The following is a 288,358-nucleotide window of genomic DNA, read 5'->3' on the forward strand; positions in this document are numbered from 1 at the left end:
TCAGTATCATTTTAACATGTGACTATTTTTAATGGTTGTGATCTTACTTTATTTCTAAAATATTTTATTATTTGTTATTCTCTGTGTATAGGCACTTTGCTTACATGTATGTCTGTGTACCACGTGCATTAGGTATTGAGGGAGGGCCAGAAGATGGTATCATATCCTCAGAACTGGAGTTATAAGCAGTTATGAGCTGCTTTTCTGGTGCTAGGATCAGACACCGGACCTCTTGAAAAGTAATAAATGCTCTTAAACATTGATCCATTTCTCCAACCCCTGAAAATGTATCTTGTAAATGTAGTGTTTTATTTTAAAAATTAATCAATTTCCAGTGAATAGCTTACACAAAATATCAAATCCTATAGTTCTCCTGAGTATCAGATTGGTTAACTGTATAAAGGCATGGTTCTCTGAGTGCTCAACAGAAAGGCCTTTCTGATTAACTAGATAGTGAAGAAATTTTCCCCATTCTTCTATGGAAAAATTTTAATTCCTCTTTGTGTTGTTTGTGACTCTGGATCATAGCCAACCCCTGGTTTCTACAGTTTTTCTTCCCACCTGATTGAGCTTCTCCAGGTTTACTTTGCATTGAAATGATTCCAAGGAATATGTTCTTATTGTTTGTTTATTTTTGGATTCTACAACTTTGATATATTAGTGGTTAAAGCAAAAATTATTAAATAACTTCCTATGGTATGCTTGTTTTGGAAACATGAAAGACAACATTTGTGTTTGCTTTTCTGGGTTATTTTAGCTGTGGTTATATGCTACACAGCCATTCCTATGAGTAGAAATTACAATCATTAGTTCTTTCTTAGGCAGGAAATTATTTACTCAATGAAATTCCCAGTCAGTTTTGAATGACTTAAAACCAGGATTGACTGATAGTTATGACAATAACCAATAATTCTGTTTTTGTGCATAAGAAACTATACACCCAGAAATATTTTAACTATACTAATTAAAAAGGATTGGAGAAATTGCCAAGAAATTAAAATTGTAAAGGTTAAAAGGAAATTGTAATAGTTGTTTCAGAAAGGAGATTGTAAATGGGAAATATTTATTATATTCTGGTTGAATGATATCAGATATTCATATTCAATGATATTTGACATTTTATACTTACCTTTATCAAGGAAAAGTTTTCTATTCTATGATACAGAATTTTTTGATGAGTCAATAGTACAACAGTATCGACCAACAGTGCCTGGCAATTGACTAATAGTCTTAAGATTATTAAGACTTGTTAAACATCAATCCAAAGATTTAGAAATAGATTAGATTTTTAACTTTATATTTTTTAAATTCCTTTACAAATCCAATTTTCACTTAAGTAAAGGCAAGATAAATTGGTAGTTCTTTAACTTCCTCCCTGAGGTTCCAGGAGCCTGACATTTCAGTTGCTACAATTTCATATCGCTGGATAAATGATGGACTTGCCCATTGGAAGCACATTAGTCCCCCAGGCTGTTTACTGTGGAATACGTTTCTGAACTGCTGTCTCCTCCTTGACCCTTCATTTCTGACATCAAAGATTCTGCTATGTCCCCTCTCCACCTTCGTGTCTCAAAACAGGCTAGTTGCAGGGAAGGTTCTGGCAAGCATCAGGCTGCAAAGGAAGTAGTAATAGATGAGGAAATCATCAATGGCAGGGCGTAAACTCAGAGCCCACCTATGCATAAAGAGACGGCAGAAGGCTTGCAACTACACACGAGCCTTTCGTCAACTTTCACAAGTTGAATTTCAGTGTTAATCATAATATATTAATATTCCCCTGATAAGTTTTGGCACCTCAGATATCTTCTTTATCACTTATAAGGATATAAGCTAAACCAATATGCCTGTCTGTTTCCTTCCATTGTTTCATTATCATTTTGGGCCTCAGTAGAAGTACACTTTGTATTGAATGGCCGTATAAATTGATTGTAAGACAATAGTTGGTTTGAAAGCAAATGTTTCGAGAAACAGAACTGTTGCTCCAATTGAGTCCTAATAGATTCTTCTGTCCACAGCAGGTTCAATCCTGGCTGAACTTTCTATTAAATGCAGTTACAGAAGAAAAAAAAAATGGTTCCTGTGTAGACATCTATGAAAACCCACAGAAAGGATGACATTCTGAAGAATCAGAGGGAATCTTACTCTGTGTGTGTGTGTGTGTGTATGTGTGTGTGTATACATATACATGAATACATATACCCATATACACATATGCACATATGAATATATTATAATAAAAATAATAGAAACAGGAGAAATCAAGGATGACTGGTTTTTTAATTGAAAGTAAGACTATATGAAGTGGCTGAGATCTAAAGTAAGAAAACTGTATTGGGTGAACATATTGCCAGATTAAAAACCAGGACAAAGAAAATAAAGTAAATATAAGGATAAAAATAAGGTCTCATTAATAATAATATAACTCAAACAATTTAAAACACAGTATGTTTTTATGTATATAAATCATTACCCATATGCAAACTCAAGGGAATGTTTAATACTAGGGATGGAGAAAGGAACAAAAAACTTCTATATTTGTAATAAATCCCACATGTTAGAAATGATCAGAGAGCTATCTAAACAATAAATACAAGTTCTTCAGATTTGTGTTATATAGATGGATTATTTGTTTTACCTTGCTGACAATGTTCCATGAAGCCTCTTTGTGGGTGTCAGTTTTAAAAACCAGAGTCATCTCTAGCTGTGTTGAGGAGAATGAAGCACAAAGTCTTATGTCAGCATTGATCTTAAACCACCTTCATCAACATTTTCAGAAGTGTGAATTTAGAGAGTTAGCACACTGCTCCGGAACAGTACAGCACGCATTCTATTTTACATCTTCATTTTCAGGCTTAGTGTTGCACTCACTGATCCCATCCTCCCCAAAGGAAAGCGTTGAATGGTGGTTGCACTAACCAATTGACACAGCCTGTTTAGAGGGGAATCAGAAAGATACTGCCATTATTGTGTGAGATCCTTCTCTGCTTTACTACACCGCTGATGAGATGAAACTTTTGTTTTGTTTTTTACTAATACCACATTTCAAGTTACGCATTTACACATTGTAGCTTTCTCTGCCATCGTGATACCAAGTATCTTTCTTTTTGTAGTGACTCTCTTAAAATGCAAGTACCAAACAGAGAGTTTGGTCACAGTAGATGAAGAAAAGGAGTCGAGAAACTTCTCCAAGTGTTTGGTATTCAGAGCAACACTCTTCTGGGCGACAGAGTTTCTGATTTCAATCTTTCTTTATTGTGTAAAGAGATTTCTCATTGTTTTCAAGAGCTAAATAAATTTCGGGAGGAACACTAATTTCAGAATCCTGGGAGAAGCAATTACAGCAAGGTTTCAGTAGAATTTAGGAGAATTGCTTTCTGGCGAAAAGGAGAAAAGGTGGTTGAGACAATAGAAGATAAATTAGTGTTAGAAAAATAATGGAAAACCTTATTTGTGTAGATACATGTATGTGTATATATTAGATACTTTAATACACAAATATGTGTGATTTATTACTATATTCTGGTTCCACAGAATGTCACACAAATATTTTACTGGGATTCTTTTTCCAAAGGTAAAAGGTATGATTTATATTGTGGCCTTTTTTTTTAGAAAAATTTGAATGTCTTAATATATATCTCACCTGTCAATCTACATTTAACTTAGGTCTTATTAAGAAAGCATATATTTATTATATATAACATGATATTTGAATATGCATTTAGATTGGGAAACAGATAAATTGAACTAATGAACAATATTTAATGAACCAGTTTAGTGAACAAATATTTTACCCACATAATCTTCATTTTTTTACATGTTTGGGCATGGTGCTGAATGCCTTTAACTCCAGCACTTGGGGAACAGAGGTGGGTAGATCTCTGTGAGTTCAAGGCAGGCCTGGTCTATGTAATGAGTTCCAGGCTGCCAGGGTTGTATAATCACACTCTTTCTTAAACAAACAATCAAACAAAAAAAAACTTGAAATCTGCTCTCTTAGCAATCGTGAAGTATAAAATGTTGTATAATAGAAAATCTTGAACTAATTCATTCTGTCTTATTTTAAAAAACAAGTGTGTCATTCGAATTCACAATTCCCTCAAAGTGCTCCTGGTCACCATTGCTCTAATTTCTCTTCCTCTGTTCACTCCATAATGTGAGGTTATGCTGTTTACTATATACCTGTACCCAAGGAGAGTATATTCTCAGACCCTACGGGCTGTTTGAAACAAGATCATATTAAAATATAAATGGCTTTTTCTGGTAATTATACATATCTACCATAACAGTTCACCTAAAAATGACATACAGTAAGAGGATAACTATCACAATTAATTACTAATATAGTTAATAGTAAAATAGAGCAATTGCAATATTCTACTGATCTAAGTTTTATGTCACCATGGTTTCCTCTTACATGTTTCAAATTTTTGATATTTTTCTCTTTTGCCTTTACCTCTTCAAAGAATTTCAGGATTTTCCTTTGGCATATTTAGAGTGCTGGGCATCACTATTCTTATTCTTTATTGATGTTGGTGAGTAAAATAAGGGCACGTAAAATGCAATAGGATGCAAATATGCATTGTGGTGACGGTCCGTTTGATAACCAACATAGTACTTAAGTAAATAATTATCAGGTATCATATACAGCACACCTTCCAAGGAAGACAGCATGGAGTACTATGAGACAGAGTCACGTGATGCAGAATGGCTCAGACTTAAAAATAGTATTTCTAGAACTATTCACAAATAGTTGGGATAATAGGTAAGTGATACAACAGAAAATGAAACTCTTGGAAAAGAAAAAACTCTGTGATTTCTTTTTGCATGTTTGGCCTTTTCAATTAACATTGAGTTTTCCAGATCTTGTGTATCATAAATGACTTGATTGGCTTTCAAAACTGAATAGTATTACATAGTAGGTACATATATTAATCATATTTTATTACCCATTCATTCATTGTTCTATCCAAGTGAATTCCAAATATCGGCTCCCGTGAATGTTGCTTCAATAAACATGGGGGTATAGACATTATCTTTATGCTCAATAATGTGATCAAAGAGTCATATAGCCTTTTCATGTTCAATCTTTAGAGTGACTTCTATACTCTTCAGCATAAATATTAGTTTTACTTGAGTCTGACAAAGAAATAGCAGAACAGAATACAATTAACAAAGAGAGTAAATTATAACTACATTTGCTTCATGTATTTAATGCTGTTAACTTTAAAGGGGCCATGCGAATCTTTGTAGGTTTTCTGATAAATTAGGTTATTGCTTTCCAATTACGTTTGCTCACATCTGCTAAATTTAATTGAATTGCACAATACAGAGCTTCTTGGAAAATGATGTTGACACCCTTCAACCTTGTAGTGCAGGGGCAGGAGGATTTAACAAAAGCTTAGCATGGTGTTCTTAGGGAATTAACCCATTCTTTCCTCCATATACATAAACTATAACCCTCCCTTAAGGTCCATACCAAGTTTTTCTTCCCTTAGGAAGCCATTTCTTACTTTCCCATCCCATAGACACTTCCACATTCTCTTTTGCAGATGTTAGGATGATATAATTTAGCAATCTACTTAGCTTCCATTATCCCTTTATCCTCAATTTCAACTCAATCTCGAAGACTTTTCAGTTGTCTAATTGGGCAAGCAACTTTATCTGCATAATGTCTCATTTCCTTTTCTGGCTGTTCTTATCTATCCATACCCCCTGAAATATATACATTTGCATCAATCCCAGTACTTGCTTCAAAAAGTGTTGAATTTCTACTCCTTTCTCTGCCTTTTCTTTTTCTTTCCATGACCTTGAACAAACAAAGACATTAATTCATATATTTCAGTGCTGCGTGAACTGGGTTCTTAACAGATGCCTAAAATATAATCCCAGATTGAAAGCTGACTGAGTATAAAAGAGGAATGACATTTTCTTTAGAACTCTTGATTTTTAAAAAGAAATAGGAAAGGGCACTTATACTATTTTCATAATACTTTTATTAAGACAGAAAAGGGGAAATAAGTGCCTATATTTAATTAATATCTTTTCTGTTGTATCTATGATACCTATTGCTTACTATGCCAAGCCAGTATAACATATTAAAATCATTAATGCAACTTAATTTAGACCAATTGTCCTATGAAATTGGCATGACCAGCAGTATATGTTTAAATGTAAAGAATTAAAGTACCTTTATGACTTTTATTATTACCTTTTTATTTAGTCAATTTTTCAGACACGTATAAAAACCTAAAATAAAAGCTTCTCTTGGTACTAGAATCTTTGTCCTCCATCGAACATCTTGTTTTTAGGAAACAAATAATTTGCTTAACCGCCGTTAGTAAGAAGAAATGCCCTAAGGAGATTTGCTGAAATAATGATGGATGGTCAACAAATCCCCTTTTATAGAGAGTGACAAACTAGAGGGTCAGAGCTCTGATGAATACTGGTTACATCAGGGAACAGAGAAAGCTTGCCTGAAGCAATAAAGGAGGTTTATTTGCTATGTGGAAATGAACCAGTAAGGAGAGTGAAAATATGGCTAAGGACAAGAAGAAAAATATAAAGTGAACCAAAACATTAGATCTGTGTGCTTCTAAAGTAGTCACAATCATAACCAAATCTGTCTTTTAGGCAGCCAACATGTTAACAAGACTGGGGTTTATCTGTGCCATGAAGATTTGAGGCTTATACCCAACTACTAAGGAACATCATGGCTTTTATAAGTCTTCAGGCCATTTGTGGTTTGGATATATAACAAAATAGTAATACAACTTCAAAGTAATTGAGGCAAAAGTAGGAGATGAATGGTCAGTGCTCACAATGGATTTCGCAAAACAAAAGGAAAGCCATAAAAGAAAATACTATTAGAGGACCTTTTACTAATACCCTCCATCTGTATCCATGCCTGATTACTTCCCTTTGTGGGAAGTGTGCTTTTCTTCCACATTCTCCTACAGTGATTATTATAAAATCATGGCTGTTATCAATCTATATTTCATGAGAATTATGTTTGGAACTCCTACAGATATTAAAATTTGAAAATACAAGTCCATACAAAAAATTGTATGTGACCTATACATAGATTCCTATATATAATAAACCGTCTATTGACTTCTTTTAATACTTAATACACATTCACTTAAGACTCTTAATACACATTCACTCTAGACTACATTGTTATAAGAATATGAGACAAAGATATATATATATATATATATATATATATATATATATACTGTATTTGGAGCTAACATATCTGGGTTGGAATGTTTTTGGTCTGTGAGTTTCCATATCAATAGATAACTAATTCATAGTTATTAATATCAGATGGTACTACTCTGCTTTATTTTATTTCTCAAATATTGCTTGAGAATAGTACCTATCAATACTATAGTGGTATCTGCACTATAACTGTGATTTTCAATGTACTTCATATATATCAATTATTCACTCTGTGCTATTTTCTATATGGTGTTGAGAATTTGCTTTTGTTTCATTTTATACTAGTCATATACTGAACATGTGTTTACCACATCAACAAGAACCCCGTGGAACACAAAGTGCCTCACTTCTTAAGGACAGGTATGACAGGTATTTATTCTCAAACAATTCTTAGTAATGTCTATTAAAAATTTCTCAGTCAGCTTTCATACCTCAGGCTCTGTAGGTAGATGAACTGCTAAAGCAATTAACAACTTCCCAGTAGTATTAATCAGAAAATTAATTGCCTGGAAGTTAGTGTTTCAGATGAAATATTAGATTAAAAAATATAGAATGAGACTTTTATTTTGAGTTTCAGTAGCTATAACAATTACAATTCTACATAGAACTAAATCCTAAAACTATTTTTTACAACACCACATATTCAAGACTTTTTAAAATGTGTCCAAATAGTTCCCATCTTCAAGGACTTTCAACTACTTGTTTATCAAAGATTTTCTAAAATCTTATAATACATACCCCCAAAACAACAAATTGAAAACATTTTTTGGCAAGTGATAGTTAATGGGTCCTGACTCTAATTCAATCTACTTAGTTAATTATTGGGTACTGAACAATGTGCAAAAAAAAATTAGTGTCTTCAGATAAACTTTAACCATTTCAGCATGATACAATGAATACAAGATATGTTTGAACTACATGCAAAATACCTAAATGATCTTAGCTGCTTATAGTTCCTATATGGTACAAACAGTGCGTGTAAAAGACTGCAATTTACAGTATTTTTCTATTTATTTTATACCAAATAAAATATGCTAGAATTAGCTTAAATTCCAGACAGAAACTAAGCCCTCAGCTATAGCAATGGAAAATACTGGACATTTTTTTTTCTTGCTGCATTCAGAATAACATTTCTAATTCAGTTCATATGGTTAGGCTTGCCTGGAACCAAAGTGAGTCCTATTTTCCTTTTAAATCTGTTACTGGTGATCTCACATGGCAACACGAACCTTGAAATTCCACTAAAAACAGGCAGATGAAGGTTAAGCTTAGAATCTCAGAGTTATGCGAAAGAAAATTGCTCCTGGATCTAGGAGAAATTTGTTGTTGTCTCTTGTTCTTCAAACACTTTCTATCTTTTAAAGTACTTGACTTTAGACCTCAAATATTGTTTAGTCCTCAAATATTGATAAATAGTACTATGTATCAATAATTCTAGCTGCACTGAATGTGGTTTAGAAGGTTAAAATGTTTCCACTTGGCTAGTTGTATGTTTAGTGAAATCTATGGTATATTTTGCTAAAACGTAACAAAATTTACACAACTCATATAATCCTTTTACTGATGAGTTGGTCAGCTGAGTACAATAAAGCTTGGGAGAAATATAAAGATAGAACGATATGAAAAAATTTCACCCTTTACTGACAGAAACACACAGAGAAAGAGAAAGAGAGGGAAACAGAAAGACAGAGGAGACAGAGACAGAGAATCCTCACATTGATGTGAAATTTCCCCCTTAATATTTTTTATGAAGATTATCATTGGCAGCACAATTTGAAAGTTTGAGAGATACAATGTTGCCATCTACTTTTTTACCCTTGACTAGGAGTTACACTGGAGTAGATTGTTTCTCCGGGAGCTAAAGTTTCTCTTTTATCTCTTCCTGTTTCCTATCCTATTATCTCAAACAGCCCTGCTCCTTGGGGGTAGTTTGCCCTGTGCAGAGAGTGAGAGATGAAGGAAATGGGAGATGGAGAGTGAAGGAGAAGATGGTAAGGAACTGGGGAACTGAAAAGTGAATAAGTATTTATTCCCCCATCTGCTGTGGCTTCTCCGTGGCCTGGCTATATCTCTGAAAGGTAGGGTTATCACTCCTCACGGCCATATCCAAATGACTTTCTTTAAGAATTTCTACAAATGATATACCCACTCACCGTTTCCTGGTTGTAAACAGTACCAAAACACACCCTCCCACATCTTTGTAAATAGTTCTTTTATTAAACTCCCTAGAATTATCCTCATTTGAATGTGCCATAATTTTTTCCCCGATGTCGTCCTGACTAACACACCCATGATCATATTTCAAAAATTAGTAGCACCACATAGCTTCTAAGGATTTGAATGCTGTGAGAAATGAATTGCAAGGTCTTCCTTGTATTTCACCAATTATAGCTAGTCCATCAAAAAATATACGAGGCTTCTTAGTGTTGTCTAACTCCGTCTTTATAGCTTTCTGGTTTGATAGACTGTCTAAAAACAGTGAGGTGGGCTCCACTGGGAATTTTCATTGTCCCTCAGAACAAATGGCTTCTTATAGGTATTCAAGAATTTGATAAAAGGATCTGAAGATGAAAAGGAGGAGATAGGACAAACGAGTCATTAAAGAACAAAATGATTTATGAGCAGCTTTAATCCATAATAAACCCTTAAACTACTGATAAAAACTAATTAAATATCAGAAAGTAGTTCTTTCAGCAGAGAAACTCACTTTGGATTTAAAATAAGATAGCAGTCATGTTCATGCCTTTTATATCTCTGCAGACCTCACCCTTCACTATTTTACGCCATCTTCCTTTTTCAGAATTGAGTTTCTACCCTACTAAAGTAATGTCCTGTTTCAGAGTGTTAGTCCACAACCATTGTAGCAGGACATAGACAGGCTGGAGCTACTTAAGAGTAGCTTACAGCTTTTCATCCTGATCAGCAGGCAGTGGGCAGAGACAGACAATTGGCCTCATTGGGACTTTTGAAATCAACTGCCAATAGCACACCTTCTCCAGCAGGGGTGTAAGCCATAAGCCCTCCTAAACAGCTCACCTACTGAGAACAAAGCGTGTAAGATATGAGCCTAGGTGGGAAATCTCATTCAAACCACTGTCCCCCAGTCTACTTTTGGTATATGCCAGGAGTGGTACAGTCAAGTCACAGAGTTTCTATTTCTGTTTTATTTAGAAGCTTTCATGCTGATGATATCCAGAGTGATATTTGGCGACATTACTGCCAACAGTTTGTAAGAGTTACATTTATTTGTATTCCCAGTGATGATCATTGTGACCTGGGTGGAATGAAATGTTAAAACAGTTTTGATTTGCATCATCCTGGTGGCTCTGGATGCATAGTACCTTTAAAACTGTTTCTTAATCATTTATATTTCTTTTGATGGTTTTTTTATTCAAGCTCATAACATGTTTAATAACTCTATTGCTTAATTTTAGATTGTTTAGCATTTTATTTGTTTGTTTCTATCTCTGCATATTCTAGAAACTAATTCTCTGAGAGCCATGCAGCTGGAAGTGATTTTCTTCCGCTCTGCAGTCTGCTTATTGAGTCACTTGAAAGGTACCTTGGCTGTCCAGAAGCTTTTAAGTTTCATGAGAGCCCACTTGTTGACTTCGGTTTTGTTTCCTGCACTACTGTAGTCTCACTCACAAGGTCCTTACCTAAGTCAATAAGATGAAGTGAGAGCCTGGCTTTTTTTCATATAACAAGATATCATATCTCATGTTATGGCCCTTGATTCATTTGAAGTCAAGTTTTGTGTACATAAATGGCAGTCTAATTTCACTCTTCTGCAGGTTGAAACCCACTTGTTCCAGCATCATTTGTAGAAGATGCCCATTTTATATTATTGTCTACACTTTTCTCAAGTGTATAATTTCAACAAATCCAAGCATAACCTGGGATAGCTGATCTCCTAGCCCTACCCCTTACTGACAGCAGATCGTTGCCTGCAGAGAAGGAATCATTCTTTGGTGTGTTGGTGGGTGTGGCTACTCGAAGGTTATGCATCTCATGCTCCAGGGGATGAGCCCATACTTGTAAATATTCAGACAACACTAACTAGACTTAGTGAATTATGAAATGGGAAGGGAGAGTTTGGGTGTCAGCTTGGGAGAGGTGAGGGAGTTAGAGGGGGAAATAGTGGTAGATATGTTCACATTCTACTACATAAATGCATCCAATCCCAAAATTTGCAGTAAAATAGATAGACTTGAAATGTTTGATATTTAGTAGGCTGTACAACTTCAGAATGAAAGGACATTCTTCCTCATATGTGAAATCTAGTTGATAATAAAAATACATATATGCACAGTGTAACATGCATGAATGAGGAAAAATGTCAACTATTAGAGGAAGAGGAAGGACTGAATGCAGACATGAGTTATGACTAAAAGATGTAAGGCTAACTGGTTTTCTAGTTCTAACTCTGACATGGATTTCTTTTAATTTGGGAGACATATTTTATCTGTATAGATATCCATTGAGCTACGTAGATTTGAGTCTGTTTAAAGTAGCTGTGAAATGTTTTATTTGGGTGTTTTTATAATAAAACTTATTTTTAAAATTTATTATTAAAAATAAAATAACCATTAAAATATTTTAATGAAGGTTTACTGCACGGTTCAATATGTTCCCGTCAGAAACCATGGGTTACAAAATGAACATCGCAGTTCTAGATGTGCCAAATGTGGCATACATGCAAGAAAGTTCCAGAAGCTTCCAAAACAATGCGAGCTATTTTCATTGCTATTGGTTCCTCACTAGACTATAAAGTAATATAATATAGGTGAAGATTTCATATACCTTGGGCATAGGACATAGAAAAATCAATCTGGAGTTCAGCTGAAAGCTTCTTTCCCATCGGTTACTACTGTTAAGAGAATTTGAAGATGTTATTCAGACTGTTCTGCGAGTGAACCTATCAATTGGTTTCTTTCAGCTGTGACTCTGCATATAACATAATATAAATCTAACTGCCAAGATATGCTTACTGGTGAGCAAAGGCTTTATGTTAGGATTTGAGGTCCACATCTTAGAAGGAAATCCATGCCTGGTATTGCTAACATCGTCAATCAGAATTTTGCTGAAAGGTATATAGTCAAGTTGCCTTCAAGGCATTTGTTTTCATGGACTAGTGGTACTGTCCCTCTTGATTGGAGATATTTACTTTTACAGGGAAGGAATTGAGGTTAAGGATTGACTTAAAATTGGTCAGTGGACTATAAGTCTAAGGGATTGTCTGTGTGTGTGTGTGTGTGTGTGTGTGTGTGTGTGTTCAGTCCTTTATTGGACATCTATACCAGCACTTACACAACCCCAAGAACATTAGTGAGTTGGTTATGTTTTCTTTGTTTTGTAAAATGTGACGACAGGAGCAACTTTAAAGAGAAAGAGCTACTTTGGCTCACAGTTCCAAGATGTCATCCACCATGGAGTGGAAGGCATGGCAGGAGGCGATGGCTTTTCCACAGGAAGTTGAAGAGGTAGATGCTCACATTGTATCTGCAGGTCCAGTGGGACAGGGAGGGTTCCTTCTTCAATTAAGCTAATCTTGACAAAGCCTTACAGACATGCCAACAGTTTGCTTCTTTAGTGATTCTAGAGCTTGTCAAATTGTCAGTATAAGTACAGTCCCAACCATTATCACTAAATAGAGTAATTTGAATAGAAACGATGCTCTAGGCTTATACACTTAGTTGTTTGGTCATCAGGGAGTGGCACTAATTTTATAAGCATCAGCAGTTGTAGCCTTTTTGAAGGATGTGTGTCGATGGGTCTGGACTTTGGGGTTTCAGATGTTCAAGACAAGCACAGTGTCTCTTTCTTCCAGTTGCCTGCTGATCAAGTTGTAGAACACTCAGCTATCTTTAAAGCACCATTATTTGACTGCACAGTGCCATGCTTCTTGCTGTTATGATCATGGGCAAAACCTCTGATATCATAAGCTAACACCCATTAATGTCTACCTGTATAAAAGTTGCTGTAGTCACAGGGACTCTTCACAGCAATAGTACATAGACAATAACCCAACTCATCAATTAAAATCATAACTTTTTATCCTTTTTTACACAGAATTTTAGTCACTTCAAATTGTAAAATTCACTAAGTTTAGCTTCAAAAGAGCCAGTAGTCTTAAACAGCCGCAATGTTTTTTAAGAGTTGATGTCCCATCGAAGACTTATGATAGTCACTTAATTGTAAAACCCTCTAGAATGAAAAGTGCATATTTGCAATATACGACTTTATAGAAAAATTAATCCCAACAGAGAACAGCAAGAATTGATCAGATCAAAGCAAAACTGAAGCCCTGCAGACTAAGAACCAAACCCCACAGGTCCAGTGGGGTAGCAGAAGCACGATGGCACACGTTTATGAAGAAACCATGAAGAAAACCATTACTTCTTATATATTTGGTTGTGAGCCTAGCCTATTAATGGCTGAGCCATCTCTCCAGCCCAACCATTACTTCTTAATCTAAACTTCAAAAAGGGAAAGAAAATTTGGCAAGTTCTACTCCTAGTATAAAAGTGGAACTAAACTACCTCATTTACAGAAATAGAAGTAGTGAAAATATTAATCTCCCCTTTTGTCTAATTCATTGATTAACCTTTCTCACACTTGTTGAAGTGAACTGGTTACCAAAATCTCTAATTCTAAAAAAAAAAAAAACACAAACAGATTTGAGTGTCCATCCATCTGGCAATAGTTTTGCACCCATGTATCTGGACTGCATAGTCGACCCATGAAAGTCCAGTGTTTTCTCACCCATAGCGTTTCTGATTCTTTGCATGTTCAGGAAGAAGCCTCAGTTGTAGTAGACATTGCTGATTGCATGCTACGCAATGAGAGTTGCTAATTCCTGCTAGGTAGGAAACGCCCTCATTTCCACAGTGATGACAAATGAACTCGCTGCTTTTAATGCTTAGTTAACTCTTGGATTTTTTGATGCAACTTGGGTTATTGCTAAGCAACAGGATGCTCTTTGCCAGCATTTTAGAAGGAGACCCGGTAAGCCATTTATTTAAAAGATGTCAATGGAAACACTTGTAAAAACAGATACTTGTCAATGTTTCAAGATTTATCTTTTCACTTGTATTCAAACACTCAAATTTATCTGGTATTTGAATCTGAACACTGGCTTGTTCAACAGAAAACCACTCTTTGATCTTTAATATATGCGTCAGTTATAGCAAATCACTCTTTCTCAGGCTCAGAAATGTCAAGATTAAACAAATAAACAGAACAATAATGTCACTAGCTAGATTCTAGCTGTCACAGGCATGTGCAGAACTCTGCACAAATGAGGGAATCTGACTAGGTCCTACCAAGATTCATTTGTCACTTGCTTATGAATGAAATGTTAATTCACTTTTAGAATTTATTGAAGTTGGCTTCATGGTTCTTAATTATATACTCTTGGGAAAAAGACGACCACACTGAATCATTCAAATTTCTAGAAAATACATTAAAGCAAAAGGAAATATCTGATGATTTCTGAGAGTGCAATTTGCATGAGCCAAAAATCTTATATTAAAAACTCTCAGGAAGCAACATTATTTCACACATTTATTCTATATTTTACTGGCTTTATATTCTGAGTCTTTTGCATTAAAACATACCTCCAATGGCATATGTTCATATCTGCAGAAAGAAAGGAAAAGAAGATCCTTCAGTAAATTCAATTTGATATTCCACAATTTAATAAGTCGGTTTTACATTTACAGAAAATTCGTAAAGCTGGTAAAAGGCAACATATAGCTCTTGTATAGTGTGGCCTTAGTTTCTCCTGTCAAGACCTTATATCGGAATAGTGTATTTGCTATAAGTAGGGAAACAAGACTTATGTGGGCTGTGTGTCTGCCATGTTGCCTGGGTATCTGAGGGCTGTTGGCAAGCTACTCAGAGGAGGTAGAACACAGTCCATAATAGGGGTCCCAGCCCATGTTTCCCAAGGTGAGAAATAGCAGCACCTGGGATGGATGCTTTGCTCTCCTGTCTCTTACGTACCCACCCAGATATCACAGAGGCACTACTGGGTTATAGGAATGGAGGTTTGAGAATCCATGCTTCCCTTTGGGGCATTTACCCAGTAGGCAGGAAGGGAAAGGCTGAACCCAGGATAGAGGCGGAGGAATCTGTTTTGATTCCAAGTGAGTTCAAAGAGTATAGAGGGGCTGAAAGAGAAGACCTTCTCCTGGGGATTTAGGAGTGGCTCTTTAAGACAAAGGCCTCTCCTTTTTGCAACCCTTGCTTGTCCAAACTATTTTACTTGATGGTGGATGTAAATGCATATACATTACTCAGGGTGAACCAGGGATTAAATGCCTTTTGCAGGATGGAATGGCCAAAAAAAACAAGCTCATTGGCTAAAGACTCAGGGCCTATCTAGATACCTATTTAGTATGAAGAATCCCAGATGTTTTTGCTTCTTGATCGATTGTCATGGTCCTATCAGTGGGGCCCTGTCATGTTACATGTTACATGGTTACATGTTCCAGCTCAGATATTTTGTCAGGGAGCAGGCCCCAAGCCTGCCTTTCTTAATTCTGAGATTCCTGGGGATTTGGACCTGCTCACCCTACCAGTTCTGTTTTCTGGCATGGTCCACTTGCCCCACAGACTTATGTAGCAGTACATAATTAATTGAAATAATTAATTTTACCTAATATACATATTCAGAGTTCTTCTCCAGAGGACATACTGTCAAGGTTAGAAACATTTCTTTAGACACTTCCCATGTGTAACAGATTCTCAGAATCTTCTTATTTTTATGACCCTTATAATTCTGAAGGGAGCTGGTCAACTATCTAGAAAACTATCTAGTCTTTCTTTTTCTTCCTTCCTTCCTTCCTTCCTTACTTCCTTACTTCCTTTCTTCTTTTCTTTCTTTCTTTTTAAAATTTATTTATTTATTTTATGTATGTGAGACATACAACAGTGTATGTCGCCGTCTTCAGACACACTGGAAGATGGCATCGGATCCCCATTACAAATGGTTGTGAGTCATCATAAGGTGGCTGGGAATTGAACTCAGGACCTCTGGAAGAGTAGTCTGTGCTCTTAACCACTGAGTCATCTCTCCAGCCCCTTTTATTTTAATTTTATTTAATCTTGGTTTTAACACTCAGAATTTTATCCCCATCCTGGTTCACACTCTGAATGTCCCATGTCCCATACCTCCTTACTCCTTGTCTTCACAAGGATGTTCCCCCACAAGCCCCCACCCAACTAGACTTATCCATTCCCTGACAAATCGGCAACCTACAGATTGGGGAAAAACTTCACTAACCCCACATCTGATAGAGGGTTAATGTCCAAAATCTATAAAGAACTCGAGAAGCTAACCACCAAGACACCAAACAACCCAATCAAAAACTGGGGTATAGAACTAAACAGAATTCATAACAGAGGAATCTCAGAGGGCTGAGAAGAACTTACAGACATGTTCAAAGTCCTAAGGAACCAGGGAAATCTAAAGCAAAACGACCCTGATAGTCCTCCGCACACCAATCAGAATGGCTGAGATCAAACCCTCAGGTGATAGCACATGTTGATGAGGACATGGACAATTTCTTTATTAGTTGATGATTTTTTTTCTCACAACAGTGCTTGGATTCTGAGTTTTATCACACAACTCACATTGTGAATGCCACTTTTGTTAACATGTCACCAGCATTTCTGTGACTACTGATGTTGGCTTCAGTCATCATCTTGCTGGTTCTGTATGGTGAAAGAAACGTGGAACAAACCTTATTTTTATATCTGCTTATGGAGAAGATTTGATAGTCTCCAGGTTTGGGCAATTAAAGAAAAAACAAATTTCCTCACTGTTCTTATGTGATATATGATATAAATTTTAAAGAGATTGGGTAACTATTTGTAAGAGTAACTGTTACATTTTCATATTTACAGAAATACTGTATTCATGCTAATTTTTAAATTTTTCTACATATGCTATGATATGTTGTATAAACAAAGACTATCTTATTTTTATTATCAACAAGTATATAATTTCTTTCGTCCATATTTTTCCTTAACTAGGATGTCCTCTACAATTTTGAGTTGAAGTTGCAAGAGTGGAGATCCTTGTTTATTGGTTGTTATTGAATGGTTTTGTTCTTATTGATTTTAATGAGAAAGCACATACAGGTTTAGTATTACTCAGCTTAAATTTGTGGAACCAGGAATGATTTGATTCAGGTTTGTGTAATATAGGTATATGAATAATGATATATCTTTAAGATGATACCTAAATTTGAATAAAATAAAAGTTTCTAGTTTATGTTACATGTGTGCACATATTCTGAAGATTACTGTAAGCATGCAGTTCTCAGACTATGGATCATGACCTTTTGAGGAGTTGTGCAACTCTCACAAGAGGCAGATAATACCATCAGAAAGCATAGATATTTACATTATGATTGCTGTATTTGGACTGCCATGTCAAACATGATATTAGAAATAGTATTTTAGTTGTAGTTTTGTGTAATCTCTCAGGTTTTTGAGCTATTTTCTCTTAAAATTTTCATCACAATCATTCAACTTGTAGTTTTTCTATTATTAAGTATATCCTTATATATTTTAATAGAAATTCTTTATTTTAATATATACCTTAGGATATTTCTAGCTTAACATTTACATTGTTTTCTGACAAAAAAAATTCAGTATGTGTTAACATAATCATAGAGTTGTATGACTTTAGCTTGTTAATTCCATAAATGCTAGTTAATATTTCATTATCAAATTATTTTTAGAATTTATTTTTTAATATTTTATTTATGTGTATAAATAAACCAAGTTTATAGAGACAATATTATGCCAGAGCTGATAGTAAATCCCCTAATGTAAGAGCTGGGAATCAAACTCAATAACTTGAGAAGGGCAAGTAGTACATTCTTATAATCACTACACAATCCCTTTAGCCCCAACAGTAGATTTTACAGCAGAGCTAACATATCTGAGATAAATCTTCCTCATTGTAGTGCATATTTCTCCTTGTCAGTGTTTTTTCTCAGAGAGTGAGTATGGCATTTCGTCATTTATTTTAGGGGGTTTCACAGATGTTATGTCCCTCCCAGCCAAACCTCTGTAATTAAGTTATCACTGTCTTGAAAAGGCAGTTAAGTGAATCCATTATTGCTCAAGCGAGCCGCTCTAGGGACATTCTACACTCCACAGATTCCTAAAAAGATCTCCCAAAAGTAAGTTGTTTCATGAGAAACATAAGGCAGGGCGTTCTAATGTTATAAAAATAGTCTCAGATTTTACATACATATGGCAGTACATTAAAGGATGATATGATACAACAGAACTTTGGTGGCTTTCAATGCCTTAAACTGCCAAGGGACATTTTTCTCTATGAAAATTTTCTTGGACCACAAGCTTAAATTAGTCTGATTAGCAAAGTAAAGAAAGAAGTCATTGTTTCTTTTAATTAATTAATTAATTTATTTATTTATTTTTACACTACAGATTTTATTCCCCTTCCACTCTCCCCCTTCCCCGAGGGTTCCATATCCCATACCTCTTCCTGAAGCTAAACAGTGACATATTTTTTGTGATATCCATTTATTCTGCCTCTTTCTTTTCTATATTGTAGAAATATAATGTTTGCTTTATTTCCAATGCCCCTGATCTTTTTTTATTCTTCTCTCATGTATTACATCCTGAGTAGAAATTTTGCCTCTATCCGCTCCCCCCAGTCCCTCCTATAACTTTACTTATTTTCAACCCTTAGTTTTTTAATTGGGTAGCTTGTGCATTTACATTTCAAATGTTATCCCCTTTCCTGACTCCCCCCTCTCCCATTCTCTCTCACCCAACTTCTATGAGGATGCCCCCTGTCCCACCCAACCACTCCCACTTCAACACCCTGGCATTTCCCTACACTGGGGAAACAAGTCTTCACTCAACCCTTATTTTTAATGATGGTTCTTAAATGCTTGAACCTCCCTTTTAGCCCACTGCCCACTAGAAGTAGTGGAAAAAAAAGAATGTGGGGGAAGTGGATATGTTCAGAAAGGTTCTTTGGAGCAACTGCCATCTGCGTTGTCTAGACAATGGCAGTTTAGTTCACAGGAATCAGCAGCAGCTTAATCCATTCACAAATACTTTATGGATATACCAGCAGTCTAATTTGGTAGAGTCGGGATAGCCAGGCCTCAGCCTCACCACAAGTCACCAGGAGGTACCTGGAGGGACAATGGGAGAAGTTCTTGACTGTGCCTTTCTCAGGGAAGCAAAAATCAGTGAAGAGTGAGACCCAGGAACATTACATAACTAGTTCTACCAGCAAGCCAAGCTTAGCCTCTCACTGTCCATCATGCTCTATTTACACTCCCTCCAAACAACACTTGTCCTCCGTGGGTCTTGTGTTACCACATGTCTTGCCTCAGCATGTGTCTTGCTAAGCTGACATCACTCTGCCAATCAGCACAAGTCTGCTGAAGTGGCAAGAAACTGCAGCACACCACCAGAAAAAATTTTTTGTTTGTTTTTTGGTTTTTATTTTTGTCTTTTTGTTTGTTTGTTTGTTTGTTTGTTTGGTATATTTCTCTCTATGAAGTCCTAATAAATGGAACTCAACTATGCAATGAACTGTGGACCAAAACAAGCATATCATTAGCAAAGAATCCCTCATCCTGTGTCCTTTCATGGGCTTCCTTTAGCAGAACACCCTTTCTCCTGTATCTGTTTCAGTGAAACTTTCCTCAGAAATCTGCCTTAGCTATTCACCTGTGTCTACTTTCAGGCAAACACTCCTTCAAGTGTTTCCCACAGCATAAAACCATCCAACACAACTGTCTTTCCAAAGAACCCTTCCCTTCACTCTCCCCTACATCTCCTTCGTTGGCTCTTCATCTCCTGTCTCCCTTCCAAAAATAACAATAAAAGAGTAGGCTCCCAAGGGACATCAACTGAATATGTTGATCCATAACATAACAAACTACTATAAGTCTAGGCACAAGCCCTCATATCAAGGTTGGACCAGGCAAACTATTAAGAAGAAAGGAGTCGCAAGATCAGTCAGAAGACTCAGATACAGGGGCTGTTAGGAGTCCCAAAAAACCATCAGACTACACAAGCATAAAGTATATGCAAAGGACATAGCTCAGACCCATACAAGGTCAATGACTGTTGCTTCAATGTCTCTTTTTGAGTCTCCATAAACACTTCTTCTTCTTAATTGGTTATATGGGCCTTGTTCTCCATATCCATGACCCTCTGACTCATGAAGTTCTTCCTCCCTGTCTTCTGTGGGTGTGTCCTGGTTCCACATACTGTTTAGTTATGGATATGTGCATATCCTCCCAACAGTTGTGGGATGAAGCCTCTCTAATCATCATCTACAACAAATGATGCTCATCAAACTTGATGTCAGAATGGAGAAGAATACAAATAGATGAATATTTATCATCTTTCAGAAAACATATCTCAGTGTGAAACAAAGACCTCCACATAAAATTAAGTACACTGAACCTAATAGAAGAGAAAGGTGGATAGCTTTGAACACACTGACACAGGAGACACTTGTGAACAGAACATTGATAGTGCAGGCATTAAGAACAGCAATCAATAAATAGGACTTCACAAAACTGAAAAGCTTCTGTAAGACAAAGGACACTGTAGGTCAAAATGGCAATCTACAAAAATGGGAAAATATTTTTACCAATTCCACATCAAATAGGGCTAATATCCAACATATATAAAGAATTCAAGAAACTAGACTTCAACGATCCCAATAGGCCAATTTTAGTAATTTAAATAAACAGATCTCAACAGAAAATTCTCAACAGAAGAATCTAAAATAGCTGAGAAACACTTGAAATGTTCAACATCCTTAGACATTGAGAAAATGCAAGTCAAATCTTCTTTCATATTTCATTCTATAATTAGCAAAATCAGAATGGTCAACAATACAAGTGACATACCACGCTGACAAGGATGCTAGTGTTCCATTGCTGGTGGGAGTGGAAAATTTCCTTTTGAGTTTCCATAAACACTTCTTCTTCTTGTTGTGGACCACAACCAACTTGAGGTCCACACCACAAATGGGAGCCCATGCCTGGCACTGTCTAGCTGGCCAAGATCAAAAGGTTAGACAGCCCAGTTACCCAAGGGGATAGAATCAAATATGATGGAAGAAAAAAATTCAATGAAATGATTATTAACAGTAGTAGATTAGTGCCTAGTCCAATAGTCATCCAAGTTCTTCTGTTTAAAAAAAATTGCACTGTTCAAAGCAAGATGCAAATATTCTTTTTTAAAGTAAGTTTTAATATAAAATATGTTTTAAGTATTTTTAAAGACCTCGATGCCAACATTACTGAAATCTATGACCAGAATGTTTTTCTCACAGAAATGGAAAGCAAACCTAGAACAGGGAAAAGCAGCCATATTTTTACCAAGTATTTTATGTGAATTAATGCCATATAAAAATAAAAGTCCTTGGGCCCAATATCCTGCCACACACTTCAGCCTGTCTATCTCCCGGGAAGTCTGCAGTTACCTCAGACACAGGAGAGAATATTACACAAATACCAATGCCAGCTGGGATATCCACAGGGCCCAGCTGACTCAGAACATCCCCCTACCCATCCCAAGCTCTACCTTTCTTTCAGTCTACTTCCCCACTCAGACCATATCAGCAGTAGTCACTCTGCAGCCTGTCTGACTACCAGAAGGTCTGCAGAAACAAGAGACAAGGCCTGCCTGACTTCCTGGAGACCAGCTCTAACCCATGTCACAGAAGGAGGCCAGCTCTAGATAGAAACACCTAGGCCAGTTAACACCAGAAATAACCAGACAGCAAGAGAAAAACACAAAATCATAATCGACAAAACCCAATGTATAGTCATGCACCATCAGAACGCAGTTCTCTCACACAATCAGACCTGGATACCCTAATACATCTGAAAAGGAGGATAATGACCTAAAATCCCATCTCATGAGGATGATAGAGGCATTTAAAGAGGATCTAAATAACTCCCTTAAAGAAGTACAGTAAAACACAGGCAAGCAGGGTGGAAGCTCTTAAAGAGGAAACAAATTGACTGTGTCCTTTGACTTACTGAAGTTTTTCAGTTTCATGACGTCCCATTTATCAAATCTTGATCTTAGAGTGTGAACCACTGGACTTCTGTTTAGACATTTTTTTCTTCATTCCAATGATTTCTAAGTTTTTTCCCACTTTCTCTTCTATTAGATTCAGTGTATCTGGTCTTAGGTTGAGGTCCTTGATCCACTTGGACTTGAGCTTTATGCAAGGTGAAAAATGTGGATCTATTTTCCTTTTTCTACATACCAACTGCCAGGTAGACCAGCACCATTTATTGAAGAGGCTTTTATTTTTCCAGGAATGCAGGGATGGTTCAGTATGTAGTATGCAGTATGTAACTAACCCTACACCCTACATCTGATAGAAGGCTAATCTCCATAAAATAAACCCACATACCTATGGACACTTGATCTTTGACAAATTCCACTTATGGAGACTATTAGAATCACTTTGTGATAATATGCCAAAACAAGTTTGCAAAAGGGAAATAGATGTAATATAATAAAAACAAAGGATTTTTAAGAAGTGAAAGTCTGTCTGTTCAGAACTACAGGGTACAAAATGTGTATTCACGCTAAATTTACATGCCAAACATAATACTCATAGTAGATATATGTGCAAGTAAGTCTTTGAGAAATTAGTGAGTTGAGGTGTCTACTTCATGTACAAATCTTTCTCTCTGCTAAATCTGAAGATGGAGCTTATTAGAAATTGGATCTATTATGTAGAATCTCAGTTCTTAGAGTTGTAAGGGAAAAATGTTTTTATTGTTGCTTTTAAAACCAACAAATACATGAACTAAATCCATGGGTGAGAGACTTAGAGAAGAATGTTAATCCAGTAACAAGGGTGTTCTGACAAGGAGTCATATTCAAAGACCTTCTAGGTCTGTATGATCTGGATGGAATATAGACACACAGTGAGTATACAGCTCTAATCCCAAATGTGAAAGTAAGTTTACAGAAGGCAGCAGTGATGTTTGAAAATGATATCTAATTGAGGGAGAGTTCATTTGAGTTCAGGCAAGTAGTGGAGTTCAGTTGAGTTCATTCACTGCAGCTTAGTTTGTGGAATTCAGAGGCAGCTTGTCCAAGCAGAGCAATTCAGTGAGAGGTTGAGAGAAGACAATTTGAACCAGACAGCTTAGAGAGGGGATTTCAGCCACAACAGCTGAATTGAACCAACCTTCCAGCATTTAGAAAGACCTAGAAATATGAGCTTATTCATCAGTAAGCCTCTGAGAAGACAGCTACATCTGGTGAAAAAATAAACAACGAAACCAAAAAAATTTACTTTTATACAAAGTATTTCTGAAAGAAGAAATAAAGATAAGCTTGAGGAATAGTTGTTCCTGCCTTTACTTATACATATACAAGATAAATTAATGCATCCACATGTTACTATTATCACTTCACTTCATATAATGGAGTTTGGTCAGTGACTGACAACCTATAAAAACATGGCACCATAGGCCTACAATGGAGACAAGATAATTAATGAACAATGGACATAAGATAATTAATTAATGCTGTCTTGTAATGACAGCATATCCATAACAGTGCAATCTGTTACTCTCATGCTTACATGCAGTTTGATGATTTAAAAAAAAAAAAGCGACCTGCTCATTAGTCGGCCATGATCAAAAGTATGGCATATAATTAACAATAATATTAGTGTCATAATGTTAAAAATTTTATTTGCTGCTATTGATGTTGAATGTAATCATATAGCTTGCTTTTACTTACAGCATGAAGGTTTGTTATAAAATAATATTCTATATTATAATGGCAGCATTCTGATAAGATGTGTCTTATCTTGATTGAATCCAGAGTTTCTGTGGAGCTAATGACCAACAATCTGGCCTTTTGTGAATCCGCTATATGATTCTGATGTAATACAAAATGTGCCTACATACTAGTGAAATTCCCAAGATATATTTAAGCCATTAAGCAAAACATGTTTCTATATAACATATACGGTTTCATATATGGTTGTATATGAACATGATTTACTTTTAAATTATGCTCATGAATTAAGTGACAACTCATATTTCAAATTAAAAACAAACATTTTCCTAGTTAAGAAAAAAAGAAATAAATTTTTAAAGAAATACAGAAAAATACACTCATGCACGTGAAGTAATTGAGCAAAATAGCCCAAGATTTAAAAATGGAAATAAAAGCAACAAAATCAGAAATGGTGGCAACCCTGGAGTTGGGCAGCTTAGGAAAGAGATCAGATACAAGCATAATGAACAAAGACACAAGAGAGAATTTTGGCATAGAAGATATCATAGAATATGATGACACTGTAGTCAAAAAAAATCACTTAAGCCAAAATATCCAGGAAATTCAGGCCACAATAAAAAGATCGAACCTAAGAAAAATAGCAATAGAAAAGAATGAAGAATCCCATGTCAAAGGTCCAGAAAACGTCTTAAGCAAAGTCATAGAAACTGAACAATTAACTGCTTAGTGATAACTTGGTCAGGAGAGAGAGAGAGAGAGAGAGAGAGAGAGAGAGAGAGAGAGAGAGAGAGAGAGAGAGAGAGAGAGAGGAGGGAGAGAGGGAGGGAGGGAAGAAGGAAAGAAAGAATCCAAAGACTTCTTAGAATCCAATGAAAATGAAAAATAACATACCCAAACTTATGAGGCACTTCTTAATGAAGTCTTAAGAAGAAAATTCATAGCACTAAATGCCTTCATTAAGAAATTGAAAAGATCCCAATACAAACAACTTAACAGTACACCTGAAAGCTCTAGAACAAAAAGAAGCAAACACACCATAGAGGAGTAGATTGAAGGAAACAGTCAAACTCAGGACTGAAGTCAACCAGTAAGAAACAAAGAGAACATATAAAGAATCAACAAAACCAAGAGCTAGTTCTTTGAGAAAATGGACAAGGTAGATAAACCCTTAGCCACAGTAACTAAAGGGCATAGAGACAGTATCCAAACTAACAAAATGAGAAAGGAAAGGGAACACATAACAGCAAAAACTGAGGAAATTAAAAAATTATCAGCACCTACTACAAAAGCCTATGATCAACAAAACTGGACAATCCATATGTAATGGATGATTTTATAGACAGATACCACATATCAAATTCAAATCAAGATCAGGTAAACTATATAAACAGTCCCGGAACCCATAAGCAAATAGAAATATTCATTAAAAATTTCCTAACCAAAGAAACCAAAATTTTAGTACATTATTAAACCAGGCCTTCAAAGAAAAGATAAGACCAATACTCCTCAAAATATTCCACAAAATAGAAACAGAAGGAACACTACTTAATTCATTTTATGAAGCTATACTTCCTCTGATACCTAAACCACACAAAGACACAACCAAGAAATAGGCCAATTTTATTTATGAATATAGATACAAAAAGGCTCAATGAAATTCTGGCAAATTGAATACAAGAACACACCAAACCCCTCATTCACCCTAATCAAGGTGGCTACATACCAAGAATGCAGAAATGGTTCAATATTCAAGTATCCATCAAAGTAATATACTATGTAACCAAACTCAAAAGAAAAATGTCACCTGATCCTCACATTAGATGCTGAAAAAGCCTTCCACAAAATAAAACATCCCTTCATGTATTGGACACCTTCAATATATCGCAAACCAACAGCCAACATAAAATTAAATGGAAACTAGTCCCATTAAAGCAATCCCACTAAAATCAGGAATAAGATAAGGTTGACCACTCTCTCCCTATCTATTCAATGTAGTCCTTGAAGTTCCAGCTAGACCAATTAGACAACAAAAAGTGATCAAGGAGGTACTAATTGGAAAGGAAGAAGCCAAAGTATCACTATTTACAGATGATATGATGGTATACATAAGAAACCCAAAATTCCATGAGAGGACTCCCACAGATGATAACTTCAGCCAAGTGGCAGGATATCAAATTAACTAAAAAAAAAATCTATATGCTTCCTTTACACAAATGATAAACAGGCTGAGAAAAATATTAAGGAAATAATACCCTTTACAATAACCATAAATAGAATAAAATATCTTAGTGTAACTCTTACCAAACAAGTGAAAGATCTGTATGACAGGAACTTCAAATCCTTGAAGAAAGAAATCAAAGAAGACCTCTACAGATGGAAATATCTCTCATGCTCATGGATTGGGAGGATTAACATAGTAAAAATGGCCATCTTAACCAAAGGAATCTACAGACTCAATGCAATCCCTTTCAAAATTCCAAAATGATTCTTCACAGACATGGACAGAGCAATTCACAACTTCATATGGATAAAACAAAACAAACAAAAAATGAAAACAAGCAAAAAAAGCAATAGGAAAAATAATTCTCAACCACAAAAGACCTTCCTTGGGAAAGCACCATCTCTGAACTCAAGCTGTACTGCAAAGCAATGGTGGTAAAGACAGCATGGCTTTGGTACAGAGACAAACAGGTTGATCAGTAGAATATAACTGAAGATCTAGAAATAAACCCAAACACCTATGGACACTTGATCTTTGATAAAGAAGCCAAACACATACAGTGAAAAAGAAAGAATTTTCTATACATGGTGCTGGTCGAACTGGTAGTCTATATGTAGAAGAATGAAAATAGATTGATATTGATCACCTTGCACAAGACTCAAATTCAAATGAATCAAGGACCTCAACATAAAAACAGATGCACTGAATCTAATAGAAGAGAAAGTGGGAAAAAGCTTTGAACTCATTAGCGAAGGGGAAACTTCCTGAACAGACAATCAATGGCCCAGGCTCTAAGATTAACAATGATAAATGAAACCTCATGCAACTAAAAAGCTTCTGAAGGCAAAAGACACAGTTACTAAGAGAAATCAGCACCTACGGATAGGGAAAAATTCTTCACTAACCCTACATCTGATAGAGGGCTAATCTCCAATATATATATATATAAGCAGTTAACCTCCAAAAGCCCAAATAACTCAATTAGAAATGTGTTACAGAGCTAAACAAATAATTCACAATAGAAAAATCTCGAATGGCCAAGAAGCACTAAAAGAAATGTTCAAAGTCCTTAGCCATTAAAGAATGTAAATCAAAATAATCCTAAGATTCCACCTCATACCAGTCAGAACGACTAAGATCAAAATCTTAAGTGACAGCACATGCTAGTGAGGATATGGAGAAAGGGGAACACTCCTCCATTGCTGGTGAGATTGCCAACTGGTACAACCACTCTGGAAATCAATCTTGTGATTCCTCAGAAAATCGGAAATAGTTCTACTGAAGACACAACTATACTAGTCTCAGGCATATACATAAAGCTCTTCAACCATACCACAAGGACATATTCTCCACTATGTTCATAGCAATCTTATTTATAATAGGCAGAAGCTTGAAACCACCCAGATGTCCCTCAACAGAGGAATGGATACAGAAAGTGTGGTACATCTACACAATGGAGTACTACTCGCCTATTAAAAACAATGATTTCGTGAAATTCTCAGGCAAATGGATGTAACTAGAAAATATCATCTTGAGTGAGGTAACCCGGACTCAAAAGTACATACATGCTATGTACTCATTGATCAGTGGATATTAGCCAAAAATTACAGAATACCTAGAATACAACCCACAGATCATAAGAAGGGTAACAGGCTCTTGCTCTCCTGTTCTCTCTTGCTCTCTTGCCTCCCTGCCCCACTGCCTCCCTATTCCCTTCCCCCTCGCTCTCCATGTGCTCATGCTGGCCTCTTCTCCTCTACTTCTCTACTCTTCTATTTCTCTCCCCACTCTCTGCTTTTCTTTGCCCGTACTACCCTCTGAACTTTCCTCCCCGTGCCCTGAATAAACTCTATTCTATACTAAAAACAAACAAACAAAAAAAACCAATCAAACAAACAAACAAAAAACTCAGAAAGATCCAATCAAGAGTGCTTTGATCTCAATTAGAAGGGGGAAGAAAATAATCGTGAGAGGCAGAGAGAGGAAGTGACCTTGGTGGAAGAGGGGAAGGGGAGGAGAGAAGGGGAAGAGGCTCACTTAGGAGGCCAGGTTAGAAGCTCAGGTGGTCAGGAGAATAAATGGAAATATGTAACTTAAGGGGGAGGGAATTGAGTGGACCATCTGTAAAGTACCAGAGACTAGGGAGGTAAGAGACTCTAATGACTCAATGTCTGTGACTTTAGCCAAAATGCCGAACAATAAGGAGAGGAAAATTGAAGAGTTCACCTCAAGTAGTTTGACAGGACCTCAAGTGGATGGGCAGGGTTAGTAAAACACGATCAAAATTTTTGATGCAGTACTGCTCCTGTCTAAAAGAACAGGAGGGACAAAAATGGAGAAGAGACTGGAGGAAAGGCAATCTAATGACCGGCCCAACCTGAGATACATCTCATGGCTGGTGGCAAGGGGGTGGGAGGACACTGAAAGCCTGACACTATTACAGATGCTTTGATGTACTTACAGTAGGGAGCCTATTGGCTGTCCTCTGAGAGGCCCTACCAGTGCTGACAGAAACAGATGAAGATATCAATACCTAATTACTATTGGACTAATGCCAAGGACCCTATGGTTGAATTGGGGGAAGAATTGAAGAAACTGAATGTAAGGGTGATCGCATAGGAAGATAAGCAGTCTCAACTTACCACAACCCCTAGGAACTCCCAGAGACTGAGCCCTCAAGCAGGCAGCATACAAGGGCTTGTCCAAACTTCCCAGACACATATATAACAGAGGACTACCTGGTCTGACCTCAAGATGTGCACAATCCTAGAGAGACTTGAGGTCCCAGAGGTCTGGTAGTTGGGGAGGCACCCTCTTAGAGGCAAGGAAGTAAGCAAGAATGGGATGAGAAACTGTGAGAGTAGAACACACAAGGAGGAGTGGGGACAATGGCTGGAATGTAAATGAACAAAATAAAATAAATAAAAATTTATGTATGTTTCATGCAAACATTGAGATAACACAAAATAGAAAAAGCACTAAAGGTTCACTTAGAAAACCATGGTTTTACAGAGTGATAGAGAATATATTCAAATTAAAATAAAATGATAAGTCATAATTCAATACAGGTAAAACCAGAAGTTCGCAGTGCTAGCTTTTGGCTTTTAATTCCATGGAGTAATCCTAGTCTTCAGAAAATGCATGATTTCTTCTGGGTTAATACAGGAGGAAAACAGGGACCTTGAAAGAAATTCAATGTCAGATATAGGTCTGGACATAGCCTGAAGCTAGTTGTGTAATGTCTTTATGAACTTGAAATCAACATAATGCTGACAAACTGTTGAATTATATTCATGACTGGCCTTTGTCTACTTTCTTATGACTAGTCTTGTTAGAACACTCTGTGAGATGATTATACTCTGGCATTGACCTCTTTGACAGGGAAAGGAACCATGCTTTCTGAGAGTTAATGTCTCTTTTCTTTGAGAGTAATTGGCAAATTCAGACAAAGAGACTGTACTGGCTAGTTTTATGTCAACTTGACACAAACTAGAATTATCAGAGGGGGAGGTTTCAATTGAAAAATGCCTCTATATTATTAGACTTAAAAGGCATTTTTTTATTGGCAAGCAATGGGGGAGGGCACAGTTCATCATAGGGTACTATCCCTAGACTGGTGGTTCTGGGTTATGTAAAAAAGCCAACTGAGAAAACCACAAGGGGCAAGTCAGTAAACAGCGCCTCTTGTTAGCTTCTACATCAGCTCCTGACTCCAGGTTCCTGCCCTGCATGAGTTCATTCTTGCAGTGGTTTTAATAATGAACTGTTATATTGAACAGTGAGTAAATAAATGCTTTTTCCCAAGGTCTTTTGGTCATGGTGCTTTATCACTACAATAGTAATCCTAACTATGACAGATGCCTTCATCCACATTTACCTAACTCAGGACCTTAATATCTTGGGGCAAAGAACTGACCATTTTGTTCAACATTCTGAATATGACAGACTGTTATTCTGACACATGATGTCTTTTCTTATGTTTTTCTTCTGAATAGGTTTTATCTGTGAATGTTCATTATGTTTTGAGAGGATCAAAACCAATGTCTCATTTTATCCTAGGACCTCAAAATGAAATAATGCATGTTTATGTTATGTCCTACCCCTAAGTCCACAGTTCATGTCTACCTTGCCTGTTTTTACCTTTTATATAGACTGTAAGGGGCACAGAACTTTCTATTTTCCCACTCTTGACTCTATAAGTCTGGTATAACATCAATATAGTTCCTTTGATTCACCAAGCTTAACAGGCATCACTCACAAAATTTTGTAAAACAGGAAGCTATGCCATGTACTTAAAACAAGGGAAGGAAGGAAGACTACAAGAAATATCCAGGTGATTTTTTCATCCAATAGGGATATACATTTCTGCTATCACATGTCTGGAATTTTCTATAAAATGACCATAGTGAGCCAGTCTTTCTACCTTTCTGATAAGGGTTGTTGAGATATATCTGGAAGTTTTGTCCTATTTTCTCACCTGGAATATAAACACAATGAATTCACTGTTTTAGCCATCAGTGTTGTATTTCTTTCTCTAGGTTACTCCCTAAGCTATCCCAGAAGTTATCCCACACAACCTGTCCAATGCTACCAAGTCCCAGAATCTTGTTTTAGATATTTGCACTATTGACCTTTGAATGCATGGAACATTGGTACTTCCTAAATTGCTTACCTAATAGTTATGCTTATGTTGAATTTTACCTAAAGTCCTAGACTTTTAGCTGTCTTCTCTTGTTTATTATATAATAGCAAGTCTTTCATTGTATATCCAAACACAACAGAAAAGCAAGATTTAGATTTAAAATCATGTTTTATGATGATGATGGAGGACTTTAAGAAGGACATAAATAACTCCCTTAAAGAAATACAGACCAACACAAGTAAACAAGTAGAAGCCCTTAAAGAGAAAACACAAAAATCTCTTAAAGAATTACAGGAAAACACAACCAAACAAGTGAAGGAATTGAGCAAAACTGTCCAGGATTTAAAAATGGAAATAGAAACAATAAAGAAAGCACAAAGGGAGACAACCTTGGAGATAGAAAACCCAGGGAAGAGATCAGGAGTCATGGAAGCAAGCATCACCAACAAAATACAAGAGATAGAAGATACCATAGAAAACATTGACATAACCATAAAAGACAATGTCAAATGCAAAAGCTCCTAGCCCAAAACATACAGGAAATTTAGGACACAATGAGAACATCAAAGGATAATAGGTATAGAAGAGAATGAAGACTCCCAACTTTATGGTCCAGTAAATATCTTCAACAAAATTATAGAAGAAAACTTCTCTAACCTAAAGAAAGACATGCCCACAAACAATCAAGAAACCTACAGAATTCCAAACAGATTGTATCAGAAAAGAAATTCCTCCCATCACAAAATAGTCAGAACAACAAATACACAAAACAAAGAAAATATTAAAAGCAGTAGGGGAAATTTTTCAAATAACATGTAAAGGCAGACCTATCAGAATTACACCAGAATTCTCAACAGAGACCATAAAAGCTAGAAGATCCTGGAAGCTATGATACAGACCCTAAGAGAACACAAATGCCAGCCCAGGCTACTATATCCAACAAAACTCTCAATGAACTTAGAAACCAAATTTACACAATATCTTTCTACAAATCCAGCCATACAAAGGATAATAGATGGTAAACTCCAACACAAGGAGGAAAACCACAACCTAGAGAAAGCAAGAAAGTAATCTCCTTGCAACAAACTGAAAAGAAGAAAGCCACACAACATAATTCCACCTCTAACAACAAAAATAACAGGAAACAACAATCACAATTCCTTAATATCTCAACATCAATGGCCTCAATTCCCCAATAAAAAGACATAGACTAACAGACTGGATATGCATTTTTCTGCATGCAGGAAACACACTTACATGACAAAGACCAACACTACCTAAGAATAAAAGTTGGGACAAAATTTTCCAAGCAAATGTCCTAATAAACAAGCTGGAGTAGCCATTCTAATATTGAGGAAAATCATCTTTTAACCAAAAGTTATTAAAAATATAAGGAAGAACACTTCATACTCAAGAAGGAAAAACTCTACCAAGATGAACTCTCAATTCTGAGCATCTATGATCCAAATGCAAGGGGACACACATTCATAAAAGAAACATTACTAAAGTTAAAAGCATACTTGTACGACACACAATAATAGTAGGAAACTTCAACACACCACTCTCATCAATAGACCAATCATGGAAACAGAAACTAAACAGAGAGACAGTAGAGCTTACAGAACAAATGGATTCAACAGACATCTATAAAATACTTCATCTTAAAACAAAAGCATATTCCTTCTTCTCAGCACCTCATGGTCCCTTCTCCAAAATTGACCACATAGTTGGTCACAAAACATGTCTCAACTGATACAAGGAGATTGAAATAATTCTATGCATCCTATCAGATTACCATGGACTAAGACTGGTCTTCAATAACAACAGAAACAACAGAAAGCCCACATATACATGGAAATTGAACAATGCTCTACTCAATGATAACTTGGTCAAGGAAGAATAAAGAAAAAATTAAAAACTTTTTATAATTTAATGAAAATGAAGATACAACATACCCAAACTTATGAGAAACAATGAAAGTTGTGGTAAAAAGAAAACTCATAGCTCTGAGAGCCTCCAAAAAGAAACTGGAGAGAGATTAAATCAGTAGTTTGAGAGCTCACCTAAAAGCTCTGGAACAAAAAGAAGCAAATATACCCAAGAGGAGTAGACTGCAGGAAATACATGGAAGCTGAATAAGGTTCTACTCAATGATAACTTGATGCTTACAGCTAAAGAATTGGGCTGAACAGGGGATCCCAGCAGAGGAGTTAGAGAAAAGATAGAAAGAGTTGAAGGGGTTTACAAACACATAGGGAGAACAACAATATCAACCAACCAGACCTCACCAGAGCTCCCAGGGACTAAACCACCAACCAGTGAGTCCACATGGAAGGACCCATGGCTCCAGTCACATATGTAGAACAGTATGTTATTTTCAAGAATCAATAGGAGCAAAATCTCTTGGTCCTCTGAAGGTTTGTTCCTACAATGTAGGGGAATGCCAAGGTGTTGAGGTAGGAGTGGGTGGGTGGAAGTTGTAGCATCCTCATAGAAGCAGGGGGAGAGAGAAAGGGGATAACATTTGAAATGTAAATCCATAAAATATCCAAGAAAAGTAAATTTTAAAACGTCAAAAAAAAGGAAACAAAAAATAAAGAAAATGAAAAAGAAAAAGAACAACCTGGGTTGGCCCCTGCACTCTAGGAACACTCTGTTGTCTCTGGCACTATAATTTATGTCTTGATGGTATTGCATCATTGTAAGGCAAAAGCATATACCTTCTTCTCAGCACCTCATGGATAAAGGCATTCCTCACAATTTGTACAAAGATTGTGCCCCAAAAGGGCTATCAAATTGATATAAGGAGCTTTAAAAATAGCACATTTTTCAGATGGGTCTGTGGCTCCATCACATAACCAGGGGTTGTGCCTAACCTCTAGATATGGTCTCTACAGAATTTCTCCCCTTTGTTGGATATTTCAGGTAATGGTATCCCTGTTGGAGTCTGGGAGCCTCTTGCTTTCCTGCCATTAGGGACCTTCTGGTGGCTTCCTCCAGATCCCCATCCTCCATTGTTATACACCTCTTTTCAATTTCCTGACCTTTTGTACATCCTCCCCAGTCTTGTCCCCACCCGACTCTTCTGCCTTTTCCTCTCCTTTTCGTCTCTTCCTCCCAAGTCCCTCCCACACTCTACATTCTAAAATTATTTTGTCCCCAATTCCAAGAAGTACTGAAGCATCCACACTTTGGTCTTGATTCTTCTTGAGATTCATATGGTCTATTAGTTGTATCATGAGTAATCTGAGCTTTATTCCTAATATCCACTTTTCAGTGAGTACATATCATGCATGTTCTTTTGTGACTGGGTTACCTCACTCAGAATGATAGTTCCTAGGTTTTTCCATTTGCATGCAAATTTCATGAAGTTGTTGTTTTTAATAGCTGAATAGTATCTCCTGAGTAATAAGAAATATAGGGACAAAGAGTGGAACAGAGTCTAAAGGGAAGACCATGTAGAGATTGTCCCACCTGGGCATGCATCCCATATAGAACCACCAAACCGAGGCACTATTGCTGATGCCTTGCTGATAGGAACTGTCTCCTGAGAGGCTTTGCCAGAGCATTACAAATACAGATGTAGATGCTTGCAGCCAACCATCAGACTGAACACAGGGACCCTAATAGAGCAGTTAGGGGAAGGACTGAAAGAACTGAAGGTGTTTGGAGCTCCATAGCAAGAACAATATCAACAACAATATTTCTTCTTTTTTTCTGTTGTAATTAATTTTTATTGGATTACTTGGGGGGTCCAGCCTTGGCAGCACCAAGGACTTCTTCCGTTGGTGCCCAGCAAGGCCATCCTTTGCTACATATGTAGTTGGAGCCATGGGTCTTTCCATGTGCATTCTTTGGATGGTGGTTTAGTCCCTGAAAGCTCTGATTGGTTGGTTTTGTTGCTCTTACAGGGTTGCAAGCCTTTTTCAGTTTCTTCAAATCTTTCTCTAACTGCTCCAATGGGGACCCCATTCTTAGTTCAATGGTTTGCTGCCAGCATTCGCCTCTGTTTTTGTCATACTCTGGTTGAACCTCTCAGGAGACAGGTATATCAGGCACCTGTCAGCATGCACTTCTTGGCTTCATCAATATTGTCTACTTTTGGTGGCTGTTTATGTGTGTGTGTGTGTGTGTGTGTGTGTGTATGTATATATATATATATATATATATATATATACACAAACATACATGGGCTGGATCTCCACATGGGGCAGGCTCTAAAGAGGAAGAACAAAATACACAAGGGAGGAAATACATAGACCAAGAGTGGATCAGGGACTGAAGAAGAGTTCATCCAGAGAGTGCCCCACCTCATAATCCATCCCATATGCATCCACCAAACTGAATCACTATTGCTGATGCCAAGAAGTGCTTGATGACAAGAGTGAGATATGGGCATTTCCTGAGAAGCTCTACTAGAGCCCTACTGACATAGATGAGGATGCTTGCAACTAACCATTGGACTGAACAAGGGAATAACAATGGAGAAATTAGAGAAAAGACATAAGGAGCTGAAGGGGTTTCCAACCCCATAGGAAGAACAACAGTATCAACCAAACAGATCCAACAAGAGCTCCCAGGGACTAAACCACCAACCAAAGGATACACATGGAGAGACTCACGGCTCCAGCTGCATATGTAGCAGAGAATGGCCTTATCTGACATCAATGGGAGGGGAGGCCCTTGGTTGTGTGAAGGCTTGGTGCCCAGTGTGGAGGAATGCTATTATGGTAAGGCAGGACTAGGGACAAGGGCAGCATCCTCATAGAAGCAAGGGGTAAAGGGAATTGGTTAGGAAGTTTTAGGAGGGGACACTAGGAAGGGGGATAACATTTGAAATGTAAGTAAATAAAATAAGCAATAAAAGTATAAAAGAATAAAAATTAAATCTAAAAATAAATAAAAATAACACATCAATGTTATTCTTCAGAAATGTCAAACGTACAAAAGACAAGAAAGGCTACAGTAGGTGCTCAAACTCTAAGACCAATGAAACATTCTAACTAAGTATGTGCCAGTGCTCTAATCAGTACTAGAAGAAATAGAATGGCATGATCTGTTTTCTGAATGATATAAAATTCATGTTATGCTATAGTTCTGAATAGTCAATAAAAGTAGCTTGATAATTATAGCATGAAGTCATATTTTATGATATCCTCTTAACTAATGAAAGAAATAAAAGTCATACCATATTCATTTTATCCAAGTATATAAAGAATTATATACATATTATAGTCAGAGCTCTGTTCCCAGCTTCCATGACTGCCAGCTCACAACCACCTGTAACTCCAACCGAAAAACCTACTCCTACTTCTATCTTCTACAAGTACCTTCTCATGTGTACCTGGACGTGGGGATTGTCATACACATAGAGACAAATAAATCAATCTAGAACAAATCAAAGACAAAAACCAACCAACTAAACAAACAAACAAATCGAAAGAACAAATAACCCAAATAATGCACCTACACATAGAAAGTGTACAGATCATTATGCATTTCTATTTTAAATGCCATATCATTAACCCTTTGCATAGATTTTCACTGACTTTTCATTTATAACTGCCCCCATAAATCAATACTTAGTATTTTTCTTGGTTCTGATGTTTTTTCCACTTGAATGCAATGATGACATTCTTGTTTTACATTTACATAAGTGATTATGGAGTCCTGATATATTTCTAATGGTATTTTCAAAGACTTACTCTAATGATAGTGAGTAATTTATTTCTATGCCAGTTAAAGAAAATGATGCCTGTTTTTTTCAATTCTCATTAAGAGAGTAATGTATCAAATCTTTGTGTTTTATCAAATAGGTAAAATTATTAACTATGGGTTTAATTTTGTATTTTCTATATTTTGAATTAGTTTTAATCTATTTTTAAAGTTTGGTGACTTCATAATGTTTTCACTTTTGTGAAACATTTTCTATTAGCTTACTGTTTTCTTGTTGCCTTAACATAACCATAGACAAATTAAGAAATTAGGTCACTCCTCTGTAATTTTAAATGGAAATTATTTTCTCTTGGTTTGTCTCCTGGCTTTGTTTATTGAATTTTATTGGTGTTCATATTTATACCTCATTTTATTTGAATTTATTGATCATATTGCTTAAAACATAATGAAAATTTTCTGAGGTCATATTTCTTTTACTTATTAAGTTATATTAATGCCAAATCATGCAGCTTAGATTAAGTTCAAAGATCATATAAGGTTATAAAGATAAAAGGTGATAAAAAAATGCCAAATGAAAATCAATGAACACTGGTTTTTAGGTTGAATCTTATACTTATCCTTTAGTAATTTGCATTACCTCCGAAATTAAAAATATGCTTGAATTTTATCAACAATATCAATTTTCCGAATTAACTTTACATTCAAAGAGAAAAAGATTATTTAGAGATTTTACTCCATGTCATCTATAATTAATTCATATTACGAAAATTATATAGAGACAAAATTAATATACTAGTCAAAAAAGAAAATACTTATTTTTCTTCTTTACCACTAGAGGCATGAAATACACAGTCAGGTTTATAAGTATTATCCCGATGCCACTCACTTTTAATCATTAGCAGAACCCTGTTAATACACAGAGAGATAAAAACCTATGATGAATGGCACTTTCCAAGGCTAAAGGAGGATCATTTAAGGATACCTGTATTTCTATTGTTTGGATTTCTGTCATCCAAAGGCTCAAGTTTTAAATGCTTGGTCTTTCAATGTGGTGTTTATAAACGCTGATGAACATTAAAAAGCTGAGTCAACAGAACAGAGTTAGGTCTTTTGAACCCTCAGTCAGACTTATACACTCTGTGGCTCTGTCTATCCTTTAATAGCAGTCCGGTTTGTGTGTGTGTGTGTGTGTGTGTGTGTGTGTGTGTGCGTGTATGTGTGTATGTGTGTGTGTATGTGTGTGTGTATGTGTGTGTATGTGTGTGTATGTGTGTGTATGTGTGTGTATGTGTGTGTGTATGTGTGTATGTGTGTGTGTGTGTGTGTGTGTGTGTGTGTGTATTCAGAACCAGAAGACATTAAAACTTAGTTATTGTTTGAGGCAGAAATAATAAATCAACCTCTGGACACCTGGTATATAATATTAGCTGGATATGATCTGAAAGCTTCCTTTTTGTGTGCTACCTTCTATGGTTCTAGAAAGTTCTACACAAGCTGCCAAGGAGAGGAACAAAGCATGTTACCCAGATGCAACAACTATGCATCGTGGCAGTTAGCATCTTGGCAAGATATGCATAAAGATGTAGTAAGTGGCACTCACCTGTGGGTGCAACTAATGATTGTCTAACTAGACTTAAGATCCACTCAACAGTAGGAAAATTACTTCTGGTACTGGAAACACTCACAAGTAATCAGCACACTTGGGTAGCTGAGGCAGGGCAATTGACATGATTTTCTTGGCGAAGTGATGTCGTAGACATTAGAAAAAAAATACTAGTAACTCTTTCTTATACCAACATAGGAGAGAGAGAGAGAGAGAGAGAGAGAGAGAGAGAGAGAGAGAGAGAGAGAGCAGAGATGCAAGGGCAGATGGGTTGGGAGCCCCAACATATATGTCTACATCACAGCCACTGCATATATGGCTGGAGGAAGATTGTAGAAGAGGGAACAGAAGATGTGAAAGAGCCACAACCAGGAACCAAGTCTGTTCTAGAAATGGCTATATAAACATAACTGAGACAGTGTTCATATTTGTGTGCCTTTCAGAGAAAACGAATAACCAGTGTCCCATTTATCTTGGGGGATGCTTTTTTAAATTTTCATATAGTGACATATGACTTGTGCTTTTTCTTAAAATTCAAAATTGATCATACTAGAAGAAATACCCATCATTCTTTTGTTGACTTCTGAAGAAGATTATTTTGTTCATTTTTGTTATTTTTGTTGTTGTTATTTCTGGGGTGTTTTCTTGAGACATAATCTTACCCAGATTGGCCTCAAAATCAGGTCAATTGACCTGTCTCTGCCACCCAATGTGTTGATTACTTGTGAGTGTCATCACACTTGACCTAGTGTATGGTATTTTTAAGTCACTTTGAATTCCCACTCCACAACCTGACTACTCTGTGTGATCAATAAACCTCTCAACATCTTCTGACTCATTGACAGCGACACCAACCATCTATTCTTCCCTGCTCAGAGCTGTGAGCTCTCCCGCTGTCAGTGCTCTGCTGTTTAGTTTGCTATGCTGGTTGATTACTTAAGGATTATGGCTCCAGATACCTATGTAGCACGGGCTTATATAATATCAATGGGAGAGGAGGCCATTGGTCCTGTGGAGGCTTGATGTCCCAGTGTAGGAGGATGCTAGAGTAGTGAGACTGGAATTCATGAGTGGGTGGAGGAGCCCCCTCAGAGAGGCAAAGGGAAGGGGAATAGAGAAAGATGGTGGATGGGATGGGAGATTTTATGAAGGGGTAACCTGGATGCCATTTGAAATGGAAACAAATAAATGATTAATTATAAAAAGGATAACTTCTATAAAACTTCTCAACTCTTTACTTTTAGAACAGGGAAAAAAGGTTTTTTTTTTTTTGCATGACAAACTTTATATTTATTTTTAAGAAAATGCTCAAGAGTCATCTAGTATATCCTAAGAAAATCTGGGTGACTTGGACATCTATCTGCTCATTCCTTTTGTATGGAGACTGCTTTGGGAAGCCCTTGCTCTTTGGAGCTTTAATTTTGAAGAGGCCTCTGGCCATGTTTCAGATTTCACAAGAACGTCCTCTCTAACCAACAACACAGTACTGCATTATTATGCTGCCCACATTATGCTTGAGATGCAAGGCCTCTAGGAAGAGCAAGAAACTGGAGGTTTTATTTTTTTAACTTAAAGCGTATTTAATAGCTTTAAAAGCCACTGAGGCACATTGAAATAAAGATATACAAAATATTAAGGACGACCCACAGTACAAACAAAATAACTACTCTTCTTTAAACAAAGACATGTGAGAACATTCAGGTAAGCTGTTGGAGTGCAAAGTATGGGGGCATTTAGAAAGTGTTATTCTGTAGTTTTGAAACCTTTCATATTATTTGGCCATCAGGCTCTATTTTCTTGTTAGTTGGTGAGGCCCAAATACCATGGTTAGGGTTTAGTTTTAGCTTCCATGTATTTTCTGAAAAATGACATGGCTGTGGTTACATGAGGCTTCCCACAAATGTGACCTCGTTAACTTCTTTGTATGCATTATATATTAAATTGTGTGACATTTAGATGTATCTATGTTCTACATTTCCAAGTGCTCAGGAGCTCTTTCTGACATGTTTCTAAACCACTTATTATCATTCTTATTATCTTTCAAATCCCTTTCTACAATATTTATAATTGACACAGAAATGTATATATCAAATATTTACAGTGGAACATTATGATACATTTCTTAATTGTAAGATGAATTTCATAATCAAACTGTTCACCCACAAATTAACTTTTAATTTTCATTGTGCGTGCGTGTGTGTGTGTGTGTGTGTGTGTGTGTGTGTGTGTATGTGCTTGAGATGATAAAATCTTGGTAAATTTCTAATATACAATAAATTATCAATTATAGTTGTAACTTTGTACAATAAATTCATGGTATTTATTGTTCTTTAATAAATAAAATCATGTCCCTTTGCATATACCTTATCATTTCTCCATCTTCAGCCTCAAACAACCATTCTGTGACTTTGACCTTCTTACTTAAACACAGGAGGAAGACATAAGTTATATGTTTTACTTTATGTGCAATATGTCTTCCAGATTTGTTTATATTTATTCAAGAGATGGTATTCGTTTTTAAAATTAATATTCCTTCTTTAAGGTAAACATTGCTCTCTCTCTATATATATACATATGTATATATTGCATACTATATGTGAACCACATTTATTATAAATAATTCTATAATGAACATTGAGTGCAAAGGTCTCTTAGATATGCTGATTTCATTGTTTTTGATTACATATCTGTGAGGACTAGCATTTCATTTGGCAGTTCTGGTAATCTTTTAATAACCTTCAGATTGTTTAGCATAGCAGCTATATCAATTTATATTTCTATCAACAGTGCAAAAATATTTTCTTCCTCCACATCTTCAACAGTAGTCATTGTTTTACTTTATTTATAACCATGCTAAGAGGCACGAGGGCATGTCTTATTATGGTTTTCAGTTGTCATCTCAGGGCCCTGGTCTTGACAACTAATGTGTTTCCTAGCCTGTGTGAATGTCCACACTGATGGGTATTTGTGCCACTAGAGTGTCACCCTACATGTCATTTCTTGTTGATGCAGCAGCAAATTTAAGACCTAATTACAAAATAATAGGAAAAGCTCGCAATTGTTTTTCTGTCTGGCTCCCTTGCCAGCCTCACTCCTGTTTTAAGGTTTAGAAAGAGCAGTGTGTGTGTCACAACAGAGTGAAAGGGTTATACTCCTTCTGTGTTTTAGCCTTAAAAATGTGCACAGGAAAGTTCCCAGTAGGATTTTGTTTTGGAGGGGATGACAAACATGATTTCAAATGGCAGATTCAATAACACTCTGCTCTGGTGTGCTTCTAGAAACATTATGAGCATATATTTCCTAATTAAAACTATGAATTTTAGCAGTCCTAAAGAAATCAAGTTAATAAGGCTGGTGTTAAATAAAAACAAAACAGCAGCAACAGTAGACATTTGAACCTTGCCACAAACCACAGCACTGAAGAGAACAGAGAAACCATGGGTTGAAGCAAGCCGGGCTACACATCAATTCCTGTTTAATAAACAAACAGACAGGTAGCTTTGATTTATCAGGATGGTTCCCTACCAGACCATGGTTAAAATCAAAGGTGATTTTGTGAGATTAAGTAGTCACCCTCTGAAGGCGAATCCCTTCTCTCCAATGCCAGTAAGCATATATTATTCAAAAGTGACTAAGACCTGAAGAGATAAAGGTCGGAAGATGTGTGGATGGGAAAGCAGAGCAGAAGTATTTCTGGCTAGCTCTTTGCAGCTTTAGGCATTGGTTTCAACACTGTATTCTAAGGAATATATTCTTTTCTTTTTCTTTTTCTTTTCTTTTCTTTCTTTTTTTTTTTTGGAGTTGGATACTTTGTCTTTAAATTTCAAATGTTATCCCTTTTCCCATTTCCCATCACCCCTCCCTACTTCTATGAAGAAGCTCCCACTCCCACCCATCCACACACACCTCAACCCCCTGCCATTCCCCTACCCTGGGGAAATGAGCCTTCACAGGACCAAGGGCTTCACCTCCCATTGATGGCAGACAATGCCATCCTCTGCTACATATACAGCTAGAGCCACAGATCCCTCACTGTGTACTCATTGGTTGGTGGTTTAGTCCCTAAGAGTTCTAGAGGGTCTGGTTGGTTGATATTGTTGTTCTTCCTATGGTGTTGCAAACCCCTTCAGCTCCTTCAGTCCTTTCTCCTAACTTCTTCATTGGGGTGCCCATGCTCATTCCAATAGTTAGCTGCAAACAACCTCATCTGTATCAGTAAGGCTCTGGCAGAGACTCTCAGGATGCATCCATATCAGGCTCCTGTCAGCAAGCACTTCTTGGCATCAGCAATAGTGTCTGGGTTTGGTGGCTGCACATGGGATGGATCCCCAGGTGGGACAGTCTCTTGAAGATTCCTTCAGTCCCTGCTGCACTCTTTGTTCCTGTATTTCCATGGCTGCCTTCTCTAACTGATCCCTCTAATTTTGTCTCATGACAGCCTATTGTTTCTTGCATAACAATGCTTAGCTTGTGTTATTTACAGATGTTCCTATATCCAAAATGACTTTTCTGTTAAACTTCTGTTTTGAAAATATAAGTCAAACCTCCATGTAATAAGTGTATTTACTTAACATAGATGCACTTTTAACAACCAATAAGTATTTATTGAATTGTAGGTATCAGTGACAAAACAAAAGATTCAGGCTGAGGACACCCTATTTAGTAGTAGAATATTTTCCCAGCAAAAATTGCTCTGTTTTGACATTTTTAGCCAAATCTTCATGTAATAAGTGTATATGCTTGATGTACATGCATTTTTCAGAATCAAAAAACATTTATTGAGAACGTACTGAATACTAGTCACAAAAAACCAACCAACCAACCGAACAAACAAACAAACAAACAAAAAACATTGTATTAGAGCTCCCTGCACTGAAATCCCATTGGGAAGAGAGCTGACCACCCAGGAGTACAGACATGCTGAGACCCCAGGACAGTCTGCCACCTCTGCACACCTCTTCCCACATCCCTGGTCCAAGGGGAAGCTTCACAGTGCCTCTGGACACAGGGATATAGGGACAAACAGCTGCCAGTACTTGCTGCTCTGGTCTGTGCCCAGGACCGAACTGAACTGGCCAAACAGCTCCCTGCAACCAAATCCCATGAGGGAGAGAGCTGAATACTTAGAAGTGTGGATACTCCTGAGAAGTCAGAGGAGACTACCCTTAGTCCACAGTCCAGACTCAAGAGGGAATTCCCTAGTTCCAACAGTACCCCCTGGGTGCAAGGACTTCGAAGCAATCAGGGACAGGACCCTTTGATTCCTGCTCACACCAAGAGATGGAAGACAGTCTCCAGGAGTGCTGACACACCTGAAAGCAGAGCACCTGTTCTCAGAAAAGGCTGAAAGAAAACAGGAAACCTGTACTACAGGAGTGCTGACACAGAGACCTACAGCAGGGTCAAGTCACTCTCAGAAACACCAAGACAAGTGAACACCAGAGACAACCCAATGGCTAGAGGCAAGCACAGGAACCTAAGCAACAGACACCAAGACTACTTGGCATCATCAGACCCTGTTCTCCAGCCAAAGAAAATACTGGATATCCAAACACAGCAGAAAAGCAAGGTTTAGATTTAAAATCACATTTTTGTATAATGATGGAGGACTTTAAGAAACACATACAGAACTCCCTTAAAGAAATGCAGGAAAACACAAGTAAACAAATAGAAGCCCTTAGAGAGGAAACACAAAGATCCCTGAAAGAATTACAGGAAAACACAACCAAACAGGTAAACAAATTGAAAATGGAAATAGAAACAATAAAGAAAGCACAAAGGGAGACAACCCAAAATTTAGAAAACCTAAGGAAGAGACAAGGAACCATAGATACAAGCATCACCAACAGAATACAAGAGATAGAAGATAGAATATCAGGGGCAGAAGATACCATAGAAAACATTGACGCAACTGTCAAAGATAATGTAAAAGGCAAAATCTCCCAGACCAAAACACACAGGAAAATGTAGGACACAATGAGAAGACCAAACCTAAGGATAATAGGCACAGAAGAAAGTGAAGACTCCCAACTTAAAGGGCCACTAAATATATTCAACAAAATTACAGAAGAAAACTTCCCTAACCTAAAGAAAGAGATGCTAATAAACACACAAGAAGCCTAAAGAACTCCAAATAGATTGGACCAGAAGAGAAATTCCTCCCGTCACATAATAGTTAAAACACCAAACACACAAAACAAAGAAAGAATATTAAAAGCATTAAGGGGAAAAGGTCAAGTGACATATAAAGGCAGACCTATAAGAATTACACCAGACTTCTCGCCAGAGACTATGAAAGCCAGAAGATCCTGGACAGATGTTATACAGACATTATCAGAACAAAAATGCCAGCCCAAGTCACTGTATCCAGCAAAACTCTCAATTAACATAGATGGAGAAACCAAGATATTCCATGACAAAACCAAGTTTACACAGTATCTTTCTACAAATCCAGCCCTACAAAGAATAATAGATGGAAAACTCCAACACAAGGAGAGAAACTACACTGTACAGAAAGCCAGACTATAATTTTCTTGCAATGAAACCAAAAGAGAGACAAGATAATTCCACCTCTAACAACGAAAATAACAGGAAGTGACAATCATTATTCCTTAATATCTCTCAACATCAACAGACTCAATTCCCCAATAAAAAGACATAGACTAACAGACTGAATACGTAAAGAGAACCCAGTATTGGGGTTGGGGATTTAGCTCAGCGGAAGAGTGCTTGCCTAGCGAGCGCAAGGCCCTGGGTTCGGTCCCAGCTCCGGAAAAAAAAAAAAAAAAAAAAAAAAGAAAGAAAGAAGAGAACCCAGTATTTTTGGTGCATGCAGGAAACACACCTCAGAGACAAAAACAGACACTGTCTGGGAGTAAATGACTGGAAAACAACTTTCCAAGAAAATGGCCCAAATAAACAAGTTGGAGTTGCCATTCTAATACCAAATAAAATTGACTTTCAACCAAAAATCATTAAAAACGATAAGGAAAGACACTTCATAATGATCAAAGGAAAAATCCACAAATACGAATTCTCAATCCTAAATATCTACGCTCCAAATGCAAGGACACCTACATTCATAAAAGAAACCTTACTAAAGCCCAAAGCACACATTGCACCTCACATGATAATAATAGGAGATTTCAACACCCCACTGTCATCAATGAACAGATCATGGAAACAGATATTAGGCAGAGACATAGAGAAACTAACAGGTTATTAACCAAATGGATTTGCAGATATTTATAGAACATTCAATCCTAAAACAAATGGATATACCTTCTTCTCAGCACCTCATGGTACCTTCTCCAAAACTGACCACACAATCTGTCACAAAACAGGCCTCAACAGACAGAGGAAGATAGAAGTAATCCCATGTATCCTATCAGATCACCACGCACTAACACTGGTCTTCAATAACAACAATAATGACAGAAAGCTGACATATACATGAAAACTGAACACTGCTCTACTCAATAACAACTTGGTCAAGGAAGAAATAAAGAAACAAATGAGAGACTTCTTAGAATTTAATGAAAATGAAGATACAACATTCCCAAATGTATAGGACACAATGAAAGCGGTGCTAATAAGAAAAGTCATAGCTCTGAATGCCTGCAAAAAGAAACAGGAGAGAGCATATGTTAGCAGCTTGACAGCACACCTAAAAGCTCTACAACAAAAATAAATAAATAATTCCAAGAGAAGTAGAAGGCAGGAAATAATCAAACTCAGAGCTAACATCAACCAATTAGGAAAAAAAGGAATATGAAAAAAATCAACAAAACCAGGAGCTGGCTCTTTGAGAAAATCAACAAGATAGATAAACCCTTAGCCAGACTACCCAGAGGTCACAGAGAGTGTATCCAAATTAATAAAATCAGAAATGAAAAGGGAGACATAACATCAGAATCTGAAGAAAAAAAATCATCAGATTCTACTACAAAAGCCTATATTCAAGAAAACTGGAAAGTCTGAAGGAAGGGGACAATTTTCTAGACAGATACCAGGTACCAAAGTTAAATCAGTAAAAATTAATCATCTAAACAACCCCATAACTTCTAAAGAAATAGAAGCAGTTATTAAAAGTCTCCCAACCAAAAAGAGCTCAGATCCAGATGGGTTCAGTGCAGAATTCTACCAGACCTTCATAGAAGCCCTCATACCAATACTATCCAAACTATTCCACAATATTGAAACCGATGGAGCACTACCGAATTCCTTTTGTAAAGCCAAAATTACTCTTATACCAAAACCACACAAAAACCCAACAAAGAAAGAGAACTTCAGACCAATTTCCCTTATGAATATTGACGCAAAAATACTCAATAAAATTCTTGCAAAGCAAAACCAAGAACACATCAAAATGATCATCCATCACGATCAAGTATGCTTCATGCCAGGGATGCAGGGATGGCTTAATATATGAAAATCCATAAATGTAATCCACTATATAAACAAACTCAAAGATAAGAACCACATTATCATTTCATTAGATGCTGAAGAAGCATTTGACAAAAGTCAACACCCTTCATGATAAAAGTCCTGGAAAGATCAGGAATTCAAGGCCTAAATCTAAACATAGTAAAAGCAATATACAGGAAACAAGTAGGTAACATCAAACTACATGGAGAAAAACTTGAAGCAATCCCACTAAAATCAGGGACTAGATAAGGCTGCCCACTCTCTCCCTATTTATTCAATATAGTACTCGAAGTCTTAGACAGAGCAATCAGACAGCAAAAGGAAGTCAAAAGAGATACAAATTGGAAGGGAAGAAATCAAATAAATATCACTATTTGCAGATGATATGCTAGTGTATTTAAGTGACTCCAAAAGTTCCTCTAGAGAACTACTTAACCTGATAAACAACTTCAGCAAAGTGTCAGGGTATAAAATTAACTTAAACAAATCAGTAACCTTCCTCTATTCAAAGAATAAACAGGCTGAGAAAGAAATTAGGGAAATTACACCCTTCACAATAGTCCCAAATAATATAAAATATCTTGGTGTGACTTTAACCAAGCAAGTGAAAGATCTGTATGACAAGAACTTTATGTCTCTGAAGAAAGAAATTGAGGAAGGTCTCAGAAGATGGAAAGAGCTTCCATGCTCCTTGATTGACAGGATTAATATAATAAAGATGGCCATTTTGCCAAAAGCAATCTACAGATTCAGTGCAATCCCCATCAAAATTACTACTCAATTCTTTATAGAGATAGAAAAAGCAATTTGCAAATTCATTTGGAATAACAAAAACCCAGGATAGCAAAAACTATATTTAACAATAAAAGAACTTCTGGGGGAATCACCATCCATGACTTCAAGCAGTATTACAGAGCAATAGACATAAAAAAAAAATCTGTATGGTATTGGTACAGAGACAGGCAGGTAGATCAGTGGAACAGAATTGAAGATCCAGAAATGAACCCACACACCTATGGTCACTTGATCTTTGACAAAGGTGCTAAAACCATCTAATGGAAGAAAGATAGCCTTTTCAACAAATGGTGCTGGTTCAACTGGAGGTCAACATGTAGAAGAATGCAGATCGATCCATGCTTATCATCCTGTACAAAGCTTAAGTCCAAGTGGATCAAGAACCTCCACATCAAAGCAGATACACTCAAACTAATAGAAGAAAAAGTGGGAGTGGGGAAGAGTCTCAAACACACGGGCACTGGGGAAATTTTCCCAAACAAAACACCAATGGCTTATGCTCCAAGATCAAGAATCGACTAATGGCACCTCATAAAACTGCAAAGCTTCAGTAAGGTAAAAGACACTGTCATCAGGACAAAATGGCAACCAACAGATTGAAAAAAGATCTTTTCCAATCCTACATCTGATAGAAGGCTAATATCCAAAATATACAAAGAACTCAAGAAGTTAGACTCCAGAGAGCCAAATAACCCTATTTACAAATGAGGTACAGAGCTAAACAAAACGTTCTTAACTGGCCAAAAAGCACCTAAAGAAATGTTCAACATCCTTAGTCATCAGGGAATGCAAATCAAAACAAACCTGAGATTCCACCTCACACCAGTCAGAATGGCTAAGATCAAAAACTCAGGTGAGAGCAGATGGTGGCGAGGATGTGGAGAAAGAGGAACACTCCTCCATTGTTGGTGGGATTGCAAACTGGCACAACCATTCTGGAAATCAGTCTGGAGGTTCCTCAGTAAACTGGACACTGCACTATCTGAGGACCCAGCTATTCCTCTCCTGGGCATATACCCAAAAGATGTTCCAACATACAACAAAGACACACGCTCCACTATGTTCATAGCAGCCTTATTTATAATGTCCTTAATATCTTAAACCATCACTTTCAACACTGCAGTGATTTTTGATCCATAAACCTTAACCAATATGAAGGTGTTTGACTGTGACATCAGAAAGGACTGGAAGAGGGATGCTACTGACTTCCATTGCGAAGAGTACAAGAGTCTCGTAAATCAACACATAGCACAAAATATCAGTTCTAAGACTAGCAAAGCTTGACCTACATTGTCGCATCATTACTCTGACATCATTTCCCCTTCCTTTCCTGATACCCTTCATTATTTCCCACAAAACTGTCTCAGATATGTTTTAATTAAATTACTGAAAAGTACTCAGGTCATACCTAATGTTCTTAGAATAATAAATGCACTCACACAAAAACAAAGTTTGAGAGGCAGTTTACTTTAACCCAGATATAATTAATGTTTCATGTCTTTTTCTAACAAACTGTCAGAAAAATATGTAAAGAGAGGAAATAGTTATGAAGCCAAACCTTTACTCATGGCTACAAACTATTTATTTAAAGCCAAAATAGAAATTTTTAGAAGGCCAGGAAGATATATACAAATGGAGGCTTGAAAATCTGCAAATGATGGAGTAATACATACAATTGTAAGATTGATCCTAAATCCCTCCAAGAGAAATGGATGATCCTACCATCCCAGTGAATTTGGTTAAGGAATGTCTTATCACTTTTCCTCTTACTCCCACAGAAAATGGGTTTGGAACATAGGGTACACAGGTTAACTTCACCAACATCAGACATTTTCATCACCATGGCTCCATTCTTCAAGTATTTCACACACACACACACACACACACACACACACACACACACACACACACACACACACACACACAAAACACACAACATATTCCAACCACAAATCAAAAAAATAGTAGTACTCACCTCTCAATGTTCTAGTATCAAGGAAACACATTTTAAAACACTGATCCATTGTTTGCCCACCATATCATTCCAGTGATTAACTTCATAGAAAGTTGAATCATACCTCAAGAAGACATTCTTTCACTGTTTATCACATCCAAGGGTTGCTATACTAACTCTATGAAAGCTAGTCACTAGATGTAGGATTTACAGTAGCAATGTCAGGGGTTGCTATAGATTAAGTGGAACGTACTAATACCAATAAGCAAGGGAAACTCTGACTTGAAAAAATAATGGCGGACATCAGCAACAGAAGCCATTATAGAACTTCTAACTGTAACTTGTCTATGAGTCCTAATGTATGTTAGGGTCATGGATAGTAGTAGCAGCATCAACCAGAATAAAGGTTGGCACACAGGGTGTCTTTTGGGATGGATTCTTACAAGTTGAAGAGCATGTTTGAGCAGGGTTTAAAGCTGTGACACAGCCAGTTCATAAACTCTCCTAGAGCTGAAGTGGCTCTTTGGAATTATCCCAGGTTAGAGCAAAAGAGTCCCATGTGGATGATCCATTGGTAATGGTTGCCCTTGGAAGGAACATAACTTTTTTGGAGACCACCCGCCTGAGCTATGGTAATCTTTCAGTGTAAGTCATTTAGTCACAAAGATAGAAAAAGGAACGTTTTACATTTTGTGTTTTAAGGAGATCAGTTGATGCTTCCCTAATTTGATAGCCACTGAGAGAATTCTTGCACTAACTTTTAAAAAGTGCTAGTCATTATATTCTGTGCTCCTTTCTCTGCCTTTGAGATGTCTTTTCAATGCTTTTGTCTGTGGTATAGAATCACTGGCTTCACAGAAAATACAGGATGAAATGAAAGTTTTAAGGTTCAATTTTTTTCACGGTGCTGTGACTCACCGAACTTGAAAAGTCATCCTAATTTCTTCTTGTTGTTACTGACATTGAGAGTCAGCTGTGTGTCCTCAAGAATCTGGTCTTGGGAGGTACCTGCTGTGTGATGTGATCATATGTGCTTTGAATCCTAGTCCTCCATTCTGACTCTTCTTGCCTTCTCTCCCCCTCTTTCTTTCTCTCTTCTATTTTAAAACATGTTTCACATGTATAATTATATGAATCCAGTAGCAATACAAAACCTCTGTGTGCCCCCATTCATGTCAACAATGGAGAGATCAATTCGAAATTTTCTCCTCTAGAATTTCTTTATGAAGATCAAATGAAATCGTAAGTGCGAGGTTATTTATAACCTACGGCATGCAGTGCAATCACAAGACAGGGTAGCAATAGCATCACTCTAGCCTAGACTGCTTTAGCAGCCAGGAAGTACAACGTGTTCTTGATTAATTCACATGTCATTTTGATTAAGCAACCTTGTTAAATAATAGTTTTACTGCGATAGTTCTCACATACCAGCAGAGGAGACAATGAGGAAATGGCATGTTCAAAGAATATGAAAAAGACCACCACACAAAACAAACTAATGAAAATTTTTGGGATTTTTTTTCCCTAACATATTTATTTATCTCCTTGGCTATGAGAGCAAGAACTGAAACCTTTCCAAGGATTTAATGTACAATATAGCTTCTGGTGCATGTTGTTTCTCTCAGGGACATTCAAGAGAGTACTTGTAGAATGTAGTGATGAACCGAGGGCTTGAAGATAGCCTCATCATATTTATAAATTTCTTGAATGTTACTAAAACCATCCATAAAATGAAAACTGGTCTCGATGGGCCCATAATATATATCTGAACTCAACATGGTCTTCACGGAGGCACCCATGAGTATACTTCAGTGCTGCCAGCTGAGTCTTGGACCGTGCGATAAGATCGGGTGAATGACTTACAGATAGCTGGCAGTTTTGTCCAATTAGGAGAAGTCAAAGTGCCCATTTGCTGGTTCTTTTATAGTCTTCATTGGAGCTTCAATAGACAGTGTAGAGACTGCTTTACCTCTAATAAGTAGGACAAAATGGAATTAATGGATGTGAGTCTCAGACGTTCCATCAATGAACTGTGACTGTCTTTTTCTCCCTTTATCCTCCTAACTCCTCCTCCCTGGCCTATTCTTTCTCCTCCCACATAACTCCTCTCTCTCCCTTACTCTGAGTTAAATACATTTCAAGGATATAATCAAACTTTTAAGAGGCACCTGGGAAAGAATTCAAATTTCCACAGTGTAATGAGAACAAGACTATATGCAGGAGAGGAACACGACTATGTTCCAGTGTAGAGATCAGCCAGAGACAAAAACCATTCCCATAAGCTACCTCTCCACTTCTAATGCTCAGAAGCCTGTACGATCTTTAAGCTTGCTGCATTTAATGACTGTTTCAGGGAAACGTTGTAGGTAGAAATAGAGATAATTTGAAAAGATCTTATGACAGGTAAATGACTGTAAGGAAATAAAGTATGGAAACAGAAATCATTGCATTGTATTCATATATCAACGTATTCATCAGAGTGCAGCCCAATTACAAAGGTGGACTTTTGCAATCCACCAGGGCCAGACGACTAACTCAGTACACAAAATGTCTTTGATAAAAGCAGAAATCAATGCTCTTTGTCCATGTGGAATAACTTATTTCAAACAGAAGCAAATGGCTTACTACCCTTGGTTTTCAAGAGACATGAAAAGAAGCCACTAAAGATTCCTATGTCACGGGAACAAGAATACCCTTGGCATGGAATAGGGAGGCAAAGTTTGGAACAGAGGCAGAAGGAATACCCATTCAGAGCCTGTCCCACATGTGGCCCATACATATACAGCCACCAAACTAGATAAGATGGATGAAGCAAAGAAGTGCAGGCCGACAGGAGCCGGATGTAGATCGCTCCTGAGAGACACAGCCAGAATACAGCAAATACAAAGGCGAATGCCAGCAGCAAACCACTGAACTGAGAATAGGTCCCCCGTCGAAGGAATCAGAGAAAGAACTGGAAGAGCTTGAAGGGGCTCGAGACCCCATATGAACAACAATGTCAAGCAACCAGAGCTTCCAGGGACTAAGCCACTACCTAAAGACTATACATGGACTGACCCTGGACTCTGACCTCATAGGTAGCAATGAATATCCTAGTAAGAGCACCAGTGGAAGGGGAAGTCCTGGGTCCTGCTAAGACTGACCGTGATTGTTGGGGGGAGGGTGGTAATGGGGGGAGGGTGGGGAGGGGAACACCCATAAGGAAGGGGAGGGGGAGGGATTAGGGGGATGTTGGCCCGGAAACCTGGAAAGGGAATAACATTCAAAATGTAAATAAGAAATAAAGTTAATAAAAAAAACTTAAAAAAAGATTCCTATGTCACTTTACCTTCTATGAAAAGGACGATGTCGTCTTTGAGAGGATGCAGCCCATTTCTGGGAAATGCACTTGTAGAGACAGCATCCAGACTCAAGACCAAAATGGAATTGTGAGCTCGGGTTTTACTAGCAGTATTGCACAGTACTGCGTTATCTTCCTAGGAGTATGCTAAGGAAAACGGTGTGTGTTCTAAGAAGTTACGGTGCAGAGGCATGTTTCATTTCAACACTGCTGTCTACAGATGACATACAGAGGAAGAACTTGGACGTTTCCAATGTTTACTTGACTAAAAGCTATTTCAGAGACCATTTCTGCACTGCTTGCTTAGTCACGCATCCGTGTCCAGACACAATGTCTGTCAGAAATTGTCACTTTTATTTAAGAAAGGCTTTGACACATAAAAATTCTGTTCTAATAAAGCTTATGTCTTACTTGACAGTTCTAGGATACCGCATGCATGTGTCCGCTGTGCATGCTCACATCACTTCTCAGCAGGCTTTTCTCTTTTGTCAACTTGGATAGATTCTCACCTTCTTTTAGCCCAATTTCTAGAGACCTAAAAAGTGTATATTAAAAATATCACAGCTTCTGAATTCTCGGAGGATTGTGTGAGAAAACATATTATAGAAACAAATGTAATTTATGCCTGGTAAGGAAAAAATGTCAATGCAAAGTAGCACAAAGAGACACATAATTACAGAGAACTGAATCCTGAATGACATGTTTTCACTTTGGGTACTATATTGACTAAGAAATAAAAAAAATATTTACTCAATTTGCCTACATTAGACATTATACTACAATGCAAATGAAATGTTATGAGACTCGTGAGGTCCAAATTGCATCTCTTTATCTTATCTGACATAATCCTCTTCTATAATGAATTGCTATCACTTGGGCTTCAAGAAAAGGGTGCTTTATGAATCCTGTCAATATTTCTAACTCATTATAATGTGTATGTGGGTTAAAGATTTGACTTACATGCACTAGTACATGTAACACATTTACATTTACAAAATATTAATTTCATTTTGCAGAAATGGCAATAATTTTCAGAGCAGACAAATATATCATTCAAGTTTACCTTAAATAAAGTTGCTCAGGGAAGATAAGTCATTTATAAGACAAGTAGGTAGTTATGAATACATGCCTATGAAATCAAACCAATGTGCTTCATTATGGTGAAGAATAATGACCAGAAAGTTAATTTAAAGTGCTAATGAACTGCATTCTTAGTAGATAAAGAGAGATGAAATGACTGATACTGAGAGTTATATCCACACCTACACCTAGTTTACACAGGTTCTTAAAATCTGAATACTTGGACACCCTGAAGAAAATAATTTTATTAATTTTATTATAATGTTCAAAAAATGTATAAGCAGACATCATTTTTCCTTGACACACAATTACAGTCTTGCCTCATTTTCCATTCTTATAATAGAAGACATATGTACATTAAGACCAAGCCAAGACAATTATAGCCAAAAGTATCAGTGACCAAACTGCTGTTTGTCCTAATACACTGAAAATACTATGACAATGTACCTTCTCTGTAATGCTGAGTTTACAAGCCCAAGTTAAAAAATAAAGGAGAGGGGTTGGGGATTTAACTCAGTGGTAGAGCGCTTGCCTAGCAAGCGCAAGGCCCTGGGTTCGGTCCCCAGCTCCGAAAAAAAAAAAAAAGAAAAAAGAAAAAAAATAAAGGAGACTGAATATAATTTTTTCAGCCTTCTTCTTTTACATTATCATAATAATTTTAATATCAATTGATAATATTATACAAAAGTTCAAAATTAATTGTAACAACATTCCAAATACAAAGCTATGTTGATTTGCTGCTGCCACTAAAAACAATGATAAATAAATATATGAGGTTATTTGTTGCTGCTTAGCCTAAAGCAAAATTAAAAATGTGAAATAAAGCCCGCAGCAGCTCTCTGCTCCCAGACCCGGTGAGAGAGAGACCCAACCGCCTGGTCAGGTGGGCACTCCTGAGGCTGCAGAGCGGAAGAGACCACCAACACTGCTCACCCCTGCCCACATCCCTGGCCCAAGAGGAAACTGTATAAGGCCTCTGGGCTCCCGTGGGGGAGGGCCCAGGAGCGGCAGGACCCCTGCCGGAGACACCGCCGGACCCTGAAGGAAACAGACCAGATAAACAGTTCTCTGCACCCAAATCCCGTGGGAGGGAGAGCTAAACCTTCAGAGAGGCAGACAGGCCTGGGAAACCAGAAGAGACTGCTCCCTGCACACACATCTCGGACGCCAGAGGAAAAAGCCAAAGACCATCTGGAACCCTGGTGCACTGAAGCTCCCGGAAGGGGCGGCACAGGTCTTCCTGGTTGCTGCCGCTGCAGAGAGCCCCTGGACAGCACCCCACGAGCAAACCTGAGCCTCGGGACCACAGGTAAGACCAAATTTTCTGCTGCAAGAAAGCTGCCTGGTGAATTCAAGACACAGGCCCACAGGAACAGCTGAAGACCTGTAGAGAGGAAAAACTACACGCCCGAAAGCAGAACACTCTGTCCCCATAACTGACTGAAAGAGAGGAAAACAGGTCTACAGCACTCCTGACACACAGGCTTATAGGACAGTCTAGCCACTGTCAGAAATAGCAGAACAAAGTAACACTAGAGATAATCTGATGGCGAGAGGCAAGCGCAGGAACCCAAGCAACAGAAACCAAGACTACATGCCATCATCGGAGCCCAATTCTCCCACCAAAACAAACATGGAATATCCAAACACACCAGAAAAGCAAGATCTAGTTTCAAAATAATATTTGATCATGATGCTGGAGGACTTCAAGAAAGACATGAACACACTTAGGGAAGCACAGGAAAACATTAATAAACAAGTAAAAGCCTACAGAGAGGAATCGCAAAAATCCCTGAAAGAATTCCAGGAAAACACAATCAAACAGTTGAAGGAATTAAAAATGGAAATAGAAGCAATCAAGAAAGAACACATGGAAACAACCCTGGATATAGAAAACCAAAAGAAGAGACAAGGAGCTGTAGATACAAGCTTCACCAACAGAATACAAGAGATGGAAGAGAGAATCTCAGGAGCAGAAGATTCCATAGAAATCATTGACTCAACTGTCAAAGATAATGTAAAGCGGAAAAAGCTACTGGTCCAAAACATACAGGAAATCCAGGACTCAATGAGAAGATCAAACCTAAGGATAATAGGTATAGAAGAGAGTGAAGACTCCCAGCTCAAAGGACCAGTAAATATCTTCAACAAAATCATAGAAGAAAACTTCCCTAACCTAAAAAAAGAGATACCCATAGACATACAGGAAGCCTACAGAACTCCTAATAGATTGGACCAGAAAAGAAACACCTCCCGTCACATAATTGTCAAAACACCAAACGCACAAAATAAAGAAAGAATATTAAAAGCAGTAAGGGAAAAAGGTCAAGTAACATATAAAGGGAGACCTATCAGAATCACACCAGACTTCTCGCCAGAAACTATGAAGGCCAGAAGATCCTGGACTGATGTTATACAGACCCTAAGAGAACACAAATGCCAGCCCAGATTACTGTATCCAGCAAAACTCTCAATTAACATTGATGGAGAAACCAAGATATTCCATGACAAAACCAAATTTACACAATATCTTTCTACAAATCCAGCACTACAAAGGATAATAAATGGTAAAGCCCAACATAAGGAGCCAAGCTATACCCTAGAAGAAGCAAGAAACTAATCGTCTTGGCAACAAAACAAAGAGAATGAAAGAACACAAACATAACCTCACATCAAATATGAATATAACGGGAAGCAATAATCACTATTCCTTAATATCTCTCAATATCAATGGCCTCAACTCCCCAATAAAAAGACATAGATTAACAAACTGGATACGCAACGAGGACCCTGCATTCTGCTGCCTACAGGAAACACACCTCAGAGACAAAGACAGACACTACCTCAGAGTGAAAGGCTGGAAAACAACTTTCCAAGCAAATGGTCAGAAGAAGCAAGCTGGAGTAGCCATTCTAATATCAAATAAAATCAATTTCCAACTAAAAGTCATCAAAAAAGATAAGGAAGGACACTTCATATTCATCAAAGGAAAAATCAACCAAGATGAACTCTCAATCCTAAATATCTATGCCCCAAATACAAGGGCACCTACATATGTAAAAGAAACCTTACTAAAACTCAAAACACACATTGCACCTCACACAATAATAGTGGGAGATTTCAACACCCCACTCTCATCAATGGACAGATCATGGAAACAGAAATTAAACAGTGATGTAGACAGACTAAGAGAAGTCATGAGCCAAATGGACTTAACGGATATATATAGAACATTCTATCCTAAAGCAAAAGGATATACCTTCTTCTCAGCTCCTCATGGTACTTTCTCCAAAATTGACCATATAATTGGTCAAAAAACGGGCCTCAACAGGTACAGAAAGATAGAAATAATCCCATGCGTGCTATCGGACCACCACGGCCTAAAACTGGTCTTCAATAACAATAAGGGAAGAATACCCACATATACGTGGAAATTGAACAATGCTCTACTCAATGATAACCTGGTCAAGGAAGAAATAAAGAAAGAAATTAAAAACTTTTTAGAATTTAATGAAAATGAAGATACAACATACTCAAACTTATGGGACACAATGAAAGCTGTGCTAAGAGGAAAACTCATAGCGCTGAGTGCCTGCAGAAAGAAACAGGAAAGAGCATATGTCAGCAGCTTGACAGCACACCTAAAAGCTCTAGAACAAAAAGAAGCAAATACACCCAGGAGGAGTAGAAGGCAGGAAATAATCAAACTCAGAGCTGAAATCAACCAAGTAGAAACAAAAAGGACCATAGAAAGAATCAACAGAACCAAAAGTTGGTTCTTTGAGAAAATCAACAAGATAGATAAACCCTTAGCCAGACTAACGAGAGGACACAGAGAGTGTGTCCAAATTAACAAAATCAGAAATGAAAAGGGAGACATAACTACAGATTCGGAGGAAATTCAAAAAATCATCAGAACTTACTATAAAAACCTATATTCAACAAAATTTGAAAATCTTCAGGAAATGGACAATTTCCTAGACAGATACCAGGTATCGAAGTTAAATCAGGAACAGATAAACCAGTTAAACAACCCCATAACTCCTAAGGAAATAGAAGCAGTCATTAAAGGTCTCCCAACCAAAAAGAGCCCAGGTCCAGACGGGTTTAGTGCAGAATTCTATCAAACCTTCATAGAAGACCTCATACCAATATTATCCAAACTATTCCACAAAATTGAAACAGATGGAGCCCTACCGAATTCCTTCTATGAAGCCACAATTACTCTTATACCTAAACCACACAAAGACACAACAAAGAAAGAGAACTTCAGACCAATTTCCCTTATGAATATCGACGCAAAAATACTCAATAAAATTCTGGCAAACCGAATTCAAGAGCACATCAAAACAATCATCCACCATGATCAAGTAGGCTTCATCCCAGGCATGCAGGGATGGTTTAATATACGGAAAACCATCAACGTGATCCATTATATAAACAAACTGAAAGAACAGAACCACATGATCATTTCATTAGATGCTGAGAAACATTTGACAAAATTCAACACCCCTTCAGGATAAAAGTCCTGGAAAGAATTGGAATTCGCAGCCCATACCTAAACATAGTAAAAGCCATATACAGCAAACCAGTTGCTAACATTAAACTAAATGGAGAGAAACTTGAAGCAATCCCACTTAAATCAGGGACTAGACAAGGCTGCCCACTCTCTCCCTACTTATTCAATATAGTTCTTGAAGTTCTAGCCAGAGCAATCAGACAACAAAAGGAGATCAAAGGGATACAGATCGGAAAAGAAGACGTCAAAATATCACTATTTGCAGATGACATGATAGTATATTTAAGTGATCCCAAAAGTTCCACCAGAGAACTACTAAAGCTGATAAACAACTTCAGCAAAGTGGCTGGGTATAAAATTAACTCAAATAAATCAGTTGCCTTCCTCTATACAAAAGAGAAACAAGCCGAGAAAGAAATTAGGGAAACGACACCCTTCATAATAGACCCAAATAATATAAAGTACCTCGGTGTGACTTTAACCAAGCAAGTAAAAGATCTGTACAATAAGAACTTCAAGACACTGAGGAAAGAAATTGAAGAAGACCTCAGAAGATGGAAAGATCTCCCATGCTCATGGATTGGCAGGATTAATATGGTAAAAATGGCCATTTTACCAAAAGCAATCTACAGATTCAATGCAATCCCCATCAAAATACCAATCCAATTCTTCAAAGAGTTAGACAGAACAATTTGCAAATTCATCTGGAATAACAAAAAACCCAGGATAGCTAAAGCTATCCTCAACAATAAAAGGACTTCAGGGGGAATCACTATCCCTGAACTCAAGCAGTATTACAGAGCAATAGTGATAAAAACTGCATGGTATTGGTACAGAGACAGACAGATAGACCAATGGAATAGAATTGAAGACCCAGAAATGAACCCACACACCTATGGTCACTTGATTTTTGACAAAGGAGCCAAAACCATCCAATGGAAAAAAGATAGTATTTTCAGCAAATGGTGCTGGTTCAACTGGAGGGCAACATGTAGAAGAATGCAGATCGATCCATCCTTATCACCCTGTACAAAGCTTAAGTCCAAGTGGATCAAGGACCTCCACATCAAACCAGACACACTCAAACTAATAGAAGAAAAACTAGGGAAGCATCTGGAACACATGGGCACTGGAAAAAATTTCCTGAACAAAACACCAATGGCTTATGCTCTAAGATCAAGAATCGACAAATGGGATCTCATAAAACTGCAAAGCTTCTGTAAGGCAAAGGACACTGTGGTTAGGACAAAACGGCAACCAACAGATTGGGAAAAGATCTTTACCAATCCTACAACAGATAGAGGCCTTATTTCCAAAATATACAAAGAACTCAAGAAGTTAGACCGCAGGGAAACAAATAACCCTATTAAAAAATGGGGTTCAGAGCTAAACAAAGAATTCACAGCTGAGGAATGCCGAATGGCTGAGAAACACCTAAAGAAATGTTCAACATCTTTAGTCATAAGGGAAATGCAAATCAAAACAACCCTGAGATTTCACCTCACACCAGTGCGATTGGCTAAGATCAAAAACTCAGGTGACAGCAGATGCTGGCGAGGATGTGGAGAAAGAGGAACACTCCTCCATTGTTGGTGGGATTGCAGACTGGTAAAACCATTCTGGAAATCAGTCTGGAGGTTCCTCAGAAAATTGGACATTGAACTGCCTGATGATCCAGCTATACCCCTCTTGGGCATATACCCAAAAGATGCCTCAACATATAAAAGAGACACGTGCTCCACTATGTTCATCGCAGGCTTATTTATAATAGCCAGAAGCTGGAAAGAACCCAGATGCCCTTCAACAGAGGAATGGATACAGAAAATGTGGTACATCTACACAATGGAATATTACTCAGCTATCAAAAACAACGAGTTTATGAAATTCGTAGGCAAATGGTTGGAACTGGAAAATATCATCCTGAGTGAGCTAACCCAATCACAGAAAGACATACATGGTATGCACTCATTGATAAGTGGCTATTAGCCCAAATGTTTGAATTACCCTAGATCCCTAGAACAAACGAAACTCAAGACGGATGATCAAAATGTGAATGCTTCACTCCTTCTTTAAATGAGGAAAAAGAATACCCTTGGCAGGGAAGGGAGAGGCAAAGATTAAAACAGAGACTGAAGGAACACCCATTCAGAGCCTGCCCCACATGTGGCCCATACATATACAGCCACCCAATTAGACAAGATGGATGAAGTAAAGAAGTGCAGACCGACAGGAGCCGGATGTAGATCGCTCCTGAGAGACACAGCCAGAATACAGCAAATATAGAGGCGAATGCCAGCAGCAAACCACTGAACTGAGAATAGGTCCCCTATTGAAGGAATCAGAGAAAGAACTGGAAGAGCTTGAAGGGGCTCGAGACCCCAAAAGTACAACAATGCCAAGCAACCAGAGCTTCCAGGGACTAAGCCACTACCTAAAGACTATACATGGACTGACCCTGGACTCTGACCCCATAGGTAGCAATGAATATCCTAGTAAGAGCACCAGTGGAAGGGGTAGCCCTGGGTCCTGCTAAGACTGAACCCACAGTGAACTAGTCTATGGGGGGAGGGCGGCAATGGGGGGAGGGTTGGGAGGGGAACACCCATAAGGAAGGGGAGGGGGGAGGGGGATGTTTGCCCGGAAACCGGGAAAGGGAATAACACTCGAAATGTATATAAGAAATACTCAAGTTAATAAAAAAAAATGTGAAATAAAAAGTATTCTTTAAAAATTTGTGTGCTGGGTTTCACTTAATGATTAAAATATCCTAAAGAGTTCTACTATGAAATCTAAAGCATGGGAGGGAGATAACTCAGTCAGCATAGTGTTTGCTGCAAAAGCCTCAGGACATGCGTTCCAAGTTCAAATCTTACTATTCACACAATCAGTCAGGCATGGTAATACCCATTTGTTTTTTTGTTGTTGCTGGTTTTACTTTTTAATTTACATTTCAAATGTTATTCCTTCTCCTAGTTTCCTGGACATAATCCCCCTATCTCACTCCTTCCACTTTTTCTATAAGGGTGTTCCCCTCCCCATCCAACCCTGCTTCCTGCCTGCCAGACATTCCCCTACACTGGGGGTCCACACTTGGCAGGACCAAGGGCTTTTCCATCCATTGATGCCCAACAAGGCCATCATCTGCTACCTATGTAGTTGGACCCATGGGTCAGTCTATGTGTAGTCTTTGGGTAGTGCTTTAGTCCTTGGAAACTCTGGTTGGGTGGCATTGTTGTCCTTATGGTGTTGCAAATCCCTTCAGCTCTTTCAGTCCTTTCTCTAATTCCTCCAACAGAGGTCCCATCCTCAGTTCAATGGTTTGCTGCTAGCTTTCACCTCTGTATTCATGCTGTGGCTTTGTCTCTCAACACACATCTATATCCGGTTCCTATCATCATGAAATTCTTAGCATCATCAATCTTATCTAGTTTTTGTGACTCCGTGTGTGTGTGTGTGTGTGTGTGTGTGTGTGTGTGTGTGCATACATATATATATATATGTATGTATATATATATATATATATATATATATATATATATATATATATATATATATATCTCACATGTGGGGAAGGCTCTGAATGGCCATTCCTTCAGTCTCTGCTCCAAACTTTGCCTCCATATCCCCTCCTATAAATATTTTTGTTTGCTCTTTTAAGAAGGAGTGAAGCATCTGTACTCTGGTCATACTTCTTCTTGAGCTTCATGTGGTCTGTAGATTGTATTTTGGGTAATTCGAGCTTTTGGGCTAATATCCATTTATCAGTGAGTGCATACCATGTGTCTTTTTCAGTGATTGGGGTTACCTCACTCAGGATGATATTTTCCAGTTCCATCCATTTACTATAAATTTCATGAAGCCATTGTTTTTGATAGCTGAGTAGTATTCATTGTGTAGATGTACAACATTTTCTGTATCCATTTCTCTGTTGAAGGGCATCTGGGTTATTTCCAGCTTCTGGCTATTATAAATAAGGTTTCTCTGAACATAGTGGGGCATGTGTCTTTGTTGTATGTTGGAACATCTTTTGGGTATATGCCCAGAAGAGGTATAGTTGTATCCTCAGGTAGCGGAATGTCCAATTTTCTGAGGAAACTCCAGATTGATTTCCAGAATGGTTGTACCAGTTTGCAATCCCACCAACAATGGAGGAGTGTTCTTCTTTCTCCACATCCTCACCAGCATCTGTCATCACCTGAGATTTTTATCTAAGCCACTCATTCTGACTGGTGTGAGGTGGAATTTCAGGGTTGTTTTGATTTACATTTATTTCCCCAATGACTAAAGATGTTGAGCGTTTCTTTAGGTGCTTCTCAGCTATTCGGCATTCCTCAATGAAGAATTCCTTGTTTAGCTATGTACCCCATTTTTAATAGGGTTATTTGATTCTCTGGAGTCTAATTTCTTGAATTATTCATATATTTTGGATATTATCCCTCTATCAGATGCAGGATAGGTAAATATCTTTTCCCAATCTGTCAGTTGCTGTTTTGTTCTAACAATAGTTTCCTTTGCCTTACAAAAGCTGTGCAATTTTATGAGGTCCTATTTATCAATTCTTGATCTTAGAGTATAAGCCATTGGTGTTTTGTTCAGGAAACTTTCCCCAGTGCCCATGTGATCCAGACTCTTCCCCACCTTTTCTTCTATTAGTTTGAGTGTATCTGCTTTGATGTGGAGCTCCTTGGTCCACTTGGACTTAAGCTTTGTAATGGATCGATCTGCATTCTTCTACATGCTGACTTCTAGTTGAACCAGCAACGTTTGTTGAAAATGCTATCTTTTTTCCATTGGACAGTATTAGCTCCTTCATCAAAGATCAAGTGACCATAGGTGTGTGGGTTCATTTCTGGGTCTTCGGTTCTGTTCCACTGATCCACCAATACTGTACAGTTTTTATGACTATTGCTCTGTTATACTGCTTGAGGTCAGGAATGGTGTATCCCCCAGAAGTTCTTTTATTGTTGAGTATAGTTTTCACTATCCTGCCTTTGTTTTCATTCCAAATTAATTTGCAAATTGCTCTTTCTAATTCTATGAAGAATTGAGATGGAATTTTGATGGAAATTGCATTGAATCTGTAGATTGCTGTTGGCAAAATGGCCATTTCTACTATATTACTCCTATATTAATCCTTGAGTATGACCGGTCTTTCCATCTTCTGAGATCTTCAATTTCTTTCTTCAGATACTTAAAAACAGATCTTTTACACTTGCTTGGTTAGAATCGTGCCGAGGTATTTTATATGATTTGGGACTATTGTGAAGGGTGTCATTTCCCTAACTTGTTTCTCTGCCTGTTTATCCTTTGAGTAGAGGAAGGCTACTGATTTGTTTGAGTTAATTTTATACCCAGCCACTTTGCTGAAGTTGTTTATCCATGCTTATCCAGTTGTTCTCCGGTGGAACTTTTGGAGTCACTTAAGTATACTATCATATCATCTGCAAATAGTGATATTTTGATATTTTCCTTTCCAATTTGTATCCCTTTGACCTCCTTTTGTGGTCTGATTGCTCTTACTAGGACTTCAAATACTATATTGAATAAGTAGGGATAGAGTGGGCAACCTTGTCTAGTCCCTGATTTTAGTTTGATTGCTTCAAGTTTCTCTCCATTTAGTTTAACATTAGCTACTAGTTTGCTGTATATTGCTTTTATTCTTCAGATCGTATAAGTCTTTCGCCTCTTTCAGCTTTCTTATATGTTTGAAATTCGCTTAAAATAAAATGTTCAGAAGCACACAGCGTGTTTACTCTCTTCTTCCACTTTCAGATTGGTAGGACCCAAGATATGGAAAATGCCACCCTGCCCATAGAAGACTCCAGGAGAAGGAGACGAAAATACTTTCATGGTGTTAAGATACAGAATTTAGGGTTTAAGATCAATTAATTACTCTAGTATAGATAGAAGATAGAATACCACTTCCTTATTTCAGCAACCATCAGCTTGTCCACCCGATGGTTATGTAACATATGAGTGCGCGTCCCCATGTATTTCATGTCTGTGAGATCCATTCCTTACCATAAAGCAATTAAAAAGTGATTCTTGCTGAACAACTAGAAATATAGGTAATTCTCTTGTTCTCTTCAAAAGCCAGGGGTTCTCAACTACTGAATTACACAATCCTCCCCAATCACACTCCCTTTGTCAAATCTCGAGTCGTTTCTGTTTTCACAACCAGGGAGATAACCAAAGGGGATTGCTACTGCCAAGTACACTTCAGTGCAGCGATAACCATTCCAGAAAATTATTCAGATAAAGTATTGGTAGTGTAAAGGTTAAAAAACTTTGATCTTTTTAAAAATGTTGGTATGTCAGATAAAAAAAATAATGGCCTGTATACTATGTCAAAGACACAGAAATGTCAGATTATGAGTGCAGAAAGGTGACACATAAAAATGGGTTCTTTTACATAAAAATATTTTCTTCATTCTTGAGAATTATATATATATATGAAATATGTCTCTTATTCAGCCTCACTGCACCAACTCCTTCCATGTTCCTTTCAGCACATTATCTGCTCAACTTTTAAGCTTGGGGTTTTGTGTTGTGGAAAAAAAGATTCTTGAGACATCTCATGATGTCTTTCAGACGTCATTTTATAGCTAGTACAGTCTGTGACAGTATTAAGCTAGCAGGTAGAAAAAGTTCTATATTGTTTCAAATGGGAGCATACGATATTAACAGTATTATAGTATTAGTAGTGATCATAAGTGAATTATAAGTGGATCCTCCTAACATTCTAAAGGTGCTGCCACCAGTTGTAATGCCGTCTGAATTTCTTTACACAGGGCTGGTGTTCTGTTCCCCTGACTTCTGGAATCTGATGGACTGCTTCACATGCAGTTTCTTTCTATTTCATTTGCTAAATGAGTGAGTTAGTTAAAATTTAAACTTTCCTTCATAACTAAGTTTTATAAAATTAATATACTTACCCAAAAATAAGATCATAGTATGTGTGACTGTGTGGGTGTGCCTGTGTATCTGTAGGGAAAGTGGGCATGTGGGAATCTATTTATGATTGCATGATTTATAAAGTTACAACTACTGTGTAGACTATGTCCAGGACAATTATTACACAATTTTTTATTGATTCAATGCTGACAGTGTTTGTAAAATCTCATATTTATTAATATATACTTCAATGAATTTGTTTTTAGCATCATCTGAGTCATGCTGAAGTAAAATCTTATAATGATGTCTTGATCAGAATTAATATCAATATTGGCATCTTGATATAAAATATGTCTCACTGCATCATATTTGCATTCAGCTTAAGTGTGTCCAATGTGAACTTTTAAAGTCTGGAAGATAGGACATAGCAAGAGATGGCAAAGGGACACTGAGTGCCCCTGTCCTTAGATTACATACGTGAGAATGCAGCCTTCTATGGTAATTTTATTCTGATTTATTTGGCATAAAGAATCCACCCCAAGACATTTAAAATAGAAACAATAATATAACTAGGGAAGTTTGCTAAGATATAAATTAATAATTCAAAAACACTTGGTGCATTAGTTAGATATCATATTTTTCACTGAGAAAGCACATGGCATATTTCAGTTTCCCTGGATTCCAGGTGATGTCGTTGTACAAATAAATTGTTAAGAAACTAACAAAATGTGCTAAGGCTTTAGAAAATCTGATGAACAAGTGATAGGACCCAACAGTTGTACATTTTTGGTTTTCCTTTAAAGTGACAGGCAGTGATACATCTGATATATAATATTGACCTTCTGTATCTCATGGCAAAGAGCCCAGAAATGGTACTAACATTAATACTGGCAGAGAGATGTGAAGCTACAATAGCAGGAAGTTTTTACCTTCTGCACACATATTCAGCATTGAAGGAGCTTTTGGCACAGAACTACATTTTTAAACCCACGTTTTCATTTTCATATATGGGATTAGATGAATTCTATGTATTGGTTTTAATTTTCTTGTTCATTGAGACTCTAAATGAAAGCACAATTTAGAAAAAAAAGATATATCCTTATCTTTCCTTCTTAACACTATTCAGAAAATTATTATGTACATAGAGATCATATAATGTTATGTATGGTCTGACTTTGTAACCTTAATTAGCCTAAGATTATGTATATAGGCAAGGCTAAATTGAACTTACAGGGATCTACCTGAATCTGCTTCTTAGGTATTGAAATTAAAAGCATGTACTATCCTGACCTGCTTATAGAATCTTTGTTTTTTTAATTTCTTAAGTCAGCATATATTTGAAGCATTTTCCCACTTCAGTTCCCTCCCTTTAATTATTATTCCCTATACTCATTCTCAAATTTACAGTCGTCATCACTATCATCATCATCATCATCATCATCATCATCATCAATTTGCTAACTGTTCAGCTCTGAGATGTCCACATAAAAGAAGTGTATATACTGACAAGTTTGTGTGTGTATATATATATATATATATATATATATATATATATATATATATCTTAAACAGATATCTCTTTGGAAGCATTTAATAAGGGCACAAGTCAGAAAGTCCTTGAAGAAGTGAAGACTCTCTTATTAATACATTGAAAATTGAACAACGCGTGTATAATGATTTTTATAAAGCACATATTGGGAATTTTGTGGCTGCTGAATTACTGTAATTGCATGAGTTATAATTCCAGATAACAAAGTTCATTCAATGTATTGTGAAAAAGATGAACAACCAGACTAGTAAGCAGAAATACCCTTATGGTTATTTTTCTACTGTTGTTAATATATCCAGGTTTATTAGTAAAAAGTCAAGCTGCATATCTGTGGTTAGAGTAAAAAAACAATAGCATTAACTGTGATGAAAACAGTTGAAATGCGATTTCACTCCTGAACTCTTCTCTGTAGTGGATTTACTCAGTGGAATTACATTTAATCAAGAGTTTGATGGCCTGGACCATCTGATATTGCATTATTTGTACTAAAACAAATTCAGTCGTATTCCAGCACTTAGCCTTTGGTGCAACACTGTCAATAAAAAGAATAGTCCTCTTAAGTAGGTGGTTCACGCAGACTCTATAAACACATACAGAAACAAAATCAGATGCTCATGTCATGACTTCACAAGAATTTCAATTCCATTTAGGCATCTTAAAAGATAAATAATTGAAGCCAAGCACAGTAGAACTCATTCATCTCAGTGACTAAAATTAACAGAAGCGAGAACAGAAAGTGTTTTGTGGATTTGTACAAATGGAGGGGTTAATTATATATTCTTGTTGGGGCTCTGAACTTGTACAATGTAATAGGCTAAGTTCTAGTGGTTTAGGCCAATATTCAATATGCCTCTATTATGTGATCTAAAATTCCATCACTAGCTATTTCCCAAGATACTTGAAATCATATGTGTTCAAATAACTCAAAAATCAATATCTACTGCAGATTTGCTAGAAATCACCTTAGAATAGAAAAAAATTTTTTAGATAATCTTCATGGTAGATGGATAAACATAGCATTTAATTTATACAATACCATTTTATAAAGAATAAAAAGGAGAAGCCTGCATAACAGTATGGTTGATTATCAGATGCATTATCCCTTATTTTAAAAATGCAACAAAGAATTCATGTTTCCATTTGGGAGGAAACATCTATACATAAAAATTCAGAACAAGATACTTTTGCAGAACTAATTATAAGTTCCTGTGATGAATCAGGAGGAAAGTCTTTGGGGATAATAAAATAATATTGGTAAATTAGTTCACATTTGAGAAACAAGAATTTCACTGCTTGAATTTGCCTCTACTTCTTGGTAACTTTTATATAGATTCCTGCTGCTCATTTGTAATTCATCACCTTACACACAGTCCTGTTCTCAACCCTGAGTACTATATAGAATACCAGTTCTATTAATACTGTGGTAGTTCACTCATCAAGCAGCGTTCCTTGAGCCTTTTAATATTGCAATTCTTTTTGTTAGCTATAATTTTAGTTTTGACTCTTTGAGAATGTAATAAAATGTATTTTGTATATGTATTTTGGTCATATTCACACCCACATCTTTTACGACCAGCTTCCTGATCCACCCACTGCCTCACCATCCCCTCCCAAATTCCTATCATCTTTTAAATTTTTTATATAGCCCATCAAGCCTAATTTGTGCTGACATCTACTCCTACATATAGTGTCATCCACTGGAACATGGTTGATCAACCAGTAGCCATATCCTTAAAGACATCTGATTCTTTCCCCCCCCCAAAAAGCCACCAATTTCAACAGCTCATTAAAGAGTGAAGACTTGAGAATGTTGTTGCAGGCAACCAGAGCTGTTTTGAGTTCCTGACCGCCACAGGAGAGCCTTGAAGAGATGGCTTCGATTCAGTCTTCCTGGATCTCTGATACTTTTTATATTATTGCTCTTCCTATCCAATGTGTCTTGAGTATCTATGAGAAGAAGGATGACACTGATGTCTGATTTGTAACTGTATATTTCAGTCACCTTTTCTCTGCACTGCTTCTGAGGCCCCAATATTACCCATCATATACTGCACAAAGATACTTTTTTGTTTCCAATCTGGTCTTTGTTTTTTTGGTTTTTTTTTCCGGAGCTGGGGACCGAACCCAGGGCCTTGCGCTTCCTAGGCAAGCGCTCTACCACTGAGCTAAATCCCCAACCCTCCAATCTGGTCTTTGAACTTATCTATAGGAATAAAGGCATGAATTTAGACAGCTATATGCTACTATATCCATTTAGCAAAACAATCATATTAGGCTCACCTCTATGGCCTCTGTGTCTGCACCCCTAGGTTGTTGATTTGATTTATAGGTATAGTCCACTGTTGTTGTTGTTGTTGTTTGTTCTTTGTTCTTTGGGTTTTTTTGAGTACTGGGTATATTATGAGTGAGGCTTTTTGTGATTTATTTCTAGGTATGTTTGTTTTTGGTATATAGGTTACTAACTTGGGTATCTATGTTAATCTTGTAATCTGTCACTGACTGGAAGTCTGTTCAGCTCTGGGTGTTGCCTGGTGGAGTCTTTGAGTGTGTTTCGTTTGTAAAATCAAGCCATCAGTAAATAGGGATGATTTGGATTACCTCTTTCTGGCTTGCATCACTTTCATTTTATTGTCTTATTGCTTTAGCTGAGACATCAAGCACTACATCGAATAGGAGTGGTAAGAGTGCACATTGTCTTGCTATTTAGTGAGAATGCTTTAAGTTTAGTTTTCTTTTTCCACATATGACATCACTATAGGTATTAGTTTGTCATAGGTAGCCTTTATTATATTGAGGTAATCCCTATATAGAAAAATTATATACTTCTATCTTAGACTGAGAATTTATGTATTATTTCTTCTTTGAAGAGCTGATAAAATTTTTGCTGCATCCAACTGGCACTGTGCTTTAGCGTTGCGGGATTTTTGATCACTGCTTCTATCTTGTTCTTTGTTATAGGTCTTTAAAAATGTTCTCTTCATCCTAGCTCAAATTTGGTAGATCATATATATCCACAGATTATTTTTTTAATTTTCCAATTTAGTTGAATATTAAATTTTAAAGTACAGCCTCATGATTAAAAAGTTCCTCAATGTCTGTTGTAATGTCTCCCTTTTCACCTCTGATTCTATCGGTTTGGGTTTCCCCTGCCTTTTATTAATTTAGTAAAGATTTTTTTGTCAATTTTGCTTCTTTTCACACATATACAGAATTAAAAACATAGTATTTACAAATGGTAAATAAACTGAGTTTTTGAGATTTTTTTAATAAATTATTCAATGTATTAGAACCCAATTGGCTAAAGTCCCAGTTTCACGTAACCAACGACATACCATACAGCTTCAACTAATAAATAAACGGAGGCTTCATGGCAAAAGGTGAAATAAAAAGAGTCCCCAATTAAAATTCTCCTTCTGCTTTGCTACTTGATAATCTTCCACTTCAGGAACAATATACTCCTCACTAAAATCTTGGGCATTTTCTTTTATAACCTTTCTGCAATAAATCACAAATCTTGTAGTTTCTAAGATTATTAAATTTAATTATTAATTATTAGTTGTTGTTGTTGAAAATAGATTCGTCTATCACCACAGTTTCCTCTTCCTCCATTCTTCCCAGCTCCCTGCACCTGCCTTCACCCCTAAATCCATTCCCCCCTCTATTCCCTCTTCGGAAAAAAGCAGGCCTGCAAGAAAAAAGCAAGGCAGGACAATAGCAAATAGGACAAAATACCACAAGAGTATGGTACTTTCTCTCCACTGCTAATGTTTACCACAGAATCTCTCCTCTGACTGCCTGTAGAATTTTCTTAACTGATGTCCCTGCTTTAGGTCATGGCTTCTCCAATCCATTTTCACAATTCTATCTCTGTGAATTTCAGGAGTCAAATGTGATTGTGTCATTTTTTTTGTTGTTGTTGTTTATTTAAAACCTGTCAATATCATTCCTCTGCCCTCAGGATAAAATCCTATAACTTAGCAGAGCATGCAAGGTCACCCACGAGAAAGCATATGCTTAAATTCCTGGCTGCTTCTATCATAAGGATTCTACTTCATTCCAAGCTCCAAAGAAAAAATACTCGAGGTCCTCAATGATGCTGCATTTTTTAAAGTTTTTTTTAAGGAGGTGATTTTCTTCTGCCTAAGAACTTTATTCTCTTCCCATACTTAAGATTATCTTTCACAATTTGTCTCAGAGGTAATATCCTTCTGTTGTCCTCTTTCCCCAATGAGGTTCTGCTTCTGTTCAAGAGAAGTGGGCATTTTCACGCTCATAGAATTCACTGGAAGCTTTCGTGGTTGATTTTATGCCCACAGTTTATACTCTTTCAAAGGTGGATAACTTGACTTAATTTTTTCTTAGTTTTCTCAGAATGAAAATCCAAGGGAAGGATTTAATGCATGCCGATTTTGAACATAACTACAGGAAGGAATAGTGAGAGTGTAGAAACAGATGAGAGACACCGTTATTAAAGAACTGTTTGGGTGGATTGTCACCACAGGTATGTGAAGCTTAGTTAGTTAGTAACTGGGACATGCTGGGAGTACCTGTAAAATCTATGTCTCTGACTCACCCTAGCTTAGAAAGTGTAACATTTACAGAAGAATCAGTTTGAACAGCTCCCTGCACCTAACAAACACCAGTTCCCTTTGGTTCAGTAAGCTTACCCGCGGAGCTGAATAACTATTAAGTCCTGAACACTTTTAGCTTAGGGTACCTAAGAGCAAATGGATATGGACTCCTGTTTATTAGCAACAGGTTTCACTGTGCTAGTCTTTGCCTTTTAGGTATTCAAAACCGTTTACCAAATAGGTGACAATATAAAGAAAAGAAAGAAAAACAAAATTTTAGGATTTCTTTTTCATTATTTTTCTCACCATCAAGCATTCTCTCTGGCACCTGATGCTTTAGATGTTTCAAATGACTAATTTAGTAAAGGCATCACTGAATAAGCTAGACTACCTTAAAGGTTTATAGATGCTGTGAAATTTTGATATATATTTATATCATACACACCGAGAGAGACAGGAGGAGGTATTCACACATACAGAATGGATAGAGATGGACTCTTCTTGTATTAGCAATAGGTTTCTTTACTGTGCTAATCTTTGCCATTATAGGGATCCAAAACCATTTCCCAAGTAAGTGGATAGTTATTCACCCTCACAGTTAACCTGTTTTCAACCAGTAACCAAGGGAAGCTGGTATTAGGCGGAGTGTACACATAGACACTCTCTTCTCTCTTGCACTCTTCCTGTCTCTCTTCTGCTTCTTTGTCACTCTCATTTCCGAGTGCCCTCTCAGACATATGGCTTTATTGTCTCCAATTCTTCCTGGTGATTTCATTGTTCTTCACGGACCAACATTCACGAAGAGGACTTTGGAGGTCTGCTTTCTTCAGCGTTTCAGCCTAGCGGCCGTGAGTGATGAATGGCAAGAGGGTCATGATGGTAGGACCTGTCACTTCAGAACATCTAAAGTCACACGGTGGAGTAGTGGAGCACAGAGTGACTGTTGCCACTTGGACTCCATCAATGACGTAAACGAAAAGACATCCCCAGTCTTAGAGCCACTACCTTTCACATTTCCAAGAATTATTTCTGCATTTCCTTCAAGCAGAAAGGGAACTAAGCACAGAAACTCGGGTGTGGGAAATGTTGAGTCTTCAAATAATTTCTTGAAATGTCTTATAAAAAATAAGAAGGTCTCCTGAGAAACATCAGCAGAAAGTGAATGCATACAACTTTGAAAATTTTGAAACAATCATCAAAACCGAAGCAGATAATTTAAATTTTCTGCTTTGGTAAATATATATAAGGTCTATTATTTAGTTTTTATTTTGTGGTAGAATTTTCATTTCTTTAAAATAGATTTCTATAATGATTATTTACAGAAAATCTGTTTTTAATCAAGAATTTCTACCCTAAGTTCAAACCACTTGTTTAAAGGTAAAATTAACTTATAGTTATAATTAAATTATACTAATCACAATAACACACAGCTATAAACCTAAGTGCCTGATACAATCTTTATAGTATGCCTCATGCCTTTTGTATGACAAAGTAAATACATATACTTACATATTTAATAAATTTGTATTTTTAAGATAGGTATGGGAAATGTGTTCATGAATGTGCCTCCATAGGTACCCACACACATGTGGCATACATTTATATAAATACATACACAAAAATAAATAGGGGTTTTAAGAGGTGCCATTCCTCTTTAATCCAAGAACTTGGGAGCAGGGCAGGTCAGCTTGGTCTATAGAGTGAGATCTAGGACAGAATGGGCTACACAAAGGAACCCTGTCTCAAAAACCAACCAAAATAAATAAATAAATAAATAAATAAATAAATAAATAAATAAATAAATAAAGCAAAATGAAACAAGCAAAAAGCAGAAACAATCAAATAATTTCAAAATATATGATATAACCTTTTTTGTTGAGCCTTGACATTTTGCTCTACATTAGCAATGTCGTTTCCAGCCACGCCCTTACTTAATAGGACCATTGTGGATTCTGTATTTTAGAATATGTTACTGTTAACAGCATGCCACATTCTTTTTGAGATAAAGTCTAGCTGCATCATTTTGTGGTGAATAATTTTACATCAGCTTGACATCAGTTAAAGTCACCTGAAAGGAGGAAAACTCAATTAAGAAAATATCTCCATAAGTTCTGCTGTAAGGCATTTTCTCAACTAATGATTGGTAGGAAAGGGCCTGGCCTATAGTGAGAGGTTCAATGCCTGTGTTTGCGATTCTGGGTTCCATAAGAAAGCAGGCTAAGCAAGCCATGAGACAAGCTAGTAAGCCACACTCCCCCCTGCCTCTGCATCACTTTCTGCATGTCCTAACCTTCTTTGATGATTAATTTTGATGTGCAAGTATAAACCTTTCCTTCTCACTTTTTCATCATGGTGTTCATCACAACAATGGAAACCCTAACTAACACACGAGCAGAATCTTAGTATTGATATTCCTCCACAGAATTTAAAATGCTTAAACTTTCTGAAATTAAAAAAATTGTTTCAGTGGTTATACAATTAGCTAGCAATAACTAAATGATTAGATATCTTCATTTGAAAATAGTGACATAGTTGTATCTTAAAGTGAATCTATTCTCAGTTGCCTGAGGAACAGCCACACTATTTCCACCGTAGCTGTGTAAGTTTACACTCTCACCAGCAATCGAAGAGATAGATAGATAGATAGATAGATAGATAGATAGATAGATAGATAGATAGATAGAGATAGAGAGAGAGATAGAGAGATGTGTGCATACATACATACATATATAAATACATATATACATACAGACAGACATAGATACATACATACATATGTGTATACATAGTTAGATGATATAATGATAAATACATAGATATTAGCCCTCTTTGAATGTAATTGGTAAAGATATTTTCCAATTCTGTAACCTCCTCCTTTTTGTCCAAATGACAGTGTCCTTTGCTATACAGAACTTTTGCAGTTTCATAAGTCCCATTTGTTAAGGTTCTTGATCCATTTAGAGTTGAGTTTTGTACAGGGGAATAAATACAGTTCTAATTGTTTTCTTCAACATGTGGCCATCTCTTTGACTAGCACTGTTCATTGAAAATGCTGAATTTTTTTCCTTTTTTTGAAGGGTATGTGTAATGAGTGATTATGTGCAGTGTGTGGGGTGGGGGATGTTTTTTAATTCAGATTCTGTATAGGAAGGAACACATGAAACATTTGCCTTTGTGAGAAGCTGATTTAATCAAAGATGATATTCAGTTGTTTTAATACAACTGATGCGATTCAGTTCTCATTTGTGGCTGAATAAAAGCAGTATTGTGTATACATTCCACATTTCTTTACCATCCCTCTACTGACAGGACACTAGGCTGCCCTGGATCTTGGCCTTCTTGAATCGTTCAGTAGCAGAGCTGGATACAGGTCTATATGGCATTTTTTCTTAGTGACAGCTGTTCTAACTCTGATGATATCATCACTGTATTTTTCATTTGTTCTTTCATGATGGCTAGGAATACTGAAAATTTTTCAAATGTTTATTGGTCACTTATATATCTTTTATATTGAATATTTTATTTATTTACATTTCAAATATTATCTACTCTACTGGTTTCCCATCCAGAAAAGTCCTATCCCATCCTCCCTCCCCCTGCTTCTATGAGGGTGATGGCTCACCCTCCCACTTACTCCCTCCCTTGGCATTCCCCTATAATGAGACATAAAGTCTTCATAGGACCAAGGGCATCTCCTCCCACTGATGTCCGACAAGGCCCACCCTCTGCTATATATGCAGCTGGAGCCATGGGTCCCACATATGTGCTTTTTAGTAGGTGGTTAAGTTCTGGTTTGTTGATATTATTGTTCTTCCTATGGAGTTGCAAACCCCTTCAGCTCTTTCAGTTCTTTCTCTTACTCCTCTATTGGTGTCCCCATGCTCAATCCAATGGTTGGCTGCAAACACCCACATCTGTATTTGTCCTACTCTGGCAGAGCCTCTCAGGAGATATCTATATCAGTCTCCTGTCAGCAAGCACTTCTTGGCATCCACAATAGTGTTTGGGTTTGGTCTCTGTATAAGGGATGGATCCCTATGTGGAGCGGTCTCTGGATGGCCTTTCCCTCAGTCTGTGCTTCATACTTTGTCCCTGTTTTCCATCCTGGGGGTATATTGTTTCCCTCCTCTAAGAAGGACTGAAATTATCTACATTTTGCTCTTCCTTCTTGAGCTTCATATGGTCTGTGAACTGTATAGTGGATATTATTAGTTTTTAGGCTAATACCTACCACTTATCAGTGAGGGCATATCATGTGTGTTCTTTTGTGACTGAGTTACCTCACTCAGCATTATATTTTCTAGTTCCATCTATTTGCCTAGGAATTTCATGAAGCCGTTGTTTTTGATAGCTGAGTAATATTCCATTGTGTAGATGTACCACATTTTCTGCATCCATTCCTCTGTTGAAGGGCATCTGGGTTCTTTCCAGCTTCTGGTTATTATAAATAAGGCTCCTATGAAGATAGTGAAACATATATCTTTGTTATACATCGGAGCATCATTGGGGTATATGCCCAGGAGTGGAATAGCTGAGTCTTCAGGTAGTAGTATTTCCAATGTTGTGAGGAAACTCAAGACTGATTTCCAGACTGATTGTTCCAGCTTGCAACCCCACCAACAATGTGCTCCTCTTTCTCCACATCCTTGCCAGCATTATTATCACCTGAGTTTTGAACTTAGCCATTCTGAATGGTACAAGGTGGAATCTCAGGGTTGTTTTGATTGGTATTTCCATGAAGACTAAGGATGTTGAACATTTCTTTATGTGAGCCTCATCCATTCAATATTCCTCAGTTCAGGATTCTTTGTTCAGCCCTGTACCCCATTTTTTAACAGAATTATTTGATTCTTTGGAGTCTACCTTCTTGAGTTCTTGGTATACATTGGACAATAGCCCTCTATCAGATGTAGGATTGGTAAAGATTTTTTCCCAATCTGTTTTTGCCATTTTGTCCTATTGATAGTGTCCTAGAGCATAAGCCATTGGTGTTCTGTTCAGAAAAGTTTGCTCTGGTCCCATGCATTCCAGGCTCTTTCCCACTTTCTCTTCCATTAGTTTCATTGTATCTGGGTTTATGTGGAGATACTTGACCACTTGGACTTGAACTTTGTACAAGGACATAAGAATGGATCAATTTGCATTCTTCTACATGCTGACCTCCAATTGAACTAACACCATTTGTTGAATATGATACCCCCCCACCCGCTTCTGGATGGTTTCAGACCCTTTGTAAAAGATCAAGTGACCATAATATGTGGGGTCTTTTCTGGGTCTTCCCTTCTATTCCATTGATCTATCTGCCTGTCTCTGTACCAATATAATGTGAATTTGAGTCAATTTTATATCCATCTACTTTGCTAAAGTTGTTTATCAGGTTTAGGAGTTCTCTGGTGGAATTTTTGGGGTCACTGAAGTATACTATCATATCATTTACAAATAGGGATACTTTGACTTCTTTCTTTCCAATTCATATCCCTTTGACCTCATTTTGTTGTCTAATTGCTCTGGCTAGAACATCTAGTACTATACTGAATAGATAGGGAGAGAGTAGGCAGCCTTGTCTAGACCCTGATTTGAGTGGATTGCTTCAAGATTCTCTCCATTTAATTTCATGTTGGCTACTTGTTTGCTGTATACTGCTTTTACTATGTTTAGGAATGGGCCTTGAATTCCTGATCTTTCCAAGACTTCTAACACAAAGGTATGTTGAATTTTGGCAAATGCCTTTTAAGCATCTAATGAGGTTATCATGTCATTTTTTTCTTTAAGTTTGTTTATATGGTGAAGTACATTGATAGATTTTCATATATTGAACCATCCCTGCATCCCTGGAGTGAAGCCTATTGAATCATGGTGAATGATAGTTTTGATGTGTTCTTGGATTCGGTTTGCAAGAATTTTATTGAGTATTTTTGCATCGATATTCATGAGAGAAATTGGCCTGAAGTTATCTCTGCTGGGTCTTTATATAGTTTAGGTATAAGCATAATTGTGGCTTCATAGAATGAATTTGGTAGTGATCCTTCTGTTTATATTTTGTTGAATAGTTTGGACAGTATTGGTATGAGATCTTCTATGAATGTCTGATAGAATTCTGAACTAAACCCATCTGGTCCTGGGCTTTCTTTGGTTGGGAGACTTTTAATGACTGCTTCTATTTCTTTAGGGGTTATGGAACTTTTTAGATTTTTTTTATCCTGTTTTAATTTTGATATCTGTTATCTTTCTAGAAAATTTTCCATTTCCTTCAGATTTTTCCAGTTTTTTTTGTGTGTTTTTTTTTTTTTTTTTGAGTATAGGCATTTGTAGTAGGATCTGATGATTTATTTTGGATTTCCTCAGTTTCTATTGTTATGTCTTTCTTTTCATTTCTGATTTTGTTAATTTGGATACACTCTCTGTGACCTCTAGTTAGTCTGACTAAGGATTGATCTATCTTGTTAGTTTTCTCAAAGAACCAGTTCCTTGTTTTTGTATAGTTCTTTTTCTTTCTACTTGGATGATTTCAGCCCTGAGTTTGATTATTTCCTGCCTTCTATTCCTCTTGGGTGTATTTGCTTATTTTTATTCTAGAGCTTTCAGATGTACTATCAAGCTGCTAGTGTATGTTCTCTCCAGTTTACTTCTGGAGATGCTCAGGTCAGAACAACAGACACTTAATGCATGCAGCTATGAGATATTATACATGGCAGAACATTTGAAAGATTCTGGAAAGTATTTTCTATTCAATGGACAAGGATAAAAAGAAATATTCTGGTTGGTTAGAAGTTGCAGTATGAAGGTGGATGTGAAAATTCAAATATGAAGAAATACAGTTGGCATCTCGGGTAATTACTTCTCATATCTATGTTGCATATTCATTACTTGCTCTCTGCTTCCTCTTCGCTGTGGCTTTTCATTTGCTTTCACTCATTCTAAAGACATAAAATGGCTTCTTTCATACATTTCCCATGAAATATATAAAAGAGTCAAAATTATACTCTGAAGTGTACATACAGCAAACTAACATCAGGAATATTATCATCCTTTTATTTTTTTTTCTGGTTGGTATGAGGACACACACACACATTAAACAAAAACTTCTCAAAATTGGTTTTCACAAAGTGTAAAAGAAATCAAATAACACAGTAATAAATAATGTCTTTCTTTTAAAAATAATAGTTTTGTTTTGACTGTTCTTGGACCGCTTCTGTTTTGAAACATCTCATTGAAAAAAATGGGTTTTGTATGGTTTTTGCTCTCCTGGGTTTTTTGTTATTCAAAATGAATTTGCAAATTGCTCTTTCTGACACTATAAAGAATTTATTTGGAATTTTGATAGGGATTACATTGAATTTCTAGATTACTTTTGGCAATTTGATAATTTTTACAATATTTATTTTGCCAATACATGAACATGGGAGGTCTTTCCATCTTCTGAGATCTTCTTCAATTTCATTCTGAAGAGACTTGAAGTTGTTCATTCGAAAGAACCTCAAGCTGTATTACAGAGCAATAGTGATTAAAACTGTATGGTATTGGTACAGAGACAGGCAGGTAGATCAATGGAATACAATTGAAGACCCAGAAATCAATCTACACACTTATGGTCCCTTGATCTTTGCCAAAAGAGCTAAAACCATTTAGTGGAAAAAAGATAGTACTTTCAACAAATGGTGCTGGTTCAATTGGTCAGCATGTAGAAAAATTCAAATTGATCCATTCGTATCACCCTGTACAAAGCTTAATTAAGTCCAAGTGGATGAAGGACCTCCACATAAAACCAGATGCACTCAAACTAGTAAAAGAAAAAGTGGGGAAGAGCCTTGAACACATGGGCACAAGGGAAATTTTCCTGAATAGAACACAAATTGCTTATGTTCTAAGAACAGTAGACAAATGGGACATCATAAAACTGCAAAGCTTCTATAAGGCAAAGGACACTGTCATTAGGACAAAATGGCAGCCAACATATTGGGAAGAGATCTTTACCAATCCTACATCTGATAGAGAGCTATTATCCAACATATAAAAAGAACTCAAGAAGTTAGACTCCAGAGAATCAAATAACCCTATTACAATGGGGTACAGAGCTAAACAAAGAATTGTCAGCTGAGCAATATTGAATGGCTGAGAAGTACCTGAGGAATGTTCACTATCCTTAGTCATCAGGGAAATGCAAATCAGAACAACCCTGAGATTCCAACTCATACAAGTCAGAATGACTAATATAAAAAACTAAGACAACAACAGATGCTGGCAAGTATGTGGTGAAAGAGGAACACTCCTCCATTGTTGCTGTGATTGCAAGCTGGTATAAGGACTCTGGAAATCAGTCTGGAGTTTCCTCAGAAAATTGGACATAGTACTACCTGAGGAATCAGTTATATCACTCCTGGGCATATACCTAAAATATACTCCAACATCTAGCAAGAAAACACGCTCCACTATGTTCATAGCAGCCTTATTTATAATAGCCAGAAGCTGGCAAGAACCCAGATGTTTCTCAACAGTGTAATGGTTCCAGAGAATGTGGTACATTTACACAATGGAGTACTACTCAGCTATTAAAAACAATGACTTAATGAAATTCATAGACAAATGGATGGAACTAGCAAATATCCTGAGTGAGGAACCCAATCACAAAAAGACAAATAATATGCACTCAGTGATAAGTAGATATTAGCCTCAAAGCTCAGAATACTCAGTGATACAATCCATAGATCACATGAATCTCAAGGACAGCCAAAGTACAGATGCTTCAGTCATTCTTAGAAGGGGGAACAAAAACATTAATAGGAGGAAATACGGAGACAAAGTTTTGAGCAAGGACTGAAGAAAGGCCATACAGAGAATGCCCCACCTGGGGAACCAACCCATACCACCAAATCCAGACAATATTGCTTATGCCAAGAAGTGAATGCTGACAGGAGTCTGATGTAACTGTCTCCTGTGAGCCTCTACCAGATCATAACAAATACAGAGGCAGATGCTAGCAGCCAAACATTGAACCAAGAATGGGTTTCCCATTGGAGGAGTTAGAGAATGAATTGAAGAAGCTGATGGGGTTTGCAACCCTATAAGAAAAATACCAACCAACCAGAGCTCCCAGGCATTAAACCACCATCCAAAGAGTATACGTGGACTGACCCATGGCTCCATCTGCATATGTAGCATAGGATGGCATTGTTGGGCACCAATGGGAGGAGAAGCCCTTGCTCCTGCCAAGACTCAACCCCACCAGAATAAGTGAATGTCAGGGCAGGAAGGCAGGAATGGTGGGTGGATGGGTGGGGGAACACCCTCATAGAAAAAGGGGGTATGATGGGGGTTTACAGACGGGAAACTGGAAAGGGGATAACATTTCAAATGTTAATTTAAAAAGTTCAATTAAAAAAGAAAATGGGTCTTGTCTGTGTCTTTATCCATAAAACGAATTGAATCTGTTGATCCCCTCAGATAGATAATAGATGAATAAAAATTTAAGGTGTTTTCTGAAAATTTGTTATTCTTTTTTGTTCTTTTGGTTTAGTTGTTGTTTTCCATTAATTAATTAATCGATTCACTTTATATCCAGATTATAGCACCTACTCCTCCCAGTATGCCCATGGGTCCCTACTCCCCTCCCCTTCACTTCTGAGAAGGCAGAGTTCCCTCCCAGGGGACCAAACCACCCTGGAACCTCATATCACCTCAGGAATCTTCTCCCACTGAGGCCAGACAAGACAGCCCAGTTTGGGGAGTGGGAACCACAGGCAGAAATGAGTCATGGTAATACCAGCTTATGATTGTTTGGGGACCCGCATGAAGTCCACGTTGGACATCTGCTAAATATGTGTGGGGTTCCTAAGTATGACCCTTGTATGCTATTCGATTGGTGGTTCAATCTCTGGGAACCCCAAATGCTAGGTTAGTTGGGTCTCTTGGTCTTCTCATGGAGTCCCTATCCCATCCAGGGTCTCAATCCTTCCCCCAACTCTTTCACAAACCCTCGAATTCAGTCTGTTTTTTTTTTCTGCCTGTGGATCTCTTCATCTGTTTGGTAATCTGTTGGATGTAGTCTCTAAGAGGTGAGTTATGCTAGGCTGCTGTCTATGGATCCAGGCTGACATATACAAACATAGCTTGAGACTCCAAGGTATTTGAAGGAGTACTGCAGGCAGGCAAGCAAAGTGTAAGTTTAGATATTCTGAGGAGAGCTCTGCACTCCCACAACCCCCCACCAAAATGGCAGGGGTTGTTACTGCATTCAATTATGTCTGTCTCACACCAAGGCACCTGTGTATTTGAGTCAGCAGTGGCAAATATAGCTGCCGAGAGTGTCTTCACGTGTAATATCCTTGTGACAAGGTTTTCACTAACAAAGAGGCAACAAAGATTCATACATTCATTCATCTGAGTGGTGCCTGCTGCCTGTGCTTGGGTGTCTTTCTTTGGGCCATCCTAGCAGACAAGGTTGGGACAGATCCTTAAATGTTTTTCTTCTTGGTTTTGATTCTTTAAAAAAATATTATTTTTGCATTCTTTTGTGGATTGATGTCTATATGTAGGTGAAGGTAGGCACCAGAGAAGGCAAGGTCTGTGATTGGGCAGTGAAAAAGAAAGGCAGGGACAGAGGTTTTGGGAGAGAAAAAGGAGAGAAGAAAGAGGAGAAGGATGACCCACCCCAGTGTGGCTTTAATCCATATAAGGGATGGATTATTGTAAGACAATTTGTCTTGTCTAGGTGTTCAGTTTATATCAATATCAACTGTCTCTGTGTTTATTGTGTGGACGTTTTGAGGAGTGAGAATTTACCGATATAAATATGATTGATAAATTACAAGGTCTAGAGTTTTGATTTTACCAGGATACTGGGAACTGTGACACTAACCACATGGGTGGATGCTGGGAATGTGAGCAGAGTTTGCAGCGGAGAGCCCCAAGAAAGTGGCTGCTGATGGAGCTAGTCTTGGAGGCAGAGAGACTGCCGCAGGGCCCAGAGAGTAGCCAGCGGTAGCAAGGGACAGAAATTGAGAACTTAGGCAGTTGGGTGAAGACGTTTTGAGAACTCTGGGCCAGAGATTCTGCCGAGATGGAAACACCTCACTAGTACCATGGGGCCTGCCAGTGCTGGAGCTAGCATGGCATGGTTTCCTGCCATGTTTTTACAATTATTTACCGATACATTCTTTTCAGGAAGTTTTGTGAGCATTAGCCTTAGGAGATTTTAATTACATATATATACATATACATATATATACACATATATACATATATATGATATTAATTATATATATCATATATATGTGATATTAAGTACTGGTTGTAGGGAATAACGATTGACTCGTACACTCTGTATCCTTACCTGTAAGACACTTGTAGCTCCGTAAGAAAGATTCATTCCTTATACATTCTGTACCCATTCTACATGGTTACATTTATTCAGCCAGCCTCACTCTGGAAATATCAAGGAAAGACACAGAACAAACTGTTCACTTCAAATGGTTCAGCTGGTGTCACTTTGGCTTAACTTGTGCCAATTAAAATGTAATTGTCTTTGTAGTCATTGCATTTGTAAAAATAGGACTCTGCTTTTGTTATTTTTAGCTTTGAACCCATATAGAATTGTGCTCTTGGGCCTCCAATGACTCAGAGCTCTGTCTTTTTTAAGCCTTGTGATAACAGAGGAGAAGTGTTGGCTCAAAAGGTCCACTCTTGGCTTAAACAGCTCAGGGCTGTCTTGGCCTGCAAATGTCTGACTGACTTGGCAGCCTTGCTGTGGGGACTAGGCAGAGTGCTGCTGCTATTAACCTACATTAACTAGTGGAAAACAGTTGTATAAAGACATTTACTTGACCTTAATAAAACCATTTGGAAACTTTTTCAAAAATAAATCATGTGGGCCTCTAATACTCTAACACAATGTTTTTTTTAAAGAAGTCTTTATTTTTGTCATATATAGATATAAAGATATATAGAAGATACATAAATATGATACATACATATGTATATGTGGCGTTATGCCTGAATGTGTGTCTGTGCATTATGTACTTTGTGCCCAGTGAGGCCAGAAGAGGGTGTCACATACTCTGGAAATGGAGTTACAGATAGTTTTGAGCTGCTATTAGGGTGCTTGGAATCCAAACCAGGGAGGTTCTGGAAAAGCATCTAGTACTCTTTTTTTAAATTTAATACATATTACTTATTCACTTTACATTCCACTCTAGTTCACCCCTTTCACATTCCTTCCCCTCTGTGAGACTAGACAGTTCCTCTCCCACTGAGGCCAGACAAGGCAGCCCAGCTAGTAGAAGATATCTTACCATATAGCCAACAGCTTTTGTGATTCCCCCTAACTCCAATTCTGGTTGTTCAGGACCCACATGAAGGTCAAGCTGCACGTCTGCTACATATAATGGGGGAAGCCTCAGTCCAGTTGAATATATTCTTTGGTTGGTGGTTCAGACACTGAGAGCCCCAAGAGTCCAGGTTAGTTGATCTTCTTATGGAGTTCCTATCCCTTTTGGGACCTACAATCCTTCACCCTATTCAATTCTGTAAGAATCCTGAGTTCCATCCACTGTTTGGCTGTGGGTGTCTGTTTCTCTCTGAATCTGCTGAGTGGAGCTTCTCAGAGGACAACATGCTCCTGTCTGCAAGCATAAGAGGCAGATAGAGGAAGGGAACTGGAAGGGAGGGTGTATGAGGAGGGGAATGAAAGATTTAGGATCAGGTGTGGAGGAGGACAGGAAAGATGGCTAGGTGGAAATCTGCAACTGACTGGTATGAGGAGGAGTGGGGCATGGCCTGGAATAAGAATCGATGGGTCTGACCTTAGCTGTGACTCACTACTCTGGAGATATGGAACCTGGAAACAAACAAGAACACCACTGGTGTCCTAGAGATACCAACATACTCACAAAAACTTTCAATCCTAGATTTACCCTGTCTGCAAGTAATGTAGGCATGGGGGAGAGATCAGAGACTGAGGGAATGGCCAACCAAGAATTGACCCAATCTGAGACGCATCCCATGGCCACACACCAACCCTAACACTATTTATGATACTCTGTTTTGCATCCAGTACTCTTCAATAAAGAGCATCAGCATTTTTTAAGAGATGGATTATACTGGATGTAGGGCCTCCCGTTGCCTACCTTTCTGTTCCAAACTTTAAGTTGGTATTACTCTGAGATTTTTGACAATTCCTTTACTTATTTCCTTCTAGAATTGTGAGGACAGTATAGCCATACAATCCTTTTAAAAGAACATTTTTTTGGACACAGTAACAGTGCAATTGGGTCCCCAGTGGAGAAATTCGAGAAAGGACTGAGGTAGCTGAGAGGGTTTGCAACTCCTTAGGAAGAACAACAATATCAACCAACCAGACCCCACCAGAGCTCACAGGGACTAAACCACCAACCAGAGAGTACATATGGAATGACCATGGCTCTAGCTGCATATGGAGGAGAGTATGGGCCTTGTCAGGCATCAATGGGAGGAGAGGCCCTTGGTACTATGAAGGCTCAATAACCCAGTGTAGGGAAGTGCCAGGGTGGGGAGGCAGTGAGGTGGGGAGATGGGGCTGGGGTTTCTGGAGGGGAAACCAGAAAAGGGGGGTAACATTTGAAAAGTACATAAAGAAAATATCCAATAAAAGAAAAAGAAAGGGGTTGGGGATTTAGCTCACTGGTAGAGCGCTTGCCTAGGAAGCACAAGGCCCTGGGTTCGGTCCCCAGCTCTGGGGGGGAAAAAAAAGAAAAAGAAAAAGAAAAAAGTCCAAATATATCATTTTCTTTAAACCTGTATAATAACTGGAGACCACAAATGAAAATTCTAGCATTTTATATCACAGATGGTAAGCTTTGGAGAGGTTTTCAGGGTGATGTCCATTTTACTTCTCTTGATCCACTGTCAATCAGTTCTCACCATGAGTCAGTGAGGAGGCTGAGACTGGCCCCTCTGGGAATTGAACCCTTGACCGCTCCTGACTGAGCACTAATTAGAAATGGCTGCCTTTATTAGAGCTAATGATTCTGGTGTGCAGCTTCTTCTGCTCTTCTTAAATCCCATTTAGAACTCGTTTCTCTTTTATTTAAGTTTTAACACTTACTCATCTTTAACAATTTGTTTGTACACATGTGCCTGTGTACACACACATGTATGTGTGTGTGCATACCAGAACAAAACATGATGTGATAGGACAACTTATGTAATTTAGTTTTATCCTTCCATCAAGTGGGTCCTGGGCTTTGAACTCAGGGTGTGAAGTTTTACAAGAGACTTTATTCTCTGACCCATCTCACTGACCAGTGAACATGTCCCACTAAGATATTATGGTAGGGAGGAGAGTGGACCCTAAGAAACATCCACATTTTAATCTCTAAAAAATGGTAAACATTATACTATCTGTTCTGAAAAATCCAGTTTTTAAGCACCAGTAAGAATTTGGGGAAGAGGAGGTTATTCTGGATTGCCAATACACCCAGGATTCTTAGAAGTGGGAATCATGATGTCAGACTTAGGGATAAAAGAAATGCAACATTTGTGTGATTTTCCCTGATTCAAAAGAGAAACTCTAGGGAGTGAATATCAAAGGACTCTAGATTCTAGAAAAAAACCAGGGAACCTTCCAGAACAAATGCATCCCTGTGTACTCACCTCCTCATTAGCCAATGAGACTGCCAACTTTCAGAAATGACTGCTTGAATTTGGCTAAGTCATTAAGTTTAGGTAATTTGAAACAGTAATATTAGAAAGTCAATGTAGGTAATATGACTTTCCACAAGTGAACCCACAATTGTATACTTTCCCTTTATTGATGGACTTTAGATTGGTAAGTAATCCCTTTATTAATTTTCTTATTTTCCATTGAAACATGTTTATTTTCTGTCAGTTTGGTAATTAAACTTTTGTTGAACAAAATTCATGTATATAGGTGCATTTTATGAAATAAATATCTATGGGAGGCACACATAGTACCTAACAAATGTTCCTTGTAGCTTTATTTAATTATAACAACAACAAATATATATGCCAAATTTCCCATGATATAACTGAATAGTAACAGCAGAAAGACAAAAATGTTTATTATATGAAGTAATACATGCATTAAAAATTGCGCTAAAATATAAATATGCACAATATCCACCCCTATTCTTTTTTTTAATCTTTATTAACTTGAGTATTTCTTATTTACATTTCGATTGTTATTCCCTTTCCCGGTTTCCGGGCCAACATCCCCCTAACCCCTCCCCCTTCCCTTCTATATGGACTTCCCCTCCCCATCCTCTCCCCATTACCACACTCCCCCCAACAATCACGGTCACTGGGGGTTCAGTTTTGGCAGGACCAAGGGTTTCCCCTTCCATTGATATCTACCCCTATTCTTATAAACAACCAGAGCTATATTTGTGATTTTATCAAATAAATTTACTTCATCTATTTGCTTAAACACTTTTGGACAGGAGAAAAGGTATGTTCTTCTTAGGGGTTGATACCTATAGTTAGTGAATTCGTGATACATCTTCAAATTTTGAAAATTTCTATTCTCCTTATTAGTAATCAGAGAGAAGTTCCCTAAACCAATGATAACGTCTTACATTTGGCAGAGGTTTGTGCAAAAAAAATGTTTCCTGGATTTACTCACAGGGAGAATAATGTCTTCTTCTATAAGGACTGTTGTGTGTAGCACTGTTAGAGTTATTTGTGTTTTGATTTATTTCTTCTGATGTATTCTTGATGGTTCAAGGCAAGGCATGTCTATAATTGTTCTCTTTCTGACCTCACAGTGCCAAGCATGAAACTTGTGCTTCTGTATTTACTGAAAGCTTCCTGCTGAATTCACTCTATAGGTACTTAATCAAAATTACTTTGATAAAAGACTTCATCTCAGAGCAATAATACGCACAAGGTTCAGAGAAAATATGAGGAAAATTTATAAAGCAGTAAGATAGACAGAGATAAACACCCTGATTTAGGATGCAAATGAAGGCTGAATTATGTATGCCATATTCTTGTTACCGAATTGTTCATTTAAATTTTGTTTACTAGGAAGACTGGGTGAATGTTCATTACTTTGCTGAAGTAAACATTAGGATTAGGTCATTGTAAATCATACCAAAGAGTGGTCAAAATAAAAGGAGATAGCTTAATGTTTGCTAGTAAAGCCATAAAATATCCTAAATCTAACAGAATATTCAGAGAGGGGAAAGTCTCTTGAGAAGTATTTTGGGAAGAATTGCAATGCAAAGTAATAAATGGCCCAGTGTGGTTACATGGAGATAATATAGTTGAATATACTAAGAGGTTCAATAATTCAAGATCTTAGTAAATGACAGGGGAGACAAAAGACCACTGGAAAGAAAAGGGGTCTGATCACCTCATTCAACTATGAGAAACTAATATCACAGTGAAAGGAGTATTTAGACAAATCCCTATGCTACTGATGGGCTAAGGATTGTTTTCTTTCTCAGTTTAACGATAAAACAGTATTCTTGTAGATGATAGCCCCTGAACAACATAAGCATGGCTCTAACACTCAGTTGTTGTGGTTGTTGTTGTTTGTTTGTTTGTTTGTTTTGTTTTGTTTTATAATTTCATTTTTATGCTGAGGAAAATAATTAACATTGAGTCATTTCATAGCATTGTCTCAACTATTCTGTTAAAGGAAAGTATATAATCTGTGCCAATACGGTCTCTAATTGTTTTTGGAAATGAGAGAGCCGAAGCACAGAAGGATTGTACAACTCTGAAACAGGTGTAATTCTAACACTCAAACCGAAACTGGAGGACCAAGAGTTCAAGGTCATCCTGGACTATACAGGGAGATCATATTACAAATAAAGAAACTGATGAAACATGTTATACCAGAGCCAGGCTTTGTACACATGAAATATGAGCCTGATTCTCCAATTTACAACCCAAAGGATTTCAGAAGAAACTTAAAATTGATTATGCAGTTGTCCTATTCTCTGAAGTCATAGAAAAAAATCATAAAGGCCAGCCACTGCTGACTACAATACACAGCACCATTGCAGTGCAGAAATAGTAGAAAGAAATATTCTGCAGAAAATAGCTATGGGAACTCTCAGGCACATATCTCTTGTCCCATGCCTTAGAGACAAAGCCTGCTCGAGGTCTGGAATTTTTTTTTGTAGACAACTTCAGATCCTTTCATCTGTAAAAGAGAATTCTGAATGAAGTAGAGGAAATATTGAATGGTAAGTAGTTTTCACATATGATGGAGAATAAAGGAAATTTAAAATATTAGTAAGTATAAAAATGTAATATTCTTGTAATTAAAAAAAGTCAAGGAAAGTTTTAGAAAAGGAGTCTTTAAGTACGAAGCATCCTAATGGATTTACAGAAAGATATACACCAGAATTTTACTTCCAAATTCAGAAAAACTATGAGACAAGGTGGAAAGAGCAAGCCATGTGACCTTCTGCAGTTCACTGAAAATACTGCAGTTCCTGTGGTGGAGGTCATTCCCCTACCTTCTACACGTTTGACAGAAATCCGTAGTGACAGAGCATAGAAGCAGCACTTTTTCCCCTACATAATCCCCACAGACAACACCATTTGGTTAATTTAATTTGACCTTCATCATAAAGTTTAATGCTACTCGTCAGGATAACGTTGAGATGAAAGAGAAATGCAGGCTTTGCACAAGAATATGCCCTTAGCTGAAGATAAGGCACTGGGTAAACAGCAAAGGAGACCTCTGTGGGAATGCTCCTGGCCTGACCAGAAGGTGAGAAACAGATGTTTAAATCAGATGCAGGAAAACACAGCAGGGCAAGACTATGACATGCAGGGCAAGTTAGAACAGATTGTCAGTATCTGGTTTCATTATTTTCTTCTCAGGAGAATTTCAAAGACCTCTGAGAAAATAGGACAGTGACATTGAATTGGGGATCATTGGGTCTCTCTTTTCAAAGTTTGGAACTGTGATTCATTGGGGGTTATCTGGGCCTTAAAGGTAACTATTCTGGTTTATAAGTTTTTTTAACAGACCTCAATTTTCAACCTATATTTCATCTCTATCTCTCTCTTGCTCCTAACATCCCTCTGTTCTCTGTCTCTCTCTCTCTACACGTGTCTCTGTCTGCCTTTCTCTTTGTCTCTATCATCTATCTATCTATCTATCTATCTATCTATCCATCACATATATATACATATATATATATATGTTTGTGCATGCATCTGTGTGTTCATGTGTGTGTGTGTGTGTGTGTGTGTGTGTGTATGTGTGTAAGGGGTAGGGGTACTTTTTCATGTCAGTCCTCACTTTTCACCTTGTTTGAGACAGAATCTCTATCACCATCACTCTATGCTCCAAACTAACTGGCCCTTAACTTTCCAGTCACAGTACTGAGATAAGAAATGTTCAAGCTACTTCAGCCAGCTTGGCATGGATTCTAGGGTTCTGAATTCAGGTGCTCATAGTAGCTATTTTCTTCACTCAGTCATCTTCCTGGCCCTTAACCTGTCGTTAATAAAAGTATTGCATAACAGGTCCTCTTTAAAGAGGACAACATTATATAGCATCATCTTAAGATAGATATGATAGATTTCTCTCCTACAAGGGTCTAATTTGGTTGGAGTGGAGGAAACTGAATTACATGGATACATTGGAAATGAGAGAAAATGTTTGACCACCTGTTAGGTATTACTGCCTGGATGACATTATAATATCTAATTTTTATATTATAAAACAGAGGCTTCTAAATCTTGCTTTGTCAAGCAGCATTCCAGTGATACTTTAATTCCAACTTTGAAAACAGAGACAATAGACATTTGCCTTGAAGGTCCTGTAGTGGATAAGTCTGGGGCCTCCTTAATGTCATTAACTCTTGTGTCTCCCTCCACTCTATTCACAAATGCTTGTCTCGTTCATTCACTTGACTCTAGCAAGGAGAATCACTTGCTGAATGCTGGAAACAGAGATCACCAGGAAAGCTCAGGGTATTTATGTAAAGGAAATTGAAAAGAAAGAATAACTCTTGAGAGAGAAACAGAAAACATTCCAACCAGACAACTGAGGGGCGACCATGGATTAGAATGCAGCATTTTTATTGTAAAAGTCCATATATTAGGCAATTCTCTTGTGAAAAGGTTTGCAAATGCACAGACAGAGAGCAGCTGATGATTAAGGATTGGAAATGTATAATATATATCCATATTGCCAGTGTTCTACACATGTTGGAAAGCTAGCTTTAATTTTTATTTCCGTGTCCTGACTGCAAAAACACATTTCAAGTTGACAATAATACCTTGTTTCTCACAAATTAAATTTGCCAGCAACTCTCCCAAAGAGTCAACATTGACTATTTTGACATTTTAAAATGAGAAAATAATCATTTATTTACATCCGTGTAAGGTTAAATACTAAAGCACTGGTATATTCAAGGTTTGTAAAACCAGCAGCTGAATATTTTCAAGATTCATCCAGATGAATTTTAATGACTTCATGTGGTTTTCTCTTAGCAGAGACACTTTCTTTTATTGTCTTCTCATTATCTATAAAGTTACACTATGATTTAACTTTGATTTGAATCAATATTTTCCTTGACTCCAAAAGAGTCATATTTTAGAAAAATAAGGATTCAGAATAATCCTATAAGGTCCAACTCATCATGTCTGATGTCAGCCAAAAACTCCGTTTAATTACTATGTAGCAAAAGGAGCCCACAGTCAGAGGCTCTATGACCTCCATGCAAGTTACTCAACGTTGTTTCCGTTTTTAATTTAACCTTCAGTACATTGTTTCCAAGCATACTGTACACCAGTCAGGTATGAATATTGCTCATACTTTCATAGGTTCACAAGCAGAATGTTTAGCAGACATAATTAATTCTTTAAAAAAAAACGGGATAATCAAGAACTCTATGCTTATTTCATCAATTGCATACATCGGTATAGGAAATAGATATTATTTTAAAATAAATACACTTTGCCCAAAACAAATTTTTGAAGATGAACATACAAGCTACCGTTCTTTAGATTCTCTGGTTACTTCTACAGATAAAGAAGCTTCACATGTCAACAGTAATGGGAAAAGATGAATCGCTTGTTCCGGGTCAGAAAAAGGTATTCACCAGACTACAAGAGGACGTGTTGCTCCCAGCCAGGTTTATTGAGCACTGACTATATGCCAGGCACAGTGCAAGATGTTGAGAACTAAAAGAAGAAAGGACAAGGACTCTGCCCACAAGGCATTCGCAATCACTAGAAGCAGGTATCGAGATAGAGAGCAAGTTCTGGTAAGAATGCACATCTTCAAAGTAAAGTAAAACATCGGCAAGCACGTACATTTGCTTTATATGCTAGTGATGAAGTCGGGCCTATTTAGAGCTGTCAAATGTCAATCAGCCTAAATTGTCCTTAAGGTGTTTTGATGTTATACAAGACAAACATAATTTTCCAAACCTGAATTTTCATGCACGAGGGAGAAGGAAGTGAACCCCCCTCCAAAATTTCAAACCCAAATCCTTGTAATTATATTAATATATTATTTTATAGCCCAAAGGAAAAGAAAATAAAAGACAATGCTATATGATGATAACATGAGTTCATTTATTTTTTGGCTCTAAAGAGATGCATGCATTAAACCTGAAGCATTCTACATCGCTGAACTATTTACATCACTGTACATAACTATATGAAGGGGATTTGCTTCCTACCTTGAGATAAAGGTATAATAGAGTTCTAATCTAGGCTCTTCTATTGTGATTCTTCACAGATACGGGAGATATTCTAATTTGTTCCAATTTACCACAACGTGACCCCAAGCGAACGTAGCACACAGCTGTATACCTTTTGTACTAAGTTATACGTGAATCAAAGGCTAATGATGCCCCTTTAAACACTCACAGATTTCAGTTTGCAGTGCTTTTGCTCAAAGGTATCTTGCTCAGTCTAACAGCTCTTGTTCTAACTTAACTTTGCCTTGCAGGTTTGAAAGACAGTGCACGCTAAAATTCAAATTACAATAACCAAAGGAGAGTTGGGCACGGATCGTAGGACATTCTATGTATTACTAGGTTGAGACGGAGAAACACATTCAGTGACCACATAGGGTATTAGATCGTTGGACTTAGAAAGGACATTTTCTCTTCGTGAGATTCAGCGAATAAGACCCCTATCGATAAAACCCAAACCTCCTCACAGATAAAGATAGGAGACCCAGTAAACAAGATTGAACAAGCAGAAGGCGGTAGGGAAGAAGATCCGAGCATAGGAGTCCATTTTGGCAATGCGAATGTGTATCCTCCCGTGTCTCCAGGCTCCTGTTCGGCAGTCTTCAAAACAGCAAAAGAAACTGGCACAGTCCTTGCCATCCAAACACTCATAGCCATATTCTTCATCCCTCTCTTGAAGGTGGGTGGCATTGTTCATTTGGATCGTTGCTGATCTGGGACGGATATCAATGGTAGGGGCCTGAGACAGGGTGGGTAAGGAGAGAGGGCACAGTTAGTCACGCTGGAGCTATGTAACACCGTTTCTCCACAATGTCATCAATGAGATGATGAATCTGAAAATGAGGATTCAGAAAACTGCTTATGACATCGTGATCTACGATGGTGAAATTGAACTCAGAAAGAGAGCAAGGTTGCAGATTTCAGATTTTGAGCTTAAGCAGTGCAGCTGGAAATAATGTCACCAAGCTTATAGCTACAGCAAGACTATTGAACACCAAAAGAAACCAAAGGATAAGTATTTAAATCAAACCACATGGAATCTTATTCTATTAATTATTAGATGTGAAGCCGGTTACATGAAGCTAGTTAATGGTAACGCAAGTGAGTAAAATCGAGAAATAAAAATGCATTGATTTTTCAAATCAAATTGCAATGTCATGCTACCTTAGAGGCAAAGAGAACCCATTGTACTGAACAACTATATCGAACAATTTTAGTAGCAAATGCCAATATGCATGAAGAAATAAAGAAGTTCATTGATATAATGCAGCAAAGGTTTAATTTATTAGAAATATGTAGTTTGAACTTGAAACTTAAAACTGTCATTGGTTATATACATTGAATGAGATTTAAAATTCAAAACAGATCATTATTTTTATCTTTTTTTCTTTCTTTCTTTTTATTATTTATTTATTTATTTATTTAGCAAAATGAGCTACAGTTAACGACAAGGTAATCTAAGATTCAATGCATGACTAACAGTAAAATTAAAGCAAAACTCACAGCTCCTTTATAACCTTTAAAGTGTATGGATATAAACTGCAGTTTCTAAATCAATTATTAGAGAGAACAAAAATCTCATTTCAATATTTTACAGAGCCAACAGGTCCAGCAATCACCCGGGCAGGAAAAGAAAGAGAGTTTAACCTACAGTCTGCTGAAGACCGTTTTATTATTATAAAGCTGTAATATATGTAGAGATTAAGTTGTAAATCTCATTTTAATTAGCCTTTACGGAGTTAAATTTTAGCTTTATCGGTTTGTGCGTGTGTGCGTGCATGCATGCATGCATGTGCGTGCCTGTGTATGTGTATTTGTGTGTGTGCATGTATATGTATGAAGTATATGTAAATCGTAACAGGTGAGATGGATTCCATTTACACATGATGAAGCATGAACTTCAGATGTACAGAAGCCTTGTTACCTATGATAACTATTGGCTGTGTGGTTTTGAGCTGAACGTAGAAAAAGCCTGTGCAATGTATGTCTCATTGCTGAATCAACTCTAGAGGTCTCCACCTTCAGTGTCCTGTCATCTAGTCCATAAGTTAAATGCTTACTCATTAAAAACAATAAAGCACCATGGGAAGCATTAATAGTTAATTCAGCAGTCGCATGCAGTGAAATGCCCATTCCAAAAACAGTATACCTTGAAGGAAAACATCCGAAGAAGCTTTGGATTTGTAGACAGAAAAGAGAATTGCGTAGTTTTTTTTTTTAATAAGAAGAAGGAAAAGGAAAGGAGAGAAAGAGAAACAAAATAAGACAAATTAAAAATACATTTTGAAAACGCAGTAAGTAAAGTGAACTGAAAGCATAAACACAGAAGGTGTGCTCTGACTCTGTGGTAATTTGTAATTTGGTAATCTAAAGTTGGAAAGTGAAAAGGTGTGACTGGTAATCCAATCTTTTACAAAGGACCCCACAAGCACAGGACTCCGAAAGCTAAGGTCAGTTGCGAGGATGCTTCCTAGTGAATACTTGCCGTTTAAGAAAATAGTATGAATTGTGTAATTATCCTTAAGGAGGACCCCATATGTGAGTCCTGACCATGAGGAGTGCAGGGAAAAACCAAACAGGAAAGTAAGTTTTCAGCTTCTTAGACCTTCACTATCTAGACTAGTTCTGGGAAATAAATGAGGTGGCTTGAAAAGAGAAAGTGCATCAGATTCCCCAGGAACTACATATTCTTGTTTTCTCTGATCTCTTTTCCTGTCTGCTTTCATTTTTTTCTTCTGCTATTGCTATGCACCTAGGTTAAAGAATCCAACTATTTCTATGTATCAATTTCCACACTGAGGAGACACTGCTGATTCCAAAGGCCAGGAGGCTTTTGCTAAAGGCCCTAAAAGCCTGTCTCCCCATCCTCCTCACAAATGAATACCAGCACAGCCATTTTATTTGAGGGAGAATGACTTAGGAAATGAAGGAGAAAGACGAGGTTAAGAAACAAAATTTAAAGCAAGAAAAATCAAACAGGAATATGAAAAGGTGAAAAGGTAGAGACCGAAGAACATACCGGAAAAGGAAGGACCACATACAGTATAATCACTATTTGGGACATTAAAATCAAGCATTTCTTCTTTTCATTACCCAGTATGAATACGATTTTAGTTTATTTACCTTCCACTAAGTCTTACTTTCAAACGAATGTGTCGTTTGTAAAATTTCTTCAGTATTTCTGAGGAACACCAGGATAAGTGTCTGATGCAAATAGAGTTTTCTATAGCTATCCCATAGCTTATGGTCAGATAGGTAGCCACTGTGATGTTGCTAATGCCTCTGAGCAGAAAACCAGGAAAGGGTGTAAATCAGGAAAGTAAGGTCATTATCCCTGTCCCCTTCTCAGAAGGAGATACAATTGTACTGTTAGTGGGACTCCTGCGACAGAGACATTAGGCCCAGTTGGGTAAGTACATATCTACATGCTGTCCTCAACTCTCCCAGTAAACTACTTATTTATGCATATTCTTCATCCTCTCATTTTAAGGTTTGGTATAAGTCATCTTACCTGTCTCCAAATCAAGCAATTACCAAAAAAAAAAAAATCAGCTTGTCAACTTCCTTTGCCAACCATCAAAGTTAAGAACCCTCATGTGACTTTTTATAATGTTTTTATATTTCATTGGTTTATTGCTCTTCATCATAAAATGTTATAGAAACCCATTTGACATTTGTTTTTTTAATATATTCATCTTATTTTGTATGAGAAAACAGAAATAAGAAAGCCCATACAATCTCAACTCATTCGTTTTGAAAACAAAACAATTCATGTAGGGATAAAGTGAGTATAAGTATTCTAGTAGTAAAATGCATATACCTGCATAAACAAACAGACACACACGTGTGAACACACAAATCACACACGTACACACACACCCTACACATGTGTATGCACACACATTAAGTTACTTATAAGTTGGTATGACTTGAACTAATATGAGAACCTAGAGTTTGTAATGCCTTTTGTGTGAATTTTAATTCAAAAAACAGTTATGTAAAAATATTATAACAAATTGATCAGAAAGTCCTTGACGTATAGAATAATAACTCAAACACGTATGCATATCTGAATCTTCTTTAACCCCGCACATAAACACTGCAGACAATGGGTAACTACATTTGCATAAAGAGTTTGACTTAGAGCATCTAGGAACTCTGATCCAACTAGTGATCATAACTAAAGCTTGATGGACTCGTTGAAAGCTAACTTATTTCCTTTTCACCATGGAGCTCAAAGTACTGAGTCTCAGTGTGTAGATGGGCTAACCATATCAGACCTAATGACCTGTCTTCACCAGGAGTTCAGTTGTCCCAGTAGAAAATGATACATACAGGGTTTTTCTTCTTTTTGTCTTTATCCTTGCTTGGTTTCCGGTTGCTCACAAAATAGTGCAGGGTACCATACTCCACCAAAGCCGAAAACACAAAGATGAAGCAAACAGAGACGAAGAGATCCATTGCTGTGACATAGGAGACCTTGGGCAGAGACTTCCGGGCTATGGTGCTGAGAGTGGTCATCGTCAGGACAGTCGTGATTCCTATAGAAAGTACAATAAGAACAAAGTACATGGCGGCACCCGTGATATCCCAACCGCACGAGGAATGATACGCTACACTCCTATAGGGTAGAGATGCACCGAAAACATGAGCGTCTTCACATCGATTGCTTTGTACAAGACCACATTTTTAATTTTCATATGTACTTTGTAAATACAGGAAAATATGTATAATGAAATCCCAGGAAGTTGGAAGTTATTGAATCATCTGGATTTGGAAAGTGGTTCTGGAAGACTTCTCCATCAGCTATTAGTAGGGGAGTTTCCCTAGGATTCTTTTTGGCTTTTACTGGGTTAGGTTTAGGGTGGAGGATGGGGAAATAGTGTCTACTTTTACAAAGTATCGTGGTAAATAGACAATGTACTAATGTATCTGTGCAGGGTTGTTTTTAGAATGGGGACTGTCTTTAAAAGGTTCATGTGATAAGAGTCTTCATCTTCATGCTTTGGGAACATGAAGGAACATTTAGTGGCATGGAAAGAAGTTAGGGCATTGGAGATGTACAGATGAAAAGATATAAAGACACCAGTCCCATCCCCTCTCTCATCTATCTGCAAGACGTAAGCAGGCTTCCTCCTTCATAATCTTCAACCATGATGTCCCATGGTTCAGAACAACAAGGCCAAATGACCATGTTCTGAAACCTTTGAAATTTTGAACCAAAATAAACCTCTCTTTCAGTCATATTGATTTATTTTATATGCTTATTACTCTAATAGAAAACTGACTACCCAAAGCACTGACATCTAGTAAAGTATCAAGTATGGTTAGAAATTTTGTGTTGTTATTTTGGAAATGATCTACTTCCTATGCTAAAAGAAACTAATTAGGTTGAGTACACATTAATTCAAATTGAACTCCTTGATTGTACCTAATTGTCTCTTTTATTTTTGCAGCGACCTTTAAAGCTGATGTGGAAACTGGGCTTTTCATTTCCACAATCAGGCTCAAATCTTAACTTGAGCATTGAAAATGTAAAAATGTAACTATTTTTGGAGGAAGCTAAAGATGAGCTCATTTTAGAAGACCCTGTCTGTGACACTTATTATTTAAAAACAAATTCTGACAGGTAACATAAGTACTGATCTCACAAAACAGAGCTATATTATTTAAGAAATTAAGAAAGTTCATCATGGCTATGCCATGTGTAGCTTAAGGAATTGCTTTGTCATATTCCCAAGGTTCTTCTTGGGGTCACAGAAAAAGAAAAGTTATGACATTAAGAGAAAGGGAAATCACAGTTTCACCTGACTCACCAACCACCAATAAGGTAATGATGTGATTTTGAAACCGAGTGTTACCGACTGTACAAATCAAATTTATCTTACCTTGCCAAAAGAAATGAGATGCACAGCCTTCCCTAATTAGTTTTGGCACGAAGTGAGCTTTTCAAGGATGCTGTCTTACTTTACAATACTTGAGTGAAAAAGACCAACATGTGTTTTCATCTTGCTATGCACCCACTCTCACGATTATGATTAATTTCTACCAGCTACCAGTTATGCACTAAACTACACTCATGTGTTACAAGAGGCAGAAATATGTCATCAAAAATCGGTCCATATCTCTCACTGTTATTAGGGCCTTTGCTATCTGTTCTGTGAAGAGAAGTTCAAAATCTGCAGATTTTCAAGGTAATCTCATTTAAATTTTGATGACAAACACCTAAAAAGATCATGGAGCTTCACAAATACACAGTTATATTTTTAAAAGTAATGGAAGATTTGGCCCTTAAAACACAAAAGCTAGACTTGGGGTAAATTAAATACCTCATGGGTGGGAGTAAGTTACATGTACTTCCCAAACATTCTTAGTGATAGAAATGTATAGCTACATTTGAGAAACACTGATCTAAAGAACTGAGAAAAATTTTAAACAGATGAACATTCAGCTTGGGTTCTTTTCTTTGGTGACAGATAGAATTCAGCAAGTCCCCACACCCAGAACAAACCTATGACCAACTTTCCAAGTTGCAAGCCTGTTACAAACTTATTGTGTGACTTTGTGGATACTACTTAACATTGACCGAGCTTGCTCATTTATATCAAGTCTAAAATATGATAAGTTGTATTATTACAACTTCTGCATGTGATAATTGCAAAAGAACTGCACTAGAAACATTGAGCATCCTGATTAATATACCATCAAAGGAGAACCTGCCTCCTGTCTCATCAAGGGCCTTCCATCAACACGCTTTAACATTCTCTTCAAATGGTTTGTTGCCAGGGAACACTTATTTCTAAATAGTTGAAATGAATGGTCACGTGGTCATAAAAGACATATTGGTCAAAAGATTTGGGCCTTCAGAAGGAAATACGTTGAAATAATTTTTAAGAAAATAATTTGGGGAAGATGGTTTATTTGAAATGTATAAGTACATTTGTTATATCTAGTCATAGACATAAAATTTTCACTGAATAATTTTTGACTCAGTAGCACATTGGCAGCTCTATGCCGGGGAAGAGCAACACATCTACTGTTTCTTCTGAGAGGGCGACACGCTAAAAAGAAAAACTCTTGCAGTGTTTTGCTTAACATACTCGAAGTTTGTTTCAGTATGTGGCATTAGACAGGATATTTGAATTGTTGAACAGGATTTGTAACACACAGAACTGCATATACCAGAAAATCAAAATAACTTCATGTTGAAACAGATGGGAAACTAAATTGGGTTTGGAAAAGGACAGATATGCAAATGTTGTCTTTTTCTCGGTAATCATTTCTACCCTCAGTTTAATAACCTGGTACAGATCATTTTGTCAGAAATGATAAGAGTCACTACCATTTTTCAAGCATTTCTCTGCTCAGTGTGCTTTACAAAAAAAAAGTTACTTTAGCCCAATAAAAACCTGCAACTTATGAATCAGGAATGATATCTGTTTTACATGTAAGGAAAACATGGATTAGAGAGAATGCAGTTTATTATACACCCTTATTCTATAGATGGCTGGAAACTTAAATTACTGGACTTTATATTTCATGTTCTTGTACTACTCTCCACTCCCCCAGGCAGTTAGCAAGGCCTGTGTTACTAGATTGCACATAGCTAATGTAGAGAATTGTGTTATAGTCAGTTAGTGGATGAAGGTTATAATATCCATGTGAGTCAGTTTTACTTTGGTCTGTAGATGTCTTCTTCCACCAATAAGCAAGAGATGAAAATCTGAGCCAGGGATCACCATATTTAAAATAGTGACTAAATTACAAATAATAAGGAAATGATTCTCTTGCTTAGATTTGCCAATAAGTGTTCCTTATTAAACATTTAGATGGCTCTTCTGGAAAAAGTCAATTTGGCTAAATATCATCACACTAATTATTTGTGTTGGAATTAACCAAGTGTGGTGTGGTAGGAAAAGGGGAAGAGTTGACACTAAAAAACATCTGTGCCCGATTTACTGTGCTCCTCTTCTCAAGATACTAATACTTCTGCCTTGTCAAATCTCAAACTTCTTTTGTGTCATGACTAAGCAGATAATTGAGAAAGTTCTCATGAATAGATATGGAGGCTAGCAGCAGTGTGGGAAAAAAAAAGCACAAAGTTCTCTTGAAATTAAGTTTTTGTTTGGTTTTTATTTTATTTTAAATTTGTTATTAATTGTACTAAAGAAAACCTATGCTAATTAAAAAGGTAGAACTATAAAGTAGTAAACTTTAAGTAGAATAGATTGATGATAGATAGGCAGGTAGATAGATAGATAGATAGATAGATAGATAGATAGATAGATAGACAGACAGAAAGATAGATAGGTGGTAAATTGATGATAGATGATAGATAATCATATTGACAGTCTTTAATAATAAAACATGGATTTTCACTTTGCCTTTCAACTCAGAGCAAACCATTTAGGAGGAAAAATAAAGACCCCTTTTCTCAGGTACTTATCTTGGATGACCACAGCACCTAGAAATCTCTCTCACCTAAAGATGTTCTTGCAGGGACAGCATCCTTATTGATCCAGAAGGATACCCAGGACAGAACCACAATGAGTGTGCAGGGAATGTAGGTCTGGATGGTAAAGTACCCCATTCTTCTGCTCAGATCAAAGTACACGGACATAACCACATAGTCACCTGGAAAGAAAAGGCAGAACTATGGGAATGCACTGTGAATGCGTTCAACATTTGCACACACAATTAATTTCAGACATTACATGAGGGCTAGCACGAAAGTTCTTTTCTAACTACTTGGACAAAAGAGCAGTAACAAAAGTATGAAATATAATCCAACCTGAGATGAAACCTAGCCCTTCTAGAAGAAATGGTACTATCAGAGAGAAAAGAAAGTGTTTGTGAGTGGTTGGGGATTTAGCTCAGTGGTAGAGCGCTTGCCTAGCAAGCACACGGCTCTTGGTTCGGTCCCCAGCTCCAGGAAAAAAAAAGAAAAAGAAAAAGAAAGAAAGTGTTTGTGAATCTTAAAAGTATTTCTTCTTCTGGATGATTCTGGATTTTGATTTTCCATATGTAGAAACAATGTACAAGATTCTCTTTGCTGTAAGTGGGAGGGTACCCTCTATAGACTAAGCCTTGCTTATGGGTCATGTAATGCACATTCAGTAACAATTTCTCCACTTTACTCATACATATACAAACCACTGGAGAGTATCTTGGTGATTGAGACTTATAAAATAATATTTTACTTAAAATTTACAGTCCCTTTCCTATGACGAGCTATTTCCTCATGATTTCACTGTATCATATGGTATTTCCACAGCAGTTGTGCTCATCCATGACTATGCTTCCTTTGAGTGCTGTGGATGTTGTAAGTGCTGTCATATGACTTTATGTGCATGCACCAATCCCCAGATGGCGCCCATTCTCTCCATGATCTCACAGCCAGTACTTAGCATGGTCCTCGAGAGAAGATGGGCAGTCCTAATATTTGATGATACACTCATGAAATTATAATGAATACTTTAAGGTTCAAGAAGCAGATTTTGAAAACATTGGGGTTTTAAAAGTGAGTGTGGATACAGTGCGACATTTAGACTGACAAAGGGTAATTTTAGGAGTTGAGAAAGAATGGAATTCAAGGAAAACGTCACATGAAAGAGGAAAGAGCATATACAGCTGTTGGGTTTTTTCTAGTTTCAAATAGTCTAGTACTTCCTTACTTCATTTTTGAGGTAATCTAGTGGATACATGTAGCTGATAATGAGACTGTAAAACTGAAATACAGATCCATTGCTTCTGAATTATGATTTTAATGGAACAGAAGTCCACTGAGACGTGTAGACTCTGAGATGGTGCAAGCATGTGTTTGAGTGACAACTTTACTCTCAGAGTGTCATATTTGTATTTGTGAGTTCCTTGCAATAAGTTGACTTTGCAATTTTAAAAGAATTCATTATTTTGAATCTACCATGGAACTTTTCTATAATCCCATCATGAAGCAGGTTGATAGCCTATCAGTACTTATAGCCTTCTGGGCTACACAGTGAGTCCCCAGACAGCTTGTGTTATATAATAAAACCCTATTTCCAACCAACAAACAAGCAAGCAAGCAAACAAACAAAACTAAACCAAACCAAACAAACAACAACAACAATAAAAACAAATAAACAAACAACAAAACCTGTCTAAGAATTTATATAAAAAATTCAAGAAATGTAGTTATAAAATCTCTAAGAAATTAAAGGCTAGCCATACAGCTATGCATGAAAATAACATTCTTAAGACACTCCTAAAGTCAACAGTTTTGGAAATAAAACATAAATAAATTCATGTGAAACCACTGTCACCAGGTAGTACCATTCCTATAAAACAAACTATTGTGGCTTTTAAAATTACAAGAAACAGCATGACTCATCTTTCAACCAATCTACATTTGTACCTTCAAAATAAAGAATTTCAACCACTTCAATTTTAGTAACTATTTTTGTGCATTATGTGAGCAAGTGAGAGCCTACATTCTTACATTAACTGTCTGACTCTTAAAAAGTGAACTTTAATTTTGTTCACCATTAACAAGATTCTAATCTTGGTTTGATTTTCCATTTCCCTAAAGGATCTAGCCTCTCACGGTTTGCTTATCTACCTGCCTCTATTATAAACTGATGGCTACTGAACACCTTCATCCCTGCTTGCAAACCCTGCACCTTTTCTCACAGTGGATTATGGATGCAAACCCCAGACCAAGCCACTTAAAAGCAAATCAGCTTCAGAGAGACAGCATGATGCCTGTCTTATCGCCAAGGCCACATCACATTTTATATGCTTAAAAACTCTTATGCTGAGGAGCCCAGAGAATCTAATCCTCTTAAAGTGCTGAGTCAGTGGTTTACCTAAGCCCCAGAGGTTAAATCCTGAGCAAGTCAATGATGGTGACACTTAATTCTATCTGTTTCATTGATAAGTCCCGACACTTAATACTTAAAGTCATAACACTTGGTAAATAAACCCCATCTCTGTTTATACTGGAGAGATACACTTTATAATTAAGGACATGAAACGTAAAATTGGAATTAATAGACACAAATGTTAATCCTTTTTCTTATTTGTTAGGATGTCTCTTATGACTCGTTTGAGGAGGCAAAGCTTCAATGTCAATGAAGAATGAGGTTTTAGCTGCTGTTTACCGATGGTAATAAACAGTCATATGAAACCATTGGAACTCTGGAGTTAATGTTTGGCAAAAGTCAACGAGACAAATAGAACAAGTGCTAAGATACACTGGATTTTAGAAAGGACTGCTGAATTGGATCAGCCCATAAACACCCTAATTAAAAAAAAAAAAAACAGAAGCAAGGAGATGTGTTACGTTTGGGAGGGAGATTTTACATTTGTTACAACAGGAAAGAAAAGCTTTATCTGTCCAAATTATTGGGTGTTCCAGCTCCCTGCCTTGATCTTACCTCAACTGCATCAAAGTTGTTTCCTCTAAAGACTTGCTTCCAGAACAGCATCAAAACAGCTTGGTGCAGACTCTTGGTCCAGTTGGGAATTCATTTAAGCCTGCACTTTCTCAACATACAGACACTGGACAACAATTGCTACATCTAGCTTGCTTAAAACTACTTATAATTTTCTTGGGCCCCCAAAATTAATTTTTGCTTTGATTCAGTGGGAAGCAATTATAAGAAGACTGTCATCCTGATCCTTTAAGTTGGGATGGATACTTCTGGTCATTTTAAGACTTATAGATATGCTGTGAGTTTACAGGAATATTACAAATAGCTATGGCCTTGGACAAGGAGGAAACAAAGTAAAGAGGTTAGAATCTGAGATTCATTTTCTTTTTTCTTTCCCTTTATCTTTCTTCTTGCCTTGGGTAAGGAAAGGGGGATTGAGAACAAAAAGAGTATATAGAATTATTATAAGAAATTAGAAAAAAGGAGGGATAGATTATTGAATCTACTCTTAAGCCCAAGAACATTTTATATGCATAATCTTACATTAATAAACATCTTTATATTTCAATGCAAAATTGAGGCTATATTTTGTTTCACTGGTACAGAATTTTTCTGTTTATACAGGCTAAGGTTTTCATTGGTATAAATCTTGTTATACATTGATACGAGATTTTAGATTTAATTTTGTTGCAACAAAATTATTTTATGCTTCAACTCTTGTATAGCTATAATGCCTATGCACTTCACTTAAAATACGAACTCCAGTCCTTTTAGTACCTGCTATTACAAACTTTTTAGATTAATTAAGGAATGCAACTTAATAGTTAGTCAAAGTCTTGAGGTTGAAGACTAACTAGATAGTCGTTGTTTTACTATAAGCTTAAATTGTTTAGGATTTAAGGCAATAATCTTCATCTAGGAACATATTTTTAGGTTCATAATGCAAGTTAAAATGGAAATTGATGTAGACACAGAACTCTGAACTCACCGGGATAGGATACATAACAGAATACTTTCCCCTGAGTTGCCAAATGAAAACAAACTGGACTTTTATAATGTACCTCTTACTTGATAGTTTTCCTAATTGTTTCATAATTGTTCCCCCTGTATGTTGTTTTCATTGTAAGAAAAAGAGCCATTTTATTTGATTTTATTTGGACAAAAAATGGGGGAAATTGTCGAGGTTTGGTCTGTTGCTGTGTATTATAATGCTATACTCTATACCCAAAGTCCTATGAGTGAATGCTCACAGTTACCGTCTTTTGTGGTACAAACTTTGTTCCTTAATTTAAAACTACTGGCTAAATAAAAATGGGTGCAGCCAATTACTGGAGGGATTATAAGTGGATGGGTTTTTTAGTTACCTGGTTGAAGTGAGAGAGAGGAAAGAACATTGAGGTGAGGAGAAGACAACATGAGAGGAGATAGACCGCGAGTACATGGCCAGGAGAAACAGCAGGTATTTGGGAAACATGACTGGGGAGCTAGCCAGGCCAGCAGTAAGAAAAGTAGATTAGTTTGGGTCTCATTTATTTGTAAGCTAGTCATGGATAAGCCTAAATTGGTTCTACAATGTCTTTTATACAATAAACTGTTTACTCTGAAAATCATAATTGTTTCATGGAGAGAATTTGCCTCTCCAGGAGCTCTGTGGTGATTAGAAGGTACCTAGAAGTTACTCGTAGTGAGGGCTTGCTTCATGTAAGCACTGGGTTGAGAAGATGGCATGTGTTTTATGAAAATGTCCTAAATGCTTTGTCATAATAATGAAAAAAATTAAAAACAAAAAGTGAGCTTCAAATACACCTTCACTTCTTCATCTCTCATGATGCGTGATCTGCTTACACAGAGTTTGACTGAGCTTATCTACTAGGATAATGGTGAAAACAAATATTGGTTTACTCTACCTTACTTTCGCATCTACCGTTCTTACCAACAAACCCTTTTCACCACTGCTCTGCAAAGAACACTCAGGTAGCTGTACCAAAAATAAAGTAGCATGGTGTTACAGTCGGTCCTACTTTAAAGGGGTTAGATAGCAAGAAAGTGTCTAGAAGCCAGCAACAAATATGAGGATACAAAATATTCTAGCCTTTGTCATCTCCTTCCACGTTGAGATTGAGGATTCCCACCATGGCAGGAGAGTTGATTGACTAACTTTCATTAGATAAAATTGTTTTCCAAAATTAAATCTGTCCTTCATCTTAGCACACAAACTCTGTGCACACTTCAAATATAAACTCAGAAGTGAATCTAAATGCAACACAGAGAAAAATGGGTTACCTTCATAACACAGAAACAAAATAAATAGACTACCTTTATAACCTAATGTAGAAGATACTGCAGATGCATCATGAAATGTAGGAGACATAAAGAAATAAAAAACAAGAGTACTACTTAAAATGAGAACTTCTAATTATAATTAATTTCATAATTTTCGTGAAAGGCAAAAAGACAACCTTGACTAGATTATTTCCCAAATAAATAAGAAATCAAGACTAATCTCTTTAATATATAATAAGAATCCCCAATAATAAGCATCCCCAATAGTCATTGAGGAAAGAAACTTTTCTTAGAGTTGTATTTCTCAAATTTATAACGTGATTTTAAGCCAAGTATTGCTTGATAATTCCTTTTGTTTCTCCAAACCCCAACTAAATGAAGTTAAATATTTCTATTAGATGCATCTTTGATTTCTCTACCTTTACTCTCCTTTGCATCATCTCCTTCCTAGAAAAATAATCTCTCACTCCTTTACTCAAGTCAACCTTCTGACCATGCATGAACAGCCATCACCACAGACACACACACACACACACACACACACACACACACACACGCACGCACGCACACACACACACACACAGAGACAGACAGAGATAGAGAGACAGAGAGACAGAGAGACAGAGAGAGAAAGATAGACAGAGACGGAGACAGACAAAGAGACAGAGACAGGCAGAGAGAGAGACAGAGAGACAGAGACAGAGACAAAGAGACAGAGACAGGCAGAGAGAGAGACAGAGACAGAGACAGAGACGGAGACAGACGAAGAGACAGAGACAGGCATGCACACACACACACACAGAGAGAGAGAGAGAGAGAGAGAGAGAGAGAGAGAGAGAGAGAGAGACTCCACAGCATCTAGATTTGTGCTGTTGTGGGTCATCTTGATGTTGTTTGTATTCTGATGTTAACGGTAATATGTACTTCCCTGTACACAGAGACAACGCTGGGACCAGCTGAGACTTAAATGTCTATACACAGCCAATAACTCTTATTGGAAACAAAATTCTCATGACCTATTATTACATACCATCCTTTAAGATAGCATGAATGAAATTTACATTATAATTTGATTATGTGATCAATCTAACCTCTAGAGAAAAACAGTTGCCTTTCTCTTTTGATCTTCCTTAATTGATCTGTACACCTTACATTTGCCATACACATGTCTTTGCAAAGTTACACATTGCTCATAAGGATTGTATATTGTAGATTGGAAGGAGAGAAAAGACAGCCTTGACAAAATTCACACTCTGGGATGCTAAGATTCTGGGACTTTCCATTCCAACTCCCTGTTTGATCCTACCTCAGTATCAAAGCTTTTTCCTCTAAAGACTCGCTTCCAGGACATTTCCAGAAAAGCTAGCTTGCCCATCCAGCCTTTCAGACTGTTACCTTCAGGACTTCAGCTAAACTGTGAACTTTCTTAGCACATAGAGAATGGATGATAAATGATACCAACTAGCCTTCTTTTGACAAAACCAATTTTTCTATTTCCCTTTGGGCGCCCAGAAAGGAATTCTTCACTCCAATTCAACCAGAAACAGAAAGAAAGAAAGAAAGAAAGAAAGAAAGAAAGAAAGAAAGAAAGAAAGAAAGAGAGAGAGAGAGAGAGAGAGAGAGAGAGAGAGAAAGAAAATCATCATCTCAGTTCCTTACATTGGGATGCATGGTTATGGTTATTTTATTAATTATAGATGTATTGTCATTTTAAGGGATAATTTACAAATAGTATAGCTTTAGACAGGGAGTTAAACTAGAGGGCTTAGACTCAGGGATTTCTACCTTTCCTTTCCTCTTCTTTATCATTCTTTCTTAGGTAATCGAAGGGGGTGGAAAAGGAAAGGGGAATATAGTATTATTATAGAAATTAAACAAATACACAGATAGGAATAGGATATTAAGTTCACTCTTAAACAAAACATTATATAGCCATAATCTTACATTGGTGGATATCTTTATATTTGATGCAAAATTGAAGTTATAATTTCTTACACTGACACGATTTATGTATTCAAACAGGTTTAAGGTGTTCATCAGTATGACTCTGTATATAATTATGCACAATTTAAATTAATATTGTTCCTCTTAGATAGGCATTGTGCCTATACAACTCATTTAAGAATACAAGACTTGGACCCAATCCTTCTGATAGATGCTAGTACAAACTATTTAGGATGATTAAGTAATGCAAGTTAATTCTCAGATAGTGAAACTCATAGTCATATTAGATTATAATTTAGTTAATTACAGCAAGTGTTCTCAAGATTAATCAAATAATAAATAGCTAAGAATAATTAATGTTTGACAAATAAGCTATGCTATAGAAAGAGACAGATTGTCTTAAAAAATCAGAGATTCACAAAACATGACATTCATTGTTATTTAGTTATTAAAAGTTCTTTTGACTACAAGACAGGTCTGCTCCTGACAGTACCCCTATTCCACTTCATACTGAGCAGCATTCACTCCGTATGGAGTTGCTCCAATGTGGGAAGCCACCCACTGGGCAAAATTTGTCTTGATTCCATCTACAGATAAAAAGCTGCCCCCAAAAGGACAAATTGTATGCAAGATAGTGTATTGAAACTGAACTAAATAAAAAGAAGCAGTAGTTGAGCAATCTAAAGTACACTTTAAAAGCTCAGTGATACAACTGGCTGACAACTAGGCAGTGCTTTGCATTGTGAAGCTTGTCCAACAGTTTCTTAACTGTAACAAGTTCTGGTTTCTATTCACCTAGATCAAGCTTGACTCTTCCTACTTCCTGACCAGTTACTTAGATCTACTTTACACTTTCCCAGGGTATGCTTTTCTAGCCTTTGTTCCTGTTTGGTATACATTATCCTTATCTTCTAGAAGGGTTCTTTGTACTCTGATCACATCACACGAGTACCTTGGAATTGATCAATAGTCATCTACAGATATCAGTACATACTGCAAATTTGTATTCAAAGCTTTCAAAGTCTCTTTTACCTGACTTCAGCCCTATTTGAATATTGTTTATTTTCTAGAAGGGGTTTTTTTGGTACCTTATATATCTCACCTGATTTGGGGACTTGTCATCTTAAAGATTGGCCTTAAGACTACCTTGATACATTTCTAGTATATCCATCCTTGTAAAAATAAATATTTTATTTATCAAATAACAATAAATTCCTATCATCTACAAAAGTCCTTAATTTTTCAAATGCACTCAGAACTCTCTTGTAATAATATATCAATAGTATTGTAATAAGGGGAATCTGAGTAATATAAGTTTTATGTTACCCTATGGATCACAATTAAATTTTTTTATGAACTCAGAGGTATATATAGTTTTTATGTATTTTGTCCTGTAGTTTATTCTTCTGCAAAATCAATGTGTATTATACAGAAGGAAATCACCAATTATTTGTTAATGATGAATGCTTTAGTTTAGGAAATTTTGGAATACATGTAGCTTTTAAAATACTAAATTTTAATTTACAAAGCAATGCACTGTAGGAGCACCTTTTGTGTAAATTGCGAGATTTCATCACCTACAATGTAGATATAAGGGCATAGTAAGTTTAAATAATGTTATCTGCTTGCCAAGAAGTTGATGGAAATATCAACTTGACCAGTCACTCTAAGCAAACACTGCAATAGTAATTTAGCTTGTCAGCTGGATCTATTCACTGAATTAGGTAAAAATCAGACTTAGTTACTGAAACTAACAATTATCCATGCAAAGTCTGATAGCTGTGTTTTAGCTTGCTTGTTTGGTTAGTGGGTTTTGGGGTGTGTGTGTGTGTGTGTGTGTGTGTGTGTGTGTCCACGTGTGCACACACATATTGATTGATTTTATCTGTCTGCTATTTTCCTTCTAATGTTGAAGCAAAGGGACAAAAAGCAACTGCAGATGATAAAATTGAAAATTAAAAGTGTAATCGATGTATTTTCAGGGTTCAGACTGCCTTTTGGAGACGCCATCTGATTCTCTACTGAGGACAAGAGTGGGGAACAATTGTGAAATCAGGCCTGGTTAAATTCAGCTTTTCCAGAAGAGCTGACTCCACGACTCTTGTGAGTAATCTGTTGGTTTTTGACTCTCAGAGTAGAGGAATACAGAAATCAAGAGAGACCGGGGAGGAAAGGCAAGTATATGTTTGCTTTAGCTCACAGGGAGACCCTGGAGATTCAGGAACAAAATTTGCTACAGCCTTGTTCTCACCTGGAGACAAGACTATCCCTGGTAAAAATAAGATTGGGTAGCCCTACTCTCCAGATGTGACAGTTGTTTTGACCACAAAAAGAGACAATCCTGAGCTGTTACCAGTAAACCATTAAGCAATCATGAGATTGACCCCTGTACCCAAGGAAACGGAAAAGTTGGCAGTGGCATCGGTGGTACAAGGTGGTACCGGGACCCCATCATGTCAGCTAGGGTGTAAAGTTCACTCATTTCATTAACTGGCATGTGATTTCAGGCAAATATTTTAATTCCCTGAAACTCACATTCCTTATCCTCAAAATAGGAATAATAATTGGTTTCTTGAGAGCGTGAAAAGAGCTCATACGTGTATGACGCTTGACACACTTTCAAGAAATAAGGAAAGGTTCATTAATGCTAGCTATTATGAAGTAAGGTAACTTATTTTGTGCCCACATGCCTTTATTCCCATCCCCTAGCAGGCAGAGGCAAGTGGATCTCTTTCTTTTTTTTCAGAGCTGGGGACCGAACCCAGAGCCTTGCGCTCGCTAGGCAAGCGCACTACCGCTGAGCTAAATCCCCAACCCGGTAAGGTAACTTATATAACACCATTAAACACCATTCTGATCCATAAGAGAAATGTTGTTAGATGTGCAGTAGAAAATTGACATTTGAAAGGAACTCGAGAGGTGTCTCCTCCACACTGGAAGATTAAACCTGGTGAGGCCCATGCATGAAGAAGACATATTGATCCAAGGTAGAGCTTAGCACTGGCAAACACAAGACTCTTGTTTCCTAAACTCTAATGCTTGCTAAAGAACTAAAAAAAAGTCTCTATTTTCCATTAGTGGTTAATAAAATGGAGAGACATAGAGAAGGGAAAGAATCAAAAGCTGAGAAACAGTTGAATGCAGTTCTCTTATGAAGCTGATTTGTGTCACTGAAGCTCCTGACTGAGGACAAAAGTTGTCTTAATTTACTATTGAGCCCTCTGTGGTGCACATTCTACCGTAGAGAGCAGTCTGAGTAAATGATTTCAGAGTTTTCCCTAAAAAAGTTTTGGGTGAAAGGAATTCAATGTTCACAAACTCTTCAGAGTGCAGTGGTTTCCCTGTAGGACCACACGATGACAGTCTTGCCAACACCAGTTTTCTGCGTTTCTTTAACAGAAGCTTCTCTTATTAATGCAATAGATTCTTTCTCATTTTCTAAAATCCCACCACATGTGCTTAGCCCAATGTAGACCTTTTAGCACAATTCATTACTCTGAGGCTGCCAACCAATTCCAGAACTGCAGCCAAGGACTTCATCCAGTGATCTATTTAAATAAAATAACTCTGGCTCTTATGTCTGAAACTGAACTTCAAAGGAATATGTTTGTCACTGTTATCCATCAGAAGAGGAAGTGATTTCCCAGTCAATTAAGCCTAACTCCTGCAAACATCTGACTAGATATTAAAGCATGTTTTACACAAGTACAGAGTGGTTCCCCATAGCAAATCTAGTCCCAGAAGCTAAGCACAAGCAACAATGGGAGCAAGAGATAAGAAGGATAACAAGGTACCTAGACTTAACTAAATCATATAAATTCCCAGAACAAAATAATGGTGACACAGACTGTGGCTAAAGTATTGTGTTCAACTCATTTGCTTATGGAATAAAAGTATTTTGTAATCTTTCAAACCAATGCGCAAATATGGAGGAGATTCCTGAGAATAACTGTTTGGGGAAATAACTTTTATGACATTAATAGGTAAGTTTCTTGATGAGTGGCAAAATTTTTAATATTCTTAAAACACTGCATGTAATTCTTGGGAATAATAGAATAGCAAGATACCATATTATTCTTGCTTTTAGCATTCTGAGTGCATTCATGAAGAGCGTTAAATATATTCTTACCTTAATATAACTGAAGCATTTGAGCCAATAAAATTACGCTTGTCTGTTCAGCTCAGATTTTCAATGGCAGACTCATCACAGATCGTACATAGTCTTTAATATACAGCTGCTCACTGTTTTACATAGTGTGCGACAGAAATGAATCCTAATTTACCTCTAACAGAAGTTCTATTAGAGAGAAATTTGGAATTGCAAATTCTTAGACTGCTATCTATTAACTCTTAACAGTGCAAGGGAATTATTTTAATAACTACTGAGCTCACTTTGTAAGTAAAACTAGACGTCAATAAAGAAAGGAAGGTCTGCAGAGGTATTGGTGACAAACTGAGAAAACATGCAGTTATTAACTCCTTATCCACCTCACAGGTAAACAAGCACTTAGAGAGGAAGGACTCCATGCACTGCTGAACTAGACATGATGATTAATTTGTCAGTTATTAAACCGGAAACACAATGAAGACATAGCATATTACATGGAGTCACGCTGGCACGGGAATCACGGATCCTACTTATTGGAAACAGTGAAGGGGAAGCAACACTTCCACAGGCCTGCCCTGGAAAACATCTGCAGGCACCCACAGCCTCTTGATGCCTCCTCAATTAGGATAAAAGCTCCTTCAAGAAAGTTCTCTATTGCTGTCACTTTGTACAAACAAGAAAGTCAGCATTGAAAACCGAGTTTGTGTCCAAAATCAGTCCAGGAATATTTTGTGATGCCAGGAGATCATTTCAAGTAATTAGACTGGGCCTTGATTTCTCCTATGCTCTCCATCTTTTATCTGATCAGTTAAGAGCTATCGAGATCTTCCCATCCTACATTGATCCCGATGATCTGGTGTGTGTTCTCCATTAGAAAGGCCATTTGTGTGAAGCTAGCGACTGTCATGAAAGGCTTTCACTAATGGTCTGAATCCATTTCTACCTTGGGTACCAGACAGTTATTCTAAGCAAGCACATTTATCTTGCAAGTCTCCCTCCTTTTCTCAGTTAGTGAAGATCAAAGAGGAGTCTTGGAGGAGAAATATTAAGCAGCCAACCTTTAATTTGGCTAATTCTCTGAAGTAATGGAATCATCAGTAAGAAGATACTTGAACTCAGTCACAGGAGAGAAATGTTCTTACTGATTATATCCATGAGCCCGGAAACTAATTTTTTGGAGAAATAAGCGTGTTAATAAAAAATGCTTTATTTTCACTTTCCCCCAATCTCTCTTTCAATAAGTTTCCTATGACTTCACATCTGAAGCTAGACTGAATGGTGTAACTCAGGCCCTGATGTTTTCTTAAAGAAAAGGTTCTCCCGAAGTTGAAGGACCTGATGTTAGTAAAATACCAAGCCTTCTAAAATCACTTGCAAAGAAGCTGGGAAATAAAACCATGAGTGTTCAAATCCAGGCAACCAAAGGCACTGATTGCAAAAGGTCAAGTAATAAACCGAAGCCCAAGATGTCAAATTATTTTTCAGGATGTTCTGCAAAATCGTAGGCTTAAAAATTTGGCCCTACTTGGCCTTTGGTCCTCAGCACTCAATTTTAAATTCTCCCCAACTCAGTGAAATTCTTTCGCTCGAGAAGTTTTTGACCTGTGTTTGGGATATTTTAAAGAGAGGCGCTAAAGAAATTGTCTTCCCCAGGGAAGAGAACACCAAGTTGTTACCTAATACAAAGTGGTTTGCTCGAAAAATATGCCTACAACTGACATTGTATAGGCTGAGCAGGTTATATTTAAGAAGGAAATATATTTATATTTCTCTCTTTCAGGAAATCATTTTGTGAAGAAAATACATGACTATCAGGAGTACTAAAATTTAATTCCAGCTTACTAAGTGAAGCTGGGTAAATATCTTCTCCCCTCTACTGTTCTTTATCTTTTCTCTCTAAAATATGACAAATTCAGTCAGATGATAGATTTAGTGAAAATACTACATAAATATTGATTATATTCTCAGTAGCTTTGTGTCATTTTGATATTTAAATCGTCACATTTGGAAAACATGTCAAATTACTAATGAAAGTTCTAAAAATATTTATTTTTAAATGTAGAAATAAATAAACCACTTGGCAGAGAAGAATTAGAAACCAGCTTTTTTTAAAATTAAGCATTCCATTCGTTTACATCTCAAATGATATAACAACTTTTTGATTTTTTTTTAGTTTAATATTGAAGAGTTCTCACAACTGGAAAAAGAAATACTAGTCATCCTTACCACCTAGAGCTGTGGTAAAGATAACAGATACGGATTACCATAGAGTGTTAGAATGGCACTGAGGTGAAGCAGTGTTAATGGATGAAACTGATTGTTTCTATCAAAGGTCTCCCTTTCCTAATATTTTCATTCACTCCTAAAGGTCTTCTGATTTCTAAAACCCGGTTGTGGACTAGATCCTGCTTGGATTTATACTTAGGATGAATCTCTTTGCATTTTTACATATTTTGACAGGGGACATGTCACAAAGTCAAAAAATTGTAGTCAAATTTCTTTGTGAAACAAGCCAAAGCCTGTTAAAGACTTGATTGGGACCTCCTCTCTCATGTTCTAATACATGCTTTAGTCCCAGATAAGATCCCGCTGTTGATGTAAACTTATGAGGCAAGTACTACATCCTAGAAGCTCCTTGTAAGGTTTAGGGAAGGCTTCATGATACAGGCCAACTGTGCAGGCTGAAGGGATAAGCAAGATGGCATCTTTCACTCCTCTGCTCCAATTAGACAACATCATCGTTTTCTTTGGCACACCAAAATGCCTTTACTGCATTTGACTTTAAGCAATTTTTTGAAGTAAAATAGTGCGGAGATTGAGAGAGAAATGTGTAGCCTCTAACATTTTCACATTACATTTGATTTTCAAGAGTGAAAGTTGTTTATGTTTTCAATTCGCACATCAAAGATTAAACTATACTGTCAAAGTGTTTGTTTCATGGGCGTTATGTGTCTGTCGTTTTCTAAAGAGCATATCTGGAAAGGGGCTATTAGCATGCATTTTCTTTCGGAGAAGATTTGGAGAAGTTTTTAACAGAATATGCTCTAAGTGCAACCTCTCAAGAGAAGAGTCGTGTGAGTCATGAAGTGTAGGCATCTCGCCCACACCCAGTTTCCACCCTTGCAAGATTCGTGTAGAGGATCACCAGAGGCCATCTCTCCATTCCTTTGGAGTTGGTACCTGTCGATTGGTTTGTTTTTGTATAAATGACATTATGTTTTACCTTACTGTCAAGAACAAGGGCATAATGTTCTGTTCATTTACACGAAATTGTATCTGGCCTCCTCATTATATAGAAAATCTGCTATGTTTTCTTTGATGCTGTTAGAATTAAGATTTCAGGCAATTACAATGTCAGAGCTCAGGAGAAATGTAGAAAGGAATATGCCCTTCATTTTAACAGGTTAGAAAGTAGAGCCCTAAAGATCTGCTAACAGTCACTGATCAAACCACAGACTTTACATCTACAACTAGGCTTTTCATTTTATCCAAAGTGAGTTGCTTTTCTGAATATTGTCACGTAAATAATATCTGATTTATAAAATTGAACCAAGGTTCACACATTAAAATTTTAATAGACCTTATCTTGCCTTTCTTTCTTTGACTTTATTTCCTGAATTATCTCCAAAGTCAATGAATTCTTGATGTGGAATAAGTACTTAAATGATTTGTAAGAAAAAGGGTCAAGAATGGCTTTTAAATTTGAAAGAACCACATTAGCTTTTGCTGCAGTCCTGTCTCAGCACAGAGACAACCATTTGAGGATTGGGAGCTGTCCCTCCAGGAAGACTTTACGACCACCTTAATGCATTTGCAGTTTACTTAAAACTTGGTTCTTCAATAATGGACAAATTGAGGCTCCTGCCTTCCTTTTGTCAGTCTTTCACCCAGAAAAGGGAAAATCTTCCTCTTTTTCTAGCATTTGTGCATGCTGCTTCTGTAGCTCCTTTTACCAACCTACTTTTTAACATATAGAACATATACCTTTAACATGTGGAACATATATTTTTTAACACATAGAATACAGTTGTAAGAGGCAAACCATGTGATATTTGTGAAAATCTGTAGGCTTTGCTATGAAACACCAGATGAAGAAAAATAGCTGCTCTCAATGGTATTTTACAGTGTCATATTTTCTTCTACTATGAAAGATGCGGGCAATGTTGTCCAATACTGGGATCTTGACCAAAGTAAAAATCCCTTTGTTCTCATGTTTGCCATCCATCAGCTTCTGTGGACATTTTTTTTAATCGACATCACTGACAATCTCACCAAGTTGACAAGATTCATCTTTTACAAAAGGAAAGGAAATTGAGGCGGGGCTAAAGAAGAGTATCTAATTAGCAAGTTCAAGGCCTAAGATTCTGTCTACGGATGTATGTGTGAATGTGTGTGTGCATGTGAGTGAGTGTGTGGGTGTGTGTATGTGCATATGTATGTGTGTGCCTGTGTGTGTGCATGTGTGTGTGTCTGTGCATGCGTGAGTGCGTGTGTCTGTGTGTGTGCATGTGTGTGAGTGTGCGTGTGTGTGTGTGCGTGTAAGTGTGCGCATGGGGGAAGGAGGTTCTACTGACACAAAATTTTTTATTCCACTGTGGTTATGATTAGCGAGGTGCGCCCCAATTTGGAAATCATTTATTTAAACTAACATCATTATAAGATAAATTAAAAATATATACCAATTAAAAATGAGAGAGTTCATATTCTGATAGGGGCAATGTGATGACCAGTGCAATACAAGTAATAAAGCATCCATGGCCACAGAAACAGATTCTACCACAGAGACTTTAGTTCTTTCAATGTGTAAATAAGACAACTAGAGTCCTCCACATCTCAGCTTAGGTCCTGGAGAATTTGAAATGCAGAAACTGCTGTTTGAGCAGACAGCCTATAACTGGGAGAAGATCCAGAGGAGCCATTGCGGTTTGGCATCAGGAGATGTTGATTATGTACCTGCTGAGAACTAAGCTTGGGGCAAGGATCATTTCACAATTGCTCCTGTTTCCCTCCCTGGTGTGAGGAAGGAGGGAAGCCAGGGCAGCTTCTAGCATTGTTCCCAGAAGAGTTGTGGTATGTGATTATGTAAAACAAACCCAGACAAGCAAGCAGTGTCACCAAGATCTCCTCAAGGGAGAGACTGACAGGGTCTCTACTCACTGCCACTTAGAGTGAAAGAACTCTGCTTACTGAATGTGGGTTGAATGACCCAGAGGAGAATCTGAGATGAAATCAATACACTCTCTTACTGCATCTCCGTCAAAGAACAGGCTTGCAGCAGCTAATAAGAGAAGATGCTTGCTTTGGTGTATTGCCAGGTTCTGTGATCTCTGGTCAAACTAATGGCATGCAGAAAACTGGACTAGTACAGTTCATACATCATTTTCCAACCACCCCAGTTCTCTCTCCCTCCCTCCCCACTCCCTGCTCACCTCTGTACCATGAAGCACAGGTTTCCCTTCTATTTCCTAGCCAGTATCACACAGGGCCTTTGCACAGCCTGTTTACATAAACAATGCCTGAGCACTAACCATGCCAGTTCATGGAAAATATGTGGAACTTGAAACTGCCACTTTGGTTCCTGCCCAATAGCTTTCACTTAACTATTTGGAAAGTCAGCTCCATAGCTCTGTTAAGCTCCTCCCACTGTGTGAAGTTCCCTACCTTAGGGCTGATCTGGTGGGGAAAGTACAGCATAAGGACAGATGTGTAATAATTGCTTTTCCCAGACTTTCCATTTTCTGGAGAATTCTTAGAGAGACAATGTTTTAAGCTACCTGGAAAAGTTCTTTCCTATGTGTTTGCTGGTACCATAGAATGAAGGAAACTAGAAACATACTCAGAACCTGTGTGAGCCCAATTTAACAAGATTTACTCTCATGCATACATTATTATATATAATTATTTACATAATTATTTATGTCTGTAGAGATATCAGTAATGGCTAACCTCCACAGTACTAACAACGCCCTCAATTTGACAATCCTGCAAAACGCTAAGCTTAGTTGTACCCCATTGTAATTTCCTCTTGTGATGTCTGTGGCAATGTTAACAACCGAGATTTAGTCTTTCTCTGTCCAATCGGTTTCCTAAGAAAATATCGGTTGTCTAAAGAAGAAGCGACTGAAGCTCATAGAATTAGTTTTTGCTAAAGATAACAGGGCCAATACCTGTTCAAAGACGGTCTAGCTTTATTTCTGGTATTCGTTATACCATGATACATCATCTAACTCAGGAATCATATTACATACATCTAAGTTTTAAAAATGTCCTTCCATGGCAACACTAACAAAACTTTAAAATGCCGTCTCATTGAACTTTAAGATAGCCTACTGACCCGGGATTCTGGTAGGAAACCACTCTCATCGCTTTCAGTGGCTACGAACCCCACAATCTGTAGTTTTCCAGAGTTATCAATTTACATTTTTGTTATTAGATTTTATTTAAATTGTTAAATTTAACAAAGCAGACTTTGACTCATCATACTCCCATTTCTCTCATTGGACTCTTTCTCTGGTCAAATAAATACATGAGATCAGAGTCCTTATTACTGCCAACTCCTGGGCTGAACATTAAAGGAGAAGTACAGAGTTTAATAATAATATCTTCAAATTGGCTTAGCTTTTCATTTCTTTCACTTTTCCTACCTTTGAATTTTATTTAAATGTTCTTCACTTTTTAAAGAAAAATAAAAACCATAAAAATAAACAACCTCTCAATTACTTCTTTGGCTTAAATTCCCTAATTTCCTTTTAGTAATTTACTCAAATTTTCCCCTAGTCACTAAAGGTGCGTAGCATTTGCGCATTTATTACACTTCCAGAGCTAGCGTGAGGATATAAAAGCCTAACTGTTGTCGTGTCTGTGCTGTTTGCTCCAGGGATGGTTATCTAATCAAATTTAACTCAATAAAGGGGGATAGTAGGCTCTGCTGAGATAATTTCTCGCTAAGAGTTGATAATATGGTAAGAACCTATAAAACCTGGTCTCATCCACTGTAGGTGTTGTATTTAGTATAATTCTAAGAAGCCAAATTGTCATGCTTGGACTCTCCCAGGTGGCCAGACATGAAAAGGATGGAGAAAATATGTACTCATGGCTAGATGTTAGATTTGAAGGATGGGTGTGATTCATTTATTTAAAAGAGTGATTTGAGAGAACAGAGGAGAATAGGTTCTAGTGTCACAGTGTTAGCAAAAGTGTCACTACTCATCATTACCCCTAAATCCTGTTTCAGGCTAGACCCATTTTTGTCCATCCATAATTAATAATAGTTCTAGAATGTATGCAATTAGTTTCATAAGCTACTTATCACACTTTTAGAAGGTTCGAGTAGGTATTCGAAGCCCACATGTCTTGGGTGGCTACTCTCCTTTAATATTTAAGTTTCGCATAATTACATAGCAATATGCTCTTTTCTTATGCTCTTAGGTTTATTTTTAAGATCATTACTTTGTCATAAATAGAACACCAGAAGGAATTTTTTCTTTGTCCACATTTTTTTGTGAATGCAAACACTGATACTTTGATCTCAGTAGAAAGAGAGCAGCTGTATTGGCAACTGCACCTAAATATCAAAACAAAAATGAAAATTCTAGGCCACTGTACACTGCTACTACAAAATACATAAAAAGTCACCAGCGAGCCTGACGCTTACAATGACCAAATAGTTCTATATATGATTAACAACTAAGTGTTAATTGAAGTCTATAATGTTCCAGAAACCTGCCCATCCTGCCATCCTTTCCTTCCTTTCTTCCTTCCTTCGCATGCATTTAAAGCAGTTGTGTGACTTTGACTTGGCTCTCTCTGTACAGCTTGGAAATAGAATGTGGGGAGAATTGTAAAGAGCTTTGGATCAGAGAGGAAGCAACATGCATCCTCTGCAGGTGAGTGTTCTAACTTATGAGCAGAGACACATGGCACAAAACACTAAATGAAACAGAAGAGCCCAGCATGTGCTCACTCCATCAAAATTCAAAATTGACATATGAATTAGGTTAGCATTCAATGGGCTCCTACGCGCAGACATGCTGTGCGCCACCTTTGTGAAAAAAGACATGTAAGTGACCACACATGTTGTTCAAGCATTTGTATTGATTGATATTTAATAGGCTATATAGGTTTTGGAAATGCGATCCATTTATCTTTACATTTTGACCTTAGCTGTTTTAATTATATTCCTTCTGATGATTAGGTAGCTTTAAATTTCATTATTCTAAGTGCTAATTATATTGAGTATCTTTTCATGTACTTGTTTGCCAGTCACATTTTTCTCTATGATGTGAGGGATCAAACGCGGGCCTTGAGCATGCCTAGACTGTGCCCCTGACTAGTTCTCTTGTCCCCAGCTACCTGTATTTTTGAGGAAGTATGGTTGAATTTTTACCTTCTTCATTAATTGCATTTTGAAAGCCTTATGTACTGTGCAAAATAGCTCTCGCTGTATAACAAATTTTGCGTAGTTTCTTCCTGTGTGTAGATTGCCTTTTCTTTTTCTTGTTATATTTTAAAACAGAGGAGTTTTATTTTGAACAAAGTATGATTTATTTTAATGGATGCAATAAATAAGAGAAAGGAAATTAATCAGCATTCCTTACTTTTCTTAAAAATTATATTTACTATCAAGATGGCACAATTTAACCATTTTTAGAAATTCATCAAGATGTGTCTTTTCTTTGTTTTAAAGTATTTATTTTATTTTTGAAATTATAATAGAATTATATCACCCCATTTCTCTTTCTTCTTTCTAAACCCCATATACACACTTCCTTCTTCTCTTTCACATTCATAGCATAGTTTTCATTAATTGTTGATATATACATATGTATGCACACACACATACACACACAGACATACACACACACACACACACACACACACACACACACACACACACACACAGCTCATCTAAAATACTAGTGGATCACAACAAGGACCAGCATGGAACAATAGCCCAGAAGGATTAGCAGTGGCAGTCATACCATCATTTTTGGTACTAGAATCTTAACCAACTATCCAGAGCAATTGAAGGTTGGATCTTGGAGAGAAACCTACAAAACCATCAAAACCCCTCAGTGCACTCTATTTGTCCTTATATTCACAGATAATACTTGTTTAACCATGCATTTTTATCTCTTTTCTTTTCGTGTGTGTGTGTGTGTGTGTGTGTGTGTGTGTGTGTGTGTGATTGCCTATGGTAGGTCAATGTAGCACATATGTACAGGTGATCACAGAAGCCAGGGTGTCAAATCCTCTATATCTAGAGGTTTAGGTACTTGTAAACCATCCCACCAGTGCTGGGAAATACAGCTACCTACTACATAAGAGCCGCAATTCCTTTTAACTGAGCTGTCTCTCCAGCCCATCATTATTTCTTAAAAGATAATTTTATCACCAATTTTAAAATGATGAAATTTAATGTAGTTTCTATTTTCTTTCCCTTGATTTTAATTTGATGAGATTGAATCTTAATGTTTCTCTTAATTCATGAATTATTTGGTTATTTTCTCCTATTTTTCTTACTCCTGCTTATGTCTTCTGCCTTTGGGGAGGCTTCCAAATTGAGCTGTGTCCCATCAGTTGTATTTGACTGCCTACATTTGCTCAAGAGTTTAAGGTTGCTTTCTTAACTTCTCTCATGTTCTTTTTTTCCTGTGTTTCATTTTGAAATATTTCTGTTATAACTGCTTCATTTTGTAATTTTGTTTTTACAGTATCTAATCCTCAACTAATTATATCTAGTATTTAGCTCATGTACCTTAATCTGGAGAAGTTCAATTTGTGCTTTAAGGTTTAAGATAGAAGCAAGTGTTTTAGGGACCATCTTTGAAAATTGTAATAGGTGTGTCAATTCTGAATTAATTCCTAGGAATTTAAATTTTTCCGGATATAATATTTTTCTATTAAATGCTAATGTAGAACCTTCTGCACATTTTCCAGTTCTTTTTCTGCATATTTGCTTCCCTCCAAAATTCTGTTCTGTGCACTCTTCCTACATGGCACTTATGACTTCCTCGGCTCCCTCTTGTCAATTCAGTGACCTGCTTATGCTACAGAGTCTAACACATACTGCCAAGGGTCTGTATGAGGATGTGCACATACAGCCAGATACATTGCAGACTCAAAAAAAAGATTATGAACAAAGGCAGCGGAGTGGGCCACATACATATACTGGTGATTATAGCATGTCTTTACGAATTGAAATCTTTAATTTTGAAAGTTTTTCTTTTTAATTATTTCTTTTACTTTTTGAGTTTAGCACATATTATTATCACATTTCCCTACCTCCCTCCATAACTACCATGCATTCCTTTTGTGAAGGCATACATACCGTTAACATTATACAGACTGAGAAATTATACGAAGTTTATATATGTATATAGATAGAAAGATAGATAGATATAGATATAGATATTCACACACATATGTGTGTGCATACATATTTGAAAAAGAAACCATGAATTTAAAAGAGAACAATAAGTATTTATATTGGAGAATTTGGAGAAATGGAAGAGAGAAATTGTGTAATTATATTTAATTTAAAAATAAAATAGTAATAATAATGGGGTGGGGAGCAGTCCAGGGGCAGACCAGAAGGGGGATGAACCAGAGGCTTGAACATAAACTGATATTGTCTCTTGGCCAAATTCCTCACTGTATAAAGGTCAGAACCACAGATAACCTGCCACCCAAGTTATACCTTAACTAGTTCTAATTTCCTTGCCTTAGAGATAGATAGATGATAGATAGATAGATAGATAGATAGATAGATAGATAGATTGATTGATAGATAGATAGATGATAGATAGATGGACGATAGATAGATAGATAGATAGATAGATAGATAGATAGATGATAGATAGATGGACTATAGATAGATTGATAGATATAGACAGATAGATGGATGATAGATAGATAGATGGACGATAGATAGATAGATAGATAGATAGATAGATAGATAGATAGATAGATAGACAGATAGACAGATAGACAGACAGATAATCCAGGAGAAGAAAGGAATTCCCATAGATCAAAACTTGCAAGGCAGAGGCAGGAAAAAGACAACTAGAAACCACACAGCATCCAACTTAGCATCAAACTCATACACAATGAGCAAACCAGCTCTGGACATTGTTGTGTAAGCAAATACTCTTCAATGTAACAGCTGCTAGTGACTTCTGAGATGGCAACCGAACCCCTCAGATAATGCTGCTGCAGTAGCTACGTCTGGGAGACACTAGTCATTGTAAGCGATTGAAGCAAGACTCCCAGCTGCCAGGAGGGTGGGCGGAGGCAGGCGACTTCCTTCAATGATTGCTGTAGTGATAACTGAGTACAATAGCTGGTAATCGGGATGATGGCGGTTCTGATACATTCCAATTATATCTCAGATATATACTTAGGTATTTTAAGGATTTGCAGTATTTTTAGGATAATGATTTTTTTTTCATTCAGGAAAGAAAAAGTGAAGATGCATAGTCTGGAAGCACGTTTGAACTCATGTGCTCTCCTCTAATACAAATATACAGATATGTGTGGTCAGCGCTTTGTAGATGCATCACGTAGACTTGTATAAAAACTGTGCAAAATCCAACTAGATACGGCTCATCTTTATTCCAGTGAATGATCATTTGCTCCAGGGAAATTCATCTTCAGGAGGTTATTAGTGGTATTTGAACATAGAGAGCCCTAGATAGATAATCAAGGTACTAAGCTGAGGTGAACTGTGATTGGGACCACTGTCAGGGGCCCCTTGCAGCATCCTGCACATGATTGGGACAGGTTTGAGGAATCTAGCCTTTACTCAATAGCTATACTCTTTGAGTCGGTTACTCTTTCTTTCTTAGCATCGTAAATTCCATCTACGGAACTGTTGTATGGCAACTCAGTGAGTGAAGTAATTGCAGACAAATATAATTGATACTGTAAATCTAGCACTTAAATTGCAACAAAGGGAAATTTCTTTTGTAATTCTAAAAGACTTTCCCCCAAAGAACCAGTACTCATTCAGAGTTGTGTTGGTTTTGGGGCCAGAAAAATTCTGAGGGACTTTAAAAAGTGGAGCAACCACCTGCCTACCTGAGATGATTTGACTGTGCTCACCCACTAAGTCCCACAAATTCTTCACATACATAGAACTGCTGACTATTCCTCATGTCAGTGAAATTCCATAATCAACAAGCCTTTAGGATGAAAGAAAGATGGTACACCGAAATATCTGGTAGCCGACCTTTAATTTTTTTATTCCTTCAGTTAACATGTGGGGAGAATTACGGGTGTGAGATTGCCTGCTGCCGGCAGTCTGTAGCTAGCTACTAGAAGCCTGGCCAGCATCTCTCAGAAAAGCCTGTGTAAACATTCACTGTTCCTTAGAGAATTCTTCATACCCTTTCATCCCTCTTCTACCTTTATCCCCCTGAACACAATTTCACAGAGTCTGCCATACTCACAAAAAATCCTGAAGAGCAAATCTTCTCTGACCTTGGTTGGCCATTGTGGAGGACTCTAGCTGATTTCAAATCTTTATTTTGTTTCCTAATGGCTGTGAAGAGGTTGGATGAGTTACTGAGTTTTCTTGAGTCAAATCTATGAAAGGTGGGCAGCATTAATATCTATTTTCAGAATTTTGTGGTAATCAAGAGCAACTCCTCGGGGAATATGCCATTCCAGTTTGCTGTATTTATTATTCACTCAAAATAAAATAAATTATTAATTATTACAACAATGGCTAACTAAGAAGCTTGAATATAAATAGCAATTATCCTGGGAGAAGTATATAAGTAGGTTTAAGAAGATAATTTGAAAATAGAATATAGACTAACATTAATGCAGTTTTTAATTTCCCTTGCACAGCAGTTAGAGGCTAGAGAATGCCATGATTGTTTTAAGGTAAAAATGGATGATGCCTTCAAACTATTTCAAATCTCTCTGGAGAGGCTAATTTCTCTTTGTCATCCATCCTGCATTCCTTATTGTAAGTTTAAATTTGATTCCCCAAATAGGTAAAAGAATGTTTTTTAAGAGGTACAGACAATTCTTTCTCATACCACAAGAGACTTCAAAACTAGGTAAGGTGGCAGGTCCTTTATTATTTTTAGGTAAGAAGACAGGAATATTAGTGCTATCTAAACTGTATCTTCTCATAAGTTTCTCTTAATATAACACCTTTCCCTTTTCTCTCCACATTTAGTCTTCATTTTTTAACAGCAACAAATGCCAATGTGTAAGGAAAAGCCAGAACTCTGCCTTCTGAATGACCTTGATAACAAATTGGCTGTATTTATCATTGCTCTAAAGTCTTAACAACAAAGCCTGATACCAGGACCCCAAAAGTGAGAAGCAGCAATTTCTGATACTCTCAGCCTCCTCCCTCTGCATTTCCAATATGATTTATTGGTTTTTATGCTTTTTTTAGTGTTCTTGTTTTTTATTTTTATGCCACAGTTTCTCATTGAACCAAAGTATGAGTAGTTTTGGAATCTTAACCACAAAATCTGACTTCAGAAGATCAAACCAGCAGATTTTACAGGTAATGATGAGAGAGAGAGAGAGCGAGAACAATAGTGTGGCATTTTATCGGGGGAACACTTGAAATATGCTATAAGGACTTTTGTCATCATTATCCTACTGGAGTTTCTCTACAGCTTTCTGAGTAAGGAAGGCTATCAATATCAACACATCTGAAAGTTGAAGATCTAACATACAAAAGGATGAAAAGATTTGCTTCTGCTGGTCAGAGTTAGAGGAAGCCTGGGTCTTGCAGCAAGGATTAATGCCTTTTACACTAGTTTTTTTTTCTCTCTCTCAATACTACTGACATTCCAATCAATAATTAATAAATACAAACACTACGGAGAAACAAACCAACTGTAATATCCTTCAGAAAATAATCAACAACCAGACGTTCCAGTCAGTGCAATTTCTATGCCTCATTCTTTCATGAAGCAGAGACTTAACAAAAGGAGTGTTTAAGTCATTCTAGACCTTGAAAGGGAGGGTAGAAAGCGATTTATTGGTTTGGAATCTGGGAATTGATTTTTATATGCTACCATGCCTGTGGGTTTATTTTTCGGAAGGCTGTATGCAAGGCAATGTACTTACACACTTCATTTCTAAAGGCATAGCAAACAGTGGCCTAAGACATGACTCATTACATAAAGATGTATGTCCTCCAAATCTGGCAGCTTGTAAGAATTTGACCTAAGAATCCTTGTGTCACAGTTTTGGTCAAGGTGACAAAGTTAGAGTCACCTGGAAAGAGAGAGCCTCACTTGAGGAACTGTGTCTATGAGATTGACCTCTAGGTGTGGTTAAGGATCTCTAGTTGACATAAAGGAGGTCAGCCCACTGTGATATGCCAACCCTGAACATGTAGGCATGAGGAATGTAGAAAGGCAGATGAGAAAGTCAGAGGAAAGTCGGAGGAAGCAAGCCAGTAAACACTATTTCTCTGTAGTCTCTGCCCTAGTTTTGGCCTCCAGGTTCCACCTTAAGTTCCTTCATTGGCTTTTAGATAGAAATGTAAGTCAAATACTTTACCTCCCAAGTTGGTTTTGGTTAAACATAGCAACAGAAAAACAAGGCTAGAAGTAGAGAATGGGCTTCTCAAAGTTGTCCTTTAGCTGCTAGGAGTGTGCCCTGACAATGTCTTCCTTCCTATACATATGTCATGCACACAGTAACCATCATCATAAAAATAAACACAAATTTTGTATTATAAAAAATAAGGGTGTTAAGCGAAGAAATTCAAGATTGCTCCTGATTTGCACACTTTTGTTTGTATTACATGATCAGGACATTAAGTGTTATAATCATATGAAACAGAAAATAAAATCAGATATTAAATTGGATGTATTAGGCATGCAGAGCCACACAGAGTTAATAAAAAATAAGGTCAACCCTGATATGGTATTGCATACATTTAATCCAAGCAGAGATAGGAGTATCTATGTGAGTTCAAGCCCAACCTGGTCTACACAGAGAGTTCAAGCACAGGCAAGGACAGCCAATGAGAGACCCTTTCTTAAAAAATGGGGTGGGGAGAAAGAAAGAAAGGAAGAAAGAAAGAGAGGGGGGGAGAGTCAAGCAAACTTGTTGAATTTTTGTTTCAATTCAAATCCTTCAATTCTTTTGACAATTTCTCAACCACTACTCCCAACATCACTGCATGGGGCAGGCATAAAAACAGCATCCCCATCAACAGCCTTTCTTTCTGCTGTCTTAATGAAAAGGTACCAGGGAAGCACAATTAGACCAATCCATCAATCACTAACACCTATACACTTTCAATAAATTATGAATCACTTCTCTTTTTTGGAGTCATTAAATATGCCAATTTTTAGTAATTCTCCTGCAAAAATATTTTAAGGAATAAAATGGTGAAAAAAGGTACAGTTCTAATCATATGGTTATCTGTTTCAAATATTTGAAATACTCTATGCATTTTAGTTACTATGGTTATGTCACTTGTCATTCTGACACGGTAATTATAATTCTTATCCATCTAATAAGCAAAGTAAGATCCAAGATATTTTTGTGATTTGCCCTACTATATACTAATATTGATAAGCCTAGCTGCAATGTCAGGCCCATTTATTTCATGTTAGCCCAGTAGTCTTTCTTTAAACTTCTTACTGAAAGTGATGCATTGCTAATTCCTTACCCCATGATTATACCCACAGTGTTTCTTTGAGTCACAGATAAAATATTTCTTATCATGGGAAGTATCTAAACTATCTTTATTTGTGATATGCTACAGATTAGGATATGCCAGGTTAAAATCAGCTACAGTACTCCAAATATTGCTGTCAACTTCATTATCATATTTAATAGTTTGTAACATTTTGCAATTGGCATGTTTACATTACTTTGCTTTATTCATACACACACACACACAGAGACAGAGACGACAGAGACAGAGACAGGCAGAGGCAGAGGCAGACAGATTGAGCAAAACAACTCCTGTTCACATAAACTGTGTTTCTTTAACAAAATTACCAAGTTATCAGTCTACCTAACCAGCAAGACCCAATACAAACTCTGAACTTAAAAGCATGCACTGACAGTTACCAGCCATGTGATTTTGAAGATAATCTTGAGATCTACCTTCTAAAGTCATTTATCTTTACAGTAAAGACCCTTTTGTAAAGTGTCTAGCTTACCTACAACACCTATTAACACCTATACCTAGCATCAGCATTCCATTGTCTACACTACGCATCTGTGCACAGATTTGCATTGGCAGAAGTCCAAACGCTAGTGGCCCTCTGTACTCCATATTTGTTGTCAGCCAATGAAATGAAATTTCCGTTTCTTTCTCATTTACAGGGGCAGCTGTACCCAGTAGCGCTCGTTGCTTAGCTCCAATCACGCTTCCATGTTACCATGTAATAGCTTGCCAGAGCTCTTATTCCCAATTGGTTAACAAAACAGAATTTAAGAATAGGGGCCGAAAAGATAGCTCAGCAGCTATGAGCACTTGATGCTATTGCAGAGGCCTTGGGCTAGAAACTGAGAATAAAATGTAAAATGAAAATGTGTGCACCCACGTGTTTGTGTCCTTGCTGACTCATATCTGACTATAACTTTGCCTACGGGGATCTGATTCTTCTGGCCCCCAAGGACATGAACAGACATGGACATGTGGGCTGGGCACATGCACATACCGAGAGAGAGGGAGAGAGAGGGAGGGCGAGGGAGAGAGAGGGAGAGAGGGAGAGAGGGAGAGAGGGGGGAGGGAGGGAGGGACGGAGAGAGAGAGAAAGAGAGAGAGAGAGAGAGAGAGAGAGAGAGAGAGAGAGAGAGAGAGAGAGAGAGAAATAAAAATAGGAGGCAGGGGCTATGGCCACAGTTCAGTGCTTCTCTCTAACCTTGTAGAAAACTGGGGTTCAGTTCCCAGCATTCACACAGTAGCTCACAATCATTTCTAACTCCATATGAAGGAATCCAATGCTTTCTCCTGAACTTTTCATGCACCAGGCACACGCATGGTACACTTATATATGTTAATTACATGAAGAAAGGTACACATATATATAAAATAAAAATAAAATGATCCAAACATTTTAGTAATAAAACTAACTTCAAATAATATTTCATGGAGGAAATGAAGTTATATATATATTCATATACATATATATGTTAAGATATATATAAATATAACATATATATGTTAAGATTCACTACAACAAAGTCTTTAATTTTGATGTAGACTACTCGACTACATTTTTATTGTACACAAGTTTTACTAGAAGCTTGAGGGTTTTTTCATACATAAATCATGCAAAAACAAGCCATCAAGATAACCTGGCCTTTTCATTATTTTTGACAATTATATATTAAATTGCACTCAATTATTCCATGTTACCGACTAGAAGATAATTCTAGTTCATTTTTCTTTCACATCACCACTGAATAATGTCTGTAAAATTAAATTTAACACAGTTTGATATATATGAGCTTGCTTTTGTTGTAATTAATAAAGCTCTATCAAGAGCTCAGCAAGGATTGCTTACCCATATTTATAACATATGACTATTCTCACCAACATACGATGATGTTCATGTTCACATTAAGTTTCCTTAACTTGTTCTGTATGAAGCCAGGTTTATATAATTAACAAGTCCTTGACCAAGTTAGGTGTCTTGACCCCGTATTAGCTTTTTGAATGAGAATACTCTGAAGCTGAGAGATATTTTTGTCATGTGCTCTATTTTCCCTCAGAGTAACTTACTATTTGGTTTTTCAAGGACAATTGATACTAAGATGTGACCTTAACATTGGAAGACAAACGGAAAATGAAAGTAAGAAATTATCAGCAAATATTTTGTTTTTAAAGTATAAAAATTTGAATATGATATGCTATTATAGTCTAGTCTAGTTCAAGCTTATCAATGCAGTGACTCTACTATAACAGCAGTCATGTAGCTTCAGACATAGAGAGAGAAAGAGAGAGAGAGAGAGAGAGAGAGAGAGAGAGAGAGAGAGGAAGAGGAGGAGGGGGAAGAGGAGGAGGGGGAAGGGGAGAGAGGGAAGGAAGGAAGGAGAGAGGGAGCTGGAGAGAGGATAAGAACTAGAGACTTACAAAGACAGATTTATAATGATATAGAGATATGGCAGAATAATAAGAAAACAAATTGCACGATAAATAAAGTAATAGAAACATCTTTCTGTGAACACAAGCTCAACAATTTTCTTTACCTTAAATAGAAACTGACTTGTTCAAGGTCACTAAACCATATGGTGTTATGATTAAAATGACAAGCCTTAAACAGGAATTATACAGTTTTGCCCCATACCAGCTGTCGCAATGCATTGTAGAAAACAAATAATAGGATATCGTTGCAGATGTTGTAGATCTTCTGAATACTACAAGAAGACTATGTTAATTGGCTATGTAAGACTGCTGATCAGTAATATGCCAGAGAACAGCAACAAAGCTTTGAGCTTCTTACATGAGAGCTGGGAAGTCAACACAATGCCTGTGGGCACAGATGGCTTTGCATAGAACTGTATGGTCCTATTTTTATCTAACCTCCCTCTCCTATGATAGCAAAAGGAAGTCAGCTGAAATTAAAATCAATTTGGTTGTTGATGGTGGATGCTTATGGTATATAATTCCAAGCATAAAAGTGAGAGGGACAGGATACCTAGAAAGAATATGCACTGGTATTTCCTTTGGACCCATTTCAATGCCATTTTTAAAGCATATCTTGGTTGTGTGCTTTTCATATTTATGTCCTAGAGTGTTGTCAGAGCTTCTCACAATTCAGCAGTGAACAAATGATATAATTGAAGAAAATGAAAGCATTTGGCCTTCATAGTCACATGAGCATGAGCAGATTAGAAATCCTGTAATAAAGTACTCATGGGTAAAGGTTTTATATTGTGCATTAGTTGAAAACTGAACACTAAGGATATGGTGCTTTCTAGTGTACCTTTGTGTCACTATGAAAGGCAGATATAACACAAAGGAATCATTCATTCATAGGAAATAAATGTATTCATTTGCAGTTAAAATACTGACCCTGTGCTTTCTGTCACATTTTCTTACTCACATTTTAATTTTCATAAATAATTTGATGTTTCATATTTATTTCAAAGCATCCCATGTAATAGGAGACATTCATTAGTTTTACATACTTACACTGATATGTCTTTAAGAATTCTACATTTGTTATGCCCCAACCATACTGGTTTTCACTTAGTGTCAAAACAAGAGAGTCATACATATATTTATTTTAAATAGTAATCAGAAAGTATTACATTGCATTTATTTAAGCAATATTTTAAGGAAAAATTTTATATTAATGTAGGAAATTCTATGATATCATCTGACATGAAGAATTATGATGCAGAGAGTTCTTTAGTTAATAAATAATGGTATTATATTAGCTATAAAATATTTGTAGAACTGAAACAATATCATTTGATCAAATATATGACAATATTTACTGACAATAAACACTGCACATGTTACTAGTGACCATAACGGGTTGTCATAAGACACATTTCATGTTACTAAAGCATGTCTCTGCAATCTTTGCCATTGCTTTTATGGAGATATGTTTTGTTAAAAATTAGCTAGCATAAAATGGATAGAACTAGAAAATATGATCCTGACTTGGGTAACCCAGTTACAAAAGAACACACATTGTATGCACTTACTGATCAATATTAGCCCCCAAAATTGGAATACCTAAGAGAAAATTCACAGATCATATAAGCTCAAGAAGAAGGAAGACCAAAATGTGGATGCTTCATTTCTTCTTAGAAGGAAGAACAAAATATTCATGAGAGGAAATACAGGGACAAAGAGTGGAGCAGGGACTGAAGAAAAGGTTATTCAGAGACTGCCCTACGTAAGGATCCATCCCATATGCTGCCACCAAACCCAGTCACTATTGCTGATGCCAAGAGATGCTTGCTGGCAGAAGCCATATATGAGTGTCTCCTGAGAAGCTCTGCTAGAACCCAGCTGATATAGATGAGGATGCTTACAGCTAATCATTGGACTGAACAAGGGAATCCTAATGGAGGAGTAAGAGAAAAGACAGAAGGATCTGAAGGGTTTTGCAACCCCATAGGAAGAACAACAATATCAATCAACCAGACCCCACCAGAGCTCCCAGAGACTAAATCACCAACCAATGAGTATTCTTGGAGAATGGCAGTGTCCAGCATCAATAGGAGGAAGAGTCCTTGGCCCTGTGAAGCCTCATTTCCCCAGTGTAGGGGAATGCCAGGGCATTGAAGTGGGTAGGTGTGTAGAAGTGGGAGCATCCTCATAAAAGCAGGAAAAGGGGAGGGGTATTGGATGGAAAGGGAAAGGGGATAACATTTGAAATGTAAATACATAAAATATCAAAGAAAAATAAAATTATAAAAGAAAGAAGAAAAGGAAAATAATTAGCCAACATAAATCAAAACTACAGCAATATGTCTTGTGACTACATATTAAAATAATGTCTAAAATATTAGCAAATTCAAGCCCCAAACATGAAAAGGTTAGTATTACAGGACCAAGAAGTTATATAGGAGGAATGTGATGCTCATAATTGGTATGATATAAATCACCATAATAAAATTAAGTAATTTCATGGTAATATCAGTGGAGGGTGGAAAAAAGAACATTTGACATCAAACATTTTATTTTTGAGAAAAATGACTCAGAAAAATGAGAAAAAAGGGAAGTTTAACGTAATGAAAGATATTTAAAATACAAAACAAAATAGAATTAAACTTTATTGTGAAAGACTGAATGTCTTCTACCAAAGACTAGGACATAGGATGCCCACTCTAAACATTCTAGGTTTTTTTGTTTTTTGTTACAAAATGTCGTATTTAAGATTTGTTACAGGTCATTAAAACATTATTAACCCGTGTTTTAAAATTTTATTTATTTTATTTATCATTTAGTTACACCATTTATTTGTGTATATTGCATAGCTTAAGAAATGTTTTAGTTTAAGTATTGTGTGTGCTTTTCTTATAACTTTTATATCACTTGTAGAAATGTCAAATATTCGTACTAGAAATCTCTTAGTCCTTTGTGAAGACTCTATGAGCTGAATTTGTATAGATGCATCATTGGACAGTTTGCTTAGTGTCCCACTTCTTTTTATTTCATTGATTATTGCATTTATTTACATTTGAATGCTGCTCCCTTCCTGGTCTCCACTTCACAAACCCCTTATCTTCTTCCCTTTTACCTCTAAGAGAGTGCTCCCTCACCCACGGATTCCTGCCTCACCCCTCTAGCGTTCCCCTAGGATGGGGCAACAAGCCCCCATTCCATTGATTGCAGATAGGGCAATCCTCTGCTACATATATAATGGGAGCCATGATCCCCCATATATACTCTTTGGTTGGTGATTTGGTCCCTGGGAGCTCTGAGGGGTGTGGTTGGTTGACATTGCTGTTATCTCTGTGGGGTTACTAGCCTTCAGTTCCTCAGTCCTTCCCCTAACACTGCTTTTGGGGTCCACGGGCTCAATCTGTCTTAGTCAGGTAATTGTGGAGCCTCTCAGAGGACAGCCATACTAGGTTCCTGTCTGCTGGCTATTCTTGGCGTCAGCAATAGTGTCAAGGTTTGGTGCCTGTGGATGGGATGGATCCCAAGGTAGGGCAGTCTCTGGATGGCCTTTCCTTCGAAGAATCAACAAAACTAGAAGCTGGTTCTTTGAAAAAAATCAGCAAGATAGATAACCTTAGCCAAACTAACTAAAGAGCAAAGAGTATCCAAATTAACAAAATCAGAAATAAAAAGGGCGACATTAACTATAGAAACTGAGGAAATTCAAGAAAATCATCAGATCCTACAACAAAAGTCTGTACTCAACAAAACTGGAAACTGTTAGCCATTTTTAAATTCAGCATTCCAGCAATCAGTTTCTTTTTTAAACCAATCTGTCTCTTCATGTAATATGCTTAATGAGTCATGTGGGTAAAAAGTTATGTGTCTGGTAAATGACTCCATTTAATACATTGGAGCAGAATACTTAAGCCTATAAATTCTCATGCTACATTTATCCAATGGAAAATAGTGACTCCATCCTCAGCGACTTGTGAAAATAAAACTGTATTGTGCATAATCCCCAAAGGTTAGATGATATTAAGACTTTTTGTCCCTTCTGCTCATGCTTTGTCTTCCTGGGAGAACACACTGCTTTTTGCCAAGGAACACATGTCACCTTGAAACCAATCAATTGTTTTAGGAATTCCTAAGTAGCTTCGCTTCACCCCTGGGAACGCATTTCCATAAAGGTTCCATATAATATAAGAGCAAAATTGGAATTTAAAATTCATAGAATGTTTAAAGGAACAGAATAGCCCAGTATTACAGTTGATAGAGAAATGAGATATCATTTTTAGTTAGCAACTTAAAAAAATATGTCTGTTAGTATCATGGAGCACAAAATAGATGGAGGGGACTACCACTTCCCTTAAACTTATCACCTACATGTCAGTACATTTGTTTGCATCTAGTTTCTTTTCAAAATCATCGAAAACTCAGAGAATAAACATCCTAAGAAAACATCCACCTAAGAAGAAAGTATCTGCTACATTTACACATCTGCTAGGTATCCTTGGTAACAGCAGGAGCTGTGGTGTACTCAGGACAAGGGCTTTAGAGAGAGATCTACTTAAGAGAACTCCTTTTATAGATAAGGAATTTTCATTCCAGAGCTGGAAGAGCTTCTCCTAGAAGCCCCAGGCCAATGGCTAGTTACGTTATTTAATATTTTCCTCAAGTGAAATGAAATATAACTATTTAAATTGAATCTTAAAAATAAAATAAAAGTCTATAGTTATACAGTCATTCACGGATCTATTTTAAGATAGTATGTTACTATTTCTTTAGAAATTAAGTATTGGTTAAAATAGATTCATGACTCACATTATCTCAAAAATGCAAGGAGTACAGACTCATGCTACTGTAGATGAGTTCCCATTCAGTTTCCTTTTTTTATAGTAATTAATAAGAAAACCCTACTAACTTTTATATTTTCATTTTATTTCCTGCCTCTCCTCTTAATACGGTTCACTTCAATAACAATCCTTTGATCTCTGCAGTCTCTTTTGCAATCTAAATTAATCTTAAGTTGAAAAGTTTGATTGGTATTCAGAGAATTATTTACTATAAATCAATGTATATATCAAAGAGTTGCCCTTGAGTTTGATGTCAGGTGGTGAAGTAGAAATAAGTGACAAGAAGGTGAACATGTGTGCCAGCTCATGCAGAACAGTACTGTATGGTGGGGGTGATGTACAAGGAAAATTAAGAAACAAATATATCTATTTATTACGTAGCCAGGCAAAGCAATTTTACTAGGGAAAAGTTTATTTTGGCTCAGAATTAGAAGGTTTAATACATTATTTGGGGGAATTTCTGGTTGCGGGAGCTTTAGGCAGCTGATCATCCACTGTCAGAAAGCATAGAGTAATAAAAACTGATGCTCAGCTCAATTATTATTATATATAATATAATATATATAATATATATATTGCCCTTCCCACTTCAGATAACTCTGAGTCCGAGCTCCAAAAGTGGGTGAAGAAAACAAAGAAAACAAAGGAAGTAAATAATCACTAATCTGCATTTTTTGACAAAATCTGTATGAAGGTGTTTTATGACCTGTTAGTGTTTCAAATGCATTGTGAACAAAAAATGTGGAAAGTTCAGTGAACATTATGACGGCATTTCTTTTGTAATAATTTAAGTTTCTCTACAAGAATGACTCGTTTATTTTCTTCATCTCAAAGTGAGAACATGGGAGACCAAATCTCTCTCTCTCTCTCTCTCTCTCTCTCTCTCTCTCTCTCTCTCTCTCTCTCTTTCACACACACACACACACACACACACACACACACAAATTATGGAGAGAATCTGATGATCAAATTCTATGAGTATTAATAATACGAGCAGAAAGAATGGATCCCTTGTTTAAACACTGTAAAGTGGGAAATTGAATTCTTCAATACTTATTTTAATTGAAACAAATATAGTTTTATCAAAGTAAATTGACACATTGTGTGGCCTGAAGGATTATGGGCTGAGAATAAAAGTCCCTATGTAAAGTTAGACACTAATTATGTTCTCACAGGGTAATGGGATTCAAAGTAGGAAGTCGATGGGATTTCAGTAATAGTTACAGGGGTCATAGTAACTGTAATGAAATTTCTTTCCTTCTGCAAAGGGCTTCCCACAAGTCAGAACACTTGAAACAGTTTTCACTTGATTTTATTGTTTCATGTGGGTGCTGGGGATACAAAATCATATCCCTGAGATTATGTGGCAAGCATTCTTATCCACTGAATTATCTCCTCAATTTTTTTAAGTTAAATAGAACACCCAACTTTAATACTAGATCAATCCTATGATGGTGGTGATGTGGAGCTCAGATATACTGAATGATTTCTGAGAGGAGCATATGAATACCAAAAGCAGAAGCTGTTTTGAAAACTTGAGGGACCAAGATCTAAGGGTGCATGCACACAGTCAAAGAACATCCCATATAGTTTTAGATCAATACCAGTAAAAACATTAAGGGGAAGCAGGTACTTGTTTAAGATTTGGATCATAAGACCTAGGAGAAGATAGTCAGTGTTGTGAGAGTTTGATGCTCAGGCCCTATGAAACGGGGAGAGTCAACTCCTCTGAGTTTGAGTTGATCGCCACGTGCAAACTGCAGTTCATGCACACACACACACACACACACACACACACACACACACACACACACACACTTAATAAATGGCATGTGCTTTTAGAAATATTGTAGGTGAGTTTTAAAAACCTTTGTTATAGAGAAAGAAAACTGAAATTGAATGTGAGTATGGGATAGGCAAGATCATTTCAGGTAAATTTTGTGACAAGCTGAGAAAATACAGAAGATAATGCTGAAGGTGACATGACTCTGGAACCTCAAGGGGTAGAGGGAGTAGAGTAAGTTTGAGTGAACTTACTTCATTCTTGACATGTGCTGGGCTTTGTATACCAGGGGCTCACAGCACCAGCAGGGGAGAAAAATAGTGTAATAAGTAAGATTGACCTAGTTCCTGGGAGCAGGGCCCATTAAATTTATACTCTGTACATGCACTTGATACTCAGGAAGAATTAAACCCCTCAGTGCCACTGACAATGCTATCAGCATCGTTGGTAATTTGACTTAGTATTGTGATATGGGGAACTGATATAAGCCATATCCACGGAGTGAATTCTGGAGCATGTTACAGTGTTCAAGACGTTCAGCGGCTTTTTGTTTAATTTGCAAGGCATACCACTTAGCAGAGAGAGACTGACAGCAGGGACATGCCTTAATAAGTTGCCGACATGGTCCAGATAAGAACAGACACATTTGTGAACTAGGACAGTGGCAGTGGCAACAGAAAGGAGGACAGTTACACAAGAGATTTCAGAGGCATAAGTGCCTTCATGAATCATTAGGTGTGGGAGGTAGAGACATGACTCTGAGTGATCATGCCTGCCTCACGGGGGCCACGGTGGTGATGCCACCAGATAATGAACCATCAGGAAGAGAGGAAGTTTGGAAGGAGGATTCTTAGGTCAGGAATCGTGATAATGTAGTAGCTGAATTGAAAGGACTCACTAAGCACTACACTCATCTGCTACCCAGAAAATATTTTTCTCCAGGGATCGCACAAAGATAATGAGAGTAAATAAGTTGAGTCAAGAACTATGAAGTTGTGACTTAACTGGTGAGGAATACTTTCCTGTATATATATATATATGGTATAAGCTTTGGTACTAATTGTACATTTTGCCTTTTCTTCCTCTCTTTCAACACACTCAGTTCGTGGAGCAAAAATATACATACATACGTACATACATACATACACACATACATATATATATATACATACACACATACATATATATATACATACACACATACATACATATGTATGTACATGCATATAATATTTATGTTTCTTATACTTTACAATAACTTCTATTCCTAGTAGCTGATTCTGACTTACTTACTACTTTTGCAAATTTATAAAAAGCATCAATTTAGCTAAAAATTCAGTAATCCAATTTTTAAAAAATAACAATGAGCATACAGCTTCAAATTCAGCCATGACGAGCCAAGGACTTTCATCAGTCTTTCCTCACAGTTTTTCAACCTTCTATAAGCAAACATCATTAAAGTAGCACACAAAATGCTCCTCTAAAACCAGGGTGCCATCAGTTCTGAGAATGTTCCGGGCCTTTTTGATGTTAACTTGATATCAACCAGGAACATATTGGCTTTGATATGTCACCTTTCTCTTAATCATTCAATTACTCTCTTCCTCCTCTAACCAAAATTACAGATAACGCCTGGTCTTACTGCTGCCTTTGACCGTGCTATCCAATCATTCAGTTTGTAATGTTTTGCTTTCCATGCTCTTCTACGCCTGTCCTTCACTCTCTTAGGTCTCACGGCACGTTCTGTCAGGTCTTTCTACACTAGATTTTCTAGAATCAAATTGTTGGAAGAATCAGGCTGTGCTATCAGTGTCGATGCTAATTTTCAATACTTTCTTTTCAATGAGGCCATTGAAATAGAAGTGCACAAAAAAGGAAGAACAACGAGTAGAAAGAAATGGTAAGTGTTAAATCTAGCCACCCACGATGAAATGAAGTCGTTGTATTAACCCTAGCATTTTCCTGTCCTACTGCTTCACTGTGGTTTCCTTCAAGAGATTAATGTTTCTACGGGACCTCGGTAGCTTGTACCGTGTGTGAAGTGATTAGATAATTCCATTCTGCACATGTATCTTAATAAGTGCCCTCAGGCAGTATCCAAGTGACATCGAGGGTGGGGGACTATACCAGGAATCTAGGCTGCAGCATCGGCTTCAGTCTACTGCCGTTTGTGCTGAACGTCTTCCTGGAACGAAATGTCTAAACAAAAGCGTGCTAGTCATGAGTTTCTGATGCTGTTTTAGGGTACGGGTACAGATACAGAAATGTGGATATACAGCAGAACTTAATCCCAGTTTCCCTTTCGGGAAGGGACAACAACTGGAGATTATTTTTATATTAGTTTTATAGGTGGGAGGCTTTAGTTAAAAGGTAGTCTTGAGTTGAGATTTTGTTTTTCCTGCCTGAAACAAATGAAAAAATAAAATTGGTCGAGTACACGATGATCAGTATCCCTGTGAATCAAGGAACAGAAGGTCACCTTTTTAAGCACTGCTTTGACCTTTGAACTTGCTCTTCTGAAACAAAGGAGTCTTCAGAAGAACCATGAGGGTGGTGAGAGCGGTGGGAGGATCAGATCCTTCTGTAGTTTGGACAGTGATGTGTTGAAGGCCAATTTGTAAATTTCAGTTTTGTTTAGTTCCTGGTTCTATTCATCTTTGAGCAACAGAGAAAGTACCTTCCATATTACTCAATACAAAAATTGGGCCCTATAAATGTATAAAAATGAACCTTTGGAAATCTGATAGAAACTCAGGTGCATAGTTAAGGCTTAGTGTCAATAAGTAAAGTGGGAATATAATGTTTATGTCGGAGATGGAGACATATTTCACTTGATAGAATAACATTGAGTAGTTGGAACACTGCACAGAGCTTGCATTCAGCTTTTCAGAGTTAAAATTTTCTACACACACACACACACACACACACACACACACACACTATATATATATATATATACATATATGTATATGTATACATATATACATATGTACATATGTATATATATATATGGTTTTTGCTACTTGGTGGTTTCTTCTTTTTCCCATCATTGATACCCTGACTTGACCATCTATCACTAAATTGGAAAGAAAGGAGAGAGGGAAGAGAGAGATCTTTTGATCTAAATTCTTTCTTCTTGTTTCTTTGGCCACTGCTAACAAGCTGCAATCAACCCCATTCAATGATTAATAACCATCATCAACTCCTCTCAGGGCCCTAGCATTTCTATCTGAAAAGTTTCTAGAATTCCAAATGTCACACAATTGCAGAAACCGTTTGCAGCTGGCAAAATCATGCCTCTGGTAGAGCACATGGCAAATCACAGTCAGATGCTGAGGACAGTCCAAAGAAGCTCCTCATGCCTACACCTGGGATCAAAATAATAATATATTCTTAAGATATTTCTGTATTTTTTAAAGTAACAAAAATTCCAGAATTGTCACTACACATATGAAATGTTCCTCATCTCAAAATATGTCTAGTTTGCTCCCATAGAGGATTTTTTAATCTATAAAGCATACGATCTACATTAGTTACTTTTATCTTACTGTTCTAAGACGCTATGACCAAGGCATCTCACAGAAGAGTTTACTGGAGGCTTACAGTTTTAGTGGATAGTCAATGACCGACATGATTAGGAGCTAGAAGGCAGGCAGAGTGCTGGAACAGTAACTGAGAGCTTGACTACTGAAACACAACCATGAGGCAGAGCTGTGAATGCTGTAGGCTTTTGAAATCTGAATACCCACCCACAATGATTCACGTTGAACTAGTCAGGGTTTCCATTGTTCTGATGAAACACCATGAGGAAAACCAAGTTAAGGAGAAAAAGATTCATTTGACTTTCATATCCTGAATCACAGATCACTAAGGAAAGCCACGGCAAGAAATCAAGCCAGGCTGGATATTGGAGGTAGGAGTGGACAGGCCACAAAGAGTGTTGCTTGTCTCCCCTGCCACCACCATCATGACTTGCTCAGTTTGTCTTTGTACAGCACCAAGGATCACCATCCCAGGGATGGTACCAGCCACACTGAACTGGATCTGCCCGCATCTATTATTATTACAAAAATGCCCTACAGTCTTGCTTACAGCCCAATTGTATTCAAGCATTTCCTCAGTTAACACCTCCACCTCTCTGATGGCTTTATCATGTGTCAAATTGACATAAAGCTTTCCAGTATATATTTATACTCCACTCAGTCTATATCCCCTGACCCTTTTGAAAGAATTTGCTGAACTGGGGACCAAATATTAAAATGTGTGTCTATGGTAAGCAGCCTCATTCAGACCACCCCAACATTAAAAGTCATGAGATTTCATTTTCAAATATGGACTTTCAGGTTATCTTAATAATTTAATGTCCTGTATGCACACAACAATTGCAGTTTTAGAAGCATTTAATGATTTACAATTTCATAAGTACAAGTATCATTTTATGGTATGATATGAGAGAGAGAGAGAAGGAAGGAAGGAAGGAGAGGGAGAGGGATAGGGAGAGGGAGAGGGACAGGGAGAGGGGGAGAGAGAGACTCTCAGTATTTATTTTTAAATCATAAAGCTTTTGAGAATGTTGGTCCCATGAGAATTTCAGATAATGTCACAGTATCAATATCTTATCATTGATGTCATTGTGGCTTGAGATAGTTCTATCTAGTATGTAAAGCTTGACATCTCATCCAGTTTTGGAGCCAGTATAAAATTATGAAATTGAACAGTGATTTCCATACATGCTATCCAGTTGTCCATATGAACGCACAGCAGTGTGACAGTGACAACATGCACAAGGACTGTGCAAGTTCCAGCCAGATGAAATCATGGCATAGAGGGTGAGTTATCCTCTAGAAGAAGAGCTAATGCCATTCCACAGGCTCTGGGAAAGGAGGGTTCAGGATGTTTGGTTTTGTTTGTTGTCTGTTTTATGATGAGACTTCTGATAGGCTAATCTTTATACACCAGAACAGATTATAGTCCCAATACTAGCTGGGTTACAGAAATGGTGGAAACGGAAGAAAAAAAGGAAACACAAAGTTGGTGAGGAGATATGATAGAATGGTAATGGTTGGGTTGGACATGTTAAAAATATATTGCATGAAGTTCTCAACAAATATATTTTGAGTCTATTAAGTTACTCAGAAGTCAACAAATCCTCACCTACTTCAGTTATTTGTAAAATTATTAAAAATATTGCAATTTCAATATATTAGCAAATATACTCCCTAAGAGGAATAAATTAATTTATACCTAATAAACATGTTGTTTTCATGAATAATTGCAATTCCTCTTAAGAAATTATTACATAAATTACTAAACCATTTTAAATCCAATTTGCATCACATCAGTAGAGTACATGTATATTTATCTATTCTACTAGAACACCAACTATCATTTTGTCTAAAAAAATTAATCTGCTTCATTATCTCTTTGAATGCCATTTATAACATATGCATCAAAAACCTTTGCAGCCTGTGCCTGTGAATGAAAATGCTTCTCAAGAATGTCTTACCAGAAGTTGTCTTCACTACTTCAGTGGTATTCCTCAATCCAACAAAGGAAAACTGATACAGCCTCCATGACCTTGTGTCTCCCACTTCAACAGAACTGCGCTTCCATTGATAAACAATTTCTTCACGAGGATAACCATCTACCAGGAGTTGAGAAAGCTCACATTAAATATGACAGTGAGTGACTGGGCATAGGTAGCAACTACCTTCTTTGAACAATTTGTAAATACCAAGGGAGAAAAAAGCTGAAAGTCATGTGAGTGCCCTGCAGTGGCCTTGAGGAATTTGCATATAATTCACAGAAAATTAGCATAATTCACATCACATCCTGCTAGAAAAGACTGACAGTAGCAAGGTCAAAACTACCTTTAAAAAACTTTTAATTGCATGTAATGTAAACAACAAAGGATATCTGAAATGTTGTACTTGTTCTTTGTATTATTTGAGATAAGATACAAAAATACCCAGTGCAAAATGAAGATGTGATATGTAAAAGAATGTTTCATATTGAACAGTGGCCAATTGTTCAAGATTTTGCCAGTCCTGTAGACATAGGAAACATTGAAGAAGATCCAATAAAGAGGCTTCTCCAATAGTTATCCTAATATTATGATTCTTTACATTAACAAATATCAAGTTATTCAGTCTCTTGATTTTTTTTTTAGATTTTGGTTTGTAAAATAAGAAATTTCTATATCAGTAGCTCATGTTGGCTTTGAGTCAATCATCTCTTATAGTCACCTGATTGCTAGGATTACACCAGTTGTGTGTGACAGAGACCAAAGAAAACGAAAAATATAATAGTCTTAGGGTGCAGTTTGAATTCAGTTTTAACGTACATTGAAATTTAAAATTAAAATCATTATGCCCAAATGCTAATAGGACCACACAAAAGTGCTTATGTGAAGATCTTCATGAGAACAGCATTGCACTCACAATCAGGGTAAAACAGTTATGAGCACGAAATCTCTAGCTGTAGATAACTTATAGATAATTCTTAATAGAGGCTGTTATTATTACTATACCATACAACTGATGGTCACTGTACATTTCCTGAGTGGATAATACTATTTTTAATTAACTGGGGAATGTCCTGTTCCCAGTAGAATATGAATATAACTAAAAGCAAAGATTGGCAATATAGCTCAGTGGTAGGATGTGTATGGGACAAGGTACTGGTTTCATTCTCTAATGTGGTCTCAAAAGAATTGATGCATGAATGAAGAAATGATGAGATAAACATTACTTCAACCGTCCAGATATTAAGAATGTGAAGGGAGTATAACCACTGACTATAAAATATGAAATTCTCTTTGAAGAAAATATTCTTTCCTTTATACTTTTGTTTCTTTTTGGTTAAATCGGTTTGCTCTTGTAAAAGAGAGCAGAAAAATGACATCTACTGAATTGTTGGGGTCATGTAACAGGACACGCTGATAATGGAAAAAGCATGGTGCCACCTGGAAACACTCTGAGGAGGTACTTGTAACTGTTTTTTTTTATGGCATTATATTGTGTGTAGGTTCAGGGGGAAATTGTCAGTTGCAACCTGGTAGCATAAATGTTTCTTGTTCCTGAGTTTTAGCTGACTCAATAGAATTGCACCTCTACTTGGTTAATCTCTCTAAAGGTTAAGGACATGCCAACTTTATAACTGAAAACACTCTACTCAAATAGATAAACATGAAATAAGATATAGTGAACAATTATATATATAATATATATAATCATCTGAATATATATTGTGTACATTATATCACTGGAATTGATGAAATAAAGAGATGATTAATTCTCAATTAATTCTCTTGTCACTGTCTTTTAAATTTTACTACGGTTGTAACTTTCTTGATTGTAGGAGTTTCCCTGACTCTTCAGAAGAGAAATTGTGTTGATGAAAATGCATGTTTAAAATCTATTGTTAAAATTTCATGCATTCAAATATGTCTAACTGTTAAACAAGAAACAAGGCAGAGATGGATAATCTGACATTGATGTTGAACAAATAGGAGAACATTTCAGAATATGAGGCCTGTTTGGTTTTGAATATCTATAGAAGTTTTAGTAATTAATTGGTGGTAGATTTGTCATGATCCTTTTGATATGTTATATGGTCTGAGGAAAATAATAAGTAAGCTTTTGCAGTATTGGTATGCCATGCATTGTTATAAATATTATACCAACAGAACAGTGTTAATATGGGGTAAAATTTTCTAAAGAATGTGTTATAATATCCTTCTGAGTCCCAGGAAGAAGGGTATTGGAGTTATAGTATCAACCATTTATACCTTTTTTATTGAGTCCTAGCCTGGCCTTTCGGTCCACCTCAACAATTAGTCAGGGCATCCATTGTCTATTTCCTAAGCATTTCCCATCCATCAATTCTTTTGCAATGATTGTTTTAATTGGGACAGTTTTGAATTGCAATAAAAATGATTTCAAAATCAATAGCAAATCTCAGTGCCACTCTGCAATTTCTCAGATTCATTGCATTAATTGACAAGGCAATTAGAGTGACTACAGTTGGCAGGGCACAATCTGGAGAGAACATTACTTACAACTGGAGAACTCCAGGGGGCAGGAGTGTTCATCCATTGGGAAGTTGTGTAATTGCAACTGGCACTCAGCATCAATTGTTAGCCTAATTAGAACAACAATAAACATACAAAGAAATATGCTAACATCATTTCTACAATGCACACTGACGACCTTTCTAGAACAATCTCGCATTGTCCTTGATAGTACAAAGTGATCCACTTTGAAAAAAAACATTTCAAGTTCTAGGTAAGAATTATTTCTGAGCAAACTTAATTTATATAGTAGACAGAACCACCCAATTCACCTCAACTCCATTTATTCAAAATATGTGGTTACTTGTTTTGTATTTTGTCTTATTTATTTTTGCAAATTAACTGCACACTGGAGATTTCTCAGTGCATATATTTAACTTATTTAAGAGAACAAACTGTTTTAGGAACTTAAGCTCATTTAATGTTTGCATCAAATGAATCTTGACAGTTCTCTGAGCTTATCAGCTAATTAACATGAAGCCTTCTGTTGGCAAGTACTTGCTGTTTTTAAATTGCCATAGGTGGATTTGAGAGGGAATGGTGTGCACATTTACGACAGAGATAGATGGATGGATAGATAAATAGATAGATAGATAGATAGATAGATAGATAGATAGATAGATAGATAGATAGACAGACAGATAGACAGACAGAAAGATAGTAGAGATGATAGATAGATAGATGATAGATAGATAGATAGATAGATAAGTAGATAGATAGATAGATAGATGATAGATAGATAGATGGATGATAGGTATCCTATATAGTATATCTTTTGTAGGAGAGGATTAACTAAATGCAAACAAGAGATGTTAAATGCACACACACACACTGAGACAATTGGAAAGACTACACCAGTGAGTCTCATTTTATACAAGATTAAAGCCTCAGGATGTGCAGTTTTAAGCCCTGGGCTGTGCCTCAAGAATGGAGTTTAAATCTAAAGAAGTCTAGATGTTCTGACTACAGGCATGGAAAAAAAGAATCACACTGTAATAGTGGTGGTTGTTGGTTTTCAAACTGTTCATGAGCTACATTTCTTAAAACCCACAATACCACTGCTTAAGTGATAGAAATGCTATATTACAAAATTTTAATTTAAAAGATTTTCTAATTAACATAACTTTTCCTTTAGGACATTTGAGATGCTTTATGTTATAACAGAGAAATGAATAATCGTTCTGTGTATGTTCAATGGCCTATGAAGCCTGGATGAACTGAACTACTTCTTTACTAAGTGCTTTGATGGCCCCATTGCACTTAAACTTATTTGAGGTCATAGGGACCAGGGACACAGTTACAATTTGTACTTAGACACTTCACTCCTCATAGTAGGAAACATTAATCATTTTCTCTGTGACCATTCTTCAAAGAAAAGTTTGGCTTTACTCACAAATGCGATCTTAATTAAATTTGAATTTTATTAGAATTATCTCTCAGAATTAAAGTGATACTATAATTAAAGATAATACTGATAGGTTGCAGATGCAAATATAGATTTGGAAGTATAAATGGCTCTATAAACATATGCACATACATATTCAGACATTTATAACTCAGATAAGCAACTAAATTAAAATCATCTCTCTTTATATATACATACATTGTTAGAAGTCTTATGCAGATCATAATTGACACTTTAAAAAGGCTTCTATAATTAAATACTGTTCCCCAAATTAATAGAACTCAAAATTGACTTCAACATTATAATATGATGACAAGACCTGAGGTAGAGTGAATGATTGCAGATTTCACAAGCCAAAATGAACTCTGATTTATCATACAGCCTTTTATTTCTATTTCTCTATTTTAGTCATTACCTTTTCAGGAACTTAATAAATTCCCAATGAATCTAAAATAGACACAATGAGTTTCTTTTGCAATTGGAGCCATTTTTCTCAGTAACCGATCTAACTATGGTAAAGATTTCAAGTCATTTGAAAGTATTACGGTTTATGCATTTAGTGTTAAGCATCACAAAGAATAAATATATTTTGGTACCTATTACATGTTAATGTAGATGCACATTGTTTACATTTTGCTAATATATAAATGAATTTTACATACATCATGCCCCAAGGTTAGCATTTTGCCTGTTACTAATTTCATCTGTAACAAATCTCTGTGGCAATTTTCTTCCCTGTCAGGTAAAGAATCAGTAGTTATAGCTCACGGATAGTAAAGGATGGGTGGTAAGTTAGTGTATAGCACAGTGATGGTTCCGGGTTCACCACTTAGTGTATGTCAAAGTCCCAAGCATTCAAGTGCTACTTAAATGGAGATCTGTACGTTCAGGTTTCCTTATAATAAAACAAGGATTCTAAAGATGCCAAATGGTCCTGAAAGTACAGTAACTCCATCTCTCCTAATATTCAACATCTGTCTTCACTTAATACATCTAAATAGAAAATGGAATAAGGGAAATGTAGTGCTGGTTACATAAAAGAGAATGTTGATGTGTATTCTAGAGCCAAGTTCGTTCTCATAAACCTTCTAGCAAGTTCTGTACATCGAAAACTTACAATGACCCTAGTTCATTCGACAGCAAGAGAGAAAGCAGAAGCACCCAGTTCCTTTTCTTTCCATTCTTCTTTACTTCCTGAATGTATGGGGTTGATTTTGCCCTTTTATTTCCAACAAGTACCTCTTCTCCCCCCTCCACCACCCCAAAAAACTACCTTAAGGTGTAGAGAACTCGACCATCATTCCAAATTCTCAGCATCCTGTTGGGAGTCGTGATCCAGTGAGCATCTGCTTTTTTGGAGTTCCTGAAGAAAGTGTCTGGAATCCAGATTTTCCCCACCATATTGCTATTCAATCGGAGAACTTTAATGGTACTGTTAAATTTCAAACGTCTGTCATACCAGGTTTGGGCAAAAAAAATATCAATTGTGTATTCCTGTTTTAAAAAGAACAGAAGATTTTTTTTCATCTTTATTAACTTGGGTATTTCTTATTTACACTTCGATTGTTATTCCCTTTCCCGGTTTCCTGGCCAACATCCCCCTAACCCCTTCCTCTCCCCTTCTCTATGGGTGTTCCCCTCCCCATCCTCCACCCCTATTACTGCCCTCCCCCCAACAATCACATTCACTGGGGGTTCAGTCTTGGCAAGACCAAGGGCTTCCCCTTCCACTGGTGCTCTTACTAGGCTATTCATTGCTACCTATGAGGTTGGAGCCCAGGGACAGTCCATGTATAGTCTTAAGAACAGAAGATTTAAGCGTTTGCGTAGTTTCAGTCTTGGGCTTATCGCCAGTATGAGACAGCATGGAATAGTCCAAAAGAAAGCAGGTGAGGTCTCTACCTCGCCTCTCTTTCACACCTGTTTCATATATTTATGATTTCTGATCAAATATCCAAATCCGTGGTGAGTACCTTCCTTCACGCACATACAAATCAAAGGGGCAGGTCATCATTTGCTGGAGAGGAGTAGAGGTGAGTGTTCCCCTGTCGACTGTAGAATGTTTAGCATGATCTCTGCATGTAAGTCCCAAATACCAGTAGCAAACCTCTCACTTCACCCTAAATGTCACCAGGTATCACTAAATATCGCCTTACAAGAATGATTTTCCGGGTTCACTCTTGTAGAGCACTACTGCGGCCCCATGCACCCAAGATACTGAAATGGAGAATTATAGGTGTGTGTGCTTTACGATAAAAGAAAGGTTCTAAAGATGCTACATGGTCGCTCCTGTGAAAATACAAAATATGTAAAATGCTTTGCCTCTGACAAATAGAAAATGGGAAAGAAACCTTACTAGAGCTTACGATTGTTTATTCCATTTCTCTACATATGATTAAAATAATTAAATTACTTCCATTGCTCAGCTGTGCAATGCTTTTATTTGCGAGTTGGTTAGAATCAAATTATTTTATTAAGATAGCAGTGAGTGATTCGTAGGCTGGATTAATTTCTCCCGTGGAGCACATTCTTAAATGTAATAATGACAGTTGAACATAAAAATTCACTTTCAGAGCCTATCAAGTGTAAAATGGATGACTTCAGAAAAAGGACAATCAAGTACTGTGTGGCATTCCGATCTGCAAGACTGCAATCAGAATACAGAAGACCTGGTGTGGCTGACACATTCGTACACAGTCCTGAGGGGAGAAAATCCTTCTTTGTTACTAGTGCTTTGTTAACCTTCATTTTACAAAAGAAAAACTAACCCTAACACATAGGTCCTGGATACTTCTGGTCTTTGCGTTTTGACTTTATCATCAGTATGAGAGTTTTTAATAAAAAAAAAAAAACCCTGCTGCCATATTGTGTGGTTTTGTTCTTGCTTTTGTTTTGTTTATTCATTGGTTTTATTTTTGTGATTTTTCAGCAATTCTTCCGTTGGGTCAGTTTCTGACTGTGTGCTTTTCCCTTGTCAACTCATTTAATAAGCCACTTTGCATCTCTAATCCAAAGAATCAACTCTTATAACAATGAACAGCATCTTCAATTATGTAGTATCATCACGGTCCCAAATAATCATTCCCATGCCCTTCACTGCTTTCTATATTGATTTCAGTGAGGTTGATCTTAAATAGGAAAAGCAGAACAAATGAAAACAACTTAGAATTCTTTTTTTTTTTTTTTTTTTTGGTTCTTTTTTTCGGAGCTGGGGACCGAACCCAGGGCCTTGCGCTTCCTAGGTAAGCGCTCTAACCGCTGAGCTAAATCCCCAGCCCCTAGAATTCTTATAATATGGAAAATTCAGAAGAGCCTCCTTACTTAACCCATACTTCATTTTATGTTGTAAAGCATGAGGCATCAGGGGCAGACGTAGTTTATCACAACCACATGCAACGTCAGGAGGTGCGTATGTTACTGCATGCCTTTCTATCGCTCTTTCACCTGTATCCCCTACTCCTGGGTCTCACTGTGACAGACTACAGTCGACTGTGTACACCCTGCACCTTTCTCACAGGTTACTTCTCAGTTCAAAATTTTTTTATTGTATTAATTGATTCCTTTATTTATATATCCCAAATCTTGACCCCCCCATACACCCTTTCAGAGTTCTCTCCTCTACTCCCTCTCCCCTTTGCTTCTAAGAGGGTAGCCAGCAGAGAGACCCAGAAGAACAAGAGAATGAACGGAAATATGCAGCTGCCGAGGGTGAAGTTGGAGGGAAACTCTAGAAAGCCCCAGAGACCTGGGATGGCGGAGGCTCCCAGGACTCAATATCGGTGACCTTAGCCAAAATGTCCAAAAGTGGGGATATAGATCCTGAAGAGATCACCTCCAGTAGTCAGACAGAAACCAACTTTACAGATATAAACACAAACTTACCTTGAAAATTTTTGACCCCAAATTGCTCTTGTCTGTTTGACATTTTTAAGTATTGGGAAAACAACCAATTTTATGAACTATTTTTCAACTACTTAATCCTTTGTTAAAAAATAGAATGGTGCAATAAATCTGGACATATTTTAGATGCAAACAAAATGGCAATAAAACCACATTTTACATAACTAAGAAAAGTTCCCAGAGACCCTCATTCTGACTCAAAGCTAAAGTCTACCTTTGATTACACTTCCAGCATGGGCAACTCTAAATTCTTACTCACAGACAGTTTTTTAAATATTTATAGTTTGTGTCCGAATATAAAGGTTGTAACATCTGTCATTACTTTCATGGTTATGCAAGTAATGAGAGTTACTGAAATTTTATGTTGTCCTATCTGTGTTTTTGTATATAACAATACAGCATAAAATAAATCTATTCGACCATGCTTAAACATCAGTTTTAATTCATAACATCACAAAAATGTATTGTGTTCTTTTATATGTTACTATATTATGCTTGACATTGAAATAATATTTTTGCTATGTTATTTTAGCTGAATTTCTGTTTTTTACTATAGTTTACCATATTACTTACATTAAATTATACTATATTTCTTTCTTTTTATTTGTTATTTTATTTATTTGCATTTCAAATGTTATTCTCCTTCTCAGTTTCCACTCCAGTACCATCCCCTCCACTCCCCACTTCTATGAGTGTCTCCCCCACCCATCCACCCACTCCTGCCTTACCATCCTAGCATCAGCCTACCCTGGGATATCAAGCAATCTCAGGACCAAGGGCCTCCCCTTCCATTGATTCTAGATTATGTCATTCCCTGCTACACATGCAGCTAGAACCATGGGTCCTGCAATGTGTACTCTTTGGTTGGTGCTTTAGTCCTGGGAGCTCTGGGTGGCCTGGTTGGTCAATGTTGTTGTTCTTTCTATGGGGTTGCAAAGCCCTTCAGTTCCTTCAGTCCTTCCCCTCACTCCTCCATTGGAGTCCCCATGCTCAATCTGATGGTTTGCTGCGAGCATTTGCATCTAATTGGTCAGGCTCTAGCAGAGCCTCTCAGGGCTTCAGCAATAGTGTCTGGGTTTTAGGTCTGCGAATGGGATGGATCCCTTATATTAGGTATTCAATCTAGTTTTTCACTTCAAATTCTGGTTGAAAATATAAATATACAATATGTGCTCTAAGAAACATTTCTAATTTGAACAAAAATATTATTTCTATACCATCAATCATCTAAAAAGAAGACAGATTTCATGCATATTTTTGGATTAACATTATATCACAGTTACACACATCAATTTTTATATCTATCCATGTTTGATTTAATGACAACAATCTTCAATTTTTAAACAGCATCATTACCTGAAAAAGCAAAAGGTCTGTAATAATGTATTTTGTTTTCAAAAATCTTGATTCCCTTTAAACAATATAGTCCTTATTTCCAAGCTCATATAGCCAATTAAATTCTATAACTCACCATATTGATAGCATTCACTGGACCAATGCTGTTCACGTACATATCTGTATGAATTAATGTTGGTTTCACTGCAAGGAAAATTATAGAAATGTGTGTTTGGTTTTGCCAGGAACAAAATTGTATCCATTTAGTCTGTTTTTTAGCCTAGCTCACTAGAAATGATTTATTCACAACTAATTTAGTACTACTCAATACCACACATTTTCATAATAATTTCATCTTCAAAGAAATACCTCTTGAAGCAAGTTGTTTGAAAAAAACAGTGCAGTAGAAATCAAGAGATGTTTCATTCTGTTTGCAATTTCATTTTTTCTGGTTCAATTTTTTTATTGGATATTTCTTATTTATATTTCAAATGTTATTCCCTTTCCCAGTTTCCCATCCATTTCTACAGTGTTCTCTCAGATCTCTTGGTTTTACTCACATAAATCCCTCCAAGCTCCGGAAGCTGTGTGTGTATCCTGACCACTCTTGATTGACGCATATAGGAAAGTTATTATGAGTGATAGGGAATCTAAGTTTTAAAAGTTCAAAGTAGACATAAAGAACAGTAATGCCACATTACTCTTGCTGGTGCAACCATCATCACTTCGCCCTCACACATCTCTAACCAATAGCAAAGCAAAATCTTCCCCAACAACAGTGTGCTGTAACTGTGTTGATAGTGTAAGAAACCTCTAAGGAAGCCTATTACACAGATTTGTTCTTTAGAACTAATATTTAAAAAAATACATGGTGTAACATTCAAGATAGAACGAGCATGATCTATTTTAATTTAACATTTCATGAGCAGAAGATACATGAGATGGTTCTGGGCTCCAATTCAAGCCTACTTGTCTCATCTTTATTCAGTTTTTTCTTGAAAGTACCATGCCCAATCTCTCTATGGCAGACAGAGTGCTTCATTAACGTTGATATCCACACCCTTTCCCTCCTGAGAGTGAGAGTACTTTCCTGTCTCTTGACTCTGGGCTTGACACATCTTACTTAGATGGACAATATCTAAACAGAAGTGAGTGTGCCAATTCAAAGCCCCAACATTAAGCCTTACGAGAGCCTTCACTCTCTTCCTTTTCGCTTACTGTGAAAAAGATCCTCCTAGCTTGGGTGCTGACTAAGAGATTATCAGCCCAGTTTGGCTCAGCTTAGGTTAGCTTTTCTATCATTGTGCTGCCAAATAATGCTTACAGCTAAGGCCAATGAAACTTTCAGCTGGTCGTTCCACAGGTGAATGGACCCAGTATCCTCTCTGCTGTTCTTCACCTTTCTTTTCCTTCTCTCTGGTGCCGTTTCGTAAGAACGTGTCACTTTTTATAAAGTCTTTGAAATATCCAGGAAACTCTCTAGAAGCTCTTAACCTTCATCATTGCAATCCCAGGCTTGTCTGCTTTTTAGAGGCCTTTCCTTCCCTTTCTTTCTCTTTGGGGTGTGTGTGCTGGTGTTGTTTTTGTTTGTTTGTTTGTTTGTTTGTTTGTTTTCAAGATGTGTTTCTCTGTATATCCAGGCCTGCCTGACCTTGAACTCACTCTGTAGAGTAGGCTGGCTTCGAACTCACATAATTGCCAGCTCTTTCTCTCTAGTACTAGAATTAAAGACGTAAGCTACCACTTCCCATCTCACCTTTTCTCTATATTTAGAATTATAGGATTGTAATTTTTTTGGCTCTAGAAAAATGCCGATATGTTTTTCTAATTGAGTGACTACTGCTGGTACATCCCTTTCTACAGCACAGAATCTAAAGCTTCCTCATACCTCCTATGTCGGGCCGAAGTTTGTTGTCGTACCCTTCCAGAAGGTTGTTTAAGATGACAGTGACATCACCCTCGGGAACTTTTGGAGTCAACACCCATGTTTTATTAGAAGCATAATCTTCATAGTCATCATCTGACTTTTGGCTAGTGAAGCTAAGAAAACAAAAATAATGGTCACCAATCTCATAGATTACTTCCGGGTTGGTCTCCACACAAACAAGACAGAGTCAAGGAGCCATGAGCCAGGATCTCACAAATGCAGAAAACAGCGCAAGGTTGCCTGATGGTTAATCTAAGCAACTAAAGGGCAGATGGAGACTAAACTATTTTCTCCGGGTTTTCCAGAGCGCTCTGCCCTCGCATCTAATAATAAGTCATGTGTTACCTTTAATTTTTGCCTTTCCATATTTGATGTTCGTCTCACCCAAACCGCCCAGCCTCATAAAGGACATTTAAAAAATTGTAAACACGCTATTTAAATTATTGTAATGCAGCCTGATAATTCAGCCACAACACTGTAACAGCTCCTTCTTTCTCCTTTGAGAAGTTAACTTATTCCGACCTATTAATGAAAGTAAGAGAGTGATAATTAGATTCACTCCCAACTCCCACAGTCCTCAGAGCAGCCCCTCCTCCCCCAATTGAGCTGTTGAGGAGAGTTCAGGCTTACTGCCTTTTCTGTCCTCAGGCTACATGATGTGTATTTTCTCGACTTCTGTGCACTGAAGGCTAGAGCCATCCATTTATCTTGTAGTTGTTAAGAAACTGGTACTATGAAGAGAGATGTTGTAGCAGACTTTATTTCACTCTTTGTCACAGCAATACTAACTAACCTGGGATTTCACAGTGATGCTGGATATATTGTAGTCATATCAATAAAATTCATTGCTTCGATGGATCAAATAAACACAGGATTATATGTTATCAGCATCATATGCTAAAACCTGTTAAGAAATCCCTCCTATTTGGTATAGAAATGAGAAATGGATTTGAAAGATGACTTGGACCTCGTGATTCAATTTTCCCTATCACACCTTCTAGCTCGTCCTTTCCCACAGTCAAAGTTAACTGTAATTTGCAAGCTTGAGGAAAATGTAAATTCTTGCCAAACCTTACCATTTCAGATCTATTAGCACTCCAGAAATCTGTACTTTAGGATGAAATTTGAGGATTGTGGAAAGTTCACATAGAAAGAGTCACACCCCAGCCTTAGCTTTGGTTTTCATCTCCTAACTATGATATAGAATTGGTAGTTTTAGTCAGCAGATTGCCACTTTTAACAGAATGTATATATTTTTAATTTTTATTACATTTATTTACATGGAGCTATTTAATTGGTGGTAGGCAAGTGTGTCGTGGCACACCTGTGAAGGTCAGGGCTTGAGGGAAGGTCAGCAAGCATCCTGGGGTATCTTTATCTTCTGAGACTTGTTTTTCCCCATGTCAAATCACACTTTTCTTTAATTATATCAATTATTGAAATATTTATAGATACAACAGGGATAAATTAAATATTTCTATGTAGTTTAAATATATGTGTAGGTATATTTGTACATAGGTATGTATCATATATGCATATATACACATAGAAAATAGAAGGGGTTGGGGATTTAGCTCAGTGGTAGAGCACTTGCCTAGAAAGTGCAAGGCCCTGGGTTCAGTCCTCAGCTCCAAAAAAAAAAAAAAGAAAATACATAACAATATGTGGATGAGTGAGACAGCATAATGGTGACTGAGTTATTAATGTTGGTAGTAAAGAAGAAAGAAGGCGATGTTTTCAGTGTAAACACTAACTTCGAAAACAGTGACAGTAATCTTTTATTTTATGGGTTTGGAATATAGTATCTAAAATCAATATGTATTAAAATCCTTATAGGGATGCACTATTTAGTAAGCTGGTGTGTGTGTGTGTGTGTGTGTGTGTGTGTGTGTGTGTGTAGTTCAATGTACTTTATATTAAATGAAAATCATAATACAAAGGATGAAACAATTTACTTATCAGTGATATTACAAAGGTTTCCCAAACAACAAAGCATAACTTAATTGCCCACCATAACCACATGATAAGATTTTTATGGCTGAAGATACCACACATTTTGCCTATAAAATCTAGAGGAATCAATCTCAAACCAACTGGGAAAATTCCTCCCTACTGGCTAGCTTTTATAGTGCCAAAAATGGTTATGAAGTCTGGTAATGGAAAAAAGACATCCAGAGCCTATCACTGAGCGTTACACAGTACAATATTGCTCTGCCAGGTAAGGTACCCCTGCTGGTACAACTAACGCATGTACATTTTTGGTTACTCTTATGGGGTAGCTACATGACTTCTGATTGATTCGTAAGTTTTTCCTCTAGAAGGGAATTCATGCCTGGTACCATAATTCTGGACCACTAATAAGGAAGTCATAGACCCTAGAGGGGAACCTAATGTTATTTTCATAAATGGTCAAACCATTTCCCAAAGATTATGTTTACAGACCAAGGCTGCTCTCAACTTTGGTCAGAGAAGCTTTGTTTCCCAGTAGCCATAGTTAGTGTAGAAACTCACAACTGGTCAATAAATCATGAGGGTTTGGCTGTGAGCACAGCATAACTGTTAAAACCTTCCCCACCTCAATGCCCCGGAGCCTGCTAAGGCTCAGGACATGTCAAAGCTGGAAGATGAGACCATGCTGTTGAATGTGCTCTGGAAATGGCATGGTTATGACAATCATGAAGTCACATAGGTTATTGGTACCTACAGAGAAACCAGTCAGCAAAAATGCTAGCATAGATAGGAGAGCATCTCATGAAGCTATGCACCTCTGAGGTGTTATCTTGCATTGATAATTGCTAGGGAATGATGAATCATTGTTGTTTGGTGATGTGGCCACCGGTATGTTGTCTTTGCTCCAATGGATGGCCTCTTATCCATTGGCATAAGAGAAAAACTTGCCAGACTTGGTAGGCAATTTTAGAAAAAGAAGAGAACGTGAAGTGGGAAGGAGAATGGGTATGTTGGTGGGGGTTCTAGCATGAGTTGAAAATGAAAGGATGAGTGGATATGATCATATATTATGATATACATATATAAAATTCTCAAGCAATGCTGTTTTTGAAAGAATGGAAGTGACAGAAATAAATATAGCATATTCCTGTATGAAATTATAAAACAAAACTGATAAAATAATAAAGTACATGGACAAAGCTGGTTAAGGCTTATTATACATAAAGGTCTTGGGTGTATTTTATCTGGGAATTAAATAGTCAAAGAGGGGTTGCAACTCGATTGAAATTAAATATTTCTACAACAGCATACCAAGAGGGCATATTACATTTTGTTTTTTAATGAGGATAGAAGCTTCAGGTAAGACTTCATTCTATAATTTCTATCCTGAATCAAATAGGCTGGCAGTGTTTCCACCAGCCCTCCAAAGCAAGGCTTCACCACAGCCTTGACCAGCTCCCTGATAGGAAATTGCCTCTGGGTCTCAAAGCCTCATTCCACCAAAGCACTGCTAAGCACTGCCTAATGGAGTTCTAATCCTATGACCTAGATCTTACTAGTGTGAGAAGGGAAGGCTTTCTAACAGGAAAAATTCAAGTTATTTAGTTTATGAGGAAAGAATATGGTTGGTCCATCAAAGTAACCATGATAGTATTTTATTACCATAACTAGTCATGCAAAAGTGTAAGTGCCTTTTAAATGCTACCATTTCTCCTTCCATTTCAGACACATGGAGGAATCTTCTTTCCTGTAATATAAAATGATGCTGACGTTCTGATTTGATATGTCTATTTATAGAAACTTTTCATATTTATAAATGAGTCTTCCAAGCACAGTGGTACCGTGTTGATATTACGTTTACTGTCTAGCAACTAGAATAAAACATTTAGTTAATTTAGGCATAAATATACTTACTTAGAAGGAGGGATATCACACAAAATGTAACTAATAATTTTCCCAATGTTATTGCTTTCCTATCAATTGTTGAAACAAAACCAAATTGGTTATTTAAAATAAATATATAAGTGGGAGTTTTATTTTCACACTTCAAAGTGCCCAAATAGACCCTGAGAGTCAAAATACAAAAAAGATTAAGATCATGTATGTAAGTGTCAGAAAAATCTGGTTTAACTTCTATATTAATTTTCAGTTTGCAACTTGAGAGAGTTCACTCAAACTTAGTAAATCAAAAAATGTTTTTTGCATCTTTAACCAACCGAGATTATCAGTGCACATATTACAATGTATAGAAATAAGATGATTATTTAGTATTCAGACCTATCATAATTATCATGATAAGGTAAGCAATGCTGGGTTAACATAACAGCTCAAAACCTGTAACTAAACCTGAGTCCGTAGATGCTGCTTCAAGGCATTTACCTAAGATTACTTCAGAAGACTTAAAAACAGATGTTGTGGCCCATACATATACAGCCACCCAATTAGACAAGATGGATGAAGCAAAGAAGTGCAGACCGACAGGAGCCGGATGTAGATCGCTCCTGAGAGACACAGCCAGAATACAGCAAATATAGAGGCGAATGCCAGCAGCAAACCACTGAACTGAGAATAGGTCCCCTATTGAAGGAATCAGAGAAAGAACTGGAAGAGCTTGAAGGGGCTCGAGACCCCAAAAGTACAACAATGTCAAGCAACCAGAGCTTCCAGGGACTAAGCCACTACCTAAATACTATACATGGACTGACCCTGGACTCTGACCCCATAGGTAGCAATGAATATCCTAGTAAGAGCACCAGTGGAAGGGGAAGCCCTGGGTCCTGCTAAGACTGAACCCCCAGTGAACTAGTCTATGGGGGGAGGGCGGCAATGGGGGGAGGGTTGGGAGGGGAACACCCATAAGGAAGGGGAGAGGGGAGGGGGATGTTTGCCCGGAAACCGGGAAAGGGAATAACACTCGAATGTATATAAGAAATACTCAAGTTAATAAAAAAAAAATAATCAAAAAAAAAAAACCAAAAAAAAAAAACAGATGTTTTCCAGGAAGAAAAATAATGAGCCCCTATATTATAAATAAATGAAATTTAGCTTCTCTACAGCTCTCCCAGCTGAGATCTAAATTAAAGGGGATGATGCATGATCTGGGATCATTTCCAGATTTGTCTTGAGAAAAATAAAGGGAAACAATTTCCCTCGTTCATGGTAGGCTGTTTCTTCTGGACTTTGGAATTGGGACTCCTGTATTTACAGATGGGCTATGACAATGTCTGACCAACAAGTGAGGCACCTTGTGAAATTGCGAGCATGCCTGGGCACAAAGAGACGGGTAACTATTTAAGAAAATCCATTTAACTGTTATGTTGCCTGGAAAGCAAACATAAAGTTGGAAATCTAAGTTCAGGATCCAGTGAGAGTCCCCTGGGAACTACGTAGAGTTCACATTATTTGTGGTACCTTTGAATTTAAAAAGACTTCCTTAGAGAGGAGAAGAAATGCAATCAAAATTATTCTTAAATTAATTATCACAATTTAAAAAAATCAACCTGAATGGCGTGTCTATGGAGCATGTCCACAAACCTTCAGTCTTCTCATTTGTGAAAAGCTAAGGAGCCTTAAGGCTCTTTAACCAAGAAGTGTCGGCAACCAGCCTACAGAACTCAGTGGAGTTTCTGGAAATGCTGACCTCTAAGATCCATCTACAGTCATAAGTGAGGCTCTTTTTAAAATTCCATAATCCCTGCAATTTCTTTTATAAATTTCTGTTCCCAGTCTCCCTTAGTCATTTGAATCAGTGTCTCCATGTTTTAAATCATGATATTCATTTTTATTTCCATTTTTACAAATTTATAAATGATTTAAACTAAGCTATAACTATAAACATTAACTCATTTTGAAACTGATAATGTGTTATTTACAAAAAAGGCAGGACTTGTAAATAAAAGTACAATTAGAATTGCATAAACATTTCTAAATATTTGATTTCTGTACATATTTGGGGTGCTTGCAGTAAAAATTAAATAGCCTGAAGGAGTTTTATATATTTATCTACATCATATTCTAAAAGATTTACTACAGCTCAAAGTTAAATAGGGGGAGTCTCTATTGCACTCACCCAGCATAAAAGAGCAGACAATCAAGAATTAAACCGCATGTGCTGCTTAAATGAGCTGTTATTTAAATCCATTCATATTCACTGCCTCATATATGTATTCCATATTTTCTTTCTCCAATATAGGTAATGTATTCAAATAAAATAACAGAGGGAATCTCATTTATTTTTATGCTTAAAATACTGTTAAACCACTCATGCTAGTGAGGTTTAAAATCCATGCACTGATACTATGTTGGTACTGATTGCAGACTTATTTTATAGACACAATTATTTATGTGCACAATATTTTGCATGTCGTTATACATCCCCTGGTCATGGATTTTTAGAAAAGTGACAGCTTTGAATGGTTTATATTAAAAATTCTTGTACATTGGAGGTTTGCTCTGTTAATTTTATCTTTAGGGATAGAGAATTACCTCAGCCATGCACTGCCATACCTGGCTTTACAAAGACTCTGGAAATCTGAATGGAGATGTGTAACTGATCCACTGAGCCCTTTTGTTAGGCTAGAAATAAGCAATGTGGGGTGGGGGATTTAGCTCAGTGGTAGAGCACTTGCCTAGCAAGCGCAAGGCCCTCGGTTTGGTCCCCAGCTCCGAAAAAAATAAGTAAGAAAGAAAGAAAGAAAGAAAGAAAGAAAGAAAGAAGGAAGGAAGGAAGGAAGGAAAGAAAGAAAGGAAGGAAGGAAGGAAGGAAGAAAGAAATAAGCAATGAGTCTTTGTGGGTGCATACTTGGTTTTTATCATTGAAATATAACAATAGCAAATATAGATATTATTAAATATTCAAAGTATTATAAAAAAACTAAAAACCTCAATGTGTCTCTCATTTACGTTGTAAATATGAGTGCTTTTATAGCTGCCATCTTCAGAAATCATTACACACATATTCAAAATTATCAATAGGCACTTTGGCTTGGTTTGTCAAATACATAAGCTATAATCTATGTACTGCAAGACTTTGAAAATAAATTAGGATAAAAGAACCCTCTATTGCAGTGGTTCTCAACCTTCCTGATGCTATGACCCTTTAATACAGTTCCTCACTATGCGTTGACTCCCCAACCACAAAATTATTTTTGTCGTTGCTTTATGACTGTAAATTTGTTATGTTACAAACTGTAAAGCAAATACATGTGTTTTCCAAATATCTTATGGGACCCTTATATGAATGAAAGGCTCCTTCATCCTCCCCAAATGTTGTGACCCCCAGATAAGAACTGATACTCTATGTGTAGTCATCAAAGAGACAACACAGATAAATGATTCTTCCAGCTCGTTTTCCCTTAGGAGAATAAATTAGTTTATAACTGAGCCCAGTGAACACTATGGAACCTTCAGCAGAAAGTTAATAAAGTTCACATTTTGTAAACTTCACAGTGTAGACAACAATGACTTGATATGCCCTTGCTGGGAAATAGCAGTAAACTTTGCAGTCTAAGTTAATGGATGTGATCAGCTGCCTTGTTTCAACTTGTGTTGTTTGGAGAGCAAAGCTCTCATATAAGAAAGAGAGCTGAATGAGCTAGAGGATAGATCTGAAGAGGGAGGATGTAGTAGAAGATTCACAACCACTTGGACTAGAGACATTGAGAACCTATGAGAGTGTAGGAGAATCAGGACATAGTGCTGGGATCTTGGATCCATCCTACTTTCTAGGCAAACTGAAACTCTTGGAAGATATCTTGGTTTTCATGAATAGAGGATTCAAGATGGCAGCAGTTCCATTTGAAGAGCCTTCAATAGTCTGTGCATTTGTTTCCTGGATGAATGTGTAGCTGACCTTCATAGCCATTGCTAAGAAGGGTTCAATGAATGGATAAAAAAAGCATACATGCATCTAGATAATTCTGAGAGTGCATAAGCCAGCTTAGAATGATTCTCTTAGCTCACTTGTAGCTCGGTTCTTGGAAATAGGTTTGTATCTGTTAATAAGTATGTATATTGGTTAGGCAATTGTCATACATACTGTCCAGCACATAAAATGAAAAATGTTTATTAACAACATATTACAAATAAGTTTCATTAGCTGAAATGAATCATGAAGACAAGTGTCAGAACCTTCCTTTTCTGCTCCCTTGTCTAAGTTCTTCATAGAAATAAACATTTATAAAAGTTTGCTTTAAAGAGAGGATGTTTACTTTCCAAACAGGCACAGAAAGTCTCACTGTGTGTTTCATCGAGGATGGTGTACACTAAGACAACATTGCCAGCTAGATGGTGAATTTAATTATTTATCCTGTACTAAATTCTGAGTTAGAATTAGCTTCCCAAAATGTATCTGCTTCAGATAAAGCAAATGAATATTGGAATATAGGAAGTGATAGGGTCAAGCATGAAGGCAACCTCTATACTTGCAAAGAACAAAGAGTTTCTACAGGCAAAGAATAGTCAGTCGATGTTCTAGGATTACTACCATGATCCAGTTGTTCTGACACAGACCTCTTATCATGGTTTGTTTTTATTTTGCTTTGACTCTTTTCTCCCAAATTGCGCAATGACATGGAGTGTTTATGTTTAATATATCTGTGGGAGAAAAATAGTTTGCTATTATCTCTCTGTCCTGGGCATCTGTACCTCTTATAATGCAGTCCTTCTGTTATTTTATTCCAGAAAGATATACATGCCCATAGCATCTTGAATTTAGGCATAAAGACATCTATAGACCCATTCCTAAGTTGACCCATAGATAGAAATGAATATACGCCAAATTGCCAGTAGAGTTGTTTCATAAAATGTGTGATGTTCTTGGAATGAAGTGCAATCAATGTCATGGAATGAAGTTGCTGGATGTCAAAGAAGTTAACAAGATGTGGGTACCGACAACAAAACAAACTCAAAAATAGAATTCTCAACAAAATATGATGTGCATACAAACATATACAAACATGATGTAAAGTTTAATGTAGGATAAAGTATTTGTGATAGCATGAGGATAGCCATTCATTAGAGACAAAGGGAGAGAAGAAAGATTAGCAAGTAGATGAAGGTATTTCCTGGATTTTTGTATAATATTTTCTTTTTAGAGATGGTTAAGACATAAACTTTTGCTCCTTTGTGCAATACACAATTTCTATTTTCACCTTGCTCACTTATTTACATTTAATTTCTCAAAAAGACAGCTTAAAATTACCAAATTAACCACAAAAGTTAGGAAAATTAGACTCCCATTAGCTATTTCTGACCTTAATAGCATCTTTCCAAAATCATCCAACTGCCTGGCATTTGCTAAGATAGCCATTTAAAATCATTTTAAAATATTGAATGGCTCAATAATAGCATGTGTTATTTGTAAAATTAGTTAAAATCTGTAAGTTAATTTTCTCCTAATAGTTTTATACAACAATTAAAGGTTATGCAGATGATCTTCCCATTATACTGTATTTCCTATCAGCCATTGTTCTTCTCATTAAGTGCCAACCAACCCTTCTGTGTGGACAAGCAATTGATGCATTGACATACTCTAGATGTAGGTTTTAGGTCCCAACAGCACAAGTTCAAGACCAGAACATGCAACAAATTCTAAAGCCATCTCAACTATGACAGTTCTCTCATAAGATGGAAACTAAAGAGTTGATTTTAAACAGGGTTAGGAAGAAATATAAATGGATAATTACTAATAGGCAGTTTTCCTTGTCAATTTATTTATTAGAAAAAAATCAATGTCCTTATTTAGAAAACTGAGAAAAATACTATTTTTTTGACAATTGTGATGGGGATAAAACCCAGCATTTTCTGTAAGCAAGCAAGCATCCTCCCAAATCAGCTATAGCCCATCATCAGACTCTGCACTCCTTGTTCTGATCCAGCATGAAAATCAAAGATAAATTTTAACAATAACAACATGCAAGACCTAAAAGTGATCATATGTACCACTAAGAATAAGTTCAAAGAAAAAATAATTTATATTTTTATATATGTTCACTATTGTACTCCAGATTTCATAATGCTGCCTCTTCTACAACATATACTCAAACACAATCTAGACAACTCATTTTTAATCCTGCATATTAAAATTATGTAAAGGTCCTTATACAAATACAAATATTAGCAGAACTTTTTATACTTGGTGACCTAACTGATCAAAGCTGAAATCAAACCAACGGTATTCAAGTGATAGGGAGGTGTAGGAAATGTAAGAGCCCTTGAAAAAGAATAAAACAATTTCTTGGATAACCGTTTTTAAACATTTAAAACTTCTTTAATTCACTTTTGATATAAATAACAATTGGTTTTTTGTATACAACTCAAAACACACTGTCAATCAAAAATATCACTGTCTTTAATATTTGCGTCCTACTAATTCAGTCCCTATTTAACTTAAACCTTTCTAATCATTCTGAGAAAACAAACCATTTGGAATGTCATGTAGACATAGTATCAAAAGACATTAAAAAGATATGTAGCATGTTTCACTGTTTTTAATATTCTTTCAGCGTATATAATCATATTTGGTAAAGTCTCAGTTGTCTGTAATTGGCGTTCAATGATTGTTTTCAGTGTGCTAATCTGCTTTGTAAAGTGAGCAAAAACAAAATCAAATTTTCTGATAGATAAAAACCATGTAATAAAAACATAGTAACATTGTTCTGGTTTTATTGCAACTACTTTGGAGCTAGCTGTCTTCTATTATGAAAAGTGATACTAATTTTTAGTTTTTAGTATTTTTAAATGAATATGCTGAGGTTATAAAATTACACCAAACTACTAGCACTGGAGATTTAAAAAAATCCAGTAAATAATGGGATGGAGACATGGTTCAGTGGTTCTGAGGAAATAGTACTCTTCCAGAAGGCCTGACTCAGATCCTACAGCCCACATTGGTTAGCTCGTAACAGCCTGCACTCCCAGCTCCCGGGAACCCTAGATCTCTGGCATCTATGTCACCTGTACTCACACAAAAATACTCATATATGTACACTTATGCATGCACACACAAACACACACATGCACTGCACATGCTGGAATTAAAATGTGATAAACCTAAAGCATAAAAATTCATATTCAAAATGTAAATAGCCACAGGACATTTAGTTGCTGTGAAATCATGAGAGTGGCTGAATTTCAAAAGTAACGTTTTAGAGGTTTAGATTTTTTTCAACCTTCAGTTAATCAGCTTGGATTTGAGACTCGTATGCAAGACAAAGCTGTAGGTAGGAAAAGAAAGTGATAGGTGTTGTGCTGGTATCAAACACCTCTATTTTTATTTGTGGAGAAAAACACTTGAACAAGTAGAGAAAGGCAGCACTTAACATGAAAGACAATCCTCTGTCATTCTCTTAGAGTGTGAATAATCTGTCTCCCAGTGCAACTAACTTGACACTGAGGTTAAATCTACTGAAGTGCCTCTCTCCACTTTAAATCTCAATGTTTTGTGAGAAAGATGAGCCTTTTCTTCCAGAACAACCACTATTTCAAGCAATGGATAATACTTTTGTTCTCTTTTCTGTCAAAAATAAAAAGAAGGAGCTAGAAAGATGGCTCAGAAGTTAAGAGAGATGGCTGCTCTTCCAGAGGTCCTGAGTTCAATTCCCAGCAACCACATGGTAACTCGTAACCCTCTGTAATGGGATCTGATGCTCTCATCTGATGTCCAAGGACAGATACAGTGTACTCATATACATAAAGTAAAAAAGAAAATTCAAGAAAAGGAAGAAAAAGAAAATATAAATAAACTCCTACATATACACCAGCACAAATATTATGTATTTACAACAGAACCATAGATGCACAGAAAAATCTGTGCATCCTCCCAAATTGTCTGTGTGTCAAGGGCAAAACTGTCCCATGTCTAGTGAAGTCTGACGCTCCCTGAGAGCGGGTATAAGAAAGAAAAGGTTGGCATTTTTTCTCATGTAATGTCTGCAAAATATCCAGAAATGTAGTTAAATGCACCAAGTTCAAAGTCATTCAAACAAGGTTTTATTGATGCACTCATCTAGAATCTCCAGAATATTGTCTATCCTACTGTGTCTGAACTGGGCATTTACCTGATGAATACTAGTTCAGGACGCTGAATTCTTATGGGCTTTCTCTTTCACAAGTTTGGGTGAATTTCAAAGGATCTCATTTGCCTTTATATTTGATCTTGGTTCCTAGGGTTCCAGCAACGAATGTTTTATTACTGATTTAGTATAGTGGTTTTGTAACTTTGTTAGACAATTTACGTATTTATTTTTGGTGTTTAGATAGTACATTGCTTTTCCTTTTACCTCTTTATGCAAGTTAATTTCAGCAATGTTAACACAGACCTCTACTCTCAGCAAAACACGAGAGAATATGTGTCAGCAAAATATGAGTGATAGTGTCCTAGTTAGCCTTTTCTAATATGGAAATGGCTGTGAAGGTTAAACATGTTTTAAGCTACCATGTTGATTTCATTAGAAAATAAAAAATTATATTAATAAAAGGTGGTTTTATGATTCATTTATTAATGAATTGATAACTTTCACCTTGTCATAAGGTTAGAGCCATTAAGTCATTCTGAATTAATATTATTGTGTAGTTAAAAAACAAAAATAAATCAAATCATAATTCGGGGCATTTGAACTTACTTTGGTGATAATATCAGATGAGGAAGTGGTAGAAAGACAGGGGAATCTGTTGTCAGCTTCAGGTGGTATTGGATGATATCCTTAGCTTTGGGGTTTACAGAAGCTAGTGACCTGCTGAATTCTCCAAACCTTTTTAACTGGCCAGTCAAGAGGCACTGGGCAGCTGATGACAACTAAAAGAACTGAAGGAGTCTACAAAAAATTTGAATCTGAAGTTTTAAAAACTCCATCTTGCCCAAATCACAAAGTCAATCTTCAGCATAGATGAATCTTACTTTTGTTAAATTTAGTCCACACTAATTAATTTTATACGTAATAAATTAAAACGTATCTATTAATCCTCTCCATGACAAGTCCTTAGAATTTTTAAATCAATCAACTAATACAAAATGTAATTAGTGTACGAGAAATTCCTTACTGTTTTTCCACAGTAAAAATTTTAGCACCATGTAACTAAATTTGTTTAAACAAGTCAGTGAATATGCAGAGAGAGATGCTTTGATAACTACTATAAATAATTCTGTTTGAAATAACTGGACTGTTATGACAATTAAGATGATTTCGACCTTGAGATTTCTGAGATAGCAGGAAGCCAATAGTTAGTAAGTTAATTGTCAAGTGATTGGAGATTGGTGTGTGAACTACCAAATTCATCATTCTGCACATCTCTTCCTTTTTTTTTTTTTTTTTTTTTTTATTAACTTGAGTATTTCTTATATACATTTCGAGTGTTATTCCCTTTCCCGGTTTCCGGGCAAACATCCCCCTCCCCCCTCCCCTTCCTTATGGGTGTTCCCCTCCCAACCCTCCCCCCATTGCCGCCCTCCCCCCATAGACTAGTTCACTGTGGGTTCAGTCTTAGCAGGACCCAGGGCTTCCCCTTCCACTGGTGCTCTTACTAGGATATTCATTGCTACCTATGGGGTCAGAGTCCAGGGTCAGTCCATGTATAGTCTTTAGGTAGTGGCTTAGTCCCTGGAAGCTCTGGTTGCTTGGCATTGTTGTACTTTTGGGGTCTCGAGCCCCTTCAAGCTCTTCCAGTTCTTTCTCTGATTCCTTCAATAGGGGACCTATTCTCAGTTCAGTGGTTTGCTGCTGGCATTCGCCTCTGTATTTGCTGTATTCTGGCTGTGTCTCTCAGGAGCGATCTACATCCGGCTCCTGTCGGTCTGCACTTCTTTGCTTCATCCATCTTGTCTAATTGGGTGGCTGTATATGTATGGGCCACATGTGGGGCAGGCTCTGAATGGGTGTTCCTTCAGTCTCTGTTTTAATCTTTGCCTCTCCCTTCCCTGCCAAGGGTATTCTTTTTCCTCATTTAAAGAAGGAGTGAAGCATTCACATTTTGATCATCCGTCTTGAGTTTCGTTTGTTCTAGGGATCTAGGGTAATTCTTCCTTAAGAACGAGACGGATACCCTGAAATATTCTCACCAACACCAAGCCTTCACCTGAGCTACCGTTTAAATTTATACTGTAGCTGTAAGTCTTGGCACTAAGAAATAGTTTCTGGCTACCCAAATTCTTTCTTTTGAGTTTTCTACCTTTGTTTACAACTGGTCAAACATCTGGATTTAGTTTAGTGTTCAAATTATGTCAAAATCCTATTTCCTTAAGGTCCTTGCATTTGCTCTCACCTCAAATCATTCTAATTATAAGTATGATGTTTACTCAACCCCATAATAATTTCAACTCTTAAAATAATCACTGTAACTTTTTATTCGTTGTCCAGAATAATTTTATTTTCAATCATATTACAAACCTTATTTGATCTGTCTGTAATACCTATTGTAAGGAAGTGCCGTTATTGTGCGTGTGTGTGTGTTTTCTTTTTTAGTTTATTGTTGTTTTATTGTTTGTTTTTCTCTTTACTGTCTTCCTTTATGCTGCAAGGCTGGTGTGTGTGTGTGTGTGTGTGTGTGTGTGTGTGTGTGTGTGTGTCTGTGTATGTTTCCATCTTATATTGAAAATAAAACAGGACCAAGATATCTAGGAGTGTAATGAATATTTACTAAAGGCAGAGGAACCAGGCCATGGAGTGATGGAATGGATTTATCTTCTTTAATTTCCACTTTTGTTCCACAATCAGCTGAGTACTTAAGAGTTCAGAAAAGACACATATTTGGCCATGTCTGCCAGGGGAACATGAATGGAACTTTGTAGATGTAGTTGTATAAAAACGACAGAGGATAAAGTATATTACTTATACAACTTCCTGGAGTCATGTGAAATAAGTGAAACAAGCCAGTAACTGACTGTCAGTAAAATTATAAAGGTAAACTTATAACATCATCATATGTAATCCAACACTACATTTTAAAGACAGGTTTTATTCTGAAATATTAGTACCATAAGAACAAGTGCTTATCTTATTTAGCTCTGTTTTTTAGCACTTGTCATAACACTAGGAACAGAGCCTATATAACATCTTGAAACTACGACAATGAGTTTTAGGAAGAACTTCTTTGTTGAATCTGTGAAGCTGTAAATGACCTACTTGCCAGAGAATAACCTGGAAAACCTTCAAAAACTGTCAAGAATATTATCAACAATATTTGAATACTTACATATCTGTGATTTTATAGCAGTTAATTTTATTTGGTATATATATTTAATACTCTAAATTCTATAAATTCTCTCTCTGTGTGTGTGTGTGTTGGCACTTTATTCATTTTTTGTTTTCAAAAATAAATATTAGGTGTGTGAATATTATCTGAGTCAATACCTTCATCTTAAAGCCTGAAATATAATACAAGTGTGCAAACAACTCTAAAATTCTGAGGTAACTCATGAGAATTTCATTGAAAGATAGCATTCCTCAAAGAAAATGAGAAGTAGATAATCAACTCATATACAGCAAATGTAGAGAAAAACAGAAAACGAACCTAGTGTTTAAAGGCATCTAATTACATTCTGTGTGGCAAACAAAAAGCTCTGCCATACAGCAGAACTCTCTCATTGGGAGCATGCCATACTAAGGTTCTACAGGATTGTGAGAAACAAGGTTCTGTTCATGTATATTAGTCACAACCTATGATACGTTTATACAGAAGTCCCAGGAGACTAAGTCAACACTTTTCTTTTGAACACTGTCACATGTCAGGGTCTGTCTGGGTAACCTCCAGCATAAGGCACGAGTGATTGAAAGTATATTACTTAATGACTTTAAATATCTGTAGAACATCATGCCACTTAGAGACTCTGGACAATAAGTGCCCACCTAAGCTGCTCATATATGTGTTTCTGAGGAAATCTGAGGAAGACCTATCTATTTCATGCTGCTAGCTTTTGGATAATTGATTATATAGATGCATGATATTTTGTAAACATTACATTCTAAAGCTGTGAAATTTGCACTTTGAAATTTTCACTGTTGGACACTGGAAAACTCTTCTACGAAATGATTGTAGTGCTACAACACAGCTATTTTCATATCTAAGATTTTCACCGAGACAAATTAAAACACAGTCTCAAAAGTACTTTCATAGTAATGTAGATGGCAACATTGTCACATAAACTTCAATGCAGACACACCATGACGATGGCTAGAATCACTTCTTGGCCTTTTGGCTAAGATCAAGTGAAGATGGCTAGATATATTAAAACTCAACATTAAAAAGATTTTACAGTACATGAACCATTGTATCTCAAATGATTGTGTTGAAAAATACAGCAAGCATAAAGAAAATACATAAACACTCAGTTTCATTAATATTAATGTTAAAAGTAGAAATCTATGGCCACTTATATTAGAAAAATGCTACCAAAAAAACTCATCTAACTATCCTTTAAATCCTGAAACACTGATTTGATTGGGTTTTTATTGAACATGCAAGTTTCGGAGCTTTTTCTGCTCTGTCACAAATGAATTGATGGGAAGCAAACATGGGGTTAGAAAGGTATTTTTGGTGCTGTTTCGGTAACCTAGGTGACAGATGATTTCCCCCTGCTATGATGACATCAATGAGGCACAAGAAAATTGGAGAGCTATTCAAGACTGTGAGGGGGTTGGGGATTTAGCTGGGGGTTGGGGATTTAGCTCAGTGGTAGAGCGCTTGCCTAGGAAGCGCAAGGCCCTGGGTTCGGGCCTCTCACCTCTCCCAGTACCCTCTAACTATAAGTGCATATATTCTAACAAAAATGAATTGACTGTCCAGATAGGCAAACCAAGTATGTCCTCAGTAATGACTTTAGTAATTTTGCTTAATGAACAAATGTCAGTATTTTGATACCATCTACTGGAAAATAATTATCTCTCTAGTTTTATTTGGGGTTGTTATAATCAGGGAGGAGCCACACAACATACATTCTTATTAGATCTTTGCCACATTGTTAGAGATAGTTTCTGGTTCACAGAAATAACACACTTAAAGTGAGTAGTGCAGATATTGTAGAAATTACAGACTTTTCCTAGGATTAATTATGTTACTGCAGTCAAAAGAAGAGAATTTATAAAATTTAGAAATTAAAGTAATTAGAAGACTTAAAAATATGTATTTTGCATGCTTACAAAATTTAGAGTTAAGAAGGGGAGACAGGATTACTGAGTTAGAGAGAAACATTGAAGAAATAGCATAGATTCAGGAAATGTAGTAACAGCAGTAACAGGCACAAGTACAGCCTTCAGTCACCACTCAAAGTAACCATAGAGAAATGATCGCCTGCCTTTTTACATAAGTGGCTGGGGCTTCATATGTAAGTAAATGCCTAACTACAAATGAGTGTCTAGCCAGATACAACTCAGTAGTTGGCCCTCTTAAAGACGTCATCATACTTTAGAATGAACTGTCTTGTTACAGCATGTTTTTTCTTGGTTTGTAGCCAGACTTGAGGGATATAAAGTTTAAAAGAAAGAGTCTTTTGAAAATAAAAGTATTTTTCTTTCTTTCTTTTCTAAGTAAAGAAGTCTTACAGAGAAAATTTAATGTCTCTCATTATTTAATTAAATAAATTTAAATTATTGAGCACGTATTGGAGGAGGCAAACAAGTTCATTAAAATTATCTTTCCCGAGACAGATAGTAAGCAAATATATATGTATATAATATATATTTATATATTATATATATATTTTAACATGGTTTGTTAAATGAAAAAAGAGTGTATCTTAAATGAGCATTTCAGTAGATATGCCTGTCCACTGATCAAGTATTCCACTCTTGTAGTTTAGCAATTATTCATTTATTATTTGTTTATTCATGAATAGCGAAAAGCCATTGCTTAAGAAAGCAGTTAGCTTGTTGATATGACTAATAACCTTTACTTTTACCAAAATATTATATATTGGAAATGCTAAACTTAAATAAAATTAAAATAAAAACTGTAGAGGCACTAAAAATTTCTTGTGTGTACTCTTATATGATACTTGGTTTTGCACTTCAAATATGAATGCCTCCATTCCTGTAGTTTTGGTTTTGTTCTATCCAAATGATCTTGCTTTAAATACTTCTGGAGTAAACTAGAGAATACTGTTGATATGCATACTTAAGGTGGTCATGGTATCTTCTATGACTGAATTTGACCATGTATATAGAACTAACAAAGGCTAAGAAAAGATATATCAGTTAGAGATAATGAGAAATATATATTATTTATAACTATATATTACTTATAAGTATATATTTTTCCATTTATATAACCAAATGTCTAGTTTTATATTACTATACTATAATATGTTACATAATGCAATTATGTATTATTTTGACATATTTTAAATTATATAACATACACATATATAACACACAACGCATTCAAGTTTTGGGAATTTAATCTATGGCAAGTCAGTGCCATAGGGCACAGGGTAGCTTTAATCACTGACTTTTGTTTCTGTTGTTCTGTTTTGGGTTTATTTTTTAACTAGATATTTTCTAAGTATTAAGATGACATTTCAAAGCATGTATACTCTTCTTCAAAAATAAACCCCATTAATTTATAATTTTCCTATATGTATGAAATATGGCTATAGAAGTATATTTAAAACTTTGAGCAACAATAAAAGAAAAGGGTGTTATCATAGTAAAACTGTAACTAGATGCTTATAGATGGATTTTCAAATGCTTGTGAATGATAGGCTCTCTGTCCTATGTTTTCCTATCACTACAATTCTACCCTACTCTCTAACAGCAACATGCAGCATACAAGCATCTCTTATCTGGATGAAGTTTAATAATTATTTCTATACCTTTCTGGTCGTGTCGCTTTAGACGACAACTCAGAATGTCAAGAACAGATCTTCTAGCCTAAACTGCTCTATAACTCTTACTTAGATAATACAGTAAATCTCACACAAATATTGTCCCTTTAATAAATTAAGAAAATTTCTTTAAATTTTTGCTTTTTGTTTAGAGATAAGGTCTTACTATGTTGCCTGTTCTGTCCTGAAATTCACCACATTGACTAGGCTGGCCTTGAACTCAGAAACTTTCTAGTGCCATGGAATTAAGAAATGAACCACCATGCTAGACTAATTTATATCAAGCTTTGTGTATAGAGTGTTTAACAACTAGGTATTTTAGGTATATTTTCAAAGGCAACTTATAAAATGACTAATATGTACCAAACAGCAAAAAGACCATTATCATTTACTTTCTCTAACACAAGTGTATATTGAATATTGACAAGGTATATTTAGTGGTATTTTTGAAACACTTTACCTAAATTTGACCCAATAAATTACAGAATTTACTTTCTATTTGACCTACTACATAGACTTTTTTCTGTAACTGAACTTATATTCACTGCAGGGTTTCAATTACTACCAAGGATTCTTGCTTTTAAAAACATCCCTTGTTTTGCCCACTACTATGTTATTTTCTGTTCTTATGGTTTTCTTTATGAATGGGTGGAGAGTGTAATGTCAAGGTTACTTATTTCCCATTTGCATGGTACTTTATCTATGCACAGCTATACAATGATCTTATAATAATATAGAATTATTACCGTGTTTATATACACTTATGTAATACTACAAGGATTAATATGATTTGGAGTTGAATTTTATTTTTACCCTAAGCCACTAATATGGAACTTAAAAAGGGCTTTTATTATTTTCCTTTATAAAATATTCGACCTCCAGTATGTGGATCTAATGAGAAAGGAAAAACTCTCCCAGGAATGTGATGTGAAGAGGCCTCTTTGTTTCAAAACAATCAATGTGATTTCTTATACCTGGAGTTGCTTTTAGGTCACTGTACTTGAAGAGACCACAGTCTGTACAATAGTAATGAAACAACGGGAATCTCGGACCTCGCTAGCTGCTATGTAGGAACTCCTAAGCAGTCTCTTGACTCTGCTTTCTTCTTCGTTATGACAACTCTTGAAAGGAGAAAGCAGTATCTTTCTATTCTAACCTGCAAGTCTGGTGAAGATGTAGGGACTATTGATATAAACATTCTAGTAAGACTGAAACCTATTATCAACTCTTAGAACTTCATTTTCTCCTAGAAGTAAAAATGTTTGTGTCTCAATATTGGGATATCCCATAGCAATACTAATTAAGTAACCTCTAGCATGATGGAGGTAATAAAAAAGTCAAAATCATATCCTTTAATATACACATATTTTAAAGTTAAGTTTCTAGCCAGTGATAAAATACTGTCATTTCCCCTTTAATATTTGGTACTATTAAATCAATTTCAACTTTTTATCTTTCACTTTTCTAGGACTTTTTGTAAGGAAATTGAAGAAAAACACTGAGAAAATTTTCCTGTGGGTTTTCTCAATGAAAGACATAGTGGTGATGACGTTTAACTATTTTAAATGGTGATGACATTTAAACTAATAAATTAAGTTAAATATGTGTGATCATAAAAGAAATGTATTTTTCCAAATACAAATTCCAATCTGGTGCATTTGGTATGTTCTTAAGTATACAATGCTACTGAATATTAAGGTTTGCCTAAGTATGTTGGTCTATAGACCACAGTGTGATTTCATTTAATGACAGTATAATGGGTAAAGACTAAGATCCCAAGAAATCCTCCAAAAATTTTGGGTTAAACATTTTAATTTATCTGAGGGACATTTTGACATAATATATATTTTCTAGACTCTGTAAAATTGGTACATACTTGTGATTTTTCAGAAACAACTTTTCTAAATTGATCACAAAAGTCTTAACTCAACCGTCTGGAAGTTCAAGCAGTATGGGTGTCAAAACAATCTGGATTTCAATTTAGACAATTATCCCATGATTATTTTTGTTTAGACTGATGCCAAAAGGAAAAAAAATCATCTCACTGGAGACATGGCTCATTTAGTATCTCTATGTTCTAGAACCAATTCCCAGCATGAGGCATCTTATGGGTAACTAGTGAAAGAAAAGACATCTTCGAAATCAGCAATAAAATAGGCATACTTTAAATTTACTTCTGTCATGTATGTAAATATAGTGAGCTTTATACGTGTATGCCAATTGTATGTCATCTTCGCTATGGTCCGGGGAAATAGTGATCACCACCAGGCTTGAGAAACTAGATAACAGAATTACAGAACAGATGAAGGGGTTTGCTGAGGATACAAAAAAAATCAGGAGTAACAACATGAGAATGTACGTGGTTTCACATGGAAAGATATGTGCGCATCGTGATAGTTAAACAGGGCACATGTGCACAGTAAGTGCGGAAATGTGTGCACATAGAAAGTACAACTGTTTGTATTTTAAATCAGCTGCTATTACCTGTGGTGTTATTGATTGCAATTACCTGCCCTCTGTTCTGGTAAGTATGGTAGCTTGACGAGACTGCTTGAGAGACATTTACATTGTGCTTAAATGTTTAAACATCTCTGTTTGACAAGCTAAGAAGCTATATCCAACAAGCAACCATGAGCCTGGTAGCACAAAACAAACTACAAGAATCATGTCCCTACAATCAGTCTTGACTTACTTTTAATTTGAGTGGAAATTATACAATATGTAACCATGTTTTTACCATTAAATTTTCTGTGACTTAATTAAGTATGGACATAAGCCATTTGTGCAGCTAATTGTCTAAGTGAAACCTAATTTTTTAAACTGGTGTGGAGCAACGGTCTATAAACCAACCTAGAGTCCCAGTATGAGCTACACATACTGAGACATTAAATGCAAAACAAAAGCAAAAAATACAAAAACATAGTTTGGAAATCCCAGCCTGTTATCCAGGTGTTTGATCTATGGTGTGGTGGAGAAAGAATTCTTGGAAAATCTGAGTCATACATATGTCCTCTTTTTTTAACTTTTCACGTGGTTGCTTAAGGCAGACTAATTGGAATCCTGGGTGGAAAACCAAAACAATTAATTATATGTGCTTATGAAAAGCAAAAGTAGTTTTCAAGATAAAACAAGGTAAAGAATGTGTACAGATGTAGAGTAACAGGCTCACCCGCGGAGATTAACTCTGTAAACAAGTTGGAAGAAATTGGAAAAGTGCAGTATTTCTTTTATGTTTATGGTTTGCAAAAATTAAAATCTGTATAAAGCATAATTATGGCATGAAAAACTTTCACGATTTTCAATATTTCATATGAAACATTTTATTCAGCAACAGCTAAGAACAGAAATAAACATAAACTTTAAAAAGATATTCAATAAAATATGTATGAATGTGACAATGATTAATTTACAGAGAGGTCATAATTTGAAATAGATCAAGGGGAGAGTATATGAGATGGCTGGAAATATATAAGAGAGAGGGGAATTATTTATGTTGAAATCCAAAATTAAATACAGTAAAAAACTGGAAACTACTATGAAAAATTAAAATTGAAATTGATTATCAACAGTTCAAGCTAATTTGTTTCTGACCAATCTAATTCTTTGAAAATAATTATCTATCAATCCAAATATAGTATAAGATAGTTTTTGATAATCAAAATGAAATGAAATGCCTTCTTTCATATAAAAATTTCCTATGCTCATTTATTTCTGTTGTATTTTATTTTTCTACCTTTTAAAACTGGAACAGAGTAAAGTTATATTAAAATAATTTACCAAATTTTTAAAATTTGTCTTAAAACATACTTGCCAATATATGTATTTGAGGTATATAGAATTTGGGACTATATTTACATAGACATTTACATAGGTACATATGCTAAAATTTTTCAAGAACATTTTACACATGATACAAATATAGTAAAATCATGGTTTTTATGAGTGATTTATTTACAATTAGAATGCTTATGGATATTCAACTAATTTATGGTGCCAGGCGAGTAAAACTTAGGGTTGAAAATATTTACATATATTAACTATGACAATAAGTGAACTTTTCTAAACAGGCAGACTAAAGGCCTATTTCTTTAACGGGAGCTCTGAGAACTTGTTAAAATTAACATTCTTAGACTTCACTCAGACCTCATGACTCAGAAACATCATCCAGTGTGTGGTTTAGGAATTTCCATTTTAGTAAGTCCCCAAGTGATTCTCACAAGTTGTAAACAAGAAACATGGAAGTTGAGCAAACTTAAGTTTGTGAAATTCTCACTGTAAGGAAAAGTATAAGCTTCTAATATGCTCATTCTGGTGCTTTGTTTTAAGATTTATTTTGCTTTGATGTAGACATAATCTAATGAGTTTAGTCATTTAATAGGAAAGAAAGCTTATTCAGAGATTTATAAATAAAAATGTACATTAAACATTTTTTTCTTCTCCTACAATGTTCAGTACCTTTCACCTGCTATTGTTCACAACATAGACCCTCAGGGTCCCATATTTTTCTTCAATATTATTGTAATCACTCTCATCAACCTCTGGACCACCTTTAGAGATCAAGGTTTCAGTTTTCCATACTCGGCCTTTAAGATAGAACGTTTATGGGGCTGCAGCACATTAAACTCGGATCACATACACTGCACCAAACTACAGTGGTTGCTTCCTCTTTACTTACTGTGAGGATACAAAAAAATTTGTCTAGAGTTCTAATAACACATAAATCCCAACATTTAAAACTATGATAAAGGCCATCTAGGCTACTCTTATCATTGTAATATGTAACATCAAGTTTCACTTTTTAGATGATACTGGATTCAAAAAGTGAGGCCATTAGAGGGGAAAAAAACTATCATAAATACTGTCACACACATTTAATAATAAAGTAATATTTTTGGATTAAAATAGAATGTTTAGAGATGAAATACATAAGAATATACTCAGGCAGTTAGTTACAAATTGTTTACTAAAAGGAATGGAAATAAGAAAAACAGATACATCTAGATTTTATTCCACAGGTTCCATGGGTTGAAGAAATACAGGGAAGGTAGGCCTAATTTTCTGATTTCTCTGATCTCCAAAACAAAGTTAACTAACTTTCATAAAATGTGTAATAGGAAAATGTGTGATGATTCTGAATAGAAAATATTTTAATGGTTTTACTACGGTTTGTGACTTACAATATTATTCCCGGTAAGTGTTCCTCTCCTCTTCTGGGAAAACTTCTTCAGTTCTTAATGAAACTATCTACTATGATCAATGTTTATTGTCAAAGAAAAATTAAACAAAAAAAGTGGGGATGGGGTATGAGCTAAGCACATGCTGCCTGCCTGAATCAAGAAAGTGCAACTTTTACTCTTTGCTTCGCTTGACTCTCCTTTGCGTCCAAAATCAACATGTTCTGTTCCCAATACTAGAGAAAGGTCAGAGAAATGGATAGATATCTCTAACAAGGCCGAAAAGTAGTTAAATCACAACTCCTTAGCCTTTTTATTATTATTATTACAACTACTACATCAGCTTCCAAGGAAACTCTGAAGGAGTGCCTTGATATTTTTCATAGATTCTATTATCAGAGATTGGGGAGGCCACAACCATAGGAGTAGCTTGTACAGTGGTTTGTTTCAAAATGTGAAATACAAATGCATGCTATGGAAAGTGTGGACTTCTAGCCTGCTGTTAGTTCTTGTTGGAAACTGTGATGTGGCCAGGGTTGCACTGTTCTTGGAGGGATTCTACTCTCATGGGCTTAGTTCAGGGAAGTACTTAATAATCTAGAAGAAACACTTTTCAGGGAGCACCCATGCTCAGGAATTTGACCAGTTCTCCCCACTATTGTTTGTGCAGGAAGACTGTAAATCACTCATGCATACTTCACAATTTGGGCACTGCATTCACTTGGTTGAGCATGTTTTCAAGACTGCAGCCAGGCCAACTCTGTTCCAGGTACATTTCCTAAACATTCATTGAACTATATTCACTACCTCATGTGCAGTAGTCCCCCTCCCATCTGAAGGTAGGAGTAGCAATAACCAGTGCCGGGTCCCCAGGCTTCTCTGCTGTGTCTTGGCCCACTGGCCTGACTACATGGATGTCCTTTGTAGATTTAGGGATGCTGTATGGTTTGACAAGCCTCTTCCCATAGGGCCCTTAGCTAGATCGCTGTCCTTGGTGCTGAATCGTATTTGCCCATCTGAGATTCAGCTGCTGGGTCAGTGGGGCTGCATAGAAAACCTGGCTGACTGAAAGCTCAGGTGCACGACCAAAGAAGACTGTAGTATATAATAGAAACAGATCTGTCCCCGCCCCCCAGTCCTCCCTCACACAGATCACGCTTGTGTTCGCCAGGACCCCATTTGTAATTTTCTCTTCCAGACCCCCACCCAAATGCCTTCAATATGGCCTCGAATGCCGGTGTGCAAGCACAGCCCACTTCATATCAGATTGCAGCAAATTCAAAACCTATTCCCGGAACACGGAATCTATGAAATGAGCTTTAGCGCTTTGAAACAAAACACAAACAAATAAAACCTAGTTCAATAACAAATAAACCAATATGTCCTTCCTCTCTCTCCCCCGTCTCTCTCCTACCCTATATAGTCACTCTTCACTAAATTATAAAGCTGAAATCCCAAGAGTGTCCCAAATCTGGGTGGTCTCCCTGCTTCCAAAACCCTATCTCTCCCCCATACCTCTCTAGAGCCAAACAATGCTGAAAACGGCCCATCTTACCCTGGGTAGAGCGATAGCAGGAGCAGAATCCACAGCGTCATTTTCTGTGAAAATACAGGAGAGTAGACTGTGCTTCCAGTGCTCCATGTATTTGGCGAACTCATCGCTTTTTTTTTCCTCTCGCCTCTCGCCTCTGGGTTGCAGAAGAATCCCTCCCCCTTTGTATTATTATTATGCTGATGATTTGATGCTGGCTCCCCCCACCTGCCTCTAGTAGGTCCCGTCACTCAGGAGATGTATTGCTACCTGCTTCAAAATTAATATTCAGGGGGCAGAAATAAAGATCAGTACAAACGCTTGCAGATACCATCAAAGCGTCAGCTCAGGCAGCGGCTCCCAAGTCTGCGAGGATAATAGAATTGAGGCAGGGGGATGGGATACACGCAGAGATGCACACAGGAAGGCAAATGAGAGAAACAGAAAGGTGCTCACATGCATGCCCTATGCACGCACAGGAATTCCCGGGGGTCCATCCTTTTACGTTTGTTTATCTATTTGCTCTCTTTTCATTTCTTTCTTTCCTTTTAGACGGGACTGTGTTCTCTTTGTCTGCCTCTGCTGTGTGTTTGTTTGAAAGAAATAGGAAAAAAAAATCGCTCACTAGAGGCTTTGCCCGATTAAATCACACAGATTAACTGTGAGGTCAAAGTGGAAGAGATGTGAGGCTGCAGGAAGAATTAACACACGCATGAATTCTTGCCAGCACTTTTTAACCCTTTCCTGTGCGACATACTAGGATTTCCATTCACGGGATGAAGAAGATGCTTTACTACTCCTAGGAACAGAATCTCTAGAGAGAGGGTTGCTCTATTTGAGAACAATCTTGCAAACTTAAATCATTTCATTGTTTGGGGGAGGGGCAACATGCAGTGATAAAGAAGCATCTGTGCTTAGTGAGCCATTCTTCTGAGAGAAAGGTTTGGTGAATTTTAATTGAGGGAAAGCAGGAAACACCGATAGAGTAAGGCAGGAGGTAAGTCAATCTGTTGGAATGCTGACCAACACAGCTCCATGGAGATAGATGCTTAACCAAGATCACCAAATAAGGCCCTGCTTTGCTTGTGCCTGTGTGTACCAGTGGGCAAAACAGCGGAAGATTTGGCAATGGGAGACACTTTTTGTTTATTCTGTAAGCTCTGGCCTTTGTTTTCTTAATTTTAATTTTGCAGGTTTTGGAATCAGTCTTGGAAATTCCTGTACTAACACACTTCTTTCTTGATCAAATGAGCCACAGGGACATGGGAACTCTCTTCTTAGTCCAACCTAGTTAATTGACCATGGAGGAAGTCCATGGGGTAATAGGGTCCCAGTTCCATCCTTAACTTCAAAATTACACCTGAGAAAGTGAGAAAAAAATATTGATGGTTTCTGTCCATGACTTAGGCCCAAGAGATTACTTCTGGTAGGTATGTCAAGAAAAGCTGCCTACAAGTAGCCTGCAGCACAGTTATTTCATTGCATGGGACAAAAAGCCAATTAAAACAACAGCATTCACATGAGGTCAGTGGATTTCTTCCCACTGTGATTTCAACGTAGGCAGAGCAAATTTAAACATCTTTTCATTGAAATGCTCCTCACTCAGCTACAGCAAGAAGACAAGGGTTTCCTTTTATACTCACAACTGTATTTTACTCAAATCTAAGGTAGACTATAATTGCATGTTGTTGGGGACTATACCTAATCTCAACATAGCATTGAATATAAAGCCAACAAGTATATTTTTGATGCTTAGAAAAAAAGATGAAAAAGAAAGAAATAGGCTAGTTATGCGTCACTAAGATGTTAGATCCCATACCCAATGGAGTGGCTATCAAAATATTCCTGTCACTTAACTCCAGTCAGAGTTGCTAGAATAAATTGAATTAAGACAGTTTTGTGGAATAACCTAAGTGGCCAACCAAGCAGTTAGGCAGCCTACTAATTCGCTAATTTTTTTTCTAAATGAGATAAGTACTTGTGTGGGAAGAATCTGTCTTTTCCCCCTATGGGACATTTCAAGAATTCCAAAGTACTTTCTCAGATAAATTCAATTAGTCACTCAAATAGTGAACCCCACGGGAATGATTGTTATCATTCACAAATTTTCATATAATAGTAATCCTTCAACACAATGATAATGTTCATAATAATCGCCACAAATTATCATCAACTTCAAAACAGAATGCCTTCTCACATGTTAAGAGAATCCATTTTAATTGTACTATTTTTGATTACTAGGCTTCAATGTGCCTCAATGGATCTTCTTATCTGATTAATAGTCTTTGAATTAAGCTTTTTGATGTTTTCTGATATTGCCAGATTTTTTTCTCTTATACTTATAAAATATATTTAATAACTTATTTCATAATCATCTTACTTATTTTATTAAGTTTATATCAATTGCTTAATAAAATGAGGCCCCATACATGTGGATTAAATTATATTAAAATTTGAAAAATATACTAGAAAGTAAAAACGAAGAAAATGACCACTCACCTTCACTCAACTACAAAAGGAACTGACATTATATGAGAATATTTATATCTATTGTTTCTGCTGCTGTTAGTGTTATTTTGTATTAAATTTTAAATTTGATTCTTAATTGAAGCAGTTTTAATAGTGTTATGCTGTGATCAATATCCACAGAAGAAAATTATGAGATTAAGTACTGTAGGCCAGTAGGCTATATTTGTAGGAAAAAGAGCTAGAGGTACAAGCCCTAAGTTGAATCCCTGGATCCCCACTTCAAAAGACAGATGCAGTTGTGTGGTTCCATCATCTAGGCATTTCTAACATAAAATACACAAGACAAAGGATTGTACAAAAACTTGTGTGGACAGATAGATTGGAGCAAGTTGTGCAGTGGCAGAAAAATGCAGAAAGGCTGACTCAATAAGGTGGAAGAAAGGAACTGACTATTGACAGCCATCCTCACCCCCTCCCAAAGTTATCCTCTGATCACTACACGTGTTCTCTAAGTACATACGTGTGCGCACATGCACACCCCCATATGTGCACACGCACACATTCCCCACACACAAAGAGAGGATAACTAAATAAGTAAATAAATTTCAAAAATATTAAAAGTTTGATTGTATAATCACTCATGAGGAATTAAAACATAACACTTAGATGTTAGTTCGGGCAATAACTCAGTAGACTATATTTCCTTGAAAAAATATTTGTAGCTCTTTGGAAAACGTTAAATGAACAACTATATTATGTTTAGAAAATTGTGTGTTGTAGTGTGAAGGTATAAAGAAATTAAAGTAGGTTTCAAGCAGAATTCAATTAGCTCTAAGACTGAGCCTTTTCTCTGACAATAGGTGTTAAGTGGTTAACACCTATTCTCTATTCTCCTAGGATTTCCCTGTTTGCATTCCCACATGGAAGAAAACTATTCAACCTGGGAAGTTAGCTAGATAGAAGAGACTCTGACTGACAAGTCTCAGAAGACTCCCTTGAAAGCATAAATTGAGAAAAGCAGAAAGTGACAACAGGAAGATAATATTTTATGTGTCAAGGTAAACTCCCCTTAAATGCTTGTTTCTGTGGAAAAAGAGCCAAAGGATGTTAAAGAACCCAGAGCATGCAAAACTAAAAGACTGGAAAAGCTGTGCCAGTCATATCAGCTGCCATTCTGTACGATGCAATATGGCGCCTGAATTTCTTCCCCATCAGCACCTCACTGTTCACTCCAACTCCCTGGATCATGACCTCTCTCTATTTTAATAAAGTGCTGATTAGTCATGCAGGTGATGGCACAACCAAGACCAACCCACTGAAAATGGGGCAGTACATTCTCCACTCGATTATGGTAATTGGTAAATAATTTAACACGTATTACATCAAAAATATTAATTCCTTATAGCAACAGCATACCAGAATCGTGTCTCTACATTATGTCAAACATCAGACATACCGTGAAAATCATTAACTGTGCACAGTACAGAACATAAAGTCTTAGCAAACGTAATTACAGCCTGTAGAAGCAGATAAACCTGAGGTGTCCTAAATATTACAATTAGCGGACAGTAACAGTCAGCCAGAAAAAGTAGTTCAAGACTACTAGTAGTTCAAGTTTAATGAAAAAAAAATATGCTCATGATGTGTATTTGGCCAAATAAATGAATGGCATTGGATCTCAGCAGAAAATGGAAAATGTTTTAAAAAGATAAGACAGAAGTTCTAGAGCTAAAACTTCCAGTGCTCAGAAAGAACACCCATAGTGGCATACAGACAACTGGGAGTAACAGAGGTGATTGACAAAACATTAAAGAGGACGGAACAGAGTCAGTAAAAAATGTACTGCACATAAACATTGGAAGCAACACTAAAAAAGGAGTCGAAGTGACCCAGGAAGAGGGATCTTTAAAGTGAGGGTAGTAGAAAAGAGAAGATTAAGCAGACACATATGGAAGGCAAGAAGGCTGCGAATTTCCCAAATTAGTGGGGAACATTATCAAAAAAAAAAAAACACAGCAGATCCCAAGCAGTGCAAACATGATAAATAAAAAAACTGAGTCAAAAATCTTCATAGTAAAATAAAATATAGAATGCTATACTGTGACGTTGCAGGTCAGCAATGTGATGATGGATGATATATCAAAAAATGACTGTAGCCCTCCACAGTTAGTGGTTAAAACCTACCACTACTACAAATTCAGAAAAGAATGGCCTTGCCCCAAGCAACTACACAATGTCCATAGTACTTCAGTAAGTGATGGTAAGCACCCGGGTGGAACTAACTCAGCTACATCTTTACCATAAAATAAAAGGCCATGTTTCAGGTAGACTTTGGGGTAATATAAGGGCATTTGGAATGTGGAAATAGAAGCAGATATGATTATATACCGTTGTATATGTCTATAGTGATCTCAAAAATAAAATATTTTCAAATTGTAGCTAAGAGATAGTGATGACATTTGTAAATGAGTAAGATTACATATGCACATGAAATTCTGCAAGCTTTTCATCAATTAAAAATAAAAATAAAAACATTGTATGCAAGGAAATTCTGAGAGAGCTTGTCAGTTAAACTAAAACTAATGTTAAAGATTTCATGTTGAGAGAAGCACCAGCTAGAAACACAGACCCGTGAAGAGGAACTCTAGAAATACTATAAAAGAAAACATATTTTATCTGAATTTCCATAAAACTCCTTTTACTATGCTTTTACAATTAAAAAAATCCACCTTGTAATACAAATAGAACATTAAAATGTGGTTTGTAGTTTACAAGAGACATGTATATAAAATATATCTAAGGAGCAGCATCACAAAGAAGCCCAGACACTGAAGGAAATAAAACTATAGTGTGGCATATTTCCAGTCAATTCCAACCTCTTGAAGAGGTAATCACTTGTCTGTAAATAGACTTTGACAGGACAGAGATAAAAATTATCATCCTTAAACTCTACAGCAAAAGATAAATGAAAAATAATATATTCAAGTGTAATTCAATTATAATCTAATTCTAAAAATAAGTAAGTAAAGACAAAACCACCAAAAATTACTGACCGCAAGGTTTAAAGGATGGCTTAGTAGCTAAGAGCGTTTGTCCTTCCAGAGGTTCCAAGAAGTTACATGGTCATTCACAACTCTCGGTGACTCCAGCGCGAGAGATTTCACACCCTTCATTCAGCCTCCACTGGCACCAGGCAGTCATGCCATGCAGATACTTGTAAGCATGTAAGTCAGCCATGTACATAAAATAATAATATTTTAAAAGAAAATACTGAATACAACACAATATAATTCAACAAACATAAAATAGCTAAATGCTACACTAAAGTGCCTGTGACTAAGAAGCATCACAATTGTGATGGATTGAGTGAGAATGGATCCCTTAGGCTCATACACTGGATGCCTAGTCACCAAGGAGAGACGTTGTTTTCATGGATCAGAAGGATTAGAAACTGTGGCCTTATTGAAATAGGTGTAACTTTGTGATAGGAAGTGTGTCATAGTGGATGGTCCAGTCTCTCTGTCTCTCTGTCCCTGTCTCTCCCTGTCTCTCTCTCTCTCCCTCTCCCTCTCTCTCTCTCTCTCTCTCTCTCTCCCCCCTCTCTCTCTGTGTCTCTGTCTCTGCCCCTCTCTGTATGCTCTCTATGAATCACAGTATAAAACTATCAGCTACTCCTCCAGTACCATGTTTGTCTGCTTCCTACAAGAGTATGATGATCACCGACTAACCATTTGTAATTGTAGCAAAGCCCATACTAAAGGTATTCTATTATAATAGTTTTCTTGGTCATAGTATTTCTTTGTAGCAATAGAATAGTAACTAAGACAATAAGAAGCATAAATTCATCCTTATGATACTAAAATATTAACTATTAAGACAGAGAAATCATAAATATAAATAACTGAAAAGATGGTTTCAAAATGAATGACACAAAAGCTAATGGCGGTGTTTACCGGAAGTCCCACACCCGCGGATCCCGGCCCGCAGCAGCTCTCTGCCCCCAGACCCTGTGAGAGAGAGACCCAACCGCCTGGTCAGGTGGGCACTCCTGAGGCTGCAGAGTGGAAGAGACCACCAACACTTCTCACCCCTGCCCACATCCCTGGCCCAAGAGGAAACTGTATAAGGCCTCTGGGCTCCCGTGGGGGAGGGCCCAGGAGCGGCAGGACCCCTGCCTGAGACACCACCAGAAGCAGAAGGAAACAGACCGGATAAACAGTTCTCTGCACCCAAATCCCGTGGGAGGGAGAGCTGAACCTTCAGAGAGGCAGACAAGCCTGGAAAACCAGAAGAGACTGCTCTCTGCACACACATCTCGGACACCAGAGGAAAAAGCCAAAGACCATCTGGAACCCTGGTGCACTGAAGCTCCCGGAAACAGCGGCACAGGTCTTCCTGGTTGCTGCCGCTGCAGAGAGCCCTTGGGTAGCACCCCACGAGCGAACTTGAGCCTCGGGACCACAGGTAAGACCAACTTTTCTGCTGCAAGAAAGCTGCCTGGTGAACTCAAGACACAGGCCCACAGGAACAGCTGAAGACCTGTAGAGAGGAAAAACCACACTCCGGAAAGCAGAACACTCTGTCCCCATAACTGACTGAAAGAGAGGAAAACAGGTCTACAGCACTCCTGACACACAGGCTTATAGGACAGTCTAGCCACTGTCAGAAATAGCAGAACAAGTAACACTACAGATAATCTGATGGCGAGAGGCAAGCGCAGGAACCCAAGCAACAGAAACCAAGACTACATGGCACCATCGGAGCCCAATTCTCCCATCAAAACAAACATGGAATATCCAAACACACCAGAAAAGCAAGATCTAGTTCCAAAATCATTTTTGATCATGATGCTGGAGGAATTCAAGAAAGACGAGAAGAACTCCCTTAGAGAACAAGTAGAAGCGTACAGAGAGGAATCGCAAAAATGCCTGAAAGAATCGCAAAAATCCCTGAAAGAATTCCAGGAAAACATAAATAAACAAGTAGAAGCCCATAGAGAGGAGACACAAAAATCCCTGAAAGAATTCCAGGAAAACATAAATAAACAAGTAGAAGCCCATAGAGAGGAGACACAAAAATCCCTGAAAGAATTCCAGGAAAACACAATCAAACAGTTGAAGGAATTAAAAATGGAAATAGAAGCAATCAAGAAAGAACACATGGAAACAACCCTGGATATAGAAAACCAAAAGAAGAGACAAGGAGCTGTAGATACAAGCTTCACCAACAGAATACAAGAGATGGAAGAGAGAATCTCAGGAGCAGAAGATTCCATAGAAATCATTGACTCAACTGTCAAAGATAATGTAAAGCAGAAAAAGCTACTGGTCCAAAACATACAGGAAATCCAGGACTCAATGAGAAGATCAAACCTAAGGATAATAGGTATAGAAGAGAGTGAAGACTCCCAGCTCAAAGGACCAGGAAATATCTTCAACAAAATCATAGAAGAAAACTTCCCTAACCTAAAAAAAGAGATACCCATAGACATACAAGAAGCCTACAGAACTCCAAATAGATTGGACCAGAAAAGAAACACCTCCCGTCACATAATTGTCAAAACACCAAACGCACAAAATAAAGAAAGAATATTAAAAGCAGTAAGGGAAAAAGGTCAAGTAACATATAAAGGGAGACCTATCAGAATCACACCAGACTTCTCGCCAGAAACTATGAAGGCCAGAAGATCCTGGACTGATGTTATACAGACCCTAAGAGAACACAAATGCCAGCCCAGGTTACTGTATCCAGCAAAACTCTCAATTAACATAGATGGAGAAACCAAGATATTCCATGACAAAACCAAATTTACACAATATCTTTCCAAAAATCCAGCACTACAAAGGATAATAAATGGTAAAGCCCAACATAAGGAGGCAAGCTATACCCTAGAAGAAGCAAGAAACTAATCGTCTTGGCAACAAAACAAAGAGAATGAAAGCACACAAACATAACCTCACATCCAAATATGAATATAACGGGAAGCAATAATCACTATTCCTTAATATCTCTCAATATCAATGGCCTCAACTCCCCAATAAAAAGACATAGATTAACAAACTGGATACACAACGAGGACCCTGCATTCTGCTGCCTACAGGAAACACACCTCAGAGACAAAGACAGACACTACCTCAGAGTGAAAGGCTGGAAAACAACTTTCCAAGCAAATGGTCAGAAGAAGCAAGCTGGAGTAGCCATTCTAATATCAAATAAAATCAATTTCCAACTAAAAGTCATCAAAAAAGATAAGGAAGGACACTTCATATTCATCAAAGGAAAAATCCACCAAGATGAACTCTCAATCCTAAATATCTATGCCCCAAATACAAGGGCACCTACATATGTAAAAGAAACCTTACTAAAGCTCAAAGCACACATTGCACCTCACACAACAATAGTGGGAGATTTCAACACACCACTCTCATCAATGGACAGATCATGGAAACAGAAATTAAAGAGTGATGTCAACAGACTAAGAGAAGTCATGAGCCAAATGGACTTAACGGATATTTATAGAACATTCTATCCTAAAGCAAAAGGATATACCTTCTTCTCAGCTCCTCATGGTACTTTCTCCAAAATTGACCATATAATTGGTCAAAAAACGGGCCTCAACAGGTACAGAAAGAAAGAAATAATCCCATGCGTGCTATCGGACCACCACGGCCTAAAACTGGTCTTCAATAACAATAAGGGAAGAATGCCCACATATACGTGGAAATTGAACAATGCTTTACTCAATGATAACCTGGTCAAGGAAGAAATAAAGAAAGAAATTAAAAACTTTTTAGAATTTAATGAAAATGAAGATACAACATACCCAAACTTATGGGACACAATGAAAGCTGTGCTAAGAGGAAAACTCATAGCACTGAGTGCCTGCAGAAAGAAACAGGAAAGAGCATATGTCAGCAGCTTGACAGCACACCTAAAAGCTCTAGAACAAAAAGAAGCAAATACACCCAGGAGGAGTAGAAGGCAGGAAATAATCAAACTCAGAGCTGAAATCAACCAAGTAGAAACAAAAAGGACCATAGAAAGAATCAACAGAACCAAAAGTTGGTTCTTTGAGAAAATCAACAAGATAGATAAACCCTTAGCCAGACTAACGAGAGGACACAGAGAGTGCGTCCAAATTAACAAAATCAGAAATGAAAAGGGAGACATAACTACAGATTCAGAGGAAATTCAAAAAATCATCAGATCTTATTATAAAAACCTATATTCAACAAAACTTGAAAATCTTCAGGAAATGGACAATTTCCTAGACAGATACCAGGTATCGAAGTTAAATCAGGAACAGATAAACCAGTTAAACAACCCCATAACTCCTAAGGAAATAGAAGCAGTCATTAAAGGTCTCCCAACCAAAAAGAGCCCAGGTCCAGACGGGTTTAGTGCAGAATTCTATCAAACCTTCATAGAAGACCTCATACCAATATTATCCAAACTATTCCACAAAATTGAAACAGATGGAGCACTACCGAATTCCTTCTACGAAGCCACAATTACTCTTATACCTAAACCACACAAAGACACAACAAAGAAAGAGAACTTCAGACCAAATTCCCTTATGAATATCGATGCAAAAATACTCAATAAAATTCTGGCAAACCCAGCCACCCAATTGGACAAGATGGATGAAGCAAAGAAGTGCAGACCAACAGGAGCCGGATGTAGATCGCTCCTGAGAGACACAGCCAGAATACAGCAAATACAGAGGCAAATGCCAGGAGCAAACCACTGAACTGAGAATAGGTCCCCCGTTGAAGGAATCAGAGAAAGAACTGGAAGAGCTTGAAGGGGCTCAAGACCCCAAAAGTACAACAATGTCAAGCAACCAGAGCTTCCAGGGACTAAGCCACTACCTAAATACTATACATGGACTGACCCTGGACTCTGACCCCATAGGTAGCAATGAATATCCTAGTAAGAGCACCAGTGGAAGGGGAAGCCCTGGGCCCTGCTAAGACTGAACCCCCAGTGAACTAGACTATGGGGGGAGGGCGGCAATGGGGGGAGGGTTGGGAGGGGGACACCCATAAGGAAGGGGAGGGGGGAGGGGGATGTTTGCCCGGAAACCGGGAAAGGGAATAACACTTGAAATGTATATAAGAAATACTCAAGTTAATAAAAAAAAAATTCTGGCAAACCGAATTCAAGAGCACATCAAAACAATCATCCACCATGATCAAGTAGGCTTCATCCCAGGCATGCAGGGATGGTTTAATATATGGAAAACCATCAACGTGATCCATTATATAAACAAACTGAAAGAACAGAACCACATGACCATTTCATTAGATGCTGAGAAAGCATTTGACAAAATTCAACACCCCTTCATGATAAAAGTCCTGGAAAAATAGGAATTCAAGGCCCATACCTAAACATAGTAAAAGCCATATACAGCAAACCAGTTGCTAACATTAAACTAAATGGAGAGAAACTTGAAGCAATCCCACTAAAATCTGGGACTAGACAAGGCTGCCCACTCTCTCCCTACTTATTCAATATAGTTCTTGAAGTTCTAGCCAGAGCAATCAGACAACAAAAGGAGATCAAGGGGATACAGATCGGAAAAGAAGAGGTCAAAATATCACTATTTGCAGATGACATGATAGTATATTTAAGTGATCCCAAAAGTTCCACCAGAGAACTACTAAAGCTGATAAACAACTTCAGCAAAGTGGCTGGGTATAAAATTAACTCAAATAAATCAGTTGCCTTCCTCTATACAAAAGAGAAACAAGTCGAGAAAGAAATTAGGGAAACGACACCCTTCATAATAGACCCAAATAATATAAAGTACCTCGGTGTGACTTTAACCAAGCAAGTAAAAGATCTGTACAATAAGAACTTCAAGACACTGAGGAAAGAAATTGAAGAAGACCTCAGAAGATGGAAAGATCTCCCATGCTCATGGATTGGCAGGATTAATTTAGTAAAAATGGCCATTTTACCAAAAGCAATCTACAGATTCAATGCAATCCCCATCAAAATACCAATCCAATTCTTCAAAGAGTTAGACAGAACAATTTGCAAATTCATCTGCAATAACAAAAAACCCAGGATAGCTAAAGCTATCCTCAACAATAAAAGGACTTCAGGGGGAATCACTATCCCTGAACTCAAGCAGTATTACAGAGCAATAGTGATAAAAACTGCATGGTATTGGTACAGAGACAGACAGATAGAGCAATGGAATAGAATTGAAGACCCAGAAATGAACCCACACGCATACGGTCACTTGATTTTTGACAAAGGAGCCAAAACCATCCAATGGAAAAAAGATAGCATTTTCAGCAAATGGTGCTGGTTCAACTGGAGGGCAACATGTAGAAGAATGCAGATCGATCCATGCTTATCACCCTGTACAAAGCTTAAGTCCAAGTGGACCAAGGACCTCCACATCAAACCAGACACACTCAAACTAATAGAAGAAAAACTAGGGAAGCATCTGGAACACATGGGCACTGGAAAAAATTTCCTGAACAAAACATCAATGGCTTATGCTCTAAGATCAAGAATCGACAAATGGGATCTCATAAAACTGCAAAGCTTCTGTAAGGCAAAGGACACTGTGGTTAGGACAAAACGGCAACCAACAGATTGGGAAAAGATCTTTACCAATCCTACAACAGATAGAGGCCTTATATCCAAAATATACAAAGAACTCAAGAAGTTAGACCGCAGGGAAACAAATAACCCTATTAAAAAATGGGGTTCAGAGCTAAACAAAGAATTCACAGCTGAGGAATGCCGAATGGCTGAGAAACACCTAAAGAAATGTTCAACATCTTTAGTCATAAGGGAAATGCAAATCAAAACAACCCTGAGATTTCACCTCACACCAGTGAGAATGGCTAAGATCAAAAACTCAGGTGACAGCAGATGCTGGCGAGGATGTGGAGAAAGAGGAACACTCCTCCATTGTTGGTGGGATTGCAGACTGGTAAAACCATTCTGGAAATCAGTCTGGAGGTTCCTCAGAAAATTGGACATTGAACTGCCTGAGGATCCAGCTATACCTCTCTTGGGCATATACCCAAAAGATGCCTCAACATATAAAAGAGACACGTGCTCCACTATGTTCATCGCAGCCTTATTTATAATAGCCAGAAAATGGAAAGAACCCAGATGCCCTTCAACAGAGGAATGGATACAGAAAATGTGGTTCATCTACACAATGGAATATTACTCAGCTATCAAAAACAACGAGTTTATGAAATTCGTAGGCAAATGGTTGGAACTGGAAAATATCATCCTGATTGAGCTAACCCAATCACAGAAAGACATACATGGTATGCACTCATTGATAAGTGGCTATTAGCCCAAATGCTTGAATTACCCTAGATCCCTAGAACAAACGAAACTCAAGACGGATGATCAAAATGTGAATGCTTCACTCCTTCTTTAAATGAGGAAAAAGAATACCCTTGGCAGGGAAGGGAGAGGCAAAGATTAAAACAGAGACTGAAGGAACACCCATTCAGAGCCTGCCCCACAGGTGGCCCATACATATACAGCCACCCAATTGGACAAGATGGATGAAGCAAAGAAGTGCAGACCGACAGGAGCCGGATGTAGATCGCTCCTGAGAGACACAGCCAGAATACAGCAAATACAGAGGCGAATGCCAGGAGCAAACCACTGAACTGAGAATAGGTCCCCCGTTGAAGGAATCAGAGAAAGAACTGGAAGAGCTTGAAGGGGCTCGAGACCCCAAAAGTACAACAATGTCAAGCAACCAGAGCTTCCAGGGACTAAGCCACTACCTAAATACTATACATGGACTGACCCTGGACTCTGACCCCATAGGTAGCAATGAATATCCTAGTAAGAGCACCAGTGGAAGGGGAAGCCCTGGGTCCTGCTAAGACTGAACCCCCAGTGAACTAGACTATGGGGGGAGGGCGGCAATGGGGGGAGGGTTGGGAGGGGGACACCCATAAGGAAGGGGAGGGGGGAGGGGGATGTTTGCCCGGAAACCGGGAAAGGGAATAACACTTGAAATGTATATAAGAAATACTCAAGTTAATAAAAAAAATAAAAAAATAAAAAAAAAGCTAATGGCAAAGGAGACATAGATACACACACACACACACACACACACACACACACACACACACACACACAAACACTGACCACACTTCTAGACCACATTCTGTAACTGCAGAATAGACTGCAACCCATGCATTCCCTTAAATTTTCATAAAATAAGTACATTTCAAACACATTTCAGAATTCACTGAGCAATCTACTATAAATTGAAAAATCCTGGTCACGTTCCCCTTCCCCATGATCAGATATGGGGAGTGGGGCGCAGGAGTGTAGTGGCAAGGGCCAACAGAATGAATGGAAATATACAACCTAGAGAGGTAGTAGGTGGGGGTTACCCTCTAGAATGTACCAGAGACCTGGAAGGTAAGAGAATCTCAAGACTCAAAGAGAGGACCCTTAAATGAAGTACCCATCAGTGGAGAGAGGGTACTTGTAGAGTCCGCCTCCAGTAGAAAGACAGGGAATCAAGTGGAGGGATGGGGTTGCCATCCCACAGACAAAAACTCTGACCCAGAATTGTTCCTGTCTAAAAGAACTGCAGGAATAAATATGAAGAGGAGATTGAGGGAAAGAAGGTCCAGTGAATGGCCCAAATTGGGACCCATCTCAAGGGGAGGCTCCAAGGCCTGACACCATTACTGATGTTATGATGTACTTACAGACAGGAACTTAGCAGAGTTGCCCTCGGAAAGGTACAATGGGCAGTTGACTGAAACAGAAGCAGATACTTATACCCAACCAATGGTCTAGAAGGAGTTGAGGAGGAGGGGAATACCATAGGAAGACCAATGGTCTCAACAAACCTGACCCCTAGAGATCTCCCAAACATTGTGCAACCAACCATGTAGTATACACTTGCTGGTCTGAGGCCCCAGACATACATACAGAAGAGGACTGCTTGGTCTGGCCTCAGTGACAGAAGATGCACCTAACCCTTAAGAGGCTTGAGGCCCCAGGGAATGGGGAGGCCTGACTGGCGGTGTGTGGGGAGTGTGTAGGTGTGGGGACATCTGCTTTGGAGACAGGCACGAGGAATAGGATGAGGAACTGTGAGAGGGTGGACTGACCAGGATGGGGATAACAACTGGACCGTAAAAAACAAAAAAGAAAAAAAAAGATTAAAGATAAAAAAAGAAAAATCCAAAAATTTTAAGTACTAAACAAAGTTCTTCTGAATAGCATGGTTCAAAGGTAAAGTTAGAGATATTTTGTATAAAGTGAAACCAACACATATCAATATTCATGTTGCAGAGTTAAAACAGATTTTGGAGGAAATTTTGTAGCAATAAATGCTTAGAAGATGAAAAGCTTCAGAGTAATGATCGAAGCATACAAATTCAGGAACTTTTTTTTTAAAGGAAATTAACTCAAAACAAACTCTCCAGCCTGCCTATGTTCCCTTTGTTACATTAGAGACAAAGCAAAGATTTGTTCAAGTGGCATGTGATAACACTGTGAGATCTGGTGACATAAGCCAGTCAGGTGTGGTCTAGCCTCACTATCTTTATCTACTTTCCAAACTACTGTCTGTACCCAGACCACACTGGTGCTTTGCAGTACGTAGAACACGTTATTTTCCATCCCTTGAGTTTTCACACTTGTGTCGTCTCTGCATAGTAATGCTTATTTTTTTTATATTTACTTTCCTCTGATTTGCAGATCCCCTCCTAAACCCATTTCCTTCCCTGTCTAATGAATTTAGTTAATTCTCTACATTAAGATACATGGTTTTACCAGGTGATGGTGGCACCAGCTTTTAAGCCAGAACTCAGATAGCAGAGGCAGGCAGATCTCTGAGAGTTCAAGGCCAGCCTGGTCTACAAAATGCATTCCAAGACAGCCGTGGCTGTACACAAAGAAATCCTATCTTGAAAAACCAAAAAATTAAAAGTAAATATTAAAAAAAGGAGTCTCGTATTCTTTCTTGTGAGTGAGCCTAGAACCTAATGTTGCTAAGGAACTGTTCTACCACTAACGTTACATTTCTACTTGCATACTAAGATTTCTATTATGTAAAATGCAAATTATATTCGCTACAAAGTTGTATCATTGCTTGTGTTTTTCCCAGTGTACTGGCTCGTTTCATGTGACTACTTGCCATAGGCTAGAGTCATCAGAGAGAAAGGAGACTTGGTTGAGGAAATGCCTCCATGAGTCTGACTATAAGGCATTTACTCAATTAGTGATCAATGGGAAGGGTCCAGCCCATGATGGATGGTGCCATCCCTGGGCTGGTGGTTCTGGTCTTGTTTAACAAAGCAGTCTTAACAAGCCATGTTAAGAAAGCTAGTAAGTAGCACTCCTCTATGACCTCTACATTAGCTCCTGACACCAGGATCCTGCCCTCACTAAGTTCCTGCCTTGATTTCCTTTAATAATGAACAGAAATATGGAAGTTTAAGCCAGCTAAACCTTTTTCACCCCAAGTTGCTTTTCGGACATGGTGTTCTGTCCCAGCACTAAAAATCCTGACTAAGACACCCAGCTTGGCTCTGTAGTTCATAATATAGAAAATTTGCTTGGTATTATTTGCACTGTGGAATAAAAGTTACCTGGCTCAATATTTTATATACAAATACTAGGATTTGTGCCATATCACATTTCTTGGTTTTTATATGATATTTGCACATTAAAGAATATTCCGAGGAGCTAGGTTAAAAAGATGTTTAAAATTATATAATTTATGTGTTTTTATATAAGATGGCAGAACTGTTTAATTTTCTTCTCTCCATAGTTAAATAACCGAGAAAACAAGATTTAAGAGGGCATATGCTACTTTTTATTGCTTTGTTTTTCCTTTTGCTATTTTAGGCATATGTGTGTTGCTCCTACATGAGTGTATATGCTGGTGAAGACTAGGAGTCTCTTCGCCTGGGAATATAGTTATAGATGATTATTGGGCACCAATATAGGCAATGGTAAGGTCCTCTGCATGCACAGCATGTGTTTATAACTGCTGAATAATTTATATGGCCCCTGGAAGCATTTATTTTAATTTATAGCTCAAAGGAGTGCAGTCCATCAAAGCAGGGAAGGCAGGGTGAGAGGGACATGAGATAGCTAGTCACATTGAATCTACAGTTACTATGAAAGCTGGTGTCCTATTTCACTTTATACTTACTCTTAGCTCTAATACACTGTATCAACTATATTCACGACGGGTCTTTAATTCTTAGTAAAATCTCCTTGTAAATCCCTCAAAGACACATCTGAAACTGTCTCCTCGAAGATCCCAAGTCCAGTCAAACTAATTAGCCATCACAAGAACACATGAAATCCAAACAACCTGTTACATGTCATACTTAATATTTAATAAAGAAACCAAGGCAATAACTAGGATATATAGCCTTTGACATTAGTATTTAAATTTACATGATTTTTCCAACTTCATCAAGTTATAATGTTGATGGTTCATGATCAAGTAAATTCAGAAATTGATTTTGAACTTCATTCTCCAGACAGTTCAATGAAATAATATATGGAACTCATTCATTCATGGACTCATCAAATGACCAGTGTCATACCACTTACAAGATGCTTAAAAATACAGATATGCATAAACTATGTGTTTTTCTTTCATAACCTCTACAGGTTTATTAATATGCTGCCTAATTATCAAATTTATTTTATATAGTTTATGCAAAATGAGTTAAGATGAAGTTTTTGTTGACCTATTTAATGACATGTTGACTAATTATGAGAGTTTTATATTGATTACAATGGCAAACAACACTTTTTGAAATTACTAAAGCTCGCCCATGTAGTACCTGTAGAATTAGGAGATTTAAGAATTCCAATACCTTTCCCACATTCTGGTGAATCAATGAATAGTTGAGAAGGCATCAAAAATATTAATAAAATTTCATATTAAAATTCACTTTAGATATTATCAGTCCAAGACTTCACTTTGAACTAGATAGAGAGGTAGGGAAAGAATATTTTAACTGTCTTAAGCTTTATTTCACTATATATAAAATATAACTATTACATGTAACTAGCTTGTAGATCATTATAAGTAAAGTAAATTCATGTCAGCCAAGTACTAATGACCATGTGGCTCTGATAACTAGCCCTTTGACTATAATAATATCTCCCTCTTAGATTGTTTAATGACATATTTACATAAATCTTGTGAATTTTAATATGTAAATGTGCTTATATTACACATTTGAATGTTATTTTAAACATATAACATTTAAATTTCTGATTTCATAAATGCTAAAGATAGAAAATATATTCAGATTCTAAAAATACATATAAAAGTATATAACATAAAAATTGTTATAACTCATGATGGATTCCTTACTCCTGTTTTGGTGGAAATTCAGAATTATATGATACAACCAGTAGCTAGTAAAATACCCAACATCTATTGTCCATACGAACTGTGAGTATTGTCCACTGAAACATAAAGACATTTTATTTTGGTGCCATTTTAATTTTACTCTCACAAAATCCAAATTTATAGGAAAAGCCAACACAAATTTTGGCATGGTCAAGGACAGTCTGAACACTCCAATATTTTAATTTATATGACAATTTCAGAACCATTTCTCTATGATTTATTTAGTAATAGAAATTATTAGGTATATATAACTGTTCTTAAATGAACTATTACATGGTTAACTTGTTAAGTAACCAGTCTGTTAACTGTCAATTCCATCCCATATCTTCAATGTATTAAGAAACTATTTGAAATCTGGAAATGCTAAACTACTTGCTGGAGATTACATGTAAATAGCCTGCACTTTTTCTTGGGGTTCTCTAATCCTATGCTCAAAATCTGGAATGAGCTCTAAATCCCTCATAATCTGAAACTTTCTTCTTCTGGAACAACTCCTTCAAACCTTAGATAAAGTGAAATATCTATCTATCTATCTATCTATCTATCTATCTATCTATCTATCTATCTATCAACTATCTATCATCTATCATCTCTCTATCATCTATCTATCTATCTATCTATCTATCTATCTATCTCTACCTCTGTCTATCTGTCTGTCTGTTTTTGCCTCTATCTCTGCCTCTGCTTCTTTCTCTGTCTCTCTGTCTGTCTGTGTGTCTGTCTGTTGGTCAGTGTGTCAGTCTGTCTGTCTGTCTCTCTGTCTCTGTCTCTCTGTTTCTGTCTCTCTCTGTCTCTCTTTCTCTCCTCTGTCTCTCTTCCTCTCTCTCTCTCTCTCTCTCTCTCTCTCTCTCTCTCTCTCTCTCTCGCTCTCTCTCTATGCCTCATTCAACTAAACATAGGAGAGAAGTAACATTTACAGAATCCTGAACTAAATGAGTCTTAATCTGTACTAACAACATTCAATCTGAAGCCTTTAAAAATAATATCGAAAAAGTTTAGGGCTAAAAGAAAACTGTATCCAAAAAGTGTGGATATACATGCTTGTACATATGTCTCCATATAAATGTAGGTGTGAGAAACCTAAATATGGTTAGATATATGTAATACATATGTAATATATTGATGTATGCGTTCATCTTCCTTTCTTACCTGTAAAATTCTCAAGTATAGAGATTGTGGTTTTGTTTTTGGAAGTCTTTTTCTTTTTTAAGACTTGACTATTTCCAAAATGAATAGCTTCCTTTTCTTCCCTTGTTAAATTTGAATGTATATTACTGGCAATAAATGTATTGCTAATTGTGAAAAAATATTTCGAAGTCCTTCTCCCTGACCTCAGCTAGGAAAGTCTAGACTCTGTAGAAACAATGATTATTCAATAACTGGGAACATTGAACAACAACAAAGAAAACCCTGAAAATCATAACTAATTATTAATAAGTACAGACTGTTATGCTTCTAATTGGTCACTTATAATAATCAAGCAGTAGAGTGACTCTCTCGGACCCTGCTAAGTTTGGGCAAACGTAAACACTTTAAGGAAGTAGACTCAATGTTATTACTACCACCCTCAAGGTGGAGAGAGGGGATGAGCTCAGGGTTTTGAATTCCCAGGCCAAGTACTACATAAACAACACGAGCATTTCTCTGTGTGGCCTGAGGAAAAATTCATCTCTTACATCCTCAGGTTGGAGGTTTTTAGAAATCTCATTTTGTGTCATGCATAATTACAGTCCTTGGGGTGCATCAACCTTACAGCCTTGTGTCATAATTTAGCTCATCTCGCTCCCATTTTGCTCTGCTGTGTATGACATGGGAAAGGGTACACTTACTAGATGTAGTGACTAGAGAGTAGCAAGCACTATACTTATTTGTAAGATAACAGCATTTCAGAAAGTAGAAATAAATCGGAAAGAATTTTAAAGGTCCTTTACACTATTGAAGTTTCAAGAAGTCTTGTGAAATGCTAAACGTGAATGTCTTCTGGAAGATGGAGGAGAAACAGTCATATCAGGTCTCTCTTTCAATCAGAGTCTCTTTTAGATTGAAAGGCAATGTCTTCCTTTCTGGTGTATGTTAATATGTGCTCCTTATTGAGGAGCCCAAGCAAGATCATTCTCTTCCTTGAATTGGGGCTGAGAGTAAAGAAAGGTTCTACAACGACATCAGGTTATAGTTCATACTAGAATCTAATTTCTGGGACTGCTAGCAAATCAGAGATACTGTATCCCCTGTTCACAGGTGGGGCTTAGAGATGAATCATAGTGGGTGCACTTATGGTTTTGGAAGCTCATAATTTACCTTCTTTCACAAGTTTCTAGCTGGAGATGACTTTTGTGTCAGTATGAATCATACCTGTGCCACCCAATGTCTGATTTAGGTCATCTCTAGCAAGAGCTTCAACCTTTGATTTTAGAATGGATGCTGAATGAGGTAAGAATTCTGAGATTAGGATACAATGTATGTATGTGCCTGCGTGTGAAAGACATGACTCTTAGCAGACTGGGAATGAAATATAAAGCATTGTGTCCCCTTGGGAGAAATATATTAAAGCCTGAACGCAAAATGGGATAGTATTTTCTTATATATATATATATATATATATATATATATATATATATATATATATATATATATATATATCTCCCCTTTTCTTCTCAGCAGGCATGGGTTTATGAGCTTAACAGCTATAGTATTTCCAGAAAGCAAATTTTCACAGCATTCCTTTCCATTCTTCAGGTCTCTCATTCATCCCCCTTCCTCAGAGATTTTCTTTGGGTCTTGTTTGGGTCAGTAGAGGTGTCCCTTAGGGCCAGAGTATGTACTCCATTAGGGGCTATGTACATACTCCCTTCTCAGCACCAGGAGTGATTTTCCATCTCTATATTGACTGCAGCTTTAATGACATATTTGAAAACATTCTTTCATCTGTAACTTGTAAAGGAGGAAGGGGGTTGACAACTGGAATACTCCTTGCCCTCTACTGTGGAGATTGTTTTTCAGGTATAAGCTTCAGGAGTTTACTCAAGGAGACTTTCTTAGAACAAAATATCAGCCTCTGCTTCACACAATTTAAAGATATATACACTTGAACAGCTAGTAGTAGAAAAGAAATTAACTATGACCATCTACAATCACAAAATCAGGTCTATTCTGAATTTGATATGATTACCCCCTTTATCTTAAAGGTTGACTTCTGATCATGTGGGTAATTGGCCCAGCATGTGTAAAACTTGGGTTTCTGTTAGAGAGTAGGTTTATAGGCTCAGGAAGAGGAACATGCATCAGCCCTACAGAGAACTACAGGATGCTTTGTTGTAAACCCTAGGTCAGTTAACTTCATGCACATTATCTCTTTCCTGAGAAAAATACCTTGAAATGTGCACTCATATCAAGTCATTTGCATTGTTAAGATAATGCATCTATTAAGTAGTAGGCTTAGTCTAGAAAACAGATAATTTGGATGTAAAGGGCTGTGTCCTAAAGCACAGTCCCATATAGTTTGAAAGATTACTCCATAATTTTTGCTATTTAAGCCGTATTCCCTTCCTTTAATTCTCCTCTACCTTCACACTGTGATTTGAGCTCCACCCTGAGAAACTCACAGTTTAGAACACCTTAGTTTCTAATATTATCTAAGTCCAGCTTCCCTGTACTAAATAGTGGAGCTTTTACAATGAGCAGAATCACTAACAAGACTTTTATGTCCTAATTACATTTGGTGCTCTGTATACTTGGCCAGAAATTACAGAGATATATTTTGGAATGGCTCGTGTTTGTCTTGGTCAGGTATTTGCTACCATATTAATGGAATGCTGTATTCTAACTCTTTAATCCTCAATAAAAAATGTATAGTGGAATTATGTATTTACCAAAGTTTTTATTTTAACTCATTTCTTAGTATTTCTTATCCAATTATACTTTAATGTGTACTTTCCTACACAATTGTTAAACCTTTAACTCATTGCATTCATTGGTTCCCAGCACTGACACTGGGTGGCTCACAAAGGCCTGTAAATACAAAAACAACAACAACAACAACAACAACAACAACAACAACAGCAACGATAACCACACCACACACACACACACACACACACACACACACACACACACACACAAACACACAATTGTTTAAAAAAATCAAAATCCAAAATCCATAAAGAGGGTGGTAAGTATAGAAATCTTTAATATGATAGTAGGCTGGGAAAAATTCATACTTTTAACTCTAAGTACAATGTTTAATGCATTTGATAACAAACATCTTTAAATTATTCTGTGAAGAGTTTCTCTTAATTGGCACATAGAATGAGAAAAGAAGATAAACAGATTTCTAACAGACAGTGAATTGCAAATGGCAAATAAATATACAAAATAAAGACTTAACCACAATAGCAATCAAGGACTTGCATATTAACACAATATAATGTGATGCCATAATGTTCTTCAGATTAGCACCAAAATACCTCTGATAGAAAGGTTGGTTGCCAGCCATGATCAATTTCCTAATTATTTCTCAGAATCACCGATGCTGTGTTCCTTTGAATTGTTCTCAGAATATTCATTTAGCACAGAATATCCTGGTAGAGAAAAACAGTCAGAGTTGGAGTCTAGTGAGTTATATTACCTGTTCCTGCATATGGCTTAAACACAAGCTGGTATCACCATGCAGGCAAATGAACAAGATAGAATGTGCATTTCAAATTTTCTTATTGGAGGGGTTTGGGGATTTAGCTCAGTGGTAGAGCGCTTGCCTAGCAAGCGCAAGGCCCTGGGTTCGGTCCCCAGCTCCAAAGAAAAGAAAAGAAAAAAATTTTTCTTATTGGATATTTTATGTACTTACATTTAAAATGTTGGTTATCCCCTTTCCCAGTTTCCCCCTCTCCCACCCTCGCTCCCCCTGCTTTTATGAGATGCTTTCACTCCCACCCACTCATTCCCACCTCAAATCTCTGGCATTCCTCTACACCTGGGAAACAAGCCTTCACAGGACCAAGGGCTTCTCCTCCTATCAATGCCAAACAATGCCATCCTCTGCTACATATGTGGCTGAAGCCATGGATCCCTCCATGTGTTTCAAATTCTTAATAAAAAAAAATCCTATCTTGAAAATATTGTCTAAAGGTCTACTTTTAGTCTTGGGTAGAGTTTGGTCTCAAATGGACACCTGAGAGAGTTGCAGTGGTCAGCGGGGATAAACGTGGACAAAACAGCCCCCCTTACCCTGTGAACTCCAAGTCATATGATACGACATAAAGTAGTTTTTGTTTGTTTCAAGCACCTGAAACTGACACTTTGGAAGCCTAAGAATAAATAGCATTACACCGTCTCTCAAAGGCTGCCCATAGTAGTCTAAATCATTGAAACATTTGTGGAGAGTTATTAGTAAGTAAGTGTTTTAAAATTTTTCACTTCTTTTAATTCAGGAAACACGACTTGTAATCTGTGGAATAAAACCAACTTAAATAAAGAAAAATTATTCATATATATGAAATCTATTATGTGCCATGTCATGACTACACATAAGTTTACAAATATGTATATGTTTATACTTTTTAGATCACTTTCTATTGGTAATAATATAAACTTTGATACATATATGATTAAATGAAAGCAATGAAATATTGAATGCTGTAGTGAGCATGAGCACTTCTCCTTGTTTACCTGATGGCTTGGAGCTGCTGCAGCCCCTTAGTTATGAGACAGAAGCCTCATACTCATGTCAAACAATGTTTGCTACTATATTTTACCTAAAGATGAATGGCCTATTTGAAAATTCACGTCAGAGAAGACCCAGATGTCCACAGTTTGGCCTTCTTGATGTCACCAGAAAAAAAGTTGTACTGGAGAGAATGGCTATAGAAAACCCAAATCGAGTTAAATCAGCAATCTGCTCATAATATCAATCAATTTCAACTTCCTCCATTTATAAGGTACTTTGGTCACCTGAACACCCCCTATCATTATATAAAATGGAAATAGCAACTGTCTACAGCCACATCGATATGCGTAGCCTTGCTAAAATCATGAAGGGAGTTGCCTGTGAGAATTAAATTTGAAAATTCTAAAAGCCCATAAGGCAACAATAACACTATCAGCTATTTTTCTACCATTTTCACACTTCAACTTAGTTTCATATGGGGTGTGAAATTAATTTTAATTCCATTCCATTCAGGACATTCACCTGACTTTTCTCACATCTTAGTCTTGTCCTTTTATGGAGACAAAGAATCTAAATCAACAAAGTAGGATGTAGGTCCCATGATGTTTGTAGAGAATCTTGAGCGAGACACATTTCTATATTTAAAAGAAACACTCTTTGTCCCAAATACAAGGAAACTGCAATCTAGCCAATTAATCTGAAGAATAGAAGACAAATTTTTAGACCTCAGGGATGTATTTTATATTATCCGAATTGTTCAATGAAGAAAAACATACTTCGAAAGGCATTTTTATAATTTTTGTCAATGAAACCATGCTTCAACTATGACTTCATGTTGCTCCTGGCTTAGCATGTTTTATATTTCTATGATAGTGTCTCAGAAAATGAGAACTTCAAACAGCATCTATTGTCTCTCATTTATGTTTCCTAGGAAACCATAATCATGGCACAGGGCTATCTTGCTGTGACATCGTGAGACATAAGGCAGAATGACAAGAGTACAAGGCATGACTGACTCGATCTTTGGCTACCACTTCAGTCCCTTGATAAAAGCAGAAAAGTCCTGAAGAAAGTACCTTCTGATAGGTTTCATCTCTCAACAGTTTCACCTTGGATTAAGTTTACAACACATGAAATCCTGAGACATGCAGTCAAACCATAGCTACGTCCCCTTCTGCCACCAAACAATACTTTCGAACACTGTATCACATGGTTGCAAGTTGTCTAATCACCGTGCCTTCTTACAATACAGAATGGAGTAGGAGGAAATACAGCTTTTCTCTAATGTCAGTTCCACAAGACATTGTTCCAATGATACAGCCTCTGTAAAGTAAAATATCTTAACAAAATAGCTTCTAAGTGTTGATATGATCCCTACTTAGTGAAGAATTAAAAATCAGCAAATACTTCTGCACTGTTTAAATTATTTTAAAGCAAGAAAAATAATTACTTTGTTTCATTTTCAAGTCTATCTATCTATCTATCATCTGTCTATCTGTCTATCTGTCTGTCTGTCTAATTCTCTCTCTCTCTCTCTCTCTCTCTGTGTGTGTGTGTGTGTGTGTGTGTGTGTGTGTGTGTGTGTATCATTGGAAAACTTTGCAGAATTTGAAGGAGGTGAAATCAACTTCCCAGTGGTAGTTAATGATTTGTGCTTGGTCAATCTCCATCTAAACACAGAATGTGGAATAACTCATGGGGTATAGCCTGAGCATTGGACATACAGTACAAGAAAGAGGCAATGTCTTTGTGCATGTGGCTTTCTACTTCTTGCCTCTATTGTGGGCATTGATAGACTTGTCTTCCCTTATGGTGGACAGTTTGCAGTGTGGCAACAAGCAATCACATAATAATTAATGCATTTTCACATCGTTCTTAAAAAATAATACATTTCCCCATGGATGGAAGTGATCACCAGTTTTCTTGTCTTCTCATTGGTCATGAACATACCAAGAGAATGTCTAAGATGTGGAAACTGAGTAAAATATGGCTATGAATCTTGACAAGACTAATCTATGTGAGTCAAAAATAGTAATTATATTATTTTATAAGTTTACTCTACCGCCTTACTCTACCACCAGAGTAGTTTTACATTTATCCTTTGTATTTTTCTATTTAGGATATTTACAAAGGTGTACAATTTCTAATTAAGTATTAAGGGTATAAACTTTATGGTTTCTAGTCAGTGATTAGAAATCATATGCTCTCCAATTCAAGTACAAACCAGGCCCGGCCCTGCTTACCTTTCAAGATCAGATGATATCAGCGTTTTCATGGTGCTATGGCCATAAACGACCATCAGACTGAGCATGGGAACCCCAATTGAGAAATTAGGGAAAGGACTGAAGGAGCTGAAATGTTTGCAACCCCATAAGAAGAACAACAATAGCAAAAACCAGACTCCCCAGAGCTCCCAGGGGCTAAGCCACCAATGAAAAAATACACATGTAGGGGCCCATGGCTCTAGTGGCATATGTAGCACAGGATGACCTTATTTGGAATCAACAAGAAGGGAGGTCTTGGTCCAGCATAGGGAAATTGAGGTAGGAGTTGAAGGGTGAATGGGGAAGCACCTTCATAGAAGGAGGGGGAGGAGTAGGATGAGGTTTGCAGAGGGGAATCTGAGAAGGGGGATGTCTTTAGAAATGTAAATATATAAAATAACCAATAAAAATTGAAAGTAAAAAGAGAAATCATATTTTCAACTTTTGTTTTTTAGAAAATATTTACATCTATGATCTTATATCTTAAAAATACACAGACATAATTCTTGTGAGAGTAAGGAAGCTAATTTAATTGTGATTTTGTGTACTTATGATTTAGTTTTATATAACAATGGAGATTATTTCTCTTATTGATTACTGAATATGCCCTGAAATGCAAAAAATACAAAATGACAATGAGAAGTTCATTCAGCATATACACTTAATGTCGGAAGATTACAAGTCATTGATATTTCTTTACAATTGTGGTCCAAACATCTATATTTAAATCTATTTAAAATGATTATCCAAACAGTATACTAATCAAATTCATGTATATCTCATAGCTATATGTGTGTGTTTATTCTTACTGACTGAGGTATCATTCTAGCCTCTGATCTCTCTCTCTCTCTCTCTCTCTCTCTCTCTCTCTCTCTCTCTCTTTCTCCCCCTCCCTCCTCCTCCTTCCTCTCTCTCTCTCTCTCTCTCTCTCTCTCTCTCTCTCTCTCTCTCTCTCTCCATTTTTTTTGAGACAGGGATTCTCTGTGTATCACCAGCTGACCTAGAACTAGCTCTGTAGAAGGGCTGGCCTTGAACTCACCGAGATCCACCTGCCCTAGCCTCCTGAATGCTGGAATTAGAGGCATGAACCACTACAGCCAGGCTTGATCACTGTCTCTTAACAGGATTTGAGGGGTGTTGCAACTTCTGTCACGGAAGCACAAGGGTTTGTCCCATCTGGAACATGCAATAGTAAGATGGGATCTTGAAACAAAGTCATCCCTTACTAGACACTGAGTGAGATAACACACTGATCTTAGAATTCAATCATCCAGACCTATACTATATATATTTAGGTTGCTTATTAATTACGTAGTCCTAACTTTATTATAGCATCACAAGTAGACTAATATCCATTAATTGAAAGGAACGCTGTAGCTTCCAAATAATAGCCAACACTTATACGTAGATCTGACTATCTAGATACCTATATGTGAATGCATATATATGTATGTGTATGTATATGTGTATATGTATACATATATATGCATATATAAATTCATATTTTTATTAGAATGATGAATCCAGTGTTGATCAAATTTTAATTACAGTTACTTGTGTAATATAACTCGGGCAATATAACAGAAATTTCATTACCGCTAATCATTTTTGAGAGATATTTTTATCTTTAAGTCATTAGAACATATTCACTTTAATAGATATAAAAATTAAGAAAATTTGTCATTTTCAGTACTTGAAATGAAACTCTAGTGCTCCAATTGAGTTGTACAATGCATCTACAGAACTGGAATGGGCTGTGTCTGATTTAATATTGCATGTGTTTTATAATATTTGTTTTCTTCCAAAGGCCTTAAGATATAAAATCAGAGGTTGTAACTTGAATATACACTGTAAATTGTGATGAGTCACGGTTAAAAAGATACCTAACTCCATTTTCCTCCCTCCCCCCTGTGCATGTGGTGTGGTGGGAAATGTTAGGAGATAGCAAATGATTCCTCAGAAATGGTCACAAACAAAAATAAGTAGTCAGTTCACTGGAATTATACCTGTGGTCAGTGAAGTTATGCTTGATTCTTTGAACACTCACTGAAGAAAGGCATCAATATTTCATACCATTTTTAAAGAGACAATGAAGCAGGAAAGCAAGCAATACCTATTTTCAAAACAGCCTCCACAGCTTTATGAGAAAGACATAGACCAAAAGGTGCTGAGACCTGGAGAAGGGAAATTCAGAATGGAGTGATGACTGATCAGACAAAACAACAGAAGAGGGATTATGGCCTCTAAATCTTGCCTTCAGCAAACAGGCCCACACTTCCTCAGGTATTTCGGATCTTTCTTTTTTACAGATATTAACCTTTGCTTGAGAAAATCTATCACTTTCAAAACTGTGTACACAAGCCACAGGACTCAGGCATGATTAGACACTCGGGCCTAAATTCTTATAAGGTGAAATTCTCTGTAATAAATCTCCAGTAACACTTGTCAAACCAATGTAAAATAATTAAAGGAAGAAAAGAGAACAGATGGCTCTATTCCTGCCCATGGAGATGATATTCACTTCGGTTAGGAAGCAAACGAAACGAGATGCTATACTTTTTGCTTAATAAGAAAACAAATATTATAATCATAGTTTGCACGCAATCAAAATGTTTAATTATAATTTGCAATGATTTTCCTGATTTTTAATAGGTTTTGAATATCTTGCCCTCTAAGTTTTATAATTATTCTATTTGGAGAATCATTTTCCCAATATTGGATATGTTTCTAACTGATGCATTTACCAGAGGGTATTAAACCCTATCAGGAAGCATTACAAGAATTCAATTCCATTCTACCTTAGTAAAGTAGGCAGACAATAACTATAGCAAGGTTATATAAAAGAGATCTTTTAAAAATATATACTAATTTTTTTTCTGACTTTGCTTCTTTTCCAAACAAACATCATTAGACAAATATTGGTTTACACAAGTACTGACAGTTATTCAACTGAGGAAAAACATGACAGTGTCTAAATAACATATATCCTAGTTACATTCTTTTGGTAGTCTTGTTAGAGTATTTTTGTTTATTTGTTTTGTTTTATTTCTGGACATACTACAAAGAAATAAAATACCTGCTATCTTAAAATTAGTATGACATTTCTGTTAAATAAGATTATTCTGCTTAAGCTGTTGAGACGCTGGTTAATCGAGAACAACAATGGCGAAGGTGGGCCTTACAGTCGTGAGAAACAACACAGGAAATGATTTTATTTGAAGTTACTACAACATCTTCTTTTCTCTTCAAAAGTAATATTCTTATTAGAAAGCAGTGTTTGTTATTGAAAAGAAAAATACTAGTGGCATATTAACACATTTACATCAAGGAACACTGTGAAAAATAAAACAAATTTTGAATTTGAATTAGCCCAACTCAAAGTTCAACAACATTGAACTCCAGATTTCATGGTGGTCAATTTCACAAGGTCTGTCTTGGCCACTCTCTAAATTTTATATTATGAATATACATTTTAACACACACACACACACACACACACACACACACACACACACACACACACACACACAGAGGCATGCATGCACGTACAGGCACACACACACACATTCACAAATAATTTTAACAGAACTTGTCAATATAACATTATATTTTTAATTTTGTTTGGCAGGCTACCAATAATTTTCCTAACTCATTTTATTATTATTATTATTATTATTATTATTATTATTATTATTATTCCTTGTCTAATTTTATTAAGACAAGGGTGTTTTCAGCCCTTTCTGAAGTTCCAATGCACAATGGAACTGTAACCATCAAAAATTTTTGAGTGAGGTAATACGCAACAAATTCATGAACTGAATAAAAGGGGTCTCAGAATTTCTGAGCTTGCAATGAACTATTTTCATGTTAATGTTATAATAGCTTGGAAGCACAATGGTAAAGAGGTCGAGATCATTAAATTTCATATCCAGATACACTGAACATAAAGCATAACCTTCAAATTGGTAATAAGCCACCTAACCCTACCTGGCCTCTGTTCATCTCATGAAAAACTTCGATAGCATTTTTATGATGCCTTGGAAAAATAAAACAACTCATCTTTGTGAATATTACACACTTTTTAAAGAAATGTTGGGGGTATTGGTTTCTTTTCTTGGTCCTGTGGTAAAATGTCTGATATTAATAAAAAAGGAGTGAGTATTATTTCAGCTCACAGTTGGAAGATACAGTCCATTATACTGGGAAGACGTGGTGGCAACAGGCACATGCAATTAACGAAATATAGAATCTCCTTCAAAGGCATGCCCAGAAGTCTGTTTCCATGGTGATTCTCAAGATCCTCACATGGACAATCAAAATTAACTATAATACTCAATAAGTGGTAAGCTTCAATATTTTGATTAGGAATTCATGTTACATCTCCTTCCCAAAGTGAATACATTTGTCCACGTCCTTCCGATGCAAATCTTAAATGGAAGTTTCCAGAGTGCTCATTACAGTTTAATTTCACACGTCCATGTTTATATCTGAACTGGGCATATTAGGGAAAGACAAGGAGTTACTTCATATCTTAAATATTTTCCTTTTACATGCAATTTGCTCATTAAATTTTAGAATTATTTCAAACCCTCTCCTCCGTAAGTGTACCCAAAAACAATTATACCAAGAAATGTAATTTTATCTCAAGTTAGTACAATTTATTGCATATCAGATAATCTCACTGAAGGTAAATCATGAATCAATGTTATTTCATTACAATAAGCGAGCGATTTCACAAATGCATGGCTGGCAGACACAAATGATTTAACTATTTTTAAACCTGACAAATCAGTGTGGTTGAGAGAGAAGAATACGGGCTGAATTAGGTTTAGATTCCCGCTGCTATATGACTTTCAGATACAAAGCTTCCCTCTACACATGGTTCGTGGACACCTTTTCTCCCAAATTCATTTTAGTTGTTTGGGGCTGGCAACTTACTTTCATTTCTTTAGAGTTAAAAATGCATCCATGAAAAACACAATTGCTAACTAAGAAGTTGGAGCTTTCATTGAAAATGTTAAGTAAACCTTCTCCTAAATACTATTTTTAAAATACATTCTAGAGTCATTTATTTATTTTATGTGTATTTATTTTATGTGTATAGCCTGACTATAGATGTCTGTGGAGCATATTTGTGTCTGGCTTCTGTGGAAGATGGCAGATAATCTGGAACTAGGGCTGAAGACTGTTATAAGCTACCTTGGGTGCTGGGAGGCAACCTTAGATCTTCTGAAGGAGAAACAAGTTCTCTTAAACACTGAGCCAACCTTCAGATCCTTGAATGACTTCATTATTTAACTCCATAACCAAGTGTGGCAGAAACATTAAAAATTAAGATAGATAGTAGCATCTACCAGTTGAGTCCTCTTAGTTACATATAATAACAGAAATGTGGAAAGGCTCTGAGAATCTCTAACCTCAAACATGTTTCAAAGTATTTATATATTGCTCTAAGGTATTTATAAATCACTCGGACCAAAGTACTTCTAAAACTGATGCAAAACAAATGTGAAAGGACACAGACCAAACAAGCTGCTTCAAGCAAAAACCCTGGCTAAGTTAAATACTCACTTTTAGAGACAGAGAAACAGTTCACCATCTCTACCCAATAGCAAACAGTGTACAAATGAAGATCCCATTCTTGGTTTCATCCAGAGTTTGATCCTGTTTCTTCATTATGTTGGCCTTTTCTTTTTTTCTGCCCTCTCCTTCACTAGGTTTAACTCCTTATACTGACCTAATCAGAGCAAATGTAGAAGTATAGTGAACGTGGCATTTACTTTTTCTTTTATATATACACATTGGAAACACTGTCTAGGAACACATACACACACACACACAAGATTATTATATATATGTATATATATAATTTTATATATGTATATACAAAATTAATGAAGTGATACTTTCCTAGGGAAACGCTTGGTTTGATAAGTTCTTATATAAGGATTTCAAGAAACAAGGAAGAATGGAAAGACATAAACATCCATGCACACTCATAACACATAGCATTTTCATTTATTTGAAGACAGAAAAAGACTCGCATGTGTTTTAATGCATGTTGTTGACCTTCTGGAGGACAGCCTCCAATACACTGAACACTGAGGAGTCAGTGACAGGTTGCAGTCACCCAAAGTTAATTTAGGTCCCTATTAATAGAGACTGCCAAAATTAGACTCTTTGCTTTGGAAATGACATGATGACAGCTGAAATGTTTGATGCCTCATGAGGAAATCCCAGGCCCAAGGTGGAATCTGGCAGGTGTGTGTGCACATGTCACTACAGAAAAATTCATCACGTCCTTAAAGTGGCCTCCTAAGCAAAAGTTCAGATTTTGAAACAGTTTAATTTATCCACGGAATGTGTTTAAACTAAAAAGTTCCTTGGTATATGCTGAAAGAAAGGGCCACAGAAGACGTCACACACCATTCCAATCAGTCACAGGATGAAACTGATTGAAACAGACACAGACTGCAATAAATATTACGTAGAGTCTTTTAGTTGAGATGGCTGCTAATCTTCCCAAATATGCTAAGTAAAGTGACGAAAAAGGAGAACCTGTATTTTTAATAGTTCCCATAGGAAAAAATTAAAATTATTAATCTTGTTTAATAATAATGTACATGCCACTTGGCTACATCTCTTGCTTCCTTTTGGTCTCTGAGGAACCGCCTCCAAATGATTAGCTAACCTAAAATTTACCTGTGTCAAGGACTCAAGATCAAGCTGTTTTGATGTGATATTTATAAAGGAAAATAACATCAGATGGCAACATCAGATGACAAAACCAACATGAACTGAGAGAGCTATCATGAAGAATTCTTAAACAGAACTTCTATATTGTCTTTTTAAAATTTATTTACATTCCAGTCATTACCTTCACCTTGGTTCCCCCTGCCCCCGCCACAGTTCCTCATCCCATTCCTCCTTCCCCTAGCCTCTGAGACAGTGCTCCCTCTTCCAGACCTCCCTATTCTCTGGGGCCACAAGTCTCCCAAGGATTGAGGCATTTCGTTATTTTAAACTAGACTGGTTTGCATTTTTTTCTACTTTTTTTAAACCCAAAAGGACAAGCTAAGAAAAACTCTTTAATTTAATCATAAAGGAGCAAGCAAACAGAGGGTGTTTGGTCATTTAGAAGTTCAGTCATCCCTTGTTGTCAAAAAACAAAACAAAATAAAACAAAACAAAAAAACAGTGCATGATCTGTGAGTAGCCTAAAACTACCTTAGCAATGCTACATCATTATGATGTCATAACCAACATGCAACAGACATGAACACTAAGGCAAAATGTGACCATTCTCTCGCAGTTCTGAAGGCTGAAGGTGTATATTGAAGCTCTTCTTTCTGATTTGCAGATGCCTGGCTGATTCTCTTATGCTCTCCTAGTTTAGTTTCTGCTAGAATGAGAAAACATAGTGACAAAAAAGTGTAGTGTTCAAAAGGGTTTATTTGGCTTACAATTCCAAATCACATTCCTTCATTTTTGGAGTAGGAGGCAGTAACTTAAGACAGCATCTTGAAGGCGGACCTGCTTGTTATTTCACCCTGACCAAGTAACACATTTCTAAGCCTCAAAAGTACAGGAGGAACTATTGCATATGATGCTTACTATATGACCTTACTCAGCTAGATATCTTAAGTATATCAGGAAAACATATTTAGGAAATGGTATTGTCCACAGTGGCCTTGCCTCCTCTACATCACAACTTCCTATAGATAATCACAGGTAATCTGATCTAGGCAATTCCTCAACTTGGGCTCTCTTCATAGATTGCTCTACGCTGTGTCAAAGTGATAAGTTTACAAGGACATATGGTAATGGAGCTCAATTACTTGAAAAATTGATTTGTCCTTCAATGTATTCATATCCAAAGATAGCCACATTCTATGTGACATTCAGCACATGAATTGTGAAGGAATGTAAAACTCAGTCCATAACAACAGATACTATCCCTTCCTTTTGTGATATGTAAGTATGGAGGATAAAGTTCTTCTATGTTGTAGGCACCAGTCTAGATTTTATGAACATCTCTTCATGTTTTTCCTATGGGAAGTTGTGATAAACATTGTTGGCTGGAGTTAGTTTGTAATCTTAGTTATCCCTACTCTACTCATCTCCTGAGTTTATCAACATGGATTTATTAGAAATGATATCATTTTAAACACTGTAGAAGTGTATTTCAAATTGGACCTCAATCTGGAGCCATGAATTCAATGATGGAATTGCAGTGTAGTGGGTCCTATTTGTGAGTCTGACCATTCATTCTCCTCTTTCATTCTCCTCTTTCTTTAAGACAATATCAAGCTAATTCTCTTCTTTTTTTTATTATTATTTAATCTTTTTTTACAGTCCAGACTTTATGCCCCTCCCAGTCCACCCTCTAACTATTCCACATCACACCCCACCCCAACTCACCCTGTCTTCACAAAGATGTCCCCGCCCCCTACCCCCAACCCAACCAGACCTCCACATTCCCTGGGACCCCGAGTCTCTCAGGGGTTAAGTGCATTTTTTTCTGACTGAGTCCAGACCCAGCAGTCCTCTGATATATATATTTTGAGAATATGGAGATATCAACTCTGAATGGAAAAAAGTCTATATTACACTACTCACCTCCCAGTGAGATTCAGAGCACATTGTGGAAAAGGGTCAAGGATATAGTGAGAGAATCAGACTTAGTGGACATGGAGCAAAGCAAGATTTGATAGGCATGGTAAACCATTACACATGTCAACTCACAGTGGCTTTGACTTCATGTAAGATATCATTCCATATATTATATATATATATATATATATATATATATATATATATAGCAATGTATGTTGGGGGGCTCATATCAGCTGGTGTATGCTGCTAGGTTGGTGGTTCAGTGTGTGAGAGATCCCAGGGATCCAGGTTATTGGAGACTGCTAGTCTTCCTATAGGGTCCTCCTCAGCTTCTTCCAGCTTTTCTCTAATTCAACCACAGCGGTAACTAGCTTCTGTCCATTGGTTGGATGTAAATATATGCATCTGATTCAGCTGCTTGTTGGGTCTTTCACAAGGCAGTCATAATAGCTCCCTGTTTGTAAGCACACCATAGCATCACTAATAGTGTCAGGCCTTGGACTCTTGACTCTAGATCTTGCAATAGCTAAAGCTTGGGATTTAAGAATTATAGAGGTAAGCAATATTCTGTACATTGACCAGAAATTTTATTTGTTTGTTAGTATCTAAAAAAGGCATTATATCCCCATTATAAAGTGATTATACAGAAAATGTTTTGTGTGCACATATATAAGTATAATGTAGGAAAGGAAGTTGCTCATAATAAGTTTCCATATAGCTTTTCTAATGGTGTTCACTGTGAGTTATCCCTCCCCAGACCCCCCCTTTCCCCTGCCTTCTCTTGACCCACTCTCACTCTATGTGTTCAATTATTTTCTTCTAGATCTTCAGACTAAGTATTCTATTTCCCACAAAATCCGACTAATGTCCTCTTACTAGTCTCCTGACCAGTTCATATTCCAAAATGTTCTTCAGTAAACAGAAACTTATAAAACTCAATGTTACTATCTACATATGAAATATGTTGTGTGACATTTGTCATTTAGGAGATGGGGATCTCACTGAAAATGATTATTTGTGACTATAAATTGCATAATTTCTGTTTTCTTCACAACTGAGGAATATTATTTTGGGTAAAAACAATGTGTATTCATTATACATTCACCATTACAGTTAATAAATATCTAAGCTGTTTCTACCATTCTGCGTATTGTGAACAGAGTAACAGTGACCACAGATTATCATGTATCCATAAAATAGGATATCAAGACCTTTTGGCAATATGTTCATGATTGGTATAACTAGATCATATTTCAAAAACCCATTTTTAGATTTTTGAAGAAATATCACAATAATTTCCATAGTGGATTTAATATTTGACACTCCTAATAACTGTGAATATATGTTCCCCTTCACCAAATCTTTGAGAATTTAGTACTGTTATTATACTACATTAGTAGTTAGTACATTTCTCAATTTATATCAGAGAAAGTTCTTTAGTAGATTATGATTAATACAGAAACACAAAACTAGTCAATGCACAGAGATTTGAGAATATGGAGATATCAACTCTGAATGGAAAAAAGTCTATATTACACTACTCACCTCCCAGTGAGATTCAGAGCACATTGTGGAAAAGGGTCAAGGATATAGTGAGAGAATCAGACTTAGTGGACATGGAGCAAAGCAAGATTTGATAGGCATGGTAAACCATTACACATGTCAACTCACAGTGGCTTTGACTTCATGTAAGATATCATTCCAATCAAAAAATCAAGGTTTGGATTGAGGGAACTCATGAAATCCCACCCTTAGCTAAGAAGCTATTATTAATTGTTGGCAGATGGTGGTTCAACCATTAAAAACCTACTGACTATCATGTTCCAGGAGCTGTTTCCGCATCTGTGGACAAATAAGCAGCCCTAAGTGGATTCAGTGATTTTAATAAACAAAGATTATCACTCAAACTAAAAGGGGAAAGTGTCGAGGTGTGTGATATAAGAATTGGAGGGGAGAGAATATGGTAAATTTGATCAAAATACATTTTATCAGTGTATGCAATTTAAGAAGATTGAACTATTTTAAAATTTACAAAGGAACTATGTAGCTATAGAAATAAAGTGGTAGCTTCCACTGATAAGACATGGGCTAAGTGGCGAGGATGTGGAGGAAGAGGAACACTCCTCCATTGTTGGTGGGATTGCAAACTGGTACAACCATTCTGGAAATCAGTCTGGAGAATCCTCAGAAAATTGGACATTGAACTGCCTGAGGATCCAGCTATACCTCTCTTGGGCATATACCCAAAAGATGCCCCAACATATAAAAAAGACACGTGCTCCACTATGTTCATCGCAGCCTTATTTATAATAGCCAGAAAATGGAAAGAACCCAGATGCCCTTCAACAGAGGAATGGATACAGAAAATGTGGTACATCTACACAATGGAATATTCCTCAGCTATCAAAAACAATGCCTTTATGAAATTCATAGGCAAATGTTTGGAACTGGAAAACATCATCCTGAGTGAGCTAACCCAATCACAGAAAGACATACATGGTATGCACTCATTGATAAGTGGCTATTAGCCCAAATGCTTGAATTACCCTAGATGCCTAGAACAAATGAAACTCAAGACGGATGATCAAAATGTGAATGCTTCACTCCTTCTTTAAAAGGGGAACAAGAATACCCTTGGCAGGGAAGAGAGAGGCAAAGATTAAAACAGAGACTGAAGGAACACCCATTCAGAGTCTGCCCCACATGTGGCCCATACATATATAGCCACCCAATTAGACAAGATGGATGAAGCAAAGAAGTGCAGACCGACAGGAGTCGGATGTAGATCGCTCCTGAGAGACACAGCCAGAATACAGCAAATACAGAGGCGAATGCCAGCAGCAAACCACTGAACTGAGAATAGGACCCCCGTTGAAGGAATCAGAGAAAGAACTGGAAGAGCTTGAAGGGGCTCGAGACCCCATATGTACAACAATGCCAAGCAACCAGAGCTTCCAGGGACTAAGCCCCTACCCAAAGACTATACATGGACTGACCCTGGACTCTGACCTCATAGGTAGCAATGAATATCCTAGTAAGATCACCAGTGGAAGGGGAAGCCCTGGGTCCTGCTAAGACTGAACCCCCAGTGAACTAGACTGTTGGGGGGAGGGCGGCAATGGGGGGAGGGTTGGGAGGGGAACACCCATAAGGAAGGGGAGGGGGGAGGGGGATGTTTGCCCGGATACCGGGAAAGGGAATAACACTCGAAATGTATATAAGAAATACTCAAGTTAATAAAAAAAAAAAGACATGGGCTAAGGGCATGATACTGTTATCCACCTCCTCTTACAGGGGAATTCTGTGAAATCTCTGTTTCTTATAATTGGAATGAAGCAACACATACTTTGATTTCCCCTCCCCCCACACACATTGTTTAAAAAACACAGGAAACCCAGTGGAGCAGTGAGAGAAAGGACTGAAGGAGCTCAAGGGGTTTCCAACTCCATAGGAAGAACAATCAGACACGCCCCACACCCCAAAGCTCCCAGGGACTAAACCACCAAAGAGTACACATAGAGGGACCCATGGCTCCAGCTGCATATGTAGCAGAGGATGGCATTGTTGGTCATCAATTGGAGGAATGGTCCTTTGTCCTGAGAAGACTCAATGCCCCAGAGTAGGGAATGGCAGGGCAGTGAGGTGAGAGTGGGTAGGTGGGTAGGAGAGTACTCTCGAAGAAGCAAGGGGAGAGGGGATGGGACAGGAGGTTTGCAGAGGGGAAACTGGGAAAGAGGTTGAAATTTGAAATAAATAAAAGATAAAATTAAAAAATAAAAAAAGATAAGTAGGTACTCTCCTAGGGCTTGGGGGAATTTTTTTTTTACTTTTTATATAACCTTTTAACTTATTACTTGATACTTTTCTACATGTTGACAGTGTAGTTTGAACGTGTCCTTCTACTTTTTCCCTTCAATTTCCTTGGAACTCCATCTCTAACCACAAACCCCAACTTTATGTTCTTCCTCCCACTTTTGTAACCTTCTAAGTCCATTTATTAGAAATGTGGGTTTGTTTTACATATTGTGGTCTCACTTAGAAAAGAAAGAAGTAAAAATGGCGAATGTGAATGTGGCTCTGCCTTTGGAAAAAAGTTAACTCACTTAAAATGTCTTTCTTTTTCTTTCCAGTCTTTAAACTATTTTGGAACTTTCACTTCAAGTCTTAAACTATGGAAAGGGCCTTAGGTAATTTGGATTGAGTTGACCAAAGCTCTGACATTTCCAGACGATGCTTAGAAGGCACCATAGCCTGAGACTTTAAAAATAAAATATCAGTTTTAGCCTTGATTCAGTTTCAGAATTGCAATTAAACACGCCATATGTTGGCTAATCTGCAAATAATACATCTGTGATCTTTTGTGGAATTTCCCTCCTCCAGATTTCTATTCCAAGCTCCATGTAGTTTAGAAGCATCTTCTGAACTATAGTTACCACTGTTTCCATGAGCAAAAGGTTTCGAAGACATCTATGCATCGTGTGGAATATATAATTTTTGCATGAAAAAAAACAGTTTCTACGGGAAGAACATAGGAATTCTTATTATCATTTTACCAAAAGCCATTTTTTTTTGTATTTTGACACCCAGTAAATTGCTCTCACAAAAATAACTACAATATACTTTTACGCTAAAATTATGTGTTATATGTTTAGGCAGGGCATACACATACACACGCACTAACACACATACTTCTATAAGATCATCTAAAATCACGAACTGTATGAAGGAATAAAATACATACATAGAAGAAAATTGAGGGTTAGATGAGTTAAGAGACATGCAAATATATCTGTTCTTTTTCTCTCATTTTTGATCACCTTTTACATTCAGAATACTACCTAATACAACCACCTCCACATATGCATGCTTGGTCTACCCTCGACATTGTTACACCCATGGAGAAATAGAGTTTCCTTTGCCTATTTCCAGGACATTCAGTACGGAGGACAGTACTTGAGTGTGCTTTCTCTTCTTTAATTCTGACCCAAAAGAAAATTACACTTTTATAAACTGCTCTTCTTTCTTCAGTCTTCCACAGCATATACGAAACTATGGGTCTTATTGTCAACGTTCATGGTTGGTATGCTGAAAATCTAAAAAGAATAAAATTAGAAAATGGGCCAGAGCAACTACACTGATAAGGGAAGGAGGATACATGTTTCTATGTCTGGAAATTTAAGCAATGTATTAGAAAGTTCACCAGTTCCTTCCGAATGGTCTCTGGATTGTTGGAAAGAAAGGAATTCCACTTTCATTACTATTCAGTTGTATAGCAAGCTTCGGAGGCAACAGTTCTAAGAGATTGAATCACAAGGTCCATAGCTTCTTAGGGATGTGGTTCTATGTTGTGGGCATGTGATGCTACACATGGTTATTTTACAGTACACTGAAATATTCTATTTCAATTTAGCGTGAAGTAATACTTCTGTATAAAAACATATGGGGACATAGTTCTCAATCAACTACGTCTCTATTTGTAGCACTTAGACAGTATTGACACTAAGACTTAATCTAAATCAGTAAATAACATAGACAGAACAAAGATTAAAGACCAAAAGTATGACCTTAATTATTTTAGATCGTTTTAGAACATAAGGTATAATAGAAAATTTTTGAGTTTGAATTAACTTGCTAATCCACAATTCAGTAAGGTGAACCTTGAAAACAAAAATTTGTATCCTAAAATAGTTGAAAGAAGACAAACAAATAACAGCATTTTTTTCTCTATCTTTGAGGCACAATGGACAATAAATACTCAGGAGTGAAACGTCTCCGTTAGAAATTTTGGTGGGACCTTGGCCAAAGAAATTTAGACTCTGAACATTATCTCAGCTATTAGGAAGAAGTTAATATCTGTTAAGAGATATCTTTATTATTATTATTATTATTATTATTATATTTATTTACATTTCAAATGTTATCCCCTTTTCCAGTTTCCCCTCTGCAAACCCCCCATCCCATATCCCCTCCCCCAGTTCTATGAGAGTGCTCCCCTACCCACCGACCTATTGCCATTTCACCACACTGACATTTCCCTATTCTGGAGCATTGAGCCTTCACAGGACCAAGGGCCTCTCCTCACATTGGTGCCAGATAAGGATGCAGCTGGAACCAAGGGTCCCTCCATGTGTACTCACTGGATTTGGTCTTCCTTCTTCTTGAGCTTCATATGGTTGTTTAGTCCTTGGGAGCTCTGGGGGAAATCTGTTGATATTGTTGTTCTTCGTGCAAACCCCTAAAGCTCCTACAGTCCTTTCCCTAACTCCTCCACTGGAGTCCTCATATTCAGATGAATGGTTGACTGTAAGCATCCACCTTTGAAATTGTCAGACTCTGGCAAAGCCTCTCAGGAGACAGCTATATCAGGCTCCTGTCAGCAAGTATTTCTTGGCATCAGTAATAGTGTCTGGGGTTGGTGGCTGGTTATGAGATGGATCCTCAGGTGGGGCAGTTTCTGGATGGTCAATCCTTCAGTCTCTGCTACACACTCTGTCTCTGTACTTCCTTTAGACAGGGGCAATTCTGGGTTAAAATTTGAAAATGAATGGGTACCCCCGTCTCCCAACCAGGGTCCTTGCCTAACCACTGGATATGGTCCCTAGAGCTTCTTCCTCCTCTTTTTTGGGCATGTCAGTTAATATCGTCCCCATTGGGTCCTATGAGCCTCTTGTTTCCTGGCATCTGGGACTTTCTGATGGCTACCCCCAGCTCCTCAACCCCCATTGCTATACACCTGTGTTCAACTTCATGATCCTGTTATACTTCATTCCCTTCTCCTTCCACACCTGATTCTGCCTCCCCTTTTCCCCTGATCTTCCTCTCTTCCTCCCAAGTGCCTTCTACCCTCTACTTCCTATGAGTATTTTGTTCCCCATTCTAAGACAGACTGAAGCATCCACATTTTGGTTTTCCTTCTTCTTGAGTTTCATATGGGTATTCATACGTTTTTGCCTAATATCCACTTATCAATGAGTGCATACCATGTGTTTTCTTTTCTGAGTGAGTTACCTCACTCAGGATGATATTTTCTAGTTCCATCCATTTGTCTGCAAATTTCATGAAGTCATTGTTTTTAATAGATGAGTAGTACTCCATTATGTAAATGTACCATATTTTCTGTTTCCATTCCTTTGTTGAAGGACATCTGGGTTCTTTCCACCTTCTGGCTATTATAAATAAGGCTGCCATGAACATAGTGTGGCATGTGTCCTTGTTATATGTAGGAGTATTTTTTGGGTATATACCCAGGAGTGGTATAGCTGGATCCTCATTTAGTAGTATGTCCAATTTTCTGAGGAACCACCAGATTGATTTCCAGAGTTGTACCAGCTTGCAATCCCACTAACTCCCAATAATGGAGTGTTCCTCTTTCTCCACACCCTCCTCAGAATCTACTGTCACCTGAGTTTTTGATCTTAGCCATTCTGACTGATGTGAGGTAGAATCTCAGGGTTGGTTTGATTTGCATTTCCCTCATGACTGAGGATGTTGAAAATCCCTTTAGGTGATTCTCATTCATTCGGTATTAGTCAGTAGAGAATTCTTTCTTTAGCTCTGCGCTCCATTTTTAATAGGATTATTTGATTCTCTAGAGTCTAACTTCTTGAGTTTTGTATATATTGGATATTAGCCCTCGATTGGGTGTAGGATTGGTAAAGATCTTTTCCTAGTCAGTTGAGTGCCATTTTATACTGTTGACAGTGTCTTTTGCCTTACAAAAGCTTTGCAATTTTATGAAGTACCATTTATCCATCTTAGAGCATAAGTCATAGATGTTCTATTTAAAAATTTCCCCAATGCCCATGTGTTTGAGACTCTCCCCAACCCCAATTTCTCTTTTATTGGATTCAGTATATCTGATTTTATGGGGAAGTCCTTGATCCACTTGGGCTTCAGCTTTGTAGAAGGAGATTAAACATGGATCTATTTGTATTCTTCTACATGCTGACCTTCAATTGAATCAGCACCATTTGTTGAAAATGCTCCCTTTTTTTTCCACCAGATGATTTTAGTTCCCTTGTTAAAGATCAAGTGACCATAAGTGTATGGGTTTATTTCTGGATCTTCAATCCTATTCCATTGATCTACTTGCCTAACTGTACCAAATTCCATACAGTTTTATCACTATTGCTCTGTAATACTGCTTGAGATCAGGGATGGTGATTCCCCCAGAAATGCTTTTATTGCTGAGAATGTTTTTTCCAAATGCATTTGCAAATTGCTCTTTCTAACTCTATGAAGAATTGAGTTGGAATTTTGATTGATGTTGCATTGATTCTATAGATTGCTCTTGGCAAGATCTTTTACTATATCAATCCTGCCAGTCCATGAGCATGGGAGATCTTTCCATCTTCTGAGATCTTTGAATTCTTTCTTCAGATACTTGAAGTTCTTGTCATACAGATCTTCACTTGCTTGGTGAGAAAGCTGCACTCCAGCTACAACTTTATTCAGGGAGAAATTTTGCTCTTATTTTCTATCACCACTGTTGCACTTCATCTCAAAAATTTCTTGACTTTCTATTTTTAGTCTGTGAATTTGAAACTGTACTTTTGGGGATAAACAAAAGAAAGATAATAAACATTGTGAACAAAAAAGTTCCCAAATTAGTTTTAATTTTTCTCTTATACCATTTAAAAAGTCAGTTACACAGTTTCGTCTTTCTTTTCTTTTAGACAGAGACTAGTGAGAGGTAGAGCCCTGGATGGACTAGAGTTAGCTGTCATGCATTAAGTAGGCAAAGTTACATGCTGTTATTTAGAAAACAGGTGAAATAGGAAAACCTATTTTGCATTCATCTGTTTTAAGCCAGACCATTTTTACACTTCTATGTAGGGTGCTGGTTTAGTTTTCTTCTTAGGGATAGTTTACAATAGTTAACAACTGTCCCTTATATTAGTGAGCTACATACGTACATATTGAAACTGTAATTTGTGAACACTGGAAAGCACCACTGTGACATAAACATTGCAATAATACATTTAAAATGAATGTAAATGGAAGTTAACACTACGTTACTGTTAAACGTAACCTTCCAACTCTTAAGGGTCAGAGACTTGTGTTGGTGGATAATTCTTAACTGCTTTGAAAACACTGCACAATCTGTTCAACCCGGAATTATATCTTTGTAACTTATTGTTCGGTTTGGTGAGCCCTTATGACTTGATGGATTGGTAACATGGTATAATATATTTACTTAATTGAAAACAATTATTTCTACATACTTTTTAAAAATACCTGCAAGATGAAACATACAATAAAGCTTCCTGTACTAAAATTTGGGAGAAATTTAGGTCTGTAAAAAGTATTAATAATTGTTAGCTACATCTATGATAAGTTTATTCTGGTTTACTTAGAAATAATAAACATTTGAAGTGTTAACATCTTATCAATATAGTGTATAAATAGAATAAACATTTTGCAAAAAAAACTGCATTCCAAACTAGATATTCCTGCTTGTCAATGGTTCAAAATAGTAAACAAGATGCATCCAAACCACATACACATACACATACACACACACACACACACACACACACACACACACACACAAATACATGCATGCTCAATCACACTCTTCTATGAAAATTAAAATGTAACATCTATGAAGGAATAGCATTGGTTTTATAAATTACAATAAAGTGTTTATTACTGTTAGGCATTAGCTCCAGAACTAAGGGATTGAAAAGGAAGATTTATTTTCTGACGGTTTCAGTTGCCTAGAGGGTTCAAGTTATGATTCCAGGTTTTTGGTGATATTGTGGTGATCTTGTCAGGCAGAACTGTACTCATATCAAGACTTAACTGTGTGTAAAGGATCCACTTCCAACCCGAGTTGTGCAATTTTAAAACTTATTGTTTCACACCTGTAAACCAATCATCCAGGACTCGAGTTATCCAGGAAATTCATCCCACGAAAGAAGAAGATAGAAGGAAAAAGAAATCTTTTCAAAGTTGAATTTAGTTCAAAATGAGATGACTTTCTGGACTATTTCCTCTCACACTGCGTTGGCAATCACCACATCATATGGTCCCACCAAGTGCAAAGCAGATGGGGATATAGTCGTTTATTCTGTCAGTGACATGCTCAGACTTTGAAAAGTCCTCATACCAAACTGGAAAAGAAAATTCAACAGACAACTAAGAATATAGACATTTTGCTTCACTGAATTATAAAAGCAATACATTCTTATTAAAAAAAAACAGTAAGGAAGGGGCAATCAAAAGATAAATGGCAGAAATAGGCTGTAAAGTGGCATCTTCAATCCCATTTCCCTAACAGAAATGTATGTAAGTAATATTTCTGTTTGTTGCATGTTCTTCCTTTTCTAGATATAGATTTTTATAAAGATGTTAAGGTAATTTTGGGGCATTCAATGGACTGGGAAAAGAACATAAAGATAGTGAAGTTTGACCTGCATCTACGAATGTTTCGGGAATGGAAACTGGATTTCTAGACGAGTTTTGACACTGGATATAGCAACAAAATGGTCCATGATGCCCTAAAGGGACTTACAAGTAAGTAGGATTGTTTAATTCAGGAAGCAGAGTATCTTAGACACTTTCCACAGTGTACTTTTGAACATCTATTTTGGGTATTTCAATTGGAAGTTTGGAATGTTCTATGAAAAGAAGAGACTGAAATAAGAAGTTTGCTTTATTTATCATGGTAGTGACAATCCAGTCATGAGATACTGCGTTCCCAGGGAGCTGTGCTGAGTGAGATGGGAGGGAGGGAGGGAAGAGGGCCACTTAATCAAAGGTAAGAAACTACGATGTGAAATTTAAAGCAAATAAATCAGCATTTTTTAACTCTTACCCTCAATATTTGTGTGTTTATCATAAAATAACAGGTAATAACATAATTGAAATAAAAGGAATAAGGGGCCATAAGAAATATATAAGATGATAGAAGGATGGCAAAATTCTAAAAGACCTGAGCTAGGATTGTCATGAGAGGTGTGTAATTCAGTGACAGAAGTCGGAAGAGGGAATTTGTTATAGACTCTGGGATAAGCAGACACTGAAAGCAGCAGCAAATGAGGAAATGCTGATGAGGGGCTACAAAAATTTATTTCTTACATTTTCACTGGGCATTCAGAGATGAGGCTTTAACAGGTAAAGATGCAGTGTGATGATGAAGGCCACTCTTGCAAAGCAAGTAAAAATTTAGCCAATGAGACACTTGGTGTCACATCCTGGTGGGGATAGGGGTGAGAAAACAGACTGAATTAGTTCAAACATAGTCTTTTACTACTTATTGAGAGCATTGGCTTCAAATTTTAAGATGTTGAAACACCAGTATTTCCCAAAATTTATGAGACTAAAATGCCATATGTCCAATAGATGTCAAAGGTGGAGAGCCACTCCTCTAGAATATAATTCATTCCAAAATCAGAATTTGACCTACATTTCTGAAGTAACTCTGGAACAATCATAGATCTGGCCGTCTTTTGTATTTGGAGAATCATGGATACTTCTTAGACACTATCATGATATCTCCCTTTAACTACGTTCATTCGACTTAGAGCTGAGACTGAATCCAAATTGTTCAACATAAAAATAATTTGGTACCTCCCTCATGGGATTTTGGATGGGGAAGTTAAATAAAAAACATACCTAAAACTCCATAGATCATCATTTGCATGCATTTGTAAGGGACAACCAACCTGATTGGTAGCTGTTATGATGCAAATTAAGTATGTTACAGCTGTTATAGCCATTATGCAGCAGTCCTGGGAAATCAGACATGAATGTTTCTCTGTACAAACTAGAAGAGAATAACAGTAAAGTTAAAACAACGAGTTAGAAAACGTAACTGTCAAGGTTCAAAATAAGTTCATTTCAATGAAATTTATGTTAATTTCAGTTCCCTATGATTACCATAACTCCTAATGTAGGTATAAGTTCTGAGGATATCCTGAACATATTGATTTTATGAAACTGCTTTTATAACTCTTTATAAGTACATAAAGTTCCAGGTTAAGTATTTAGCATTTCTTACGAGCAGCATTACTTATACATAGTACTTATGGCTGTTACTGTAGCTGTGGCACACCTTACTGCGCAGTAGTTTTAAGAAAGTATGAAGATCAAGTACATTTATATGCTCCATTTCAGAGAGACTATTGTTGAAAGAAGAAAGTTCCAGAAAAATAAATATTAGCACTGACTTTACAAACAAAACAAAGAAATCTATTTCGCTCCTATTTTGCAAAAGAGGAAGTTCCATATAGTGATATTTAATAACTGTGCAAGGGTGATGATATGGCAAACACAAGTCTGACTCACACTTTTTTCCATAAGGAATGAAAGTCTGAGGTTACTGATATCAGTAGCGTTTTCCATGCATACACAAGAGCCTCAGGAAATGAGCAGATACTTTGAGGAAGCACTGGCCTTCACTCTTTCCCACCATCGCTCCTTTTATGTTAACTGAAGAGGTTTAACATCTTATTAGTTTAAGAGTCTCACAGTTCCCTAAAAAGTGTTTTCTGGTTGGCTGTTTTGGCTCATATTTGTAATTGCAGTATTTATGAGGTAGAAGCAGATGGATTGCTGTGACTTTGAGGACAGCCTGAGCTACATAATCAAGACAGGAGAGGAATGGAGATGACTGGGCTTTGACACTGCTCCAAAATACCAAGTTAAATAAAGATGCTAGAGCTGAAACAGTGGCTCATTTCTTAGAACTTACCTAACATACATGAAGGCCTGGGTTTGATTCCCAGTAAAACACAAATCAGACAGAGCAATTTATTACTGTGATGACAAGGCTGAGAGATAGAGGAAGGGGCCTCAAATTCAAGATTATCCTTGATTACAAGAGTTACAGGCCAGTCTAGAATGAGACTCTTCTCTAAATAAATACATTCATGAGCCCAGAATCAAAGCAAAGAATCAAAAGTCAAAAGAAATAAAGGGGAAAAAAAGCCAAGTTCCAAACTCTGCGTCCTTTTCTGTATGATGCTGGGTCTGTAAAGGCTCAGAACTTAACCTCACCAGTTTTCTGAATGTTAAGGAAAGTCCCCACTACAAAGGGTGAATTATGGAATTATTTTAGGGAGGCACCACACACTAATCACCAGACTCTAAACTGAACAAGGAAGACAGAAAGCAGAGCAAGGTCTCTGCAGTCTCATTGACTCTCATCATATGTTTTCAGAGGTTCTGATGCCTTGAAGCAGGAACATGTTCAAAGGGAACTAATTGTACACCCATGGGCTTAGTGGGGTAATTGCTTTTCAGTGTAACTGAGTAGATTAGTTTCTACTACTCTTTTGTCACTTTCTAGCATGGGAAGCTCGCTGCAAAGGAACAAGCAAAGGAAAACTGCCCTAAGACCAGAGCTGACGGATGCCCGAATAGAAGCACTAGCCTGCTTTCAATTGGCTTCTTGACACGCATCAACTGTTACTTGTTTCTGTGGCCTTCACACCTGACCAATAAGCCCCAAATGCTAGCTTGTTTTAGGATGAAACCGCTGGACCAGAAAATGGGGTATTTGCTTTAAACAAACCCAGGAAAATCCCTTTGTATATCTCTCTATCTCCCTTTTGTTGTTTACAGTTAAGCAGACAGAAAACGAATTCCTTCAATGAAAATGAATTGATTAGCCATAGAGGAGATGTTGCTATTTTCTTGCTCTAAACATCCCTTCCACTTGAAAGAAGATTAGTTAATAATACACTATCTGGCTTATCTCTGCCTCATATCAAACCTTGAGGCAGAGCACCCTCAATTACCAGATTAATTGAGAGCAGCATTTCTTTAGCTTTTTTACTTCCCAGGACAGTGGTTCTCAAACTTCCTTTAATATAGTTTTTGTGAACCTTTAATATAGTTTATCATGTTGTGATGATGCCCCCCAAATTATTTTTGTTGCTGCATCATAATTAAAATTTTATCGCTTTTATGAATCATTATACAGATATCAGTGTTTTCCAATGATCTGAGGTGAGCCCTGTGAAAGGGGTGTCTGACAGTGCCCAAAAGGTGCTTGACCCACAGGTTAAGAATCACTGCCCTAGGGCTTCATTTTATGCTATAGTCTTGGTCCCATTCAATTATAACTTGAGATGTAGAGATAGATCAATCTAATTCTTTAGTGATAGGATGGGTTTTTCTGTTCGGTTCTAATAGTGTTCTGTAGTAACTTAAGAGCAAGACATTTTTGAACTTCATCTGGCATTCTCTTATTTTTGTTTGCATTTTTTTTAATTGGGGCACATGTGAGAGAGGATGTGAAAATACATGTCTCAGAGACATTGATGTGCCCTTCCAAGATGTCCTTCACAGCTTGAGATATGGGGATCCAGTGGAAACAGCCATAGTTAATTATATTCAGAGGAGGCTTGTTTCTTAGTGTAAAGACAGATATTAAGGCACTATCAACTTTACAAATGTCTTAAGTTAATAGTATACAAATAGTGATGGAGTAACAGGGTTCCTTCCCTGCAACGTGTACTGTAGTGGAGTTTCAAGGCAGGGCCTGAAAGGGCCTAAATAGTCCTGTGAAATCTGGAGGGAAAAAAATTCCGAGCAGTAGGAAAAGTAACCAAAAATTGTCTTTGATTGTTTAAGCAACAAACAGCAAGCTAATTAGACTTGGAATAAGATGACCACTGAGAGAAAATATACAAAATTTTTATCAAACCGACAGGCAAAATCTAACTGTTCAAGTGGAAAAAATACAGATATATTATATAATAACACTCCATAAAAGGTAGAAGACCACTGGAACATAGACAGACATCTAATATTCAGGTCACATCTTTTTGTAGGATACAGATTAAAAGTTGGGAAAGTAGAGTTTGGTAATATAAAGTCTCCAGAAAGAACTATTTTTGCCTTTGTCTTTCATTATTCTCTCATGTCTAACATAATTCTCTAGCTAAGTATAATCATATAAATATAAGTGGTATGATTCATGTGAAAATCCAAAGAATCTAACTCTTCCCTTAACTTTACCCAAGGAACATAAATTCTTCCATTCAATTCTGACTCTGAAATATTAAAATACTGCATACACCCACCCACTCTCACTTTAACTAGACAGCATATTCCTGGGCTCTTCATTTCTTCCTTATGATCTGTGCTTTCCTTCATTTTATTTCACAGATGTTGGAGAATTATAAATTAAGTAAAGAAAGCAGAGAACAGGATTAAAATGTGTATCTCATCTGTGTAAAGAAAAGCACAGTGCTCTTGTGAAATTATTCACTGCAGGGGCAGTGGGATGAAAAAGTAGAATAAACATGCTTAATTCTGCATTGCTCATATGAATTGGATCTAACGTGTTTCGCTGCCTATAATAACAGGCCTACTTGGCTATTAGCCCAAATGCTTGAATTGCCCTAGATGCACAGAACACATGAAACTCAAGACGGATGATCAAAATGCGAATGCTTCACTCCTTCTTTAGAAGGGGAACAAGAATACCCTTGGCAGGGAATAGGGAGGCAAAGATTAAAACAGACACAGAAGGAACACCCATTCAGAGCCTGCCCCACATGTGGCCCATACATATACAGCCACCTAATTAGACAAGATGGATGAAGCAAAGAAGTGCAGACCGACAGGAACCGGATGTAGATCTCTCCTGAGAGACACAGCCAGAATACAGCAAATACAGAGGCGAATGCCCGCAGCAAACCACTGAACTGAGAACGGGACCCCTGTTGAAGGAATCAGAGAAAGAACTGAAAGACCTTTAAGGGGTTCGAGACCCCATATGTACAACAATGCCAAGCAACCAGAGCTTCCAGGGACTAAGCCACTACCCAAAGACTATACATGGACTGACCCTGGACTCTGACCTCATAGGTAGCAATGAATAGCCTAGTAAGAGCACCAGTGGAAGGGGCAGTCCTTGGTCCTGCCAAGACTGAACCCCGAGTGAACATAATTGTTGGGGGGAGGGTGATAATGGGGGGATGATGGGGAGGGGAACACCCATATAGAGGGGGAGGGGGAGAGGTTAGGGGGATGTTTGCCCGGAAACCGGGAAAGGGAATAACATTCGAAATGTAAATAAGAAATACTCAAGTTAATAAAAAAAAATTTGCTTTGACCACACAACCCTGTTTTGTTTATCAACTACACAAGATTCCAATATATAAAACGTCATTGTTTCTCTATACATTCAAAACACATACCAAACCATGAAAGCCTGTCTCACTGACCCCATGTGTCAAGTACATTCTAACTAGTCACACTACACAGGAATTGGAGGTCAGAGGACAGGTGTGGGATCACAAAGCTGAGGTATCTGGGGTGTTTTTGAAAACTATAACATCTCGGATACACAGTCTGACTTTTTAGATTGCGTCTCCTTTGGAAAAGATCTTCACATGGACAACTTAGTTTGCTTGTACAAGTCCTGTTCCCTGAATTAATATTACCTTCCTCACTCTTACAGACAATACGGTATATTGAGAGATAAAGTACACATGGCTTCTCATTGCTGCTGTTTGCCTTATTTCCCCTGGAAAGATGGAAATGTCCGACACTTCTAATTTCCTCCCCGGCAACATGAGTATGAAGTAATATATCCCTGACTGTGAATGCACAGTAGCATGGTTATAGCTCATTTTCAACCTGATGGATGTAAAAGTCACCTGAGAGTTGGGATTCTAGTTACTCAGTGGGGATTTATATGGATTACACTAACTGAGATAGAACAACACAACCCCGTGTCCAGCATTAGTCCCTGACTGGGATTCTGTATTGTAGAAGTGAAGAAGTTTATGCCGAGCACCAGCGTATACCCATCGTGCCCTCTTTGCTGATTGTGGGTAACTGGTCCATCTGCTTCAAGTCTCTACTATGTTCATAGCAGCCTTATTTATAATAGCCAGAAGCTGGAGAGAACCCAAATGCCCTTCAACTGAGGATTGAATACAGAAAATGTGGTACATCTATACAATGGAGTACTACTCAGCTATCAAAAGCAATGACTTCATTCGATTCATAGGCAAATAGACTGAACTTGAAAATATCATCCTGAGTCATCCTGAGTGAGGTAACCCAATCACAGAAAAACACACATGGTATGCACTCACTGATAAATAGCTATTAGCCCAAAAGCTCAAATCACCCAAGATACAATATACAGACCCCTTAAACTCAAAAAGAAGGATGACCAAAGTGAGGTTGCTTTACTCCTTCTTAAAAGGGGGAACAAAAATATTCATAGGAGGGGATATGGAGACAAAGTTTGGAGCAGAGAATGAAGGAATGGCCATTCAGAGCCTGCCCCACATGTGGCTCACATATATACAGCCCCAAAACTAGATAAGATTGATGAAGCTAACAAGTACATGCTGACAGGAACCGGATATAGATGTCTCCTGAGAGACACAGCCACAGCATGTCAAAAACAGAGGCGAATGCTAGCAGCAAACTATTGAACCGAGAACAGGACCCCCGTTTGAGGAATTAGAGAAAGGATTAAAAGAGCTGAAGGGGGTTGCAACCTCATGAGAACAGCAATGCCAACCAAACAGAGCTCCCCGGGACTAAACCACTACCCAAAAAGTCTTTGGACTGACCCATGGCTCCAGCTGCGTATGTAGTAGAGGATGGCATTGTTGGGCACCAACGGAAGGAGAAGTCAAGGTTGGACCCCCCCCCCCAGTGTAAGGGAATGTCAGGCAGGAGTTAAGGGGGGTAAATGGGGAAGGGAAACACCGTTATAGAAGAAGGGGACGGGGATGGGGGCTTATGTCCTGGAAACTAGGAAAGATAATAACATTTGAAATGTAAATAAAAAATATCCAAGAAAAAAAGAAAAATAAATAAAAAGAACACATCACACAATAACCTCTGATCCAATTTATAAGATATAATTTGCCCATATGGACAGCACAGAACCCATACACACCCATCCCTTAAAAAATAATCATAATAGCCTATATTTATGTGCAGAGAACAATCTTAACGTCTGATGCCATGTTCTCCCAGCTCCTTCTCCTTGCTTCCAATGACTCCTCTTTATAAAACTTTCCTCCCGCCAATCCGTCCTTCTCATCCAATGACAGGCCTCATTCTATCCTGTACCTGCCTTCCTGCATAAAGACATCAACCTAAAAAGTGTTTAAATTGCAATCAAAGTGCTAGAGTCTATTTTAATTTTTTATTGGATATTATATGTATTTACATTTCAAATGTTGGGACTCTAGTTATCTCAGTGGGGATTTATGTGTACAACATTAACTGAGACCTGTTTTGTTTCCCTTATTTTTTTCTCAGTCTGCTTATCATTTGTATAAAGGAAGGCTACTGACTTGTTTGAGTTAATTTTATACCCTTCCTCTTTGCTGAAGGTTTTTATCAGCTACATGAGTTCTCTGGTGGAATTTTGGGGTTTGCTTATGTATATTACCATATCATCTGCAAATAGTTATACTTTGATTTCTTCCTTTTCAATTCGTACTCACTGGATCTCCTTTTGTTGTCTAATTACTCTAGCTAGAACTTCAAGTACACTACACTGAATAGGTAGGGAGAGAGTGGGCAACCTCGTTCCTGATTTTAGTGGGATTCTTTCTGATTTCTCTTCATTTAATTTGATGTTGGCTATTGGTTTGCTACACATTGTTTTTATTATATTTAGGTGTGTGCCACAAATTTCTGATCCAAGACTTTTAACATGAAGGGGTGTTGTATTTTGTTGAAGGCGTTTTCAACATCTAATAAGATGATCATGTGATTTTTTTTCCTACACTTTGTATATATAGTGAATTGCAATGATGGATTTTAATATATTGGTCCATCCCTTCATACCTGGAAAAAAGAAAGCATCTTCAACAAATAAGGCTGGTCTAAGTGTCTGCCTGTATGTGAAAAAATGAAAATAGGCTATTGTTTGTCACCTTGCACAAAGCTCAAGTCCAAGAGGTTCAAGGACCCCAACATAAAAGCAGATAAAACTGAATCTAGTAGAAGACAAAAATGCAAAAAGCCCCACACTCATTGGTATAGGGGGGATTTTTCTGAACAGAACACCAACGGCTCAGGTCTAAGATAAAAAAGTGACAAATGGGACCTCATGAAACTGAAAAGTTTCTATAAGGCAAAAGATACTATCAATAGGACAAATCGGCAACCTACAGATTGGGAAAATTCTTTACTAACCCCACATCTGATTAAGGGCTAATAGTGAAAATATATAAAGAACTCAAGAAGTTAACCTCCCAGAAACCAAATAAACTAATTTAAAAATGGGTTACGGAGCTAAACAGAGAATTCGCAACAGTGAAATCTCAAATGACCAAGAGGCACTTAAAGGAATGTTCAAAGTCCTTAATGAGCAGGGAAACATAAACGAAAATGACCCTGAGATTCCACATTATACAAATCAGAAGGACTGGAGAAGCTGAAATGGTGTCTACTCCTTGGGCTCCTGGGTCCTTAACTAACCCGGACCCTAGGGAGCTCCCAGAGAATAAGCTACCAATCAAGAACATCTATTGGGCCAGGCCACATCAAGCTCATAAAACCAAGACCAGAGTTAACTAATAGTATAAATAACCCTTGCATTATCCATATAGCCAAAATATATCCTCCAAAATCTTACCACAAGAACCGAAGATGGCAAATAGCCCAAATGACTTCTTTTTTATGTTATCTGTATGATCAAGACAAGGCCTCATCCTTCCCTAGATACTTAGACAGGTATCCAGAACACATCTCTCCTCTTTGCGGTTTCATTCTCTCCTCTTTGTGTTTCTCTCCCCTGCCTTCCATGATCTCCTGTAGCCTCTCGCTCATTTCCATTGGTAGGATAAGTGATGCCAAAATAAGCCTAGTCATACATTTAGTTTTAGACAGGTCCATAAAAATGATTCTTTAATGGCTGAGTGCTTGGAAAACTGAAGATACATACACAGAAAACCGGAACTGTATTTCTTAACATCGTACAAAAGCAAACTCAAATGAATCAAAGACCTTCACATAAGAACAAGGACTTTGAAAATATTCAAGCATAGCATATAGAAAACTCTCCTAGATCTGAAAATAAACAATGATTTTCTAATCAGAACTTAAGTAGCTCAGGGTAGGTTAACAATAGGCCAATAACATCATGTTCTATTTTTAAAAAAACTTCTGAAGAAGAAATCATTAACAGAATGAAAAAATAGGCTTCAGGATGTGGGAAAACCTTGTCAACTATTCATTAAGAAGGGTATTGATAACCAGAATATATAAAGAACTAAAAACTTTAAATAACAGAAGAATAAATAATCTTATCAATAAATGGGTAACTGAATTGCACATTCCAGTGAATAAGTGCAATTGTCTAATTAACACAAAAACCACGTTCAACTCTTGAGCTACCAGTTAGCTATACGACAATCAGAAGTAAAAGCAAATTTTGATAAGGATGTAGGGAAAAGTAAGCTATTCGTTCTGATATGGCTTATTTAATTCAACTACTAAGGATGGAAATCCATATGCATGTCCCCAGAATATGAAATACAGAACTTCCACTTAACTTTATGTGTTTTAAATAACCTGTGTTTATATATACTATGTAATAAATACAAATGTTTGTATTCTATTCTATTCTGGCATTCTATTGTTTAGGAAGTAATGGCAAGAAAATAATCTGTATATACATAATATGTGCTTTGTTTTCAACACCTTTCTTTTATAGTTGATTATGTCTACACACAAAGAATCATTGATTATCCAGGACATATACCATTTCTCTAATGAAAGATATATATTCAGTAAATTTATTAAATGTCATTTTATTTCAGTTTTCATTAATAACTGTGTTTGTGATTGAATTTCTCAGAAATAAACTTTCATATTTCCTTTAATTATACCTAAGTGCTCTCCTCCTTTTCTAGAGAAATCTCCTTGACATTGAAATATGTCAGCCACCTGAAACTGAGGAATGAACGCACATTATTCATATTATATCAATGTTCTTTTAAATAACTTGGAGAAAATTTAGAAGCTAACATAGGGTTTTAAACTTAAAGATAGTTTAGTTAAATCTTGTTTTCTTCATTTATTTAAGGAAGAATTGGTTACTGAAATAGAAAGATGAAAACCCTCTTAACTCTTAAAAGGACAAACTTAATTTTATGAATTATTTTTAGCCATGCTTTGAAATCTTGTTAGCTTCAAGAAGACAGGCTATTTATGTATCTTCTTTTATGTCAGAAGATATTGAGGCCATTACCTGGCATTAAATTTTATGTTAATTGTACTATAAAATATTATTTATCAAGTATATTGTTGAACAAATATTTATAATGAAGACAATTTCCAGAACTCAAATACAAGACTCAAAACAGAAAATATTACAGGAAAAGCATCTATCTCCTCTTTAATCTCTTATCATAAATTGACCTTCTGAGTGCAATAACTAAGCCAATAAAATTCTTAACAAAGCTGAGACAGGATATAGATTCTAAGATTGTGCTATCAAACACATTTCACAGTCTTAGGTTTCAATGACAAAGCTGGTATCTGGTACAATATAAGGCCATCAACATTCTAGTAAGGACAAAGGGCATGGAAAATATGATTAAAGGAGGCTTTTAAGACATCAATTTAAATACTTTATAGGACATAAAGCAAATGCCAGAAGAAAATTAGTCCTTTGAGTACAAGCCTTGCCTAAAAGGATGATGACGTTCATCAGAGTTCTGACCTAGGTAGGTGTTATGAATATGAAAGAATATTGCCTCTTTACAAAAAAGGTAAGAATTACAAAGAGATCTGCATATCTTTAGAAGGCACTGTGAAAGTCTTTCTGCAACATTTAGTCTCTAGACTCAGTTTCCACATTTGAGCATAAAAAATGTAATTCAGAACCGAGTCAAATGAGGGAGGATCAGATATCTAAGCTGAAGATACAACTTTGAGTGGAGGCCTAGGAATTGTTTTCAGCACAGAGAACCCATCAAGCCACCCAGGGAAATATTTAAAGTCTGCAGAACTGAAATTATTGAATTTCTCAGTTGCATGCTATCTTCTTTTAATTAAAATGTACATCGTAAACATAGTAGATTTGAACCTAAGATAATAAAATAGGCAAAATGTACAATTTTGTGAAGTTACTGATTTAATTTTGCTCATTGAATGACTTAGTTTAATATGTATTTATGCTGAAAATACAGAGAATTATTTATAGTGAAATCTGCTGTCTGATTGACAGCTCTTGCTAAGAGCAATACAGCTCTAAAAGGCATTGTTAGGAGGATAAACCCTTTGAGACACATGGTGAGCGCCCGCTAAAATGGGTGATATGATTTCCTAGATTCAGATGGAGATGCACCAAGAAGCAGTTAGTGTACTACCCATCCGGTTTGCCAGTGGTGTATGGCAGAGTTACATTCAGGCCTGCTCAAGAAGATGTGTTTTCACCATAACTTACACTCCTTCATAATTAAAAAATTACAAAGTTTATTCCTTCTAGCAGATAAATGCTTTCTTTTTTCTTTTTATATCTTTTTTATTGAATTTTTTATTTACATTTCAAATGTTATTCCCTTTCCTGGTTTCCCCTCCATAACCCCCCTATCCAGTCCCCCCACCCCCTTCTTGTAGGAGGGTGATCCCCTACCCATCCGCCCACCCCTTCCCACCTCCCTGCCCTGACATTCCCCTACAGGGCAGGACCAAGGGCTTCTCCTCCCATTGGCTCATTGGTGCCTGTCTTAGTTAGGGTTTTATTGTTGTGAACAGACACCATGACCAATGCAAGTTTTATAAAGGACAACATTTAACTGGGGCTGGCTTACAGGTTCAGAGGTTCAGTCCATTATCATCAAGGCAGGAGCTTGGCAGCATCCAGGCAGGCATGGTGCAGGAGAAGCTGAGAGTTCTACATCTTCATTCGAAGGAAGCCAGGAACAGACTGAGCATCCTCAGGCAGCTAGGAGGAATGTTGCAAGCCCATCCCCACAGTGACACACTTCTTCCAACAAGGCCACACCTTCTAATAGTGCCACTCCCTGGACCAAGCATATGCAAACTATCACAGTGCCCAACAAGGCCATCCTCTGTTACATATGCAACTGGAGCCATGAGTCTGTCCATATTTACTCTTTGGGTAGTGGTTTAGTCCCTGGGAATTCTGGCTGATTGTTATTGTTCTTATAGTGTTGCAAGCCCCTTCAGCTTCTTCTAACTCCTCCAATGGGGACCCTGTTCTCAGTTCAATGATTGGTTGCTAGCATTCGCCTCTGTATTTGACATGCTCTGGCAGAGTCTCTCAGGAAATAGCTATATCAGGCTCCTGTCAGCATGCACTTCTTGGCATCAGTGATATTGTCAGGGTTTGGTGGCTGTATGTATACGGACTGGATCCCCAGGTGATGTAGGCTCTGCTCCAAATTTTGTCTCCATATCTCCTCCTATGAATATTCTTGTTCCCCCTTTTAAGAAGGACTGAAGCATCCACACTTTGGGCTTCATGTGGTCTGTGGATTGTATCTTGAGTAATGCAAACTATTGGGCTCATATCTACTTATCAATGAATACATACCGTGTGTGTGTGTGTGTGTGTGTGTGTGTGTGTGTGTGTGTGTGTGTGTGTGTGATTGGATTACCTCACTCATTGGCTTTACAGCCAGATCGAAGCCCTCTCTTCCTAGGCCCTTCCTCACACAGCTTCTCTTCTCTGAGGAGACTCTCCACATCATTGGGTTATCAACCTGTTTTGGATCACAAGTCTCAGCAGGATTAAGTCCATACTCTTCACTTGAGGCCAGACTGGACAGCCTAGTTAGGGGAACAGGATCCACAGGCAGGCAACAGAGTCAGAAAGCCTTGCTCTAATTGTTAAGGAACCCACAAGATCAGGCTGTAGGGGCTAGGTCCAGCCTATGTATGCTCTTTGGTTGGTGATTTAAGTTCTGGGAACCACCAAGGGTGCAGTTTAGTTGGCACTGTTGGTCTTCCTGTGGAGTTCCTATACCCAAATATTTTCTAGGATAAAAATCAAAACTTCAATATATTAAAGAGCATCGTTACCTTCTTGTGATAACAGTGAATAGAGAATGAGCACTAGAAGTTCTATTAATGAAATAAAAAGTGAGGTAGGAAAGAGAAGAAAGAGTACACACACACACATACACACACACACACACACACACTTTTGACAAACTAGACATACTTTAAATGTTTTCTTTTTTCAATACTTTGTTTCAAAGAAAAATGATCTAACTTACCTATGGGAGAGTTATAATGACTCTCAATGACTACTGGACATAAAATGATAACTAGTGGAATAAAGTTTGGAAGGTGATGTACATTCTGAAAGATGGGGATTAAGTAAACTCTTTGGCATATAGTACTTTCCCTTGATTTGTAAAATGAGAATGCTTTAGAGAATTTGTTTTGTAAGAGCTTCTAGGTGATGAATTGACACATAAACACATGAAATATATGCACCATAGAATGCTCCACAGAAATGAAAAGAAATGGACTACCCGGGTCTCTAACAATATTCCAATATTTCAGAAGCCTCATACTTAGCAAGAGAAGCTGCTCACCAAGACTCACAGAATGTGACTGACTTTATGAATGAATAGAAAGACTGACTTTAGATGCATGAATTTGGAATCATATCCCATTATTTTATTTTATTATGAACACTTAAATGTGAACATATCTTTTTTCTCAATGGAAATTTTATTATTTTTATTTTTTAAATATTTTATTAGATATATTTCTTTACTTACATTTCAAACTTACATTTATTCCCCTTCCCAGTTTCCTGTCCATAAACCCCCATTTCCTCCCCTCCCCCTCCCCCATATGGGTATTCCCCCTATACACCCCCCTTATTGTCCCCCATATTCCCCTGCACTGGGAAAAGTCAATATGGCTTAAGTATAAAAATATAAAATTTCAGGTAAGATTTTACTTGGAAAAGAAATTCTCAAATTTGCATTGATATGCACTATCAAATATATATTATGTACAGTAATAAATATATTCAGAAAATATTGAAGGTCACGTGGGTTCTACTTTTCTAATCAAACGTTTTATTGAACACATTGTATAAAAATATCTTGCATCTATTTTATAAGTGCAGATGTATACCAGTTTTAGAACTCTGAATACTCTGAAATTTAGCTTCTATTATAAAATATTAACTGAAAAAAAGTCACTTTAGCCTTTCTGTAGAGTATATTGGTGTAAAGAATTAGGTTTAGCTCACAGCTCTAAATGGAATGTTTGCCTTAAATCCCTCCCTTCAGAGCTCGGGAAACCCCGTGGAAGTGGAAGAGAAAGAGCATAAAGGTAGAGGGGGAGGGAGAACCCAGGAGAGATCGTATAAATCGACAGACTGAAGCCGCAAGCACAAGACAGAAACAGGAGAGCACCGGGTGCCCTGAGTGTTTTATTGCTCGCAGCTTCGTATTTGCACGGAATTCGTGAATATGTGAGCAGGCGTGTCGCTTTCCCTCTGCCTTGTTCAACTTAGATGTGATAGGCTTTGTTGGACCTTATCATTTTATTTTGTTTAAAAAAAGAATAGCTTTAGTATTTAGGGTAAAAACATTCACATTTCACCTGACTGCTTACTTGAAAATTACCAAATATGAGTGGATAGAAGTACTCCAGCTATCTTACATTAGTTAGCTTTATCACTGTAAACTTTTTTCAGTAATATATATATATATATAATATATAATATATATTATAAATATTTTTCTCAGTAATATATATAATTATATATATATATTTATAAGTTTGTGTACATAAACATAGATGTATGAATATGCATACAGACATACATATATACATCATATACATCTTTACCTATGTCTACACACACACACACACACACACACATGCATATACTACATCTATATCTTCTACATATACATTTATAAATGTGACAAATGAGGTTAACATGCAGTTCTGCATTATTCCATAAAATAATTTATTTTTGAATTGTTTCATCACCAGGGTTAAATGAACTATTGTTACTTTAATTCAGTCTAATGGGTGTGTATAATTTTTACTTAAGCATCTATGTTCGTAGCTATTTAAATACATATTATTTTTAAATAAAAAATTTCCCAATAGCAAGCATGAATGGTTGTAGGGGAGTGCTGATCGGTGGTTGTAGTTTAGGGATTTGAGAGAAGGGTTACAAATGCCTGTGGATCTCTGCCACTGTGTGTCTTTTACACTGTTAATGCGCTTGTAGTCACACTAACACATGAGTGAAAAAAGTACAGACTTCTCTACGAGCATGCAGTGCTGATGTGAAATACATAGATTCCAGCATAATTAGGTAAGATTATCTGCCTGACAAAAATGGGCAAAATGGAAAACACATTTGATAAGTTTCAAGTTTTGTAGCTATTTTCTCTTTATTTCAAAGTATTTTTAAAAGTGGAATATGTATTATAAATGAAAATGTAAAACACTTTAAGTACAAGATGAAACTGTCGAACTTCTTAAAATAATAATTAAGATTTCAGTAACACAGCCAATCACCTTCGGTAATAACACCATACTATACAATATGAACAATTGTGAATTGTGGTCTGGTTAGTGTGTATCATAAAATTTTGATATTAAAAACAAAAGATGACAGAAGAGGATGAAATCGGTGATTATCAGAAGAGAAAACATCCAATTAAGACCTACTGTAGCACAAAGCATTTTAATTAGGATTAAACTATCTACTTTTTTTTAGGTTAAAGTAAATTTCCAATGGTATGAACAAACATCTTAATACCTTCTTTTTCTCATTCACTGCCTTTTATATTTGTACTTTAGTTTTTCATGTACATTATATCAAATATCTCTTGAAGTATAGATTTCCTATTACTTTGATATTCATCAATCAGGTATTTAATTTCTATTAACCTATGGCATCATTCATTCTATCAATCAATATTTAGTGTTCCCAAATATTAACAATAATCCATTTGTCAACCTTTCCCACTATTGAGTCCTTGTGTACAGCAATCAACTCTATATCTTCTGTTGCTAGCACCTGATAGAAATACTAGATGGAGAAGTGCCAGCTGCCCTCGGAGAATGTGAGAAGTCACTAAAACTTGCTTTCAATGTCAGGGGCAGAAACGAGTGATACATAGATTGTTATTGACGTTGGGTTTCCAGAGACAATTGGAGAATGACTGCATTTGATAGAAGACGATGAATGATTGATGCGTGGTGGTGCCGAACAAAACTCTGAACATTGATGGCGACCTAAGGATGTACTCTAAAGAGAGCAAAGAGATGGCTGGGTTTTAGTGTAGAGTGAGGCCTGTGCATGGAAGTCTTAATATAGAAGGCAAGTTAAAGATTATGGAGCCCAGTCAGACTACTTAGAGAAAATGAAGCTGTAAGGGACGGAGCTAAGAGGAAGGGCAATTTCGAGTCTTACCTAAGCAATTTGGAAAAATGCTTAGGTAAGAAAGAATAAAGACCTTATGAATGATTTAACACGGATTTGTATATAGTTTTTCAAAAATGATGTCTAGTTTTTATTATGAAATCTGCTACACTCATTGCTTTGATACTCAAAGATAAGAAGGGAATACTATAGATCACATTCACAAACAGTAAATAATCTTTCGCCTGTGCAAACATGAGGTTTTTCTTATTCAACCTGATTTGAATTCACTTGGATTCTATGCTCACCAATATTGTAGTAAAAAGTAGTAAAGTAGTAAAAAAAAAAAAAAGCTCCTGTCATCATTCATTCTTATTTGATTATTCGAATGTGGAAAAGTACGTGTGATATAAAGCAGAATTCAGACATGTTCTGTCAGTTTTGTTAGCCGGCAGTATCTTAGTGTGCATCGTATATTCGAGGCGCTGTTTGGCTTGGTAAAGGATGTGTTCTTTGAGTACCTGATTCTCATCTACCTGCATTCCGTTCTTCATTGCCTGTGCTGTTTATTCATTTTACCTCCATCCTTGCAGGAACTTAATATTCTGCACAGGGAAAATTGAAATGTTAGCAACGGAGAAAAGAAGACTGAAGGGAAAGCGTCAGGTGCCACTTGACATTAAAAAGGAACACAGAAATAAAAAAGTGGGATTGGCTTAGTTTTTCCTTCATTTTAGTATTCGCTTAATAGATTGGGACACAATTGTGCACATTTTGCTTAATAAACATTTGCCTTACAGGAAGGAGCCTTTCTTCTCCGTAAGAAGCTGTGTAATCCTGGTAAATTATTCATCTAAGTTTTAGTTACGTCACTCACCATTTCAAAATGAGTAAATAATAAAGCACTAAATTAATTCTTAGAGCTGTTTGAATGTGCAAATATCCATTGTCTTACATGAACTTTCCTGGAGAAAGAATTCAAGGAAGCCGTTAAGCTTTGCTTTGCCAGGTTTCATCATTACTACCACTAACAATTCCTTAGTATCCTCTGTAATAGCGGTCCATATAAACTAGGCTTACAGATTTCGTTCCTGGTTGGGTGAAATGAGTTCCCATGAAGAAGTACACAGCATGCTTCTACAGAGATAAAACATAACCTGACCTCTAAGGTGCATACTAAAAAACGATTTTTTTAAATAGACACCATGCTGTGGCGCAGAGAGAAAAAGGACAGAAAATGTGTGCGTTCTGGTTTTTAAAAGTTCAATAGGCTTTAGAGTGCTGTGTAAATGACTAGCTTGCCAAGAGAAACCCAGCCAGGCGAAACACTGTCAGAGCTCCCCCTAATGGAGGTAACGAAGAAGGAAGGCAGTTGGTTCTCAGGTTCTCCTAAAATCTGAATAAAGAGTAAATAGTAAAAGAATAACGGTTTCACCATTCACAGTCGGTGTGATGGCTCACAACAAGACACACTTTTTTTGACAGTGGGGAAAAATAGCTCCAATTATCCCATTGAGAAAAGGTGATGTTTTCCTCTGACGGTAAAGCCACAATTTTGAGAGGAACAGAGCTGGGAGGGGAAGAAAGGGGGGGGGGGTGGCACTTTAAAATAATTGTGCAATAATTGTGGGTATTTTTCTCAACTCAGTTAGCCTGTAGCAACTGATAAATAAAACATTCCTTTGCAAAGAGTAAGAAGGAGATACATTAACTGGTCTGTCAAATTCAACATGGGCTCATAATCCTATCCAACTTCTGGTATAATGTATCCTGCACACCTTTGCATGGTGTTCTGTTAGGAAGGGGATGCTAGCAATCAAGTGGAGATATTGAACAAATAGAGACATCACTGTTGGCTGTAAAATGAAAAGAATAGCAAAAATGTCCAGTTTAGATCTCTGATTATTTAGGTCCATTTGGATGTTTCTGTGCTTCTTTTCGCAAGAAGAAAAAGTCTTCTTGAAATATGTCCCAGAATAAATAGTCAGGAGAAAAAATAAAATTATTCCCTTGGAATGTTTTTAAATGGTTTCTGCTCTAAGATGGATACAAAAAGACACTTTTAAAGGGGAGCATTTTTAGTCTGTGTGTAGCCAAAGAAACAATTTACTCAAACTATCATACAAACTACTGGGGTTTTGAAATGTTTTAATATTCAATGGAAGAAAGTTGGGTCCCATGAAGAAGCCAAAGGAGTGCTAGAATTTAGGAGAAAGGACTTCATTATGGACTACTTAATGTTGCACAGTGCTGATATATTTCTTAGCTGTACCTCACCTTGAAAAAGATGCATTCTCTCACCGGTTCTAACTCAGAGTGAGGTGGGTTTTCTGAGAAGGAGAAAACAACTACATACACAAAATCGAGACAATAGGTTTTCTATTAATCAAGACTTAGGTCATCAATAGGGCAAATGATTGATTCTACATTGAAGGAAGGGGGAAAGTTACTGAGACCAAGGATCTGTATGTCAATTAGTTAACTCAAAAGACAATATCCACAAAACCTTAATGGATTTATCTCAGTAAGCTCCTCTTCACCTTGAGAGAACAATAATATTAATTGTTAAATACAGCTGAATTAAATCCAGTAGTTAAAATAATAGATTGAATCTTGGAATTATGAAATAGCAGACATAGAAGCATTCCTTTGAGATATTTATCACTTTGTTATTCTATGTTCTTTTACTATCTAATATATGTTAGTTAGACTTGTAAAAATGTAACACAGAAGTTTGGTAAATGAACAGACTCCTGAGGAGGGGACTCAAATTATATATGAAAACTTGTTATTCCCAATTTTGGAGATCAGACTAATATGAAACTTTATCATTAGATTTCTTTCTGATTATTAAAATGAATAATTTTATTGCATTTCTTGAATTGTTTTTACATCTTTTCTAGGAAACATATATTAAGGATTCAACTTTTGTAAACAAAATGTCTGTATAGAGGCAATGCTGGTATTTATAAATATGAAATATTGAAATAAACCCTAGCACTTGTAAGGGATTATTAAAACATAACACAATTCTTCTGATTTCTCCAATTTTTCAAGGAAAAAATGATTCAGCCTGATATCTGAATTGAACTTTAGAAAAGAATGTGCAGATACTGATGGCATAAAAATTGACATAAATCATTGAATATTAAAGATGGGTAATTGCCTGACATAACTTAACCACTCAAGAAATTTTTTGAGTGAATTGAAAATGGGAGGAAAGACCAGTTCATAAAGATGTAGACAGCCTTAGATATTACACTTGTTTCACTGCTAATGTAAAATTCATCCAACTTCAACATTCATTTTAATAATTCAACTTATTTTTCTCCATCAGCTTCCAGCCAACTCTTCTGTTATACTTAATCATTTAAAGGCTCCCTAAGACAAAGAACAAACAAATAAACAAACAAAAAGCTTAACAAGAAGTCATCTGTAGACATTCCATTGATGAAATCAGGAAAAGGTCCATTCTTCCAATAATCATCCGATTCTCATGGGGAATCTTGCCTTTTCTTCAGAACAGAAAACCTGCTACATTAAAGATCTTAGTCACAGAAACCAAACTTGGTTTTCATTTCCTTTTTATCAGAATCTCAAGTTTAAATGTACTATACCCAATCTTCCAATGATAAGGAAGTTAGTAAGAGTGTTTAATAGGTAATTGGATAGTAAATTAATTTATTGCAATTCTAAATTCTGTGGTAGATTTCTACAAAATCCTGGGGACAATTCTCCCTGTAATTGCCTCAGATGTTCTTTTAAAAATAAAACATAATCTCTTCCTTAGGACATTGAATCTCTGTAATTCCAGGTTATAGTAGCATGTAAGTCTACGACCAACTGTTTAGGAAACAATAGGACAACAATGTGGTAATAATGTCTTACCTGGTGTGATTACTTAATACAACAACCTGGGAAGATCAACACTTGACAACTGAACTTTTACATAAGAAGAAACTGATTCACACAAAGCTGACCATTTTCCCCCAAGAACCACTCTAACTGTCTACAGAAGACACACTCGGACAGGACAAGACACCCTCGCAGTTACAGATCTAAGAAGCTAAAGTCTGGCAGGTGTAAGCCCTGGCCTTAGTAATGTTAAACTTTTAATTGAATTCCCAAGGTTCAAAGTAGAGATACTAATGCCTGGTTTATGGCTTAATGCTGTGTTTGGATCCTTGAAAACCAGGGTGATGGCCCTCATTTGTGTTCCCATAACCCCCTATGTTGACCCTGTCAAAGCCCTTACCAGCAGTCTGCATTGCAATTGATTTTCTGTTTGCCCGTCTGTCCTTTCCCTCAGCTAGGAATATTTTATGTGCTACTTTACCCCCGTGGCATCTACCACAGCTCCTGACACAGCTTTTTCTGTGTATGTTGTGGGTAAACGCAATGTCTACTTTTAAACTGGAAAAGAAAAGCCTAGATCCTATGATTATTTTTATAAGAATGTCTATGGAAACATTTAGTGTGTAGATAGATGATAGTGGATGGACGAATGGATGGATGGGTGGGTGGACGGATGGAGGAGAGATAGAAAGATGGATAAAATAAATAAATGAGTATGCTTTATCCTCCCGAAAGCAAGTTTCTATAATTGTATGTGAAATTTCAAAATAAAATTTTCTTTCCTAAATATCTGTAATCACAAACAATTTGATTATAACTGGCTTATTTAGACATTAAATATTGAATATTGGGAGCTTATTAGTGAGGTGACACTGTATAATTTGAATTACCTCACAAGACTCGAAATTCTGGTGTACAGGAAATGCATAGAAAGATACGCATAAATTGATGGTAGAGAAAGTAATTTAATAAAGCAGATTAGAAAGGGTAAATGGCATCATACATTTTATATAATTTTGTTTAAAATGTACAGAATGTCTCATTTGCTTGTAGATATAAAGAATAATGTTGTAATCTAAATGTAGAGTCAATTAATTCTATCTATCCTAAAACACATAATTCATCATTTGGAAGTCACAGAATATCTGCATTCAGCAAAGCATTAGACACAATTACAAGAAATGTGTATGAAGAAGGTATGAAAACATGACACATGATAAGCAACATGTATGACAACATCAACTTAAAACACTATTGCCTTTTTGATTCTATACTATTAAATTTATATCGACAACAATGGTATTTTGCCCATTTTATACTATGGTGACAGATCGTGTATATTAAGATGATATTCTATTGGTTTTGGAAAAATGATTTGATATTGTAATGCTTATTATACAACCCAAAGGCCAGAAATTCTGAATCCAGGTGCCTTGCAAATGCCTGTAACTCAGGTTTCTTTTTCATGATTTATGTACACATCTACACAAATGTGTGTCTGTATACAAATTCAAGCACACATATGTAAGATAAAACTTTTAAAACCTTGAGAGGTAGCAATATCCAATATCCTTAAGAAGCTGAAATAATTATTTTGAAAAGAAAACTACAAAAATGTTATGCCTATTTAGGAGAACTTCATAAAAATAATTCATATATAACTCATCAAAATGAGGACAGAAATGGCATAGAGAATTTAACACAACATTATCTAGTTTAGGTGGCGCTTTAAAAGATTTTATGATCTTTTTATGATCTTTGTTAGACAAATGGAAGCACATATTCTGTACAAAAAATTACTATTTGCTTCTGGATAGTGCAAGATAAAAGTGTTGCATCTCTGAACAAATTACTTCACCTGAATGTAGATTAATTTAGTTTATATTGCAAATATTTATTTGAATTTTCCTAATCTCTCTCCCTCTCTCTCTCTCTCTCTCTCTCTCTCTCTTTCTCTCTCTCTCTCAGTGTGTGTGTGTGTGTTGTGTGTGTGTGTTGTGTGTGTGTGTTTAAGTTTGTATGGATATGGCCATGCTTTTATATTTTTGCCCAGACTTCAGATTCTGTAAAGGTTTCCATAAAATCAAAAATCTTTCACCTACTCAATAGAGCATTATAAACAGTTGATTATAACAGTAACGTTATATTTCCTATAGTTAAAGCTTAATAAATAATCTTATTTTATTTCGTCCCAAAAGATTGTTAAGAAACGTAATTAGTAGTTAACCTAACTTTTATGCCGGGCTGGGAAATAGAGATGCATTGTAATAAGCTTACATTTGCTTTTCAGATCAGTAAAAGTTTAAGAGAAGGTGTGCGTCAGAACTAACTGACTTTCATGACAAAAAAAAAACAAAAACAAAAACAAAACAAAAAACAAAAAAAAACAGAAGAGACTAAGGAAAATGCAACTGCTAACTCCACTTGCACCTGCAAAGTGTTGAGCAGAAATTCATTTTAGCTATTATAAGTAAGGTTACTATGAATGTAGTGGAGCATGTATCCTTTGTTATATGTTGGAGCACCCTTTGGGTATATGCTCAAGAGTGATATAGCTGGGTCCTCAGATCCAATTTTCTGAGGAACCGCCAGACTGATTTCAGGAGTGGTTGTACCAGCTTGCAATCCCACCAATGACGAAGGAGTGAGTGTTCCTATTTCTCCACATCCTCGCCAGCATCTACTCTCACCTGAATTTTTTATCTTAGCCATTCTTTCTGACTGGTGTGAGGTGGAATCTAAGGGTTGTTTTGATTTGCATTTCCCTGATGACAAGGGATGTTGAACATTTCTTTAGTTGCTTCTTGGCCATTCAATATTCCTCAGTAGAGAATTCTTTGTTTAGTTCTGTATCCCATTTTTTAATAGGGTTATTTGATTCTCTGGGGTCTAACATCTTAAGTTCTTTGTATATATTAGATTTTAGTCCTCTATCGTATGTAGGATTGGTAAAGATCTTTTCCCAATCTCTTGGCTGCTGTTTTGTCCTATTGACAGTGTCTTTTGCCTTACAGATGTTTGCAATTTTATGAAGTCCCATTTGTCGATTCTTGATCTTAGAGCATAAGCCATTGGTGTTCTGTTCAGGAAAATTTCCCCAGTGCCCATGTGTTAGAGGCTCTTTCCCACTTTCTCTTCCATTAGTTTCAGTGTATCTGGTTTTATGTGCTGGTCCTTGATCCACTTGGACTTGAGCTTTGTACAAGGAGATAAAAATGGATCAATTTATATTCTTCTACATGGTGACCTCCAGTTGAACCAGCACCATTTGTTGAAAATGCTGTCGTTTTTTGACTGGATGGCTTAACCTCCATTGCCAGAGATCAAGTGACCATAGGTGTGTGGTTTCATTTCTGATTCTTCTATTCTATTCCATTGATCTACCTGTCTCTCTACCAATACCTTACAGTTTTTAATCACTTTTACTCTGTAATTCAGCTTGAGGCTAGGGATGGTGACTTCCTCATAAGTTCTTTTATTGTTGAGAATATTTTTCACTATCCTGGGTTTTTTGTTATTCCAAATGAATTTGAAAGTTGTTCTTTTTAATTTTATGAAGAATTGAATGGGAATTTTGATGGGGATCCCAGATGTCCTGCAACAGAGGAATGAATACAGAAAAATGGAGTACTACTCAGCCATTAAAAATAATGACTTCATGAAATTCTTAGGCAAATGGATGGAACTAGAAAATGTCATCCTGAGTGAGGTAACCCAATCACAAAAGAAGACACATGGTATGCACCCGCTGATAAATGGATATTAGCCCAAAAGCTCAGAATACCCAAGATACAATTTACAGAGCAAAAGACCAAAGTGTAGATGCTTCATTCCTCCTTAGAAGGGGGAACAAACTACTTACAGGAGTAAATACAGAGATAGAGGCACAGAGACTGAAGGCAAGGTTATTCAAAGACTGCCTTACCTGGGGTCCATCCCATATATAGTCACCCAACCCAGATACTATTGCGGATGCCAAGAAGTGCATGCTCACAGGAACCTGATATAGCTGTCTCCTAAGAGGTTGTGGTAGAGCCTGACAAATTCAGAGGTAGATGCTTACTGCCAACCATTGAACTGAGCACGGGGTCCCCAATGGAGGAGTTAGAGAAAGGACTGAAGGAGCTGAAGGGGTTTGCAACCCCATTGGAAAAACAACAATCAATATCAACCAAACAGACACCCCAAAATTCCCAGGAACTAAACCACCAACCAAAGAGTATACACGGAGGGACCCATGGCTCCAGAACCATATGTAGCAAAGGATGGCCTTGTTGGGAATCAATGGGAGGAGAGGCCCTTGGTCATCTGAATTCTTGATGCCCCAGGGAAATGTCATGGTGAGGAGGCAGGAGGGAGTGGGTGGGTATTTGGGGGAGCAACCTCATAGAAGCAGGGTGAGGGGGATGGGATAGGGAGTTTCTAGAAGGAAAACCTGAAAAGGGAATAACATTTGAAATGTAAATAAAGAAAATATCCAATACAAAAGGGGAAAAAAGCAATTTATTCTGGGGATTTTTAAGTACTCCATCTTGAGTCTAAAATTTCTCTGTTCCTAGATATGGCCTTTATTCTATTCAATTCTCTTCTTATTCACACTTTCTCTCCTAGGCCCTTCCAATTAAAAAGACAAAAAACTGTTCTGGGATATTTGTAATTATTATAGATGAAAATCTACTTAACCTTAATGAGTAGATTTTCTCTCTTTTCTTCTACCTTTCATTTAAGAAGGATATCACACAAGGGTGGTCCAGCCAAAGGAGAATGTGTCACTGTGATTAACGTCACCCACTTGTATCAGATAATGCAGTCTAGTAAAATGAAGATTTCATGAGCTGGAGTTCACTTCTGATTTTAGAACAAAGTGGCTGATTGACCTTGAATAGTACAAGTCACATCTGTATACTGGCATTTCCTTGATTCAACCTCCCCTGCCCAGTGTGAAATGAGCATACTGCATATGGCAACCTTTCAATATAAGTGATCAAAGCCATCAATAAGATAACTGCTGTATCATTCTCAGAAGCTAGTGTCTTTAGCATACTAAGACTTTTCTTTCCCTCTTTTCTTTAAATATACATCGATTGATGGGGTTCACACTATTTTAAAAAAATTCAGCTTAGCAAGTTGGTTTGAACAAAGCAACATTAATCTTTAGGGAAAAAGTTTTTTTTTTACTTTTTATGGAGATAAAACTTTAAGTCATACAATGTGAAACATAATGTGAAACATTAGTCTCTTACTCCAACAGGCTGGATGATTTTCTTAGAGAAATTATGACCTCACAATGACTCCACAACTCTGCTTGCATCGTTCATTGTTGATTGTGGTGGGCTTAGACAGAGTTGATGTTATCAGTTTATTCTTTTAATACATATTTAGGCTTTTTTACTTGGCAATCATACATTTGGGATTACTTAATTAAAATCCACCTAGACTTTGTTATCATCAAACATATTTCATTTTGTCAATTCTATATTTTGGTTTGTTTATTTATTTGTTCATTTATTATAAGTACACTGTAGCTGTCTTCAGACACATCAGAAGAGTGCATCAGATCTCATTACGGATGGTTGTGAGCCACTGTGTGGGTCCTGGGATTTGAACTCAGGACCTCTGGAAGAACAATCAGTGCTCTTAACCACTGAGCCATCTCTCCAGCCCCTATATTTTGGAAAGTCATGTGGTTTACTAATAGTTTGGGATTAAAAGCTATTCTACAAAGAATATGTTCTAAGATGTATTACTTTGGCCAAATCTTACAAATGAAGTTTCTAGGTCACTGTTTAATATTAAATTATAAAATGGGTTAGATACTCCAAAAAACATGTATGAATTCATATTTAATTGTTGATGTCGAAAACTGCTTGCATTTCTTACTCATAGACAAGAAAGATGCAGATAATAGCGTATCATGATTTTTAAAAATCTGTTAGGTTAACTAAACATAAAATACTGTGGGGAGACACCATGACTGACCTCTACACTGCAGTAAGATGTCACTGGGACTGGTTTGCAGCAGTGGTCACAGCTTGGGCTGAAAATGGCAAAAATCCCTATTGATTTAATGCTTTGTTTAGTCTGATCTGTTCCTTCATACTCCATAGGGTCTTGCCGAATTTTATTAGTGAGATTGAGAGATGAATAATTTGGTTGTCTTGCCTGCCATGTTTTCCAATATTAAATTGTGAATTCTGTGATTTATTTAAATGCTGGGTGAATCATAGTATAGTTTGCATGTTTAGATCATTTGCTTATATACATTTTATTTGGTTTTCTTTACCCTTGGACCTTTTAATATAAATGTAAATAGATATTCATATATATTAAATAAATAATAATATATAACTAAATAAAATATAACTAAATAATATGTGTGTTTGTAAATATTTATGTATATTTAATTACAAACATGTATATATACATATAAATACATATGTATACATGTGTTTGTGTACATTCTCAAAATATATATATATATATATGGATATTCTAAAAAATTACTTTGAGGTGCAAATTTTCTCTTTTTGTTGTATTTCTTTCATTTTGTTTCTTTGTTTTTTTTATTTTTCTCTTTAATGAACACAATGCTGAGAGTCAGTCACTATATAAAATGTACTGTGAAAGTGAAACAGAAAGGCCCACGGCTGGACTGTTTTCCAAGGCTCTCTGGGGAAGCTCCCTGAATCATATGCTGTTTTGGACAGATCAACTCTTGCATTCATCTCTTTCCTTTCCTGTCTTTCAGCAAGAAGGAAGTTGATCTGATGATTTCAACCCATTCCTTAAACAGGAAACAATAATAACTGTGTAGAATTCATATTTTTCTAAAGGGGACATTATAACTGCTCCTACATGTTATGTACAAAACTGGTTTATGACACATGAACAGAATCACAAGTTTGGTTTTGGCACTTTTTGTTTGTCTTTATACTCAATTCTATAGGAATTCCAAAATTAGAATGAAAAGCAAGCTCTCCTGTTTCAAAATGTCTAAGCAATAAATGCTATATTTAAAAAAAAAGGAGAAATCTGGTAGGCTTAACAATTCTTTATATTCCTGCAAAAGGAAATTTTATTGAAACATTAAATAAACCTGAAACATAAAAAAGAGACAAACAGTGTATCTTTCCCTTCACTTGAACAGTTGAATTAATTATTATGTGTCAAAATAATGAAAATAGAACGAACAAATTGGTATTGTATTTGTCATTTGAAAATGACATTTCTTGGGCAAAGAAGAAAACTTAAAGACAATAGACATCAATTTCAATATTAAAAAAAAACAAACATTCTTTTGATACTGTTACTCATGTGACAGAAGTGTCACTGTTAAGTAATATAACTCAGTTTAGGTTCTTTACTGTATTTAGAAAAAGAGGTTGCAAGAAGAAAAGTAGAAGCACCCTCCTGACTAATGCCAAAGTTCTGTGCAGCCCTGAGTCTCTAACCACTGATCAATCCGGAGCTTGGCATGATGTCTGGGTAACACCAGAAGAAGGGGAAGGTGCAGTAATCGTCACTTTCAACCAGAATCTTTTTAAATTTTTGCATGCTTCATTTTTTTTATCTGATTATAGTGTTGATTTCCTTACTAATTTAATTTTTTTTGTAGTTTAACAGCAGCCAGATCTAATCTATTGACTATAATTTTATAATTTCTCTATACAAGATGAAATGAGGCACATTTATTCAAGTTCTTCCCTAGGAGAGGAAGATGGGGAGGGGTGGGGGGAGAGAGAGATCCCTTAATCTAATTTATTTTCTTTTGTTTCTTCTTAGGACTGTTAATAAACTGCAACCTTAAAACAAACAAACAAAGAAACAACCATCAACCCCACCCTATGAGGGTTCTAGCTTCTATATACTCTCGGAAAAGTTCTCAGAATTCCAAATGTCACAAAAACACAACTGCAGCCATAAAACAATACTCCAGACAGAGCATCATAGTCAGCTGCTTCAGACAGTTTAAAGCTGGCCCAATAACCCTATCCCTAGGATTATAATGGAAGCAGAAATATTTCTGTGTTTTTTTTTAAAGGAACCAAAATTTTAGAATTTTTACAAGCGTCACTACAATATGTGTTGTATACTCAAAACCTACATCATAACATCAAAGAGAACAGGTTCTTATATTAAAACTGACTTGAAGGCACAGGAAAGCTTCCTTGGACTTTTCATTAAACGGGGATGTTTATAGACGCAGAGAGCCTACCCCAAGTGCATACAGCCCTTAGTAGCACCAGAATGTCCTTTGGAATGTGTCTGCCATCAGGGTGGAAACTGGGGAGACTCTAACTCCAATAGTAAATGCAACACGAAGTCAGTAACATTACTTAATAGAACGATATGCATTGCTTTGAGGCATTAAGTGATTTTATTCTGTTTTCTTTTCCTTCACCCTACCTCTCTCCACTATATTCCTTGTGTGTGTGTGCATACATGTCTGTGTGTGTGTAATAAAGATGCATATAGAGGTCCAGGATGCTGACATAGCTTACTATTTAAGTACCTGCATTATTGACTGGAGACAATGTCTCTCCTTGGAACTTACAAAAATTCTTTGTAATTTTGAAGATGGGTTTGCCAGGCTACTCTAGTGATCCTTCTTGTACAAATTTCCTCCCACCATGTCCCCAAGCCTATTGTCTCCCAAGGCTTTTGCATGGATGCTCTCAATCTGAACTGTTCTTATATTTATGCAACAAGTACTCTTTCTGACAGCTGAGTTGTATCTCCAGACACCCCATCCAACTCCAACCTCTTCTTTTTTCTTTACTTTGTTTTTGTTTGTTTGTTTGAATCATTGTTTCGTTATTTAGACCATTCTGGCTCTGAATTTACAGTGAACACTGGATTTTGGAGGGACTGAAGTATTGAAATATGACCACATTATACATCTTTCAACTTTTATGCTAACTCATATATGTATTACATTCTGTAAGAGTAAAGCTAAATGCTCTTCAGTGCTAAAGGTGTGTCGGCTTCAATGGGTGGTGCTAGCCATCTGTGAAGGCAGAAATAAGAAACCAAAAATGGGATATCATTATATGTTATGTCATTGTTCCAGCATTCCCTCAACCTCGAGAAGAGCATTCATTGTTAATTATTATAAATCTTTGATATTTACTACTATTTTTATCAGGTACCTGTATATCATTTAACTCTTATGGAACTACACAGTGTTGAGGTTATATTTGGGAATAACCCTGAAAACTCAATAAGGTTTTCAAAGGCACTCAACTGCTGCTTGCTCTTAGCAATTAACCAAGTGGAAACTTACCAATAATGCTGTGCCATCATGTTTTCATGGACCTAACTATAAATTGTTAATATATTTCAAGCATTTTCTCCAAGTATAATATTTTTAGGAAATAAACATGTTATCCAATTTATTTCACACTGTTTAAATAATGTTTAACTTCCTTCCACCTGACTTAAATAATGTTTTACTTTAGGATTTCTAACAATTACTTCTGAATAATTATCATAGTCCATGCGTGAATATCTTTAAAATGAAATTTTTATGATGTTAATCTAGACTTAAAATTTTCATGATAACTTTTTTGACAGAGATGACTGCTTAATACGATTTAGACATACCTTTGATTAAATGCAGTCATATGTAACTGTCCTAAATATGTATTTTAAAACAAACAAACAAACAAACAAACAATACACAAGAGTAAATTTAGTACTCCAAACGGAATGGGAGTCTGGCACACTCATTTTCATAATACATCATTTATTTCTCAATAGTACCAGTACAGTGTTATCAAGCATAAATAATTTCACATTATTGTACCTAGTGTAGACACAATGCTGACGTCTGAGACTGTACTTTACGCCATTAGGCAGCATTGTCTTTAGAACACTATATTTATCTGTCCTGCAAAACTGAAGTCAATTATTAATGCAGCTTGAAAGGTTACATTATATCTTAATATTTTTTGCTATATCATTATATAAATAATTCAATATTTGCCCTGGAGTGTTGTTTCCTTTCATAAAATGTGACTTTTGAAATAAGATTTTTATCTACTTGTAAATACTTTGATATTTGCCTCTTAAATCCTTAGCTGACAGCCATCCCCAAGACAAAAGAATTGTGTGGATTTCTACAGCAATCCTAATTTTATTAAAAATTAGTATAATGAAGAAAGCTCAGCATTCATTAGACATGTACCCATTAGTCAATACTTCTATGTACTATATTCCTGGAACACATAGGAAGAAAAAATATAGTAACAGTGTTTCTTTAATTTTATATTGAAGAAACTTTGAGCTCCAAAGATTAAGTAGCTCATAAAAAGAGATCATGCCACTAATGAAACAACAGAGCCAGGCTTAAACAAAGTCTCTCTGGACTCCTGGATATCTACAAATGGGGAAAATGTATTAAGAGTAGGATGGAGCTTTGATTTCGAGCAAGCTATGAGACAATTATTACGGAAGGGCATATAGTTTCAACTGCACTGGTCCTGATTTCTTTAAGTTGTAATAGTTCTTATTTTTCAAGATGTGGAATATAGTTCTAATCAAAATAATAATTACAATCAAGGATTATTATTTATAATTTTTATGGAAGGATATTGAGAAGCAAATAGAATAATACAATGCTTTATTCAAACATGAGATGTGTGAGCATGTGTGAAATTCTGTTAATGTCATTTGTTCCTATCTCTTCACCTAGTCATTTTAGTTTCTAGGTATTTGCTCTGAGAGATTTACTTTATCATTTTTATTTATGCGTGTGTGTGTTTGTCTGTGGCTGTGGGATACAAAGATGGTATGGAATCCCCAGAGCTGGATTTGCAGGAGGTTGTGAACCTTTATATGGGGGCTGATAACCCAATTTTGGTCACGTAAGCACTCTTAAGTGCTGATCCATCTCTCTAGACCCATTAAGTTTTAGTTTATACGGATGGTTTAACCAAATGATGCCAGTATTTATATTTATGGAAACTTTTTCAATGTTAACTCAAGTGAATAGAGTCTTTGAATAAATGCAATGAAAATTTTAATAGGAAGTTCTTCCAGTGGTGATTCACTGAAATTACTGAATTATTTTTCGTTCTTTTCGGATTGCGGTTGCTGTTTTCAAAGTAGAGCAAGATGAAAACATCCTCACAGCAACTTTGTCTCCAGGAGGAAACAGTGCAGGTAGGAGAGCCGACTGAAGACTGAGCTCTACCGAAAACATTCACACGCACACCTTCAACGAGTTTCACCTTGGGGTCAGTGGGAAGAGTTATGCAGGTAATACTTTCTTACCTTTTAATGAGCTGTATTCTTACGTCTTTTCCGTAATGCATGGTTACATTCAATTGAAACTAGCAAAGGCCATGAAGCAGGAAACCATGCAAATAAGCAGAGGCATAATTCACTTAAAAGTGGTGGCCAATAGGCAAACCCGCCATTTCAGAATTGAGTTTTGAATGAATCCATACCAATCAAAGGCAAGATCACTACCAAAGGAATAAGAAGAGGGCAGAGATTCCAGTTCAGGTAACCATCATAGTCGGGTACGTGAAGAATGGTAACTGCTTGACCAAAGGAGAAGCTAGGAACGGTAAGAGACAGAGAGCCGCTCATCCTACAAATTAAAAGAAAAATCACTTAAATCGCAGATGTGCAAGACAACAAGAGAACAACATTGAGAATCAACACAAAGCACGCAGTGGACTCAAAATGAAAAACGACCAAACCAATGAAATAAGTGTCTATGTATTGAAAACGACACAGAAATTTTATAGTCTACAAATATTTTAATTGAGTAATTGAGTTTCTCTAAAGCAGTGGTTCTCATTCTATGGGTCAGGACTGCTTTGGGGGGTCACATATCAGATATCAAGCATATCAGATAGTTATAATAAGATTCAGACCAGTAGCAAAATTACCATAATGAAATAGCAACAAAATAATTTTATGTTCGGGGTCACCACAACATGAGGAAAGGGTTCAGCTTTAGGAAAGGTGAGAACTACTGCTCTAAAGAATAATTTCAATCCATTCTCCAGGTGGGCTGAAAGTGGATAGTGAGTGAGCATATCATGCTAGAATTATCATTTTTTTTTTGAGAAGTGAGAAAACCAAGGCTTTTAAGATTTAGTTTTCTTTCTTTTTTTTTAAATTTTTTATTAGATATATTTCTTTACTTACATTTCAAATGTTATTCCCCTTCCCGGTTTCCTGTCCATAAGCCCCCATTCCCCTTCCTCTCCCTCCCCCATATGGGTATTCCCCTTATACATCCCCCTTATTGCCACCCCCATATTCCCCTGCACTGGGGGCCCAACCTTAGCAGGACCAAGGGCTTTCCCTTCCACTGGTGGCCCAACAAGGCTATTCTCTGCTACATATGCAGTTGAAGACCTGGGTCAGTCCATGTACAGTCTTTCGGTAGTAATTTAGTCCCTGGGAGTTCTGGTTGGTTGGCATTGTTTTTATTGGGTTGCAAGCTCCTTCAATTCTTTCAATCCTTCCTCTAATTCCCCCCAAGGGGGTCCTGTTCTCAGTTCCGGTGGTTTGCTGCTAGCATTGACCTCTGTATCAGACATGCTCTGGATGTGTTTCTCAGGAGAGATCTATATCCGGTCCCTTTCAGCTTGCATTTTCTAGCTTCATCAATCTTATCTAGTTTGGTGGCTATATATATATGGGCCACATGTGGGTCAGGCTCTGAATGGCCATTCCTTGAGTCACTGCTCTAAACTTTGCTTCCATATCTCCTCCTATGGATATTTTCCCCCTGTTAAGAAGAAGTGGGAGCATTTGCATTTTGTTCATCTTTCTTCTTGAGCTTCCTGTGGTCTATAGATTGCATCTTGGGTAATTTGAGCTTTTTGGCTAATATCCATTTATCAATGAGTGCATACATACCAAGTGAGTTTTTCTGTGCCTGAGTAACCTCACTCAGGATGATATTTCCTAGTTCATTCCATTTGTCTATCAAATGAATAAAGTCATTGTTCATGAATAAAGTCATGAAGTCATTGTTTTTGATAGCTGACTAGTACTCCATTGTGTAGATGTACCACATTTTTTGAATCCATTCCTCTGTTGAAGGGCATCTGGGTTCTTTCCAGCTTCTGGCTATTATAAATAAGACTGCTATGAACATAGTGGAGCAAGTGTCTTTGTTATATGTTGGGGCATCTTTTGGGTATATGCCCAAGAGAGGTATAGCTGGATCCTCAGGCAGTTCAATGTCCAGTTTTCTGAGGAATCTCCAGACTGATTTCCAGAATGGTTGTACCAGTTTCCAATCTCACCAACAATGGAGGAGGGTTCCTCTTTCTCCACATCCTCACCAGCATCTGCTGTCACCTGAGTTTTTGATCTTAGCCATTCTCACTGGTGTGAGGTGGAATCTCAGGGTTGTTTTGATTTGCAATTCCCTGATGACTAAGGATGTTGAACATTTCATGAGGTGCTTTTTGACCATTTGATAACCCTCAGCTGAGAATGTTTTGTTTAGCTCTGTACTCCATTTTTTAATAGGGTTATTTGGTTCTCTGGAGTCTAACTTCTTGAGTTTTTTGGATATTTTTGATATTAGCCTTCTATCAGATGTAGGATTACTAAAGATCTTTTCCCAATCTGTTGGTGCCATTCTATCCTAATGACAGTGTCTTTTGCTTTACAAAAGCTTTGAAGTTTTATGAGGTCTCATTTGTCAGTTCTTGATTTTAGAGTATGAGCCATTGATGTTTTGTTCAGGAAATTTTCCCCAGTGCCCACGTGTTCGAGACTCTTCCCCACTTTTCTTCTATTAGTTTGAGTGTATCTGCTTTGATGTGGAGGTCCTTGATCCACTTGGACTTAAGCTTTGTACATGGTGATAAGAATGGATCGATTTGCATTCTTCTACATACTGGCCTCCAGTTGAACCAGCACCATTTTTTGAAAATGGTATCTTTCTTCCATTGGATGGTTTTAGCTCCTTTGTCAAAGATTAAGTGAATATAGGTGTGTGGGTTCATTTCTGGGTCTTCAATTCTGCTCCACTGATCTATCTGCCTGTCTCTGTACCAATACCATGCAGTTTTTATGACTATTGGTCTTTAATACTGCTTGAAGTCAGGGATGGTGATTCCCCCAGAAGTTCTTTTATGGTTGAGTATAGTTTTCTCTATCCTTGGTTTTTTGTTACTCCAAATGAATTTGCAAATTGCTCTTTCTATCTCTATAAAGAATTGAGTAGGAATTTTGATGGAGATTGCATTGAATCTATAGATTGCTTTTGGCAAAATGGCCATATTTACTGTATTAATCCTGCCAACCCGTGAGCATGAAACAGCTTTCCATCTTCTGAGATCTTCTTTAATTTCTTTCTTCAGAGACTTGAAGTTCTTGTCATGCAGATCTTTAAAAGAAAAAGAAAAAGAAAGCCTGAGAACTTGACCTAAGCTACACCCAAGTACCAGGAAGGACCCCGCAGCTTATCCTTGACCAGAGTCCTAGCTACTTCCTAGCAAAAGTGAATCAAAGATTAGTCTAACTCTTCTAGATCTACTTTCAGACCCTTCGTGATTGTATATGGTCTCACTTCAGAGTACCCACGTGTTGACTTACAATAGACATTCAGTTTGATGCATGCCAGGCTGGACTGCCCCCCCCAGCCCCCAAGCTCCCTCCCATTTTCCTATAAAGCCTTGTCCAGATGAGAGTTTGGGGCTTCTTCACCACACTGTTCTGTGGGTCGGCGGTAAGATCAAACTCGAGCTCGTAATAAAGGGACCCTAATGTGATTACATTGGAGTAGCTTCCTTGATGGTCATTTGGGGGTTTGCACACACTTGCTAGCACAACCATCAGGTCTACTTTTACTCACAATCAAAAGATACATCTTAGCAATTACATCATATTTATCATAAAACTTTTATTTTTATTTGGTAATATTCTAAGTGAGTCTCAGGAAACAGTATTGTTGTTTATTAAATTTTCTCAAAGTCCCAAATCACTGTGACAATACCTTCTGCTCTGGATCCGGGTGAAACATTACAGAATTAATGTTTTTCAGAGTATGTGATTACCAACTTCCTTTGGTGGAAGAGCTGGATGTCTGCATGCATGTGTTTCTGAGAGAGAGAGAGAGAGAGAGAGAGAGAGAGAGAGAGAGAGAGAGAGAGAGAGAGAGGAGGGAGGGAGGGGGAGGGAGGGAGGGAGGGAGAGAGAGAGAGAGAGAGAGAGAGAGAGAGAGAGAGAGAGAGTTGTAAGGCATATTTCTCCAATGCTCCAAGCTTCTGGAATATATTTCTAACAACTTTATTTTGCAATCTCATTCTTTTTTTTAAAAAAAGATTTATTCATTTATTATATATAAGCACACTGTAGCTGTCTTCAGAGGCACCAGAAGAGGGCATCAGATCTCATTACAGATGGTCGTGAGCCACCATGTGGTTGCTGGGATTTGAACTCAGGATCTCTGGAAGAGCAGTGAGTACTCTTATTTTTTGGTTGTGAGCCTAGCCTTTAACGGCTGAGCCATCTCTCCAGCCCGCAGTGAGTACTCTTTTTTTTTTTTTTAAAGATTTATTCATTTATTATATATAAGTACACTGTAGCTGTCTTCAGATACACCAGAAGAGGGCATCAGATCTCTTTTACAGATGGTTGTGAGCCACCATGTGGTTGCTGGGAATTGAACTCATGACCTCTGGAAGAGCAGTCGGGTGCTCTTAACCGCTGAGCCATCTCTCCAGCCCCCCGCAGTGAGTACTCTTAACCACTGATCCATCTCTCCAGCCCCAGAACTAACTTCCTAACAGTGCCTTTCCAATTCCTAATTCTACAAAGTTCTTCAACAAAACTGTAAGTACATGAGTTCAACCTCCAGCCCGCACACAAAAAGCTGGCTGTTTGTAATCCAAGTGAAGAGGTAGGGGTCAGGGCATCCCTGGGGCTTGCTGGACAGCCAGCCTATCCTCAATAGCAAACGCCAGGGCCCAGTGAGACCTGTCATAATGAAAAAGGGAGGGGTTGGGGATTTAGCTCAGTGGTAGAGCGCTTGCCTAGGAAGCGCAAGGCTCTGGGTTCGGTCCCCAGCTCCGGAAAAAAAAAAAGAAAAAAAAAAAGAGAGATCTGCCTCAGATAAGGTGGAAACTGAGGATCAACCCCTGAGGTTGACCTCTGACCTCCACATGGGCATACCTATACTCACACACACAGGTAGACACACGTGAAAATGGGTAAATAAGTAAATGAGATTTACAAAAATAAACAAACAATCTCTATTTCTATCACTTAAAAACAGACAAACAACAAAAGCGCTGAAAAACACCAGGAGGGGTTGACCTCTGCCCTGACATGTGCAGACTCATCCATGGAAAACTCTATTAATATGGAGTTCACATACACTCCATGGAGGAGCTTTAAATCTGTCTTCCTTGCTGGATAATTCTTTACGGCAGAGAACGTGCTCCTTCGACACTACTTTCCTAGCAAGCACTGACCAGGAAGGCGTGTGCTCCGGGCTGGAAGGTGGCTCAGTGGTTCAGAGCACTGGCCGCTCTTCCGGAGGACCTGGGTTCTGTCTCCAGCACCTGCATGGTTGCTCACAACTGTTCATCACTCCAGTTCCAGGAGATCGAATGCGTTCTTCTGACCTCCAAGGTCATCTGTCACATGTGTGGGGGGTACATATGTATATGCAGGCAAAACACTTGGACACTTGAAATAAAATAATGCAAAAGTAATACAATAAGTATGTACTCAGTGAATACCTATTTGAGTGAGTGAATTGCAGGTTTGTCAGTGATTTAGCCAAGGAGCTCCATGCCCTGACTTTGAGTCCTGGCTACAATACTGATGAATGTTGTGTGAAGGAGACTGTCACTATGGCAAATACTGGAGAGAAACAGTTGAGAAGAGGACTGATTTTGGCTCACAGTTTCACAGGTTTTGGCCCATGATTGCTTGGCCCTATTATTGTGGGCCACAGCAGAAACGGTGTGGCGGAGCACAGCAGCTCACCTGGCAGCCAGGAAAGCATGGAGAGGTAGAGAATGCTGCTAGATATTCTTTCACAGCTCTACTCCCACCAGGCTCCTCCCACCAGGCTCCTCCCACCAGGCTCCTCCCAGTGATCGACAGCTTTCAAGGAGGCTCTGCTTCCTAACTTCATCCCTTCCCAATAACCCCATCAAGGAAAAGAGAGCCCTCAAGATCAAAGCACTTCTCCAGAACCCAGCTCTGAACCCGAGCACATTGGGAACCAGAACTTCAAGGAGGCTTTTTTGCCTCCTAAGATTCATAAATGAATCCTAAGATTCATTTATGTGTTTGAGCGTTGACCCGCATGTGTGTTTCAGCACCGCATGCGTCGCTGATGCTCATAGAGGTCAGAAGAGGGTGCCTTGCGACTGGGCACAATTGTGAGCTGCCATCTGGATGCTGGGTACCTCCGTAAGAGCAGCAAGTTCTATTAAGTACCGAGCTATCTCTCCAGCCCCCAACATGAAATTTTTGAGGGGCCACCTCCTAATCAGAATGCAACTATATACACAATACAACAATGTACGGCTAACACCAGGTTCTCCACTCAACCCTGCCTCAGAATCATCAGCATTGGGAGGAAGTTCAATTAAACAAAGGCAGGTCACAGAGCAGCCACGAGGTGGTCAGCAGTTAGGGCTCAGCCGTCCTCCCAGGCGCTGTGCTTCCTTCAATGGCAGGCTTTGCGGGGAGAGTCTGATGTGAGGATGGAGAAAGCTTCAAAGTCAACAGAACGGGAGTGGGGCCCTGTAGTAGCACGCCAGGGCTGGGCTATACATGTCACACACTAGGTGACTTGAGCAGCAGACATTTATCAGTTCCAACAGCCAGGAGTCTGAAACCAAGTAGTCCGATGGCTCCTTGTGAAGGCTTGCAATCTCATTCTTAAGCCTTACCTATACCAAGTATTTTGTTACTCAGTTTGAATTTCTCATGACTTTGAATATACTGGATATTTTCTTGCTCAGGGAAGCCACTGCATAGAGGTTCAACTTTTGCTGCTGGATATTTTAATTATCACCTGAACATTTGTTATCTACTTTCCAAATTTCTATTAGCTCTGCTGACCAAATACAGGTATCCTCTCTCCTTCCAGTTGTTTTGACATATATATCTACACTATTTGTTTGTTGACATTTTAATAAAGACATGGAGGAGTTTTGTTGGTAGCTCATCATTGGATCTGCCATATTTTCTTTAAAGTTCCAAAATGTGACAACCAATTAATTACACAGCTAGAACTGAAGTCACCAAAATTATTCTATAGAAGATTGCTAGCTCACCAGAGAAAATAGAAATCAACTGATTGATTCATTTTAGGCATATAACAGAATGCACACAGCATTATTATGTATTTGTCATTCTTAACTATGTTCTCATAGTCTATGACTCTTTTGAAAAGATAATTAAGTTAACAACACACTTCAAAAAAATTGAACTCAGGGATGAGAGAGAGTAAAAGTCTATCATGGCTCTAGTCACTGACTACTTGTATAGCTGTGAAAATTAGAACCACATTTGTATAATAATAAATTCTAATGTAAAAGTACAAGGATGGTTGTACTGTTCTGCTTCTGTTATTTTTATTAGTTTTACTTTTTCTCATCTTTATCACTTTAGCAAAAGTAGCTAAATAAAATCTTGAATGCAAATTGTATTGTTTCTACTTAAAACACTGAATAATTGAATCTGACGTCCGTGTGGCAAGTATGTACTATATGGGAGAAAACTATGTGCTTTGTGTACTGATTTAATAGTTCCTACATCAAACTCATTGGAGCAAAAGTCTTTCAAATTTTGCTTTAGGAAAAAAGTGAGGGAAATAGAAATGTAGCAAGGCAAACCTGTATAGTAAGTTTATGGAATGCCTGCTACTCAATTCTTGATGATCAAAACTACCTGAATTCAGAAACTACAAAATTCCTAGAAGTGAGGACACGTGGCATGGTTTTTTTTTTTTTTCTTTGTCTGAATTTGGTAGTGTTCTAAAATGTCAAATAGTTAATAAAATGCTTCCAAAAGCAAGATATAACTGACTCAACATCGAGGTAATAAATTTGCAAACACACATTGAAAGCCATTACCCAGAAATAATGATACAATTGTGGGTCAAAACATGAAGAAAAAGAATAATTTCCTAATGAATTAAGAAACATTTTATCTGACTTAGGGTTTTAAGAAATAACATTGTTTCTGGTTTAGAGAAGTTCAAATAGGTATTTGTTTTTATTTCTTACTATTCCTATTGCATAAGAAAGTTGTAGTTGTAAACTTTATAAAGCTTAGTTTCCTTAACTATGAAAAACATTTTTACAAGCAAATACTTTATTATATCCATCCTTCTTGAGTCCTTTCTCCGAACGATTTTAAATCATGTTGCAATAGTTTCCAGATCATTCAGTCTAACGACGCAAATTACCTTTAAGGAAAACATGGAAATTGCAATGTTTTAGTCATTGATTCCCAGAAAAAGATTTTAAAATGATTTATGATGTGATGTTGAACTCCATTTTCAAAATGTTATTACCAATAATAGAATATAGGGTTTTTTAATAAAACCAAAAACATATGGAAATTTGGTGAGAACAGAACGGATTAAAAAAAAATCAGTGTTTCGATTCCTGGAAGGTCCCACTTCCCAACAGATGTCTTTGCATAACCTACCTATAATTACACCTAGCCGAAAGGAGAGTAATTAAGTAAAACAATATAAGATGAAATAAACACAAAGTACTAGAAAGACATTTATTTAAGTATATAAAATATTTAGCATTTATTTTAATGTCTAAAAAGGGGGAATTCAGAAAATAGTCATCTGTATACAGAAATGCAAAGTGAATATTATGAAATATAATGAGAATACATGCTGAAAATCTCTCATATTTTAAGAGGTAATAAAATGTGGATCATTTAGATAACTAGTACCAGTATTATTAAATACTCTAATGAATTCATGGTTGTAGAAAGAAAACTTCTAGCATTTGATTTCCAACATGGTTTAAAATTATAATTTATAAGTCAGAATTATTAAATATTATCTCAATTCATTCAGATAAAGTACTTTTATGAAAGAAATGTTTTATAATATTTAATTTTATTAGTCTGAGATACTATTCAAAAGCTCAAAACAAAACCGAAGACTAGGAGAAACTATTGATATATTTTTCCTAACCTTCCCAAGTCATATTTTTCTGTCTGGTAATACATATTGATTACTCCAATATAATAATCAAAGCATTTGCAATCAGATATCTTTAATAATTAATTTCTATTGACAAATAAAACAAAGCAAGAGCTAATAATAACTACAAGGAGGGGGATTAAAATATAGGCTGACTATGTGTACCCTCAGGCATGAAATCACAGTAGGCCCAGCCAAACCTACCAGATACTCCCGGAACTATTCAACAATTTACTTACCCACAAGGCAACTGCAACATCTTGTAATTCTTCCCGTCATTGCTACACTTGACATTTCAGATGTATTTTTATAAATGGGATCATAATATATTATTGCTTTCTCCAAAGTTCCAGTAGCATAAGTATCATTTCATATGCATCTTAGCTAGTCAATGTTTCTCTAGATTTTTAAATATCATATTTAATTGTCTATATGAAAGTATAAATTTTAATGCAGAGACCCATAACTTTTCAGAAGTATTTTGCAGGCTAAAATTGTTCATATTTTGTAAGAATGGCCTCTACTTTCTACTTTATGTCCTATGATGAATGGCTTTGCTAGAATCCATTAGAAAACATAGGTTATGACTATGACTTCTTAAAAGAAATGAATACACATTTCCTGTCTGTTAATTGTAATTAGGAAGGTTTCAGGGTCCAGACAGCCTAACTCAAATTCACAATTTGCATATCTATTTCATAGATGTGTAGCTTTATGCAAGTCATAGCTTCAAACAACACCAATAAAACTTACCTCGTGGAATTGTTAAAATTAAATTAGCAAATGAAGGATAGATGTTTGAAGAAGTTCTGGTTCATAAAGTATTCTAAAGTGGTGATTATAACCATTAAGGCTTGATACATAAAACTGACTTAAATAAGCTACAATTCTAGATATTAAGCATCTTCCATTTAATGTTTCTCTAAAATATTCCTAAGTGAGATAAAAACATTAATATTTTAGTTTTGCGGTACTTTCTATAAACCAGTTGATCACTGATAAAATGAGTGCCCAGAGGATAGGGTAGAACCCGATCAGGTGTCACAATAAGAAGAATATAGTATCTGTCTACATACTGCCCTTATGCTTTAGCATGGGATGTGATTATGCAAGATACACACTCTCTCTAAAACTCCTAACTGGGAACCTTGCTTCAAACCAGTTCTGATTTTTCTTTTCATTTGTTTCTCTTAGAGTCTTGTATCTTATTTTTCCATTGTCTGAAATGAGAGGAGAAAAGGATGCAAGGCCCAAGGAGGAGGGGGCAGGAAGTTTACCTAGAAAATTGAAATGTGAAGCACACTTAGATGTGCAGAGTTCATCTGGATTGAGAGTCTACACCAACTCTGTACATACAGTCCTATTCCCTGACTCAAGGGTCATCTTCAGTTGTGAAAATTAGATCATTTGATTCTCCCTCCTGAGGAGGTCAGCTTGTTAGTGATGAAACTGGCCATCGCTGTGTTCATACTGAAATGAGTTTTAGCTGCTGCACAGGGACATTTGTGATAAAACACCGCATGATTACATTTAATTTCTATTTCAATTGTAATTCTCTTGAGCCCAGCTCTGCTTTCTCATTTTCTTTTCGTTGTGACATTGGTACATAGAGCAATAACTCCAGATTTTCAACACTCAACTCTCTACTCAAGTTGAAAACTATAAAACCCTTTTACCTTGCAATGTTTGATGACATCATTTTTGTTTGAAAAATTTGGTGGTTTTCTTTCTTACGTTAAAGATCCTACTTTCTCCTGAAAATATATAATCACATGAAATCTAGGCTGGATTATGGCAGCCTAGCAAAAGTTGAATTCATTTAGAGAAGATTATATCACCATTCTTACCAACCTCAGTATATCTACAGAATTAGTCAAATCCCCTGGTCCTAGAAAATATGTTTTTGAGAAGTAGGCACAAAGACCCACCTATATTCAGGAAGGTAGTTGCAATTGATAGCTGCTGGAGAATACTTTTTCTTCAAAGGAATGACACTGTATACATCACCTACCCCTGGACAAACTTCATGTTCAGGAGTAGTTGGTCAATACAAAAATGACTCTATTATTTTTGATTGTTTTATGGTTTTTGTCCTTTTTTGCTTCATTTCTTTTCTTTGTAAGAGAGAAAAAAGTATGAATTGGACTATGAAGTTAATGATGATCTAGGAGGAATTTGAGCAGTCAAAAGAATATGATCAAAATATATTCTACGGAAAAAATTAAATTACTTTTAAAATTATTTCTCCAAATAAGTAAAGATTGCTGCAATGTCTTTTGCATCTGTGACAGACAGGAACTTTCATGTGAGCTTTGTAAAAAAATATTAACAAATTTAAGGCATCAGGACATGTATCCTTTTTACTTTTCCATTGGTGCACAAATTAGATCACAACAGGTCACGGCTCATAAGTTGCTCACATATGTTGCAGTGAAAATTGATGCTATGCTTAAAGGAATGGTTGAGAGCTGAAATGGCAAAGGCTGGGTCAATAAGAAAGATGAATAAGATGCCTTGCAGCTAGGTAGACAGTGGCCAAACAGACAAGTAGAAGGACAAGGTTCAGAACCAGTAATAGATGGCTGCCAACCCAGGCCCTTCAGAAATGTGTACGAGTCACATTTTTCTTCTCATAATTTTTGCTGCCAGTATAGTCAATTGTAACAGACTAAGCAGAGATAGCACCTGAGAAGGTCGCCACCTATTCCAGGAAAGCATATCCAGACTATCCTTAGACAAGGAATCAAAAACACCTTTGCATGAGAATAAAGAGAGCTGGGTGTGATAAACAGCACTTAAGACATTTGCAGAGTCAGAGGATAGCAGCTCTGGGCACATAATTCATAACTAGTAAACAGCCAACAATTAAAAAAAAACAAAACTGGATGAGAACTCACGAAAAGAGCAGTCACACACAGAGAAGAGCCATTGGGTTCTTGATTAGCTTGACTCTACTAGTTCAGAGAGCTCATAGTGGACACCTGGATTTGTCCAGTTTCTACCATAGCCCCAGATAAGGGATTTCAATATCCCCCCCCTCTCTCTCATACACACACACACACACACACACACACACACTCACACACACACATACTCACACACACACATACTCACACACACAGAGACACACACACATACACACACATACACATACACACACTCACACCCACATACATACACACACACACACACACACACACACACACACACACACACACACAAACTATTAAATAGCTTGGACCTCACATACTCTTAGCTATTTCTCTTACTTTTCTTAATTTCTCATTGGTTCTTTACATTTTTTTTATTAACTTGAGTATTTCTTATATACATTTCGAGTGTTATTCCCTTGGTTCTTTACATTTTTTTAACCAAGCTTCCTTCTACTATACTTGCTGACTTATGTGGCAAATCTTTCATTTAAAATTAAATTGACATAAGACTATGAAGTCAGGAACCAGTGTCTGAAGTAGATCCTTTGTGACAATGTCATTTGTTCTTGAGTTAAGCACAACCAGGCCACGGAAGATTCTGTTCAACTAATAAACTTGCATCAACATGACCACTTATTAAGATGATCTACCTTATGATATTTTAAGCAACATTTTCCTGGTCATGATACTGTTGTCCACCACTACATCATGGACCTATTTTCCTCCCAGGTGAAGATTCTTCTTTCATTGAAGCCCTTGATATGAATGGTCGAGTACTTAGATATAGTTAAGTCACATAACTATTAAATGTCAAGTTAAAAGGATATATGATAGTAAATAAAAGTAAAATTAAATTTTACATGTGTATAAAATAATTTGTTTCTTAGTTTCAGTAGGATTATTTTGCTTGTTGGTTTTGTTTAATTTATGTCAATAACAAATGTGCTGTGCTGTTCCTTTGTTCTTGGAAACAGCCCGGATGTTGTTTGACACACAGAACCTCTTTGATCTCCTTTCAATTCTATGTAGCTAATATCTTTTGGACTGTTTTTCTTTCTCTGTCCCTCACACATCCCTTTCCAGCCTCTGTCTTGTATACCTTTTCCTAGCAGATGTAACTAACAGCTAATAAGTCTACACTGAAAAAAGTGGCTCCAAGTTCTTCCTTCTGGCCTATACGATGGTTTGCCTTACCAAATGGAGACTCCTGGGGTAAAGGACATTGCATCAGTGAAAATCCAATTTAGCATAGCCAATAACTTACAAAAGCTGCATTTCTGGAGCTCTCTCTACAACCTAAAGGTAGCTGAAGAGAAGAACCTTTTTTGCCCTATACATTGTTTCCAGACTATACAGCTAAGGGAAATTGTAAGGGAAGTGAGTCTTCCAGCTTTCCTGACTTTCTGAGTGCTGTAAATTTTCTGAATTTTAAAGGCCTGTAAATTTTCTGAATTTTGAAGGCCTGGGAGCTTCCCTCCTCCCTCTAGGAAGCCACATTCTACATCAAAACTGTACAATACTGTATCCTGACTTTCATGACGGTCCATTCACAATCCATACTTCACTGTTTTTCTCTTTAATGCAGACTTTCTCATATCCTTCTTTTTATAAACTATCCAGGGTCATAGCCCAGCTCTAGCATCCACATTTCTCACGGGGATGTGTTTGCATTCTCCAGTATGTTATTCATCTCCTCTAGCTTTTTGTTTTACTTTTTTTTATATTTGAAAATAGAATTTTAATACAATATATTATATGAAATAGATTTAATTTATTATATATAATTATATATGATATATTATGATTTTAATTATGATTAATATCATTACTATTTAATATATCTGTTAATATAATTTCTTAATATATAAACTTCACCCAGATCCTCCACACTTCCTTATTCATAAAAATCTATGCCTTTCTTTCTCTCATTAACATACAAATAGACATCTATACTAATAATGTATCCCACGGGGTTTTTGTGTACTTTTATTTGGTTAAAGTTTGGTGTATGTTGTTATTGTTTGATTTTGTTTCTTTTGTGTGATATTGCGTGTTGTTTACTTGGTTTGGGGGATTTTAATGTTGTATTGGGTATTTTGGTTTATATTTTTTGAAAATGAGCTTAAAGTTGGGTGGTAAGGAAGAGGAGAGAATCTGGACAAACTTGAGGAAGAAGAAAAATATAATCAATAAATTTAATTTAAAAATTGGTTTACATTATAAAATAATATGAAATTAGTTAAAATAAAAAACAAGCAAATTAGAATAGGACAAAACAAGAGCAGAAAGAAAGAAAAGAAGAAAGAAAGAAAGAAAGAAAGAAAGAAAGAGAAAGAAAGAGAGAGAGAGAGAAAGGAAGAAAGAAAGAAAGAGAGAAAGAAAGAGAAAGAAAGAAGAAAGAAAGAAAGAAAGAAAGAAAGAAAGAAAGAAAGAAAGAAAGAAAGAAAGAGCACAAGAAGAACGTACAAATGCAGACACACACATACACAGGAGTACCACAAAAAACAAAAGAGAAACTGTAACGTGTACACAAAGGAGCTGTAAGGCATTATGAGACAAAAAGCTCCAAAACACCATTGAGTTCATTTTGTGTAGGTTATCAAATGCTGGCACAGGGCTGGCCTTAATACTTGTTTGCATTCCCATTGAGACTCTGTTGGAGAGAACTAACTTTTCACTTGCTACTAATCATCAATTGGGAATATGGAATAAAGGCCTGTGTCTACTTCCCTTCTCTGTGCTGGGCCTTGTGCATGCTGCTACAGTCTCTGTGAGTTCCTACTTACATTGGTCCTGCTGTATTTAGAAAGCTATGTTTCCTTGTCGTCCATCCCCTCTGGCTCTCACAGCCTTAAAGCTCCCTCCTCTACAAAGTTCCTAGAGCTCTGAGGGAAGAATTTGATGGAGGCATGTATGCCTTTAGCAATGGATATTCCAAGGTCTCTCTCTCCCACTCTCTATATATTGTCCTGCTGTAGGATTTACTCCCATCTACCCATCTATCTACTTCAGGAAGAAGCTTCTCTGACGATGGCCCAGTTAGTTACTCAGAGTGCCATTAGGAGTCACTTTCTTGCTATGTTACTTTACAAGAAAAGCAGTATTTTGTTTTCCCAAGGTCCTTAGCCTATCAACTCTCAGGTTCTTGGATACTCATACGTGTCAGGATTGGGTCCCATCTCAAGCAAAGCAACTTAAATTAAATCACATTTTGGTTGGGTACTCGCACAAGCTTTGTGCATTATTGCACTAGTGTGTCTTACAGGAAGAGTCACCATTGCTTATCAATGAGTTTTTAGCTAGGTAGTGTTTACATCTTTCCTTTGGTAATATAGAGAGTGCCTTCCAGTACCATGAGCATTAGTCAGTAGTGATGAAGTCTCCAGTAGATTGATTTCTGTGGGTTCAATGATTTGAGTAGGCATTGTCTTCGGTAATAGGACTTTACAATCAGCTAATAGCCTTATCAGTAGTTTCTGGTGTTTGGGTGTTCCAATGGGATCCCTTTAGCCAACAACTGAATTAAACAGGCTACCCCATTGTCAGAATTGAAGGTTTCATTTGGTGATGACAAGTTGGGTCTTCATCTTACTCATTTTTTTGGTAATTCTATTCAGATTGCCTGCATACATGTATATATTTTATACACTATATTATATTTTCATATAACCCTTCAAATTGTCCTCCATTTTAACTTCTTGTTATCCTTTTCCCTCCCCCTTCCCACTTGATTTTCCCATTTCAGCCCAATCCCCATCCATTGATAACTGCCTGTTCTGTTTACCTTTCTAGGCGATCCCCTAATCCATTACTTTATACCCAACCTCTTTACCGATATAGATTGTGGACTACTTATCCAAAACATTACAGCTAATATCTGTATTTAAGTGAATATATATCATATTTTTCTTCTTGGATCTGGGTTGCCTCACTCCAAATGATTATTTTTTCTAGCTCCATCCATTTACCTTTAGAATTAATAATATTTTAACATATGAGCAATATTCCATAGTGAGATTATACTATATCTTATTATCTATCTGTACATTGATGCATATCTATGTGTTTTCCAACTTCTGACTATTATAAATAAGATGACAATGGACAGAGTTGATCAAGTGTCTCTCAGTAGGATGTAGAGACTTTTAGGTATGTTGTAAAGACTGGTACAGCTAGATCTTGTGGCAAATAGATGTCATCTTTTTGAGGAAGTCGCTCTGATTTCCACAGAGTTTGTACACGTTTGTACTCGCACCAGCAAAGGATGAGTATTTCCCTTACTCTACATCCTTGAAAGCCTGAACTGTCTGTTTTATTGATCAATTCTGACTGGTGTAAGATGTGCATTTCCCTGTTGACTAAGGATGTTCTACATATCTAAAATTACTTTTAGCCATTTATGTTGCCTCTTTTGAGAATACTTTGTTTAGATCTCCCCTATTTTTAAATTGGGTTTTTTGATGTTCAGTTTTGTAAGTTCTTTTTATATTTTAGCTACTTGCCTTCTATTGGATGTGTAGCTGGTATACAATACTTCCATTTCTTAGCCTGCCAGTTTGTCCTACTGACGATGCCCTGGACCATACAGAAGTTTTTCAATAGACAAGCAATATTCCTATGCATTTTTCTTTTACAAAAAAATTCCCTCCAAATTCAAGGGACTTTTTTAAGATTCGTAAGTACAGTACCTCTTCAGAAGTGAATGAGTGCATGACTGGACAATGAATATATTTTAAAGAGTTTAGTCCAGAATAGCATTCTTGTTTTTCACAAGAATTTCTTCATGCTCTATATTATTTTTACTAAGAACAACTGTGATTGATACCTGTAGTGCATACTTTCATTAGTTGATTATTTGCCGTGAAAGGAGGCTTCAATAAGTATAAAGAGTGTTTTTAAAGTTGTTCATATTTTCTTTCAGAATTTACATAAATGTAAAGATCACTGAACTTATAAAATGTTATATAATGCATCACAAGCTGAATATAAGCAATGTCTTAGGATTCAGAAAAATATGAAAGCAGGAAAAATTCAGTACTGGATTGGGTACGTCAAACAACTTCAAAATTTATAGGCAGCTATGAGATTAATAGGAAGATAATATCCAATGAGCTATAAAAGAAAAACTTTGTAGGACATTTTGTCTTGGGCATTGAAAACTTTGCAATTCAAATCGATGATTGTGAATTTGGGGCTTTTCCCATAGCATTTCATCACTATGTAGATAGGATGACTAGTTTCATCTCATTTGTCATTTCTGAGCTTGAATGAGATAATGGAACCTCATCTAGCCTTGACATGAATGACTGAGGTGATTGATTGGTGATGCCTGCCTGAGAAGAGAAATTACCTATCAGAAGAGTGATAGCTGTTTTCCATTTCTATGCTCATGTGTTTCTATAATAAATTATCTTCTAGTAGCTCTTTTACTCAATTTCTTCAGAAAACTACTAGAAAGATATAGAAAACACTAGTATAACTGAGAAACCAATAGAAAACTGATGTAAAACTATAAAAATATAAAATTGTAAAATGCCCAAAACCTAGTTAATTCTACAGATAAAAAGTCATGGTCTGCAGATGGTAAAAAGGCTTGTCTAGGAATGCTTACTAGTTGATAAACATTAAAATGTACATGTTCCATTTCTTGGTCTAGCATGTTCAACATCTACAGTGTAATTTAATACAATGTAATTTAATTTTTAAGTCAAAGTAAATTTAAACAGTAAAGCATGTTTGTGACAACTTGCCCAATTTTCTTTAGCCCGTCTGCTTTAAAATTCATGTAATATGGTTAATTGATCATATAAAAACAGGCAGCTAGCAAAATATTAGTTTTACCTAATATTTTATAATGACATTTTAATTTTTTATTTTTTAAATTGAAAATAGATTCCCAAACATAGATTTTCCATCTGTCCTCTCCACTCAGATATCCCTCTCCAAACCTCTTTCACACAGACCCAATTCCCCTCAGTTTCCCATCAGAAAAGAACAGGCCTTCAAGCAACAACATTCAAACACACACACACACACACACACACACACACACACACACACACACACACACACGATACAGTAAGAATAGGCAAAAGCCCTCAACTCATATCAAGGCTATAAAGGCAACCAGAGAGGAGGAAAGAGTCGCAAGAACAGGCAAAAGAATCAGAGACACACTCACTTTTAGGAGTCTCAGAAAACACCAAGCTAATAGCCGTAGTATGTGCACAGATGACTGATGCAGACCCTTGCAGGCTCTACCAGCCTTGCCACTTCAGTCTCTGAGAGTTTCGAAGAGTCCTACTTAGTTCATTCAGGGGATCATGTTTTCCTGGTGTCTTCCATCCCCTCTGACTCCAGTGATCTTTTCTCTCTTTCTTTCTAATTGTACGAGGAGCTCCTCCAAGAGGCGAAACCCCTGATGGATAACTCTGACTTAGAATTTCTCTCCACATCTGTGACTGAGGGACTCTGCAATGGCCCCTATCTACTTAGTGCTGGAGGAAGTTTCTCTGATGACAAGTGGATAAGGCACCTATCTTTGAGTATAGCAAAATATCATTAGAAATCATTTCATTGATTTTTTTCCCCAGAAGTGTTTGGTTCTACATTATGTCTCTGGACTATTGACTCTATAGTTCCCAGTCATCCAGGCAGTGTTATAGGGTATGGGCTTCTTTTCATGGTGTGGACCTTATGTTTAACTGGTCATTGGCTGGCCATTTCCACAAGTTCTGTTCCACCATCTCCCCATTACACCTTGCAGTCAAGAGTTTCTAGGTTGATGGTTTTGAGGCTGGGTTAGTATCCAGTATTTTTCATTCTGTCACTTACATAGTAATTTTCTGAGCCAAAGTACTAGAAAAAGTGCAGAGATGAAGGATCAGGAAAAATTCAGAACCCCTAGCAAACAGAGTAGAGCCAAAAATGTACGTTAGCCAGTTCATTGACTCTCTCCCAGGAACTAGCTGACCATAAAGTTAGATTAAAATCTTGAGAACAATCTTGATTTTTCCCTTGTGATTTTTCACTGGTATTCTCGACATTTTCCAAGGACGCCATCCCTACCACCTTAGGTTGTGGTTTCTGTGGTTTCTTCCTTTAAATACCCCTTCTCCCAGCTACTCGGGGTCGAACTCCTCTACCCCTGCAAAAGATATGAGTCTCGACCCCAGTGCACTGGTTCCTATAATAAACCTGTGATTACACAGGATGGTCTCACGTGAGTTCTTGGGGGGTTGTGTCATCCTGAGACTGGAGTGAGGGTCTCCCAGCTCCAGGGGTCTTTCAACGGTGCTTTCTTTTCTCCACTGTGTATTTCTGCTTCTTTAGCAAAAGTCAGGTATCTATAGTATGTAAATTTATGTCTGGGTCTTCAATTTGATTCCATTGATTAACATGTCTGGTTGTATGCCAGTGCCTAGTAGCTTTTGTTTGACTTTGTTTTGTTTCGTTCTTATTTCTATAGAGTTATAGTGCAACTTGAAATATGGGATGGTGTTATCTCTGGAAGTTCATTTATTGTTCAGAGTTGTTTAAGCTATTATGAGGTTTACTAATTTTTGTTTTTGTTTTTTTTTAATTTTCCATATGAATCTGAGAATTGTCCTTCAGAGGTGTGTAAATAGTTGTGTTAGAATTTTAATAAGAATTTCATTGAATCTGTTTATTACTTTTGGTAGGCTGGCCATTTTTACTATGCTAATCCTACTGATCCATGAGCATAAATCTTTCCATCTTGTGATGTCATGTTCAATTTTCCTTTGCTGATTTGAAGTTATTGTCTTATATGTCACTTGCCTAGTTAGAGTTTCCCCAAGATATTTTCTATTATTTGAAGGTATTGTGAAGAGTGTTGTTTTGATGAGTTTATTCTCAGTCCATTTGTCATTTGTAAAGAAGAGGGCTACTATTTTGTTTTGTTTTATTTTGTTACTCAGACAGCAGTATAAGCAGCAGCCTTTCCTTTTTTAATGCATGGACAGGAAGCCCACTAAGACACTGTCTGTGAGTCCTTAGCTAAGTACCAGTTACCAGGATGTCTCACCTGTGGAAGTGATTTTACATTATAAACAATAATTTCAGCCACACATTCTGATCTCTACTCCATTTCCTGTTCTTCCCTTATGTTGTATCCCAATGCTTAGGAATCACAGAGCCTGGCTCCACCATGCCTATCCTTAGAAAGTTACTAGAAGAGATCCCTACTTCCTTAAACAATGGTTTTGTCTTTTCAGAGACCTCCATGCTTATTTAGCTGTGTGTCTGTCAATAGAATTAACAACTGTTTTAATAAAGTTGTTATCTTCAGTAATCCTTTTCAGTGTCCCTCTTGAAACCTATTGGAGTTTCAAGATTAAATTTATTAGTATCAGGATATTTTATCTGGAGTTTCAGATGAAATTAGGGATGTCTCATGGAGAAAGACTACATTTTATAAAGAGCTATCCAGTGGACTGTGACCACTTTAACACAGACTTTTTCAGATTTGGTATAGGACAGGGATGAAGTTAGATTAATATCTTACATATAAAACTTGGGTCATAGAAAGAGAAGTGAAGAGGCAAAGGGATGGTTAAATTAGGAAAAATATGAAAGAGAGAGAGACCAAAGAATCAAAGAACTATTTACACAGGGATGTCTCATCTTTTTTGCAATCTGCCATTCAGTTCTCAGGATTAACTTTTATTTTTCATGACAAATTCCACAGGCCGTTATATTTTATTTACACAAACAAAACTGGTGAGAGACAGTAGCAGGAATGATTTGGAACTCCATAAAACTCATGCCCCAAATTATTAAAAATAAAATAACCAGTGACAAGGAGAGTTAGCAGGTACACTCACTTATTTTATTTCAAGCATTGAAATAATTACTGCATTCATATCACCTAAGAACCCACATGATCCTGTGTTTGCTCTTTAATCTTCTCATCTTACTGCTAAGAAAAATAAAATTTAAAACATTCAAGTTTTCAAAGCCATGAAGAGAGAAAAGCACACAAAAAATCATCTATATCCGATCCCTACACAATCCACAACTAAAACAATATGTAAAGCTACTCTCCTTCCTTTTCATTTTCCTTGAGATCCTACCACAGAAAGCAACATCTTCTTCTATCTCCACCTCAATCAGACTTGGCCAAACTTGGAAAATTCTGAGTTCCCATCTGCTTTACTGACTGGGTGTACTGTTGGGTAGATCAGTTGGCTGGACCATCCATCTCAAACAGTTGGTAAGAACTTTGCATCTATCCTTCAGGCTGCCTCAAGATGCATTGCTGACTCAGCAGATGTTGTATGGAAACATTTCCTTACCTATCAGGCCCAGAGCAGATACTTTTTCTTAGTCCCTCAAGGTCACAGCCCCCCACCTCTGGGGGACAGGGGGATAGCTCACATCACTGTATATCCATGTAACAATAACTATTTGAAAAGAGATTATGAAGATGAGAGCATGAGAACACATAGTTTAAGGGTCTGAAAACTGCTAAAGGAAAACCCCAGACTCAGATAGTGTGCAAAACAAAGAGTGTTTATTCTGCAGAAACAACCAGCATGTGGGGGCCAACCATTCTCTAAAATGGTGACCCCAGACAAAGGTACACAGGTCTTCTTACAGGGAACCAGAGAAACGCTTTAGAAGGGTTAGGTAATCTAAAATTTCATTTGGTGGGTGCTGGGAGATGTCAGAGGTGGTCAGTGGTCTTCATTCATTCTTATGTCATGAACTTTCAACCATATGGTGAAATAGGGCTGTCCAGCATAGATAGCCTATTCTAGGATAAGATATTTCCCCATTTTTGCGGTTATCCCTATGCTGCTCTTTGGGAGAAGATTTTATGATCATGTTTTAGATTTGATGGTCTGTTCCCAGGTCTGGTGTCTTATGACTTAGCTTCTGGGACTTAAGGTCTATTTCTAAAGCTGATGCCTTGTGAACTTTTTTTAAAATCAGGCCTGATCCTTAAAATCAAGACAAATGGGGTCCTTAAATAGAGACAGATGGGGTTTATATTTTCCTTTCAACGGAAGAGTTTGGAATGAGGAGGGAGGAGTGGGAGTCATATAGATGCAGTGCTCCTATATAACATTCTGGAAAAATTATTGTTTAAATAAAAGATGTTGGCATTGGATAAGCCAACAGTGTGCTTTCCCCTGGGGAAGACTATTTCTGCTGTTGTCAGCATTCTTTAGGTTGTGTTTTTGTTGCTGTTGTTGTTGTTGTTATGGTTATGTTTGGTTTGTTTGTTTATAGTGTTTTGCATGTGTGTGTGTGTGTGTCTGTGTGTCTGTGTGTCTGTGTGTCTGTGTGTTATGCATGTTAAGGAGGAGTGTATGGAACTGTTTGGAGGGAGAAAGGATAACAGTAAATGATGGATGTAAGTATAATCTCAAACAATAAAAATTTAAAATGTTGCACAAAGACATTTGGATCTACCTTTGGTGCCTGGCACAACAAATAAAATCTACAAAGTAGTCCAGTAAACATATAATTTATTCAACAATTAAAAATAATACAATTCCCAAATAATCTTATGGTACTCTATTGGGATATTTTATCAAATAATTTACTCAGCATTTACCCAATATATTTAGAAGCTAAATATTATTCATTCCTTTTTGAAAAATATAGAACCTGAGGCATTATTTGAAGATTTATGCTTTTCATATTTGACATAGATATTTTAATGTAACAGGAGATTTTTTTAAAATTAAAATCCATATTTACAAGCACTATATTCTATTAGATCTCATGACTATTAATAACAGACATCAAAATGTGTGCTTTTACATGTGGGTAAAATTGAAACCATTCTCTTGCTCAAAATAATTTTTTTTCAACAACTCATTTCCTTACCTTTCTAGAATGACCATTTGTGTCCTCGCTAGCAACTTTGTCTTTGTGGTGTCCCTTCTCTGATGTCCTCTACTCTGGCCTTTTGAGTCACAGCTTCCATACACATTTGAGGTAGAGAATGACAAGATCTCCCTTGATTTCTAAACTCAAAATCTCATCCTCCCTCTTGAACTGATACTGTTTGATCAATTATTCTTTTCCTGTGAGTTTACTGAATGTTTGTTGATGTTAAGTGAAGCAACCCAGACTTAGAAAGACAGAAACCACGTGTTTTTCCTCTTATACAGACTTTAGTTCAATGTGTGTGTGTGTGTGTGTGTGTGTGTGTGTGTGTGTGTGTGTTTGTGCATGTCATGTGGTTACTCATTGTGAAACTGGAAAGCAAACTATAAATAGAGAAAAATGTTTTAAACTAGGGTGACACATAAAAAGGACTACTGGGGTAAAGAGTCCAGCTGGGAGGAGGAGGGTCTGTAAATGTTGCTTTCATTTCAATTAAAAGGATGAAATGAGAGCCATATCCAAGCTGTACATACACACATTGGTTTGAGCCCAGAGCATTTCTTCCTCTTTCTAGCTCTAGACCTAGCACTAGTGTCAGCAACTGTGCCTTGACTGTACTGAGAACCAAGCATAGGCCTGCAGGATTTAAAAACAACACACAGACTTGGGTCATTCGTGGTAAGAGAGAATGTCAAAGCTTTACTGATATATAAATGAGTGGAGAATTTCAGGGAGCACAGTGAAAAAAACAGGCTTATGCCCTCAGGAACAAAATAACAGGAACAAAAAACAGGAACTGACTTAAGAGTGTTATGGCCCAGGTGTACCTTCTAGATGTACTGCTCAGGCCAAACAGAAAGGTCAGGATGTTCCTTTGTTAGGAACAAAAGGCTTCCACATGCATCAGCAAGGCTCAGCAGGGGTCAAACACTGATGGGGCCCAGGGGGGTCAGACAGACTAGAAGCTTCTAGTTTCCACACAACCTAATCTTTCAAGTTGGCCCATTCAAGACTATCTCAGTTTCTCACTGAATTGCTCTGCTTGCCTTCATACTAACTCTGGCAATAAGTACTAATCTTCTGGCTCATTCTCATCCTCTGCCTTATTCTTTGTCTGTGTTAAACTTGTTCTTCCTACAATGTGTCTCTGTAAACCTGTGCCCATAAACCTGGTACATACCATGGGCTATACCATCACCTGTTTTCCTTTGAGCACTTTTCAAGTAGCCTCTCTTCCTCTGCTTTTCTCATGTGAGTTGGGTATATCCTATCTCTGACTCATTTTGTCAAATCTTTCTCTGATTCACCACTTTGTCTGACCCTCATTTTAACATTATTTTCAAACATGACTGTGTCCATGCACAAACTAACCTTACCTTCATTGATAGAGATTAAAGATGTGTACTAAGGATGTGTCCAACCAGATCATACTGTTATCAAGTGCTTGTCTGCATTCCAGCAAGTTCATATTTTTAACTGTGATCCCTTACCCTTTTGTTGCTGGATTAAAATTTCTTTACAAGGATTGTCAAAAGTAAATTATGTATTAAATGTAAAGAAGATTCTTATCTTATAAACAGATTTAAAAAATAAACAAATGAGAAAACCAGACTCTGTTCTTTGGAATTCATCAGAACCCCATTTGGACATTACTGCAACACATATTGACTTTATTTTAATAGATATGTTGTCTTTACATGTTTAATGCATAAATGACTGTAGTCCCCATAGAAAATCAATTGTGGTAGATGTAGAAGTGATCTGAAGATACCCAAGTCTGAGTAAATGAAGTCCATTTCCAGGAAAGTGTATAGTATTTGTAAGAAAAAAAACACAGAGCGGAAGAGACCACCAACACTGCTCACCCCTGCCCACATCCCTGGCCCAAGAGGAAACTGTATAAGGCCTCTGGGCTCCCGTGGGGGAGGGCCCAGGAGCGGCAGGACCCCTGCCAGAGACACCGCCGGACCCTGAAGGAAACAGACCGGATAAACAGTTCTCTGCACCCAAATCCCGTGGGAGGGAGAGCTAAACCTTCAGAGAGGCAGACAAGCCTGGGAAACCAGAAGAGACTGCTCCCTGCACACACATCTCAGACTCCAGAGAAAAAAGCCAAAGACCATCTGGTACCCTGGTGCACTGAAGCTCCCGGAAGGGGCGGCACAGGTCTTCCTGGTTGCTGCCGCTGCAGAGAGCCCCTGGGCAGCACCCCACGAGCGAACCTGAGCCTCGGGACCACAGGTAAGACCAAATTTTCTGCTGCAAGAAAGCTGCCTGGTGAACTCAAGACACAGGCCCACAGGAACAGCTGAAGACCTGTAGAGAGGAAAAACTACACGCCCGAAAGCAGAACACTCTGTCCCCATAACTGACTGAAAGAGAGGAAAACAGGTCTACAGCACTCCTGACACACAGGCTTATAGGACAGTCTAGCCACTGTCAGAAATAGCAGAACAAAGTAACACTAGAGATAATCTGATGGCAAGAGGCAAGCACAGGAACCCAAGCAACAGAAACCAAGACTACATGGCACCATCGGAGCCCAATTCTCCCATCAAAACAAACATGGAATATCCAAACACACCAGAAAAGCAAGATCTAGTTTCAAAATCATTTCTGATCATGATGCTGGAGGACTTCAAGAAAGACGTGAAGAACTCCCTTAGAGAACAAGTAGAAGCCTACAGAGAGGAATCGCAAAAATGCCTGAAAGAATTCCAGGAAAACATAAATAAACAAGTAGAAGCCCATAGAGAGGAGACACAAAAATCCCTGAAAGAATTCCAGGAAAACATAAATAAACAAGTAGAAGCCCATAGAGAGGAGACACAAAAATCCCTGAAAGAATTCCAAGGAAAACATAAATAAAAAAGTAGAAGCCCATAGAGAGGAGACACAAAAATCCCTGAAAGAATTCCAGGAAAACACAATCAAACAGTTGAAGGAATTAAAAATGGAAATAGAAGCAATCAAGAAAGAACACATGGAAACAACCCTGGATATAGAAAACCAAAAGAAGAGACAAGGAGCTGTAGATACAAACTTCACCAACAGAATACAAGAGATGGAAGAGAGAATCTCAGGAGCAGAAGATTCCATAGAAATCATTGACTCAACTGTCAAAGATAATGTAAAGCGGAAAAAGCTACTGGTCCAAAACATACAGGAAATCCAGGACTCAATGAGAAGATCAAACCTAAGGATAATAGGTATAGAAGAGAGTGAAGACTCCCAGCTCAAAGGACCAGTAAATATCTTCAACAAAATCATAGAAGAAAACTTCCCTAACCTAAAAAAAGAGATACCCATAGACATACAAGAAGCCTACAGAACTCCAAATAGATTGGACCAGAAAAGAAACACCTCCCGTCACATAATTGTCAAAACACCAAACGCACAAAATAAAGAAAGAATATTAAAAGCAGTAAGGGAAAAAGGTCAAGTAACATATAAAGGGAGACCTATCAGAATCACACCAGACTTCTCGCCAGAAACTATGAAGGCCAGAAGATCCTGGACTGATGTTATACAGACCCTAAGAGAACACAAATGCCAGCCCAGGTTACTGTATCCAGCAAAACTCTCAATTAACATTGATGGAGAAACCAAGATATTCCATGACAAAACCAAATTTACACAATATCTTTCTACAAATCCAGCACTACAAAGAATAATAAATGGTAAAGCCCAACATAAGGAGGCAAGCTATACCCTAGAAGAAGCAAGAAACTAATCGTCTTGGCAACAAAACAAAGAGAATGAAAGCACACAAACATAACCTCACATCCAAATATGAATATAACGGGAAGCAATAATCACTATTCCTTAATATCTCTCAATATCAATGGCCTCAACTTCCCAAAAAAAGACATAGATTAACAAACTGGATACGCAACGAGGACCCTGCATTCTGCTGCCTACAGGAAACACACCTCAGAGACAAAGACAGACACTACCTCAGAGTGAAAGGCTGGAAAACAACTTTCCAAGCAAATGGTCAGAAGAAGCAAGCTGGAGTAGCCATTCTAATATCAAATAAAATCAATTTCCAACTAAAAGTCACCAAAAAAGATAAGGAAGGACACTTCATATTCATCAAAGGAAAAATCCACCAAGATGAACTCTCAATCCTAAATATCTATGCCCCAAATACAAGGGCACCTACATACGTAAAAGAAACCTTACTGAAGCTCAAAACACACATTGCACCTCACACAATAATAGTGGGAGATTTCAACACACCACTCTCATCAATGGACAGATCATGGAAACAGAAATTAAACAGTGATGTCGACAGACTAAGAGAAGTCATGAGCCAAATGGACTTAACGGATATTTATAGAACATTCTATCCTAAAGCAAAAGGATATACCTTCTTCTCAGCTCCTCATGGTACTTTCTCCAAAATTGACCATATAATTGGTCAAAAAACGGGCCTCAACAGGTACAGAAAGATAGAAATAATCCCATGCGTGCTATCGGACCACCACGGCCTAAAACTGGTCTTCAATAACAATAAGGGAAGAATGCCCACATATACGTGGAAATTGAACAATGCTCTACTCAATGATAACCTGGTCAAGGAAGAAATAAAGAAAGAAATTAAAAACTTTTTAGAATTTAATGAAAATGAAGATACAACATACTCAAACTTATGGGACACAATGAAAGCTGTGCTAAGAGGAAAACTCATAGCGCTGAGTGCCTGCAGAAAGAAACAGGAAAGAACATATGTCAGCAGCTTGACAGCACACCTAAAAGCTCTAGAACAAAAAGAAGCAAATACACCCAGGAGGAGTAGAAGGCAGGAAATAATCAAACTCAGAGCTGAAATCAACCAAGTAGAAACAAAAAGGACCATAGAAAGAATCAACAGAACCAAAAGTTGGTTCTTTGAGAAAATCAACAAGATAGATAAACCCTTAGCCAGACTAACGAGAGGACACAGAGAGTGTGTCCAAATTAACAAAATCAGAAATGAAAAGGGAGACATAACTACAGATTCGGAGGAAATTCAAAAAATCATCAGATCTTACTATAAAAACCTATATTCAACAAAATTTGAAAATCTTCAGGAAATGGACAATTTCCTAGACAGATACCAGGTATCGAAGTTAAATCAGGAACAGATAAACCAGTTAAACAACCCCATAACTCCTAAGGAAATAGAAGCAGTCATTAAAGGTCTCCCAACCAAAAAGAGCCCAGGTCCAGACGGGTTTAGTGCAGAATTCTATCAAACCTTCATAGAAGACCTCATACCAATATTATCCAAACTATTCCACAAAATTGAAACAGATGGAGCCCTACCGAATTCCTTCTACGAATCTACAATTACTCTTATACCTAAACCACACAAAGACACAACAAAGAAAGAGAACTTCAGACCAATTTCCCTTATGAATATCGACGCAAAAATACTCAATAAAATTCTGGCAAACCGAATTCAAGAGCACATCAAAACAATCATCCATCATGATCAAGTAGGCTTCATCCCAGGCATGCAGGGATGGTTTAATATACGGAAAACCATCAACGTGATCCATTATATAAACAAACTGAAAGAACAGAACCACATGATCATTTCATTAGATGCTGAGAAAGCATTTGACAAAATTCAACACTCCTTCATGATAAAAGTCCTGGAAAGAATAGGAATTCAAGGCCCATATCTAAACATAGTAAAAGCCATATACAGCAAACCAGTTGCTAACATTAAACTAAATGGAGAGAAACTTGAAGCAATCCCACTAAAATCAGGGACTAGACAAGGCTGCCCACTCTCTCCCTACTTATTCAATATAGTTCTTGAAGTTCTAGCCAGAGCAATCAGACAACAAAAGGAGATCAAAGGGATACAGATCGGAAAAGAAGAGGTCAAAATATCACTATTTGCAGATGACATGATAGTATATTTAAGTGATCCCAAAAGTTCCACCAGAGAACTACTAAAGCTGATAAACAACTTCAGCAAAGTGGCTGGGTATAAAATTAACTCAAATAAATCAGTTGCCTTCCTCTATACAAAAGAGAAACAAGCCGAGAAAGAAATTAAGGAAACAACACCCTTCATAATACACCCAAATAATATAAAGTACCTCGGTGTGACTTTAACCAAGCAAGTAAAATATCTGTACAATAAGAACTTCAAGACACTGAGGAAAGAAATTGAAGAAGACCTCAGAAGATGGAAAGATCTCCCATGCTCATGGATTGGCAGGATTAATATAGTAAAAATGGCCATTTTACCAAAAGCAATCTACAGATTCAATGCAATCCCCATCAAAATACCAATCCAATTCTTCAAAGAGTTAGACAGAACAATTTGCAAATTCATCTGGAATAACAAAAAACCCAGGATAGCTAAAGCTATCCTCAACAATAAAAGGACTTCAGGGGGAATCACTATCCCTGAACTCAAGCAGTATTACAGAGCAATAGTGATAAAAACTGCATGGTATTGGTACAGAGACAGACAGATAGAGCAATGGAATAGAATTGAAGACCCAGAAATGAACCCACACACCTATGGTCACTTGATTTTTGACAAAGGAGCCAAAACCATCAAATGGAAAAAAGATAGCATTTTCAGCAAATGGTGCTGGTTCAACTGGAGGGCAACATGTAGAAGAATGCAGATCGATCCATGCTTATCACCCTGTACAAAGCTTAAGTCCAAGTGGATCAAGGACCTCCACATCAAACCAGACACACTCAAACTAATAGAAGAAAAACTAGGGAAGCATCTGGAACACATGGGCACTGGAAAAAATTTCCTGAACAAAACACCAATGGCTTATGCTCTAAGATCAAGAATCGACAAATGGGATCTCATAAAACTGCAAAGCTTCTGTAAGGCAAAGGACACGGTGGTTAGGACAAAACGGCAACCAACAGATTGGGAAAAGATCTTTACCAATCCTACAACAGATAGAGGCCTTATATCCAAAATATACAAAGAACTCAAGAAGTTAGACCGCAGGGAAACAAATAACCCTATTAAAAAATGGGGTTCAGAGCTAAACAAAGAATTCACAGCTGAGGAATGCCGAATGGCTGAGAAACACCTAAAGAAATGTTCAACATCTTTAGTCATAAGGGAAATGCAAATCAAAACAACCCTGAGATTTCACCTCACACCAGTGAGAATGGCTAAGATCAAAAACTCAGGTGACAGCAGATGCTGGCGAGGATGTGGAGAAAGAGGAACACTCCTCCATTGTTGGTGGGATTGCAGACTGGTAAAACCATTCTGGAAATCAGTCTGGAGGTTCCTCAGAAAATTGGACATTGAACTGCCTGAGGATCCAGCTAAAGCTCTCTTGGGCATATACCCAAAAGATGCCTCTACATATAAAAGAGACACGTGCTCCACTATGTTCATCCCAGCCTTATTTATAATAGCCAGAAAATGGAAAGAACCCAGATGCCCTTCAACAGAGGAATGGATACAGAAAATGTGGTACATCTACACAATGGAATATTACTCAGCTATCAAAAACAACGAGTTTATGAAATTCGTAGGCAAATGGTTGGAACTGGAAAATATCATCCTGAGTGAGCTAACCCAATCACAGAAAGACATACATGGTATGCACTCATTGATAAGTGGCTATTAGCCCAAATGCTTGAATTACCCTAGATCCCTAGAACAAACGAAACTCAAGACGGATGATCAAAATGTGAATGCTTCACTCCTTCTTTAAATGAGGAAAAAGAATACCCTTGGCAGGGAAGGGAGAGGCAAAGATTAAAACAGAGACTGAAGGAACACCCATTCAGAGCCTGCCCCACATGTGGCCCATACATATACAGCCACCCAATTAGACAAGATGGATGAAGCAAAGAAGTGCAGACCGACAGGAGCCGGATGTAGATCGCTCCTGAGAGACACAGACAGAATACAGCAAATATAGAGGCGAATGACAGCAGCAAACCACTGAACTGAGAATAGGTCCCCTATTGAAGGAATCAGAGAAAGAACTGGAAGAGCTTGAAGGGGCTCGAGACCCCAAAAGTACAACAATGCCAAGCAACCAGAGCTTCCAGGGACTAAGCCACTACCTAAAGACTATACATGGACTGACCCTGGACTCTTACCCCATAGGTAGCAATGAATATCCTAGTGAGAGCACCAGTGGAAGGGGAAGCCCTGGGTCCTGCTAAGACTGAACCCCCAGTGAACTAGTTTATGGGGGGAGGGCGGCAATGGGGGGAGGGTTGGGAGGGGAACACCCATAAGGAAGGGGAGGGTGGAGGGGGATGTTTGCCCGGAAACCGGGAAAGGGAATAACACTCGAAATGTATATAAGAAATACTCAAGTTAATAAAAAAAGAAAAAAAAGAAAAAAAAAAGAAATGTAAATAAGAAATACCCAAGTTAATAAAGATGAAAAAAAATTGTACAAGTGAAAAGAAAAAAGAAAAAAAACACAGTTACAGTTAAAAGACAGAAGAATCACAAATTAATCTAAAACAGTGGTTCTCAACTTCCCTAATGCTGCAACACTTTAATACACTTCTTCATCTTGTGCTGACCCTAAACTATAAAATTACTTCATTGCTACTTCATAACTGGAATTTTGTTACTGGTCTGAATCATAAAGTAAATATCCATGTTTTCCAGTGGTCTTAGGAGAGCCCTGTGAAAGGGTCATTTGTTCCTGAAAGGGATCAAGGTCCACTGGTTGGGAACTGTTAATCTAAAACAATAGGTTTCTATAGAGGTTTCAGAAAACCTCAAGGTCACTGATATATACCCTAAGACAAATATTCAGTGCAAATTCAATTTTATTTCTGAACTTGACCAAAAACCCTGGGGAAGACAACTTCTCAAGTAAACAAAAGGTTAAAACTCAATACTCTCTGTAAAGTTTCTGAACAGTTTTACCTTGTGTCTGTCTCTGACCTTTTGGAATTCTGATGAACCTGTGTATGTGTGTGCTTTGGCTGTTTTCTTTTTTTGATTTTTAATTCTTTTCAATCAAATAGAAAGGATATGTGATTTCTCCTTAAAAGTTGTCCCCCTCTGCTCCGGAGGACATCTCTATTCAAGGGTGCTGAGCCAACAGAACAGTTGGGAAAGGGATGGTCACTTATTTTCCCTGTGTTGTACTGAGGTGCCCAAGCTCCCTGCCACCTGGATCATTTAGCAGTCCTGATTAAAGAGCACAAGGCCTGGCAGCCCGTGGAAGGCTATTCCCTGGTGCCACCTGGACTGCCTTGGGCTTCAAGAAGGCTTGCTGTCTCCAGACATCTGTCATTCTGCTGTGTCCCAATAACCTTTGGCAACAGCAAAAGCAAACAGGTTTCTAAAGCCAAAGGGGTTTTAATATGGAGGATTTGCCCTTTATTTATCTTTTCAATAAGTAGCTGTGCCACTACCAGAAGTCATTCAGCGACTTCTCTGGGAATCAAGAGCATCTCTGGGTTCACTACAGTTCTAGACTAAAAACATGTACACTTAGAACAGCAACTTTTGTTATGCCGTTTAGGCTGTCTTCATAGGATACTGAGCATAGAGGGGCAGTATTTAAAAACCATGGCAGTCATAAGAACATATGTTTGTAGACCCAGTTCACTCCATCTCTCTCTTTTATTCCAACACACACACACAAAGACAGATAATCACAGAAAGACAGACAGGTAAACCTATGTACACTCATAGATTTCAAACATTTTGAATGTGAAGAAAACTAAATATCCAGATATACAAACACTACACTTACAAGTCTAGATGCTGGGATTCCATTGACACCACACTGTATACTTGTCTCCAGTGCCTACAAGGAATACCATATAAGCAAGAACACTGCCAAGTCAGCTGACGATGTGTCAAATGTACAGTAGAAGGTAGATGAGCCTGCAGCATACTGAGTGCTTCATGCCCAATTATGGAGATGGAGCACCAACTGGTCCCCAATTCACTGTTGTCTGACAGATGTAGGTCCAGTTTTATTAGATCCCCCCTTTTTTTTTCTAAAGAAGCTTGTCTACTAGAATGGTTGCTGGTTCTACTGACTTCAAAATGATTGTTCAGCAGACTGAAATGTGCCTTTGAAACATACTCTACAGCATATGCCTTGACCATCAAGTTGCTCAATTTTGGTCCAGCCCTTACATCTAATTCCATCCTTCTCATTCCTCTTCTAGCAAAAACAGCCATAAAACTTAGAGATGATGACTTTTCCTTTTTATAAAAGTCTTTGAGGTTGGAAAGTAGGTCAGTAGTAAACCACTTGCTTACCTT

General features: G+C 37.0%; 1 protein-coding gene and 1 long non-coding RNA gene across 6 annotated transcripts; one reads left to right on the forward strand and one right to left on the reverse strand.

Annotated features, from left to right (window-relative positions):
• The first annotated feature begins 39,667 nt into the window (after nt 1-39,667).
• Nucleotides 39,668-143,730, forward strand: LOC102548672 (uncharacterized). 4 transcript variants are annotated; one of them, XR_010055321.1, is made up of 6 exons: nt 39,668-39,870; nt 109,588-109,708; nt 110,352-110,423; nt 119,528-119,599; nt 138,273-138,325; nt 141,891-143,730. It is a non-coding gene; the product is annotated as an uncharacterized LOC102548672 (long non-coding RNA). The 4 variants fall into 4 exon arrangements; XR_357523.5 differs by lacking the exon at nt 110,352-110,423 and having other exon boundaries at nt 39,671-39,870; XR_010055320.1 differs by lacking the exons at nt 39,668-39,870; nt 110,352-110,423 and adding an exon at nt 63,138-65,157.
• On the reverse strand, nt 90,319-178,916 carry Gabrg2 (gamma-aminobutyric acid type A receptor subunit gamma 2). Of its 2 annotated transcripts, NM_001393775.1 has the most exons (10): nt 178,556-178,916; nt 153,025-153,176; nt 151,273-151,340; nt 147,175-147,395; nt 144,485-144,567; nt 141,932-142,069; nt 100,449-100,601; nt 96,303-96,508; nt 94,117-94,140; nt 90,319-92,706 (listed from the first exon to the last, which is right to left on the reverse strand). In NM_001393775.1, exons 1-10 carry the CDS (start codon nt 178,657-178,659, stop codon nt 92,431-92,433), a joined length of 1,425 nt encoding a protein of 474 aa, NP_001380704.1. In that variant the 5' UTR covers nt 178,660-178,916; the 3' UTR covers nt 90,319-92,430. The 2 variants fall into 2 exon arrangements, with proteins under 2 accessions (NP_001380704.1, NP_899156.1); NM_183327.2 differs by lacking the exon at nt 94,117-94,140.
• Between the last annotated feature and the right edge of the window lie 109,442 nt (nt 178,917-288,358).

The sequence above is a fragment of the Rattus norvegicus genome, chromosome 10 (assembly GCF_036323735.1).
Source record: "Rattus norvegicus strain BN/NHsdMcwi chromosome 10, GRCr8, whole genome shotgun sequence".
Lineage (NCBI taxonomy): Eukaryota > Metazoa > Chordata > Mammalia > Rodentia > Muridae > Rattus > Rattus norvegicus.

Coding starts and splice junctions, on each gene's coding strand:
- Gabrg2 (NM_001393775.1), bottom strand. CDS start 178,659: ATGAGTTCGCCAAATACATGGAGCACTGGAAGCACAGTCTACTCTCCT. Junction 147,396..151,272: donor CAGTGAATGCTATCAATATG/GTGAGTTATAGA, acceptor TTTTTAAAACAG/GAATACACAATTGATATTTT. Junction 142,070..144,484: donor CCCCCTGGAGTTCTCCAGTT/GTAAGTAATGTT, acceptor AACTCCTGGTAG/ATGGTTATCCTCGTGAAGAA.